Source organism: Drosophila rhopaloa, unplaced genomic scaffold (assembly GCF_018152115.1).
Source record: "Drosophila rhopaloa isolate 14029-0021.01 unplaced genomic scaffold, ASM1815211v1 contig_196, whole genome shotgun sequence".
Classification (NCBI taxonomy): domain Eukaryota; kingdom Metazoa; phylum Arthropoda; class Insecta; order Diptera; family Drosophilidae; genus Drosophila; species Drosophila rhopaloa.
The window spans coordinates 1-235,706 of record NW_025335079.1 but is presented as its reverse complement, the minus strand read 5'-3'; the positions used below and the strand labels follow the sequence as shown (position 1 = coordinate 235,706).

Genomic DNA, 235,706 nt, shown 5'->3' with positions numbered 1-235,706 from the left:
TTTTTATACGTTTATTTTTTTGTATCTAGATATAATTTATATATATATGTTTGTATCTTATACCATTTTCATATATATTTTTATATATCTATACAATTAATTTATTTCCAACATATATTGACAAAATCATATGGATATCATAAGTTTTGAGCAATAGTACTACTTCAGGGTGCCAGCCATCTACCCCCTATATATGTTTTTGACCACGAAGACATTCGATGGGTCATTTACAGTACTAGAAACCAACGAACGCATGGTTTTTCTATAGATTTCTATGGATTTCTATACATTTCTATACATTTCCTTCATATTTCCTTATTATTTCCATATATTCCTTTATTTTCATATATATTTCCATAGTTTTCTATAGATATCTATAGATTTCTATATATTTGCCTTTTATTTCCATATATTTCTATATATTATTTTATTCATTTCTATATTTTCTATGGATATGTATAGATTTGTATAGATTTCCTTAGATTTCTATACATTTATTTTTTAGCTATATAGATATAATTCATATATATATATGGTATATTATACCATTTTCATATATATTTTCATATATCTATACAATTAATTTATTTCAACATATATTGACAAAATCATATGGATATCATATATTTTGAGCAATAGTACTTACTTCAGGGTGCCAGCCACGGCCTACCCCTATATATGTTTTTGACCACGAAGACAATCAATGGGTCATTTACAGTACTAGAAACCGTCGAACGTATGGTTTCTATCAATTTATTTGTGATAATATGGATATAACTTATAGTTTTATTGGTATATTATACCATTTCTATACATTTTTTACATTTCTATATATTTTTTCATATATTTCAATAAATTTTTATAGAAATTTATACATTTCATTTAGATTCTCATATATTTCTATATATTCAAATATATTTCTATAGATTTGCTTTATATTTGCTTTATATTTCTATATATTTCTATACATTTCGTTATATTTTTGTTGATTTCTATAGATTTCTATAGATTTCTATAGATTTCTATAGATTTCTATAGATTTCTATATATATATATATTTATATTTAATTTCATTTCATATATTTCTATACATTTCCTTCATATATGCATATATTTCTTTTATATTCAAATATATTTCTATAGTTTTCTATAGATTTCCATTGTTTTGCATTTCCTTATATTTCCATATATTTCTATATTATATCTATACATTTCTATAGATTTCTATTAATTTCCATATATTTCTATATATCTATACATTTCTATAGATTTCTATTTATTTCCATACATTTCTTTATATTTCCATATATTTCTTCTATATATCTATACATTTCTATAGACTTCTATTTATTTCCATACATTTCTTTATATTTCCATATTATTTCTATATATCTATACATTTCTATAGACTTCTATTTATTTCTATACATTTTTTTATATTTCCATATATTTCTATATATCTATAGATTTCCATAGATTTCCATACATTTCTATACATTTCTTTATAGTTTCATATATTTCTATATGTCTATAAATTTCTATAGATTTCTATTCATTTCTATATATTTCTATACATTTTCATATAAAAGGAACATGTGTCTGACGTTCAGACTCTTACACTTTAATTTCATCCGTCAATTTGATTTATTATATTAATCATGCATGCGCGCGTCACTATTAGATGACGATGCGTTTGGCTACCTTAAGATAATCATAGTTAGACTCTTTTTACTTGAATTTCATCACTTTGATATATTTTCATACGCGTCACTAATAAGATGACGATGCATTTGGCTACCGTAAGATACTCCATATAGTTAGACTCTTTTTCTTGAATTGTATCACACTTTGATTTAATTTTATGCGCGTCACTAATAAGATGACGATGCATTTGGCTACCGGTAAGAGATAGATACTCCATAGTTACACTCTTTATACATGAAATCGTATCAACTTAGATATAATTTCATGCACGTCACTAACTTATTAAATATAATAAGATGACGACTCATTTGGCTACAAAAGAATTAAAATATATTATATATGTATATATATAATATAATACAATAAAATTATCAAAAATATATGATAATTCTAATTGTTTATATTATAATATATATAATATATTTTTTTTTTGGTTTATCGAATCATCAAGCAAAGGATAAGCTTCAGTGGATCGCAGTATGGCAGCTGCTCAACCACTTACAACACCTTGCCTGTTACAAAAGTCGTTTACAATTGATTCTAGGCTTTGTCATTGTATTAAATAATGTTTTTATATGTAACTAGCGCGGCATCAGGTGATCGAAGATCCTCCCAATTTACTATGTTACAAATTACATTGGCATCACATCCATTGTCGTTCATAAATGAATATAAACTTTAAATGGTTTAGAAGCCATACAATGCAAATTGCCCCTTATTTATCATTGCAGTCCAGCACGGATACGACCTTAGAGGCGTTCAGGCATAATCCAACGGACGTAGCGTCATACCACTGTTCGCTCGAACAAGTATTGTGCCATTGGTCCGTACCTGCGGTTCCTCTCGTACTACGCAGGAATGCTGTCGCAACAACGTTTTGTCATTAGTAGGGTAAAACTAACCTGTCTCACGACGGTCTAAACCCAGCTCACGTTCCCTTGCATGGGTGAACAATCCAACGCTTGGTGAATTTTGCTTCACAATGATAGGAAGAGCCGACATCGAAGGATCAAAAAGCGACGTCGCTATGAACGCTTGGCCGCCACAAGCCAGTTATCCCTATGGTAACTTTTCTGACACCTCTTGTTAAAAACTCTTTAAACCAAAAGGATCGATAGGCCGAGCTTTTGCTGTCCCTGTGTGTACTGAACACCGAGATCAAGTCAGCATTTGCCCTTTTGCTCTATGTGTGGTTTCTGTCCGCACTGAGCTGGCCTTGGGACACCTCCGTTATTATTTGAGAGATGTACCGCCCCAGTCAAACTCCCTACCTGGCAATGTCCTTGAATTGGATCATACCTGAGTAATTGGAGTTATACCAAATTTTCAAATCAAAAATACATAAATGCACTGTTTTATTAAAGAATTTGTTTGCGATTATATAACAAACTCGTGATACTTTGATCAAGAAGCTTGCATCAAAACCCAATACCATAAGATATAATAAATATATCCGTATAATGGCTAGGAAATGATACACGTTCCATTTAATCAAGTAAGTAAGGAAACAATAAGAGTAGTGGTATTTCATTGGCGATACCAAACCGAGGTCTAATATCTCCCACTTATTCTACACCTCTTATGTCTCCTTACACTGCCAGATTAGAGTCAAGCTCAAAAGGGTCTTCTTTCCCCGCTAATTATTCCAAGCCCGTTCCCTTGGCTGTGGTTTCGCTAGATAGTAGATAGGGACAGTAGGAATCTCGTTAATCCATTCATGCGCGTCACTAATTAGATGACGAGGCATTTGGCTACCTTAAGAGAGTCATAGTTACTCCCGCCGTTGACCCGCGCTTACTTGAATTTCTTCACTTTGACATTCAGAGCACTGGGCAGAAATCACATTGTGTCAACACCCGCTAGGGCCATCACAATGCTTTGTTTTAATTAGACAGTCGGATTCCCCAAGTCCGTGCCAGTTCTGAATTGATTGTTAATTGATAATCGTTATAATTAATAAGAACTAATTGGTTTGACCCAATTAGTATTCTTAAAAATTTTAGCAAGAAAGTTCCACAATTGGCTACGAAACTAAACTATCCGGGAACAAGTTACCACCATAAATGATAGAAACTCTATTTACCCAGAACGAGCACATAAACCATGTTATTGTTTCCCAATCAAGCCCGACTATCTCAATCTTCAGAGCCAATCCTTATCCCGAAGTTACGGATCTAATTTGCCGACTTCCCTTACCTACATTATTCTATCGACTAGAGACTCTTAACTAATTAATTTAACTTAATTCAATCTACATATGTATGTACATATGTACGTTTTCAGTTGTCTCGGAGGTGTTGAGGATGTTTCGGTGCTCTTTTTTTGACTTCGTGCTTTATGTACTGGCTCTTCCTGACCAAGTATATCTAAAATAGAAAAATTATTATAAAATATATAAAAACTTACTGCGTTTTTTAGTTTATGCTGGCCCAACAGTTTAATTATAAGCTTCGCCTTAAATAATGAATAAATATATGAACAGTATATGTGGGTACAGTTCAAAATAATTAATAAAATAACACTTACCTAAATTTCTGATAAATTTAGTTATAAAATTTCACAAAAAATCTTAGCTTCGATCTGTTGTCTCCGTTCTCTCAAAGGCAAGTGCACGTAAAAACCACGAAAACAACTTCAGTTGTAAACAAGGGCGCCGTTAATCCTATTGTTCTTTCCTTTGCCTAATTTGTCTTTACATGTTTCGCTTCGCGTCAAAGCAGGGTATATAAAAGCATGTCCGACTATGAAAAATAATCACATAACTTAAATTCACTTAAAAAAGGAATCAATACCTTTCAAAACTATCATAATAATTTTATTTTTAAAAAGTATTTCCATAAAATAATATAATTAATAAGAATCAACGACTATAATACAAAAATTATGCTAATTTATTTTCAAGGGTGTATAAAGGTCGATCTGATTTTAATACATTGTCCTCCACCTCTCAGCTCATTTTATGGGGAGAGAGACGGAGTAAGAGAGGGAGATGGAAATTTTTCTGCGTTGCTTACGATCGGGGACTAAGAGTTTCGGCTCTGCCTGCGTCGCACTCGGCTCTGCCGACTTTGCCTTTGGCTCTGCCGGCGTCGCAGTCCGCTACTGATTAAACAGTGATGAATTTTTGTAGTGATGAATTTCGGAACTGCAGGGCATGTACATTGAGGTTTGTGGTGCTATGGATATGTCACTTTATATTATTTTATTATTATTATTATATTTATAAAATCACTTATCAACGCCCGTTATCAAATATTAAAACAAACGTTGTTATGCACGTTTAGAGTTTTTATTTGGTATTATATAAACACGTTTGTATTGAATTCCTATGCATTTTATTGTCCTGCATATTATTTCTGAGTATTTAGTAGATATTGTTGAACTTAGAAAAAATATTTTGATAAATACATATTAAAATAGCCAAGTTTTTTAGTGTTAAAGCCTAGTACTCAGATCGAGAAACGAGTTTGCTAGCGTCTAAACTTTAATCTTTCTAGTGTGACCAAAATTTCGAGAGTTCATCAGAATTAAGCGTGCTACGGTCGTACCGTAAAGCAGCAGTTAAAATTCAAAAATCGTATTCGCGGTAAAGAGCATTTCAAAGATATTATCAAATACCTGGGCAAGACATGTCTGCCGCTGTACACAGTAATTAAAAAACAATACAATTTAAATTTAACAATTTTTAATTTACTGATAATTATTTGCTAATTTAAAGTTCATTGCTGCACTTTTATTGCGTTTTTTTCGTACATTTTTGACCTTAGAAACATTTTGCTCTGACAAGAGGCACCCCAGATAGTATTAATGTTATTTTATCCTCACATGTAAACTCCTGCAATCGACTTTGGCGGTTTTTTTGATTTTCCCTCCACTTTTTAAAATGTTCAGTGAAAAGTATGCCAAAAGATTACATTTTTTAATCTTTTCGATAGGGTTGACCCAAAGTTCATTTCCGCAGACTGGCAACGCTATGCAATTTCCTGGTATTTTTTTCGTCGATCTGAGGACCGAGGTGAAAAACAACCTTGACGAAAAGTGAACGCCAGCTGTTTGCCTCTCGCTCGCTCTCATGACTGGCGCACAGTTTTCGTCGATCTGAGTACTAGGCTTTAATCTTTTCGTTAGAGTTCACCCAAAGTTCATTTCTGCAGACTGGCAACGTTATGAAATTTTCTGGTATTTTGACAAAAGAGACTGACAAAAAGTGAACGCAAGCTGTTTGCCTCTCGCTCTCTCTCATGACTGGCGGACAGTTTTCGTCGATCTGAGGCTTTAAGATCCAAAATTTTTTTCTTTAAACTGCGTTTAGTGGCTCACATCTTATTTCGTGCAGACGTAAACTTGAAATTCAAAATCATATAGCTGGCAAACTATACGGAATATGAAAAAGATTTAAATGCAGTTGTGTTTTGTAGTATTTTGGCATTTATTAAGGCACTTCATTATTTTTAAACTACATTAAATAACACTTAAAACTAAGAAAAACCAGATTTAAACAGATCCAAAATTGCCTACAAATTTTCAATGACGTTAAGGTCTGGTGACTGGGCGGGTAGATTCACTACGTGAGGGCAGTTCCAGACAAGCTAAGTCTTCACAATTGCTGCTGAATGTTTAGGATCGTTATCCTAGTAATACCGAAATCGATCGCGTATGCCTAGTTTTTAGCAGTTTGCAGAAGGTTTTCCTTTAAAATGGTGTAACGAACATTCACAATTACGCAGGCTAAGCTGATACTGGAAAGAAGTGCTCACGCGAATTGTTATCCGGGTTGGCTCGTCGACTAGAGGTGTAGGTTTTGCTAATTCTTTCGTATCGCCTATGTTCATTACTAATTCTAAAATAAATCGCGTGAAAGGATAAGCCAAAAAAAAAAAAACAAAGAGACTAAATACAACATGTCTTAGTCAGAGTTTAGGGAAACTGAACAGAACAAAAAAAAACAAGGGGGTCTATTGCACTTAATCCCATTCCTGAACACCAGAAAATCTCAGATGTAATTGATTTCCATATCGTCCTCCCTTCCTATGGCCGTTCTACTGCCACAAAAAAACATGTTCATTTAAACGGTCCCAAGGGTGTTCAGGTGTGTCAGAGGATCACATTATGTCGAGTCAAAATAAAAAAATTAACATTATAAATAGAAATCGATAAAAAAAAAAACGAAAACATAGTAAAATGTAAATTTGGAATCTAAAGATAAAATTAATGGAAAAATATTGTGTAGAATATAATTGCAATAGAAATGCAAATATTTGTAAGCTCATATTGGAAAATTAATAAACAAAATTAATATGAACTATATTGAACAAAAAGATTTCTTTGTCACCGATATTAAAAAAACAACAACATCTAGTGGCTTCTTTGTTATTCTTCGTTTTTTTTTGTATTAAATTCTGCCACTTATATTTCTTTGGTTAGCTTTATACTTTACTTAATTGTTTTAATTAAATAGAATTTTTAAAAATTGTGTTTCTCGATATCGCACTTTTTTCACTTTCTTCATTTCTTTTTTGTATTTTCTTCTTAATTACTGTACCATTGGGTATTTTCTTTTAATTCTTTCTACTCAATATCGATTAAGGGAACATAGTTCACTCACCCAATTCGCAGCAGAGGTGTCCTCGAAGAAAGCACTTTCCTGGAGGAAAACCAAAAAATTCGATAATAAAAATAAAATACAACAAAATGCGACCGAACCACCGGGGCAGGGTCCAATAAACCACTCAATGCACCGCTAAAATTACCTTTGCTTTTGCATCATCACTTTCGCTTAAAATTTTTTTTTCACTCGGCCATTATGTAATCACAAAAACAAACACATTTTTTTCTTTTTACAAAAAAATACACGATCCCCGCCTCCGTGCGACTTATACTCGTTTATTCACTTTTTCCGACGGCGTTAAATTACGCCCTTTAAGGCGGCTGCGCGACTACTGCTGGGCTTCGGAAAGAACTCAAACTGGGCCGGCGGTTTGTAGAGTTTTTTTGGTGCGATACTTCGGGGATTTCCCTCTCATTCGACGAACTCCACTCAATGGCACCTAAAGTTATTTGCGGCCGAAATGTATTTTTTTATTAAGCGCCAAGCCTAATAAAAGAATTTCACTGCTTAATTGAATCCTACCGAAAACCTCAGCTCTAATGACTCACCAGCTATGTTTCTGCTTTCAATTTTTCCTCTTTACGGGCTGGCTGAGAACACTTCACCAAGATTAGGCTTTCCGAATTTGCGCTTAAGGCACAACTTGACCTTTTGACGACTGGATTGAGCAAGGCAGATCGGGACGCCCCCAAATTGGCGCTTTTCAATCTACTACGTTTCTTCAATTACAAGCGCTACAATAGTTGTTCTTCTGTTGCAACGAAGTGATTTGCTTTGTCTGCTCGCTACGAGATTCGTGCTGCTAGCTCAGAAGATTTTGTGTTCATCCCACCAAATTTATATGACGTGACTGCCCGCAGACCAATGAGAAAACATAGGATTCAAATGGTAACCGATGCTTTATTCTTGTGCTAGTTGGTACAACGGGTATATGGGCTTGGGCTGGTCTTGGCTTTGTGCCGCGTTGACCTGGACTGCTGACGAGTTGACCTGGTGACCACGGACTCTTCCTTGTGCCTCGGGAATACTCGTCGCGATTCGCCTCCGCTTGCTTGTCGATGCGTTCACTCGAGGTCGCTTGTTGCGCCTTGGACTCGCATAGAGATCAGCCTTGCGGGCTTAGGGAAGCGTCACCGTTCTCAGACTAGGGTGAACAGGCCTTGCTCTCCAGGACTACGCCTTTCAAAACAATGTCGCCTGTCCCTTGCTCTGTCCCGGACGGTCCCGGACGTGGAAGAACGTTCCACCCGGCCTCACCCTATTGCTTATCGTCTGTGACGATCCTGCGCTCCCCTAATGAGTTCAGCGCTGCGACCGAGTTGGGGCTGCCTTTGACGTTTGCTATCTTTGATATCGATGTCCTCTGCTTGGTTTCAATGACGACCGTCGTTCCGGGACTTTCTGAACCGTTGGGATCCTCCAGGACAAACGCCTCTTGAATGCCTCAACGGTCGGATGCTCGCCCTTCCCGGCTGGTAGTGAGGTATCCCGGCACTCGGGGTGTTGGTAGGAAGTTGTCTTCGGGACTTCGTCGGTAGCCGCAGCGCTCTCCAGGACAACGCCTCTTGAAACCTCTACTCGATCGACCGCTCGTCCTTCGCTCAACTTCGTGCTCAGTCGAGCACGGCACACTGGGTCCTAAGCAACCTTCCTCCCCTTGCTCCACTCTGACAGATCCGCCGGGCAATACGCCAGGGAGTGATCGTGTCAAGGTTGAAAGCAAATCGCCTTGACTTAGCCGAGAGATGCCTTCCAGACCTAAGCTACCTGTGTCTCAATTCGAAGATTCCTGGTGCAGGGCTGCCAGTTTAGCTATTTAGTTGCTAGATCTAGCAACTTTTAAAAAAATTTTCAACTTTTTTTTTCGATTTGCTATTAGCAACAAATCTAGCAACTTTCATTTTTTTTTTGCAATTTTAGCAACTTTATTACAAAACAAAACATTTTGTTATTTTTCTTCATCATTTTGAACTTTTTTATACCTATTCCAATTTACTGAACCAATTACGATCGAAAATGGTTCACAAAGATATCGGAATTATTTTTTAACTCAGTGGTTAAATCATATGAACACTTTTGATCACTTTTGTGCTGTGTTGTGTCGGTAAAGATGCCAAAAATGTACAAACAACATTTTCGGGATGCCTGGCTGCGCGACGACGAGTTTAAGGACTGCACGGACACTAACAGGGCCTACTGTGCGTATTGCAAATCCACAATAGGCGCGAAACTTTTCGAGATCCGACACCACGCCGCATCAAAAAAACACGTGGCTGGGATTGGCGCTGTTACACAAAAAAATAAGTTGCCCTTCTTTCAAAAGTCCACGAAAACGGAGGAACAAGAAGCGGCACTATGCCTATACATTGCAAAACACACGGCGATGGCGACAACCGATCATTTATATGCATAATTAGTTTAAAAGTTAAATTTAACTGATCTAGCATTTTTGTTGGCTATTTTCGAAGAATTTTTAGCAATTTCTAGCAACTTTTTTTTCAAAATCTAGCAATTTCTGCTTCGGAGTTTCTGGCAGCACTGTCCTGGTGTCCCAATCCCGAACTTTTCGACGTAGGGATCTTGCTCCTGGTAGGCTTCCCACGGCGCTGCTTCCGACGAAGGTGTCTGCTGTCGCTGTCTTGCTGATACTGCCGCTAGTTGACTTGGTTCTTTGACTTTCGTAATTTCACTGATCTTGATGGATTGCCTCCTCGATCGACTGATCCAGCTTCCTGCGCTCGGCCTGCTTATATAGGGCGGCGTATCCCGTTAAAACTCGGCTTCTCCTTTTTCGCCTTGCTCACGGCACTATACTAGGGTCCAAAGTCCGCCGTCTTCTACCGTTATTTCTTCTCTCCAAACTCTCTCCAGCTGTATTCTCCAAACTCTCTCCGGCTGTTTTCTCCAAACTCTCTCCAGCTGTATTCTCCAAACCCGCTCCAGCTGTATTCTCCAAACTCTATCCAGCTGTGATAGTAGCCGAGACGTATGATCCCATGTAAGAGTTTACAAATAGCCTCAATAGCAGAGTTTGGAAGTTCAGTTATTATTATTCTGGTTATTATGTCATCACTCGGAGCCTTTTTCCGTTTCTGATCCCCTATGACTTTCGCGATCTTCCTTGGCTTAAACTATGTTAGTTAGGATATAGTTTAAGATTCGATTTGTGGTAGGAGAAATGGACCAGTGGCAGGGTTCGGCTAGAAAACGCATCGGAGATGTGAAGCAAAAGTTTCGGCTTGGTCGCTGCGAGCCCAGCTGCCTGATGAGTTTCTTATCGGAGTGACTGTTTTGATTGGAGAGCTCAGACTTGGGCGAGCGCCTCACAGAAAATGTTTTGTACTTGCTGGCGAAAGTTTTAGTTGTGCATTTTAGCGCCTTTCTTCAGGTCTCGGTTTAGTGTGCGAGTTGCTGCCTTAAGTCGTTGTTTTGAAGATGGCGATCTGTTGGTTTGCCAAGCACGTCGCAGACGCCTCTTTTCCAGTACAAGCTGTTCCAATTGGAGATTAGTTTTAAAATGGTTGGTTTGTACGTCCTTCAATTGTGGTGTTGAAAAAGTGGCTGCTGCCAAGAGTACACCTTCAAGTACATCCGCTTCGGTGTTGAGCTGGGGGGTAAGTTCGATGTGGGAACTTACATACTTTTCATATTTTAACCAGTTTGTTTTGGGCGACGTCAGTCTCTGGGGGTGATCTGTAGTTTCTGGGTTTTGAAAAATAGTTATTAGCACTGGCGAATATTCTGATAAAAGCGTTTTGCGCTTATTATGTTGCGCAGAATGTTTTGTTACGAACTGATTTTGTTTGTCTGCTCACTTTAAATGTCGTGCGGCTAGCTCAAAAGATGTGTGTTCAAACGATTCGTTCCCAGACTAGGATGAAGCATATGCCTTTCGCAGCAACAGCCTCCTGTCCCTGGATCTGTCCCGGCCGGCCACACCAGACGCCTACTCAGTTTCTATCTGACCCTTTGTGTTCCACTCTGCCGGACTCGCCGAGCAATACGCCAAGCTCAAGCGCCTGGACTTAGCCGCGTTATGCCTTAAGGACCTCATTTACCAGTATCTCGATTCGGAGAATTCAACTCAACGTCCCGAACGTCTCGATGTAGCGATCTTGCTGCACGGCACGGCTCTGCTTGCTCCTGATGTTGACTTGATTGCTTGGTTGCTTGTTCACTGATCCAGCGCTCGGCCTGCTTATATAGGCGCGCGGCATCACGGTAGAGTCCAAAGTCCGTGCCGTACCGTTATTCCCTTTTGCAAACGGCACGTGGACTCTCCGGTATCGCCCTCTCGCTCTAACGTCTTCCTTCTCTTTGTGTGCTTACGGCACCACACTCTCTCGCCTCTCTATTGTTACTACAGGCGACTTCGCCGCAAATCTGGCAACAGGTAGGCCTCCACCTTGGTGATCATTCACACCCTTGCCTCATTTGTGCGGAGTTATTTAACTCCTCACATTCTCCATTTCCTTCGGGAACGAAATGAGACTTGCACCTCTTCTAAGGCTGTTATCTTGGAGTTTTCTCTAGATCCGCTGTTCCGGATCGCTGAAGTTGGTCCTCCTTCCCTCGACATTGGTCCTCCTTCCATAGACTTGATTTTCTTCTCTCCAGCTGTCATCCTTGCAAATCCTTGTAGCCTTCGAGTCCTCTTAATCCTCCAAATGGTTCTCTCGACGCTCACAGCTCGTTCCTGAGTTCCACAGCGCCGATCCTACATACTTCTTCCGGCCCAAGATGTTTCCCTCATGACGTTTCGCGTTCTTGGTATTTCCTTTCCTCTTGAATGTCCCGCCCATAATATTTCCCCATGAAGTTTCGCGTTCTATGTATCTCCTTTCCTCCATTGTCTGGTCACTCTGCCGCTTTCCCGATCGGTTTTCCAGCCGATCTCGATAACTAGAATTAGCTTAGCGTTGCCATCCGGTGGTAGCGATGTTTTGAAGTGTGACCATTCCTGTGCCGACATTTCCAATGTTCTGTATTTCCATCGATTGCCACTTTTCGTCTGATGACCATCGATTGGCTACTAATCGAGGCGTCCCTTTCCTTAGATCGGAGTGACGCAGCAAAATTCTTTCACTTTGGTGAGTATTTCGGACTATCTTTTGTTTTCCTTTTCTGATTTTCTCCTTATGCCCTTCAGTCGCCCTTTCCAGACTCAGCCTCTCTTCCGCTAAGCTGGCGGCCTGACGGAGAGCGCAGAGAGGAAGTCAATGCCATAGCTTGGCATCGTCATTCCCCCCGGCATCAGGTAAGTACAATGATATTTTTAATGTGTTTCCTCGCACTTACTTATATTTTTCCCTCTTTTTTTTTTAGATTGCTATGCCCCTCGTCTTCTTTCCAGGCACCTCCCCGTCTCTAAATCAATAATTTTTTTGTTTGTGTTTGTGTGTTTTTAATTTATTGGGCAAATACCCGGATGCCGGCTACCCCCACTCTTACCCGGAACCTCCGCCTGCCTTGGGTGACCAGGACACACCGCCTTCCTCCCTTCCGCCGAGCCGAGCCTGTGGTGACTCGTCTATTCCCTCCGGCCAATCGTCGCGGGCAATCTCGCGCCAACCGCCTTGCTCTGGAGCTGACACTTGTCGCGCAAATAGTGGCCGCGGGCGCGATACCTCCGGCTCCGAGTGTTATCACTGCAGAGGAGGTCGACAGTTGACCTCGGGCTCGAGGCCCCTTTCCACCGGCTCCTCCTGGGGTGTTGCCACCTTCGGGGTGGACGGCCCCGCACTCGGCGTCGGTGGGGCCCACGCGTCCGGCCGGCCTCTCCTTCGGGGATCCCGAGGGTTCACCTTGGGAACCTCTTCTTCCCATATGCGCGGCTCCTCTCCTACTGCCTCCGTCGCCGGTCCCTTCGGCCACGAACGCCCGGGTGCTATAGCTGACGTGGGCCGCCGGTACGTCGGTTCGCCACCTCGATGTGGCCCTTCGGCTGTTCTATGCCTCCGGGCGCGTCTCGGGGCTCTGGGGTTTCACCCCTGATAGCCGACGTCCCGGGTGGGATGCGGTTGCCCTTCGCCGGCTTCCGGAGCCGCCACTCCCTCTGCTCCATGACGGGGTCGTTGAGCATCCCGACATCGGTGTCGGAGCTGATGACGGGCTCCGGTGAGGCCTCCACGGTACGGGCCCGCTTCAGGGACCGCCACGGAGTTCGGGTAGGCCGGGTTGCCGACCATCCATGCCCCGGGTTGGGTCTCGGCTGGGCCGCCATCCTCCTGCGTGCTTCGGCTCTGGTGATGATGGTGATCATGTTGAATGAAGTTTTCTAATTCCCGATAATTGCAGGATTTCCCTTATATGAAACCTAAGTTTCGTGCCTTCCTCTTTGTTTGTCACCGTTATATCCTTTACCCAGGGTGCTTGCTCTCTTATGGTGCAGCTCTCTTTGCTGTGCCGTCTTTCCCCTTCCTTCGTAAAACGCCTAAACTTTTCAGATTGTCAGACCGTCTTGGCACTCTGGATGCTGCGGTTCGCTGCTTCTCAAAGTTCCTAAACAAATATCCTCCAGGTAGCTTTATCCCTCGGGTATTCTTGGTGAATCCTTGAGGTATCCTTGGGTTATCTTTAAGGGATCTTTGGGGTGTCCTTGGTGTGCCTTGGGGTACCCTTGGTTTATCCTTAAGGAATCCTTAGGGTATCCTTGTTGTAGCCTTTCATGTATCCTTGAGGGTGTCTTTGGGGTATCCTTGTGGTATCCTTGGGGTATCCTTGGTGTAGCTTTGCATGCACCCTTGAGGGTATCTTTGAGTTATCCTTGGGGTCTCCTTAGGGTGCTCTTGGTGTATCCTTGAGGTAATCTTGGAGTATCCTTGTGTTATCCTTAAGGGATCCTTGGGTTATCCTTAAGGGTGCTTTTTGGGTATCCTTGTGGTATCCTTGGAGTATCCTTGGGGATTCTTGGTGTAGCTTTGCATGTAGCCTCGAGGGTATCTTTAAGGTATCCTTGGGGTATCCTTAAGGGATCCTTGGGGTGCCTTTGGGGTTTGAATTATGTATGCTATTGCTACTGTTGTTGTGTCGTATTTGTTAACCGTATCCTTGTGCCGACCTTGTAAGTGTCCTTTCCGCCTGGCGTAATCACGGATGATTTGGCGAATTCCCAAAGTTGAATCCTGTTGCCTTGCGGACTGGGTTCCTTATACGTTAACCGTATCTTTGTGCTCTTCTAGTAAGTATCCTTCCCGCCTGGCGTAATCACGGATGCTTTGGCCCAAAGTTGAATCCTGTTGCCTCGCGGTCTGGGTCCCATATATGGTAAACGTATCCTTGTGCTTTCCCCGTGAGTGTCCTTTCCGCTTGGCGTAATCCTGGATGACTTTGGTGAATGCCCGACGCTGAATCCTGTTGCCTTGCGGTCTGGATACATTATACGTTAGCCGTATCCTTGTGCTTTCCCTGTGAGTGTCCTTTCCGCCCAGCGTAATCATGATCATGTTGCCTTGCGGTCTGGATCCCTTATACGGTGATCATATTCTTGTAAATGTCCTTTCCGCCTGGCTTATGGATGACTTTCGGCCTGACGCATAGTCCTGCCGCCTTGGTTTTGTAGTTAGTCCTCCGATGTGTCAGTCTGCTCGTCTGCAGCGTGTGTTTGTTGCTGCTTAAGCTCGCCAATGTGAACCTTTGAAACCGTGTGGCGTATTTTGCAGATCTCCAAAGATATGAAATCAACAACCTGGTAAGGACCATCGTACCTTGGAGTTAGTTTTGCTGCGAATCCCTCGGCTGCTTTGGATAGGTGGTGTTCTTTGGCCCACACTATGCTGCCCACCTCCGGCGTCCACTGTATCCTCCTCAGATTGTAGTGTCTGGCTTGGTAATGGGATGCCTTTTACATGTTACGACGTACGATTTCGAAGATCTCTTTCTATTTAGCTGCGTTCTCGTCTGGAGTCTACGTTTTTCTCCAATTTCCGTCCATTTGGAAAATCGATCGATTAAGACAAGTATCATCTGGTTTCCGTGCTTCGATCTTGGCAATGGCCCGACAAAATCCGCACATATTGTTGTCCATGGTTCTTCTGGTATCTGAGTGAGCATTTTTCCAGCAGCCTAAAGCTGATTTGGCTTGTATTTCAGGCATACTTCACATTTGCGTACATGGGTCCTGGCATCTCTGGCCAGTAGTACCGAGCTGCCAGACGTGCAGCTCCCAACATGCCCAGCGGATGGGGAGTCATGGTTTTCTTGGAGTATGGTTTGTCTTAGGCCTTGTGGAACGCACAGTTTCCAAGCGACGACATCTTCATTGCCCGCTCTGTGAGAAATGTGCCTATAGAGTGACTCGCCTTCTATTATGTAGTCTGGGTACTTCTGCGGCTGGGTCCTTATCTTTTCGCTCATGTCATTGATCCAGCTGCATCCTCCTATAGTTATTGGCGCGGTCACCTCCTTCAATCCTCTCAGCGTCTCTGGTAATGGTTCTCTTGACAAGGCGTCGGCCACCACGTTTAGCTGACCCTTTCTGTACGCTATCTCTAAGTCGTATTGCTGTAACTCTGCGGCCCATCTGTCGATCCATCCTGAACGGCTTTCGATGCTTTTGAGCCACTTCAGAGCTATATGGTCGGTTACCATTTTAAAGTGGTAAAGCCAGATACGGCTTTAGCTTTCGGATCGCCCAGACAATTGCCAAACACTCCTTTTCTGTGGTTGAATAATTTTTCTCCGCGTCGTTTAGTGTCCGGCTCGAGTAGGAGATTACCCTTTCGCCCTTTTCGGTGTCCTGGGTTAATATTGCCTGGATGCCATAGTCGCTGGCGTCTGTTTGTAGGACGAAAGTTCTACTGAAGTCCGGGCATGCTAGCACCGGGTCTGCCACGAGTCTTTTTTTTACCTCTTCAAATGCCATCGGGTGCTCTACCGTCCATTCCCACTTGCTACCTTTACGTAGCAGGTAATTCAGGGGTTTGACGATTCTGGAAAATTCTGGTACAAATCGGCGGTACCAGGACGCAACTCCTTAATATTGCCGGAGTTCTTTGACGGTCGAGGGTGGTTCCAGTTTAGCAATGGCGGCTACTTTTTCCGGATCTGTTCCTATTCCCTCGCTAGTCACTCGATGACCCAGGTATAGCAGTTCCTTTTTAAAGAATTGGCATTTTTCTGGATTCAGCCTCAGGTTTGATTCTTTTAAACGCCGGAATACTTCTGTTAGGTTTTCCTTGTGTTCTTCTAGCATGCGACCGATCACAATTAACCCGCTGAAATGTTGCAGATGCCGAGTGTAGTTCGAACGGCATTACCCTCCACTGAAATAGACCTTTGCCTGGCACTGTGAAGGCCGTGAATTGCCTGCTATTTTCTTCCAGTGGGATCTGCCAGTATCCATCCTTCAGATCCAAACTGCTTATGTACCGCGCTTCTATTAGTTGATCTAGGATGTAGTTGATGCGGGGCATTGGGTAGGCATCCTTCACTGACTTCGCGCTGATCTGTCTGAAGTCGACGCACAGTCTCCACTTGCCTGTCTTCTTTTTCACCATCACAATTGGGGAGCTGTACGTTATCTTTGAGTGCTCTATGCATCCCATTTCAAAAAGCTCGTCCACCTTTGCATTGATTTTTGCTTGGATTTTTGGGTTCTTGGGGTAATATCTCTGCTTGATTGGCCGGTCATCTTTCATTTTTATCTGGTGCTCTGCCATATTCGATGTTCCCGTCATTGTGCTGAATTCTGCCAGCTCTGTTTCTAGAAACGTTGTAGTGTCGATCACCTCGCTTGCCTGTTGGACGACTACTACCGACAGTTTCTCCTCGAGCCATCCATTGCGCCGGTTCCTGGCTGGTATTGTGATCTCGTGTCCAGCACACTTTATTTCAGATCCGACTTGTGTCAGGAAATTCCATCCCAATACCAACGGATCCACTACTCCTGGTAAAATCAACAGGCTCATGGTTACGTGTTTGTCGCCGAATTTGACCTCCACCTCGAGCTGTGCACTTATGCCGCCGCATCTTCCGTCTGCCAACCTAACTTGCCTTCTTGTTTTTGTAATCTTTCCTAGAGCAGCAAGATTGTCCGCCAATTCCTCGCTAACGAAGCTTGCCGTTGCCCCCGGTGTCACCAATCATTACCGCTGCGGAGAACTGCTGCTCCTCCTCGATTAGCCTGCCAGTTAGTTTGGAGAGGTAGCATTGTGCGACCCCCGCTCGTCTCTCTGCGGGTGAGGTCGCTGGCCATTTCCCGATCGTTGGCAGCACTCGACGCTTTGCCGCATACCCAGCAGAACAACAACCGTTGGTTTCGACATCCTCGAGCCCAGTGTCCGTTTCCACCGCATTTTCGGCAGGCCTCATGTGGTTCTGTGATGTGGGTTGCATTTAGTGGGCTCTGTGTGGTGCTTCGCGGCCTCCGCACCGTGTTTTTCGGATTTACCTGTTGCTGTTGGGGTGGCGTCCATTGACCTCCTCGCTGCCGTTGGATTTGGTGTGGTGTGGACTACTCGTCTTTACCCCGTTTATTCTGGTTGCCCGAATCTTCGCACCTTCTGCACGTTACTTGCATTGGGGCTGCCGACTTGGTTCTCGAGAGCTTGCTCTCTTGTGCGAAAGCTTCCCGTTCTTTTTCCAGTTCCTCGTACTCATCGGCTAATATCATTAGTGTATCGAGGTCTGACACCTTGTACGCTCTTATGTATATCCATAGACTCTTTCTCTCTTTCGGCGAGTAGTTGAGTAGTCTAACCGTCGTTTGCATGTCGATCATGTAGTCCTCGAATGACTCTCTGAAGCCCTGCTTCCGTTGCCTTGCTTGATCCGCCAGCCTGGTAAAGAAATCTCTTGGCAGAAAGTATGTATGAAAGTTTTCTATGAATTCCGCCCAGGTTCTCCATTGCTTGTTGTTGGCTCTGGGAATCATGTCTAAGTCCATGCCGTATGTATTGGGGAACCATTCTACTTGCTCCAGGAACTCGAATGGTTTTTTCGCCCCGTCGAACATGAAAGACCATTCGCGGACTTATTTGGCGACATTTGCATAGTCTGACTGGCTGGGTCTCAAGGTCAGCGCTGTTGTTTTTCTTTCCTGGCTTGACTCTCTTCTCTGGGCCTCCTCTTCCCCTTCGGCGGTTGTTAACGTGATGCTTGGCCGGCCCTGTCGCGGTATGCTGCTACCAGTTCTGCCCAGATATCGACGAGTTGTGGGTCGTGTTCGGTTTCTATATAATATTCCGACAATTCCTTTCTTATGTCGTCCAATCTGCCATCCAGGTGGATATTAAGCCTCTCTGCGACTCGGACGAAATCCTCCTTCTTGAGGCGATAAATCCACTTCTTCCCATTTTTATTCTGTTTTTCTCACTGTTGGGACAATCACGTTGGGCGCCAGATGTAATGAACTGATTTGCTTTGTCTGCTTTCTACTAGATTCGTGCGGCTAGCTCAGAAGATTGTGTGTTCGTCCCACCAAATTTATATGACGTGACTGCCCGCAGACCAATGAGAAAACATAGGATTCAAATAGTAACCGATGCTTTATTCTTGTGCTAGTTGGTACAACGGTTATATGGGCTTGGGCTGGTCTTGGCTTTGTGCCGCGTTGACCTGGACTGCTGACGAGTTGACCTGGTGACCACGGACTCTTCCTTGTGCCTCGGGAATACTCGACGCGATTCGCCTCCACTTGCTTGTCGATGCGTTCACTCGAGGTCGCTTGTTGCGCCTTGGACTCGCAGAGAGATCAGCCTTGCGGGCTTAGTTCGCGCTGACAGTCCGGGCTAACGCCAAGAGACTGCCTAGCAGTTCACTTCGCTTTACGCCTAGCGTAGACGAACGTTCCACCCGGCCTCACCCTATTGCTTATCTGTCTGTGACGTTCCTGCGCTCCCCTAATGAGTTCAACGCTGCGACCGAGTCGGGGCTGCCTTTGACGTTTGCTATCTTTGATATCGATGTCCTCTGCTTGGTTTCAATGACGACCGTCGTTCCGGGACTTTCTGAACCGTTGGAATCCTCCAGGACAAACGCCGTAGGGATCTTGCTCCTGATAGGTTTCCCACGGCGCTGCTTCCCACAATGGTATCTGCTGTGGCTGTCTTGCTGATACTGCCGCTAGTTGACTTGATTCTTTGACTTTCGTAATATCACTGATCTTGATGGATTGACTCCTTGCGATCGACAGATCCAGCTTCCTGCGCTCGGCCTGCTTATATAGGCCGGCGTATCCCGTTAATTCTCGGCTTCGAAAAAGGTTTTCGTCTTTGCGCACGGCACTATACTAGTGTCCAAAGTCCGCCGTCTTCTACCGTTATTCCTTCTCTCCAAACTCTCTCCAGCTGTATTCTCCAAACTTTCTCCAGCTGTATTCTTTAAACTGCCTCCAGCTGTTATTTAACTCCTCACAAAGTACCGATGCAATCTTAGAACTGAAAATTATGATGAAAAAGAATAACTTTATGTATGCAAAATATTTCGTCAATTGCCTTTTGTTTTTTGTTCTGCTGATAAGAATGCCAGCGACCAGCGTCATATATATTTTTTCATTGCGTGATTTAGTTGTTTCTAGGCTAGCTGAAAATGTTGTCCAAGAAGATTATTACAAGTTTTTTTTTTATATTGGATAAAGTCAATTTTTTAATATTTAAAGTGTGTAAATAATCTGAGCTGAGCACCAAAATAAGGTCAGAAATGAAATACAACTTAGTTGTTTTAGTAATAAACATCGGTAAAAAAATAATTTGTCTTTTCTGACACTTTATTATCAATAAATATACAAATTTTAATGATGTGATCAATGTGCGCGGTAAAGGCAGAAGTAGGAAGACTGGACCTGATACAGACCTTCTTATCGTCCGTGGTTTTAAGAAGGACCCTCACCAAGCTCGCTAATTTTGGAGTAATCTCCGGCGAACCGATGAGAGTAGTTTTGAATGAAGAAATCCCTAAAGAAGGTTTTTTGTACTATAATTATTGTAAACAAATTGGTTTTGTGTGTCAAAGAGTAAGCAATGGGAGTGGAAAGCGTAATGTTCATGGGTTCAGTTTATAAAACATATTAGGCAAATAAGAAGTAAAATAAAATTTTGTCAAAATACAGACCAATGAAATTCCAACATATGGAACGTTGGCATAGTGGAGGGCAGTGAAATCGAATTCTTGTCTGGTAGTGACAGTATGCCCAAAATCCACCCAACAGGCTGCACTGGACGTGCTACACTTAAAACCTATAAAGGTCAGCCTTTCTAGGAACGTGGCTGGACATTTTAAAATGTCGATCGAAGAGCTCAATAAGATCTTTTGGACTACTGTATTGTCTCTTCAGCAGAGATGTCCGATCGGATTAATTGACTGTTTTAGTTGACATCCCCAAGGGTCTCAAATCTCAATCTGTATCATAGCCTAGCCCAACTTTACCTTCTAACTTAGTTGGGAACTTCCCAGTAAAATTTCTTATCCAGATCCCTAGTATATATATCTGTTTTATATTTATCTACGAATATATAATTTTTAATAATTAGATGACATTTGTATACTCACTTGTTGATACCAGCAGCTAATATTTGACCTTTATCCAATTAGTTAGTCGAATGATTATAAAAAAGTGTGTTTTTATTTGGTATTATAAATACATTTTAATATTAAACTCATCTGCATTTTATATAATAAATTTGTATAAGAAGTAGTTTATTGTCCTGTATTTCCTTTCTGAGTATTTAATAGGTAATTTGTATAATTGTTATACATAGCACATTTTGTAATAAATACATTTATTTCATGTCAATGCATAATGCATGTGTTTAACTTTATACTTTTGATTCCAATTGTTTTGATAATTAAATTTCATGGTGTGTTGTTACTGTTGTTTTTGATATTGATAAGATCTGTATATTTTCTTTAGTAATCATTTTCATCATATGTTAGTTAAGTTAGTACATTAATGGTTTTTTTTTTTACAAATATCATAGTTTTTGAATATTTTTTTTAATAACAGTTTTTAATAATTTTTGTTTTGCTTATTAAATTCTTAATATTTGTCGTTGACGAGTATAAAACTATAGCCCACAAGTATTTAAAAAACTTTTAGACTCGTTTTTCGTGGTAAGCTTTGGTTCTTAAACTGAGAAAACCAATAGGCGGTATATAGAAGTTATGAGTTTTAATTTGCAAAACCAAGAAATTGTATTGGGTTTTGCAAATTAAAATCTATATTTAACTTAAAATTAAGACGAGAGAACGGTCATTAGAAAGCTATAATGCAAACTGTGTTAAGAGACAAATTGTTCTTGTTTTTGATATAAATTTGGTCAAAACTCTTATTTGAAGAAACATTCAGCTCACACCACTCTAGTGGAAAACTCTAGTCATTAATGAACATTTTTTGTATTCATTTGATGCATAAATGCAAGTTCCAAAAACTTTTATTTTCCAATATTTTTGGACTGGAGCAGCAGGGTGGGGCTTATGGGAAATTAAAATTATTGTCTACATCGATTTATAAGTCTTATTTCTATCAATTCAAAAAAATGCAATCAATTGCTTTGACACAAAAGACTTTAGAAAAGTATGCTCCCTGAATTATGCATTTGTGATTATGCAGATTTAAGACTACTTTTTTAACTAAATTATTAATATCATTAATATACGCTACAGTGCCACATTTATTTAATGTGTTTAAGTACCGCAGCATTTGTAGAATAGTAATATTGTATACCACCAGGTAAACAGGTTCAATCTATACATCGATACACAGTAGTCGGTCCCATATGTCAAAAATAAATTAAACCAAACGAACTTTAATAAAAACAAGAGAGAACGTAATAGTCGGGTGCCCCGACTATCAGATACCCGTTACTTAGGTAAAGGGAGTGCGAGGGAGATAAAGATAGAAACAAGCATAACTTTTTAACGAATGGTCCGATTTGAAAAATTTCTTCTACATTTCGATAGGTATTGATAAACACAATAAAACTGCATTTTTAGAAACTTTGATCACGCATAACTTTTTAACGAATGGTCCGATTTGAAAAAGTTCTTCTACATTTCGATAGGTATTGATAAACACAATAAAACTGCATTTTTACTTTTCGGAAATATTTAAATTTTTAAAATCGTATATAAGCGATTGTGGGCGTTAAAGGGGGCGTGGCACCTTTTTGAAATAAACTTGCGCTGCGTAGGAACTCCTAAAATCTACATGCAAAATGCCAATCTTCTAGCTATTATAGTTTCCGAGATCTCAGCGTTCATACGGACAGACAGACAGACAGACGGACAGACAGACGGACAGACGGAGAGACGGACATACGGACATGGCTAGATCGACTCGGCTAGTGATCCTGAACAAGAATATATATACTTTATAGGGTCGGAAACGCTTCCTTCTAGCTGTTACATACTTATGCACGAATACAATATACCCTTCTACTCTACGAGTAACGGGTATAAAAACATTGTAGTAATACTATCTTAATATTCTTAACTTTAAAGTGGTAAAATCGGTAAACTTCTTTATGGCTTAAAACTGTCGCTCACTGCTGGTGGAACAACATAAAGGGTCACAAGTTTTGTATAGCAGACAATCTCCACCAAGTGGCTAAATATTATTATTTATTTACTTCATTTACTTCATCATTATTCATCTTTTTATTGGTTTTTTCCAAGGCTTGCCTAGGCTTGGCACTTTTGCGAATGTTTTAAAATAATAAACTACAATATTTAGCTGCAGAAAATTGAAATGTTTTCGTGTTTGTATATGTATGTTTTGGGTACTTTTTGTGGCATTCATTAATGAAGTTAGATTATTATGGATTACTATCCATAATAATATAACTTCATTAACTTCACTAACTTCATTGTATTCTTGTAAATGCATTTTTTGTGGGAATCGGAGTTTCACATTTGTCAAAAATCCCAACCGTTTCAGACGGATGGACTCTATGGGAAGAGGGCATAAAACAAAGAGGTGCGCTATAATTGAGTGCATCGATTATAAGATGCACGCGACTCAGCCAACCAATTTCAAGATAAATATGGAAGCTGGGAGCTGAGAGGGACCAGCATCACCCCCTCCTAACAGTTTTCTCGCTCTCTTCCGCTCTATAAAAAATGCAGTGCCGTCATTATTCACACTTAATATATCCTATAACGTCTAAATTAATGGTGCGATTAATTCTTTTGAAATAAGCTTGCGCTCATAAAAAAACCTGGAATCGTCATGCCAAGTCCGAAATGTCTTGTAGCTGTTGTAGTTTCTGAGATCTTGACGTTCATACGGACGGACAAGCATGGACACGGACATGGCTTAATTGACTCAGCTATTGATCGTGATCAAGAATATATGTATTTAAAAACTTTATTGAGTCAAAAACGCTTTCTTCTACCTGGAAAGTATTTAATTCCACCCAGTAAAAGACTTTTGCTCTACGAGTAACGGGTATAACTGTTCAACAGTATATAGAAAACAACGGCAAACGAGAAGGACAAAACTTTGGCAAGCTGAAGTTTACAACTATTAAATATTCTATATTATAATATTAATGCTTAGGGACATTGATCTTTCCTATGGCAGCTGTATGCAGGGCCGGCGGTTGACGTGGGTAGTATGGGTAGTAGTACCCACTCGGTAATATCCGAGTGGGTTTTTATCCACTCGAAAATATCAGGGTAAGTTTTAACTCTCTGAAACAAGCCGGGAATTTGAAAACAGCCGCGCTCGTGTCAAGTGCTCACAATGCGCGTGCGCGTGAGATCCTCGATCTTGTAGATCATATATCGATTGATCGATTTAATTTTTTCAACACACGCACGTGCACCACGAGTGATTGTATTGTATCAATTACGCTTTGATACAATACAATCACTCGTGGTGCGCGTGCGTGTATTGAGATTATGGAATAGTAGATGAATTTATCCAAGCGTTGGTAAAATGGACCGGTTTGTAATCCGGAATAAGAGGCTAAACGATAACAGTGCGAGTGACAGTTCATGTGGAAAAAAAGGGAAAATCGATGAATTTTAACAAGAAACGTCAACCATCTCTGTTCGTAAGTAAAACAACAAAGAGTTATCATTAACACACTTTTAACACAAAAGTGTTTATCAATTTATGATTTTGACCCTCTATCCCTCTTACTTTCGTATAGGTGTGTGGAAATAAAAAACTAATGGATTTCATGTACATGAAGGTACTTGATTTCATGTAGGGGGGGGAGGTGGGGGTTTGAGTGGTTCTACGATTATTCCAATTAAAGCTAAATGAAATAATAAGCTGAGCCGACCCTTTCGACTAAACTACCTGCAACAGAACAAGGTTTAAAACTGAGAGACTAGTTTGCGTAGAAACGGACAGACGGAAGACAGCCTTGTCTAGATCGACTCGCCTGCTGATGCTGATCAAAAATATAAATAATTTTTAGGGCGTTGCAAACTTTTGATAGTAGTTAAAATACCTCCTTAAAGGGTATTAAAGTTTTTCATATTATCCAGAGGAGTGCAACCATTTGAATGTCGCTAAGATCCCAAAGATATTCGTCTCCCCCCGCTGTTCTGACTCCTTCCGATCCAAAAGTCTATTGCCGACCTTCTCCCAGATTTTCGAACGAATTTTTCTGAAACGGCTTTTTGGACCAAAATTTGCAACGCGAATAATGGGTTCTTCGTCCGGGCAGTTGACTATCACTCACGGCGAAATCACTGCTTTTCTTGCCCTGACACTATCCAGAACCATGTGGTAATTGGATAATTGGACGGGTGTGGGAACGAAACAATGTCATTCTTGGAAGTGGCTTTTTTCATGAATACTACCTTTGAACACCACAAGGCGTGAAGGTGAATTGTTTCCCAAATCACACTATTAATTAAGCCCTGTGCTTATGCGCATCAAACAAAAAAATTAATAATATAATAATTTAATAATAATATAATAATAATAATTTAATAATAATAATTTATAATATAAGAATTCTTTTCTGCTGTAACGCACTCTCAACAAAAGGTAATCTGCTTGAATTATTTACCAATGGACTTAATAAATAATGTCAAAACATTCCTTTTAAAATCTACTGAATTCGAGAAAAGGAAGCCAAAGCCTCCGCCTATTTATATTAGAGAAAAAAAATCCAATGTTCTTGTCAACAAAATTATCGAGCTTATTGGAATGGATAACTTCCACATAATACCCCTTGTAAAGGGTAACATCCAAGAGACAAAGGTTCAAATGAAGTCTCAAGATAATTACAGAGTGTTATTGAAAAATCTTACCGAGAATAAAAAGAACTTTTATACGTATCAACTAAAAAGGAGCAAGGGCCTGCAAGTCGTACTTAAGGCGCTACAAGAGAAGGGATTTAGCGCTAAGGCAGTTTTTAATATCCTTATCAGGGATAGAAAGCCACAGCCACTTTTTAAGGTTGAGCTCGAACAAGAAAATAAGCCCCTAAAGAAATACGAAACCGCACAAACGCAATGGCCCGGTACAATGTAAACTAAACTAAAATTAATAATTTCAGGTCAATTAAAAAAACACCACCTCGAAATTGGACAATCTTTCTAACTATATTATTAATAAATCTTATTAATTATACTCGTGACAGCCATCGTGGTAATCTCTTTAATATTTGGGAAATGTGTTGTAAAAATAAAAACAGAATACGAATACCACTTTTTACATAACAGCATTAAAGAATTTTCAAAAAAAAAAATATGTTGAACCAAATATTGTTATACCCGTTACTCGTAGAGTAAAAGGGTATATTGTATTCGTGCAAAAGTATGGAACAGCTAGAAGGAAGCGTTTCCGACCCTATAAAGTATATATATTCTTGATCAGGGTCACTAGCCGAGTCGATATAGCCATGTCCGTCTGTCTGTCTGTCCGTCCGTATGAACGCTGAGATCTCGGAAACTATAAAAGCTAGAAGATTGGCATTTTGCATGCAGATTCTAGGAGTTCCTACGCAGTTCCTACGCAGCGCAAGTTTCAAAAAGGTGCCACGCCCCCTTTAACGCCCACAATCGCTTATATACGATTTTGAAAATTTAAATATTTCGGATAAGTAGAAATGCAGTTTTATTGTGTTTATCAATACCTATCGAAATGTATAAGAAATTTTTCAAATCGGACCATTCGTTAAAAAGTTATGCGTGATCAAAGTTTCTATCTCCATCTCCCTCCCACTCCCTTTACCTGAGTAACGGTTATCTGATAGTCGGGGCAGCCGACTATAGCGTTCTCTCTTGTTTTAACTTAGAATGAAGAATGAAATCGTTATAGAAAAAAATAACATAATGAAAGCAACCAAAACAAAAAATATCTAAAAATATACCATAGAAGATTATACCCAAAATATATTTAAATACAACAATATAACTTTAATATAACCAATATCAGACATACAGACAAAATAAATAATATTTGAGAACAACAAATATGTTTAAGTTTGAAAATATAATAACCTTTAAAATCTTTATTTTAAGTTTAATAATTTTTTTAGTTTATAAATTTTAACATATCCTATACAGTATTATTATTCGCTATAAAAATCCAAAAGTCAGAAAATTAACCACAAAAGAACTGAATAAGAACCTGTAAATGTAATTTAGCAAGATACGCCTCACAAACCTCTCAGCATAAACTTTAAGCTCTACAAAGTCAGGTTTGATATATACCGTCCTCCTTAAATCAAATTGAGCTTCTTCATAACCCTTGCACAGATCAGACCCGGTCTTCGAATAGAATTTTAAAAACCATAAGTAAATCTTGTAAAATTGTGAAATGGGTGACATTTGTGTATTATTTAGATATATCCACATATATATCTGTTTTTGATTTGAGTTTTTTTTCATCCAAATAGGCTCTAGTTTGCATAAAAACGGACAGACGGACGGACGTATGGACAGACGAAAGTACGGGTAAGGCTAGATCCACTACCCTAATGAAGCTGTTCAATAATATATTTTCTTTGACCGAAATTAACATAAGGGTATTAACTTTAATTAAGAATGAGAATAATGACAGTATTGTCTTATGTCTATTTTTTAAAAGTATTAGTTTCTCTTTATAATGTGGGTGTTCTTCCAAACAACCGATATCTTAATTTTAAAAACAAAGCTTTTTGACAATAGAAAACGTGTCGCAGTTTTATCGTTGTCTTACAAGTTACAAGTTACTTGAAACAAACCTATTCTAAGTTATCTAAATGTGAATATTGGGATATACGAGTCATTTAAAGATTTTTACTTTTGGCAAAAGCCAATCAAGGTGCATTGTTTCGAAACTTTTTAAGCTGTACCCACTCATTTTTAAGCATTTTTTAAGAACTTAATGGAGTTGCAATTTTAATCGTGGTTATACATACGTAAACAGAACATCAAAAAAAAAATCACTGATGCATTTTTTGCTTTCGTAGTGCACGGATGCTGACGTGATCCTCCATTTGTAAATATCCAGCGAGTACTAGGTGATGGTAGGGATCCAGGGGAATTGTAAGTCTTTTCATATCCGCTACGTGTGGGTAGATGAGTGTACACTAAAATGTATACATATAGAGAAGTCAGAAAATAGTTTAAATTCAGTAGTTGTGTGTGGTTTGACAGATCAAAACTTGTACAAATTAAGAAAAAATTAAAGTTTCAATTCTTGACAAGAAACAAATCTGGAATCAATGGTCTAATACCCTAACAAAGCAATCGGAGCCCAAAATACAACTCTTAGCCTTGCTGGTATATACAAATAAAAATATGGTCCGCATCGCCTACATACTCAACAACCACCTCTTAGTCTTACATTATTGGTCAATTTTTATACCTATTATGATGTTATGCCAATGTAACAAGAATAAACGATATAGTCGAGTGCCTTGACTATAAGATATCCTTTATTCAGCTAACGAATTAAAAAAAAAAACAAGAGAGAACGCTATAGTCGAGTGCCTCGACTATTAGGTACCCGTTACCCAGCTAAACAACTTAATATAAATATGCTATTGTATTGCGCCATCTACCCCAAGACATTGGTACCACGGGCCATGAAAGGCGGAAATGTAGGCGCTAGCCAGGCTTAAGCGTTTAATGGGTTTTTGGGCGTTAGAGTGGGCGTGGCAAACTTTTATTCGGCCAATCGATAGGTATTGACGAAACAAATACATATCAATTAAAATTTTCATAATAGCATCAAAACTGTGGCCACAGCTTGTGACAAACTTGCTGCGCTCCTCAAATCTACATGCAAAATGCCAATCTTCTAGCTTTTCTAGTTTCCGAGATCTCAGCGTTCAAACGGACAGACAGACAGACGGACAGACAGACGGACAGACAGACGGACATGGCTAGATCGACTCGGCTAGTGATCCTGAACAAGAATATATATACTTTATAGGGTAGGAAACGCTTCCTTCTACCTGTTACATACTTTTGCACGAATACAATATACCCTTTTACTCTACAAGTAACGGGTATAAAAATAGGTCCCGGCTAAGTCGCCTTTCGACAATTATAGCTTTTAAAAATGCCGAACTGCATCACAAGCTGAGGGGGAGCAGCACCCTAGCCTCCCGCTAACAGTTTTATCACTTACATGACAGACAACGTTTTTTAAATATGCAGAGATGTCATATTTATGAATTGATTTCTTAACCACTTCTAAAATAGAAGGCATTCGCTAAAAAAGCTATTAAGTTTGGTACCAACATTTACAGACCCATTTGTGGGTGTTTGAATATTTTTAAATAAACTTGCGCACCGTAGGGATAACTAGATTCTGGTTCTGAGATATCGACTAGAACGACCTGATTCTTTATTTCGTGCTCGCTACGTAAACGTCCGGCTAGCTCAGAGAGGTGGTGAGTTCGTTCCACCAAATTTGTATTGAGTGACTGCCCGTGACCAAAGCATAACGCCAGAATGGATTCAGTTGGTGCTGGTTTATTAATTCTCAAAATAGAGCCTTATTGCTACTGTTTTGTTGCCCGTTCTCGCTGTCTTCTGCTGCGTTGCTCCTCGCTGCTGCTATTACGTCGCTCCTGGCTTGCTGGTGCGTTGCTCCTGGCTTGCTACTGCGTCGCTCCTGGCTTGCTGCTGCGTTGCTTCGGCTTGCTGCTTCGGGTGAGTGAGATCGGGAAGGCTCCACCGAGACCCCGGTCCCTACCGGGCCGGCAAGGTGTATCGCCTAGCAGGTGAAACGATGTTTCGCCTTATCGCCTAGCCACCTTTATTGCCTGACACCGCGCAAGAACTCGGTTTGACCACGACCTAGCACCGTTGGATCTCAGCGTTGTACCCTCAGCCTTGTATACTTGTCGTCGTTCGGTGTCTCGACTTTGCGATCTTGATCCTCGGGTCCATGGGTTTTGATTCTACTTATTCCGCGTTCGCGCACTCGCTTTGATTCTCGCATTCGTACTGTCCCGAGCTGCGCTTGCGCCATCCTTTTATAAGCGCTGGAGGTGCTGTTATTCCCCTCGCCGAGCTCGGGTCCAAGGTCCACTGAAGTATGTTTATACAGTTTACTGTATGACCTCGTTGCCCTTGCCATATGAGGGTCCAAGTTCCGTATGTTTCCCGTTTGACCTGGATGCCCTTAATTTCTCTAAGCCGACCTCCTGCTTCGGGATTTGTGGGGAGTTTAAGACTCCTCACACGACATTCATACACACTGATCAAGAATATGTATGCTTCATTCAACTTGTTTCATACATATCAACGACCATGTAACTGGTATAATAGCTGGTATCGAAAAAACTCCATGACTAAAGATGATCCTTTATACCTGAAAAAATATACTTGATCACTGCAGTGTATCGAACAAGAAGTAAAACATTGCGTTCAATTCAATTCAACGCAGTGAAGGAGACATTTCCGACCCTATAAAGTATATATATTCTTGATCAGCATCACCAGGAGAGTCGATCTAGCTATGTCCGTCTGTCCGTCCGTCTGTCCGTGCGTCTGTCCGCCCGTCTGTCCGTCCGTCTGTCCGTCCGTCCGTTTCTACTCCAACTAGTCCCTCAGTTTTAAAGCTATCTGCTTGAAACTTTCCCAAAAGTTGTCTTTTGGCTCCTATAGCTACCATATAACTGAACGATTGGAAATGCCATAACTTTGGTGTTTTTAAAGTTAGGAAGTTGGGACTTTTTATGAGTATTAAGAATACATCATATGAAAAATTTTGAAGAATATAATTTGCAGAATATTCTGCAAGGGTATATCAACTTCGGCTCCGTCCGAAGTTAGCTTTCCTTTCTTGTTTTTACAATGTTAGACTATGTAAAAATAATTAACCGATAACAAATGGATTGAATAGATGGGTCATTCCTTAATGAAAAAGTTAATACAAATTAATATGCTTGATTTATAAAACCTTACGAAATATTTTACCGATTTCATTTTTTTTTCAAAGCCGTAACCAGTTTTATGAGTTTTTTTTTCCGAAAATACAATATTCTCGATGCTCGAATACTGAGCGTATATCTGATTTTATTCTGTTGCGCTTGCGCGATGGTTCCATGGTTTCTTCGGGAGCCAAACTGGTATGCCGGGATGACATTGCGTGCTTCCAGAAATGGTAGCAGGCTATTTGGTCTGTACGACGACGGAATTTTTTGGTCTTTTTCGGTTTTTAGTAGCATTATGATAGAAAATTTTTTAAACTTCTTTGTGAAGTAGCCAAAGTTGATGATCCCATTGAAGAATATACAAAGCATTTTTGGTGTTAGTAAGTCACCACCGGGTACCTTTTTTGGTTTTAGTTCCCTATTGACTTTTTTTATTTCGTTCGTGGATTTGTGCCAGGATTTGATCTATAAGATCTATAGTATTTTTTTACTTGTACTTCCTTTTCTTGTGGTTGGGAGATTTGACTGCTGCAACGAGTATTAGATTGCGAGATATGTTTTTGTCACGGCGAAATTAATCAAATCCGGGAACTTTCGGAGGTCATTTACCCGGGGCCGCATTGGTCAGGGGCCCAGCAGCGAGAAATTATTTTCTAAAATTAAGATGTTAAGATAAATTGAGAAAGAAACATATGAACCAAAAAGTCCACTTTTGTTCTATGACTAAACTCATTTAGCTTCTGATATATAACACTTCTGTATAATTCAAATAAGAATCGAAAAAGGTGTGGCGCTCGACAGACAGGGCCGTCTGGACCGACAAAAAACCACCTTACTATCTCGGAATGCCTTGGTCTTTCCTGTGATAACATTCCGCTCCTGATATATCTCTACGTTGCCTCCAAAACTCCGGCGTTCGGATATAAGAAGTTTTGGTACTCAACTTACTGCCCTGACTCAAGCATCTTCTCTTTGTTGATTTTTTACTGAGTCCTTAGTTGACCAAATTCCTCCTCTACCTTGGTACTCTTTGAGCCCGGAAATTGCTGTTCAGGATAGAAAACATCAAGATAAGGACGAGACATCCCATCGATATGGCAAGGTTAAAGGCTACTGTGTCAGAGATAAAAAAAGCGCTGCGATCGGCCAAGCCTAGTGCAATTGATCGTAACCTGTAACACCGATTTGTCTGTTGATCGCTGATTGCAAAAGATAGTCTCTTTACTCTATTTATCTTGCAAGAAGGCATGAAGTTTGGACAACAATCTCTAGGTTCGGGCTTCCCTTTGACCCTCCTGATGCTGTGCGTCCAGTAGACGAGAATGAAAATTAAAAATTAAATCCCATCCCGAACGCTTCGTGTGCGCTGGGTTTTTTGCTCTCTCATTCTTATTCTTATTTTGATGCTCGCGCACTCATTGCACGAGTTCGGTCGTTCAGTCGCAGAGATGCGCACTTTGAACAAGTTGCCCTGCGCTTGAATTTATCTTTATATGTATGCGTGTTCATGCATTCTCATTCAGGGGTCATGTGTGCATTTATTTCATTTCGATGCAGGAAGAATATTTTGTCTTTTGGTACTTATCATACTTGGTACCCTAACAATATGGGCGTATTTACTATTGGATTAATGATAAAAATAAGAATACTATATGTTATAATATATTTTTTAATATTTCAGCATAAATTTTCATTTGGTTTACAAATTCAAATCAGTGGTAGCAGGAAAATGCTTGGCATATATGTATGTATTCGAATTAATAGAAACCAATATACTGAAAAAGGAACAGGGCATATCGAAGTCTGTGTCACTTAAAATACGACTGCTCTTGAATGGTTGAGAAAACTTTTGAGAACAAACATACATAAAACAAGAAAGGAAAGCTAACTTCGGGCGGAGTCGAAGTTGATATACCCTTGCAGAATATTCTGTAAATTATATTCCCCAAAATGATTCATATGATGCATTCTTAATACTCATACTTCTTTTGAATTTGACATATATTCCCTTTTCAACCTCTTTTATAATGTAAGGGAGTGACAGTAACGGGTAGCATCGGTCATAAAATTAATTATATGGGATATATAAATATCAACTCAGGACGCGATCCTGGTCAAGAATATAAATACTTTATAGGCTAGGAGATGTTTCCTTCACTGCGTTGCACACTTTTGACCAAAATTATAATACTCTCTGCAAGGGTATAAATATATACAACTAGATCATTAAATAACAACATTAAACAAAATTACACTGCGAACCAAAAAAAAAATAAATCGACCAATAACAATTAATCATAACATTCAAAACATGTGTCCTAAAAAGTGTAAACAAAATAAAAGCCGAACAGCTGTTTTTGTTTGTCCCAGCACCCCTGAAATGCATTCGTCTGTAAGGTATACAGGCACCATCCGCTCGCAGAACAACAACAAAAGCTAATTTGGTTGAGTTTTCTCAACCACTCTTGTCCACTTTCTCCAAGATTTTCGAGCGGATTCTGCTTTTTAGGATTTAAGCTGTTAACGCCTTTCCAGACCCCCTTCCAAACCACCAGCTTGGCTTCCGTAGTCCCCATTGTGATATCGAGTAAGTGCGCTGAGAAGTTAACGATGTACTGATTGCTTTTCAAGATCGCAAATACTTCTGAGGCGATTTTCTCGACGATAGGCATTTGATAGGGTTAGGCATGAAAGACTCTGCTCATCGTCTCATTTTTGGCTAACAGTTTGCTGTAAACAGCCGTGGTCATTGTTCTGAACTACGCACAATTCGTGCGGGTGTCCCGCAAGACAGCGTTCTTGGTCTGGTATTGTATACTATTTACACTTCGGATCTTCACAGCTTGTGGTACACTCCCATCCACCTATGCAGACACTGCATTTCTTGCGGCTGGTAGCACCACCCACAGCCAGAGTGCTGGAAGGGCAGTGCTTCTGTCTTACGTGTGTCCGGTAGATCTACCATGAATTGGTACGCTGTTTGAGTACGTTGGCGAAAACATTTTATCCCGCTTTGGACCAGATTCCTTACTAGTTCCGCGTTTCAGCCATACACTTGTTATTGCCCACCGACCTCAGCACAGACACGCTAACATGCTCTAGATGAAATGCAGCAACTTTTATTTTCGCAGGAGCATCAAAACAATGTAGCCCAATCCTTCGTCATTGATGGAACCAAGTTGAGTTTCATACCTCCCCATTCGCGACTCTGGAGATGAAAGTGGGAGTCAGCAGCAGGTTCCGTTAATCTCAGGCTTTGTCGCGTCAAAGACTTAAATCTCCCACTAGCAGGTTCCGTGTATTTCCTTCTCATGGACCAGAAGGTCTTGTACGCGCCGTAAAGCTTAAGGCGACTTCCGAAGTGAGGACTCTTCCCAGTACAAAGTTAACTGTATTGCCTAATTCTGAAACCATGAACGCAATGCAGCCATTTTATAAGTTTAGGTAATGTTGGTATACCAAGATTATATTTTATACTAACTCTCGCCGACAATTCTTAGTGTGGGACACAAATATGTTTGCTTTGCATTTTTTTTATATCTTAGAACCTTAGCAAAGCAATGTATACATGGCTAACAACCACATGCGACTTCTTCAATACGGTCCCCCTTTACTCTGAAATCGTGTTTATAAACCCGAAATTTGCCCTGATAAGGTCAGTACTAAAGTAATCCTTGTGTTTTCATTTGCTCTCTCATTTATTACGAGGGAGCATCGTTATGTCTTTGGGTCTCATACGCATAATCTCTCCAACCCAATTCATGTTTTGGTTTAGCGGCAACTTATATTAAAAAAAAAAAAAAGTAATAAGCCTACAAACATTTTGGTGACCCCGATCAGTGCATGAAATTCTAGTTAACTTCTCGACTAATTTCTGCACATCTCTTAGATAAATTCCCGATCAACATGGCGATCGAATCATCTAAAATTAAAATTGTGAAAATCTCTCTTAGCGAGGGTAACTTGGATCAAATACTCTTCCGATCTTATTCCCAAAAAACTCAAAATTTTATTCAAGGAATGCTACTCACCTTGGGATCTTTTACAAAAAAAATATTTAAAATAGAAAAACAATAATTTAATCAGATGGATTCAGCTTGGCAGCTCACACGTTTATCGCCGATTAAGATAGGAAATTAAAGTAGTTAACAATGCCGCTCTTTAACTAATATTTTTAAAATTTCAAGTAGTCAGCACTTTATTAAACATTATTATTAAGATTTGTTTAGGTCGGCGGCCCACTGTACCGCCGCTGCTCACTGAGTTTTCCGAGCTTTTCGCTCTCGCCCCTCTTGCGCTCCCGCGCTTGCTCACTCGCAGCTTCCTCGCTCCGGAGCGTGGGCCGACAGTACGACAGTACGGCCACCTCGACAGTAATTGAATCCAAGTATAATTACTGCTACTCCGTCTATTCGAGGTGTATTGTCCAGCTTCAGGACCTAGCAGACAAGGCCACCTCCCAGTCCACTCAGGCTTCCGTCAGTGTTCCCACACCCTGGTGATTATCTTCGGTCGCCCACCTTCAGAGATGTTTTCACCGCAATATGCATCCACAACTTGCGTCTCACACCGGTGGAGAAGTTTTTCCATCTGTTATCCAAAACAAGTGGCGATGCGTACGCCATTATTTCCGAAGCCCCGCTGACCAATGAAGTGTTTATCTCCGCGTGGCGAGGCCTCACCGACCGCTTCGAGAATCGACGGTTATTTGTCAATATCCAGTTGAAATTCCTCTTCAACATTCAGGCGGTACCCCAAGAGTCCGGAACCGCTCTGAAAGAGCTGCAAGGCACAATCCAAAGTTAGCTGACAGCCTTTGAGATGTCCTCTACTAAAGTCGTTTTTTTATATTTATTGTTGAACACGCCTCACAAGGATGGACCTTATTTTCGTGTATTGTCAAATTATTTCTAAAGATCCCAAAAAAAAAGCGGATAGCGAGTGCTCCATTCTTGGGTATGTGTGAGCAGACGTTCCCGGTATCGATTTGAGGACTTACAAATCGTCTCCGTTACCGTCGGCACTTTCGTGTCCTGGAACATTACTCGGTTTTCTACATAATGGTGCCACTTCACCCCCAGTTTACTCCTGAGAGCCTTTGTAATGCACGAAGAAGCCAGTCCATTTTGTCATGTTTTGTTCTTGCTGATCCACAAACTCGATCAATTTGTCCCTTTCAACAAAGGCGACGGGCGACAGGGCAACTCCGAGGTACGTCACCTTATCTTCGTGCTTGAGCCTATTCCCATAAGGCGTAAACTTATCTTCGTGCTTGAGCCTATTCCCATCCAGGGCGGAGAGCAAATGTGGCATGCTACGTTTTGTCAACATTTGGCGCAATGTTCCATCGAGAAGCCGAGCACTCAAATTTGTCCAAGAATGTCTAGACACGTCGGGAGGCGGACGTAGTGGTGGGTTTGGAAGATCCTAAGTGTAAAATGTGTACAGGCCCGGACCAAGGACGCTTCCCTGCGGGACACCAGCACGAATTGAACGAAGTACAGAACGGTGTCCACGAATATCTACACCAAACTCCCTATTACATAAGTAAGAACGATACAATGAGAAACCAGAATCTTTCAGGCAAACGCGGCATTAGCTTGTAGAACAGTCCTTCGTGCCAATCCCTGTCAAAGGCCTGTCGAACGTCGAGAAAAACGGCTGAGCAGTTTTTGCGATCTTCGAAGGCACCCAAAGCATGGTTAACTACTCTGAGCACTTGCTCGACAGAACAATGGCGACTAAAGAAACCAACTGGTGGCTTGGAAGTGCGTCTTCAAAGGCGTTAATAGCTAGAAGTCCACCAAGCATGATCCGCTCAAAAATCTTGGATAAAGTGGACAGCAAACTAATCGGCCTATTGCCACCATTGTGACTAATGCACGTTTCCAAGGTGATGCAAAATGACCAAGGTCCAGGCAAGCATTGAAGAGGAGACAGAGCTGCGCAATGACCGACCTAGGCAGAGCCTTTGCTACTTTGACATCAATCGCGTCCATGCCAGGAGCTTTAGTCATCTTGGTCATTTTGTCTAGTTTTCGTTGATCTTAATTAAAACGAAAAGCTTTTTATCGTAAAAAACAGTGACTTATACCACTAACCATACAACATATTGACTCGTCATTTCATTCAACGAATTTGGTCACAAAATTTTTCAATCGGGAGGCCCCAGTGCTGGAATCAGCAGGCCCCGGACAAATTGTTTAACGACTATAATGTACAGACAAAAAATATTCGAAGTGATTTTCTTAAATTTATATTACTCTTTTAAATCAAGAAGTAAACTTTTAATGATTTTTACTATAAAAAAAATTATAAAATTAATTATCATTAAATATAACATTCAAAACCAGTGTCCTAAAAAACGTTCTTGTTTCTGTCCCCGCCCCTAAAATTCAATCGTCGGTAGGGTATGCAGGCACCATCCGCTCGCAGAACAACAACCAAAGCTGATTTGGTTTGAAGTTTTCTGAACCACTAAGCGCAGACACCGACTGCGATGTGCCCTGTTCCTATCTCATTAGATTGATTTATATTATTTGGAATACATTCATATATGCAAAACATTTTTTTGCTACCACTGATTTGAATTTGTAAACCAAGATGAAATTTATGCTGAAATATTAAAAAATATACTGTAACATATAATATTCTTATTTTTATCATTAACCCAATAGTGAATACGCCCATATTGTTAGGGTACCAAGTCTGAAAAGTAGCAAAAGACAAAATATTCTTGCTGCATCGAAATGAAATGATCGCACACATGCACCCCTGTATGAGAATGCATGAACACGCATACATACAAAGCCCAATTCAAGCGCAGGCCAACCTTCTTCAAAATGCGCGTTTCTGCGACTGAACGACCGAACTCGAGCGCGAGCGTCAAAATAAGAATTAGAACCCGAAGGCACACGAAGTGTCCGGGGCCTGCTGATTCCAGCACTGGGGCCTCCCGATTGAAAAATTTTGTGACCAAATTCGTTGTATGAAATGACCAGTCTATATGTTGTATGGTTAGTGCTTATACGTAATTTGCATCATTATATTATCTAAAATTGTTTCACGTGTTTGCTTTGCTCTACATTATTCTTGAGTTTACCGCAAACTTCTACACTTGTGTTGTTGTTGGTGCATTTGCTTGCTCATCGTTTCGTCGCGATCACTCACATGCGCGTAAAGCTTATCACCGACAAAACTGCAGGCTGCGCTTTCTACATATACGTGGTTTTTCTACGCGTATATATCAGACAACAACATATCAATTTAGTATGTCTACCTGATGCATCAAGCTTTGCCTTTTAAATGGTAAACTCACCTATCGACATACCACAATTGGTTGCTGGCCAATGCATTCGTAACTCGAATTAGCCCAGTCTCCAATCCTGGAGACCCTTACCATCCTACACCTGATGTTACTTTAGAAGCTAGACAAACGTCGTCTTTCTTTGGTCCGTAACAATGCTTATTTTACGGTGACGAGTAATACTCTAGAACCGAAAGTGCTTGAAGGTGCAAGTTTACTGACCGCCGAAAACCTAGAGAGTTAGCTCTGGCTCTCCCGCCCTGCTCTTTACCGCTCATACGCCATGGAGTAAGCAATGCAAGACTCCAACAGAGATTCTGCCGCCTAGCGCAACAACAACAGCAACTACTACGACTACTACAACGGTCTCTGTCGCCAACAATGCAATAACGACTCCACCCTCTTCTTGTGCTGCAGGTAAAGCAACAACACAACCAAGTGCAAAAATCGGTGCAAACGGCAAAAACAAAGCTACGGTAGAAGAAGTGACAATTCTGCAAGCGGGTTCGGCCATGCAGACAGGCATGGATCGCTACATTAATATCTCCAAGCGCAAGCTAACACCCCCAAAAAACTCGGACGGCAATAAGCCAAAAATAAATCGTTCCAACAAAGGCCCTGAAAACCCCGGGCCATTAGATAAAAATAGATTTTCCATTTTGGCGGAGCCTGAAATAGAGTCCGAACAATTAGCCCCAAGGAAACTAAAGCCCCCACCTATTTTTATTCGGAAGAAGATCCCGAATGCCCTAGTCAACAAAATAGTTGAGCTTGTCGGAAAAGATAACTTTCATGTTATTCCGCTTAGAAAGGTAGCGAAAAACCGAAGACGATTTCCGAGCAGTGTCGAAGTACTTAAACGATGCCAAAAAAAAGTTGCAAAGGTTTGCAAGTTGTGCTAAGGAATAGAACCCGATGTGACCCTCTCCGAAATTACAGAGGCCTTAAAAGAAAACGGTTTTTGCGCAAAAAATGTTATAAACATTATGAACAAAAAGAAGAAGCCGCAACCACTCTTCAAGGTCGAGCTGGAGCCAGACAGCAGAACTTTGAAAAAAAACGCAGTGCACCCGATCTACAAGTTGCAGTACCTTCTGCACCGTAGGATCACAGTGGAAGAGCCGCACAAACGGACCGGGCCAGTGCAATGCACAAATTGCCAGGAATACGGTCATACCAGGCCTTGCTGCACCCTCAGGTCAGTATGTGTAGCTTGTGGAAACTGCCACGGCTCCGAACCCTGCCATGCCAACAAGGAAGACTCTCTCACTAAAAGTGTGTAAACTGCCAAGGAAACCACTCCGCAAACTACAGAGGCTGTCCACAAGGTGATGAAAAGTCGGATGCAACGAGCGACAACGGCACGCTCCCTGAACACACAAAACACTTACATGAGATCAAAAACGACACCGGAAGTTTTCTTCGCAAAAGCAGCTATATCATCATTTGGCCTTTCAATTACCACCAACGGAATGTCTTACGCCAGTGCTCTAAGATCAGGCACAGCTCACATAGAGCCGAAAATTGATAACATCCAGCAGACCATGGGACAGCCACAAAGTAACATGGAATCTATGATGATTACTTTGCAACAAAATATGATGCTGATTCCAGCACTGGGGCCTCCCGATTGAAAAATTTTGTGACCAAATTCGTTGTATGAAATGACCAGTCTATATGTTGTATGGTTAGTGCTTATACGTAATTTGCATCATTATATTATCTAAAATTGTTTCACGTGTTTGCTTTGCTCTTCATTATTCTTGAGTTTACCGCAAACTTCTACACTTGTGTTGTTGTTGGTGCATTTGCTTGCTCATCGTTTCGTCGCGGTCACTCACATGCGCGTAAAGCTTATCACCGACAAAACTGCAGGCTGCGCTTTCTACATATACGTGGTTTTTCTACGCGTATATATCAGACAACAACATATCAATTTAGTATGTCTACCTGATGCATCAAGCTTTGTCTTTTAAATGGTAAACTCACCCATCGACATACCACAATTGGTTGCTGGCCAATGCATTCGTAACTCGAATTAGCCCAGTCTCCAATCCTGAAGCCACTTACCATCCTACACCTGATGTTACTTTAGAAGCTAGACAAACGTCGTCTTTCTTTGGCCCGTAACAATGCTTATTTTACGGTGTCGAGTAATACTCTAGAACCGAAAGTGCTTGAAGGTGCAAGTTTACTGACCGCCGAAAACCTAGAGAGTTAGCTCTGGCTCTCCCGCCCTGCTCCTTACCGCTCATACGCCATGGAGTAAGCAATGCAAGACTCCAACAGAGATTCTGCCGCCTAGCGCAACAACAACAGCAACTACTACGACTACTACAACGGTCTCTGTCGCCAACAATGCAATAACGACTCCACCCTCTTCTTGTGCTGCAGGTAAAGCAACAACACAACCAAGTGCAAAAATCGGTGCAAACGGCAAAAACAAAGCTACGGTAGAAGAAGTGACAATTCTGCAAGCGGGTTCGGCCATGCAGACAGGCATGGATCGCTACATTAATATCTCCAAGCGCAAGCTAACACCCCCAAAAAACTCGGACGGCAATAAGCCAAAAATAAATCGTTCCAACAAAGGCCCTGAAAACCCCGGGCCATTAGATAAAAATAGATTTTCCATTTTGGCGGAGCCTGAAATAGAGTCCGAACAATTAGCCCCAAGGAAACTAAAGCCCCCACCTATTTTTATTCGGAAGAAGATCCCGAATGCCCTAGTCAACAAAATAGTTGAGCTTGTCGGAAAAGATAACTTTCATGTTATTCCGCTTATGAAAGGTAGCGAAAAACCGAAGACGATTTCCGAGCAGTGTCGAAGTACTTAAACGATGCCAAAAAAAAAAGTTGCAAAGGTTTGCAAGTTGTGCTTAAGGGAATAGAACCCGATGTGACCCTCTCCGAAATTACAGAGGCCTTAAAAGAAAAACGGTTTTTGCGCAAAAAATGTTATAAACATTATGAACAAAAAGAAGAAGCCGCAACCACTCTTCAAGGTCGAGCTGGAGCCAGACAGCAGAACTTTGAAAAAAAAAACGCAGTGCACCCGATCTACAAGTTGCAGTACCTTCTGCACCGTAGGATCACAGTGGAAGAGCCGCACAAACGGACCGGGCCAGTGCAATGCACAAATTGCCAGGAATACGGTCATACCAGGCCTTACTGCACCCTCAGGTCAGTATGTGTAGCTTGTGGAAACTGCCACGGCTCCGAACCCTGCCATGCCAACAAGGAAGACTCTCTCACTAAAAGTGTGTAAACTGCCAAGGAAACCACTCCGCAAACTACAGAGGCTGTCCACAAGGTGATGAAAAGTCGGATGCAACGAGCGACAACGGCACGCTCCCTGAACACACAAAACACTTACATGAGATCACAAACGACACCGGAACTTTTCTTCGCAAAAGCAGCTATATCATCATTTGGCCTTTCAATTACCACAAACGGAATGTCTTACGCCAGTGCTCTAAGATCAGGCACAGCTCACATAGAGCCGAAAATTGATAACATCCAGCAGACCATGGGACAGCCACAAAGTAACATGGAATCTATGATGATTACTTTGCAACAAAATATGATGGAATTTATGTCCTTCATGAAAACCACAATGCAAACCCTTATGCAAAACCAAAATATCTTGTTACAAATGCTTGCAGCTCAGCAGTCCAATTAAACCATGCCTAGCCTTCGAATAACTCTGTGGAACGCCAACGGTGTTTCACGGCATAAACCTGAAATAACTCAATTTCTGAACGAAAACCACATCGACGTTATGTAGCTGGCAGAAACGCATCTCACCAGCAAATATAACTTTAAAATACGGGGATACACATTCTACGGACCGATCATCCAGATGGTAAAGCGCATGGCGGAACTGGCATCTTAATAGGAGACCGCGTCAAACACCACTTTCACCAACGGTTTGCAAAAAATCATCTGCAAGCTACTTCGATAAAATTACAGTTGGGCAACTGCAACCTTGCCATTGCCGCTGTCTACTGCCCACCCCGCTTTACAGTCTCCGAAGACCAATTCTTGGACTTCTACAATGCACTTGGTGAGCGATTTATAGCAGCAGGAGATTACAACGCCAAACACACGCACTGGGGATCCCGCCTTGTGACCCCCAAAGGAAGACAATTATATAATGCACTCATTAAAATATGCAACAAACTGGACTACGTTTCACGAGACAGCCCTACATACTGGCCTACAGATCCTAGAAAACTACCTGATTTAATTGATTTTTCTGTGACAAAAAACATTTCTCGCAATCTGATATCAGCAAAATCGCTTTTGGATCTATCATCGGACCACTCACCTGTGCTTATAACACTTCTTCAAAGCCCGGAATTAATCGAGCACCCTCGCAGGCTGACGTCGCATAGAACCAACTGGCTGAAGTTCAAAATGTACGTAAGTTCCCACATTGAGCTAACTCCACAGCTCAACATCAAGGAGGACATCGACTGCTATGCCGATGCACTGGAATCTGTACTCGTCGCAGCAGCCAAAGTCTAAACACCGCAAGGGTGCGACGGGCACTCACACCAACACAAAACTAACCTTGAAATCGAACAGCTTGTTCTGAAGAAAAGACGTTTCAGACGTGCTTGGCAAACTAGCAGATCGCCATCCTCCAAACAAAGTCTTAAGAAAGCTGGTCGCAGACTTACCAGGGCTCTAAGGCAAGAAGAAGTAAAAGCACAACGCCAGTACATTTTGAAACTTTCACCCACCAGCACTAAGCATCCCTTGTGGAGGGCCCACCCAAATCTAAGTGCGCCGGCCGAAACAGTAATTCCCATAAGAGACTCTTCAGGCAGCTGGGCCAGAAGCGACAAAGACAGAGCTTGTACATTTGCTTTGCACCTTCGAAATGTTTTCCAGCCAAACCCTGCAACTAATTCATTCGCACTACCGTCGCCGTCAATTCGAATCGAATCTGAGACGGAGCCAATTCTGTTTCAACCAAATGAAGTTGCAAAAGTAATCAGCGAGCAATTGAAACCAAAAAAGGCCCCAGGCGGTGATCAAATAACTCCCAAAATGTTAATCGAACTTCCAAACTGTGCAGTTGAGGTTATTTGTAAACTCTTTAACGGGATTACACGACTTGGCTATTTTCCAAAAAAATGGAAAAATCGGTAATAAAAATGATCCCAAAGCCAGGAAAAGATCACACAATACCAGCTTCGTACAGACCGATAAGTTTACTCTCGTGTCTGTCAAAACTGCTCGAAAAATGCCTTTTGACGCGCATAATCCCATATCTGAAAGAGCACAACGTTATTCCAGCACACCAATTTGGCTTTCGAGAAAGCCATGGAACAATAGAGCAAGTCAACAGACTAACAACAGAAATACGGACTGCATTCGAGCTCCGAGAATACTGCAGTGCGGTATTCCTTGACGTTGCACAGGCTTTCGACCGAGTCTGGCTTGATGGCCTTATGCATAAAATCAGAACGATACTGCCGGGAAACACTCACAGTATACTTGAATCGTACCTTTACAACAGAGCCTTCGCCATGAGATGCACTATAGAGGCTGGAGTTCCCCAAGGTAGCGCCCTTGGTCCAACTCTATTTCTCCTCTACACCGCAGATATCCCCACGAACGAGCGGCTAACTACTTCTACATTCGCAGTCGATACCGCGATCATAAGTCGGTCCAAATGCCCAATTCCGGCAACAGCACTACTAGCTGATCATCTCGTTGTAGTGGGGAGGTGGTTATCAGACTGGCGTATAAAAATAAATGCGCAAAAGTGTAAACATATAACGTTTACTCTTAACAGACAAACGTGTCCCCCGCTAACCCTAAATAACACGCCACTTCTACAAGCTGACGATGTAACGTACCTTGGCATCCACCTAGACAGGAGACTTACATGGCGGAGACATATCGAAGCTAAGAAAATTCACCTAAAACTAAAATCAAACAGTCTCCATTGGCTTATAAACGCGCGCTCCCCCCTCTGCCTGACTTCAAGGTCCTGCTCTACAATTCAACGCTTAAGCCAGTCTGGACCTACAGCTCCCAATTGTGGGGAAACGCGAGCAGCAGCAACATCAACAATTCGAAACGAAAATCGCAACAATTTTCATCTTGCCTTCACCTTGATACTCATCTTTTAGTAACAATAACACTTCATCCTACCCATACCCTTTTCCTCACTCCAACTGTATTTTCACGCCCCTAATTAGTGAGGATGATGTTCTTGTACCGTAGCTGTGTTATAAAAACATGTGCCGATGCTTTGTGCAAGCCTTTATCTAAACTTTTTCAGATATCCCTCCTAGATTCGTATTTCTCTGAAGCTTGGAAGGAGTCTTTTATCATTCCACTTCATAAAAAGGGAAGCAAATTCGATATTAAAAACTACCGCGGTATTGCAAAACTGAGCGCGATCCCCAAGTTTTTCGAACACCTTATTACCGCTTAGCTATAGCACCAATGCAGCTCAGTAATGTTCCCAACTCAGCATGGTTTTGTGAAACGAAGGTCAACAACTACAACTCTTCTGGAATCCTCAGTCATCAGAAGCGCTTTTAAAAATAACAATCAAACTGATGTTATTTTTACGGACTTCAGTAAGGCTTTCGATTCCGTAAACCATCAGTTATTATTGAAAAACTAATACTACTAGGACTCCCGATCACGTTGACATACAACATTCAATATACCTTTCGAACCGTACTCAGAGAATAGCTTTTAGGGACACAATCTCAAACTTTGTTCACGTGAACTCTGGTGTTCCGCAAGGAAGCCACCTAGGACCCCTACTGTTTTCAATTCTCATAAATTACTTGCCTTAAGTAGTTCTCTCTTCTCATGTTATGATGTATGCTGACGACGTTAAACTTTGTTTGCCGTTATCAAATCCCAATTCCCATGAACTCTTGCAAGCCGATCTGAACAACCTTCATTCTTGGTGCATCCAGAAATATGGTTCTCCATCCCAGTAAGTTCTACTCGTCACTTTCGACATATTGCTCTCGATATTTGTAAGACAAATTTTGTTGTACATGATCCATTTAGCATTTTATGTTCGCAATATATCAAACTGTATTTTTTGATATTTTCTGAATGCTCTGTTAATTTAATTTTAAGAAACATCCTAACTCACCTGTCCTTGCCCCCTCCCACTTGATGTAAACTATGTTTATGTTCGCAGATATTTGCTAACTTTAATGTAATAAATAAATAAATTCAAGAGATCTAGAGATTGTTGTCTGGACTTCTTTGCTTGTTGCAAATTCAAATGGAGTAAAGCGATTCTCACGATCATTAGCAAATACTTCAGCAATCTCAGAATCACTGTAGGCCCAAGTCCATCACTACGTTTAAAGAAAAACTTCTGAAGCGGCTGTCTTGTAAGGTTGCGGGTGCATTTCCACAGCGCAAATCCGTGATTCTAATAATAAAATGACTTCCACTCATATTAATAATTCAATCAGCACCTCTAAACTTGGTCATGGATTGTCTGAGCCTGTTGAAGCTAACTTGCATTCGGTGTCGCCACGTAATGCCTCTTCTCAAGCTATGTCCAAGAAACGCGATCCCCATCCTCCACCCTTCCTTTTGAAGGGCATCACTGATTTTAGGCAACTAATGCCTTGCAATCTTCTGTGAGCAATGGTTTTCGCCCCAAGACAACTGGTAAATCTTCCTGTATGGTTACTGTGGATGACGGCAATGTTTATGTAGTCCAGAAGCTTTTCTAGGATAATGGATTTCCTGTCAGCACTTTTCAGTTTAAAAATGAACGAGCCTTTCGTGTCGTCATCTGGGACTTCATTCTTTCACTGAAATAACTACGGCTCCCAATTGTGGGGAAACGCGAGCAGCAGCAACATCGACATTATTCAACAAGCATAATCAAAAATCCTGAGAACTATCACTGGGGCACCTTGGTATGTTCAGAACGACAACATCCACAGAGATCTTGGCATTCTACCCGTAAAAGATGAAATATCAAAACAAAAAGCGTCCTACCACACCGAGATAACTTCTCATCCAAACCAGCTCGCCAGGGGCCTAGCCAGAGTTTCCAACCGGACCCGATTGCAACGCAATGACCTTCCAGCTCAGCAATAGTTATTAGAGCCCCTAAATCTCGCGCCAGTCACCTTGACTGTCAGATAGTTTTTTAATTTAAGATTCTATATACTTATTGTTAGTCTCAATTCAGAGAAGATCCAATAAATAAAATGCAAAATGTTAAAAAAAAGGGCTGCAACTTGACCATTTGATGTATCTAATAGCTCGTTCAAATTTCTTAGTCCACAATTCTGTATGTTACAATTGTTACGTAAATTGTAACCCCAAGCAGTTCTACGCATTTGTTAATTCGAAACGAAAATCGCAACAATTTTCATCTTGCCTTCACCTTGATACTCATCTTTTAGTAACGATAACACATCATCCTACCCATACCCTCTTCCTCACGCCAACTGTATTTTCACGCCCCTAATTAGTGAGGATGATGTTTTACAAAATCTGCAAACAATCAAGATGTCTTTCTCTTCGGGCCTTGATCTTGTACCGAGCTGTGTTATAAAAACATGTGCCGATGCTTTGTGCAAGCCTTTATCTAAACTTTTTCAGATGTCCCTCCTAAATTCGTATTTCCCTGAAGTTTGGAAGGAGCCTTTTATCATTCCACTTCATAAAAAGGGAAGCAATTTCGATATTAAAAACTACCGCGGTATTGCAAAACTGAGCGAGATCCCCAAGTTTTTCGAACAGCTTATTACCGCTCAGCTACAGCACCAATGCAGCTCAGTAATGTTCCCAACTCAGCATGGTTTTGTGAAACGAAGGTCAACAACTACAACTCTTCTGGAATCCTCAGTCATCAGAAGCGCTTTTAAAAATAACAATCAAACTGATGTTATTTTTACGGACTTCAGTAAGGCTTTCGATTCCGTAAACCATCAGTTATTATTGAAAAACTAATACTATAAGGACTCCCGATCACGTTGACATACAACATTCAATATACCTTTCGAACCGTACTCAGAGAATAGCTTTTAAGGACACAATCTCACTGTTTTGAATTCTCATAAATTACTTGCCTTAAGTAGTTCTCTCTTGCGACGTAATACTTTGTTTGCCGTTATCAAATCCCAATTCCCATGAACTCTTGCAAGCCGATCTGAACAACCTTCATTCTTGGTGCATCCAGAAATATGGTTCTCCATCCCTGTAAGTTCTACTCGTCACTTTCGACATATTGCTCTCGATATTTTTATGTTCGCAATATATCGAACTGTATTTTTTGATATTTTCTGAATGCTCTGTTAATTTAATTTTAAGAAACATCCTAACTCACCTGTCCTTGCCCCCTCCCACTTGATGTAAACTATGTTTATGTTCGCAGATATTTGCTAACTTTAATGTAATAAATAAATAAATTCTAGAGATCTAGAGATTGTTGTCTGGACTTCTTTGCTTGTTGCAAATTCAAATGGAGTAAAGCAATTCTCAAGATCATTAGCAAATACTTCAGCAATCTCAGAATCACTGTAGGCCCAAGTCCATCACTACGTTTAAGGAAAAACTTCTGAAACGGCTGTCTTGTAAGGTTGCGGGTGCATTTCCACAGCGCAAATCCGTGATTCTAATGATAAAATGACTTCCACTCATATTATTGATTCAATCAGCACCTCTAAACTTGGTCATGGATTGTCTGAGCCTGTTGAAGCTAACTTGCATTCGGTGTCGCCACGTAATGCCTCTTCTCAAGCTAAGTCCAAGAAACGATATCCCCATCCTCCACCCTTCCTTTTGAAGGGCATCACTGATTTTAGGCAACTAATGCCTTACAATCTTCTGTGAGCAATGGTTTTCGCCTCAAGACAACTGGTAAATCTTCCTGTATGGTTACTGTGGATGACGGCAATGTTTATGTAGTCCAGAAGCTTTTCTAGGATAATGGATTTCCTGTCAGCACTTTTCAGTTTAAAAATGAACGAGCCTTTCGTGTCGTCATCTAGGGACTTCATTCTTCCACTGAAATAACTGAAATTAATGCGAACCCTCAAAATGTATTAAACACTGGTGAGAATGGGAACCGGTATATATTCTTTGTTGAACTGTAACCAGCTAGAAACAACAGAAATGTATATGATATCCAGATAATTGACTACCAGGTGGTTAAAGTGAAACCGCAGCTTCAGAGAAAGGGTCTTTTAAGGTGTTTCCAAAGTCAAGAATTTGGACATTCTACAAATTTTTGTTCACTCTTGCCAAAGTGTACCAGATGTGCTGGTGACCAATTTGATTAAACAACCAACTCAGGACACGCTTCCAGAATTTATTAATGGATTAGGCGGCTGCAATTGACAAGTTGTTCTTACGCCTTGATCAAATGATGTCAGTAATGACACCACACTACAGAGCGTGATTTCTAAGCACGCCAGTCTATTATTGTCAATGCATTGCGATGACTAATTACGGTACTTGGCACGCCAAAAACTGAGTTGGCAAATCTGTTGAGATTAAGCACCTTCTCCAGGAACGCATTGACATTTTAATGATCTCAGAGACACATTTTACCAGCCGTTCATCAACCACATTAATGGATATGCTGAATACTCTGCCAACCACCCTGATGATCGACATTGTGGTGGTGCTGCTGTCATCGTCAAATCCTATTTAGATTATTACCTAAGCGCCACAATATCACCTACAAGCAGTTGCCATGAATTTGGTCGGTAGCCACTTTCTCATTAGAGGGGATTGGAATGCGCACCACAGTTTCTGGGGGTGTAGTCGCTCGTGCCCTCGGGGAAACACCCTGATGTCAGCTGACTTAAATATACAGATTTTGGCTACTGGCGGACCCACTCATTTTCCTTGGGTCAATGACCACCTCCCGACGACCATTGATTTTGCAGAGTACACAAGCATCCTGTGCAACCACCTTACTATCTCAGAGTGCCCGGGACTTTCCTCTGATCGTATTCCGTTCCTGATATATTTTTGAGTGCCTGCCTATACGTTACCAAATCCAGGCTTCTTCCTCCGGGTTCAGATCTAAAATGTTTTATTGCGCAACTTACTGCTTTGAACCAGGAACAAACTTCTCTTCTTTCTATGTATGTTGTAGATTCCTTTGCATTGACCGGTAGTCGCGTGACTTGGTCCTTAGCAAAGACCGAGTGCTGATTGGTTTTACGACAACCTTTCCTTGAGATGGCTTGAAATTGGAAGACATCTTTTTTGGGAACTATACCAGCATCTGACATTGTACTTGCGTAAGGAACTAAGAGAATAAAGAAAGTTTAAGCGCAGCAGCCGGCCTGCCAACACCGAAGGCAAGGTCGGCAAATGTTTTGACGAGAAAGTCAAAAGAAAAATCGTAAAGACACAGAAAAACAAAATTTTTTATAAATTTTTTAAAAAAACATTCAAGCAGTACCCCAAGAGTCCGGATCCGCTCTGAAAGAGCTGCAAGGCACAATCCAAAGTTGCCTGACAGCCTTAGAGATATCCTCTATTAAAGTCGAGACTTGGGATCGTCTACTGGTGTATATGGTTTCCTTAATGCTTCCCAAAATCACGCTTTCGAAGTGGGAGCAATCCATTCACAACAAGTCTTAAATTCCAACATGGATTGAGTTTTTGACAGAGCGTCATTGTATCGACGACATCAGCCGTAGTAGTTCAGGGCAATTTCCGCCAAGGTCGACACCTGCGAGCGCCTCAGCGTGCAGGCTCAATACATAAGAGGCCACAATGCTTATGTCCGCACTTCCTTGAAATATATGTAAGTGATAGCTCCGACTACATTAAGAGAAAGCAGCTGCTTTGCACGAGGCCACCTGCAACGGGATTGCACTAGTGCCCATAGCTGCTTCACATGCCACAGCAGTCAACACACGGCTAAAGAGCCGTGAGCACAGACCTCATTAACATTTGCCATCTAGGGTGCAATTTGCAGGCCCAAGTCTTGATCGACTCTGGTCCAGAGGCAACCTTTATTACGGAGAGGCTTTTCAACCTCGTCAAACTACCATTCAAGACTATCCAAGTCTCTGGCCTTAATCAAACCGTTGCCCCTCAGTCCACGAAACTCTGCCATTTTTCCATTCGATCGGTTAGCAGTAAGAAACTGCAGCTTACGTTCTTCCGCAGCTGACCGGGAATCTGCCTTCTTAAGGGAATTCCTGATATTCCCCTTGCGGAACCCAAGTTCTTTGAGAGCTCCAAAATCCGATGTCTTGATAGGAGCCGACATTCTTCCGTCTATCCTTCTCAGCAAAAATCTGTTGAACCTTACAGTTCAATTATTTATTCGAAAACACTACTCGCACAAACAGAATAAAATATTTATCTGAACAATGGGACTCAAACACACGTTACGGATGTAATGGTGCAGGGAATATTTAAAAACTACAAGAACACTCGAAATGGAAACAGGCCCATAAAAATGAAAGAGAAAACATGATTTTGCCTATCAAAAAAGACAAATTAGCTATGCTTAAATCGTTCATTGGATAGAAAATGAAGAAGTTAAAACTGCAATACTTAAAAGAGCAATTCATCAGGGCAAAAAACGCAATCAGATAGGTAAAGTAGACAAAATCTATGATCAAGATCATTATTATCAATGGTCTTGTTTATCTTGCTGCTTTTCTTACTATAAGCTGAAGCAGGTCCGTAGAGAGGTTTGGATCAAGATCCGGCATCTATTATAAAAAAACATAAGACATTTATCGGTTATTATGACCTTAAACCGTATTTAAAAAACGTGAAGACAGTTAACTTTGAAACAATTAAGTTCGGTCATATGTGTTCAACAGAAATCAAAACAAACAAGAAAGAAAGCAAATATTGGCAAGCCAAAGTATATACCCTTGCCGTTATTACAATACGACTACATTTCAATGCTTGTATGCTTGTAATACCAACAAGAAAGGAAAGCTAATTTCAGGCGGAGCCAAAGTTGATATACCCTTGCAGAATATTCTGTAAGTTATGGCATTTCCAATCGTTCAGTTATATGCCAGCTATAGGATATAGTCGGCCGATCCTTATGAAATTTGGTAGGCCGGATTAATTGGCCAAAAATAAAACCCATATAAAATCAAAACTTCCTAACTTTAAAAACACCAATGTTATGGCGTTTCCGATCGTTCAGTTATATGGCAGCTATAGGATATAGTCGACCGATCCCGTCCGTTCCTACTTATATACTTCGTGAAAAAGAATGAAGGGTATGTGCAAAGTTTCAATTTGATATCTTGAAAACTCAGAGACTAGTTCGCGAAGAAACAGACAGAGGGACAGACAGACGGACATGCTTATATCAACTCAGGACGCGATCCTGATCAAGAATATATATACTCTATAGGGTCGGAGATATCTCCTTCACTGCGTTGCACACTTTTGACCAAAATTATACGAGGGCAGTCCGATAAGTACTTAGCCTCACCGCCCGATGGCGTCACTATCGCAAGAGAAATTGTAGTGTAGTACATTCTCGTAGACGGCTACTGTAAAATTTCAGCCGAATCGGACTAATAGTTTTGTTTTTGTGGAATCGGACGTGCCCGCGGATTTTAGAAAAATCCGCACTCCGGACAACAAACGCAACCGTGAGACCACTTCAGAGCGGTGTTTGACGCTGTTTAAGCGCAATCCGAAGTTTCTGAGTCGTTTCGTGACCGTCGACGATACATTGATCCACTGGTACACACCAGAGACCAAGGAACAGTCAAAACAGTGGAATTCACCCGGCGAACCTGCTCCGAAGAAGGCGAAGACTGTCCCATCGGCCGGAAAAGTGATGGCCACCTTTTTTGGGATTCACAAGGTAATTGCTAAATTGTTTAGGCCGTGTAGACGTAGAATTAACAATCTTCAACTATTGTTGTATTTACCAGTCTGCATATCAAAACAAAACCGAAGCTTTTTCAACAGACAAAACACTGAAAACTTTCACACACTAATAGAAGCTTTAAAGACAGCACTCCACCTATGTTAAAACAAATGAAGTTTGGCAACTCACAATTGCAAAATAGCTTCTCTGATCGTAACATTGAAGAGTTTCTGACGCTTTGCTTCCATCCCCGTAGATAGCTGATGAGTCTGAGGTGACGTGCAGACAAAACTAGCTTGTCCTATCATAGTCGGGTGAGTGCAAGTGTGATGAAAGTTAAGAGGAAAAATCGTTGTGTTATAGAAGAAATTAAAATATAACCAACGTATGACCTCGAGTAATCCAATAGTTAAAATTATTGTAAAAAGGTCGATACAAACCAATAAAAATCAAAGGAATTCTATTCCTATATGACCTATATGATATAGATGTCCGAATTTCATTTAATTAAAATCGTAATTCCATAGTATTTAAATATTATCAAATCACAAAAAACGGACGGACGGACGGACGGACATGGCTACCCTCTGCAAGGGTATAAAAATGATTTACTCAGTAAGACAAGGATGCGTCGCTTGCGCTTAGACATTGTTGGAAATTTTGCCTTTTTGGTGAATTAGACATTGAAAGACTACTTTTGAAACATTGAATTCCCTCAAAACCTTTTAATGGTATATCACATTGACAAATCAATTGTCTATATTTGCGGCAAGTCTTTAAACAGTTCAGTCAGAGATTTCAAATGTTCTGAAAAATTGAATTGGACGAATTGATTGTTATTATTTTGTATTTAATCACCGATTTTATTATGGACTTTCATGAAATCAACATGATCTGGTGTTCCTGCTATCCATATTCAAATTGGGTATTATTTGTGTTCAGACACTCTTAACACGAATTCACATAAATAAAATGTTCAGGAACAACACTAATTGTCATAAATTTAAGACTTTACGAGCTCTGTTCATGTCAATATGTAAATCAATCTAGAACTGTAAATCGATCTGTAATTTAAAGCCCACAAGTGTGCAGTGCCAAACAATTTTAATCTTAAGTACAGGCCACTTAAGCCTGACAATAATAATAATATTACATTGGCGACGAGGTAAAACCGAGACCTATAATTGGTGAATTCTAAACTTACATTTAAGAGGAATGGCTGCAAATGAAAATAGTTTTATTGACTTGCAAGAACAGTCCTTCTGTTTCTTCCTTACGGTCATTCGTTGCCGAATGGAGGGAATGACAGAGGAATTCGTGAATTCGAGAATACATCGACACAAAGTAAATTGAGTCAAAAAGAGAATTTTGATTCAAAGGCAAAAACGAATACATAGCTCCACTTAAGAGAGGGACTGAGTGACACTAAGTTGCAAGTCATGAGAATTATTATAAAAGCGCGGAGGAAAACGCAAAACAGAAATGCGAAATAATTAACTGAGGAACAGTTGGTTTCAAGTTAAAAATTAAAATAATTGTGAATCGAATTATTGATTACGATGGAGACCGTTAGCCAAATCATAAGCTGACACAGTCAGAGGCAGTTTGCCAAATCATAAGCTGACATGGTCAGAGCCTGTTAGCCGAAAACACAAGCTGACACGGTCAGAAGCAGTTAGCCCCAATAAAAATTAAAAAAAAAAATTTTTTTTTACTTTCAGATATGAAATAACAAAATGTGCGAAAAAATTATTAAACCGTTCCTTTGTGAAACAATAGAAAGATCTTTATTGCGGAGCGAGTGGTAAAAATGGCTTCGGGCATTCAAAATATATATCGACGCAGAGTACATTGAAACACCCAGTAAGGGACGGAGCAAATTACTTCACTTGGGAGGCGTTGAATTACAAACGGACGCTTATTCGTTGCCCGATGCTCTGATCGATCCAGACGAGGATAAACAGACTGATGTATATTTGGTGTTGGTGAATAAACTAAATGATTATTTTTCGCCAAAGCAAAACTCAACCTTCGAACGGCATCTGTTTAGAAGCCTTTCTCCTTTGGAGGGCGAGAGTTTTGCGAAATATATTGTCCGTTTGCGTCAGAAAATGCAGAAATGCTGTTTCGGAACCACAAAGGCTGAAATTGAAGAGATTTGTTTTTATAGATAAACTTATGGATTCCTGGACTTCCATTCAATTAAAGAAAAAACTATTGGAAAAAGAACTATTGGTAGACGAGGAAATCAGTAAGCAATCCAAATCGATGCTAGCCAAATCGGATAAGGAGACAATAAATAAGATATTCAACCGGAAGTCTGAGAACGAAACCGAATGTGGCAGATGTGGTCGCATCGGGCACGCGGATAACGCCACACACCCTGCACAGCAGGTTAAGTGCAACAAGTGCACTCGCATCGGACATTTCGCCCGGAAATGCAGAACAAGTTTCAAACGCCAGTACACACAGCCCAATAATAATGGCGCCAAGCGAGTACGGTCACACGTACGATGGGTTCAAGATGCAGATACCTATTCTGAAGTGAAGGCAATGAAAGATAATTGTTTCCGTATCTATAGTGATGGTGAAGAAGATGAATCGATTGATTGCTACATCGGTGGCCAACTTGTTTCACTAATAATTGACTCAGGATCCCGTTTTAATTTAATCAGTCAAACGGATTGGTTGTCAATGGAACAAAACAAAGCAGTAGTCTTCAACATTCCGAGAGACAGTTTCGTGGCTACGCCTCAAACAAATTGCTCAGCGTAATTTGTGTTTTCGAGGCTCCCATATCAGTCGGCCCAAACACAGAGGTAGTCGCATCATTTTATGTAATTGAAAATGGGACACAATCACTATTAGGCCGAGATACCGCCATACAATTGAAGGTCTTGCAAGTAAATCGAATGGAATGCATTACCCCGTTTCCCAAGTGGAAAGGAGTGACGGTTAAGCTCTTAATTGACCCGAAAGTGAGACCCGTACAACAGCCTTATTGCGGTCGAGAATAAGGTTTTGGCTAAATTGGAAGAAGCATTAAACAACGACCTTATAGAGCCATTGCACGGCCATAGCCCTTGGATCTCACCAATCGTGGTAGTTTTTAAAGAAAATGGCTATATACGTATGTGCCTGGACTTGCGGATGGCGAATAAAGCGGTAAAAAGGGAACACTACCCACTGCCAACTTTTGAGTCATTCATGACTAGGTTGGAAGGTGCCAAATTTTTTTCGCGAATTGATTTAAAGGATGCCTACCACTAATTAGAACTGGATGAGGAGTGCCGACAGATAACAACATTCATAACGCCAAAGGGGTTGTTCCGGTACAAGCGTTTAATGTTCGGAATAAATTCAGCTCCTGAGATATTTCAACGGCGGCTCGAAGAACTGTTAGCGCCTTGTTCCAAGGTTCTAAACTATATAGACGATATCATTATTTTCGGAACAGAAGAAGAACACGACAAAACCGTTACGGAAGTCCGATCAATATTAAAGGAAAATAATGTCTTACTAAACGATTCAAAATGTGTTTGGAAAACGAATCGTTGAAATTTTTAGGCCACATTTTATCTGACAAGGGAATTAATGTTGATCCGGAGAAAGTGACGACCATCACGTCTTTTCGAAATCCGAAATTTCCTTGCAAGCAGGAGTTTGTCTGATGTGGAGAAGCGGTACTCGCAAACGGAAAGCTTGGCATTAGTATGGGCGGTGGAAAAGTTATATTACTACTTAGCAGGATTGTAGTTTGAATTAGTTACCGATCACAAGCCACAAGAGACTATATTTAAACCGTCATCAAAACCACCAGCTCGCATTGAAAGACGGCTTCTTCGCTTAAAGGCTTTCAAATTTAAGGTTATCTTCAAAGCCGGAAAGGAGAATATAACAGACTCTTTGTCTCGACTATGCTGCATAACATCAACAAAGGATTTGGAGCCACGAGCAGAATATAGCTTTCTTCACATACTACAGAGCTCCATCTCGGCATCAATGATTATATCCGAAGTAGCAGAGAAGAGCATACGGGACGAAGAAATAGTCGATGCTATCACTTGCCTAAATGACGATTCTTGGACATCGGCGATATCAAAAAGCCTCTAGCCATTCAAGCACGAGTTATCGACAGTTGGTTCAATCTTATTGAGAGGAGACCGAATAATAATCCCAACTTCTCTTCGGCAGAAGACACTGGAGTTAGCCCATGAGGGTCACCCGGGTGAATCCGCAATAAGCGCCGATTGCGTTCCAAGGTGTGGTGGCCTGGGATTGACCGGGAGGCTGAAAAATTCGTAAAGTCTTGTAAAGATTGTCTTTTAGTCTCCCAAGCTAGCAATCCAGCACCTATGATCAGAACGCCGTTTCGAACGGGTCGGGGGTTTTTGTGGCGTCCGATTTGCTGGGTCCATTGCCAAACGGCGAGTTCTTGCTCGTATTCATCGACTATTTTTCACGTTACATGGAATTTAAGTTTCTTCGTACTATAACTTCAAGCTAAATACTTAAGACGGACAATGGACGACAGTACATCAGCAACGAATTTAAAGAATATTGTAAGATCTCTGGAATCGATCAGATCAGAACTCCGCCCTAATGGCCCCAAGCAAACGGCGAGGTTGAAAATGTTGCTAGGGAAGAGGTGGCAGCAATGTTAATAAATAGAGTAAACGTTGATCATATTATGAAGCGCCTACAGTTTAAGTATGGACAATCAGGACTGCTAGTTAGGAGTCATTTAGAAAAGGTATCTGAAATACAGCAGATCTCAGAAAATAAGCTGGACAAAATTATATCATTGCAGCATCTGCAAAACCCTGTCCTATTAAGCTACCCATGCGATCTCGTATAGAATGGACAACATATGCATCAGGTATCCAACCTTATGCTGATCTAGGACATTTTGGTTCATGGATAGATAAAATTGCAATGGATATATCACAAGCTTCTCTTACAACTGCATCAAGTAAGACAAACTCCAGACATGAGAAAGGATCAAATCAAAAGATGGTGATGCAGATAACCAATGAATCGTGTAAGGATACAAGGAAAATGAAATGTTATGAATGCATAGGCCAACATATTTTTGAGGACCGTGAAAATTTTACTAAGAGTGACGTAAATAATAGGTTGTTGATGGTCAGGAAACTTAAAGTGTGCTTTGGATGTCTTCGACAGGGGCACAACCTAAACCTGTGTAAAAAGAAACGTTTTTGTAAGGACGAAAACTGTAACTCATTTCATAATTACATGCTACATCAGGATAAGAAGCTTGTCGCTGTTAATAAGCAAATATCCTTACAGTCACAAACAGCATCGATGCTTTTATTTAAGGTGCTGCCAATTGAGGTCACTGGACCAAATAGATCGATTAAAAGTATTTGCCATTAATAGAAGCAGATTTGGCAGAAAAACTTGGTGTGATTGGAAACGCACAAAAAATAACACTCAACTGGATAGGAAATAACAAAAAAGTAATTCCATCGATAAAATGTAAACTTAATGTACGAACTGTAGAAGGTGAATCAAATTGGTTGCCCTTAACAGGTAGCACAGTTCCGTCCTTGGAACTACCTGTACAATCACTTGATATTGAGTCCCTTAATGACAAATATACAAAATTAAGGAGCTAGCTCTTTTGTGGAGTCATGATAATATAATCCTTCCTAATATCTTTGATATGGCTATAAATCGACTTCACGCGACTGAGCGCAAGATTTTCGATTCTGACAAGAAGGAGGAATATAGAAAGGCTATAATGGATTTTGTATATAAAGGATATGCCCGAAAATTGACAAAAGAAGAAGCAGAAAAGGTCGGCTCAGGAACATGGTATCTCCCTCATTTTGGTGTTCATAACATTAATAAACCAAACCAGATTAGGTTTGTTTTCGATGCGGCAGTCAAAGACAATGGAATTTTTTTAAACAGACAATTGTTAAAGGGACCTTCACTACTTAAAATCCTATTTCAGTTTCGGAATGTTGCTAGTTAAAATAAAATTTTTAATTTAACCGTCTTAGTTTAAATACGTTGACTAACACTTATAAGTCATTCCGTCATTGTCGTTTCAATCGTTGATGTGAGCAGAAATACAATTTAATAAGCGCACCGCCGCACAAAAAACCGCACGAAACGAAATAGATTTATAATAAATACATATATATACATATATATAGTTTCATTAAAGTATTTAAAGTCTTAAATGTAACAAAGACAAATAACAGGATTTTGTCTTTAAATCCGTTAGAAGACGCGGATGGAATCCTTCGAGTGGGGGGAAGATTACAAAACTCCGCCGCCGAATTTGATGTTAAACATTCAATAATATTAGACAAATGCCACATATCAGGGTTGATAATCAGAAATGCTCATAAAGAATTAATTCAAAGTATTGGATTTTCGGGCTCAAAAATTAAAGAAATATTTAAGAGGATGCTTGCGCACTTGTAGCAAGGTACAGACAAAAGACAGCTCAATAAATAAAGGGCAGTCTGCCTCAATAAAGAGTCACGATGACATACCCTTTCTTGAACACTAGAATAGATTATGCAAGTCCTTATTACGACAAATGCTCCAAAACTCGTGGGCAAATGACCTACAAAGGATATTTTGCTGTATTTGTTTGTGTGGCTACCAAAGCCATACATTTAGAAATGGTCAGTGATTTAACTTCTGATTCATTTTTAGCAGCACTTAGAAGATTTATTGCTAGACCAGGTAAATGTGCCAACATATATTCTGATAACGGAACAAATTTTGTAGGAGCTTCAAGAAAGTTGGAACAAGATGTAGTTAAAGCAATGCAGGAAAATATATATTATGATTGCTGCGCATCTTGAAAAAGATAAAATTGATTGGCATTTTTTTCCCCGGCAGGACCTCACTTCGGAGGTATCTGGGAAGCTGGAGTAAAATCCATGAAATACCATCTTAAAAGGGTTATCGGGGACAACAGCCTAACATACGAAGAAATGCCGACGTTCTTGTGTCAAAAAGAGGCTTGTTTGAACTTAAGACCTTTATACACTGCAGAAGATGGTATTGATCAATAAGAATTTCTTACTCTAGGTCATTTTTTGATTGGTAGACCACCATTAGATTTAGTTAAGCCAATGACAGATGAAAAAATTTGAAATCTAGATAGGTGGAAACTAATTCAAAAGATAAAAAGAGATTTCTAATTCAAAAGATAAAAAGAGATTTCTGTGTGAAGTGGAAAGAGGAGTACTTTCATACTCTTTAGCAGAGGCACAAATGGAAGAGGGAAAGTCCTAATCTAGAAGAAGGACAAATAGTCATTTTAATAGATCGAAATTGTCATCCAGCCAGATGGCCACTAGAAAAGGTGGAAAAATCCAGAGAGGTAAAGATAAAAAGGTCAGAGTGGTAAAAGTAAAATAGACGGAATTAAATCAGTCGACAAAACTGAATCTGACTCTAAATAAATTTCACAGAAAAGGCCGACAAGAAATTATTCTAGGATATCAAAACTCGGATTTATAATGGTCATGTTGTTATTTATATTAAGTTGTCAATTTTCTAACGCATTACCCAAAGTGAACAAAGCGAAATATACAATAGAAAAAAATAAATAAGAGTTCTCGTTTCGTGGTGCCTAACATCAAAGTTATTCGGTGTTTCGCTCCCGCTCTGTCGCTCCCTTTGTTCTCTCATTAAAAAGTTCTTGAGCGCTTTCTATTTTTTTGTCCGCTATAGTGCACAGTGGTCCGTGATCAGTGATAATGGATTTCTGTTCTTTAAAAAATTGCAAGAAAGTAATCTCGGCTGGACAGCAAAGTATTCCCTGCCATACATGTGTTCAAATTTATCACGCAAAGTGTCTTAGCTATTATGGCCTGGTTCGCGATGCCATCGCTACTACTGCGATGAATGCATCGTATACCAGGCAATATCTATTAGGCGGCTCACAAAAAGCAGTGTTACGGAATTAATCCGGAACTGCCGTAAAAATACGGACCTGCTCGTGGCGCTTGAATCGCAGCTCACTAGTCGCATGCTAGCTGAGCCCGATTCACCAAAGCGCAAAAAAGTCGCGGTCGGTGGGCATTCTATGGCAGGTGCCATGCAACCTGCTGCCCGCGATTCGATCGGGGTCAAAAAGTGATTCGGTACCCGAAGTTGCTGGAAAATAAAGTAGTGGCCCCAACACCTCATGGAGACTTAACGTCCGGATTACCGGCCGATACTGGTAGTACAGATACAAATTCTGTAGTACCAAAAAGGGTTGCATGTGTTGTTCCAAAAACGGTTACTTGTGTTCGGGTGCCCCAGATAAAACATGTATTTGTTTCACGGCTCGCCCCAGACCTCTCATCACTGGATATTACGGCTTATATCCGTAATAAATTCCAAGTTGATGATTTGAAGGTCAAACAATTTAAATTTTCTTATGCTAAGAAAGTATCATCATTTAAGATTGGTATTCCTTGTGCTCTTTTTGCATCTGTGTGTTCCACCAGTTTCTGGCCCGAGGGCATATTTGTAAAAGAGAAAAAAGAATAGTTCAGGGGAAATGGAAAATACCATTAAAGAACCATCCCCAGCGCCCTCCACATCCTCTTCTGTCCTAAAAAACTAGTCTCCTCCTTTCTTCTTTGCTATCAGAATACAAGAGGCTTACTTAGTAAGCTGACTAAATTGTATTTGGATAGTTTTTCATTCCCATATAATATTATGGTCTGTACAGAGACCTGGTTAAGGCCGGATATTCTTAGCTCCGAAATTCTCCCGGGTAAGTACACAATTTATAGGCTGATCGTCAGTCCAGACGGGGAGGTGGAGTCCTGATTGCTGTCGACTCCACCTTTTCGACTGAATTACTAACTTTCCAAGAATTTTATGACATCGAATTCCTAGGTATAAAATTATCGTTTCCCGGTAGTTTTGTATATATTACTTGTTCATATATCCCACCATCATCTGAGTTCCCTATTTACGCAAATCACCTTTCCGTTATTCAGTCCATTTCCAAAAAACTGTCAGATCGAGATCAGTTAATAGTATTGGGTGATTTTAATATACCTAGTGCGACATGGTCCCCTGACAAAAACTCTAACATTTTACTTCCTTTAGCGCAGCATGACTTTATTGACGGCTTGCTTGACATTGCGCTATCCCAAGTGAACCATGCTAAGAACTCCTTAGGACGTTTACTGGACTTGTGTTTTGTTTCAAATTCAGAAGGCGTTTGCCTATCAAGAACATCACCAGTTACACAACCGGAAGATCCTTATCATCCAACTCTAGAGCTGACTGTAGACGTAAGAACAGAGCTGAATAAAAAATCCGAAAAGTCGGTTAAACGAATCCGCTGCTTTCGTAAGGCAAACTTGCATCTTTTAAATACTTTTATATCCGGCTATGACTGGTCCGAATTTTATTCATGCAATAACGTGGCTGAGGCGGTTAATATCTTTTATAATGCATTGAATTCCTTCTTTTATCTGTGTGTTCCGTTATACTATCCGTCAATTTCAAATAAACCTCCGTGGTTTAATAAAGCGTTGTCACACCTAAAAAATATTAAGTCCAGACTTTTCAATAAATTTAAAATGTGCGGTTCACAATCTGCCTTCTCTCGGTACCTAAGGGCTCGCTCAAATTTTATCGTGCTTAACGCCCGGTGTTATAAAAGCTATTTGACTTATTGTAGGGTCCAATTTTCACAAGATCCAAAACAGTTTTATAATTTTGTTAACACTAAGCGTAAATCAGCCTGTTACCCTGCATCGCTATCATTCGAAAACTCTACGGCAAACTCTGATCAGGCAATTGCCGATCTATTTGCCCAGTTTTTCCAAACAGCATATTCTGTTTCATCCCGTCCAAATCCGTCTTATTCAAATGCCATATCCAAGTCGAGCTCCCTTCTTTTGGATCTCCATAAAGTAAAGCCAGTCTATTCACCGGGTCCGGACGCGTGCTTAAATACTGTGCTGAAACTCTGTGTAGACCTCTGTACAAATTGTTTACCTTGTCTTTAAAAACATCTCATTTCCCACGTATATGGAAGGAGTCATTTGTCATTCCCCTTACAATACAAGTAATTACAGAGGCATATCCAAATTATCCGCCATCCCAAAGCTTTTCGAAAACACTATTACACCCCATTTGCAACATCTTTGTAGATCGATTATATCTCCATCTCAACATGGATTTATAAGGCGAAGATCTACGGCGACAAACCTCTTGGAGCTAACGTCTTTTGTAATAAATGGCTTAAGAAAGAACATGCAGACTGACGTTACACTGATTTTTGTAAAGCGTTTGATTCAGTAAATCACTCGCTTCTTGTATTAAAGCTAGACTTATTAGGGTTTCCATGTGATCTTCTAACATGGATCTCAAGTTATCTGAGTGGTAGGACTCAACGAGTCCTCTTTAAAAACTCGATCTCTGATTTGATCCGAGTTACTTCAGGCGACCTACAAGGAAGCCACCTTGGCCCACTTCTTTTTACTTTATTTATAAACGATCTCCCTCTAGTCTTGACAAAGTCGCGTGTCCTTATGTACGCAGATGACGTTAAGTTATGCCTGCAATATAACGAAATTTCTAGCAGTTCAGACTTGCAATCTGACCTAAATGCTTTTCAAACAAGGTGTTGTGAAAATGTTTTGGATTTAAATAGCGCTAAGTGCAAAGTAATGACTTTTTTTCGGGTGAACACACAATATGCAACGTATTCGCTGGGTGGTTGCACGTTGTCTAGAATTACGCATGTTGATGACCTTGGCGTCCTTCTTGACCCAAAACTTAAGTTTTGTGACCATATTACTTCTATGGTGAATAAAACAGGGGAGTACTTGGATTTATAAAAAGGTGGTCAAAGGAATTCGATGATCCTTACTGGAATGCAAGCCTCATTTTACCATCCTACTCTAGTAGACTTCTTCTAATTAATCTACCATCCTTAGTAAACCGTAGAACGATGTTTGGCACAACTTTTATCTATAAACTTATTCACGGGGATGTGGAAAGTCCCGAGTTACTGGGTCGCATATGTTGCTCTTACTTTAAATATTTGTAGATCTAACTATGATATGCATGAACCGTTTAGAATACTGTGTAGCGACTATAATAGACTATACCATGTTATTTCTACTACCGACTCTTTGACAAGCCTAAAAACATTAATTTTATCTTACTTAGCACAAAATTAGTATTAGTATTAGTCTCGTACGTATTTCTAATCTTAGTCTGTCCGCTTCTACATTGTGCTTTTTAACTTCTCGCGATCTCGTTTTTACGCCTATTAGGCTCCGCGCGTAACAAGCACTGCTTGGTGTCGTAAGGGCCACTTGGTTGCGCTGATCATAATGAAAAAAAAAAAAAAAAAACAGACTTCTTTAGTCGATTCTACAACAAACAACTGATAAGGTCAATGTTAATTTTAGGGGAATACAAACGCGAATTGAGAATATGACGGCTACACTACAAGAATTATTCTATGTGTACAAGGAGTCTATCAACTTATTTATGAAAACCAAACAATTAACTAACATAGTAGATGAATGCGAAAAAATTCAATCTGGATTCATAAGCTTACTAATAGACATTAATCATGGTCGACTTAATACTAACATTTTGAAGTCTAGTCAGTTAAAGAATATACCCTCAATAAGTGCCAAAAGTGGCAATCTAATAAAACAGTTTGTGAATGAAGTTGGCCTTGGAGTAGTGCTAGCGATGGAAGGTGTGAATTGAAGCCTCTTAAACCAAATAGAGCAGCAAATTGCATATTCAAATCAATTGTCGAGAGAAAGTCGTATTGGATAGAGTTAGAAAGAAAAAGTATTTGGCTCTTTAACCCTATTTATACCCGTTACTCGTAGAGTAAAAGGGTATATTGTTTTCGTGCAAAAGTATGTAACAGGTAGAAGGAAGCGTTTCCGACCCTATAAAGTATATATATTCTTGTTCAGGATCACTAGCCGAGTCGATCTAGCCATGTCCGTCTGTCCGTCTTTCCGTCTGTCTGTCCGTATGAACGCTGAGATCTCGGAAACTACAGCGCAAGTTTGTTTCAAAATGGTGCCACGCCCCCTCTGACGCCCACAAGCCACAAGCTGTGGCCACAGTTTTGATGCTATTATGAAAATTAATTTAATTGATATGTATTTGTTTCGTCAATACCTATCGATTTGCGTAATAAAAGTTTGCCACGCCCACTCAAACGCCCAAAAACCTATTAAACGCTTAAGCCTGGCTAGCGCCTACATTTCCGACTTTCATGGCCCGTGGTAGCGCCATCTAACGGATGACTTTGGAACAGCTGGCCAAGGTGCTCAACAGAGTCAACGTTAATTCTCGATAAGGATTTCTATTAAAGGAAATTGCGATGGTTTTCATTTGTCAATACCGAACTATATCCCAAGAAATATGCAAAACAAATCTAGTTAGCCAAATTGGAGGTCTGAGTCAAACAATGGTGTATGTGTGTATGTATGTAAGCATATACATATGTATGTATTTACATTGTACACAGTTGCAATTGCCCGGCAAAGATAACTCCTTTCAAAGAAAGCTATTCGCTATACCCGTTACTCGTGTTGTGCAAACATTAAGACTTTAATATATATCCCTGCAGTTCCGAAATTCATCACTACAAAAATTCATCACTGTTTAATCAGTAGCGGACTGCGACGCCGGCAGAGCCAAAGGCAAAGTCGGCAGAGCCGAGTGCGACGCAAGCAGAGCCGAAACTCTTAGTCCCCGATCGTAGGCAACGCAGAAAAATTTCCATCTCCCTCTCTTACTCCGTCTCTCTCCCCATAAAATGAGCTGAGAGGTGGAGGACAATGTATTAAAATCAGATCGACCTTTATACACCCTTGAAAATAAATTAGCATAATTTTTGTATTGTAGTCGTTGATTCTTATTAATTATATTATTTTATGGAAATACTTTTTAAAAATAAAATTATTATGATAGTTTTGAAAGGTATTGATTCCTTTTTTAAGTGAATTTAAGTTATGTGATTATTTTTCATAGTCGGACATGCTTTTATATACCCTGCTTTGACGCGAAGCGAAACATGTAAAGACAAATTAGGCAAAGGAAAGAACAATAGGATTAACGGCGCCCTTGTTTTCAACTGAAGTTGTTTTCGCGGTTTTTACGTGCACTTGCCTTTGAGAGAACGGAGACAAAAGATCGAAGCTAAGATTTTTTGTGAAATTTTATAACTAAATTTATCAGAAATTTAGGTAAGTGTTATTTTATTAATTATTTTGAACTGTACCTACATATACTGTTAATATATTTATTCATTATTTAAGGCGAAGCTTATAATAAAACTGTTGGGCCAGCATAAACTAAGCTGGACTTGGCCGGCGGCAAAACAAGAAACGCAGTAAGTTTTTATATATTTTATAATAATTTTTCTATTTTAGATATACTTGGTCAGGAAGAGCCAGTACATAAAGCACGAGGTCTAAAAAAGAGCACCAAAACCGAAACATCCTCAACACCTCCGAGACAACTGAAAACGTACATTCATATGTATATTGAATTAAGTTAAATTAATTAGTTATATGTAATGAAATCAATGAAATAATAATGGAATAATGTAATAAAATAAAAAGAAATTTATATGAAAATTTACTGAATGAATTTTACTGATGAAAAAAAGCGATGAAAAAGCGATGAAAAAATGCGATGAAAATGCGATGAAAAAGGGATGAATTACTGATTAAAGAGTGATGAAGTACTGATGAAAATGTGATGAATTCATCACTCTTTAATCAGTAATTCATCACTCGTTAATCACTATTTCATCGCATTTTAATCACTCGTTCATCGCATGTTCATCAGTAAACGCTGTTCAAAGAGTGATGAATTACTGATTAAAGAGTGATGAACAACTGAAAAAAGAGTGATGAATTTTTCACTGATTAACTCCTAGGACATGCCAATGTTAAATTCATCACTAATTTGTGTGAAGTTTCATCGCCGATTAATCAGCAGTGATGAATTTTTGGTGATGAAAAAGCGATTAAAAGGTGATGAACGGTACTGCAGGGATAATACTATTTAAGAATGTATGTGTTTAGCCAATATAAGTAAGTATGTATGTAATATGGTGCAGGACAAAAGCTGCCTGCGCTAAAGCAGCGCTGGTGCTGATGCTCGTGCTGTAAAGCTGCCAGCTCTAAGAGATCGCCGAATTCAAATTGATAATTTGAAATTTTTTAGCTGAGTAACGGGTATCTAATAGTCGAGGCACTCGACTATAGCGTTCTTTCTTGTTTTATATTTTATAAGAAAAATAAATGTAAAACGGTAATTTTAAGTCATACCAAAAAGCAATAAGAAAAATTAAACAATTTTAAGGTATCGTAACCTTTCCTGGCCTTTTGCAGAATGTTCAGACACTCTGAACACGAATTCATATAAATAACATGTTCAAGAAGAACACTAATTTTCATGAATTTAAGACTTTCCGAGCTATGTTCATGTCACAGCTATAAATAACGATCTGTAACCAAAAACCTACAAGAGTGCAGTGCCGAACAATTGTAATCTTAAGTGCAGGCCACTTGAGCCTGACAATAAATATAGTTCTCACCTTTTGCGGCAAATCTTTAAACAGTTCAGCCAGAGATTTCAAATGTTCTGAAAAATGTGCATCATAATAAAATAAGTTTACTGCCGTTTCTCCCAAGCAGTCTTAAAGATTCTTAAATATATATATATCTTACTGTTCAAGGATAATGTTGTACAATTATAAAAATTAATCAGGGCAGAAGCAAAGGTAATAAAGGACTACATAGTCTTAAAAATAAAACCGCCTTTTGTATCAACAAAACTATTTGATTAATACCAATACCGGTAATAGCTACCAATAAAATGATATCACTGGATATTAAATATCCAAATTTAGTAAACCTAGCAAATTTGCTCTTTTCAATTTACTAAAAAGCGAGGATCAATGACAATAATTTTTTTCTTTGTTGCTCAAATAAAAATAGATGTATAATATAATACATACATATATGGGAACTCGGATCTAAATGGCGACCGTGACAAGGGTCTAAACCAAGGCAGTCAAAAGGAACTTCGGACTTATATGGCAACAACTTCGGAACTCAGGGCAACAACTTTACAAGGGACTGAAGCTAAATAGATGGAGGAGACGAAAACAAAAGAAAAAGTGATGGGACGCGGAGGTGTAAAATACAAAATTAAAAAACGAATTGCGCACTTAAAGTGGCTATTATATACAAATACAACACCACCCGCGTTGGAAATAGCCCAGAAATTGCAAAATGAACTTGATTTCCTAAACTCATGACTAAAAAATTCAATCCCAAGAGTCAACTCACTCAGTAGAAATTAAATCACTAAATAAAAACCAAATAATGAAACCTCCATCCCCACAAGCTATACCACAAAGAAAAAAGAAGTGCCCAGCTGACTGCCCCGAACCAATGGACAGCATTATCTGCAACTACACATGCAGACACTGCTTGCCCGGAAACTAGGCCTACACAAAATCAGCCTGTGCAACCGGCACCGTCATCGCCTAATCTAATAGGCCCCGGACAGCAGCAACAGATACCAAGCGCGGGAGGCCCCCTGCCACCTGCGCCTTCAAAGCAGCATCAGCGTGCCACCACCGGCGACGGCCAGCTAATGTAGAAGGTCTAAGCAGGAGATATGACAATTAAATTACATTTAAATAAATATAATCATATATATATATAACAAATTTCTAAAATTGAACGCGTAAAGTTATACGAAAATATAGGCAGACAAATGTAAGAAACATATTATTCTAAAAACAATTAAAACAAATTAATACGAATGCTTAAAAATATTACATATACAATTACAATATCAAGCAAAGAAAACCCATTTATTAACGGCATAAAACCTGAAACATAAAAAATGTTCAACTCAAAGACAGTGGACTCCACTGCTAATGTAATAAAAAAATATACATGGAAACTTTTACCAAATTACTAATAATAATCATTATAGTCTTATATGGAAATCTATTTTTGAAACTATATAAATTACTCAAAAAGTGTCTGAGAAAGAGATACTTAAGTCGTGCAAACGACTTATACAAGATTTAAAACAATTATTAAAGCATCAAAAAAAATATTTTTTTTAACAACTAAAAATATATATTATACATATAATATTATATATATTATATTATATAACTTAATAATTGTTTACAACATATACAATTTAATGAAAATAAAAAAAAAAAATTTTTTTAAAACATCACTACACTAAATGTTTTTAGAGCGGTTTACAATAGAGACCCAAATTTTGAAACCAAAATTATAATTCCATGTGATGGAAAAGCATCGACTTCATGAAAAACGAGGACGAAAGCTAACTTCGGCAAGCCGCAGTTTTAATACCCTTGCAGGCCTTGCCGAAATTACTAAAAATGAAAAAGTAGCGAAAGGAATAAGGTATATTGTCCCTATGGGAGCTATAGGGTTAGACGTCCGATCGTCACGCGCTTTTACCGTAGTCAAGGTATGCCTAAAAAAATACGATTTGGAAAGATTCATGTCAATTGCTTATATGCTGTGCGAAATATCCTAAAAATCATTAAATTTTAACCGATTTCACCCTATTGTTTCTATAGGAACTATAGGATATAGACGTCCGATCGCCAAGCGCTTTTACCCTGATCAAGGTATCCATAAAAAAATAAGATTTGGAAAGATTTATGTTAATAGCTTTTACACTGCGCAAAATATCTTCCATTCTTGCAAGTTATATCCGATTGTTCATATGAGAGCTATAGGATATAGACATCCGATCGGGGTTTTCAAACTTGATCTGCGTACACATGTTTTAGGACGACTGTGAAAGTTGTAGATCGCTAGCTTTTAAACTGAGCTCGCAAACGGTATTGAAACAGACGGACAGAGGGACATGGCTATATCAAATCATCTATTGACCCTGATCAAGAATGTATATACTTTATGGGTTCGGAAACGTCTCCTTCACTGCGTTACAAACTTCTGACCAAAATTATAATACCCTCTGCAAAGGTATAAAAATATAATTGTCAAATAGACTTAAAACCAGAAAACGATTGGCTTATACTTAGGAGCGACAATCTTGATCATCCAATAAACATTCCAATAAATCATATCTTACAAAACAATTTGACAATTCTACCAGCTAGGTCCGAAGTGGTCCCTAAAATTGCTATAAACCAGGTATATATTCATACCAAACCAAGAAATCCAAAACGGAGTATTCATTGGAAACCTCATTGCAGATACAAACAAGAAAGGAAAGCTAACTTCGGGCGGAGCCGAAGTTGATATACATTGCAGAATACTCTGTAAGTTATATTCTCCAAAATTATTCATATGATGCATTATTAATACTCATAAAAAATCCCAACTTCCTAACTTTAAAAACATCAAAGTTATGGCATTTTCAATCGTTCAGTTATATGGCAGCTATAGGATATAGTCGGCCGATCCTTATGAAGATGGGTAGCTTGGATTGATTGTCCAAAAATAAAACCCATAGAAAATACCAAAGTTATGGCATTTTCGATCAATCAGTTATATGGCAGCTATAGGATATAGTCGGCCGATCCTTATGAAATTTGGTAGGTCGGATTGATTGGCCAAATATTAAACTGATAGAAAATCCCAACTTCCTAACTTTACAAACACCAAAGTTATGGCATTTCCGATCAATCAATTTAAGGTATCGTAACCTTTCCTGGCCTTTTGCAGAATGTTCAGACACTCTGAACACGAATTCATATAAATAACATGTTCAAGAAGAACACTAATTTTCATGAATTTAAGACTTTCCGAGCTATGTTCATGTCACAGCTATAAATAACGATCTGTAACCAAAAACCTACAAGAGTGCAGTGCCGAACAATTGTAATCTTAAGTGCAGGCCACTTGAGCCTGACAATAAATATAGTTCTCACCTTTTGCGGCAAATCTTTAAACAGTTCAGCCAGAGATTTCAAATGTTCTGAAAAATGTGCATCATAATAAAATAAGTTTACTGCCGTTTCTCCCAAGCAGTCTTAAAGATTCTTAAATATATATATATCTTACTGTTCAAGGATAATGTTGTACAATTATAAAAATTAATCAGGGCAGAAGCAAAGGTAATAAAGGACTACATAGTCTTAAAAATAAAACCGCCTTTTGTATCAACAAAACTATTTGATTAATACCAATACCGGTAATAGCTACCAATAAAATGATATCACTGGATATTAAATATCCAAATTTAGTAAACCTAGCAAATTTGCTCTTTTCAATTTACTAAAAAGCGAGGATCAATGACAATAATTTTTTTCTTTGTTGCTCAAATAAAAATAGATGTATAATATAATACATACATATATGGGAACTCGGATCTAAATGGCGACCGTGACAAGGGTCTAAACCAAGGCAGTCAAAAGGAACTTCGGACTTATATGGCAACAACTTCGGAACTCAGGGCAACAACTTTACAAGGGACTGAAGCTAAATAGATGGAGGAGACGAAAACAAAAGAAAAAGTGATGGGACGCGGAGGTGTAAAATACATAATTAAAAAACGAATTGCGCACTTAAAGTGGCTATTATATACAAATACAACACCACCCGCGTTGGAAATAGCCCAGAAATTGCAAAATGAACTTGATTTCCTAAACTCATGACTAAAAATTCAATCCCAAGAGTCAACTCACTCAGTACAAATTAAATCACTAAATAAAAACCAAATAATGAAACCTCCATCCCCACAAGCTATACCACAAAGAAACAAGAAAAAGCTAACAAATACCCTTCAGAATACTCTTGATATTATATTCTCCAAAATTATTCATATGATGCATTCTTAATACTTATAAAATATACCAACTTCCTAACTTTAAGAACACCAAAGTTATGGCATTTCCGATCGTTCAGTTATATGGCAGCTTTAGGATATAGTCGGCCGATCCTTATGAAATTTGATAGGTCGGATTGATTGGCCAAAAATAAAAGCCATAGAAAATCCCAACTTCCTAACTTAACAAACACCAAAGTTATGGCATATCCGATCAATCAGTTATATGGCAGCTATAGGATATAGTCGGCCGATCCTTAGAAATTGGTAGGTCGGATTGATTGGCCAAATATAAAACCCATAGGAAATTCCAGCTTCCTAACTTTACAAACACCAAAGTTATGGCATATCCGATCAATCAGTTATATGGCAGCTATAGGATATAGTCGGCCGATCCTTATGAAATTTGGTAGGTCGGACTAATTGGCCAAATATAAAAGCCATAGAAAATCCAGCTTCCTAACTTTACAAACACCAAAATTATGGCATTTCCGATCAATCAGTTATATGGCAGCTATAGGATATAGTCGGCCGATCCCGGCCGTTCTGACATATATACTGCGTGCAAAGGAAAGACGGGTGTGCAAAGTTTGAACTCGATAGCTTAAAAACTGAGAGACTAGTTCGCGTAGAAACAGACAGACGGACAGACAGACGGACAACAGACGGACAGACAGACGGACAGACGGACAGACGGACATGGCTATATCAACTCAGAGGTGATCCTGATCAAGAATATATAACTTTATAGGGTCGGAGATGTCTCCTTCACTGCGTTGCACACTTTTGACCAAAATTATAATACCCTCTGCAAGGGTATAAAAAGAAGTGCCCAGCTGACTGCCCCGAACCAATGGACAGCATTATCTGCAACTACACATGCAGACACTGCTTGCCCGGAAACTAGGCCTACACAAAATCAGCCTGTGCAACCGGCACCGTCATCGCCTAATCTAATAGGCCCCGGACAGCAGCAACAGATACCAAGCGCGGGAGGCCCCCTGCCACCTGCGCCTTCAAAGCAGCATCAGCGTGCCACCACCGGCGACGGCCAGCTAATGTAGAAGGTCTAAGCAGGAGATATGACAATTAAATTACATTTAAATAAATATAATCATATATATATATAACAAATTTCTAAAATTGAACGCGTAAAGTTATACGAAAATATAGGCAGACAAATGTAAGAAACATATTATTCTAAAAACAATTAAAACAAATTAATACGAATGCTTAAAAATATTACATATACAATTACAATATCAAGCAAAGAAAACCCATTTATTAACGGCATAAAACCTGAAACATAAAAAATGTTCAACTCAAAGACAGTGGACTCCACTGCTAATGTAATAAAAAAATATACATGGAAACTTTTACCAAATTACTAATAATAATCATTATAGTCTTATATGGAAATCTATTTTTGAAACTATATAAATTACTCAAAAAGTGTCTGAGAAAGAGATACTTAAGTCGTGCAAACGACTTATACAAGATTTAAAACAATTATTAAAGCATCAAAAAAATATTTTTTTAACAACTAAAAATATATATTATACATATAATATTATATATATTATATTATATAACTTAATAATTGTTTACAACATATACAATTTAATGAAAATAAAAAAAAAAAAATTTTTTAAAACATCACTACACTAAATGTTTTTAGAGCGGTTTACAATAGAGACCCAAATTTTGAAACCAAAATTATAATTCCATGTGATGGAAAAGCATCGACTTCATGAAAAACGAGGACGGAAGCTAACTTCGGCAAGCCGCAGTTTTAATACCCTTGCAGGCTTTGCCGAAATTACTAAAAATGAAAAAGTAGCGAAAGGAATAAGGTATATTGTCCCTATAGGAGCTATAGGGTTAGACGTCCGATCGTCACGCGCTTTTACCGTAATCAAGGTATGCCTAAAAAATACGATTTGGAAAGATTCATGTCAATTGCTTATATGCTGTGCGAAATATCCTAAAAATCATTAAATTTTAACCGATTTCACCCTATTGTTTCTATAGGAACTATAGGATATAGACGTCCGATCGCCAAGCGCTTTTACCCTGATCAAGGTATCCATAAAAAAAATAAGATTTGGAAAGATTTATGTTAATAGCTTTTACACTGCGCAAAATATCTTCCATTCTTGCAAGTTATATCCGATTGTTCATATGAGAGCTATAGGATATAGACATCCGATCGGGGTTTTCAAACTTGATCTGCGTACACATGTTTTAGGACGACTGTGAAAGTTTCAGATCGCTAGCTTTTAAACTGAGCTCGCAAACGGTATTGAAACAGACGGACAGAGGGACATGGCTATATCGAATCATCTATTGACCCTGATCAAGAATGTATATACTTTATGGGTTCGGAAACGTCTCCTTCACTGCGTTACAAACTTCTGACCAAAATTATAATACCCTCTGCAAAGGTATAAAAATATAATTGTCAAATAGACTTAAAACCAGAAAACGATTGGCTTATACTTAGGAGCGACAATCTTGATCATCCAATAAACATTCCAATAAATCATATCCTACAAAACAATTTGACAATTCTACCAGCTAGGTCCGAAGTGGTCCCTAAAATTGCTATAAACCAGGTATATATTCATACCAAACCAAGAAATCCAAAACGGAGTATTCATTGGAAACCTCATTGCAGATACAAACAAGAAAGGAAAGCTAACTTCGGGCGGAGCCGAAGTTGATATACATTGCAGAATACTCTGTAAGTTATATTCTCCAAAATTATTCATATGATGCATTCTTAATACTCATAAAAAATCCCAACTTCCTAACTTTAAAAACATCAAAGTTATGGCATTTTCAATCGTTCAGTTATATGGCAGCTATAGGATATAGTCGGCCGATCCTTATGAAATTTGGTAGGTCGGATTGATTCCAAATATTAAACCGATAAAAATCCCAACTTCCTAACTTTACAAACACCAAAGTTATGGCATTTCCGATCAATCAGTTATATGGCAGCTATAGGATATAGTCGGCCGATCCCGGCCGTTCCGACATATATACTGCGTGCAAAGGAAAGAAGGGTGTGTGCAAAGTTTCAATTCGATAGCTTTAAAACTGAGAGACTAGTTTGCGTAGAAATAGACACACGGACAGACGGACATGTCTATATCAACTCAGGAGGTGATCCTGATCAAGAATATATATACTTTATAGGGTCGGAGATGTCTCCTTCAATGCGTTGCACACTTTTGACCAAAATTATAATACACCCTGCAAGGGTATAAATATGACTTTCAAACGATTAGTGAAGTATACTAAATATAAGGGTATTGTTATAGAAAGAAGGAGAGAAAGTTATTCATACTCAGGTAGCCCGGTCCTCCAGCCACCTATTGTTCCAGTCGTTCGCTCAACCGGTCTAGTTGCCACGTCACTAAAACGCCTTTAACTTTGAAAATAATTTGAGTTTTGAAAAATCTTTTTATGGAGATATTTTTAAATATCAAAACAATCGAATTATAAAAAAAAAAATTTTTACGATTTTCTCAAATTTCTAGACTAGAAGACCTTCTTAAAACAATATTTAATGAATTGTGCACAAAATATATGGACATATTCGGAATAGAAACCGAATCGATATCAACAAATAATTTTAACTAACAAAAAATAATGACAGATTATGAACCAGTTTATATTAAAAACAAGAGAGAACGCTATAGTCGGGTGCCCCGACTATTAGATATCCATTACTCAGGTAAAGGGAGTGCGAGGGAGATGGAGATAGAAACTTTGATCACGCATAACTTTTTAACGAATGGTCCGATTTGAAAAATTTCTTCTACATTTCGATAGGTATTGATAAACACAATAAAACTGCATTTTTACTTTTCCGAAATATTTAAATTTTTAAAGCGATTGTGGGCGTTAAAGGGGGCGTGGCACCTTTTTGAAACAAACTTGCGCTGCGTAGGAACTCCTAGAATCTGCATGCAAAATGACAATTTTCTAACTTTTATAGTTTCCGAGATCTCAGCGTTCATACGGACGGACAGACAGACGGACAGACAGACGGACAGACGGACATGGCTATATCGACTCGGCTAGTGACCCTGATCAAGAATATATATACTTAATAGGGTCGGAAACGCTTCCTTCTAGCTGTTACATACTTTTGCACGAATACAATATACCCTTTTACTCTACGAGTAACGGGTATAACTATAGAATTCCTCACAGTCAAAAAGAGGAAGTAGACAAACAAGTCGATAAATTAATTAAAGATTAAAATAAATATAACAGTATACCCAAAAAGTCACTACCCAATTCAACCGATAGTAATTGACTACCGACAAATCAATAAAAATATCTTATCCGATAAATTTCCGTTGCCAAAAATAGACGATATTCTCGATCAACGAGGCTTGAGAGTAGAGTTGTAGAGCAGGACCTTGTAGTCCAGACGCAGGGGCTATCGAATGTTTAATATCCAGTGCAAGCTGCTGGCTTTTAGTTTTAGATGTAGTGGAGGTGGACGCCAAGATACTTCGTTGACTTGGGGAATCGGCGTACTTTACAATGATAGTAGCAAACTTAAACAAACTTATATTTTTTTTTTTTAAGTTTTAAAAATTCTTACTTTTTGTTATATTTTTTTGGGTTTAACTAGAAGCTATACTATTGAAAATATACAATTTTCTGGATTTTTTTTCTGATGAAAATTGCGACCGACTTTCCCCGCCGCACGACACATGGCCACTCGAGGCGCCTCGGGAAAATGCTTCTACCAGGCATAATTTGACATATATGTTAATGAAAAAATTTGAGAAGACTGTTTAGATATGTAACAATAAAACTTGAAAGTTTCGTTTCAATCGAATATTTTTTGTCGTCCCAAAAAATTCCTCGGAAAAATCTCATTTTTGAAGCTTCTAAAGCAGGCCTTAAGACGTTGTTTTGAAGATGGCAATCTGAGTAGTTTTAAATGGTTGGTGTGCCCCTCCTTCATTTGTGGTGTTGAAAAAGTGGCTGCTGCCACGAGTACATCTTCAAGCGGTCGATGTCCGCTTCGATATAGAGCTGCGATGTGGGAACTTTTTATATTTAAACCAGTTTTTTCTGTGCGATGTCAGTCTCTGGGGGTGATCTTTTGTTTCTGGGCTTTGAAGAAGAGTTATTTGCACTAGCGAATGGTCTGATGAAAGGGCCGAAAGCGGTTTGGCTTATTATGTTGCGTGAAATTTTTTTTGTCACCGCAAAATCTATTAAGTCTGGGACCTTTCTGAGGTCTGCCAGCCAGTATGTGGGGCTACCTGCAGAAACGTAGTCCAATTTGTTGCTCAGTTTTATAAGTGCATTATATAATTGCCTTCCTTTGGGAGTCACGAGTCGTGATCCCCAGTGGGTATGTTTGGCATTATAGTCACCTGCTGCAATGAAGCGATCTCCAAGTAAGTTGTAAAAATCCATGAATAGTCCTTCAAAAATTGTAAAGCGAGGCGGGCAGTAGACAGCGACTACGGAAAGGTGTCCGTTACCTGACTGCGCTTTGATAAACGTGGCTTACAAGTAATTAGTTGCAAACCTTTGGTGAAAGTTATGTTTGATGCGTTCCCTGATTAGGATGCCGGTTCCGCCGTGGGCTTTACCGTGTGGATGATCTGTGCGGTAGAAGGTGGTGTCTCTAATTTGGAAGTTGTGAGGTTCGTCTCTATCAGAAGCATAATGTCGATATGATTTTCATTCAGGAACTGTGTTATTTCAAGTTTGTGTCGGCGTTTAACATGGTCATTCGTTGATTTCTCATAAATTATTTGGACTGAATGAATGCGAAGAAAAAAACTTATTTGGTTAATACGGATGGTAACAATTTTTTATTTAATTATTGACTTGCGGAATGATATTTTCTTTATTGGGGAAGTCGTTTACATACAAATTGTTTCTTTCCAATTGGTAGTTTTGCTTTGTTCTTCGCTACAGTTGTTTAACCAAACGTAAAATTGTTTAATCGGCTTGTCAGTATATCATTTAAAGCCTTTTTGTCTTACAGAAAGTGCCAAATACGACTCGAAGCTTTTTTGTACTATTATAGGGTTTTAGCACACAGTGGTGGGATATAAAGTAGTGGCTTCATATGTTCCAATCCTTCGTATTCTGTCATAAAGTTTCTAATGTTAAAAACTGCAAATTTCCGTGACTCAAAAGGGCTGATTGTTTAAAAAATGAATAACCGTTCACAAGCCAAATGTTTATGAAAATATGAATCTACGAGTTCTCTGAAACTTAAACACTACCTGTTATTGGCTTGTACCGTCACCAAATGTTTATGATAAAGATCGAAAAATAAAGAATAAAATAATAGGAAAATGGACACAGATTAGTGGTATACGAACTTTGTTATAGATACATCCGAAATTTCTTAACGGAATCTTTGTTCCGCTGTGTCTAATCTGTAAACTAAACTTTCTGTCGGCTATTCGGCTCAATAAAACAGAGAAACTAATTGCTTAAAAAAATGGTATACAAATTGAAAAAAATGTTTCTGCAAAGGAGCATTATTGCATATTAGAATTAATTAGATTTTGGCGCTTCATTTAAGTTGAAAGTGTCATCGTCACGGCTTTCATACCTTGTTAACTATGTAACTATTTTAAGCATACGATTACTATCTTATAATTAAACAAATTTCGGATTATTTCTATATATTTAACTCTTCAAAAAAATCTCATACTCCACACAATTAAATATTAAAAGTTTTTATACAAAAAAAATTTTTTATTTCAGCCCTTAAAAAGAAGGCAGGGATCCTTATACAATTAAACTTTAAAATTTGCTGACCTCTCTGAGAAAATCTCCTTACCAGATTGGTGTCGCCTAGTTTTTTGCGCATTCAATAAACAGGAAAGGCTAATTGTTCTTGGCTTGCCGAAGTTTGCTTCCTTTCATATTTTATTGGTAAAATGTATTACTTCAATGTACAGTAATTATATAAAAGACTATATTAATCTATTTTATATGTTATTCCAATAATTACAAAAAATGATTTTAAATCTCATTTTGAACAAGGCCGAAAAATCATGTTAATCTTTCAAAACTCCCATTCCTACCTTCTAATGAGTCAAAATCTCCCAAGTGCACAGTGGGCGATTTGGTCTCTTTAGCGGCATTTAATTCAAATTTAAAAAAGCGTTGATATTTAGAGATTTCGATTTATCGAAGCTTTTTAGAAGCTCTATAAGCTCATTCAATAAACAGGAAAGGCTAATTGTTCTCGGCTTGCCGAAGTTTGCTTCCTTTCATATTTTATTGGTAAAATGTATTACTTCAATGTACAGTAATTATATAAAAGACTATATTAATCTATTTTATATGTTGTTCCAATAATTACAAAAAATGATTTTAAATCTCATTTTGAACAAGGCCGAAAAATCATGTTAATCTTTCAAAACTCCCATTCCTACCTTCTAATGAGTCAAAATCTCCCAAGTGCACAGTGGGCGATTTGGTCTCTTTAGCGGCATTTAATTCAAATTTAAAAAAGCGTTGATATTTAGAGATTTCGATTTATCGAAGCTTTTTAGAAGCTCTACGATCAGCTGATCATCAGATGTGAACGGACAAACATACCATATGATTTTGCAAGAGCTTTACAAAATTCTTTCTTTTTGCGCGCATTGATTACAAGTTCCTCGGAAATTTACAATTTTTATTGAATTTATTAAAAGTTTGGCTTTTTATTATCTTCAAGGTATATATTGCAAAAAAAATCAATGTTTGTGACCGGTCTATAAATGATAAGCTCATAAGGTCAAGTGGATTCAGTCTAACTCTTTTATTAGCCGAAACTGTGAATCAGTGGCGTCTAAAATGTGTAATATGAACTGCTAGCATTCTAACTATGTTACTTTTTAGGCAAAATTTTTTTTTTTTTTGTATTTAACTTTGCTTTTATTTATTGAATCTTCTCTTAATTTTGAGACTAACAAAAAGTTTACGAATCTTAACATTAAAATTTAACTAACAGTATAATAAGACTGCATTCTGGTTGTGCGTGCCTCAAGTCGGTCGCTGGTTGGGTAAGTCATTGCGACGAAGGCGTGATTGGTTGATCAACCTTGTAAGACCTCTCGCCATGTGGTTAGGGTGCAACTATAGCTTGGTAAAGTACTTTTCCTTCTGTTCTGCGATCACATCTTTGACTGGTAGAATGTTTAAGTCGCGATGTATGTTTTCGTTGCGAACAATGTCAGTACCAACAAAAAGGAAAGCTTTTGGGGGAGCCGAAGTTGATATACCCTTGCAGAATACTCTGTAAATTATATTCTCCAAAATTATTCATATGATGCATTCTTAATACTCATAAAAATCCCAACTTCCTAACTTTAAAAACCAAAGTTATGACATTTCCAATCGTTCAGTTATATGGCAGCTATAGGATATAATCGGCCGATCCTTATGAAATTTGGTAGGTCGGATTGGCTGGCCAAATATAACACCCATAGAAAATGCCGACTTCCTAACTTTACAAACACCAAAGTTATGGCATTTCCGATCAATCAGTTATATGGCAGCTATAGGATATAGTCGGCCGATCCTTATGAAATTCGGCATGTCGGATTGATTAGCCAAATATAAAACCCATAGAAAATCCCAACATTCTAACTTTACAAACACCAAAGTTATGGCATTTCCGATCAATCAGTTATATGGAAGCTATAGGATATAGTCGGCCGATCCTTATGAAATTCGGCATGTCGGATTGATTAGCCAAATACAAAACCCATAGAAAATCCCAACTTCCTAACTTTACAAACACCAAAGTTATGGCATTTCCGATCGTTCAGTTATATGGCAGCTATAGGATATAGTCGGCCGATCCCCGTTCCGACTTATATACTGCGCAAAGGAAAGAAGGGTGTGCAAAGTTTCAATTCGATATCTTTAAAACTGAGAGACTAGTTCGCGTAGAAACAGACAGACGGACAGACAGACGGACAGACGGACAGACGGACAGCGGACAGACGGACAGACGGACAGACGGACAGACGGACATGGCTATATCAACTCAGGAGGTGATCCTGATCAAGAATATATATACTTTATAGGGTCGGAGATGCTCCTTCACTGCGTTGCACACTTTTGACCAAAATATAATACCCTCTGCAAGGGTATAAAAATGCTTTTTTAGTATGGCACTCAGAAGCCATCCCAACCAAGAAGTTTGTTGTCATGGAAAACTTTGTATTTGATACTGTTGTGAAAAACCTCGCAGTGCGAGATTGGCAAAAAGTTGCGAAATTTTACTAGTAGGCTTATGGTAAAGTAGAAAGACTGTGTAAGAAATAAGGATTTTTTCGAAACCAAAAACCAGGAATGGCTAGATACGCCGCTGGTATTAATGGAAATCTCATCTTCAAAAAATGTTGGACGTCCACAAAAATATTTTGCGGATTTTTGCAAAAAAGTTTGATGACTTTGATAGAGACATGATAGATCAATATTTATTTTCAATTTGTATGGTGCCATTAACAGTGCAGAACGGATATAACTATTATATTGAAAAACAATAGAACTTCTTCTAATCGATATTGTCGACCAATCGGCAGACTTAATTCGCAGAGAAAATTAAAATATTAAAAGCCAAATATCAAATATGTTACCAACATTAGTGAATGGCTTTAGAATTGATCATCAAGTTGATATGACCATGCTTGATGGCAAAACCTTCAGTGTCATATCGGAATCTTCTTCGCAAGCATGCAAGAAAATAAAAAAATTATTCAGCCGGAGCTGAGGGAAGAAATGCATTTGCTGGTAGATATACCAATTGCTACTGTTGGCAGTACGAACAACGGAAACACTGCAAGGAGGTTTTTCGAACAACCAAATTTGGCTGCTCGTATAACAGGAGTAAGCTATGATTTAATACACCGATTCATTGTAGTCTTACGAGCACTGCCATGTTGTCACGAAATAAATTCGGAGACATTCCGGTCTTACGCATTGGAAACTGCCGAATTGTTTGTGAAATCATATCCCTGCTTTTATAAGCCATCGTGTGTTCACAGAATTTTAATTCATGGAGCATTATAAGCCATTTTTACCTTCCAATTGGTATGATGTCCGAGGAAGCCAAGAACAAGGACTTCCGAAACGTACGCAAGAGCAATACAAGAAAAAATTGCATGAAAAATAACATGGAAGATGTGATAAATGCCTTATTAGTTTCTTCCGACCCTTTGATAACTTCATTTATAACAATTTTTATGGATGATGATGTTAAGAGTTTGCTTCTAATAAAGCATCTGGATATGCCTCTCTCTGATTCCGATGATTTCGAATAACATTCTAGCCTTTTTTAGATAAAGTTTATTTATGAAATATGTTAATTGAAGTTTAAAATCAAAAAAATTAATCAAAATTATATATTAAAAAATTTTTTTTTAATTAAAAAAATTTTATGATATTTCTCTGATCAGTGAAAAAAAACTGACTGCAGACATCTATTTTAGTTTAGAAGTTATTAATCAAATATTAGCGAGACCAAATCGCCCACTGTGAAGTGGTCTAAATTCGTTTGAATTTAATGGAAGTTTTGTAATTTGAGAAATTTAAAGTCTTAAGGAAGTACAAAATATTGATTTTTTGACAAAATTAATAAATTAGTAAGTGATGTCCTGGTTATTTATATCAATATTTTACTAAGTGTAACTTATTGTTTAAGGGCGGACCCACTTTAATTTTTGCGACCGAACCCTTATGTACATATGTATATACAAAGGAATACGTATTATGCAGCTTTGTCTAGAGTTTGGAATTAAATGTGTTTGTAAGTGCCGATTATAACTGATTTAATTTTCAACTACTTCTGTTCCTACTTTTGCAGTATATACTTCTGGAATTTTGCAAATCGTAACTTACCTTCCGGTCCGTTAATCATGCCGTTGACGTTTCCACCTTCTAAAGCGCCACCAGAATTTCCACTGTTAGCGCTATGAAGCACACCAATACCACCGCTGTATACCTCCCCCTGCTGCATTTGATTTGAGAAATGGCTTTCCTTGGCACGCACTACTTCGTTCAGTCCCTTGTTATGACTGGGTGGCTGCTTCCGACGCGGCTTAACCGTTGTGTGCACGTGAGGCGTTGCAGTCGTGGTCGACTTGGTCGGTAGTCGTAATTCTGTAAGACATTGCACCAATTGTACAGGAAGCTTATTTAGGGGTTTTTTGGGAAGAGCAAAGTAGCTGACGCGGAAGATCCATGAGTCTAGGGACCCCTAGTTCACTGCGCGTCTGTTTTCATTTAAAAAATAAACTTAAATGTTTGTTGGTCTTAGTTTAATAAAGAAATTTTTACTTGCAGTAATAATTAATTATTTTGTATAATGATTATTACTACAAATAGAAGTAGCTACCACAATTAATCCACTTATAATTATAATTATAAATTTATTATTTATTATTTATTTTATTTTTTTTTATTATAATTATAATTATAATTATAATAATTAATAATTAATAATTAATAATTATAATAATTAATTATTAATTAATAATTATAATTATAATTATAATTATTATAATAATAATAATTATTATAACACCCTCCGATGACATTACGACTTTCCAAAGAAAACTCGAAGATATCGAAGATGCTGCCAAGCAAGCTCAGGGAAAAGTCCTATTAGCAGGTGACTTTAACTCAAGAGCGGAAGAATGGGGCATGTCATCAACCAACTCCAGAGGCAGAAAAATTCTAAACATGGCGGCAAGGCTGGGAATGGTAGTTGCAAACATAGGATCAACCGCTACATTTAGACGACCAGGAAATGAAGGAACAATCCCGGACATAACGCTAGTGACGGAAGAAATGGCAAACAAGGTTGCCGAATGGAAAGTATTAGAGATCTTTAACGGAAGCGATCACGAGTATATATCCTACAAGCTGACACAAGGCGATCAAAATCGTTCTGAAAATCGCCTTAGCCTGGGAAAAAGGGATGGAACGTAAATAGACTGAGCAAAACAACTCTCATCAACGAAATTGATAGAAAAGCTAATACTATACGGCAAAACGACGAGAATATAGTCAACGACACTATGTCAATTATAAAAAAAGCGTGCAACGCCGCAATGCCAAAACGGGGAAACCCACACAGACAAGGTCAAGAAGCATACTGGTGGACAATTGAAATAAAAATCTTAAGAGAGAAATGCCTTAAAACTAGACGCCGCTTCACCCGAGCAAGATGTAGAGGAATATTTACTACCCAGGAGCAGGAGTACAAAAAAGCTAAGAAGGCTCTTAATATTGCTATCCGGAAATCCAAGATTAATAAATGGAAGTGCCTTTGCAATGATGTCAACTCTGACCCATGGGGACTAGGCTACAAAATCGTCATGAAGAAACTTAGGTCCCGGAGACCCTTGCCGGATCTACAGGTAGATCAGATGGACAATATCGTCAGAACACTCTTCCCTACTCATGAGATTAGGCCGTCGAGAAGAACGGTGTCCGACCTTGAAGAACGAGTAGACATGTTTACATTGGAAGAACTTGTCAGAGCAACAAAAAGCTTAAAAAGTAGGAAAGCCCCGGGACCCGATAACATACCTGCGGAGGTCCTGCAAGCAATTGCAGAAAGGCGACCTAATCTTCTACTCGATATGTTTAATGCTTGCATCCGAACGGGACTATTTCCCGAGCAATGGAAACTGCAACGGCTGGTTCTGATAAGCAAGGGCAAAGGAGATCCCTTATCGCCATCAGCATATCGACCATTATGTATGTTAAATACTACAGGAAAGCTCCTAGAAAAGATGATCAAACCTCGTCTAGCAGCAGCAGTTAACAGAGCCGGAGGACTCTCTCCTATGCAGTTCGGTTTTAGACCAGGGAGGTCCACAATAGGGGCAATTCAAAAGGTATATTACGAAGCACTACGAAGTCAACAAGGAAATCACTACTCGAGACCTATAGTACTCTTAGCAACACTGGATGTCAAAAACGCTTTTAACAGCGTTAAATGGGAAAATATTACAGACGCACTAGAACAGAAATTCAAAATCGGTGGATACCTCTTGAAAATATTACAAAGCTACCTCGAAAACAGAAAGCTACTGTACCAAACAAAGGCAGGCGAGAAATGTGTAAAGGTAACATCAGGAGCAGCGCAAGGATCAATACTGGGACCCGAGCTATGGAATATTAGCTACGACGAAATACTGCGCATAGAAATGCCGGAAGACACGACCTTAGTAGGATACGCAGACGATATAGTTGCAGTTATCTCGGCTCGTAACCCCGAAAACATACAGCGTAAGCTAAACCAGGTGATGCGCCGGGTGAAAGGATGGATGGACAATAACGGTTTGCAGCTGGCCACGGAAAAAACCGAGTTGTTGCTAGTAACAACGAAGCAGTTTCCACTAGAAATAGATATGAGAGTAGGAGAAAATATCATTAGGACGCAGAAAGTGATAAAATATCTAGGAGTTCGTCTTGAGCCCAAACTGACGTTTAAGGCTCAAATTCAGCACGCTAAAAGCCGAGCGACCGACACTGCAAAATCACTTAGCAGACTCATGGCAAACATAGGTGGACCAATCCAGTCGAAACGCAAACTCCTAATGGAAGTGAACCACGCAATCCTGCTTTATGGATGTGAGGTTTGGGCTAACACCCTACGCGTAAAGTGCAGACTTAAACCCTTGCTCGAAGTTCAAAGGACAATAGCATTGAGGATAATCAGCGCCTATAGAACGGTATCAGGATCAGCAGCTCTAGTCACTGCGGGTGTAATACCGATCGATCTCTTAGCAAGAGAACGCCAAAAAAGTCTACCAGCTAAAACAAAGTGGAGTAGCGACAAGACAAACAAAAGAGCTGTGCAGAGAAGAGACCCTGAACTTGTGGCAAAATAGGTGGGAGCATGAATGCTCGGGAAAATGGACAGCTAGGCTTATACCCAATCTCAAGGGGTGGACAAAAGGAAACACGGAAACGTTGATTACTACCTAACTCAAATGCTGACCGGCCACGGCTATTTCCGGGCCTTTTTGCACACTATCGCGAAAAGCTCACAAGCTACGTGCATTTATGAAGACGCCGAGAGGGACAGTGTAGAACACACTATATTCCATTGTGAGCGGTTTCGATCAGAACGCACCGGACTAACGGATGCCATTGGAGAAATATCGCCTGAAAACATAGTTGATCGAATGATAAGCAGTGAGGCGGCCTGGAATCACGTAAAAGCCTATGTTGGAACGATCTTAAGGTCAAAGAAAAACGATCTTGATAGACGAGAAACGGACGCGTCGTAGAGCTTTGCATTGAGACGAGAGCGCATGTCGCGCAGGAGGCCCCACTTCGAAGTAGCCAAGATGTGCGAAAGCGAAGAGAACTGGAGAGCAGTAGCCGCTTTTATCGGAGACATTCTGCGCTTGAAGAAATTAGACCTTGATGCAAGGGTATAAAAAGGGCAGGCTGGACGCAGACCATCAGACGGGCTCTGGGGATCGCCTCTCCTTGGGTGCCAATGGATATTTTCTACGGTATATATTGGCATTTAAGTAGAGGCGAGCCTTAGAGCTTTGTATGAGTAGATGAACGCGCATCGCGCGCAAGAGGCCCCACTTTGAAGTAATGCGGAAGCTTTTCCGAAGTGGATACAGGCCTGATGAGGAGGGGTTTTTAGTGGGTGCAAGCCCCACATACCACACATACGACGGTAGTGTGAGATGCAAAAGGCATTTTCCCCCCTCAGCCCAAAAAAAAAAAAAAAAAAATTATTAATTATTATTATTATTATTATTATTATTATTATTATTATTATTATTATTATTATTATTATTATTATGGGACCGGGAGCTGTTTCTGCATGGCAAAGTGTCTGGTTGGCTTTAACATGGCAAAGCCCAGCATGATCCATGCAGAACTGCTTCAAGTATCTCACCGCCTCCACGTGGCGGTCCCGGGATCTTGTATCTCTGTCAACCGACAGGGTACTTGCTAAGGTGAGAAGGCGGCTTTTAAATCCCGTTCGCGTCTGTTCCCGAAGAGGGCGGCGTCTGGGTTAGCGTCTGTCCCATATTGGGCGGCTACATAATTGTCTTTTTGCAGATCGGCAGACACTAAAGAAGGTCCCCCGCTGATGACAGCGGCATTCCAACACCTGAGTACCCAGATTGAAACCCTGGTTAAATGGCTGCTGGGCTAATGCTGAAGTTACCTCCGTCCTTTTAAAACTTGGCGAGTCTTTAAATACGTTCTAATCACATCATCGCGGAACCGATGGTACAGGTGCAGTTGAGACAACTCCTGCTTAACATCCGTCCTGGCTCTGAACGCAGGTACCCATAAGGACCTGCGTCAACCCTCGCATGAACCTCACTGCTTGCATAGGGACCCATGGGGGCATCGTGGAGGACTGTACATATGTGAGGAGATAGCGACTTAAAGTTTGGACCCATATAGCATGCAGAACAATAGAAAACCCCAAGAAGAAGAGAGAGGAGCATTCCAGAAGAGTAGAAAAATGATGAGGTCGCCAGATCAAGGCGTTACAGAAGAAGGAAAGTCGGCGCAAGTGGTTCATCTGGAGGAACAACCAAACCCATCTACGGCAATACTGCACGAGGATCAGCAAACCCCTGCTTCGACCCAAGATGTCAGACCTGCGGTAGGTTCCCCAAGACAAGAGCTCATCTATAAAATGAGAGCACTAGAAGAGGAAACGATCGAGAAATGCAGAGCAGTGCTTCGAAAAATGAAGCATGCGATGCTAAAGCAGCGAAACATCAGTATGGATGTGAAAGACGGAGCGTCAGAACTGAGCGAACTCCTTGATATTCTCGGAAACTACAGAAAAAGCTGGTTGACAGCCGAAACAGAGAGAGTCAAGGAAACGAACTTAGCGGCTGAAGCCAACAAACAGCTGCAGGAAACTGACACACCAGTTTCGTCCCGCAAAAGCGGACTGCTTCTAGCCCGGCCGAGCCAGAGGCATTTAAAAAGCCGAAAAGTAAGGAAGCGAAGGACGGCTTTAAAACAGTGACTCGGAAGAAGGAAAAACCCAAAACATCTCAAACAGAGGAAACGAACAAAGCTGTTAATGTTAACCCTGAGAGGAAAGGAGAAAACTCTAAAGTACGGTCAAGATCCCGCCCAGAAGCTGTTTTGGTCAAGCCCGCAGAAGGCAGGAGCTACGCCGAGGTATTGAGGGAACTTAGGGAAAACTTGAAGCCTGACGAGACCGATACAGCCATCCGCTCAGTCAGGAAAACCAAGTCAGGGGATTTGCTTCTCGAGTTAGCAAAAGGAAGTAAGTCTGAGAAGCTATGCGAAAGCATTAAGCACACGCTCAAAGAAAATGCCACAGTGAGGACTATCAGGCCGTTGAGCAAGTTGGAGATACGAGACCTAGACAGTCTGACAAACGAGGAGGAAGTCATAACTGCAATCAAGTTCATTATAGGCGAGCAGAGTCAGGAAGTCAAAGTGAGACTAACTGGCGCAAACAATTCTGAGCAAAAACGTGCATTCGTTATATTGCCAACAGAAGAAGCAGCTAAAATTCTTAAGGAGCCAAGAATCAAGATTGGATGGACGCGATGCCGAGTGAAACGGTGCATCGAAGTTACACGCTGCTTCAGATGCTTTGGGGTAGGCCACCTACAAAGGGATTGCTCGGGACCAGACAGGAGAGATCTCTGTATTAGGTGTGGAGAGACGGGGCACAAGATGAGAAACTGCACGAAGACACCGAAATGTTGCCTGTGTGCATATGAAAACCGCACGGATCTCAATCATTTCCCTGGGACGAGTAACTGCGCAGCCAGTACCCGCAAAACCCAAATATGAAAATCCTACAAGCAAACCTTCACAGAAGCCGTATAGCAGATGACCTGCTGTCCCAAATAGTACTGGAACATTGCGTGGATTTGGTTATAATCTGCGAACAATATAGAGTGAAACAACCCGGTATCTGGCTGGAAAATGAAGATAAGACTGCAGCTATATGGATCCCAGCTACGGGTGACATACGATGTCTCGGCGATGGCAGAGGTAGCTGCTACGTATATGTACAACTTAAGGAATTCACCATATTCAGTTGTTATCTAACCCCGAACGATACAATAGAAGCTTTCCAACATAAAATCGATGACATTGAAGACATAGCTCGGCAAATGCATGGAAGCCTTATAGTAGCTGGTGACTTCAACTCTAGAGCAGAAGAATGGGGCATGCCAACAACCAACAGCAGAGGCCGAAAAATTCTTAATATGTCAGCAAGAGTTGGACTGGTAGTCGCTAACGTGGGCAGAGCTCCGACGTTTCAGCGAATGGGCCAAACAGGCACAATACCGGATATAACGCTAGTGTCAGAGAACTCTGCGCACAGAATATTAGACTGGAAAGTCTTAGACATCTACAATGGAAGCGACCACGAGTACATATCTTTCAGTACTGAAGGAAGTTCGGCTCATCATGTAGGAAATCAAATAAGAACTAGTCACCGATGGAATGTTAACCGACTAAACCAGAACCGCTTAATAGGAGAAATTGACAGGAGTCAAATCGATAGCAATGAGAGAACTAGCGTGGAGAGCGTTGTTAGCAGCACTATGTCCACCATAAAAAGAGCTTGTGATGCTTCTATGCCAAAGTCTGGCAATCCCCACAGGAGAGGAGCAGAGGTGTACTGGTGGACAGACGAGATAAGTGCTTTAAGGGAGACTAGCCTCCGCTATAGGCGTCATCTCACACGAGCTAGGAGAAGCGGAAACTTCGCTACACAGGAGGAGGAGTACAAGAAGGCGAAAAAGCTTCTTAATATTGCCATTCGCATAAGTAAACGAAATAAATGGAAATCCCTCTGTAATGACGTTAACAAGGACCCATGGGGTCTTGGGTACAAACTCGTTATGAAGAAGCTTAGGTCAAGAAGTACTCTGCCAGATATAGACGAAGGGCACATGGACAACATTGTCAAAACTCTGTTTCCGCCTCATCCGATCAGACCAGCTTACACTGCACTGCAGCCGTCTGAGGAACACTTCGAGTTGTTCAGCGAGGATGAATTAACTAAGGCAATAGGCAGCATGAAGAATAGGAAAGCACCAGGACCCGACGATATACCGACCGAAGTTCTCAAAGTCATCGCAAAGAACAGACCCGATGTACTATTAAATATGTACAACAAGTGCCTGCAGCATGGAATATTCCCCGATCCGTGGAAGACTCAGAGGTTGGTCTTGATAAGCAAAGGAAAGGGGGACCCTGCAACCCCATCAGCCTATCGACCGCTCTGCATGCTAAACACGACTGGGAAGCTACTGGAAAAGCTGATCAAGCCCCGACTAGTTGCTGCTGTCGAGGTATCAGGCGGCCTCTCCCGCAGGCAATACGGGTTCCGACCAGGGAGGTCCACAATCGGAGCAATACAGGAAGTCGTTAATGCAGCACTGGCCAGCCAAGTGGGCAACCATGCATCCAGACCCATTGTGCTTTTGGCGACACTAGACGTCAAAAATGCGTTTAATAGTGTCAGGTGGTCGGACATGATCGATTCGCTAAACAGACGTTTCCACATCCCAGAATACCTGATGCGGCTAATAGACAGCTATCTACAGAATCGAAAACTGATTTATCTGACAAGAGGAGGCGAAAAACGGATGGACATCACCTCGGGTGCAGCTCAAGGATCCATACTAGGACCGGAACTGTGGAATATCAGTTATGACGATATCCTCAGCACAGAAATGCCTGACGACGCATTTCTCGTGGGATATGCGGATGACATAGTCGCAGTGATTCCAGCACGCAATATTGAGTACGCCCAACGAATTCTAAATCAAGTAATGATCCGTGTAAACGAATGGATGGACTCTCGTGGCTTACAGCTGGCCTCAGAAAAAACTGAGCTGTTGCTAGTCACCAGAAAGCAGATGCCACTAGAAATAGAATTAAGGCTCACTGAGACAACTATTCGGACACAGAAGTCAATAAAGTACCTTGGGGTCAGGCTGGACTCTAAACTGACCTTCGGACCTCAAATTAATAACGCTAGAACCAAGGCTGCAGAGACAACAAAATCTCTTAGTAGACTTATGGCAAACATCGGTGGACCAATACCATCTAGACGAAAGCTGTTGATGAATACAAACAACTCCATTCTTCTTTATGGATGTGAAGTGTGGGCTGATTCGTTAAAAACAAATTGCAGACTGAAGACTTTGTTGGCTATACAAAGAACCTCAGCCTTACGTATAATTAGCGCATATCGCACGGTGTCGTGTGCTGCAGCACTCGTCTTAGCATGCGTGATCCCGATAGACCTGCTAGCGAAAGAACGCAAGAGCCTCTACGACCTCCGACAAACTGGAGAAGCATCTAGACAATCGATTCTGGCCCTAAGAAGAGAGACCATCAATATCTGGCAAGAAAGATGGGAACGCGAAGGCACTGGAAGATGGACAAGAAGACTTATCCCCGACCTTAAAAGCTGGGTGGAGAGACGACACGGTGATGTAGACTACTACGTCACCCAAGTGCTCACAGGTCACGGTTATTTTAGTTTCTTTCTAAACAAGATGGGCAAAAGCACGGAAGCCAGTTGTATTTACGCTGATGCGGAAGCCGACAACGCAGAACACACAGTGTTCTATTGTACCAAATTCGCGCAGCAACGAAATATTCTGTCACGAGCGATTGGACAGATAACGCCGGAAACTATAGTCGCCAAGATGTGCGAAAGCGAAGAGAACTGGAGAGCAGTAGCCGGTTTTATCGGAGACATTCTGCGCTTGAAGAAATTAGACCTTGATGCAAGGGTATAAAAAGGGCAGGCTGGACGCAGACCATCAGACGGGCTCTGGGGATCGCCTCTCCTTGGGTGCCAATGGATATCTTCTACGGTATATATTGGCATTTAAGTAGAGGCGAGCCTTAGAGCTTTGTATGAGTAGATGAACGCGCATCGCGCGCAAGAGGCCCCACTTTGAAGTAATGCGGAAGCTTTTCCGAAGTGGATACAGGCCTGATGAGGAGGGGTTTTTAGTGGGTGCAAGCCCCACATACCACACATACGACGGTAGTGTGAGATGCAGAAGGCATTTTCCCCCCTCAGCCCAAAAAAAAAAAAAAAAAAAAAAAAAAATTATTATATAATTATTATTATTATTATTATTATTATTATTATTATTATTATTATTATTATTATTATTATTATTATTATTATTATTATTATTATTATCCAGAGGGCACCCACAACCGGGTGACGGGCTTGACATACCCGCGGTCCCCCAGTCACGGCAAGACACAGGAACGATAAATTGACTTACGATTATGCACACAAAAGACGATTTGATGATATCGGGCTTGACGAATGCAGCATTCTGACACCTTAGTACGCAAGAGTGACATTTTGGAGAAACGGCTATCGGGATAATGTTACGTTCGCCTCCGTCCAGTTAAAACTTAGCAAGTCTCTCCGTACGTTCAAATCACATCGCCGTTGACTCGGCGGTACAGGTGCAGTTGAAATGATTCCTGCTTCGCGTCTGTCCTGGCTCTGAACACAACCGCCCATGAAGCTTTGTGTCAACCCTCGCATGGACCTCACTGCTTGCATAGGGACCCATGGGGACATTTTGGACAACTGTACATAGGTGAGGAGATAGCGGCGTAGAGTTTGGACCCACTTATGCAAGATGACAACCCAATTAACACCAAACAATATGGAAGAAGCTTTCCGGAAGAGCAACTTGATGGGTAGGTCACCCCAAGGAAACACGACCATTGAAAGGAAGGAAAATAATGAACTTGCTGAACAGAACACTCCGAAAAAAGGAAAGGATTCCGAAGCACCACAGCAGATTGACCTTCAAACTCCTGCTACACACAGGAAAGAGACAGCACCGACAACACAGCGAAGCTCCCCGCGACAGGAACTAATATACAAGATGAGAACATTAGAGGAAGAATCTCTGACCAAGTGCAAGGCAATAATAAGGAAGATGAAGCATGCGATGCAAAAACAAAGAAATATCAGCATGGAAGTTAAGGACGGTACAGCTGAACTCACGGAGCTTCTCGATGTAATAGAAAGCTACAGAGCGAGCTGGAAGAAAGCTGAAATCGAAAAACTAAATGACATGAGTAAGGCAATACCGAAGGCCTTGAAGATAGTCGATACCCCGCTATCGTCAACCCAAAAGAGAGCAGCTACCAGCCCAGCATTACAGAACGCAAGCAAAAAAGGCAGAGATAAAGAATCAAATGATGGCTTTCAAATGGTAACTAACAAAAAACGGAAAAAAGAGGCAAAATCGGATGAACGAAATATAAAAAGAGACGTTAATGGTGAAAAGAGAGATAAACCTAGGACAAAATTAAGATCTCGACCAGATGCTGTGCTAGTAAGGCTAACTGAAGGAAAGAGCTATGCACAGGTTCTGAGGGACCTACGAATTAGCGTGAAACCAGAAAAAGATGTCAGCAATATCCTGTCGATAAGAAAAACAAGATCAGGTGACATGCTCCTAGAACTGTCCAGAGGAAGCAAAGCCGAATTATTATGCGAGACTATCAAGACCACGCTCAAGGGTGATGCAACGGTTAGGACCATGAAACAGCAAACCAAACTGGAAATTCGAGATATTGATAGTATTACAGAGGAAAGCGAGATCATTTCCGCAATTAAAACCGGGATAGGAGATACTACCGAAGAAATCAGAATTAATCTGACTGGAGTAAATAGCTCGGAGCAACGACGAGCCTTCGTTACCTTAGCGACAGAAGATGCAGCGAAAATACTGAAGGACCGAAGAATCAGGATTGGCTGGACCCTGTGTCGAGTAAAAGAATGCATCGACACTATGCGATGCTTCAAATGCTTTAGAGGGGGACACACGCAAAGGGACTGTAAGGGGCCAGATCGAAGAAACCTATGTATCAGATGCGGAGAGGCTGGGCACAAAATAAAAGAATGCAAAAACCCAGTAAGATGTTGTATTTGCGCAGAGGAAAAAAGGAAAGAGTTAAACCACCTTCCGGGGACAAACAAATGTCATAGCGGCGCAAGTAAAAGCAGAGAATGAAAGTCCTACAAGCAAATATGCACAGAAGCAGAACGGCCAATGATCTGCTGCTCCAAATAGCATTGGAGCATCATGTAGATCTAGCCATTATCAGCGAACAATACAAAACTCGGGAGGACGGTCTGTGGATAGAAGATGAGACGAAAACCGCGGCTTTATGGATCCCAGTATTCAGCACCATTACACACCATACCCCCATTAGACGGAATTGTTACGTATCAGCACAAGTTGCGGACTGGACCATTATTAGCTGCTACCTAACACCCTCCGATGACATTACGACTTTCCAAAGAAAACTCGAAGATATCGAAGATGCTGCCAAGCAAGCTCAGGGAAAAGTCCTATTAGCAGGTGACTTTAACTCAAGAGCGGAAGAATGGGGCATGTCATCAACCAACTCCAGAGGCAGAAAAATTCTAAACATGGCGGCAAGGCTGGGAATGGTAGTTGCAAACATAGGATCAACCGCTACATTTAGACGACCAGGAAATGAAGGAACAATCCCGGACATAACGCTAGTGACGGAAGAAATGGCAAACAAGGTTGCCGAATGGAAAGTATTAGAGATCTTTAACGGAAGCGATCACGAGTATATATCCTACAAGCTGACACAAGGCGATCAAAATCGTTCTGAAAATCGCCTTAGCCTAGGAAAAAAGGGATGGAACGTAAATAGACTGAGCAAAACAACTCTCATCAACGAAATTGATAGAAAAGCTAATACTATACGGCAAAACGACGAGAATATAGTCAACGACACTATGTCAATTATAAAAAAAGCGTGCAACGCCGCAATGCCAAAACGGGGAAACCCACACAGGCAAGGTCAAGAAGCATACTGGTGGACAAATGAAATAAAAATCTTAAGAGAGAAATGCCTTAAAACTAGACGCCGCTTCACCCGAGCAAGATGTAGAGGAATATTTACTACCCAGGAGCAGGAGTACAAAAAAGCTAAGAAGGATCTTAATATTGCTATCCGGAAATCCAAGATTAATAAATGGAAGTGCCTTTGCAATGATGTCAACTCTGACCCATGGGGACTAGGCTACAAAATCGTCATGAAGAAACTTAGGTCCCGGAGACCCTTGCCGGATCTACAGGTAGATCAGATGGACAATATCGTCAGAACACTCTTCCCTACTCATGAGATTAGGCCGTCGAGAAGAACGGTGTCCGACCTTGAAGAACGAGTAGACATGTTTACATTGGAAGAACTTGTCAGAGCAACAAAAAGCTTAAAAAGTAGGAAAGCCCCGGGACCCGATAACATACCTGCGGAGGTCCTGCAAGCAATTGCAGAGAGGCGACCTAATCTTCTACTCGATATGTTTAATGCTTGCATCCGAACGGGACTATTTCCCGAGCAATGGAAACTGCAACGGCTGGTTCTGATAAGCAAGGGCAAAGGAGATCCCTTATCGCCATCAGCATATCGACCATTATGTATGTTAAATACTACAGGAAAGCTCCTAGAAAAGATGATCAAACCTCGTCTAGCAGCAGCAGTTAACAGAGCCGGAGGACTCTCTCCTATGCAGTTCGGTTTTAGACCAGGGAGGTCCACAATAGGGGCAATTCAAAAGGTATATTACGAAGCACTACGAAGTCAACAAGGAAATCACTACTCGAGACCTATAGTACTCTTAGCAACACTGGATGTCAAAAACGCTTTTAACAGCGTTAAATGGGAAAATATTACAGACGCACTAGAACAGAAATTCAAAATCGGTGGATACCTCTTGAAAATATTACAAAGCTACCTCGAAAACAGAAAGCTACTGTACCAAACAAAGGCAGGCGAGAAATGTGTAAAGGTAACATCAGGAGCAGCGCAAGGATCAATACTGGGACCCGAGCTATGGAATATTAGCTACGACGAAATACTGCGCATAGAAATGCCGGAAGACACGACCTTAGTAGGATACGCAGACGATATAGTTGCAGTTATCTCGGCTCGTAACCCCGAAAACATACAGCGTAAGCTAAACCAGGTGATGCGCCGGGTGAAAGGATGGATGGACAATAACGGTTTGCAGCTGGCCACGGAAAAAACCGAGTTGTTGCTAGTAACAACGAAGCAGTTTCCACTAGAAATAGATATGAGAGTAGGAGAAAATATCATTAGGACGCAGAAAGTGATAAAATATCTAGGAGTTCGTCTTGAGCCCAAACTGACGTTTAAGGCTCAAATTCAGCACGCTAAAAGCCGAGCGACCGACACTGCAAAATCACTTAGCAGACTCATGGCAAACATAGGTGGACCAATCCAGTCGAAACGCAAACTCCTAATGGAAGTGAACCACGCAATCCTGCTTTATGGATGTGAGGTTTGGGCTAACACCCTACGCGTAAAGTGCAGACTTAAACCCTTGCTCGAAGTTCAAAGGACAATAGCATTGAGGATAATCAGCGCCTATAGAACGGTATCAGGATCAGCAGCTCTAGTCACTGCGGGTGTAATACCGATCGATCTCTTAGCAAGAGAACGCCAAAAAGTCTACCAGCTAAAACAAAGTGGAGTAGCGACAAGACAAACAAAAGAGCTGTGCAGAGAAGAGACCCTGAACTTGTGGCAAAATAGGTGGGAGCATGAATGCTCGGGAAAATGGACAGCTAGGCTTATACCCAATCTCAAGGGGTGGACAAAAAGGAAACACGGAAACGTTGATTACTACCTAACTCAAATGCTGACCGGCCACGGCTATTTCCGGGCCTTTTTGCACACTATCGCGAAAAGCTCACAAGCTACGTGCATTTATGAAGACGCCGAGAGGGACAGTGTAGAACACACTATATTCCATTGTGAGCGGTTTCGATCAGAACGCACCGGACTAACGGATGCCATTGGAGAAATATCGCCTGAAAACATAGTTGATCGAATGATAAGCAGTGAGGCGGCCTGGAATCACGTAAAAGCCTATGTTGGAACGATCTTAAGGTCAAAGAAAAACGATCTTGATAGACGAGAAACGGACGCGTCGTAGAGCTTTGCATTGAGACGAGAGCGCATGTCGCGCAGGAGGCCCCACTTCGAAGTAGCCAAGATGTGCGAAAGCGAAGAGAACTGGAGAGCAGTAGCCGCTTTTATCGGAGACATTCTGCGCTTGAAGAAATTAGACCTTGATGCAAGGGTATAAAAAGGGCAGGCTGGACGCAGACCATCAGACGGGCTCTGGGGATCGCCTCTCCTTGGGTGCCAATGGATATTTTCTACGGTATATATTGGCATTTAAGTAGAGGCGAGCCTTAGAGCTTTGTATGAGTAGATGAACGCGCATCGCGCGCAAGAGGCCCCACTTTGAAGTAATGCGGAAGCTTTTCCGAAGTGGATACAGGCCTGATGAGGAGGGGTTTTTAGTGGGTGCAAGCCCCACATACCACACATACGACGGTAGTGTGAGATGCAGAAGGCATTTTCCCCCTCAGCCCAAAAAAAAAAAAAAAAAAAAAATTATTATTATTATTATTATTATTATAAAAAGGACGGGCTGACAACCCGAGCAATAAATTGACTTACGATTATGCACACAAAAGACGATTTGATGATATCGGGCTTGACGAATGCAGCATTCTGACACCTTAGTACGCAAGAGTGACATTTTGGAGAAACGGCTATCGGGATAATGTTACGTTCGCCTCCGTCCAGTTAAAACTTAGCAAGTCTCTCCGTACGTTCAAATCACATCGCCGTTGACTCGGCGGTACAGGTGCAGTTGAAATGATTCCTGCTTCGCGTCTGTCCTGGCTCTGAACACAACCGCCCATGAAGCTTTGTGTCAACCCTCGCATGGACCTCACTGCTTGCATAGGGACCCATGGGGACATTTTGGACAACTGTACATAGGTGAGGAGATAGCGGCGTAGAGTTTGGACCCACTTATGCAAGATGACAACCCAATTAACACCAAACAATATGGAAGAAGCTTTCCGGAAGAGCAACTTGATGGGTAGGTCACCCCAAGGAAACACGACCATTGAAAGGAAGGAAAATAATGAACTTGCTGAACAGAACACTCCGAAAAAAGGAAAGGATTCCGAAGCACCACAGCAGATTGACCTTCAAACTCCTGCTACACACAGGAAAGAGACAGCACCGACAACACAGCGAAGCTCCCCGCGACAGGAACTAATATACAAGATGAGAACATTAGAGGAAGAATCTCTGACCAAGTGCAAGGCAATAATAAGGAAGATGAAGCATGCGATGCAAAAACAAAGAAATATCAGCATGGAAGTTAAGGACGGTACAGCTGAACTCACGGAGCTTCTCGATGTAATAGAAAGCTACAGAGCGAGCTGGAAGAAAGCTGAAATCGAAAAACTAAATGACATGAGTAAGGCAATACCGAAGGCCTTGAAGATAGTCGATACCCCGCTATCGTCAACCCAAAAGAGAGCAGCTACCAGCCCAGCATTACAGAACGCAAGCAAAAAAGGCAGAGATAAAGAATCAAATGATGGCTTTCAAATGGTAACTAACAAAAAACGGAAAAAAAGAGGCAAAATCGGATGAACGAAATATAAAAAGAGACGTTAATGGTGAAAAGAGAGATAAACCTAGGACAAAATTAAGATCTCGACCAGATGCTGTGCTAGTAAGGCTAACTGAAGGAAAGAGCTATGCACAGGTTCTGAGGGACCTACGAATTAGCGTGAAACCAGAAAAAGATGTCAGCAATATCCTGTCGATAAGAAAAACAAGATCAGGTGACATGCTCCTAGAACTGTCCAGAGGAAGCAAAGCCGAATTATTATGCGAGACTATCAAGACCACGCTCAAGGGTGATGCAACGGTTAGGACCATGAAACAGCAAACCAAACTGGAAATTCGAGATATTGATAGTATTACAGAGGAAAGCGAGATCATTTCCGCAATTAAAACCGGGATAGGAGATACTACCGAAGAAATCAGAATTAATCTGACTGGAGTAAATAGCTCGGAGCAACGACGAGCCTTCGTTACCTTAGCGACAGAAGATGCAGCGAAAATACTGAAGGACCGAAGAATCAGGATTGGCTGGACCCTGTGTCGAGTAAAAGAATGCATCGACACTATGCGATGCTTCAAATGCTTTAGAGGGGGACACACGCAAAGGGACTGTAAGGGGCCAGATCGAAGAAACCTATGTATCAGATGCGGAGAGGCTGGGCACAAAATAAAAGAATGCAAAAACCCAGTAAGATGTTGTATTTGCGCAGAGGAAAAAAGGAAAGAGTTAAACCACCTTCCGGGGACAAACAAATGTCATAGCGGCGCAAGTAAAAGCAGAGAATGAAAGTCCTACAAGCAAATATGCACAGAAGCAGAACGGCCAATGATCTGCTGCTCCAAATAGCATTGGAGCATCATGTAGATCTAGCCATTATCAGCGAACAATACAAAACTCGGGAGGACGGTCTGTGGATAGAAGATGAGACGAAAACCGCGGCTTTATGGATCCCAGTATTCAGCACCATTACACACCATACCCCCATTAGACGGAATTGTTACGTATCAGCACAAGTTGCGGACTGGACCATTATTAGCTGCTACCTAACACCCTCCGATGACATTACGACTTTCCAAAGAAAACTCGAAGATATCGAAGATGCTGCCAAGCAAGCTCAGGGAAAAGTCCTATTAGCAGGTGACTTTAACTCAAGAGCGGAAGAATGGGGCATGTCATCAACCAACTCCAGAGGCAGAAAAATTCTAAACATGGCGGCAAGGCTGGGAATGGTAGTTGCAAACATAGGATCAACCGCTACATTTAGACGACCAGGAAATGAAGGAACAATCCCGGACATAACGCTAGTGACGGAAGAAATGGCAAACAAGGTTGCCGAATGGAAAGTATTAGAGATCTTTAACGGAAGCGATCACGAGTATATATCCTACAAGCTGACACAAGGCGATCAAAATCGTTCTGAAAATCGCCTTAGCCTAGGAAAAAAGGGATGGAACGTAAATAGACTGAGCAAAACAACTCTCATCAACGAAATTGATAGAAAAGCTAATACTATACGGCAAAACGACGAGAATATAGTCAACGACACTATGTCAATTATAAAAAAAGCGTGCAACGCCGCAATGCCAAAACGGGGAAACCCACACAGGCAAGGTCAAGAAGCATACTGGTGGACAATTGAAATAAAAATCTTAAGAGAGAAATGCCTTAAAACTAGACGCCGCTTCACCCGAGCAAGATGTAGAGGAATATTTACTACCCAGGAGCAGGAGTACAAAAAAGCTAAGAAGGATCTTAATATTGCTATCCGGAAATCCAAGATCAATAAATGGAAGTGCCTTTGCAATGATGTCAACTCTGACCCATGGGGACTAGGCTACAAAATCGTCATGAAGAAACTTAGGTCCCGGAGACCCTTGCCGGATCTACAGGTAGATCAGATGGACAATATCGTCAGAACACTCTTCCCTACTCATGAGATTAGGCCGTCGAGAAGAACGGTGTCCGACCTTGAAGAACGAGTAGACATGTTTACATTGGAAGAACTTGTCAGAGCAACAAAAAGCTTAAAAAGTAGGAAAGCCCCGGGACCCGATAACATACCTGCGGAGGTCCTGCAAGCAATTGCAGAGAGGCGACCTAATCTTCTACTCGATATGTTTAATGCTTGCATCCGAACGGGACTATTTCCCGAGCAATGGAAACTGCAACGGCTGGTTCTGATAAGCAAGGGCAAAGGAGATCCCTTATCGCCATCAGCATATCGACCATTATGTATGTTAAATACTACAGGAAAGCTCCTAGAAAAGATGATCAAACCTCGTCTAGCAGCAGCAGTTAACAGAGCCGGAGGACTCTCTCCTATGCAGTTCGGTTTTAGACCAGGGAGGTCCACAATAGGGGCAATTCAAAAGGTATATTACGAAGCACTACGAAGTCAACAAGGAAATCACTACTCGAGACCTATAGTACTCTTAGCAACACTGGATGTCAAAAACGCTTTTAACAGCGTTAAATGGGAAAATATTACAGACGCACTAGAACAGAAATTCAAAATCGGTGGATACCTCTTGAAAATATTACAAAGCTACCTCGAAAACAGAAAGCTACTGTACCAAACAAAGGCAGGCGAGAAATGTGTAAAGGTAACATCAGGAGCAGCGCAAGGATCAATACTGGGACCCGAGCTATGGAATATTAGCTACGACGAAATACTGCGCATAGAAATGCCGGAAGACACGACCTTAGTAGGATACGCAGACGATATAGTTGCAGTTATCTCGGCTCGTAACCCCGAAAACATACAGCGTAAGCTAAACCAGGTGATGCGCCGGGTGAAAGGATGGATGGACAATAACGGTTTGCAGCTGGCCACGGAAAAAACCGAGTTGTTGCTAGTAACAACGAAGCAGTTTCCACTAGAAATAGATATGAGAGTAGGAGAAAATATCATTAGGACGCAGAAAGTGATAAAATATCTAGGAGTTCGTCTTGAGCCCAAACTGACGTTTAAGGCTCAAATTCAGCACGCTAAAAGCCGAGCGACCGACACTGCAAAATCACTTAGCAGACTCATGGCAAACATAGGTGGACCAATCCAGTCGAAACGCAAACTCCTAATGGAAGTGAACCACGCAATCCTGCTTTATGGATGTGAGGTTTGGGCTAACACCCTACGCGTAAAGTGCAGACTTAAACCCTTGCTCGAAGTTCAAAGGACAATAGCATTGAGGATAATCAGCGCCTATAGAACGGTATCAGGATCAGCAGCTCTAGTCACTGCGGGTGTAATACCGATCGATCTCTTAGCAAGAGAACGCCAAAAAGTCTACCAGCTAAAACAAAGTGGAGTAGCGACAAGACAAACAAAAGAGCTGTGCAGAGAAGAGACCCTGAACTTGTGGCAAAATAGGTGGGAGCATGAATGCTCGGGAAAATGGACAGCTAGGCTTATACCCAATCTCAAGGGGTGGACAAAAAGGAAACACGGAAACGTTGATTACTACCTAACTCAAATGCTGACCGGCCACGGCTATTTCCGGGCCTTTTTGCACACTATCGCGAAAAGCTCACAAGCTACGTGCATTTATGAAGACGCCGAGAGGGACAGTGTAGAACACACTATATTCCATTGTGAGCGGTTTCGATCAGAACGCACCGGACTAACGGATGCCATTGGAGAAATATCGCCTGAAAACATAGTTGATCGAATGATAAGCAGTGAGGCGGCCTGGAATCACGTAAAAGCCTATGTTGGAACGATCTTAAGGTCAAAGAAAAACGATCTTGATAGACGAGAAACGGACGCGTCGTAGAGCTTTGCATTGAGACGAGAGCGCATGTCGCGCAGGAGGCCCCACTTCGAAGTAGCCAAGATGTGCGAAAGCGAAGAGAACTGGAGAGCAGTAGCCGCTTTTATCGGAGACATTCTGCGCTTGAAGAAATTAGACCTTGATGCAAGGGTATAAAAAGGGCAGGCTGGACGCAGACCATCAGACGGGCTCTGGGGATCGCCTCTCCTTGGGTGCCAATGGATATTTTCTACGGTATATATTGGCATTTAAGTAGAGGCGAGCCTTAGAGCTTTGTATGAGTAGATGAACGCGCATCGCGCGCAAGAGGCCCCACTTTGAAGTAATGCGGAAGCTTTTCCGAAGTGGATACAGGCCTGATGAGGAGGGGTTTTTAGTGGGTGCAAGCCCCACATACCACACATACGACGGTAGTGTGAGATGCAGAAGGCATTTTCCCCCCTCAGCCCAAAAAAAAAAAAAAAAAAAAAAAAAAAATTATTATTATTATTATTATTATTATTATTATTATTATTATTATTATTATTATTATTATTATTATTATTATTATTATTATTATTATTATTATTATTATTATTATTATTATTATTATTATTATTATTATTATTATTATTATTATTATTATTATTATATTATTATTATTATTATTATTATTATTATTATTATTATTATTATTATTATTATTATTATTATTATTATTATTATTATTATTATTACCGGGACCGGGAGCTGTTTCTGCATGGCAAAGTGTCTGGTTGGCTTTAACATGGCAAAGCCCAGCATGATCCATGCAGAACTGCTTCAAGTATCTCACCGCCTCCACGTGGCGGTCCCGGGATCTTGTATCTCTGTCAACCGACAGGGTACTTGCTAAGGTGAGAAGGCGGCTTTTAAATCCCGTTCGCGTCTGTTCCCGAAGAGGGCGGCGTCTGGGTTAGCGTCTGTCCCATATTGGGCGGCTACATAATTGTCTTTTTGCAGATCGGCAGACACTAAAGAAGGTCCCCCGCTGATGACAGCGGCATTCCAACACCTGAGTACCCAGATTGAAACCCTGGTTAAATGGCTGCTGGGCTAATGCTGAAGTTACCTCCGTCCTTTTAAAACTTGGCGAGTCTTTAAATACGTTCTAATCACATCATCGCGGAACCGATGGTACAGGTGCAGTTGAGACAACTCCTGCTTAACATCCGTCCTGGCTCTGAACGCAGGTACCCATAAGGACCTGCGTCAACCCTCGCATGAACCTCACTGCTTGCATAGGGACCCATGGGGGCATCGTGGAGGACTGTACATATGTGAGGAGATAGCGACTTAAAGTTTGGACCCATATAGCATGCAGAACAATAGAAAACCCCAAGAAGAAGAGAGAGGAGCATTCCAGAAGAGTAGAAAAATGATGAGGTCGCCAGATCAAGGCGTTACAGAAGAAGGAAAGTCGGCGCAAGTGGTTCATCTGGAGGAACAACCAAACCCATCTACGGCAATACTGCACGAGGATCAGCAAACCCCTGCTTCGACCCAAGATGTCAGACCTGCGGTAGGTTCCCCAAGACAAGAGCTCATCTATAAAATGAGAGCACTAGAAGAGGAAACGATCGAGAAATGCAGAGCAGTGCTTCGAAAAATGAAGCATGCGATGCTAAAGCAGCGAAACATCAGTATGGATGTGAAAGACGGAGCGTCAGAACTGAGCGAACTCCTTGATATTCTCGGAAACTACAGGAAAAGCTGGTTGACAGCCGAAACAGAGAGAGTCAAGGAAACGAACTTAGCGGCTGAAGCCAACAAACAGCTGCAGGAAACTGACACACCAGTTTCGTCCCGCAAAAAGCGGACTGCTTCTAGCCCGGCCGAGCCAGAGGCATTTAAAAAGCCGAAAAGTAAGGAAGCGAAGGACGGCTTTAAAACAGTGACTCGGAAGAAGGAAAAACCCAAAACATCTCAAACAGAGGAAACGAACAAAGCTGTTAATGTTAACCCTGAGAGGAAAGGAGAAAACTCTAAAGTACGGTCAAGATCCCGCCCAGAAGCTGTTTTGGTCAAGCCCGCAGAAGGCAGGAGCTACGCCGAGGTATTGAGGGAACTTAGGGAAAACTTGAAGCCTGACGAGACCGATACAGCCATCCGCTCAGTCAGGAAAACCAAGTCAGGGGATTTGCTTCTCGAGTTAGCAAAAGGAAGTAAGTCTGAGAAGCTTTGCGAAAGCATTAAGCACACGCTCAAAGAAAATGCCACAGTGAGGACTATCAGGCCGTTGAGCAAGTTGGAGATACGAGACCTAGACAGTCTGACAAACGAGGAGGAAGTCATAACTGCAATCAAGTTCATTATAGGCGAGCAGAGTCAGGAAGTCAAAGTGAGACTAACTGGCGCAAACAATTCTGAGCAAAAACGTGCATTCGTTATATTGCCAACAGAAGAAGCAGCTAAAATTCTTAAGGAGCCAAGAATCAAGATTGGATGGACGCGATGCCGAGTGAAACGGTGCATCGAAGTTACACGCTGCTTCAGATGCTTTGGGGTAGGCCACCTACAAAGGGATTGCTCGGGACCAGACAGGAGAGATCTCTGTATTAGGTGTGGAGAGACGGGGCACAAGATGAGAAACTGCACGAAGACACCGAAATGTTGCCTGTGTGCATATGAAAACCGCACGGATCTCAATCATTTCCCTGGGACGAGTAACTGCGCAGCCAGTACCCGCAAAACCCAAATATGAAAATCCTACAAGCAAACCTTCACAGAAGCCGTATAGCAGATGACCTGCTGTCCCAAATAGTACTGGAACATTGCGTGGATTTGGTTATAATCTGCGAACAATATAGAGTGAAACAACCCGGTATCTGGCTGGAAAATGAAGATAAGACTGCAGCTATATGGATCCCAGCTACGGGTGACATACGATGTCTCGGCGATGGCAGAGGTAGCTGCTACGTATATGTACAACTTAAGGAATTCACCATATTCAGTTGTTATCTAACCCCGAACGATACAATAGAAGCTTTCCAACATAAAATCGATGACATTGAAGACATAGCTCGGCAAATGCATGGAAGCCTTATAGTAGCTGGTGACTTCAACTCTAGAGCAGAAGAATGGGGCATGCCAACAACCAACAGCAGAGGCCGAAAAATTCTTAATATGTCAGCAAGAGTTGGACTGGTAGTCGCTAACGTGGGCAGAGCTCCGACGTTTCAGCGAATGGGCCAAACAGGCACAATACCGGATATAACGCTAGTGTCAGAGAACTCTGCGCACAGAATATTAGACTGGAAAGTCTTAGACATCTACAATGGAAGCGACCACGAGTACATATCTTTCAGTACTGAAGGAAGTTCGGCTCATCATGTAGGAAATCAAATAAGAACTAGTCACCGATGGAATGTTAACCGACTAAACCAGAACCGCTTAATAGGAGAAATTGACAGGAGTCAAATCGATAGCAATGAGAGAACTAGCGTGGAGAGCGTTGTTAGCAGCACTATGTCCACCATAAAAAGAGCTTGTGATGCTTCTATGCCAAAGTCTGGCAATCCCCACAGGAGAGGAGCAGAGGTGTACTGGTGGACAGACGAGATAAGTGCTTTAAGGGAGACTAGCCTCCGCTATAGGCGTCATCTCACACGAGCTAGGAGAAGCGGAAACTTCGCTACACAGGAGGAGGAGTACAAGAAGGCGAAAAAGCTTCTTAATATTGCCATTCGCATAAGTAAACGAAATAAATGGAAATCCCTCTGTAATGACGTTAACAAGGACCCATGGGGTCTTGGGTACAAACTCGTTATGAAGAAGCTTAGGTCAAGAAGTACTCTGCCAGATATAGACGAAGGGCACATGGACAACATTGTCAAAACTCTGTTTCCGCCTCATCCGATCAGACCAGCTTACACTGCACTGCAGCCGTCTGAGGAACACTTCGAGTTGTTCAGCGAGGATGAATTAACTAAGGCAATAGGCAGCATGAAGAATAGGAAAGCACCAGGACCCGACGATATACCGACCGAAGTTCTCAAAGTCATCGCAAAGAACAGACCCGATGTACTATTAAATATGTACAACAAGTGCCTGCAGCATGGAATATTCCCCGATCCGTGGAAGACTCAGAGGTTGGTCTTGATAAGCAAAGGAAAGGGGGACCCTGCAACCCCATCAGCCTATCGACCGCTCTGCATGCTAAACACGACTGGGAAGCTACTGGAAAAGCTGATCAAGCCCCGACTAGTTGCTGCTGTCGAGGTATCAGGCGGCCTCTCCCGCAGGCAATACGGGTTCCGACCAGGGAGGTCCACAATCGGAGCAATACAGGAAGTCGTTAATGCAGCACTGGCCAGCCAAGTGGGCAACCATGCATCCAGACCCATTGTGCTTTTGGCGACACTAGACGTCAAAAATGCGTTTAATAGTGTCAGGTGGTCGGACATGATCGATTCGCTAAACAGACGTTTCCACATCCCAGAATACCTGATGCGGCTAATAGACAGCTATCTACAGAATCGAAAACTGATTTATCTGACAAGAGGAGGCGAAAAACGGATGGACATCACCTCGGGTGCAGCTCAAGGATCCATACTAGGACCGGAACTGTGGAATATCAGTTATGACGATATCCTCAGCACAGAAATGCCTGACGACGCATTTCTCGTGGGATATGCGGATGACATAGTCGCAGTGATTCCAGCACGCAATATTGAGTACGCCCAACGAATTCTAAATCAAGTAATGATCCGTGTAAACGAATGGATGGACTCTCGTGGCTTACAGCTGGCCTCAGAAAAAACTGAGCTGTTGCTAGTCACCAGAAAGCAGATGCCACTAGAAATAGAATTAAGGCTCACTGAGACAACTATTCGGACACAGAAGTCAATAAAGTACCTTGGGGTCAGGCTGGACTCTAAACTGACCTTCGGACCTCAAATTAATAACGCTAGAACCAAGGCTGCAGAGACAACAAAATCTCTTAGTAGACTTATGGCAAACATCGGTGGACCAATACCATCTAGACGAAAGCTGTTGATGAATACAAACAACTCCATTCTTCTTTATGGATGTGAAGTGTGGGCTGATTCGTTAAAAACAAATTGCAGACTGAAGACTTTGTTGGCTATACAAAGAACCTCAGCCTTACGTATAATTAGCGCATATCGCACGGTGTCGTGTGCTGCAGCACTCGTCTTAGCATGCGTGATCCCGATAGACCTGCTAGCGAAAGAACGCAAGAGCCTCTACGACCTCCGACAAACTGGAGAAGCATCTAGACAATCGATTCTGGCCCTAAGAAGAGAGACCATCAATATCTGGCAAGAAAGATGGGAACGCGAAGGCACTGGAAGATGGACAAGAAGACTTATCCCCGACCTTAAAAGCTGGGTGGAGAGACGACACGGTGATGTAGACTACTACGTCACCCAAGTGCTCACAGGTCACGGTTATTTTAGTTTCTTTCTAAACAAGATGGGCAAAAGCACGGAAGCCAGTTGTATTTACGCTGATGCGGAAGCCGACAACGCAGAACACACAGTGTTCTATTGTACCAAATTCGCGCAGCAACGAAATATTCTGTCACGAGCGATTGGACAGATAACGCCGGAAACTATAGTCGCCAAGATGTGCGAAAGCGAAGAGAACTGGAGAGCAGTAGCCGGTTTTATCGGAGACATTCTGCGCTTGAAGAAATTAGACCTTGATGCAAGGGTATAAAAAGGGCAGGCTGGACGCAGACCATCAGACGGGCTCTGGGGATCGCCTCTCCTTGGGTGCCAATGGATATCTTCTACGGTATATATTGGCATTTAAGTAGAGGCGAGCCTTAGAGCTTTGTATGAGTAGATGAACGCGCATCGCGCGCAAGAGGCCCCACTTTGAAGTAATGCGGAAGCTTTTCCGAAGTGGATACAGGCCTGATGAGGAGGGGTTTTTAGTGGGTGCAAGCCCCACATACCACACATACGACGGTAGTGTGAGATGCAGAAGGCATTTTCCCCCCTCAGCCCAAAAAAAAAAAAAAAAAAAAAAAAAAAAAATTATTATTATTATTATTATTATTATTATTATTATTATTATTATTATTATTATTATTATTATTATGGGACCGGGAGCTGTTTCTGCATGGCAAAGTGTCTGGTTGGCTTTAACATGGCAAAGCCCAGCATGATCCATGCAGAACTGCTTCAAGTATCTCACCGCCTCCACGTGGCGGTCCCGGGATCTTGTATCTCTGTCAACCGACAGGGTACTTGCTAAGGTGAGAAGGCGGCTTTTAAATCCCGTTCGCGTCTGTTCCCGAAGAGGGCGGCGTCTGGGTTAGCGTCTGTCCCATATTGGGCGGCTACATAATTGTCTTTTTGCAGATCGGCAGACACTAAAGAAGGTCCCCCGCTGATGACAGCGGCATTCCAACACCTGAGTACCCAGATTGAAACCCTGGTTAAATGGCTGCTGGGCTAATGCTGAAGTTACCTCCGTCCTTTTAAAACTTGGCGAGTCTTTAAATACGTTCTAATCACATCATCGCGGAACCGATGGTACAGGTGCAGTTGAGACAACTCCTGCTTAACATCCGTCCTGGCTCTGAACGCAGGTACCCATAAGGACCTGCGTCAACCCTCGCATGAACCTCACTGCTTGCATAGGGACCCATGGGGGCATCGTGGAGGACTGTACATATGTGAGGAGATAGCGACTTAAAGTTTGGACCCATATAGCATGCAGAACAATAGAAAACCCCAAGAAGAAGAGAGAGGAGCATTCCAGAAGAGTAGAAAAATGATGAGGTCGCCAGATCAAGGCGTTACAGAAGAAGGAAAGTCGGCGCAAGTGGTTCATCTGGAGGAACAACCAAACCCATCTACGGCAATACTGCACGAGGATCAGCAAACCCCTGCTTCGACCCAAGATGTCAGACCTGCGGTAGGTTCCCCAAGACAAGAGCTCATCTATAAAATGAGAGCACTAGAAGAGGAAACGATCGAGAAATGCAGAGCAGTGCTTCGAAAAATGAAGCATGCGATGCTAAAGCAGCGAAACATCAGTATGGATGTGAAAGACGGAGCGTCAGAACTGAGCGAACTCCTTGATATTCTCGGAAACTACAGGAAAAGCTGGTTGACAGCCGAAACAGAGAGAGTCAAGGAAACGAACTTAGCGGCTGAAGCCAACAAACAGCTGCAGGAAACTGACACACCAGTTTCGTCCCGCAAAAAGCGGACTGCTTCTAGCCCGGCCGAGCCAGAGGCATTTAAAAAGCCGAAAAGTAAGGAAGCGAAGGACGGCTTTAAAACAGTGACTCGGAAGAAGGGAAAACCCAAAACATCTCAAACAGAGGAAACGAACAAAGCTGTTAATGTTAACCCTGAGAGGAAAGGAGAAAACTCTAAAGTACGGTCAAGATCCCGCCCAGAAGCTGTTTTGGTCAAGCCCGCAGAAGGCAGGAGCTACGCCGAGGTATTGAGGGAACTTAGGGAAAACTTGAAGCCTGACGAGACCGATACAGCCATCCGCTCAGTCAGGAAAACCAAGTCAGGGGATTTGCTTCTCGAGTTAGCAAAAGGAAGTAAGTCTGAGAAGCTTTGCGAAAGCATTAAGCACACGCTCAAAGAAAATGCCACAGTGAGGACTATCAGGCCGTTGAGCAAGTTGGAGATACGAGACCTAGACAGTCTGACAAACGAGGAGGAAGTCATAACTGCAATCAAGTTCATTATAGGCGAGCAGAGTCAGGAAGTCAAAGTGAGACTAACTGGCGCAAACAATTCTGAGCAAAAACGTGCATTCGTTATATTGCCAACAGAAGAAGCAGCTAAAATTCTTAAGGAGCCAAGAATCAAGATTGGATGGACGCGATGCCGAGTGAAACGGTGCATCGAAGTTACACGCTGCTTCAGATGCTTTGGGGTAGGCCACCTACAAAGGGATTGCTCGGGACCAGACAGGAGAGATCTCTGTATTAGGTGTGGAGAGACGGGGCACAAGATGAGAAACTGCACGAAGACACCGAAATGTTGCCTGTGTGCATATGAAAACCGCACGGATCTCAATCATTTCCCTGGGACGAGTAACTGCGCAGCCAGTACCCGCAAAACCCAAATATGAAAATCCTACAAGCAAACCTTCACAGAAGCCGTATAGCAGATGACCTGCTGTCCCAAATAGTACTGGAACATTGCGTGGATTTGGTTATAATCTGCGAACAATATAGAGTGAAACAACCCGGTATCTGGCTGGAAAATGAAGATAAGACTGCAGCTATATGGATCCCAGCTACGGGTGACATACGATGTCTCGGCGATGGCAGAGGTAGCTGCTACGTATATGTACAACTTAAGGAATTCACCATATTCAGTTGTTATCTAACCCCGAACGATACAATAGAAGCTTTCCAACATAAAATCGATGACATTGAAGACATAGCTCGGCAAATGCATGGAAGCCTTATAGTAGCTGGTGACTTCAACTCTAGAGCAGAAGAATGGGGCATGCCAACAACCAACAGCAGAGGCCGAAAAATTCTTAATATGTCAGCAAGAGTTGGACTGGTAGTCGCTAACGTGGGCAGAGCTCCGACGTTTCAGCGAATGGGCCAAACAGGCACAATACCGGATATAACGCTAGTGTCAGAGAACTCTGCGCACAGAATATTAGACTGGAAAGTCTTAGACATCTACAATGGAAGCGACCACGAGTACATATCTTTCAGTACTGAAGGAAGTTCGGCTCATCATGTAGGAAATCAAATAAGAACTAGTCACCGATGGAATGTTAACCGACTAAACCAGAACCGCTTAATAGGAGAAATTGACAGGAGTCAAATCGATAGCAATGAGAGAACTAGCGTGGAGAGCGTTGTTAGCAGCACTATGTCCACCATAAAAAGAGCTTGTGATGCTTCTATGCCAAAGTCTGGCAATCCCCACAGGAGAGGAGCAGAGGTGTACTGGTGGACAGACGAGATAAGTGCTTTAAGGGAGACTAGCCTCCGCTATAGGCGTCATCTCACACGAGCTAGGAGAAGCGGAAACTTCGCTACACAGGAGGAGGAGTACAAGAAGGCGAAAAAGCTTCTTAATATTGCCATTCGCATAAGTAAACGAAATAAATGGAAATCCCTCTGTAATGACGTTAACAAGGACCCATGGGGTCTTGGGTACAAACTCGTTATGAAGAAGCTTAGGTCAAGAAGTACTCTGCCAGATATAGACGAAGGGCACATGGACAACATTGTCAAAACTCTGTTTCCGCCTCATCCGATCAGACCAGCTTACACTGCACTGCAGCCGTCTGAGGAACACTTCGAGTTGTTCAGCGAGGATGAATTAACTAAGGCAATAGGCAGCATGAAGAATAGGAAAGCACCAGGACCCGACGATATACCGACCGAAGTTCTCAAAGTCATCGCAAAGAACAGACCCGATGTACTATTAAATATGTACAACAAGTGCCTGCAGCATGGAATATTCCCCGATCCGTGGAAGACTCAGAGGTTGGTCTTGATAAGCAAAGGAAAGGGGGACCCTGCAACCCCATCAGCCTATCGACCGCTCTGCATGCTAAACACGACTGGGAAGCTACTGGAAAAGCTGATCAAGCCCCGACTAGTTGCTGCTGTCGAGGTATCAGGCGGCCTCTCCCGCAGGCAATACGGGTTCCGACCAGGGAGGTCCACAATCGGAGCAATACAGGAAGTCGTTAATGCAGCACTGGCCAGCCAAGTGGGCAACCATGCATCCAGACCCATTGTGCTTTTGGCGACACTAGACGTCAAAAATGCGTTTAATAGTGTCAGGTGGTCGGACATGATCGATTCGCTAAACAGACGTTTCCACATCCCAGAATACCTGATGCGGCTAATAGACAGCTATCTACAGAATCGAAAACTGATTTATCTGACAAGAGGAGGCGAAAAACGGATGGACATCACCTCGGGTGCAGCTCAAGGATCCATACTAGGACCGGAACTGTGGAATATCAGTTATGACGATATCCTCAGCACAGAAATGCCTGACGACGCATTTCTCGTGGGATATGCGGATGACATAGTCGCAGTGATTCCAGCACGCAATATTGAGTACGCCCAACGAATTCTAAATCAAGTAATGATCCGTGTAAACGAATGGATGGACTCTCGTGGCTTACAGCTGGCCTCAGAAAAAACTGAGCTGTTGCTAGTCACCAGAAAGCAGATGCCACTAGAAATAGAATTAAGGCTCACTGAGACAACTATTCGGACACAGAAGTCAATAAAGTACCTTGGGGTCAGGCTGGACTCTAAACTGACCTTCGGACCTCAAATTAATAACGCTAGAACCAAGGCTGCAGAGACAACAAAATCTCTTAGTAGACTTATGGCAAACATCGGTGGACCAATACCATCTAGACGAAAGCTGTTGATGAATACAAACAACTCCATTCTTCTTTATGGATGTGAAGTGTGGGCTGATTCGTTAAAAACAAATTGCAGACTGAAGACTTTGTTGGCTATACAAAGAACCTCAGCCTTACGTATAATTAGCGCATATCGCACGGTGTCGTGTGCTGCAGCACTCGTCTTAGCATGCGTGATCCCGATAGACCTGCTAGCGAAAGAACGCAAGAGCCTCTACGACCTCCGACAAACTGGAGAAGCATCTAGACAATCGATTCTGGCCCTAAGAAGAGAGACCATCAATATCTGGCAAGAAAGATGGGAACGCGAAGGCACTGGAAGATGGACAAGAAGACTTATCCCCGACCTTAAAAGCTGGGTGGAGAGACGACACGGTGATGTAGACTACTACGTCACCCAAGTGCTCACAGGTCACGGTTATTTTAGTTTCTTTCTAAACAAGATGGGCAAAAGCACGGAAGCCAGTTGTATTTACGCTGATGCGGAAGCCGACAACGCAGAACACACAGTGTTCTATTGTACCAAATTCGCGCAGCAACGAAATATTCTGTCACGAGCGATTGGACAGATAACGCCGGAAACTATAGTCGCCAAGATGTGCGAAAGCGAAGAGAACTGGAGAGCAGTAGCCGGTTTTATCGGAGACATTCTGCGCTTGAAGAAATTAGACCTTGATGCAAGGGTATAAAAAGGGCAGGCTGGACGCAGACCATCAGACGGGCTCTGGGGATCGCCTCTCCTTGGGTGCCAATGGATATCTTCTACGGTATATATTGGCATTTAAGTAGAGGCGAGCCTTAGAGCTTTGTATGAGTAGATGAACGCGCATCGCGCGCAAGAGGCCCCACTTTGAAGTAATGCGGAAGCTTTTCCGAAGTGGATACAGGCCTGATGAGGAGGGGTTTTTAGTGGGTGCAAGCCCCACATACCACACATACGACGGTAGTGTGAGATGCAGAAGGCATTTTCCCCCCTCAGCCCAAAAAAAAAAAAAAAAAAAAAAAAAAATTATTATTATGTGGACCGGGAGCTGTTTCTGCATGGCAAAGTGTCTGGTTGGCTTTAACATGGCAAAGCCCAGCATGATCCATGCAGAACTGCTTCAAGTATCTCACCGCCTCCACGTGGCGGTCCCGGGATCTTGTATCTCTGTCAACCGACAGGGTACTTGCTAAGGTGAGAAGGCGGCTTTTAAATCCCGTTCGCGTCTGTTCCCGAAGAGGGCGGCGTCTGGGTTAGCGTCTGTCCCATATTGGGCGGCTACATAATTGTCTTTTTGCAGATCGGCAGACACTAAAGAAGGTCCCCCGCTGATGACAGCGGCATTCCAACACCTGAGTACCCAGATTGAAACCCTGGTTAAATGGCTGCTGGGCTAATGCTGAAGTTACCTCCGTCCTTTTAAAACTTGGCGAGTCTTTAAATACGTTCTAATCACATCATCGCGGAACCGATGGTACAGGTGCAGTTGAGACAACTCCTGCGTCTTCACAGAGAACGGTCGTGTTTTTGTTTTGCGCTCCGAATTTTCATTTTTCTTATTGAAACCACCGGGGTTTACTTAAATCTCTTCATCGTAGCTACACCTTTAAGTGTTTTCTAACAACTTTCCGTTCGCTTCGCGAGTGCATCGTGATTAACTTGTGTTTAGTAAACAAAAAGTTTTTATCATAATTTAATTCGGTGCTGGTTTGTTGTTATTGTTTTCTATTGCCACTCTTTTCAGTCTTTCTCTTCGTCGTTGAGCGCTGTTGGAACGGCACGCACTCCAACGGTCAAATCTCTCAGAGGTGTTTTATACCGGAGTTAATCGGTTAATAATCCCGCTCTCTCTCTCTTTTCGTTTCTATATCGTTTCGTGGTGCCTAACATCAAAGTTATTCGGTGTTTCGCTCCCGCTCTGTCGCTCTGCTTGATCTCTCATTAAAAAGTTCTTGAGCGCTTTCGATTTTTTTGTCCGCTATAGTGCACAGTGGTCCGTGGTCAGCGAAAATGGCTTTCTGTTCATTAAAAAATTGCAAGAAAGTTATCTCGGCTGGACAGCAAAGTATTCCCTGCCATACATGTGATAAAATTTATCACGCAAAGTGTCTTGGCTATTCTGGCCTGGTTCGTGATGCCATCGATAAGAGGAGTGGCCTGCGCTACTACTGCGATGAATGCATTGTATACGAGAACCAGGCAATAAGTATTAGGCGGCTCACAAAAAGCAGTGTTACGGAATTAATCCGGAACTGCCGTAAAAATACGGACCTGCTCGTGGCGCTTGAATCTCAGCTCACTAGCCGCATGCTAGCTGAGCCCGATTCCCCAAAGCGCAAAAAAGTCGCGGTCGGTGGGCATTCTACGGCAGGTGCTGTGCAACCTGCTGCCCGCGATTCGACACCAGCTCAGCTGCCAATCTTAGGCGCCACTCAAATGGTACTAAGATCGGGGGCAAAAAGTGATTCGGTGTCCGAAGTTGCTGGAACCGATGTGGCTCCGCTAGGTACTTCCGCTCTGTCCGATCAAAATAATGTAGTGGCGCCAACACCTCATGTAGACTTAACGTCCGGATTACCGGCCGATACTGGTAGTACAGATACAAATTCTGTAGTACCAAAAAGGGTTGCATGTGTTGTACCAAAAACGGTTACTTGTGTTCGGGTGCCCCAGGTAAAACATGTATTTGTTTCACGGCTCGCCCCAGACCTCTCATCACTGGATATTACGGCTTATATCCGTAACAAAATCCAAAGTTGATGATTTGAAGGTCGAACAATTTAAATTTTCTTATGCTAGGAAAGTATCATCATTTAAGATTGGTATTCCTTGTGCTCTTTTTGCATCTGTGTGTTCCACCAGTTTCTGGCCCGAGGGCATATTTGTAAAAGAGTACGAAGCTAAGAGAAAAAAAATAGTTCAGGGGAAATGGAAAATACCATTAAAGAACCATCCGCAGCGCCCTCCACATCCTCTTCTGTCCCAAAAAACTAGCCTCCTCTTTTTTTCTTTGCTATCAGAATACAAGAGGCTTACTTAGTAAGCTGACTAAATTGTATTCGGCTAGTTTTTCTTTCCCATATAATATTATGGTATGTACAGAGACCTGGTTAAGGCCGGATATTCTTAGCTCCGAAATTCTCCCGGGTAAGTACACAATTTATAGGCTTGATCGTCAGTCCAGACGGGGAGGTGGAGTCCTGATTGCTGTCGACTCCACCTTTTCGTCGGAATTACTAACTTTCGAAGAATTTTATGACATCGAATTCCTAGGTATAAAATTATCGTTTCCCGGTAGTTTTGTATATATTACTTGTTCATATATCCCACCATCATCTGAGTTCCCTATTTACGCAAATCACCTTTCCGTTATTCAGTCCATTTCCAAAAAACTGTCGGATCGAGATCAGTTAATTGTATTAGGTGATTTTAATATACCTAGTGCGACATGGTCCCCTGACGAAAACTCTAACATTTTACTTCCTTTAGCGCAGCATGACTTTATTGACGGCTTGCTTGACATTGCGCTATCCCAAGTGAACCATGTTAAGAACTCCTTAGGACGTTTACTGGACTTGTGTTTTGTTTCAAATTCAGAAGGCGTTTGCCTATCAAGAACGTCACCACTTACACAACCGGAAGATCCTTATCATCCAACTCTAGAGCTGACTGTAGACGCAAGAACAGAGCTGAATAAAAAATCCGAAAAGTCGGTTAAACGAATCCGCTGCTTTCGTAAGGCAAACTTTCATCTTTTAAATACTTTTATATCCGGCTATGACTGGTCCGAATTTTATTCATGCACTAACGTGGCTAAGGCCGTTAATATCTTTTATAATGCATTGAATTCCTTCTTTTATCTGTGTGTTCCGTTATACTATCCGTCAATTTCAAATAAACCTCCATGGTTTAATAAAGAGTTGTCACACCTAAAAAATATTAAGTCCAGACTTTTCAATAAATTTAAAATGTGCGGTTCACAATCTGCCTTCTCTCGGTACCTAAGGGCTCGGTCAAATTTTATCGTGCTTAACGCCCGGTGTTATAAAAGCTATTTGACTTATTGTAGGGTCCAATTTTCACAAGATCCAAAACAGTTTTATAATTTTGTTAACACTAAGCGTAAATCAGCCTGTTACCCTGCATCACTATCATTCGAAAACTCTACGGCAAATTCTGATCAGGCAATTGCCGATCTATTTGCCCAGTTTTTCCAAACAGCATATTCTGTTTCATCCCGTCCAAATCCGTCTTATTCAAATGCCATACCCAAGTCGAACTTGATTTTTTGTCCGAGGTTAAGCGAAAGCTCCCTTCTTTTGGATCTTCATAAAGTTAAGCCTGTCTATTCACCGGGTCCGGACGGAGTTCCAGGCTGCGTGCTGAGGTACTGTGCTGAAACTCTGTGTAGACCTCTGTACAAATTGTTTACCTTGTCTTTAAAAACATCTCATTTCCCACTTATTTGGAAGGAGTCATTTGTCATTCCCCTTCATAAGAAAGGAAATAAATGCAATACAAGTAATTACAGAGGCATATCCAAATTATCCGCCATCCCAAAGCTTTTCGAAAACACTATTACACCCCATTTGCAACATCTTTGTAGATCGATTATATCTCCATGTCAACATGGATTTATAAGGCGAAGATCTACGACGACAAACCTCTTGGAGCTAACGTCTTTTGTAATAAATGGCTTTAGAAAGAACATGCAGACTGACGTAGTTTACACTGACTTTAGTAAAGCGTTTGATTCAGTAAATATCTCGCTACTTGTATTAAAGCTAGACTTATTAGGGTTTCCATATGATCTTCTAACATGGATCTCAAGTTATCTGAGTGGTAGGACTCAACGAGTCCTCTTTAAAAACTCGATCTCAGATTTGATCCGAGTTACTTCAGGCGTCCCACAAGGAAGCCACCTTGGCCCACTTCTTTTACTTTATTTATAAACGATCTCCCTCTAGTCTTGACAAAGTCGCGTGTCCTTATGTACGCAGATGACGTTAAGTTATGCCTGCAATATAACGAAATTTCTAGCAGTTCAGACTTACAATCTGACCTAAACGCTTTTCAAACATGGTGTTGTGAAAATCTTTTGGATTTAAATAGCGCTAAGTGCAAAGTAATGACATTTTTTCGGGTGAACCCACAATATGCAACGTAAGCGTTGTCTAGAATTACGCATGTCGATGACCTTGGCGTCCTCCTTGACCCTAAACTTAAGTTTTGTGACCATATTACTTCTATGGTGAATAAAGCCAGGGGTGTACTTGGATTTATTAAGAGGTGGTCAAAGGAATTCGATGATCCCTATGTTACAAAGACTCTCTTCATTTCACTAGTCCGTCCAATCCTGGAGTACTGTTCTGCAGTTTGGAGTCCTCAGTATGGTGTACATATAGACCGGATAGAGTCTGTGCAAAAGAACTTTTTATTATTTGCTCTACGGGGCCTTAACTGGAATGCAAGCCTTATTTTACCATCCTACTCTAGTAGACTTCTCCTAATTAATCTACCATCCTTAGTAAACCGTAGAACGATGCTTGGCACAACTTTTATCTATAAACTTATTCACGGGGATGTGGAGAGTCCCGAGTTACTGGGTCGCATAAGCTTCTCCGTGCCTAATAGAATTACCAGGAACTATGTTCCTCTTACATTAAATATTTGTAGATCTAACTTTGATATGCATGAACCGTTTAGAGTACTGTGTAACGACTATGATAGACTATACCACATTATATCTACTACCGACTCTTTGCCAAGCCTAAAATCATTAATTTTATCTTACCTAGCACAAAATTAGTATTAGTATTAGTCTCGTACGTATTTGTAATCTTAGTCTGTCCGCTTCTACTTTGTGCTTTTAACTTCTCGCGATCTCGTTTTTACGCCTATTAGGCTCCGCGCGCAACAAGCACTGCTTGGTGTCGTAAGGGCCACTTGTTTGCGCTGATCATAGTGCATCAACGTCCGAATTAAAAAAAAAAAACATCCGTCCTGGCTCTGAACGCAGGTACCCATAAGGACCTGCGTCAACCCTCGCATGAACCTCACTGCTTGCATAGGGACCCATGGGGGCATCGTGGAGGACTGTACATATGTGAGGAGATAGCGACTTAAAGTTTGGACCCATATAGCATGCAGAACAATAGAAAACCCCAAGAAGAAGAGAGAGGAGCATTCCAGAAGAGTAGAAAAATGATGAGGTCGCCAGATCAAGGCGTTACAGAAGAAGGAAAGTCGGCGCAAGTGGTTCATCTGGAGGAACAACCAAACCCATCTACGGCAATACTGCACGAGGATCAGCAAACCCCTGCTTCGACCCAAGATGTCAGACCTGCGGTAGGTTCCCCAAGACAAGAGCTCATCTATAAAATGAGAGCACTAGAAGAGGAAACGATCGAGAAATGCAGAGCAGTGCTTCGAAAAATGAAGCATGCGATGCTAAAGCAGCGAAACATCAGTATGGATGTGAAAGACGGAGCGTCAGAACTGAGCGAACTCCTTGATATTGTCGGAAACTACAGGAAAAGCTGGTTGACAGCCGAAACAGAGAGAGTCAAGGAAACGAACTTAGCGGCTGAAGCCAACAAACAGCTGCAGGAAACTGACACACCAGTTTCGTCCCGCAAAAAGCGGACTGCTTCTAGCCCGGCCGAGCCAGAGGCATTTAAAAAGCCGAAAAGTAAGGAAGCGAAGGACGGCTTTAAAACAGTGACTCGGAAGAAGGGAAAACCCAAAACATCTCAAACAGAGGAAACGAACAAAGCTGTTAATGTTAACCCTGAGAGGAAAGGAGAAAACTCTAAAGTACGGTCAAGATCCCGCCCAGAAGCTGTTTTGGTCAAGCCCGCAGAAGGCAGGAGCTACGCCGAGGTATTGAGGGAACTTAGGGAAAACTTGAAGCCTGACGAGACCGATACAGCCATCCGCTCAGTCAGGAAAACCAAGTCAGGGGATTTGCTTCTCGAGTTAGCAAAAGGAAGTAAGTCTGAGAAGCTTTGCGAAAGCATTAAGCACACGCTCAAAGAAAATGCCACAGTGAGGACTATCAGGCCGTTGAGCAAGTTGGAGATACGAGACCTAGACAGTCTGACAAACGAGGAGGAAGTCATAACTGCAATCAAGTTCATTATAGGCGAGCAGAGTCAGGAAGTCAAAGTGAGACTAACTGGCGCAAACAATTCTGAGCAAAAACGTGCATTCGTTATATTGCCAACAGAAGAAGCAGCTAAAATTCTTAAGGAGCCAAGAATCAAGATTGGATGGACGCGATGCCGAGTGAAACGGTGCATCGAAGTTACACGCTGCTTCAGATGCTTTGGGGTAGGCCACCTACAAAGGGATTGCTCGGGACCAGACAGGAGAGATCTCTGTATTAGGTGTGGAGAGACGGGGCACAAGATGAGAAACTGCACGAAGACACCGAAATGTTGCCTGTGTGCATATGAAAACCGCACGGATCTCAATCATTTCCCTGGGACGAGTAACTGCGCAGCCAGTACCCGCAAAACCCAAATATGAAAATCCTACAAGCAAACCTTCACAGAAGCCGTATAGCAGATGACCTGCTGTCCCAAATAGTACTGGAACATTGCGTGGATTTGGTTATAATCTGCGAACAATATAGAGTGAAACAACCCGGTATCTGGCTGGAAAATGAAGATAAGACTGCAGCTATATGGATCCCAGCTGCGGGTGACATACGATGTCTCGGCGATGGCAGAGGTAGCTGCTACGTATATGTACAACTTAAGGAATTCACCATATTCAGTTGTTATCTAACCCCGAACGATACAATAGAAGCTTTCCAACATAAAATCGATGACATTGAAGACATAGCTCGGCAAATGCATGGAAGCCTTATAGTAGCTGGTGACTTCAACTCTAGAGCAGAAGAATGGGGCATGCCAACAACCAACAGCAGAGGGCCGAAAAATTCTTAATATGTCAGCAAGAGTTGGACTGGTAGTCGCTAACGTGGGCAGAGCTCCGACGTTTCAGCGAATGGGCCAAACAGGCACAATACCGGATATAACGCTAGTGTCAGAGAACTCTGCGCACAGAATATTAGACTGGAAAGTCTTAGACATCTACAATGGAAGCGACCACGAGTACATATCTTTCAGTACTGAAGGAAGTTCGGCTCATCATGTAGGAAATCAAATAAGAACTAGTCACCGATGGAATGTTAACCGACTAAACCAGAACCGCTTAATAGGAGAAATTGACAGGAGTCAAATCGATAGCAATGAGAGAACTAGCGTGGAGAGCGTTGTTAGCAGCACTATGTCCACCATAAAAAGAGCTTGTGATGCTTCTATGCCAAAGTCTGGCAATCCCCACAGGAGAGGAGCAGAGGTATACTGGTGGACAGACGAGATAAGTGCTTTAAGGGAGACTAGCCTCCGCTATAGGCGTCATCTCACACGAGCTAGGAGAAGCGGAAACTTCGTTACACAGGAGGAGGGGTACAAGAAGGCGAAAAAGCTTCTTAATATTGCCATTCGCATAAGTAAACGAAATAAATGGAAATCCCTCTGTAATCACGTTAACAAGGACCCATGGGGTCTTGGGTACAAACTCGTTATGAAGAAGCTTAGGTCAAGAAGTACTCTGCCAGATATAGACGAAGGGCACATGGATAACATTGTCAAAACTCTGTTTCCGCCTCATCCGATCAGACCAGCTTACACTGCACTGCAGCCGTCTGAGGAACACTTCGAGTTGTTCAGCGAGGATTAATTAACTAAGGCAATAGGCAGCATGAAGAATAGGAAAGCACCAGGACCCGACGATATACCGACCGAAGTTCTTAAAGTCATCGCAAAGAACAGACCCGATGTACTATTAAATATGTACAACAAGTGCCTGCAGCATGGAATATTCCACGATCCGTGGAAGACTCAGAGGTTGGTCTTGATAAGCAAAGGAAAGGGGGACCCTGCAACCCCATCAGCCTATCGACCGCTCTGCATGCTAAACACGACTGGGAAGCTACTGGAAAAGCTGATCAAGCCCCGACTAGTTGCTGCTGTCGAGGTATCAGGCGGCCTCTCCCGCAGGCAATACGGGTTCCGACCAGGGAGGTCCACAATCGGAGCAATACAGGAAGTCGTTAATGCAGCACTGGCCAGCCAAGTGGGCAACCATGCATCCAGACCCATTGTGCTTTTGGCGACACTAGACGTCAAAAATGCGTTTAATAGTGTCAGGTGGTCGGACATGATCGATTCGCTAAACAGACGTTTCCACATCCCAGAATACCTGATGCGGCTAATAGACAGCTATCTACAGAATCGAAAACTGATTTATCTGACAAGAGGAGGCGAAAAACGGATGGACATCACCTCGGGTGCAGCTCAAGGATCCATACTAGGACCGGAACTGTGGAATATCAGTTATGACGATATCCTCAGCACAGAAATGCCTGACGACGCATTTCTCGTGGGATATGCGGATGACATAGTCGCAGTGATTCCAGCACGCAATACTGAGTACGCCCAACGAATACTAAATCAAGTAATGATCCGTGTAAACGAATGGATGGACTCTCGTGGCTTACAGCTGGCCTCAGAAAAAACTGAGCTATTGCTAGTCACCAGAAAGCAGATGCCACTAGAAATAGAATTAAGGCTCACTGAGACAACTATTCGGACACAGAAGTCAATAAAGTACCTTGGGGTCAGGCTGGACTCTAAACTGACCTTCGGACCTCAAATTAATAACGCTAGAACCAAGGCTGCAGAGACAACAAAATCTCTTAGTAGACTTATGGCAAACATCGGTGGACCAATACCATCTAGACGAAAGCTGTTGATGAATACAAACAACTCCATTCTTCTTTATGGATGTGAAGTGTGGGCTGATTCGTTAAAAACAAATTGCAGACTGAAGACTTTGTTGGCTATACAAAGAACCTCAGCCTTACGTATAATTAGCGCATATCGCACGGTGTCGTGTGCTGCAGCACTCGTCTTAGCATGCGTGATCCCGATAGACCTGCTAGCGAAAAGAACGCAAGAGCCTCTACGACCTCCGACAAACTGGAGAAGCATCTAGACAATCGATTCTGGCCCTAAGAAGAGAGACCATCAATATCTGGCAAGAAAGATGGGAACGCGAAGGCACTGGAAGATGGACAAGAAGACTTATCCCCGACCTTAAAAGCTGGGTGGAGAGACGACACGGTGATGTAGACTACTACGTAACCCAAGTGCTCACAGGTCACGGTTATTTTAGTTTCTTTCTAAACAAGATGGGCAAAAGCACGGAAGCCAGCTGTATTTACGCTGATGCGGAAGCCGACAACGCAGAACACACAGTGTTCTATTGTACCAAATTCGCACAGCAACGAAATATTCTGTCACGAGCGATCGGACAGATTACGCCGGAAACAACTGTCTTTTTGCAGATCGGCAGACACTAAAGAAGGTCCCCCGCTGATGACAGCGGCATTCCAACACCTGAGTAACCAGATTGAAACCCTGGTTAAATGGCTGCTGGGCTAATGCTGAAGTTACCTCCGTCCTTTTAAAACTTGGCGAGTCTTTAAATACATTCTAATCACATCATCGCGGAACCGATGGTACAGGTGCAGTTGAGACAACTCCTGCTTAACATCCGTCCTGGCTCTGAACGCAGGTACCCATAAGGACCTGCGTCAACCCTCGCATGAACCTCACTGCTTGCATAGGGACCCATGGGGGAGGACTATACATATGTGAGGAGATAGCGACTTAAAGTTTGGACCCATATAGCATGCAGAACAATAGTAAAACCCAAGAAGAAGAGAGAGGAGCATTCCAGAAGAGTAGAAAAATGATGAGGTCGCCAGATCAAGGCGTTACAGAAGAAGGAAAGTCGGCGCAAGTGGTTCATCTGGAGGAACAACCAAACCCATCTACGGCAATACTGCACGAGGATCAGCAAACCCACGCTTCATCCCAAGATGTCAGACCTGCGGTAGGTTCCCCAAGACAAGAGCTCATCTATAAAATGAGAGCACTAGAAGAGGAAACGATCGAGTAATGCAGAGCAGTGCTTCGAAAAATGAAGCATGCGATGCTAAAGCAGCGAAACATCAGTATGGATGTGAAAGACGGAGCGTCAGAACTGAGCGAACTCCTTGATATTGTCGGAAACTACAGGAAAAGCTGGTTGACAGCCGAAACAGAGAGAGTCAAGGAAACGAACTTAGCGGCTGAAGCCAACAAAAAGCTGCAGGAAACTGACACACCAGTTTCGTCCCGCAAAAAAACGGACTGCTTTTAGCCCGGCCGAGCAAGAGGCATTTAAAAAGCCGAAAAGTAAGGAAGCGAAGGACGGCTTTAAAACAGTGACTCGGAAGAAGGGAAAACCCAAAACATCTCAAACAGAGGAAACGAACAAAGCTGTTAATGTTAACCCTGAGAGGAAAGGAGAAAACTCTAAAGTACGGTGAAGATCCCGCCCAGAAGCTGTTTTGGTCAAGCCCGCAGAAGGCAGGAGCTACGCCGAGGTATTGGGAATTGGGAACTTAGGGAAAACTTGAAGCCTGACGAGACCGATACAGCCATCCGCTCAGTCAGGAAAACCAAGTCAGGGGATTTGCTTCTCGAGTTAGCAAAAGGAAGTAAGTCTGAGAAGCTTTTGGGCAAGCATTAAGCACACGCTCAAAGAAAATGCCAAAGTGAGGTCTATCAGGCCGTTGAGCAAGTTGGAGAGACGAGACCTAGACAGTCTGACAAACGTGGGCAGGGCTCCGACGTTTCAGCGAATGGGCCAAACAGGCACAATACCGGATATAACGCTAGTGTCAGAGAACTCTGCGCACAAAATATTAGACTGGAAAGTCTTAGACATCTACAATGGAAGCGACCACGAGTACATATCTTTCAGTACTGAAGGAAGTTCGGCTCATCATGTAGGAAATCAAATAGAAACTAGTCACCGATGGAATGTTAACCGACTAAACCAGAACCGCTTAATAGGAGAAATTGACAGGAGTTAAAGCGATAGCAATGAGAGAACTAGCGTGGAGAGCGTTGTTGGCAGCACTATGTCCACCATAAAAAGAGCTTGGGATGCTTCTATGCCAAAGTCTGGCAATCCCCACAGGAGAGGAGCAGAGGTATACTGGTGGACAGACGAGATAAGTGCTTTAAGGGGGTATATACCTTTTTTTGTCGAAAAAAATAAGAAAGTTTGGATTTTTTATGAATGTAACTATTGTTTTTATTAAATGAATGATTATATTTTCTGAAAGTTTAGATTGTTGACAATGTTTATGCAAAAATTTTTTAAAAAATATTTAATAATTTTTAAGGTGTGGCTGTTTCCTTTAAACGCCTTTTTTTAAAGAGCCTTTGCGGTGATAATTCCCCAGGACGAATGGGTCAACTGATACCGAAAAAATAAAAATATTTCATTAGTTAAATAGTATGGTAGTACCTGTACTTGAACGAACGTTTTAAAAAAATTTTTTTTTGCATACACGGGAAACGTTTAATGCAAAAAATGACGTTTTTGGGCGAAAAAATTCTTACAAAACTATCTATTTCGGCGAATTAAAAATTTTTACATGAAAAAACGATCGTTCAAGTACTAATAAAATTCATTACGAACATTTAAAAAATAAATTTGAAGAAAATCGGTTCAGTAGTTTTTCGCCAATCCATATCACCGCAAAGTCATTTTTAAAAAAAAACATTTCGAGATATTTGCGTTTAAATTTTCAAGTTTGGGTTTGGGCGGGGACGAGGCGCGCGGCTAAGACGCTGTAACTTTTTTTCTATTGCTCAAATCTCTATGAAAATTTTGGGAAATATTCTCAAGAAGTTGTTCTTTCAGATAAAGCAAAAAAATAAATTTCGATTTTTTGAAAATGAAAAAGGTATATACCCCCTTAAGGGAGACTAGCCTCCGGTATAGGCGTCATCTCACACGAGTTAGGAGAAGCGGAAAATTCGCTACACAAGAGGAGGAGTACAAGAAGGCGAAAAAGCTTCTTAATATTGCCATTCGCATAAGTAAACGAAATAAATGGAAATCCCTCTGTAATGACGTTAACAAGGACCCATGGGGTCTTGGGTACAAACTCGTTATGAAGAAGCTTAGGTCAAGAAGTACTCTGCCAGATATAGACGAAGGGCACATGGACAACATTGTCAAAACTCTGTTTCCGCCTCATCCGATCAGACCAGCTTACACTGCACTGCAGCCGTCTGAGGAACACTTCGAGTTGTTCAGCGAGGATGAATTAACTAAGGCAATAGGCAGCATGAAGAATAGGAAAGCACCAGGACCCGACGATATACCGACCGAAGTTCTTAAAGTCATCGCAAAGAACAGACCCGATGTACTATTAAATATGTACAACAAGTGCCTGCAGCATGGAATATTCCCCGATCCGTGGAAGACTCAGAGGTTGGTCTTGATAAGCAAAGGAAAGGGGGACCCTGCAACCCCATCAGCCTATCGACCGCTCTGCATGCTAAACACGACTGGGAAGCTACTGGAAAAGCTGATCAAGCCCCGACTAGTTGCTGCTGTCGAGGTATCAGGCGGCCTCTCCCGCAGGCAATACGGGTTCCGACCAGGGAGGTCCACAATCGGAGCAATACAGGAAGTCGTTAATGCAGCACTGGCCAGCCAAGTGGGCAACCATGCATCCAGACCCATTGTGCTTTTGGCGACACTAGACGTCAAAAATGCGTTTAATAGTGTCAGGTGGTCGGACATGATCGATTCGCTAAACAGACGTTTCCACATCCCAGAATACCTGATGCGGCTAATAGACAGCTATCTACAGAATCGAAAACTGATTTATCTGACAAGAGGAGGCGAAAAACGGATGGACATCACCTCTGGTGCAGCTCAAGGATCCATACTAGGACCGGAACTGTGGAATATCAGTTATGACGATATCCTCAGCACAGAAATGCCTGACGACGCATTTCTCGTGGGATATGCGGATGACATAGTCGCAGTGATTCCAGCACGCAATACTGAGTACGCCCAACGAATACTAAATCAAGTAATGATCCGTGTAAACGAATGGATGGACTCTCGTGGCTTACAGCTGGCCTCAGAAAAAACTGAGCTATTGCTAGTCACCAGAAAGCAGATGCCACTAGAAATAGAATTAAGGCTCACTGAGTCAACTATTCGGACACAGAAGTCAATAAAGTACCTTGGGGTCAGGCTGGACTCTAAACTGACCTTCGGACCTCAAATTAATAACGCTAGAACCAAGGCTGCAGAGACAACAAAATCTCTTAGTAGACTTATGGCAAACATCGGTGGACCAATTTCATCTAGACGAAAGCTGTTGATGAATACAAACAACTCCATTCTTCTTTATGGATGTGAAGTGTGGGCTGATTCGTTAAAAACAAATTGCAGACTGAAGACTTTGTTGGCTATACAAAGAACCTCAGCCTTACGTATAATTAGCGCATATCGCACGGTGTCGTGTGCTGCAGCACTCGTCTTAGCATGCGTGATCCCGATAGACCTGCTAGCGAAAGAACGCAAGAGCCTCTACGACCTCCGACAAACTGGAGAAGCATCTAGACAATCGATTCTGGCCCTAAGAAGAGAGACCATCAATATCTGGCAAGAAAGATGGGAACGCGAAGGCACTGGAAGATGGACAAGAAGAAAAGCTGGGTGGAGAGACGACACGGTGATGTAGACTACTACGTAGACTACGTAGACTATGTAGACTATGTAGACTATGTAGACTACCCAAGTGCTCACAGGTCACGGTTATTTTAGTTTCTTTCTAAACAAGATGGGCAAAAGCACGGAAGCCAGCTGTATTTACGCTGATGCGGAAGCCGACAACGCAGAACACACAGTGTTCTATTGTGCCAAATTCGCGCAGCAAAAAAAAATTCTGTCACGAGCGCCAAGATGTGCGAAAGCGAAGAGAACTGGAGAGCAGTAGCCGCTTTTATCGGAGACATTCACTGCTTGCATAGGGACTAATGGGGATATTTGGGAAAACTGTACATAGGTGAGGAGATAGCGGCGTAGAGTTTGGACCCATTTATGCAAGATCACAACCCAATTAACACCAAACAATATAGAAGAAGCTTTCCGGAAGAGCAACTTGATGGGTAGGTCGCCCCAAAGAAACACGACCATGGAAAGGAAGAAAAATAATGAACCTGGTGAACAGAAAACTCCGAAAAAAGGAAAGGATTCCGAAGCATCACAGCAGATAGACCTTCAAACTCCTGCTACACACAGGAAAGATACAGCACCGACAACACAGCGAAGCTCCCCGCGACGGGAACTAATATACAAGATGAGAACATTAGAGGAAGAATCTCTGACCAAGCGCAAGACAATAATAAGGAAGATGAAGCATGCGATGCAAAAACAAAGAAATATTAGCATTGAAGTCAAGGACGGTACAGCTGAACTCATCGAGCTTTTCGATGTTATAGAAAGCTACAGAGCGAGCTGAAAAAAAGCTGAGGTCGAAAAACTAAATTTCATGAGTAAGGCAATAGCGAAGACCTTGAAGATAGTCGATACCCCGCTATCGTCAACCCAAAAGAGAGCAGCTACCAGCCCGGCATTACAGAACGCAAGCAAAAAAGGCAGAGATAAAGAATCAAATGGTGGCTTTCAAATGGTAACTAACAAAAAACGGAAAAAAGAGGCAAAATCGGATGAACGAAATATAAAAAGAGACGTTAATGGTAAAAAGAAAGATAAACCTAGGACAAGATTAAGATCTCGACCAGATGCTGTGCTAGTAAGGCTAACTGAAGGAAAGAGTTATGCACAGGTTCTGAGGGACCTACGAAATAGTGTGAAACCAGAAAAAGATGTCAGCAATATCCTGTCGATAAGAAAAACCAGATCAGGTGACATGCTTCTAGAACTGTCTACGGGAAGCAAAGCCGAATTATTATGCGAGGTAAGGACCATGAAACAGCAAACCAAACTGGAAATTCGAGATATTGGTAGTATTACAGAAGAAAGCGAGATCATTTCCGCAATTAAAACTGGGATAGGAGATACTACCGAAGAAATCAGAATTCATCTGACTGGAGTAAATAGCTCAGAGCAGCGACGAGCCTTCGTTACCTTAGCGACAGAAGATGCAGCGAAAATATTGAAGGACCCAAGAATCAAAATTGTCTGGATCCATCGACACTATGTGATGCTTCAAATGCTTTAGAGGGGGACACACACAAAGGGACTGTAAGGGGCCAGATCGAAGAAACCTATGTATCAGAGGAGGTTGGGCACAAAATGAAAGAATGCAAAAACCCAGTAAGATGTTGTATTTGCGCAGCGGAGGAAAGGAAAGAGTTAAACCACCTTCCGGGGACAACCAAATGTCATAGTGGCGCAAGTATACGCAGAGAATGAAAGTCCTACAAATAGCATTGGAGCATCATGCGGATCTAGCCATTATCAGCGAACAATACAAAACTCGGGAGGACGGTCTGTGAATAGAAGATGTGACGAAAACCGCGGCTTTATGGATCCCAGTTTTCAGCACCGTTACACACCATACCCCCATTAGACGGAATCTTTACGTATCAGCACAAGTCTCGGACTGGACCATTATTAGCTGCTACCTAACACCCTCCGATGACATTACGACTTTCCAAAGAAAACTCGAAGATATCGAAGATGCTGCCAAGCAAGCTAAGGGAAAGGTCCTTTTAGCAGGTGAATTTAACTCAAGAGCGGAAAAATGGGGCATGGCATATACCAACTCCAGAGGCAGAAAAATTTTAAACATGGCGGCAAGACAGGGAATGGTAGTTGCAAACATAGGATCAACCGCTACATTTAGACGACCAGGAAATAAAGGAACAATCCCGGACATAACGCTAGTGTCGGAAGGAATGGCAAGCAAGGTTGCCGAATGGAAAGCATTAGAGATCTTTAACGGAAGCGATCACGAGTATATATCCTACAAGCTGACACAAGGCGATCAAAATCGTTCTGAAAATCGCCTTAGCCTAGGAAAAAAGGGATGGAACGTAAATAGACTGAGCAAAACAATTCTCATCAACGAAATTGATAGAAACACAACGACACTATGTCAATTATAAAAAAAAGCGTGCAACGTCGCAATGCCAAAACGGGGAAACCCACACAGGCAAGGTCAAGAAGCATACTGGTGGACAAATGAAATACAAATCTTAAGAGAGAAATGCCTCTAAACTAGAAGCCGCTTTACCCGGGCAAGACCCAGAGGAATATTTACTACTCAAAAGCAGGAGTACAAAAAAGCTAAGAAGGATCTTAATATTGCTATTCGGAAATCCAAGATTAATAAATGGAAGTGCCTTTGCAACGATGTTAACTCTGAACCAATGGGGACTAGGCTACAAAATCGTCATGAAAAAACTTAGGTCCCGGAGATCCTTGCCGGATCTACAGGTAGAACAGATGGACAATATTGTCAGAACACTCTTCCCTACTCATGAGATTAGGCCGTCGAGAAGAAAGGTGTCCGACCTTGAAGAACAAGTAGACATGTTTACATTGGAAGAACTTGTCAGGGCAACAAAAAGGTTAAAAAGTAGGAAAGCCCCGGGACCCGATAACATACCTGCGGAGGTCCTGCAAGCAATTGTAGAGAGGCGGACTAATATTCTGCTCGAAAAGGACTATTTCATGAGCAATGGAATGTGCAACGTCTGGTTCTGATAAGCAAGGGCAAGGGAGATCCCTTATCACCATCAGCATATCGACCATTATGTATGTTAAATACTACATGAAAACTCCTAGAAAAGATGATCAAACCTCGTCTAGCAGCGGCAGTTAACAGAGCCGGAGGACTCTCTCCAAGGGAGTTCGGCTTTAGACCAGGGAGGTCCACAATAGGGGCAATTCAAAAGGTATATTACAAAGCACTACGAAGCCAACAAGAAAATCACTACTCGAGACCTGTAGTACTCTTAGCAACACTGGATGTCAAAAACGCATTTAACAGCGTTAAATGGGAAAATATTACAGACGCACTAGAACACAAATTCAAAATCGGTGGGTATCTCTTAAAAATATTACAAAGCTACCTCGAAAACAGGAAGCTACTGTACCAAACAAAGGCAGGCGAGAAATGTGTAAAGGTAACATAAGGAGCAGCACAAGGATCAATACTGGGAACCGAGCTATGGAATATTAGCTACGACGAAATACTGCGCATAGAAATGCCGGAAGACACGACCTTAGAAGGATACGCAGACGATATAGTTGCAGTTATCTCGGCTCGTAACCCCGAAAACATTCAGCGTAAGCTAAACCAGGTGATGCGCCGGGTGAAAGGATGGATGGACAATAACGGTTTGCAGTAACAACGAAGCAGTTTCCACTAGAAATAGATATGAGAGAGGGAGGATAATCAGCCCCTTTAGAACGGTATCAGGACCAGCAGCTCTAGTCACTGCGGGTGTAATACCGATCGATCTATTAGCAAGAGAACGCCAAAAAGTCTACAAGCTAAAACAAAGTGGAGTAGCGACAAGACAAACAAAAGAGCTGTGCAGAGAAGAGATCCTGAACTTGTGGCAAAATAGGTGGGAGCATGAATGCTCGGGAAAATGGACAGCTAGGCTTACCCAACCTCAAGGGGTGGACAAAAAGGAAACACAGAAACGTTGATTACTATCTAACGGCTACGGCTATTTAAGGGCCTTTTTTACACTATCGAGAAAAGAGCACAAGCTACGTGCATTTATGAAAACGCCGAGATGCCATTGGAGATATATCGCCTGAAAACATAGTTGAACGAATGACAAGCAGTGAGGCGGCCTGGAATCACGTAAAATCCTATGTTGGAACGATCTTAAGGTCAAAGAAAAACGATATTGGTAGACGAAATAGGATAGACTGACTAGTAAAGGAAAAAAGAGTAAAAGAAAAAAAAAAGAACTGGACGAAAGGACCCTCAAAGCGGCTCTGTGAATGGCCTCTCTTGGGGGCCAATTTTTATCGGTTACGATATATGTTGGCAACCCAATAGAGACGAACCTTAGAGCTTTGCATTGTACAGACGAGAGCGCATGCTGCGCAAGATGATAAAGTGGATAAAGTGTTGGCGCACTTCGATGATTTTCGTTCGAGGATGAAAACCGAAACCTTTTACCAGCTGTTGTGCGTTTGAAGATTGTCGTTGAAGATTCGGACCGATCCACAAGTCGATCCTTGAAATACAGCGCCTCTTTCACTGCTTCCGACATTGCCAAGTACTCTGATTCCGTATTCAATAATGTAACAGTACGTTGCTTACGCGCCCTCCAAGATATGGAAGCGTCAGCCAGGATGAATGCTTGCCCCGAATAAGAGCGTCGGTCCGATAGAATGGACCCCCAGTCTGCATCCACGACACCATTAATGTCATCTCCAGTCTTCTTGAAGAGTAACCCAAGTGTCTTCGTACCTTTTAAGTAGCGTAGGATACGCTTCGATGCCTTCCAGTGCTTATCTGAGTAGTTAGAGTTAAACTGACTCAAGAAATTCACTGCGTACGCGATGTCTGGTCGCGTAGAAACTGCAAGAAACGTTAAAGAACCAAGTAAGCTTTGATAAGGATACCGTTTTATGTCCTCCTCGTCTGGGTTCTCTGGTTGCTTTAGTGCTGACTTTGCCTCGATCGTTGTGATAGCCATCTTGCAGTCTTCTCTTGGCCCATGAAAACTGTCTGCTTGCGCTTGTCCTGTTTGAATTCGATGCCCAAGCATGTATTGACTGGTCCAAAATCTTTCATCTTGAATGGTTCTCCCAGGTGGGCTTTGGTCTCTTGCAACCAATAGTGATTATATGACACCAAAAGCAAATCATCTACATATATAGTGGCCAGTAGAAGTTTTCCTTTTCCCTGTTTGACGAAAAAATGTGGATCTTGCTCGGTTGTATTAAGTCCGATTTCCTTAAGCTTCTCTGTAAGCTTGCAATACCAACGAAGCCCCGATTGACGAAGCCCGTAAAGTGACTGGATCCTTCAATTGTTTTAAGTATTTTCGCCAAAATCTGTACTCTCTAGATGCAAGCTCTTGCTTCGATTTGGGCACCCGATTCCAGTTTTGCCATGAACTCGCTAAAACTCTCTGGAATGTCCATAAATATATGTTCTTCTAGCTCACCGTTTAGGTAGGCGGTGACGACGTCCATGTATTTCCATGTGATATTCTGCTGATAGTGCTGCCAAAAGTCGTACTGACGTGAATCGCGCTACAGGTGAGTAGGATTCAAAGAAATCTTCTCCAGGTTTCTGAGCATAACCCTTGGCAACCAAACGGGCCTTCTTTTTCCGTAACGAGCTGCCATCATCTTTTGTATGGAAGCCACCTTGTTTCCAATTACCTTGCGATTCTCCGGGCGTTCTGTTATCTCTCAAGTTTTGTTGAGAACTTGAGCCATAACCTCGTCTTCCACTGCGCGTGTCTAGTTTACTGCCTCTTCAGATTGAAATGCTTTTTTTGTCCCGTCTCTCTACAACAGGAATCTCCTCTTCTTTTTCGCTGCTGCTTGAGGATTCATCTACTTGTTCGTCCGGTAAGTTATTTGTCTTCTGCATGCTTACTTCTCCTTCAGGTTCGTTCTCGTAAAATTCTTCATAATGACTTTTGAATCCAGATGTATTCAGAAACTACGTCATTACTCACCACTATGGATCTCCTTTTTGGGGAGTATAATCGATAGGCCTTCGATTCTGCAGCATAACCAACTAATATGCATTCCTCTGATCTTGACTCGAACTTTCCCTTATTTGTTCCTTTTATTAATGCATACGCCATTGTTCCTTTGTGCGTAAATACATAACCGTAGAAATTTTACTTGTCCAACAAGTGTAAGGCAGCTCTCCAAATAGATTCTTTGTTGGGCACCTGTTCCGTAGGTAGCAAGCTGTGCAGATAGCTTCCGCCCAGAATGACGGTGAGGCTCCCGTTTGTTTCATCATACACCTGGCCATTTCTACCAGTGTACGCTCTGCCATGCCGTTTTGTTTGTGGAGTATGTGGGGCAGACAGACGTCGACTAATCCCATTTAGTCGCAAGAAATTGTCAGATTCTTTGTTTCGGAACTCTGTTCCATTATCGCTTTGTAACTGTTTGATTTTATTTCCGGCTACATTTTCAGCTAATGCTTTAAACGATTTAAAAATAAACGTAACTATATCGCGAATAGTCATATATAAATGTAACAAAGTACTTGCAGCCACTTATGGACTGTGTACGCATTGGTCCACACACGTCACTGTGCACAATTTCTAGAGTTTTCTGCGATCTCTTTTCGTAGCACTTTTATAAGTATTTGCCGTTTGCTTTTCGCAGATGCAAATTTCACACTGCTATGGTTTTTCATTTTCTTTTATGTTCATTCCGTGAACTTTTCCGCATATCGACATCTTCTTTAAATCTTTTTCATTTAGAAGGCCAAACCGACGATGCCATGTTTCTATTTCGCCTTCCTTTCGATACTCAAATAATACAAATTTCCGTATTTCTTCGCTCGAAGCCAAACTTCATTATTTTCCTTCATAATTAAAGCTTTATCCTTACGAAAACGCACTTGGTAACCCTTTTCCGTTATTTTGGAAACGGAAAGTAAATTTTGGCGAAGGTCCGACACAAACAAAACGTCTTTAAAAGTAATCTCTTCATTTCTCTTTCATTGTATGTCAATTTTCACATCACCGACACCATTAACCTTTGTTATGTTACTATCGGCCAAATGCAATGTTTTTTCAACACTTATTATTTTCTTGAACATTTTCTTATTGGAATTCATGTGTGCCGAACAACCGCTGTCCAGGCACCACATACCATTATGCCCTTAGGATATGTATGCGTGTTCATTTACGTTCATTGTCATCTCCTTTTTGTACCAATTTCCTTTGTTTTCGCATTCCTCGATTTTCGCACTAGAGTTCTCTTGCGGTTTCACACGGCAATTTCGTGCAAGATGTCCGACTTTGTTACACACAAAACATTTTCTGGTCTCCTTATGAGCTTTGTTCTCTTTGCCGATTCCCTTTCGGTTTGCGTACAGTGCACTTTGTTCCTCACGATTACTCTTCGTTTTTCACACCTCCGATTCTTCCAATATTTTAACACGAAGCACATCTGGACTTGGTAAGTCGACTCGGGTCTAATCATCGCCAATGGCTACTCCGATCTCTTTCAACTTCTTTACCGCATCGAAAAAACCGTTGATATGGAGGCGCGCATCGTCTCCCTCACTCATTCGCGACAATGCTACCCGTTTTAACAAGCTGGCCTTTCGCACCGGCCCCTTTGATTGAAATGTTTTTTGTAATTTCAACCAATAATCACTTGATGTGGCACAATCCCCGATTAGTCCTAACCCAGATGTACTTATCGACAAAAGTATATCTGCTCGGGCTTTTTCGTCTTTTATGGGCTATTCTGCCAGATATTCTTCATCACTGGGGCACTTTTTCGTACCATTTACGTATGGCCATAAATCGTTTTTCACAAGTATAGCACACAAGATTGGATGGATGCGATACCGAGTGAAACGGTGCATTCAAGTTACACACTGCTCCAGATGTTTTGGGCACTAACCATACAACATATAGACTGTTCAATTCATACAACGAATCATGCCCAGGAGTACTTCGTGTGCGTTCGGGTTTTTTGCCCTCTCATTCTTATTCTCATTTTGATGCTCGCGCACTCATTGCACGAGTTCGGTCGTTCAGTCGCAGAGAGGCGCATTTTGAAGAAGGTTCCGTCTGCGCTTGAATTGCTCTTTATATATAAGCGTGTTCAAGCAGATGACCAGGTGTCCCAAATAGTACTGGAACATTGCGTGGATTTGGTTATAATCTGCGAACAATATAGAGTGAAACAACCCGGTATCTGGCTGGAAAATGATGATATGACTACAGCTATATGGATCCCAGCTGCGGATGACATACGCTGTTTCGGTGATGGTAGAAGTAGCTGCTACGTATATGTACAACTTAAGGAATTCACCATATTCAGTTGTTATCTAACCCCTAACGATTCAATAGAAGCTTTCCAACATAAAATCGATGACATTGAAGACATAGCTTGGCAAATGTTTAGCCTTATAGTAACTGGTGACTTCAACTCTAGAGCAGAAGAATGGGGCATGCCAACAACCAACAGCAACCAAACCAACAGAGGCCGAAAAATTCTTAATATATCAGTAAGAAGTCGCTAACGTGGGCAGAGCTCCGACGTTTCAGCGAATGGGCCAAATAGGTACAATACCGGATATAACGCTAGTATCGGAGAACTCATCGCACAGAATATTAGACTGGAAAGTCTTAGACATCTACAATGAAAGCAACCACGAGTACAAATTTTTCAGTACTAAAGGAAGTAGGGCTCAGCATTCAGGAAATCAAACATCGAATGTTAACCTACTACGAAAAATTAACAGGAACCAAATCGAAATCAATGAGAGAGTTCTTGTGATGCTGTCCCCTAGGCGAGGGGCAGAGATATACTGGTGGACGGACGAGATAAATGCTTTAATGGAGACTAGCCTCCGCTATAGGCGTCATCTCACACGAGCTAGGAGAAACGGGAACTTCGCTACACAGGAGGAGGAGTACAAGAAGGCGAAAAAGCTTCGTAGTATAGCCATAAAGACCTGATTGCGGGCGATGGTAGTGCAAGATGCAGAAGAAATTTTTCCCCTCAGACCAAAAATATGGTAATTGTTATCGTTGTAAACCAAGTTTCTAACACTTTTGTTTTTTTTTTTATGAAATTACTCCTAAAGAGTACAGAAATCCCAGTGCAGAAAAGTTGAAGAATTGTAAATAAATAAAACGTAATTACCTACGAACTGCCAATTTGAGTTATTCTACTTCTTTTGTTGTGAATTTAGATCTCTTTGGCTCATTTACCCTGTCTAATTAGATAGGTTAGATAGGTAGACTTTCTGCATCAATTTATCAAAAATTTTAGGTTGTTGCCTTTTTAAATAAATTAAAATAAACACTTATTCATTTGTTACCTTGCAATCGAATGCGTGATTCACTCTTGCCAAGCGCATTCACGCTTGAACAACTGTAAGCTCCAAAATCTGATTTAGTCAGATGTTTTATTGTGAGGTTGAGATGCCAAGTGTACAAGTTAATCATTTCCTCAGTAATATTATATTTGTTCCCGTTGTGCAGCTTAAAATTTCCTAGCAAATATTTTATTTAGTAGTTACTCATGGTTACGAAGAACATCACATTTACCTTCATTTCGGTACCATCCATTAAGTGGTTTGGGATACACCTCCACAATGCATTCTAAAGTTACCTCTCTTTCCACGGGTGCACCGACCAATTGATTACTGGCTTTTATTATTGGAGAAACTGAAAGAAATTAATTCATTTTTTAAAAATACTTAAAAGTGTTTGTTACGGTTATTATGTTTTCAGGTTACTTTAGGCCAAAACATTCACACTCGGTCCGAGAACCTAACACGAAATGTAACCAATTAGACCCTTACCACTTGAACGGTCCCACGATCCAAAACTTACGAGGGCAGTCAGATAAGTACTTAGCCTCACCGCCCGATGGCGTCACTATCGCAAGAGAAATTTACTATCGTGTAGTACATTCTCGTAGACGGCTACTGTCGACATTTCAGCCGAATCGCACTCGTAGTTTTGTTTTGACTGCGTGTGATATCGGACGTGTTCGCAGATTTTAGAAAAATGGAGAAAGAGCCATATCGGTCTGTAATTAAATTCTTGTTTTTGGAAGGGAAATCGCGCAGCGAAATAAAAGAGCCCTTGGATGCTGTGTACGGTGACTCTTCTCTTTCGATCGTCAAAAATTGGTTTAACGAGTTTCAACGTGGTCGCACGTCGGTTTTTGATGAGCCACGCCCAGGTGCCCCGAAAACGGCTGCAACGGAGGATAACGTGACAAAAATCCACGATCTCGTATTGGCAGACCGCCGATTAAAGACACGCGAGATAGCTGAGACAGTAGGCATGTCAAAAGACTGCGTGGGTCATATCCTGCATGAAATTTTGGGCATGAGAAAGCTGTCGGCGCGATGGGTGTCGCGTTTGCTCACTCCCGACAACAAAAGCAACAGTGAGACCACTTCAGAGCAGTGTTTGACGCTGTTTAAGCGCAATCCGAAGGAGTTTCTGCATCGTTTCGTGTCTGCCGACGAAACATGGATCCACTGGTGCACACCAGAGACCAAGGAACAGTCGAAACAGTGGACTTCACCCGGCGAACCTGCTCCGAAGAAGGCGAAGACTTTCCCATCGACCAGAAATGTGACCATCGACTACCTGGAGAAGGGCAAAACGGTCACAGGGAATTATTGGACCGATTCGCCGCCGAATTGCAGAAAATACGGCCCCATTTGGCAAAGAAAAAAGTGCTCTTCCATCATGACAACGCACCGGCTCACGTTCACCCTCGCCAAGGCCAAATTGGTCGAATTGGGCTACGAACTGCTACCCCATCCACCATATTCTCCAGATTTGGCCCCGTGTGACTTCTTTTTGTTTCCAAACTTAAAATAGTCACTTGCTGGACAGAAATCGAATGAGAAGGTCGTCGCCGCCACAGAGGCCTATTTTGCAGACCTCGAAAAAACGGATTTTTCAGATGGGTTAAAGAAGTTGGAGCATCGCTGGGTCAAGGGTATCGAGCTAAAAGGAGATTATGTTGAGAAATAAATCGCCACTTTTCCAAAATTTTCGTTTTCCTTTTGGAGGCTAAGTGCTTATCGGACCACCCTCGTATTGTAAACATTTTTCCCTTCATAAAACAAAAGAGTTAGACATAAACAAATTTAATCAAAAATCAGCTGGAACCAAATTATTAGTATATATTAGTATATAACAAATCGCCAATGACCCAAACGTTTCACCCTTGATTCCTACAGCCCAAAACTGCTGACCTCTTTAAATTTCGGATAATACAAAGTCCAATCTTCCACAAAGGACTTTTCATTATTCTCGAAAGATCACAAAGCCTCCCATGTAAATTTGAAGCCTTAAAACGTCTTAAGCTGCGGTTCGCCCTTTGAATAGAATCGGTAGGATGTACTTAAACATAGTGATCGTTAAAGGATTTCATTTAAAATCCCTATTAATCGTGGAAAATATTTCGCTAGTAATCTAAAAAAATTAGATAAAGCTATTGAACAAAAATCAAAATCTCGAGCCTTTCAGCGTAGAAGACACAATACGCTGAAAGGCTCATGCAAGGCATAGTTAGATCTACAATGATTTAATATTAGGGGAGTATAATTTCTAGTTAATCTACTTGGCACAGAAAAGTTTACCCGACTTACGAAGTCGGGTGAGTCAATATCAACATGTACAAGGTTATAAATGAAGACAGTACCAAGCATCGTTCTACGGTTGGTTAGGGAGGGTAAATTAATCAGCAGAGATCTACTAGAATAAGAAGGTAAGTTAAGATTTGCATCCCAGTTTAGGCTCCGTAAAGCAAAAAGAAGAAAGTTTTTTTGTACTGATTCAATACGACCAATATGTATTTCGTATTGTGGACTCCAGACGTTAGACCCATACTGCAGAATCGGACGGACTAACGAAATAAATAAAGTTTTAGTTAAATAAGGATCATCGAATTCTTTTGACCACCTTTTAATAAATCCAAGCACTCCTCTGGCTTTATTAACCATGGACGAAATGTGGTTTGAAAATTTTAGTTTAGGGTCCAAGAGAACGCCAAGATCTTTTACAAGAGTTATTCTATCCAAAGATCTGCCACTTAATGTGTAAGTCGCATTTATCGGATTGACCCGCTAAAAAGTCATCAGCTTGCACTTGGATGCGTTTAAATTTTAGTAAATTATCAGTTTTGAAAATGATCTAGATCGAATTGCAAGTCTAAATGGCAGGAAATGTCCTTATACTGCAGGCACAATTTAACATCATCTGCGTACACAAGTACACGAGAATGATTGATTGATAAATTGAGGGAAGATCGTTAACAAATAATGTAAAAAGTAACGAGCCCGGATGGCTCCCTTGTGGGACACCGGAGGTAACACAGAGAATTTGTGACCTTTGTGACCTGCCATTCAGATAACTTGAAATCCATTTAAGCAGAACAACTGTAAAATCTAACAGGTCAAATTTTTAAACAAGAAATAAGTGATTTACAGAGTCAAATGCTTTACTAAAATCAGTGCCTTTTATCAGGTTTGTGATTGTGGATCTACGTTTAATAAATCCGTGTTGACTCGGAGAAATGATTGATCTACAAAGGTGCTGCAAGTGAGGAGTAATGATGTTTTCAAAAAGCTTAGAAATACCTCTGTAGTTACTGGCGTCTAACTTGTACCTTTTTTGAAAAGAGGAATAACAAATGATTCCTTCAAAATATTTGGGAATTGGGAAGTTTCTAGAGATAAGGTAAACAACTTGTGAAGAGGTTTGCACAGGGCCTTAGCGCAATACCTAAGCACACACCCAGGAATACCATCGAGCCCTGGCGAATAAACAGGCTTAATACGAAGAAGATCCAAAAGAAGAGACCTTTCTGTTAAAGTGGGACAGAATATGAGGTTTGACTTGGATATGGTGTAAGAATAAGGCTGTGATGAATAATATATAGTTGAGTAAGTCGTTTGAAAAAATTGGGCAAATAAATCGGCTATTGCCTGATCTGTGGTTGTCGTCATGTTTTCGAGCGACAGCGAGGATGGAAAAGAATTAGATTTACGCTTGGTGTTAACGAAATTATAAAACTGTTTCGGGTCCTGAGAGAACTGGACCTTAGAACGGTTTAAGTAACTATTATAACCCTGAGCATTAAGCACTGTAAATCTTGACCGAGCACTCAAATATCTAGTAAAAACAGATTGAGAACCGGTATTTTTATATTTCCTAAAAAGTCTGGACTTTACATTTCTTAAGTGTGTCAACTCTTTGCTAAGCCAAGGTGATTTATTGGAAATTGACGGAAAGTACCACGGAACACAGGAATTAAAAAATGAGTTTATTGCAGTGTAAAAAACATTATCTTATGCTGAGTGGCCGGATTTTCTTGCAACGTTCACCGCGGTCATTGGAAATGATGACGAGCTAAGCGACCTTCAAAAGCTGCAATATTTACGGTCTAGTCTAGGCGTCGTGGCTCTAGAGGCCTAACAAAGTTTTACATTTTCAGGCACACGATCAGGCAATATTTGGTTTAAAAGGTGTCGAGAAGCCATCTGCCAAGGGATCTGAGTTATCTTCCTGGACTGCTATGGAGTCGTTTTTGGAGAGGAGGATGATGGAAAATTTGGATCAAGCCTTGGTAACGCAAACACCAGGCCTTCAGGTGGGGCAAACTGTGCATAAATATAAACCAAGTGCATTCATTGCGTCTTCTACTAACTTAAATTATCCAATATGCCTATTTTGCGATGCGAGATATCATTATTTTCCAAAGTGCTCTCGATTTTTAAATTTGAGCCCGCATCTTCGATTTAGAGAAGGCAATTAAATGAACCTTTGTCTGAACTGTTTGCGCAAGGGGCATAGTTTGCAGCAATGTAAAGCAACTAATTGCAGATATTGTCGCATGAAGCACCTCTCACTATTGCATATGACCCCTGACTCATCCGTACCACCTCCATCATCAGACCCACTCTCGAGCTCTCAGCCATCACCATCTACTTCATCAGCACTAGTGTCATGCTCACAACCTGATCGTCAGGTATCGCACCCTCCACCAAATGCTTCAACTATTGTGCCAATAAATTACGTGTTGCTGCCAACTGCTATTGCCTATGTAAAAACAAGAGAGAACGCTATAGTCGAGTGCCCCGACTATCAGATACCCGTTACTCAGGTAAAAGGAGTGCGAGGGAGATGGAGATAGAAACTTTGATCACGCATAACTTTTTAACGAATGGTCCGATTTGAAAAATTTCTTCTACATTTCGATAGGTATTGATAAACACAATAAAACTGCATTTTTACTTTTCCGAAATATTTAAATTTTTAAAATCGTATATAAGCGATTGTGGGCGTTAAAGGGGCGTGGCACCAGTTTGAAACAAACTTGCGCTGCGTAGGAACTCCTAAAATCTACATGCAAAATGCCAATCTTCTAGCTTTTATAGTTTCCGAGATCTCAGCGTTCATACGGACGGACAGACAGACGGACAGACGGACATGGCTATATCGACTCGGCTAGTGACCCTGATCAAGAATATATATACTTTATAGGGTCGGAAACGCTTCCTTCTACCTGTTACATACTTTTGCACGAATACAATATACCCTTTTACTCTACGAGTAACGGGTATAAATAGGGTTGGTTCATTTATACCCTGTCGAGCAATCTTATATTCTGCTTCTCAATTAGACAGTTAAATTTGAAATATAGGCATTCGCATACAATCATTTCTGGGATCGGTGAGTCCTCTATGAACTCTGATCAATCAGTTGATATTTTTGCGCAATCACGGGATGCATGTTATTCACAGCTGTTGTGACTCACAGTATCACTGATTATCAGCCGAAAATCAACATAAATACATCAGGATGGAGGATTCCACAAAACATTTCGCTCGCTGACCCTTATTTCAACCAATCACAACGAATCGACCTGTTAATTGGCGCTGGTCTGTTTTTCGAAATAATTTCTATGGGGCAAATACATTTGGATAGCATGTTGCCAACAATCCAGAACACCAAACTTGGTTGGATCGTTTCGGGAGATACAAACAAAGCTGTCTTAGCCACCTTTGTCAAGGACTACATCATTTCAGGATGACCCTGACAATCAACTTTTCAAGGAAAACTCACTAGACTTGGGAATACTCTGTCGCTCCTATCCCTTCTGAATTTTAAACTTAAGGATCCTATCCACTCTTTTAGGATTGCTAATCTAGGTAACCCCTTCTCAAACTCAGTATTCGGCATTTCTCCAGAACCAAATTCCACACCATTGGATCAAGTACCACAATTTTTCTTGCCACACCATTGTGTACATAAGCAGGAAAGTACGAGCACAAAGCTTCGGGTCGTCTTTGATGGTCTGCTAGAACTACTGCTGGCAGCTCTCTGAACGACTTGCTTCTTGCAGGGCCAACAATTCAGCAAAAAATCTTTAACATTCTGCTTCGCTTCAGATTTTTTAAAATTTCCCTCTGTGGAGACATCTGCAAGATGTACCGCTGCGTGTATTGTTTGGCGAGAGAAGTACACGGATGAGTTGAGTGTTTACAAACTAAACACGGTGACGTACCATAAGTCAAGCCAGCTGCTTTTTTTGCTACAAGAGCCATGCATCTATGATCCGCTTGGTTTAATAACACCGATTGTCACAAAGGCCAAGATCTTTTTGCAATCCTTATGGAATGCTAACGTGGATTAGGATGACACAATACCAGAGCTGACCTCTCAGTTATCGATCGTCCAAAACTTGAAATTTTCACGATTCCTTATTCAACCTCAGGCTTCCATCCAGTTGCATGGATTCTGCGATGCTAGCATAGCGGCTTATGGAGCGAGCTTATACTTGCAGTCGGAGGCCAATGGAGAAGCAAAGGTCCTACTCTACGCCAAGTCAGGAGTGGCCCCTTTAAAGGCTTTGACAATTCCATTATTGGTGGAGCTTACCGTAGGCGTCAAGGAAACCATCGAGAGCCAACCAAGAGAGCCGTCGCCAAGTTAGCCGTTCTGCCCATCGATTCCCATTTAGTTGGAGCCGTACTTCCTCCAACGGGGGAGTATGTTCGTAGCAGCCCGCCAGCACCTAGTCTTGTGCGCAGGTGTATGGCTGCACCTGCCGCGCTCTTGCGCTCTTCTCTTTATTATTTTCCTTATCTCGCTAAGCTGTCGCGCTACCTATTCAGCAACTACATTGTAAAACCCGAATTAAATATGAAGCCAAAACTTCGGCTGCTTCAGTGCAGATTCGAAAGGCAGAATAAACACGACACGTACATAAACTGATTCAACTAAAACGCGTTATTATTACATAACTCATTTTTGTCATAAACTGAAAATAGAAACATACAAAAAAATGAGACTTGAATTGCAAAAGAATTAATAAAAAAATATTTTTGCTCTAAGAGAGGTTAAATATAGATTATATATTTCCCAAAAATAAGCTAATTTTATCCAGATAATTTGACAAAAACAATGAAATCTACTACAATTGTGACCGACTTTGCGGTTTTTAAATAAATCATTCTAAATTCCATTCAGATTTTCTAGGCCAAGAATTCGACAACTTTTTAAAGAGAAGTATTCAACGACAACACAGAAAATAAACAGAAATGAACTGACAAAATTTGAAACAATACTCAACACGTATAATCAGAAGGTTAAACATGACACAGGAGGCAGAGCACCTGCTGACATTCCAATTTTTTCTGGATCATGGGTGTTATGGTATTTACATTTTTTGTCCTTCTTTTTTAAATTTTCTTTCTGAATGCACAACATTTGAAGAATATTGCGTTAAAATTTTAGATTCATCCGAGCAAAAACTTCCGAAGTTATGGGCAGCTGAACGTAGGTAAGTTAGCACGTTTCGTATACGATTTATCGGTGTTCAAAACTTTAAAGTGCTCTCCTGAAAAGCTGCAATTTCAAAGTCGGTGAACACGATCCTGTAAAATCTACTGAACGAATCGTTTTGAAATTTAGCACACAATTTCTGTACCTAAATTCGCAGGTACTGACGTCGAGATTTTTTTTGTACTGATTATTTTTCATTTTATAATAACTAAAATATCGAATTTTTAGGCTAAAATCACGTTTTTGACTTTCAAGTGTTACCAAAAATCCTAAATTTAATAAAAATACTGAACTAAGTTACCTTTAGAAACATATTAACTAATAAACAATTTTTTTAACATTTTTTTTGATGATCCAGTAACGAGCTATGCTGTTCACCGCAAAACCTTTTTCTTGGAGGCGCCTACGGAGCTTTGCAGCAAACTTCTAATTTATTTATTTTTTTTGAAAACATTGTTTAAATGTTGGTTTTTAATATGCATATAAAATAATTGATCTGACATTAACCGTATCGCGTGAAAAATTATGAAAATAGGACTTTTTTGGCCGAATTTGCCATACCCCCCTCGCATTTTATGAAATTTTCTAGGTCCTTTTTTATGATATCACAAAAATGAAAGGTCTTATGAATTATATAAAGAAAATATAAATATAAGCAATTGGTTTCTAATATTTAAGTTTCAGGAGTCTTTAGAATATTTTAAAAGAAAGTCGTTTTTCGAATGAGCTTAAATCCTTTGAATCTTAATTGTGACGCTCCAGAGCGCACAACATAAGTAAATTAACATTAGGAAATATAAAGTATAATAATAAGACTAGGTTAAGAGAAAACCATGAAGCATGAAGCGAAAGTCAAATAGTCAGGCGAGCGCACCAAAAGGAAGAGCTGGGCACACTGACCACCGACCACCTGGCCACACGCGCTAAGTCGCAGGGCAGGGTATTTGCCGTTATACGGCCACACTAATCGGGGCCAATGGGTATAAAAAGGGCACCTGTTCCCCCTCCAACTGACTCTGCAACCGACCACGATCGGAGAAGATGAGCCTTACGCTTGGGTGTGAGCAACCTCTCTTTGGGAGTTGAGTTAAGTCGCTTTCTTAGGATAGGGTCTAGTACCCCGTCCAAATACATTGTAGTTAGTTAACCTTCCCCTTCCTCCCTTTACCCACTCCCAGAAAGACCGACCGTCATCAGTGACAGACGATCTTGGATCTTCCACCACCCAGTCCCGACTTCGAAAGACGAACCCGCCATCAGTGGCAGCCGACTCCAATCTCGAGCCATCACTCGGTTCACCGAGTCGGTCACCCGCTCGGGTCCCACTCGGCTCGCCGGGCTAACCTTCGCAGACCCACATTGGGGTGCGACTCGACTCATAGCCTGAAAGACCTAAGTGGCCTCCAAACCTCCCTCTCTTAACCTTGAAGATCTCAGTGGGCTCCAAACTTTCTCACATACCCTGGAAGACCTAAGTGGCCTCCAAGCTTCTCTCTCATCACCTGGAAAATCTAAGTGGACTCCACACCTCCACAATACGTCTGTGCGGCTCAACTCAACGGTTTAACGATAGATATATATTTAGACAAAATTCTTAGAGCCTAGCTTAAGGAAGGTTGGCGAAGACAGACCACTTCGCAAAGAGCGAGAGAGAACTTTATTGTACTCCCGCCTTCGTCCTAAACTAAGTTACACTATGCTTCAAAATTTACAAATTCAAAAATAACAAGAAAAGAAGGAAACTTCGGCAAAGCCAAACTTTATATACCCTGCAGTAATTATTTTTTTTTTGGTTAAGAAGGACGCCAAGGTCATCAACATACGTGATTCTAGACAAGACATCACCACCCAACGTACAGATTTTTTATTCAGCTTTGTTCTCGCATCTACAGTCAGCTCTAGAATTGGATGATAAGGATCTAAGTGGTGGATAAGGTTGTCTAAGTGGTGATGTTATTAATAGACAAACGTTTTCTGGATTTGAAACAAAACAAAATTCCCGTAAACATCCTACGGAGTTCTTAACATGGTTTACTTGGGATCGAAAGACAACTTTTGGCAAAGTTTCAAGCAGATTGCTTTCTAACTGAGGGACTAGATAGCGTAGAAACGGACGGACGGATAGACTGACGGACATGGCTAGATCGACTTTCCTGGTGACGCTGATCAAAAATATATATACTTTATATGGTCGGAAAAGTATCCTTTACTGCGTTGCAAACTTTTGAATGAAATTATAATACCTTCTGCAAGGGTATAAAAATGTCAGCTTAACTGACTTAAACCAACACCTTTGTTCTGTGGTACTATCCGTTAATCTCCAATTTTCGAAGAGAGAGATAAAGAGAAAGATAGTATATTGGTTTGGCCTCGACTTAACATACTACAAGAGGCACCTTCTTTTTTAGTTTTGCCACCAAGTTTCCAAAAGGACAGTGATTTGAAAAGATGAAATATCCCTAGCATAAGCTTTACCGCCTTTACACTATTGTTATCGGCTTTACTTTTGTTTTGCATATACATAGGAAAATATATCAGAGGAAAGCAGAGAAACCAATGTTTGTTTCTTCAGGGAAACCACTGAAAAGATTTTGGTGGAGCCGACATTGTTTCTGCAGAACGAGCTTGGGTCGGTTTACCGGTCTCAGTAATCCCTTGTGGCGCACTTGGTATATTATCAGGGATAGGTGAATCCACTACTTCTACAGCCACAGCGAACAAATCGAAATTCTTACAAGGTAATGGTTGCATACAATCCAGTTCGTATTGTTCGGATACCGGATATTTTTTAGCTACTGATCTAAACAACATTTGAAAGGTTGCTGCTGAAATGCGGGAGTGCTCTGCTGTTCATTTGATGGACGCTGCGGGGTGTTCTCCTTTTTGCTACTTTCTACCAGCGGATTTTAACTCCTATAATAATTTAATATTATCGATAAAACTCCAGAAATGGTCCGCAAAAATGGGTTTTTCGAAATCGACACAGGACAGTATAGCCAATTAAGCCTAGAATTTAATAAGCATACAAATATTTCAAAGCGTCTTATTTTAAAGAAATCATTTTCGCGACATTAGCTCAAAGAAGCTGGGTCGTCAAATCGAATTTTTGAAATTTGAATAGCTTAATCGTTTTTCCATTTTGTGCCTTTGTTTGCCCACTTGTTATTTTTTTTTCCCCAAAAATATGGTTTCTTGAAAATATATCGAAAATTTTTTCCAATTTTTTCTTTAAATCGCACGACAATTGTTTGCTTACATTTGACCTTTTAAATCGTTTTTTGTCAAAATGATCTATTTTTAAGAGGTGGGCAAATGTTTTTTGTATGTTTAAAATGCCTGTTTTAAGAGGTTGGCAAAGGTTTTTTATTAAGATAATTTTTGTTTTTATTTAAACTTTTCAAGAGATGGACAATTTTTTTTAAGTTGTGGGCATACGATTATTATTAAAAAAAATATAAAAATATTAAGAGGTGGGCCAACGATTTTTTTTAAATTCTTACTTTTCAAGAGAAGAGCACACATGGAAATTTTTTTTTTTCGAAATAACGAAGGGCAAACGAGTTTTTGATAATCAAAACTTAATAGAGGAATATTTGCAAAAGTTACATTTTTTTCAAAATTCGAAAGGATGGGCACTCGTGTGCTAACGATTCTCTTGTGATTTTTATTTTTTCGTGGTTTTGATCCACACCCATTCTTCGCTTATAAACAGTTATTTATTTTTTTCACGTGCAAGTTCCGCTGATTATTAATCATAGGTCCAAGCTCTTGTAACCATGGGCCCAGGCCCACCCAGATTAGGGGACAATCAATTTGCATGGCTCAGAGAAAGCCCCAAGAAAAAAAGAAAAGACCCTGTTGAGCTAACAAGCCTTTTTGTCAGCTATTTTAAAAACAAATCACAAGGCGAGATAAATTCAATATTTCAGTTTATTAACGTTATAAATGTATGCAAGGGCTACGGGCTTTGCGAACACCGCAGCTTGCTATCAACAACAACAAATGTATGCGCTGGCGACGGACCGTAGGCGTTGAGAGGCGGGCTCGGACTGACAAGTCCAATTAATAGAGAGATAAGAGGAGCCGCTTAGAAATGAGTGATTCTGACTCTCTATTTAGTTGGAGTGGTTTGCCGCTGCGCTCAACATACTCCCCCCGTTGGAAGTAGAGGTGCAAAAACATCGAGTGAAACATCGATAACATCGATGTTTTCAAAACATCGAAACCATCGATGGTTCGTGACCACCATCGATGTTTTCACTAACAACTCTGCGCTCGGTGCGAACAAATTGTAAGTAAATTAATTTCTTAATTTTTTTCTAATAACTAACAAAATTGTTGATAATATTTAGGATTTCTAGTTGGTGGTGTTGGTGGTGTGTCCACCCGAGACGATGCCATTATTGCCACAAGGCAATTTATGGAAAAGGAAAACACTCCCTTAAAGTATTGGGAGGTATGATTTTCAAATAATTATGACAAACATGTTAAATAAGAAATACTTTTTACAGATGACTGATGACAACGAATTAAAATTGGTTGCAAAAAAATATTTCTGTGTACGAGCCTCGTCCTATGAGTCTGAAAGGGTGTTCAGCAAAGCTGAACAAACTGTATCTGATCGCAGAACAAGGCTTAAACCTGAAGTTGTTGATAAACTTCTTTTCCTCAACAAAAATAGACACTTTAATTGATCTCCAAATAAACCTCATTGTTATCGTTTGTACTGTTTTGCCTTTTCTTTTTTTCTTTTTTTTAAAACATCGATGTTTCACTCGATGTTTTTTTTGAAAACATCGAAATCATCGATGGGCACGAACATCGATGTTTCTGCAACTCTAGTTGGAAGCCTGTCTTTCAACTTCATCATTGGTGGGTGAAACATCAATGTTTTAAAAAAAAGAAAAAAAGAAAAGGCAAAACAGTACAAACGATAACAATGAGGTTTATTTGGAGATCAATTAAGGTGTATATTTTTGTTGAGGAAAAGAAGTTTATCAACAACTTCAGGTTTAAGCCTTGTTCTGCGATCAGATACAGTTTGTTCAGCTTTGCTGAACACCCTTTCAGACTCATAGGACGAGGCTCGTACACAGAAATATTTTTTTGCAACCAATTTTAATTCGTTGTCATCAGTCATCTGTAAAAAGTATTTCTTATTTAACATGTTTGTCATAATTATTTGAAAATCATACCTCCCAATACTTTAAGGGAGTGTTTTCCTTTTCCATAAATTGCCTTGTGGCAATAATGGCATCGTCTCGGATGGACACACCACCAACACCACCAACTAGAAATCCTAAATATTATCAACAATTTTGTTAGTTATTAGAAAAAAATTAAGAAATTAATTTACTTACAATTTGTTTGCACCGAGCGCAGAGTTGTTAGTGAAAACATCGATGGTGGTCACGAACCATCGATGGTTTCGATGTTTTGAAAACATCGATGTTATCAATGTTTCACTCGATGTTTCTGCACCTCTAATGGGAGGTAGATTTTCATCCTTTATCAAAACTACGTCGTTGACCTTCAGCATTCGTTCAGGAGACCGCCATTTGGTGCGTTGTTGCAGAAGGGTAAGATACTCCTTCTGTCATCGGGACCGGAATAGTTGCTGCAGATATGTTACACGCTGCCAGCCATCCAAGCGGTTATAGTTAAGCTTGGTTAGATCGGGCTCAATGATAGTAGTAGAAGGGCCACCAAAAAGTAGGTGGGCAGGAGTCAAAACATCAAGATCATCTGGATTCTCTGAAATGGATAGCAAGGGGCGAGAATTAATGATTGACGCAATCTGACAAACCAAAGTGTGAAGCTCATCAAAACTAAGCGTTTGGCGGCCAACAGAGCGGTAGAAATGGTGTTTGGCCGTCTTAACTGCTGCCTCCCACAATCCGCCAAAGTGTGGTGAGCGAGGCGGAATAAATTGCCAGTCGATTCCCTCAGCCAAGCAAGCTTGATGAACAGACTGCATATGAGAATCGCTAAGCAGCAGCCGCTTCAAATCCGCCAACTCATTTTTTGCTCCTACAAAGTTGGTAGCATTGTCCGACCAAATTTGACTAGGCTTTCCACGTGTAGAAATGAATCTTTTCAAAGCACTTAAAAACGACGCAGTTGTTAGATCCTTGACAAGCTCTAAGTGCACAGCCTTGCTTGTAAAGCAGATGAACACGCATACGTAACACTTGATGGGAGACCTGGTGCGAACTTCTGATTTGTGAAGGAAAGGTCCACAATAGTCGACGCCAGAAACAGCAAAGGCCCGTACGCACTCCAAACGTTCCTTCGGAAGATTAGCCATGATTGGTTCCAGAAATTTGGGCCTGGCCCGGAAGCACTCCACACAGCCTTTCCGTACATTTGAGACCGTTCGCAGTCCTCCAATAGGCCAGTATTGTAGTCGGATGCTTGCCAACAGAGCGCATGCTTATCATCTTTCATCTTATGGAAGTGCATGATGAGCGCTAAGGTGAGTGGGTGACGACGTGGCACTATTATAGGATGGCGAGCCTCATACGCAAGTGTTGAATTTTCGAGGCGTCCACCAACTCGAAGAAGGCCACATGCATCTATGAAGGGAAAGAGCGAAGCAATAGAACTTGATTTCTTAACAATTCTATTTGAACGAAGCTCCTTTATATCCTCCCATAAATGAGCCAATTGGACGCCTCGCCAGAGCATATATGTCCCACGTTGCACATCAGATATTTCGAGACCACGATGCCACAAGCGGTGAGAAAATTTGTAAATGTATGCGAACACGCGCTGCATGGAAGGGAACGAGTTGCCATACTTGGATCTAAGGGTAACATCAACGTGAGGCGACTTGACCATCAGCACCTGTTTACGTAACTCAAGGCTCGGATCGCCATAATGCAGACGCGTAGGCCAATCCTTGCGACCACCAAGTAAAAATGGTGGGCCATGAAACCAGATCTCAGAAAGCGCCAGTAAATCCGGAGTAGACCCCCTGGACAAAATGTCGGCAGGATTCAGTGTAGTCGGAATATGATGCCATTTCATATTAGTAGTCAATTCCTGTATAGAAGCCACTCGGTTTGCCACGAAGACGTTGAATTTGAAAGGCTCATTACCGATCCAGGATAGCGCCACAGAGGAATCCATTTTCATAACTTCATTCATCAGCTTGGCTAGTAGCAGGGCGCCACATAACTCCAGCTTAGGTACAGATATCGTTTTGAGAGGCGCTACTCGGGATTTGGAACATAAGATATGGCTGCTGGCTGGAGAAGTGCCCCTAGACAGCACATATATGCAAGCTCCGTAAGCTTCCTCGCTGGCATCGCAGAAACCATGAATTTCAACATCAGTTTCTGAAAGAAGCAAAAATCTTGGGAATGATATGCGTTGGACGCTCTGAAAACTGATGCACATTTCAATCCAGCAGGTGTAACGATCTAAGGGCAAACTTTCATCCCAATCCAATTTATCCTTGCAGAGTTGTTGAAAAAACACCTTGGCCTTTGTGATTACTGGACCAAGAAGGCCTAGCGGGTCATAGAAACGAGCAACGGTGGCCAGAACAGATCGTCGGCAGGCCTTGGAGCCGGGATCTAGAGGCGATAAAGAGAACAGCAGCTCGTCTGTTGCCGGATCCCCTGCAAGACCAAGAGTTTTGGTTATATCGCTGCCATCGTCGAACTTCAAATACTTCTCCTTGTCATCGTCTGACACATCCTTTAAGACCTCGTGGTGGCTGGTGCACCACTTTCGTAACTTGAAGTCACCTCGAGCAAGTATCTCAGTGGTCTGTCGCATTTTCTCAATAGCCTCAGCAACAGAGCTTCCACCGGAGATGAAATCATCGACATAGAAATCTTGTTGCAGAGCAACTGAGCCAGCAGGGAGGGAATCCCTCTCATCAATGGCCAGCTGGTGCATTGCACGAACAGAAAAGAAAGAGGCAGGCTTGGTTCCGTAGGTCACTGTATCCAGTTTGTAAACTTCGAGCTCTTTGTCCGGTTCGTCTCGCCATAAAATGCATTGCAAGTAGTTATCGGGTTCACTCACCCTTACGCACCGATACATCTTGCAAATGTCTCCAGTCAGGGCCACCTGATAAGTACGAAATTTTATCAAAATGTTAAACAGCCTTGGCTGTATAACGGGCCCAGCCATAAGGACATCATTAAGAGACGACCCGGATGAGGCTAACGCCGATCCATCGAAAACAACGCGAAGCTTGGTTGTTGTACTATCCTCCTTTAGAACTCAATGGTGCGGCAGGAAATACTTGCAAAGACCCACAGCCTCGGGGCTGACTCTGGACATGTGGTTTAGCTCCAAGTATTCCTTAATAAAGGCCACATATTGACGCTTTAAATGGGGATTCCTTTGCAGTTTGCGTTCAAGATTAAGAAATCTTCGGTGTGCCTGTGTGTAGGAATCGCCAAGGGCTTTAGCATGGTGCTTCAACGGCAGGCGAACAGAGTAAGCGCCAGAGGGAAGACGATAGAAGTTTTTGATAAAATGATCCTCACACTCCAGCTCTTCCTTGCTGGCCATTATGACTCCACTGTCCAAATTTTCGACTTCCCAAAATCGCCTAACCAGATCCTCCAAGCGGACATTATGTAGTGTAGCTCCATTTTCCAAGCCTTGAGATGCTAAAAGAGATGTATTGCCGCGAAGTCTATCTCTACCACCAGTCACGATCCAGCCAAGGCGAGTCTTCTGCAGTAGAGGCAATCCATGAACCAGCTTAATTTGGCCCACGCATAACAGGTCATAAAATAGGCCGGCACCAAGGAGCAGGTCAACGCGCTGGGGACAGTTGAATGCAGGGTCAGCCAACTGTATGTTAGATGGCATATTCCAATCAGCGATATCAATGATGTAACTAGGCTGACTGTCTGTAATCGTTGGCACGACCAGTGCCGTTAGAGCCACAGAGTATTCAGAAGAACGCGACTGGAGGGAGATGCTGACTGTAGATCCTTCTGAAGAAACAGCTGTATCACCAAGACCAGTTACCGTTGCTGCTGACCGAGATTTCCTTAACTGCAACTCCTGGGCGAAGCGAGATGTAATTAGGTGTAGTTGAGATCCAGAATCCAGTAGGACTTGGCAAGGTACCGGGGAACCAGCTCTGTTCTTTACAAGAACTATAGCGGTGGCCAAGAGCACAACATCAGAATGAAATCCTTGGACCGCAAGCGAGGCAGATGGCTGCGAGGGTGGTGAATCATCAGGGCGTAGATGGAGCAGCGTGTGGTGTTTTCCACCGCATGTGCGGCAATGGCCGGAGTTGCACGTTCGAGTGTGGTGCCCCTTCTTTAGGCAATTGAAGCACAAGGAAAGTCTTTTTATTTCCCTTTGCCGTAGACTAGGAGATAGACCGGCGAAGGAGCTACAGGAGTATATTCCATGACCAGGAGTATCACAAAAAACGCAGCTACTCTGGCTGACCTGGGCACCAAGTAACGTCCTTCTGGCAGGCCTTGGAGCTGAATGGTCATGGGCCATGTTGGAAGCCAAGGCATGCTGAACGCTCTCCAGTTTCTGGCATCGCCCTTCAAGGTACGAGAGCAAATCCTCCTCGCTTGGAATCATATCCGTTGACAAACTTTCCTCCCAGTTGGCTTGGGTTGCTGCATCCAATTTTTGCACTATCATGTATACAACCATGCAGCCTGAGATTTGTTTTAAATCTCCCAAGGCCTGAAGCGCTCGCATATGCCCAATAATTTTGTCCGAAAAATCCCGCAATGCCACAGCAGACGCAGACTCGAGCCTCTTGAGCCCAAGAATTTCATTGATGTGTGCCTGGAAAACAAGACGTTTATTATTAAAACGTTTATTTAGGATTTCTAGTGCCACACGATAATTGGCACCAGATATTTCTAATGATCGAACCGACTCCAGCGCAGCTCCAGCTAAGCATGACCGCAAATGTTGAAGCTTTTCTATGTCAGCCAAGTAGGGGTCCTTATCTATCACCGAGATAAACATGGAGAGGAAATCAGAGTATTCGGTGTATCCACTAGAGAATGTAGGCAGTTTTACTTCGGGCAGGCGAGTCCTATGCCCTCGATCAACCATGACAGTTGACTGATTCAGGTTGGGATCAAGGTGCATAGTGGAAGATGTTGGCTGACAGTTGTCAAGTTGCCGTCTTAGCCGTGACTTGACCGATACCATGAGCATTTCAAAATTGTCGCTAAGCTCACTGCCGATTTCCGAATAGTCTAGCTCTTCCAGCGCATTGTGGGCAAGCCTGAATGAGGCTTGAGTATGCTCAAGAAGTTCTAGCCGAACTGTCAACTCCGCGGACCCAAACAGGCAAATCGCGTCTTTAGCTAGCGAAATATCCATGCGCTTTAAGCTATTGTACACCGATTCGGCTTTGCACTTCAAGAACCGCACTTTAGTTTCAGCCGTCATAATATTATGGTCTGCCACTGTGCTGCCTTCGTCTGAACTCATCTGTGCGTATGTATTTGTATAAAGCAAACCGAAACGCACTGCACAACTCGGGAGTTTACAGTTACAATTGTCAGAAGTCTTTGTTTTTGTAACGGCAAGAAAGTACAGTCACCAGTTGGCGAGGCAGAAAATTTATTAGGACCAGCTTAAAGCGGAACCAGCCTAATGTAACAGTTGTTTTTTGTCTTCTTTGTGCACTGTTTCTTTTGCACAAACGAATTTCCACAGACTTGAATTTACAAATCTCGCCGGGGCCTCCAAATGTTGAGCTAACAAGCCTTTTTGTCAGCTATTTTAAAAACAAATCACAAGGCGAGATAAATTCAATATTTCAGTTTATTAACGTTATAAATGTATGCAAGGGCTACGGGCTTTGCGAACACCGCAGCTTGCTATCAACAACAACAAATGTATGCGCTGGCGACGGACCGTAGGCGTTGAGAGGCGGGCTCGGACTGACAAGTCCAATTAATAGAGAGATAAGAGGAGTAGCTTAGAAATGAGTGATTCTGACTCTCTATTTAGCAGAGTGGTTTGCCGCTGCGCTCAACAGACCCTTTACTAAACTTCAAGAAGAGTTCCCAGAACTTTCGGAAACAACAAAAGAAACCGTTCCAACAAGCCCCAATATAAACACAACTGAAGACCTCGAAAATCACAATCGCACAAGCAATTCTCTCTCGCCCACCTACAGCATAAATAGTTAACACTCACAGCTATCACTCCCTTTAATGTGTTCTGATTATAAAGAGCGCAGATGTACTCTTAAACGAAATGAAATCAAATAGTAACTCTAGTAAAAACTCATCTGACTCAGATGCATCAATGGCTGAAGTCGACCCCGCGTCAGCTTCCCCTGATTTTCTTTAACCATGATCATTAAAATCTTACAATGGAACATAAAAGGAATTTTCAATAATTATCACGAATTAAAATTACTTATAGCCGAACTCTCTCCTGACGTGTTATGCCTTCAGGAGACCCACTTACCACATAAGGCTAAGCCCGTTAATATCTTTTATAATGCATTGAATTCCTTCTTTTATCTGTGTGTTCCGTTATACTATCCGTCAATTTCAAATAAACCTCCGTGGTTTAATAAAGAGTTGTCACACCTAAAAAATATTAAGTCCACCCTTTTCAATAAATTTAAAATGTGCGGTTCACAATCTGCCTTCTCTCGGTACCTAAGGGCTCGTTCAAATTTTATCGTGCTTAACGCCCGGTGTTATAAAAGCTATTTGACTCGTTGTAGGGTCCAATTTTCACAAGATCCAAAACAGTTTTATAATTTTGTTACCACTAAGCGTAAGTCAGCCTGTTACCCTGCATCGCTATCATTCGAAAACTCTACGGCAAATTCTGATCAGGCAATTGCCGATCTATTTGCCCAGTTTTTCCAGACAACATATTCTGTTTCATCCCGTCCAAATCCGTCTTATTCAAATGCCTTACCCAAGTCGAACTTGATTTTTTGTCCTTTTGGATCTCCATAAAGTTAAGCCAGTCTATTTACCGGGTCCGGACAAAGTTCCAGGCTGCGTGCTTAAATACTGTGCTTAAACTCTGTGTAGACCTCTGGACAAATTGTTTACCTTGTCTTTAAAAACATCTCATATCCCACTTATTTGGAAGGAGTCATTTGTCATTCCCCTTCATAAGAAAGGAAATAAATGCAATACAAGTAATTACAGAGGCATATCCAAATTATTCGCCATCCCAAAGCTTTTCGAAAACACTATTACACCCCATTTGCAACATCTTTGTAGATCGATTATATCTCCATGTCAACATGGATTTTTAAGGCGAAGATCTTCGACGACAAACCTCTTGGAGCTAACGTTTTTTGTAATAAATGGCTTTAGAAAGAACATGCAGACTGACGTAGTTTACACTGATTTTAGTAAAGCGTTTGATTCAGTAAATCACTCGCTTCTGGTATTAAAGCTATGGATCATGGATCTCAAGTTATCTGAGTGGTAGGACTCAACGAGTCATCTTTAAAAACTCGATCTCTGATTTGATCCGAGTTACTTCAGGCGTCCCACAAGGAAGCCACCTTGGCCTCCTTCTTTTTACCTTATTTATAAACGATCTCCCTCTAGTCTTGACAAAGTCGCGTGTCCTTATGTACGCAGATGACGTTAAGTTATGCCTGCAATATAACGAAATTTCTAGCAGTTCAGACTTGCAATCTGACCTAAATGCTTTTCAAACATGGTGTTGTGAAAATCTTTTGGATTTAAATAGCGCTAAGTGCAAAGTAATGACATTTTTTCGGGTGAACCCACAATATGCAACGTATTCGCTGGGTGGTTGCGCGTTGTCTAGAATTACGCATGTTGATGACCTTGGCGTCCTTCTTGACCCAAAACTTAAGTTTTGTGACCATATTACTTCTATGGTGAATAAAGCCAGGGGAGTACTTGGATTTATTAAAAGGTGGTCAATGGAATTCGATGATCCCTATGTTACAATGACTTTTATCTATAAACTTATTCACGGGGATGTGGAGAGTCCCGAGTTACTGGGTCGCATAAGCTTCTCCGTGCCTAATAGAATTACCAGGAACTATGTTCCTCTTACATTAAATATTTGTAGATCTAACTTTGATATGCATGAACCGTTTAGAGTACTGTGTAACGACTATATCTTCCATATTATTTCTACTACCGACTCTTTGCCAAGCATAAAAGCATTAATTTTATCTTACTTAGCACAAAATTAGTATTAGTCTCGTACGTATTTCTAATCTTAGTCTGTCCGCTTCTACATTGTGCTTTTTAACTTCTCGCGATCTCGTTTTTACGCCTATTAGGCTCCGCGCGTAACAAGCACTGCTTGGTGTCGTAAGGGCCACTTGTTTGCGCTGATCATTGTGCATCAACGTACGAAGATAAAAATAACTTTAAACGACGGATCTGGAACCCATCTCTCTACCCACAACATAATAACCAACATCGATATTTCACTAATCTCACCAAGACTCGCTCACCGTAGCAGTTGGTCCATTTGTGATCAATTACATGGTAGCGATTTCTCCATATTTATTTCCTTAGCTTTTCCATTATCTCCAGACATAACCCTACCCATCCCAAAATATAAAACCGATCTCGCTGACTGAAATACTTTCGGCAAAACCAGCACTGAACTTGAGACCAAGTGGACCGCCGGATGCCTAAACCATCAGGTCGCTCTACTCTCGAAATTCATTAGAACAGCAGCAAACTCCTCCATCCCCCAAACAAAACGGATTCCCAATAAAGCGAAAATTCCATGGTGGAGCCCGTAGCTTCAACAGCTCAGGGATAAAAAGCAAAAGCTTTTTCACACATTTAATTCCCAAATGTCATCCACCAACCTCATAAATTAAAAAAGAGCCAATGCCATTTTCAAAAAGACTGTTCTTTCTGAAAAACGAAAATCCCTCGAAAACTTCACCTCACGTTTTCCTCCCCTTTCCACCACCAAGAAGATTTGGTCAGACATTAATCGTCTGGCTGGCTCTCATAAAATACCCATAAAATGCTTTAAAACCACAAACGCTTTGTTAACTGACTCCAGTTGTATATCAGAAGAATTCGGGGAAGTCTGGGCCAAATACGGAGCTGATGAAAATTTTAGCAACGTTTACATAGGTCTCAAAGAATCATATCTGTCCTCCACATACAACCCTACCCAAATATCTCCTACAGCACTAAGTCTGGACACTCCATTTAGACTGCAAGAAATCGAGGCAGCTCTCCAAACAGCTAAGGGCAAATGTCCTGGCGCTGATAGAATTTCCTATCCCATCTTAAAACAGATTTCTCCATGCCTTAATCAAAGACTACTTGTCATATATAACTGCATGTTATCCACTTATCCACCGCCACAAACTGATCAGTGGAAACCAAGTTGCAGCAACCAAGCAGTTCTCTCAAGACTCCAGCTTTGGGGCATTGGTCCAAGACTTTACAACCTGGTTAAAGCCTTAATGACGAAGGGGACCTTCAAAGTCAGAGTCAACGACAAGACCTCTGGTTCAGCGAACCTGAAAAACGGAATCCCACAAGGCTCACCCCTATCGGTAGTCCTTTTCATCATAGCCTTTGATCACATCTACCTCGTAATAACTAAACACAAGGAAATAAACATTTTTTTATACGCAGATGACGCAATAATTTACAATAAAAAAAAAACTGTAAAAAATACTTTTTTCAAAATTCTCCAGGACTTAGAAACCTGGGGATTATCTTCTGGCGCTTCTCTTGCCATAGAAAAATGCCACACACTTCACATTTGTCGCAAAATCCACTGTTGTTTTCCAACTTTGGAGCTTAGAAATAAGACCATCGAACCAGTCGTGCATTTAAAAATACTTGGAATCACGTTTGACTCTAGGTTTAGCTTTAAGGAACATTGTATTACTTTAAGAAAACAACTTGAAGTCCGGGCTAACATAATTAAATTTCTAAGTTCCAAATTTTCGCATATCCATCCCAACATCCTAACAAACATAACCCGTGCCCTAATTCTCTCCAAAATCGAATACGGACTCCCAATATATGGTTGGTGTGCAGCAACACACCTGAAGAAAATTCAAGCACCCTACTGTTCGTAGATAAATTAATGCATTTCCAACATCGCCAGTAAGGTGCATTCTGGCCGAAGCAGGGCTACCAAGCATTTCCGACAGATTAACCTAAGCCACCAGCAATCTAATACCGAGGCTCACAAGCCCAAATCAATCGTTGGTAAGGGATTTCAAAGCTTCCTCCCAGGGTTCCAGGGTTGATAACCCTTCATAGATGCGCCAAGCATGCAGCTTTCATTGGGCTATCAGTCACTAAGCAGAGAAAAATAACTACGTCTCTTCCACCCTAGAAAGACGTATCGGAAAACATCAAAAAGGATCTTCACTTCTATTAGCTCAATTTAGTCTTCTCTACAAGTTGCAGTACCTTCTGCGCCGTAGTATCACAGTGGAAGAGCCGCACAAACGGACCGGGCCAGTGCAATGCACAAATTGCCAGGAATACGGTCATACCAGGACTTACTGCACCCTTAGGTCAGTATGTGTAGCTTGTGGAAACTGCCACGGCCAACAAGGAAGACTCTCTCACTAAAAAGTGTGTAAACTGCCAAGGAAACCACACCGCAAACTACAGAGGCTGTCCAGTCTACAAGATGATGAAAAGTCGGATGCAACGAGCGACAACGGCACGCTCCCTGAACACAAAAAACACTTACATGAGATCACAAACGACACCGCAAGTTTTCTTCGCAAAAGCAGCCAGATCATCATTTGGCCCTTCAATTACCACCAACGGAATGTCTTACGCCAGTGCTTTAAGATCAGACACAACTCACATAGAGCCGAAAATTGATAACATCCAGCAGGCCATGGGACAGCCACAAAGTAACAGGGAATCTATAATGATTACTTTGCAACAAAACATGATGGAACTTATGTCCTTCATGAAAACCACAATGCAAACCCTTATGCAAAACCAAAATATTTTGTTACAAATGCTTGCAGCTCAGCAGTCCAAATAAACCATGCCTAGCCTTCGAATAACTCTGTGAACGCCAACGGTGTTTCACGGCATAAACCTGAACTAACTCAATTTCTGAACGAAAACCACATCGACGTTATGTTGCTGGCAGAAACGCATCTAACCAGCAAATATAACTTTAAAATACGGGGATACACGTTCTACGGCACCGATCATCCAGATGGTAAAGCGCATGGCGGAACTGGCATCTTAATAGGAGACCGCGTCAAACACCACTTTCACCAACGGTTTGCAAAAAATCATCTGCAAGCTACTTCGATAAAATTACAGTTGGGCAACTGCAACCTTGCCATTGCCGCTGTCTACTGCCCACCCCGCTTTACAGTCTCCGAAGACCAATTCATGGACTTCTACAATTCACTTGGTGAGCGATTCATAGCAGCAGGAGATTACAACGCCAAGAACACGCACTGGGGATCCCGCCTTGTGACCCCCAAAGGAAGGCAATTATATAATGCACTCATTAAAACATGCAACAAACTGGACTACGCTTCACCAGACAGCCCCACATACTGGCCTACAGATCCTAGAAAACTACCTGATTTAATTGATTTTGCTGTGACAAAAAACATTTCTCGCAATCTAATATCAGCAAAATCGCTTTTGGATCTATCATCGGACCACTCACCTGTGCTAATAACTCTTCTTCAAAGCCCGGAATTAATCGAGCACCCTCGCAAGTTCCCACATTGAACTAACTCCACAGCTCAACATCAAGGAGGACATCGACTGCTATGCCGATGCACTGGAGTCTGTAATCGTCGCAGCAGCCAGACTGACCAGGGCTCTAAGGCAAGAAGAAGTAAAAGCACAACGCCAGTACATTGTGAAAATTTCACCCACCAGCACCAAGCATCCCTTGTGGAGGGCCCACCCTAATCTAAGTGCGCCGGCCGAAACAGTAATTCCCATAAGATACTCTTCAGGCAGCTGGGCCAGAAGCGACAAAGACAGAGCTTGTTCATTTCCTTTACACCTTCGAAATGTTTGCCAGCTAAACCCTGCAACTAATTCATTCGCACTACCGTCGCCGTCAATTCGAATCGAATCTGAGACGGAGCCAATTCTGTTTCAACCAAATGAAATTGCAAAAGTAATCAGCGAGCAATTGAAACCAAACAAGAGAGAACGCTATAGTCGGGTGCCCCGACTATCAGATACCCGTTACTCAAGTAAAGGGAGTGCGAGGGAGATGGAGATAGAAACTTTGATCACGCATAACTTTTTAACGAATGGTCCGATTTCGATAGGTATATATAAACACAATAAAACTGCATTTTTACTTTTCCGAAATATTTAAATTTTTAAAATCGTATATAAGCGATTGTGGGCGTTAAAGGGGGCGTGGCACCTTTTTGAAACAAACTTGCGCTGCGTAGGAACTCCTAGAATCTGCATGCAAAATGCCAATCTTCTAGCTTTTATAGTTTCCGAGATCTCAGCGTTCATACGGACAGACAGACGGACAGACGGACAGACGGACATGGCTATATCGACTCGGCTAGTGACCCTGATCAAGAATATATATACTTTATAGGGTCGGAAACGCTTCCTTCTAGCTGTTACATACTTTTGCACGAATACAATATACCCTTTTACTCTACGAGTAACGGGTATAAAAAGGCTCCAGGCGGTGATCAAATAACTCCCAAAATGTTAATCGAACTTTCAAACTGTGCAGTTGAGGTTATTTGTTAACTCTTTAACTCTTTCCTTGACGTTTCACAGGCTTTCGACCGAGTCTGGCTTGATGGCCTTAAGAATAAAATCAGAACAATCCTGCCGGGAAACATTCACAGGATATGAAAAACTAATACGGTTTTGTATTAAACGAACGCGAAACTAGTGACTGCAGGGAAAATTGATTTAGTTTTATTTTGGCGACGAGGCGACGAAAGGGAGTTTACTCAATGGTGTTCATATGACAACTAACTTTTAATTTCAATATATAAACGCTTAAACCTAACTTAACGAAGGGGGCGAGAGACGGGGCGAATTCGCGAGAGCGATTAAATCTTTATTGTGCTCCCGCTCCCGCCTTACACTGTTCAACAAATTAAAGAACGCAAAGTGCGCGAACACCGCCCCCTCTGAAGGACCGCCGTCTTCAGCATGCCACAGGCAGCACCGCCAGCCTATGGACCGCTCGCCGATACGTCCCATCCTTCGTCTTCACGTCCGCCACTCGGACCTTGCCGTCAGCGCCGACGTGCACTACCACGATCCGCCAGGTCATCCACTGCTGCGGCGGGAGATTGTCCTCGGCGAAGACGACGAGAGCTCCCACGTCGACGTTTGGAACCTCCTGGTGCCACTTGTTTTTCGCCTGGAGGCTCGAGACGTACTCCCGGGACCAACGCTACCAAAACCTGTGCCTGAGACACAAGACACTGCGCCATCGTCGTAAGCAGGTTGGGCTGACTTGGTCCGGGAGCGCTGCTGAGGGTGGAGCTAGGAGGGGCCCGCCGATCAGGAGATGGCCTGGGCTTAGGGCTCCGCCGTCGTTGGGATCCGTGCTGATCGCTCCGAGGGGCCTCGAGTTGAGCACGGCCTCCACGCTGGTGAGGAGAGTTCCGAGCTTCTCCGCAATCAGGATGTCTTCGCCGACCGTCCGAAGGAACAGGTGCTTTGCAGACTTCACACCTGCCTCTTAAAGTCCGCCGAAGTGAGGTGCTCTGGGCGGTATGAACGCAAACTCGCATCCTTTTCTTAATGCGAATGTGGCGATACCGCCCCCCTGCTCTTCCAGACGGGCCCGGAACTCTCTCATGTGGCGATCGGCTCCGACGAAGTTCGTCGCGTTGTCGCACCACACCTTCTCCGGAATCCCGCGTCGACTCACGAACCTTTGGAATGCCAACAAAAACGCATCAGTGGTGAGGTCAGACACTAATTCTAAGTGGACCGCTTTGGACGCAAAACATACATACCACGTATGATTTGTACGGTGGCTTAACACGGATACGATACGTTGTGTTAAATGGGCCACAAAAATCAACACCACAGATATTAAAAGGGCGGAGAGCTCGAAGTCTGTCTGATGGCAAGTTCCCCATGATTTGCGTCAAGAGTTGCGGCTTGCAACAAATGCAAGAACGAACTGTTCTGTTGCAAACTTCCTGCGCATTAACCAACTATATCTTTTCTCGCAACAGACTTACAAAAGCTCGAGGGCTAGCATGACAATTTGTAACGTGCAGGTATGACACGTACGTTTTAACAAACTGTGAGCCTTTCGACAACAACAACGGGAATTTGGCTTCGTACGGGATAGGAGCATTCAATAACCGACCCCCAACTCGCAGCAATGTCGAGGAACACCAATCTAATTTTTTCTCCTGGAGAAAAGGGCTTAGTTTTTGTATATTCGTTGCTACCGGTTTATTTTTACGAATTTTACCTATGTCGTCACTAAACTCGTGAGATTGGATCACTTCCACTATTTTCTCGAACGCAAAATTCAGTTCTCTTGGTGTTATACTTTTTTCAAAGGGGTGCGACACTTTTTTACACCTTTGAATAAACCGTAAGACCCACACGAAAACCCTTAGAAGCCTTATGTGCGACGAAATAGATTCTATTTTCTGAAGCACATAATTGGGCTCTGGGATTACCACAAGCGCCAATGCTGATTTGCGTAATTCCATCGACACGACATCAGCAGGTACTTCGAAGTGTCGATTTACAGGCCAATCTTTTTCTGCATCGAGCAAAAACCACGGCCCAGCGAACCAAATGGAAGCTGTAAGTTCCTCAACGTTACATCCCCGTGACACGATGTCCACTGGGCTTACTTTCGTGGGGACATGTCTCAAGATTGCTTTTTCCGACCACTCTTGAATCTCCGCAACTCGGTTTGAGACAAAAACTGACAACGACGAAGGATGCGTTTTGATCCAATGCAAAGTGATCTCCGAATCCGTCCAGAGCAACACTTTTGTAATCGGAAAATTAAGCAATGGTCTTACACGATTATAGAGATCCGCAAGAAGGTGAGCTGCGCACAACCACTAACCATACAACATATAGACTGGTCATTTCATACAACGAAATTGGTCACAAAATTTTTCATTCGGGAGGCCCCAGAGCTGGTAGCGGCAGGCCCCGGACCTTTTCGTGTGCCTTCGGGTTTTTTCGAGTGTCCTAAAAATGTAAACAAAACAAAAGCCAAAAAGCCGTTCTTGTTTCTGTCCCCACCCCTAAAGTTCAATCTTCGGTAGGGTATGCAGGCACCATCCGCTCGCAGAACAACAACCAAAGCTGATTTGGTTTGAAGTTTTCTGAACCACTTAAAAGCAGTCGGTGTTTTTTGTGACACCGACTGCGATATGCCCTATTCGTATCTCAGTAGATTGATTTCTATTAATTGGAATACATACATATATGCAAAACATTTTTTTGCTACCACTGATTTGAATTTGTAAACCAAGATGAAATTTATGCTGAAATATTAAAAAATATACTGTAACATATAATATTCTTATTTTTATCATTAACCCAATAGTGAATACGTGCATATTGTTAGGGTACCAAGTCTGAAAAGTAGCAAAAGACAAAATATTCTTGCTGCATCGAAATGAAATGATCGCACACATGCACCCCTGTATGAGAATGCATGAATACATACAAAGCCCAATTCAAGCGCAGGCCAACCTTCTTCAAAATGCGCGTCTCTGCGACTGAACGACCGAACTCAAGCGCGAGCGTCAAAATAAGAATTAGAACGAGAGCGAAAAAAACCCGAATGCACACGAAGTGTCCGGGGCCTGCTGATTCCAGCACTGGGGCCTCCCGATTGAAAAATTTTGTGACCAAATTCGTTGTATGAAATGACCAGTCTATATGTTGTATGGTTAGTGGCACAACTCAAGGCAAGGCAACGTTTTTGTCTTGAGGGGAGCTACTTTGGATTTTGCTGTCAATAAAGATACTTTTAAACCTTCAACGGTACTAGTGCGAACGTAGATGCACGCTCCATATGCTCGCATGGAAGCGTCAGCGAAACCATGTATTTCTGCCGGGACTTTGGCGTCTGTATGAACGAATCGCGATACCTTGATCTTGGGCAGCTGCAACAGCGTTCCCTTAAAAGCTTCCCAAGATGTCTGCAGTTGCATCGGCAGCGACTCGTCCCAGTCTAACTTTCGAAGCCACAGTTCCTGCAACAACATTTTTGCCCTAGTCACTAGAGGACACAATAGGCCAAGCGGATCGAAAAGTCGGGCTGTCACCGACAGTATGTTTCGTTTTGTCGCACGAAGATCCAGGAAAGAGTCATCCAACCGAAATTGAAAGTAATCTTTACCCGGCAACCAAACCACGTCTGTTACGTCTGAGTCTGCCGTTAGCGGCATGACAGCGCTTTCAGTTGCGGACAACTCTGGGCAGTTAGAAAACCACTTTGCCAATTCAAATCCTGCCTCTTGCAATACCTGAGAAACTTCGTCTCGAAGGCTTTGCAGGTCCTCAACGCTTTTGGCGCCAGTCAACAAATCGTCAACATAAAAGTCATTCTGAATGACCTTAGCGGCTTTTGGACACGAATCCTGCGCGATCTCTCCAAGCCGCATTAAACACCGAATCGCCAGATAGGGTGCTGGCGAAGTTCCATAAGTCACGGTGTTCAGCTTGAAGATTTTTAGAGACTCAGATGGATCTCGTCTCCACACTATGAGCTGAAAGTTTCGGTCAGCTTCGTCAACCATTACTTGACGATACATCTTTTTTACATCTGCTGCAACCGTAGAATGGTGGGGCCAACCATCAAGATGTCATTCATCGCGACCTGCGTCGATGTACGGCTCGAGGCGTCGAATACCACTCTCAACTTTGTCGAGGTGTTTTGAGGTCGCAGCACGCATTGGTGCGGAATGAAATAGTGCGAACTGTCTGGAATTTTATTGTTAGTGGAAGACATGTGACCCATGGCTTCATATTCTTCCATGAATTCCAGATACATCTTTTTTAAAGAAGGATCTTTGGATAATCTTCTTCTTCTTTCAAGCGACAAAAAACTACGTTTCGCAACTTCATATAATGAACCAAAAGTGTTTGGGTCAGATTTGAACGGCAAACGAACCGAAAATCTTCCGGACGACAATCTTTGAGTATTTTTCTCAAAGTGTTACTCACAAAGTTGCTGCTCAGGAGTATGGACCTTGGCCTTGGGAGGCAAGTTCTCCACAGACCAAAATTTCTGCAGGGTTGTGTCTATTGACTTCAACACTTCCTCCTGGCAGCTGAGATGTACCAACTTTTCAGCATTTCTTATTTTTTCTGAGGCACATCTCCCTGACTGCATCCAGCCGAGAACTGTTTTCTGCAAAATGGGAAACTCAGGCCCTTTCTTTATCTGACCGACTGACAATAGTTCAAAGAACGAGTCTGCGCCTATAAGCATGTCTATTTTTTGGGGCTTGAAGAAGAATGGATCTGCCAAATAAATATTTTCAGGCACCCTCCAGCCGCTGGTGTTCACCGTTTGATCCGGATGATAACCAGAAATATTTTTTAATATGTAAAATTCGGACGACAATCGACTGCTACCCACTCGCGACTTGACTATCGTGTGTATTTTTTTGGTTGCTTGAGCATTAGTTCCACCAATGCCCCGCAAGCTCAAACACACGTCCTCTCTCTTAATCTGAAGTCTCTGAGCGAGCTCGTCGGTCACATAATTTACTTGTGAACCAGAATCGAGCAACGCTCGAGCCAAAACTAATTCGCCACTTTTTGTTTGGACGCTCACGATAGCTGTGGCAAGAATAACTCTATCCGATGCAGTCGCATGCAAAACATGCGAAGTGGATGGAGTATTCTGCGAGAGCGTGGGCTGAGGAGGAGGTGGCAACGCGAGATTTGATGGCGAATAAATGTGCAGCAATGTGTGGTGTGAGGACTTACACACCCTGCATCTCTTCGATTTGCATCTTTTTACCGTGTGGCCCTTACGGAGGCAGTTAGTGCACAAGGGAGCCTTTTTTGCGAAATCGAATCTTTGCTGAACTGTTAGGGCAGCAAAAGCAGTGCAATTTCCTACTTGATGTTCGGCTGAGTTGCAAAACACACATACTTCGCGGTCGTCCATGGCAGCAACAAACGAAAAACTCCTGTTTCCATTCTTCTTTGGATAAGCCTGGCTCTGCTGAACAATTTTTGGCTTACACGCTTCTTCGGCAACCATATGCTGATAGCGCTTGTTCAGGGCCGACTCACACTCGCTCCAAAGAGGAAGCGAGGTATAATCTAATTGTTCTTCCCATTTTCTTTTAGTTCCTGCATCGACTTTGCCCATTACTAGATGGATGAGGATGGCATTCGTAATACGTTTGTCATCCCCAATGGACAAAAGAGAATCGGACAGCGCTGTGACTGTGTCGATCAGGTTTCTCAAGGAGGTAGCTGATGGCTGGGAAAGCTATGGCAGATTAAACAGTGTCGATATATTGTCAAAGAAAATTAAACAATCATTGTCGTACACCCGCGTTATGCTAGCCAGAGCTTTTGGATAATTATCCGCGGTAACTTGAAATGCCCTGACTGTTCTTAGCGCGTCTCCAGCCAAACACGATATTAGATGGTTGAATTTTTCGATATCGTGCAGCGTGTCAATTTTGTCAACAAAAGTTTCGAAAAGGCTTATAAAATTTTTAAATTGCGGAATGTTTTCCTCTGAAGGTTGGAAGAGTGACGCTCGGCAAACGGCATTGGGGTGTGCGCGTTGCCGGCGGAGCGGAATTGTCAACGCTCTTACGCTTTGTTTCCGCAATTAGGGAAATTAGCAACGATTTTGCTATTATCGCAGTCTCTTCGAACTCTTCGCGGTACTCATCATCTCCTTCTTTCGCCTCAATTTTATTTTGTATAAGCGAAGCATTTTCGATGTGCGTATTTAGGATTTCTAATCTAACATTCTAACTCAACCGTATTTAAAGAGAATCGACCCTCATTTAAATATCTTTGCGTTCGCTCTATACTCCTCATCTCGTTGGTTTTTCAACTTTTCGATTTCCTGGTTGTTACTTTCTGATTTTGGCATTTTTTTTTTTTTTTGGTATCGAAGATTTTTAAATTTAATTTATTTTATTTATTTATTTATTTTTTAAATTATATGTAAGTGTGTACAACAAAAATATTGTTTTTACATTTATTAAATTTAAATAATAATAACCAACGAGAGAAATAAGCTGAACGCATGCAGTGTAGGGGAGTTATTTAAAATGAATTAAGGAATTAATTTAAGGAATTAAGGATTTAATTCTGGAATTATAACTTTTCACAATTCTCAACTTTTACCTTTTTAATTTTTTGCAAAGCTATAATTTGTGTTCACTACGACGAGAAATTGGGTAAATTTAATTTTTTAAAAAAAACCAGGATACCGACAAATTTTTATTTGATTTTGGTCCAAAGCGATTCACTTATCTATGTATGTATAATTCGAAATATGTAAATATGTATGGATGTATGTATGTATATATCAGATTATAATCGTTAGTACATGCAAGTTTTATTTATTTCTTGGTTAGAATGCTCGCTATCTACCGAATTTTTCACACGCATGCAAAAAGTTGAAAGATGGGTCAAAAAACACAATTTATGACACGCCACAGATTAAATTTCAACTTTTTAGCATAGTCCGTGTTAAACCGTCGTCGCATGCAGACGTGTATTTATTGTGCTCCGGGAAAAAATATTCAATAAAATCACAAAAGTGCAGTGACCGTTTTAATAAATCTACTATAACGCGAAAAGACGCTTTCTGCGATGAAATCGCGAATGTTTATATTGATTGGTCATTTAATTAATATAAAACTTAACACTTAAAACTCTAATTAACTTTACCACGAATACAATGAGTCTGAACGACGTTCGCACACAACGTCAACGTGAGCAAGACGAGAGACGGCTCTCAGTACAAAGAAATAACGCGTACTTCTCTTTTAAAGCAACCGAAAATAATGCAAGCTCTGATCAAGCGCGGGCAATTACCCCCAACTTGACCGAGTTCTTAAACGTATCGACGAGAGGGCGCGTTCTTGCTCCCCCTCGCTACCATCGACGTCTCTGCGGCCAAAGAGCGCTGAATGTGCTCCAATGCAGGTATGCAATAACCTAAGCTCATCAGCTGTAACTAGCACCGCAATTTCTTTAACAACGTCAACTGTAACTACAACAACAACTGCAACCGTATCGATTGCTCGTTTAATGACATCATCAGCTAGCAGCGCAAATATTAATACGTCTGCCACTGCGCTGCCCGAAAAACAGAACAAAACCAATGAATGTACTAAGCCGGCTGTGCAGACTGGTATGGATCGCTACATCCAAATCAAAAGGAAGCTGAGCCCTCTAAATTCTCAACGCAAAATAACCCGTAACAATGCTAGCCTAGCTGGAATAGAAACGCCCACGAACTCAAACCGATTTAAAATCTTGGAAGACGCCTATGACGTTGAGGCGGCCGAATCCACTGAAGTGAAGAAAAGGAAGCCTATTTATATTCGAGAAAAAAGTTCCAATGTTCTTGTCAACAAAATTATCGAGCTTATTGGAAAGGATAACTTCCACATAATACCTCTAGTAAAGGGCAACATCCAGGAAACAAAGGTTCAAATGAAGTCTGAAGATAATTACAGAGTATTATCGAAATATCTTTCCGAGAATAAAAAGAACTTTTACACGTATCAGCTAAAAAGTAGCAAGGGCCTGCAAGTCGTACTTAAGGGCATAGAGTCCGACGTAACGCCTGCAGAGATGACAAAGGCGCTTCAAGAGAAGGGATTTAACGCTAAGACAGTCTTCAACATCCTTAACAGGGATAGAAAGCCGCAGCCACTCTTTAAGGTTGAGCTCGAACCAGAAAATAAGCCCCTAAAGAAATACGAAGTGCACCCCATTTACAATCTTCAGTTCCTGCTGCACCGCAGAATTACAGTTGAGGAACCGCACAAACGCAATGGCCCGGTACAATGTGCGAACTGCCAAGAATATGGCCATACAAGGTCATACTGTAAACTGCGCCCGGTGTGTGTAGTTTGTGGAGATCTTCATGACTCCGCACACTGCCCAACGAGCAAAGATGACTGCAACTCGAAAAAGTGCGGCAACTGCGGTGGCAATCACACTGCTAACTACAGAGGCTGCCCTATTTACAAGGAGCTGAAAAGTCGCATCCACCAGAGAGGAACTGCCGCCCGCACCCAAAATAAACAGATGACAGCTTCCAGAACAAACCCTGAAGTCTTCTTCTCGACTGCAGCCAGATCCTCACTAGGACCCTTAAACTCTGATAAAAATGTGACTTACGCAAGCGCTTTAAAATCAGGACTGGCTAACCCTGTCTCAAAAAGTTCATTTCTGCAATCAGCATACCAAGAACCGAACACGGCTCAGCAGCAACAATTCCCGGAGCAGTCAAAAAGCAACTTCGAAGATATGATATACAGCCTGCAGCAAAGCCTTACGGAGTTTATGTCGTTTATGCGCACAACTATGCAAGATTTAATGCGAAACCAAAATCTACTGATTCAAATGCTGGTTTCACAACAATCCAAATAATGACTTCCCTAAGGATATCTACGTGGAACGCTAACGGCGTCTCACAGCATAAACTTGAGTTAGCTCAATTCCTACTCGACAACCATATCGACGTAATGCTGCTTTCAGAAACACACCTTACAAATAAATACAATTTTCAACTACGAGGTTACTCATTTCACGGAACAAATCATCCAGATGGTAAAGCACATGGTGGGACTGGAATTCTAATCAGAAGCCGTATTAAGCACCACTATCATAACAAATTTGCTAAAAATTATCTACAGGCCACATCTATAAATATACAAACAAATACTGGCAACCAACTTACACTAGCCGCCGTATACTGCCCCCCTCGCTTCACCATAGCTGAAGATGAGTTTATGCAGTTTTTCAACTCACTAGGAGACCACTTCATAGCAGCAGGGGACTACAACGCCAAGCACACACACTGGGGATCACGTCTCGTGACTCCAAAAGGAAAACAGCTCTATAATGCAGTTATAAAAGCCAAGAACAAGCTGGACTATGTTTCTCCTGGCAGACCAACATACTGGCCGGCAGACCCAAGGAAACTACCCGATTTAATAGACTTTGCAATTACCAAAAACATTTCTAAAAATCTGATAAGCGCCGAATGCCTCTCGGATCTTTCATCGGATCACTCGCCTGTCCTGTTTATTCTTCTCCGACATCCAGGCGCATTGGAGCAATCGTTTAAATTGACATCTCAGAAAACCAATTGGGTTAAGTACAAGAAATACATTAGCTCACACATTGAGCTAAGTCCTCATCTCAACGATGAAGCCAACGTAGACAGATTTGTTAATACACTGGAGTCTGTACTCGTCTCTGCAGCTCGAGTTTCAACACCCCAAACTACAAGTACACAAAGCAACCAAAAGAAGACAAATCTACAAATAGAACAGCTCGTCCTCGAAAAGCGACGCTTACGTCGAGAGTGGCAACTCCACAGATCACCATCTGCTAGGCAAAGCTTCAAATATGCCTCACGTCAACTCACAAAAGCTTTACAGCAAGAAGAAGCACATGTCCACCGACGCTACATAGAGCAATTGTCAACATCTAGCACAAAACACTCACTATGGAGAGCTCACCCTACTCTAAGCTCACCGAAAGTAACCGTGATGCCTATTAGAAACCCCACAGGCGGCTGGGCGCGCAGCGATGCAGACAGAGCCAGCACGTTTGCCAACCACCTTAAAAATGTCTTCCAACCAAATCCTGCCACTAGTGCGTTCACCTTGCCGACTTTACCACATGAGCCTCAGCTTCAACATGAACCAATTGAGTTTCGCCCAAACGAAATCGTTAACATCATCAAAAATCAGCTGAATCCGAAAAAATCCCCGGGCTGCGACCTCATAACTCCCAAAATGATCATTGAGCTCCCATATTGCGCCGTTTGCACTATCACCCAGCTTTTTAATGCCATCGCAAAACTTGGCCACTTTCCAGTGAGATGGAAAAAGTCGATTATAATAATGATAGCAAAGCCAGGAAAAGACCACACAATTCCCACGTCGTATAGACCTATAAGCCTACTCTCATGCTTATCTAAACTCTTTGAAAAATGCGTATTGATTCGGATAAACACATACCTAAGAATCCAGGAAGGAATTCCGTCACATCAATTTGGGTTTCGTGAAAAGCACGGAACAATTGAGCAGGTAGACCGGATAACATCAGAAATTCGGAACGCGTTCGAAAAACGAGAGTACTGTACTGCCATATTTTTAGACGTCTCTCAAGCATTTGATAGAGTTTGGCTGAAGGTCTAATGTTCAAGATCAAGACAATGCTCCCCTACAACACCCATAAGCTTCTAGAGTCTTACCTCTACGACAGAAAATTTGCTGTTCGATGCAACACTGCTATAACTGACGATTTCACTATTGGAGCTGGAGTTCCTCAAGGAAGCGTGCTTGGGCCAACATTATATGTCCTCTACACAGCAGACATCCCAACAAGCACACGACTTACAACATCTACGTTTGCTGATGATACAGCCATTCTCAGCCGCTCAAAATGCCCGATGCAAGCAACTGCGCAGCTCGCTCTTCATCTGGTCGATGTAGAAAAGTGGCTATCAGATTGGCGAATTAAAGTGAACGAACAAAAATGCAAGCACGTTACGTTCACCCTGAACAGGCAAAACTGCCCGCCGCTCATGTTAAACCATACTCTACTCCCGCAAGCAAACGAAGTGACATATCTAGGAGTACACCTCGACAGAAGACTCACATGGCGCCGGTACATTGAAGCCAAAAGAACACACCTAAAGCTAAAAGCCAGTAGCCTTCATTGGCTTATCAACGCTCGGTCTCCCCTTAGTCTTGAATATAAAGTCCTGCTGTATAACTCGGTACTAAAACCTATATGGATGTACGGCTCTCAGTTATGGGGGAATGCCAGCAATAGCAATATTGACATAGTCCAGCGAGCTCAGTCGAAGATCTTGAGAACAATCACCGGGGCACCGTGGTACGTTCGCAACGAAACCATACATCGCGACTTAAACATTCTACCAGTCAAAGAAGTGATCGCAGAACAGAAGGAAAAGTACTTTACCAAGCTATCGTTGCACCCTAACCACCTGGCGAGAGGTCTTACAAGGTTGATCAACCAATCACGCCTTCGTCGCAATGACTTACCCACCCAGCGACCGACTTGAGGCACGCGCAACCAGAATGCAGTCTTATTATACTGTTAGTTAAATTTTAATGTTAAGATTCGTAAACTTATTGTTAGTCTCAAAATTAAGAGAAGATTCAATAAATAAAAGCAAAGTTAAAATAAAAAAAAAAAAAAACTTTTAGCACTCTATACCTGGTGGGACGACACACATCCGTCGGCAACTTCCCTCTTCGAATCCATATGCCTTCCTTCGTAGGCAGCAATTGGCGACAAGCAGCGGCAACAAAAACTTCTGGTCCAGTTAACGAACTGCAGCGGTCAAATTGTCCAGCGGCAGCAACGACGAATTAAAGTATAAATTAAAGCAGCGGCAACAACAACTTCAATGTTTTAAAAGCCGGCGTGATTTATTTAGTTTTAATTTTGTTTTTTCACCAAAAATAACACTCGATTTCCACTGCAGATCACGTCGGGGTCACCATGAAAAACTAATACGGTTTTGTATTAAACGAACGCGAAACTTGTGACTGCAGGGAAAATTGATTTAGTTTTATTTTGGCGACGAGGCGACGAAAGGGAGTTTACTCAATGATGTTCATATGACAACTAACTTTTAATTTCAATATATAAACGCTTAAACCTATCTTAACAAAGGGGGCGAGAGACGGGGCGAATTCGCGAGAGCGCTTAAATCTTTATTGTGCTCCCGCTCCCGCCTTACACTGTTCAACAAATTAAAGAACGCAAAGTGCGCGAACAGGATACTTGAATCGTACCTTTACAACAGAGCCTTCGTCGTGAGATGCAACACTACAACATCCGACGACTACGCTATAAAGGCTGGAGTTCCCCAAGGTAGCGCCCTTGGTCCAACTCTATTTCTCCTCTACACCGCAGATATCCCCACGAACGAGCGGTTGACTACTTCTACATTCGCAGACGATACCGCGATCATAAGTCGGTCCAAATGCCCAATTCAGGCAACAGCATTACTAGGTGATAATCTCGTTGTAGTGGAGAGGTGGTTATCAGACTGGCGTATACAAATAAAAGCGCAAAAGTGTAAACACATAACGTTTACTCTTAACAGACAAACGTGTCCCCCGCTAACCTTGAATAACACGCCACTTCCACAAGCTGACGATGTAGCGTACCTTGGCATCCACCTAGACAGGAGACTTACATGGCGGAGACATATCGAAGCTAAGAAAATTCACCTAAAACTAAAATCAACCAGTCTCCATTGGCTTATAAACGCGCGCTCCCCCTCTGCCCGGACTTCAAGGTCCTGCTCTACAATTCAACGCTTAAGCCAGTCTGGACCTACGGCTCCCAATTGTGGGGAAACGCGAACAGCATCAACATCGACATTATTCAGCGAGCACAATCAAAAATCCTGAGAACTATCACTGGGGCACCTTGGTATGTTCGGAACGACAACATCCACAGAGATCTTGGCATTCTACCCGTAAAAGATGAAATATCAAAACAAAAAGCGTCCTACCACACCAAGCTAACTTCTCATCCAAACCAGATTCCTTCCCAACATCAACTCGATATTTACCATTGAGGCTTTCGCAGTACTTTAGGCCTGCGTATACGCCTACAAAGGTAAAGGCAAATTCGCCATCTGCGCCGACAGCTTTTCCACTATCTCAGCGTTGGATAATCCCTGGCAAACAGATCCCACAATAAGTCAAATACGGAACATCGTTACCCTGAGCAAATCCAAAATAACCATCATATTGGATTCCAACTTTATTTGCCTTTGATCAAAATTGTATTCTGACGCTTCGTGTCGATGAGTCATTTTTAATAAAACTTTGAGACAATTTAGCAACGCCTTAAACCTAAAATAAATTTGTTTGCCCTTAAACTTTAAATAAATTTGTTTGGTTTTGAAATACATTTATTGCACAACATTAAAAGGTAAGAGTTTCTGACATCTACTGTCCGACCAGATGTCTAAACGAAGTTTGATTTCTTTGCTGCTTTCAAAAAGATCAGTGAATACACAGAATGGTTATTAATTTACATGCAGAGGTTTATTAAGAATAAGTACTTACAATTTACATGAACATCGAAACGCTTGCTAACTGATGGCGGTATTCCATTTGATGCAATGCAATTGTAGGCACCCATATCGGAACGATGCACATTTGTCAAAACGAGTTGTTCACCTTCCACTGACTTAAGAACTGTAATGATGAAAATAAAAGTGTACTTAATTTTTTCTGTTAGATTTATTTGCAGTTACAGCTTGGAGGCTGTTGTTATTACTTATCAACATTGATAAATCGAACCGAATATTGTACAATCTTAAGCCTAAAAACTTCAACATTCAATGTATAACTATGCTGCCAGATAATATAACATTAAAAACAATTTTTAATACCAATTGGGGCAAAATTATATTATCATCAAATTTAACAAACACCTTAAATTTTTAATTTTTTTTTATCTATCATATCTATTTCCAATGATCTAAAATAATACTATTTAAAAATAATTATTCAAACAAGTTTAAAGTTAGAGTTTTTATTTTTGTTCAAGACGTCAAAAATAAGAATCGAATAAAGTTTAATTTTTTCAGATGTTCGGTGAAAGGTTTGAGAAAGAAGATTTAGTTTTAGATTTTTTATACCGTTGCAGAGGGTATTATATTTTTTTTAAAACATTTTTCAACCCAGTGAACCTCCTATTAAGAAAATATAAATAGACTTATTTTATTGTATGTAGCATCTAAAGCTGGATTTAGACGACCAACCATTGGACCACGTTAACGTCTGTGAGTATGCCCGTGATAAGCAAACGTAGGAGGGAATTATATAAAGTGACAAAATGTTACAGGATACGATGTCCATCGTATGAGTGTGTAAAAGTAAGGTGACTATTCAAATTTTGGGAATTTATTTCGATTATCGATTAAAGTTATGTTACATTGACACCTTACTAACATCTTACTACCAAGTTTCACTGGACATCCAGTTTTGGGAGGGAGGCGTAAAGTTACAAGTTATTTAGCGATGTTTCGGACGATTTTTGGAAATTGGATTATGTACAACAAAATTTGTCCTACAAATATCGATGGGCAATATGTTCGAAAGCATAACCAGTAGAACTTACAGGGATTGAGCACCAGTTATTTCTGGAGTACATCTAGAATGAAGGTTGACGTCATTCAGCATCGGCTTGAGCGAGTTCATGGGACGGTTGTGATTTGGTCAAAATCGGCAATTTCGGAACAAAGTTTTACGTCGTCACGACTACATACCCAAAACGTTTGAAAAGAGATCATGGCACGAGGCAAGTAATTTACCGAGAACTTCAACAACAGTAGGGTCCTAGAGTGGCTCGACGATTTTCCAAAACAATTTTCGTCACTGCTTGAACGTTTACAACAGTTGTTGACGACCTTACAGGGATGGAGAACGGCTGGTCATTGGCTTCTTCAGTAGGTTAGCTTGAATTTACAAGACCAGTTATTAATTTATTTTACTCAGGAACAGTGACACCGTATGACAGGTTCGACGATCCTTGAAGGTTTCAGGGCACGTTCAATTTTATTTTTTACACAAAATTTGATCCAAGTAAGATGGTAGATCCATGTTTTTCCATAGCTTAAAACCACCGTAAAGCAAACAAAAGAAATTGTTTCTGTACCGATTCAAAAAGAGTCTTGATGATTGGTATATTCAGGTGACCAAACTCACGGAAGCAGTATTCCAATATAGACAAAACAAAGAAATATGATAGGTGTTTCGTGGTATATGGTTCCCCGAAATTCCTTGAAAAGTCACGTTCTTTTAACAAAACTCGCAAATGTGAACCCTTACTAGCTTTATTAACAATAAAGCCAATATGATCAGATAAGTTTAAGTTGTGGTTGACATAACACTCCATGGACATGCTACGGAATTTATGAGTTTAAGATCATTCGACCGCAATGAATATGACGTTAGGAGAAGCCTCTTCCGATGGAAAAGGACATCAATTTACATTTGCAAATCGAGTCAATATTTAGAAAGTGACGAGCAGAACTTACTGGGATTGAGAACCGTATTTCTATGCACAAAATGAAGGTTGTTCAGATGGAAGAATATGGGTTTCGATAATGGCAAACAAAGTTTTACGTCGTCAGCATACATCATAACATGAGAAGAGAGAACTACTTGAGGCAAGTAATTTATGAGAATTCAAAACAGTAGGGGTCCTAGGTGGCTCCCTTGCGGAACACCAGAGTTCACGTGAACAGAAGTTTGAGACTGTGCTTTTAAAGGGTACTCTTGGAGAACGGTTCGAAATATGTTGAAACCCAGTTAGGTCAACATGATCGGGAATCCTACTAATGTTAGTTATTGATTTAATAAGGAACTGATGATTCACCGGTCAAAGGCCTTCGACGATTTTTGTTTTTTTATTTAACATTTGCATTTTATTTATTGGATCTTCTCGTGAGATGGTAGACGAACAATAAGTATATATCTTAAATTTAAACCACGTAAAGCAAACAAAGCGGAGGAATTGTTTCTGTACCGATTCAGATAAGCGTCAATTGATGATTGCCAAATATTCATGATGATGCTTCTTAATACACACGAGCAGTATTCCAGAATTGGACAAACCAAGGAAATGCTTTCCGATCAATAAGTGATTCGGTATAGGATATAGTCGGTCGATCCTCATGTAATTTCGTAGACCGGAACGTTTGGCCAAAAAAAAAGCAAAGAAAACCCACTTCCTAGCTTTACTAACAATAGTTGCCATTATCCGATCAGATCAGTTATAAGTTGTGGTTGAATAGTACAGTCGGCACGGTCCTGCTAAGGAATTTGTGTAGTTCAAATTGATTGGCCAATCGACACAAAAGAATATGACGTGAGGAAAAGCCTAACTTCCGATAAAAGGACATCAAAGTTGTACATTTCCGATCGTTCATTTAAAAAGCAGCAAATTCTGGATAGCAGCCAAGATCCTTATGAAGGTTGTTACATGGGATTGGGTTTGCCATAATGGCAAACAAAGTTTTACGTCGTCAGCATACATCATAACATAAAAAGAGAGAACTTCCTGAGGCCAGTTATATTCCAAACAGTAGGGGTCGTAGGTGGCTCCCGTTCCGAAACAGATATTCAGCGTGAACAGAGTTTGAGATTGTGCAAAGTTTTAAAGCTACTACTTTGAGACCGGTTCGACAGGTATGCTTGAAATCCACTTAGTCAACATGATCGGGAATCCTAGTAATGTTAGTTTTGTTTAATAATAACTGATGGTTCACGGGATCAAAAGCCTTACTTTTTTTTTTTTTATTTAACATTTGCATTTTATTTATTGGATCTTCTCTGAATTGAGACTAACAATAAGTATATAGAATCTTAAATTAAAAAACTATCTGACAGTCTATATAACTATTGCTGAGCTGGAAGATCATTGCGTTTCCGTTTGGAAACCCTTGCTATGCACCTGGCGAGCTGGTTTGGATGAGAAGTTAGCTTGGTGTGGTAGGACGCTTTTTGTTTTCATATTTCATCTTTTACGGGTAGAATGCCAAGATCTCTGTGGATGTTGTCGTTCCGAACATACCAAGGTGCCCCAGTGATAGTTCTCAGGATTTTTGATTGTGCTCGCTGAATAATGTCGATGTTGCTGCTGTTCGCGTTTCCCCACAATTGGGAGCCGTAGGTCCAGACTGGCTTAAGCGTTGAATTGTAGAGCAGGACCTTGAAGTCCGGGCAGAGGGGGAGCGCGCGTTTATAAGCCAATGGAGACTGGTTGATTTTAGTTTTAGGTGAATTTTCTTAGCTTCGATATGTCTCTGCCATGTAAGTCTCCTGTCTAGGTGGATGCCAAGGTACGCTACATCGTCAGCTTGTGGAAGTGGCGTGTTATTCAAGGTTAGCGGGGGACACGTTTGTCTGTTAAGAGTAAACGTTATATGTTTACACTTTTGCGCATTTATTTTTATACGCCAGTCTGAAAACCACCTCTCCACTACAACGAGATGATCAGCTAGTAATGCTGTTGCCTGAATTGGGCATTTGGACCGACTTATGATCGCGGTATCGTCTGCGAATGTAGAAGTAGTTAGCCGCTCGTTCGTGGGGATATTTGCGGTGTAGAGGAGAAATAGAGTTGGACCAAGGGCGCTACCTTGGGGAACTCCAGCCTCTATAGCGTAGTCGTCGGATGTTGTAGTGTTGCATCTCACGACGAAGGCTCTGTTGTAAAGGTACGATTCAAGTATCCTGTGAGTGTTTTCCGGCAGGATCGTTCTGATTTTATGCATAAGGCCATCAAGCCAGACTCGGTCGAAAGCTTGTGCAACGTCAAGGAATACCGCACTGCAGTATTCCCGAAGCTCGAATGCAGTCCGTATTACTGTTGTTAGTCTGTTGACTTGCTCTATTGCTCCATGGCTTTCCCGTAAGCCAAATTGGTGTGCTGGAATAACGTTGTGCTCTTTCAGATATGGGATTATGCGCGTCAAAAGGCATTTTTCTAGCAGTTTTGACAGACACGAGAGTAAACTTATCGGTCTGTACGAAGCTGGTATTGTGTGATCTTTTCCTGGCTTTGGGATCATTATGATTACCGATTTTTTCCATTTTTTTTGGAAAATAGCACAGTTGTGTAATCCCGTTAAAGAGTTTACAAATAACCTCAACTGCACAGTTTGGAAGTTCGATTAACATTTTGGGAGTTATTTGATCACCGCCTGGGGCCTTTTTTGGTTTCAATTGCTCGCTGATTACTTTTGCAATTTCATTTGGTTGAAACAGAATTGGCTCCGTCTCAGATTCGATTCGAATTGACGGCGACGGTAGTGCGAATGAATTAGTTGCAGGGCTTAGCTGGAAAACATTTCGAAGGTGTAAAGCAAATGTACAAGCTCTGTCTTTGTCGCTTCTGACCCAGCTGCCTGAAGAGTCTCTTATGGGAATTACTGTTTCGGCCGGCGCATTTAGATTTGGGTGGGCCCTCCACAAGGGATGCTTAGTGCTGGTGAAAGTTTCACAATGTACTGGCGTTGTGCTTTTACTTCTTCTTGCCTTAGAGCCCTAGTCAGTCTGCGACCAGCTTCCTTAAGACTTTGTTTGGAGGATCTGCTGGTTTGCCAAGCACGTCTCAAACGTCTTTTCTCCAGAACAAGCTGTTCGATTTCAGGGTTAGATTTGTGTTGGTGTGTGTGCCCATCCCACCCTTGCGGTGTTGAGACTTTGGCTGCTGCGACGAGTACAGACTCCAGTGCATCGGCATAGCAGTCGATGTCCTCCTTGATGTTGAGCTGTGGAGTTAGCTCAATGTGGGAACTTGCGTACTTTTTGAACTTCAGCCAGTTGGTTCTATGAGACGTCAGCCTGCGAGGGTGCTCGATTAATTCCGGGCTTTGAAGAAGAGTTAATAGCACAGGTGAGTGGTCCGATGATAGATCCAAAAGCGATTTTGCTGATATTAGATTGCGAGAAATGTTTTTTGTCACAGCAAAATCAATTAAATCAGGTAGTTTTCTAGGATCTGTAGGCCAGTATGTAGGGCTGTCTGGTAAAACGTAGTTCAGATTGTTGCATGTTTTAATGAGTGCATTATCCGGCGCTATCCCGAGTGCGTGAGCTTGGCGTTGTAATCTCCTGCTGCTATGAATCGCTCACCAAGTGAATTGTAGAAGTCCATGAATTGGTCTTCGGAGACTGTAAAGCGGGGTGGGCAGTAGACAGCGGCAATGGCAAGGTTGCAGTTGCCCAACTGTAATTTTATCGAAGTAGCTTGCAGATGATTTTTTGCAAACCGTTGGTGAAAGTGGTGTTTGACGCGGTCTCCTATTAAGATGCCAGTTCCGCCATGCGCTTTACCATCTGGATGATCGGTGCCGTAGAACGTGTATCCCTGTATTTTAAAGTTATAATTGCTGGTGAGAGTGTAAGTGTTTTGTGTGTTCAGGGAGCGTGCCGTTTTCGCTCGTTGCATCCGACTTTTCATCATCTTGTAGACTGGACAGCCTGTGTAGTTTGCGGTGTGGTTTCGTTGGCAGTTTACACTTTTTTTAGTGAGAGAGTCTTCCTTGTTGGCAGGGCAGGGTTCGGAGCCGTGGCAGTTTCCACAAGCTACACATACTGACCTGAGGGTGCAGTAAGCCCTGGTATGATCGTATTCCAGGCAATTTGTGCATTGCACTGTCCCGGTCCGTTTGTGCGGCTCTTCCACTGTGATCCTACGGTGCAGAATGTACAGCAACTTGTAGATCGGGTGCACTGCGTTTTTTTCAAAGTTCTGCTGTCTGGCTCCAGCTCGACCTTGAAGAGTGGTTGCGGCTTCTTGTTTTTTTTCCTAATGTTTATCACATTTTTTGCGCAAAAACCGTTTTCTTTCAAGGCCTCTGTAATTTCGGTCACATCGGGTTCTATTCCCTTGAGCACAACTTGCAAACCTTTGCAACTTTTCAGCTGGTACGTGTAGTAATTCTTTTTGGTATCGTTAAAGTACTTCGACACTGCTCGGAAATCGTCTTCGGTTTTGGTTTGGAGTTTAGTTTCGCTTTTATTCCCTTTCATAAGCGGAATAACATGAAAGTTATCTTTTCTGACAAGCTCAACTATTTTGTTGACTAGGGCATTCGAGATCTTCTCCAGAATAAAAATAGGTGGGGGCTTTAGTTTCCTTGGGGCTAATTGTTCCGACTCTGTTACAGGCTCCGCCAGAATGGAAAATCTATTTTCATCTAATGGCCCGGGATTTTCAGGGCCTTTGTTGGAACGATTTATTTTTGGCTTATTGCCGTCCGAGTTTTTTGGGGGTGATAGCTTGCGCTTGGAGATATTAATGTAGCGATCCATGCCTGTCCGCATGGCCGAACCCGCTTGCAGAATTGTCACTTCTTCTACCGTAGCTTTTTTTTGCCGTTTGCACCGATTTTTGCACTTGGTTGTGTTGTTGCTTTACCTGCAGCACAAGAAGAGGGTGGAGTCGTTATAGCATTGTTGGCGACAGAGACCGTTGTAGTAGCTGCTGTTGTTCTTGCGCTAGGCGGCAGAAGCTCTGTTGGAGTCTTGCATTGCTCACTCCATGGCGTTTGAGCGGTGAAGAGCAGGGCGGGAGAGCAAGAGCTAGCTCTCTGGTTTTCGGCGGTCAGTAAACTTGCACCTTCAAGCACTTTCGGTTCTAGAGTATTACTCGTCACCGTAAAATAAGCATTGCTACGGGCCAAAGAAAGACGACGTTTGTCTTGCTCTCTCTGAATTCACGGGCTTCGTCTTGTTGTTTTTGTCATTGAATGCGCTGATCCACGTTCTTACTCATTTGTTTATCGTTAGTGCGTAAAGATTAATTATTTAATTAATTAAAACTTTAGTTTACGATATGCGATTTGCATCGCGAAACGCAAAACCTCGCGTTTACTAATTTTTCGAAGGTTTTCGACTGATTGACTAAATGTTTTTCCGGAGCGTTAATAAAACACGTCTGCACGCAGCCGAAGTTCGGCCTTACTGAAGTCCGTAAAAATAACATCAGTTTGAATGTTATTTTTAAAAGCGCTTCTGATGACTGGGGTAAATTCCAGAAGATTTGTAGTCGTTGACCTACGTTTCATAAAACCATGCTGAGTTGGGGACATTACTGAGCTGCATTGGTGCTGTAGCTGAGCGGTAATAAGCTGTTCAAAAAACTTGGGGATCGCGCTCAGTTTTGCAATACCGAGGTAGTTTTTAATGTCCGATTTGCCTTCTTTTTTATGAAGGGAAAAACGAATGAAGGAAGGATATTTGAAAAAGTTTAGATAAAGGTTTGCACAAAGCTACGGCACATTTTTTTATAACACAGCTCGGTACAAGGTCAGGGCTCGAAGAAAAGGACATCTTGATTGTTTTCAGACTTTGTAAGACATCATCCTCACTAATTAAGGGCGTGAAAAAACAGTTGGAGTGAGGAAGTGGGTAGGGGTAGAATGAAGTGTTATCGTAACTGAAAGACGAGTACGTGGACTGAAAAAAGTTTTTGCAAATAAGTTCGCAATATCGGCATCACTAGAGGCAGATGTCGTATCAAGGTGAAGGCAAGATGGAAATTGTTGCGATTTTCGTTTCGAATTAACAAATGCGTAGAACTGTTTGGGGTTATCTTGGACTTCTATTCTGCAACGGTTTAGGTAAGAAATTTGAACGAGCTATTAGATACATCGAATGGTCAACTTGGAGCCCAGTTCTATTCAATTTCTTAAAAAGTCTAGACATGTAATTTTTCAGGAAAGAGAGTCTACGAGAGAACCAAGGGGGCTTTTGAGGCGCGTTTGCAGAGGGAAATGAGGGAACGAACGTATCGAAAGCAGAGTAGAGTATACCATAAAACTGTTCCACAATATGTAAGGCATCATCGTTTGAATCCATAAAAGACCAGTCGAGTTCCGATAAATGCCTATTCAATTCTGCGAATTTAGCTCTTCTAAAACAACGAAAAGATGCTGGTTCGATTTCGGAACATGACTGTAATGGAGCTGAAGCTTCTAAAGTAACCTCAAGTGTAGGATGGTAAGCGTCTTCAGGATTGGAGAGAGGGCTAATTCGAGTAACGAAAGACATACTAAATTGTTATGTTGTTGTCTGATATATACGCATAGAAAAACCACGTAGTTGTAGAAAGCGCAGCTTGCAGTTGGGTCGCTGATAAGCTTTACGCGTATGCGAGTGATCGCGACGAAAGAATGAGCAAGCAAAGGCATCAACAACAACACAAGTGTAGGTATATGATGGGAGCTATATGATAAAGTGGCCCGATCCGGCTCGTTCGGACTTATTACTACCTGCAATAGACAACTTTCGGAAAAGTTTCAAGTAGATAGCATTAAAACTGAGGGACTAGTTTGCGTAGAAACTGACGTACAGACGGACAGACGGAAAGACGGACATGGCTAGATCGACCTTCCTGGTGATGCTGATGAATAACATATATACTTTTTATGTCTCCTTCACTCTGCAAGGGTATAAATATATGATCACTTACACCAATCGTTACTAATCTGCTATGATTATTTTGTAGTACAGTATTTTTTAGACTCCCCTCGAGATCTATGCACCTGAGTTTTGAACACTGTTATTTGATAAGTTATCCCGGATTGCTTTTTAAGAAGGTCAATTATCTTATCAGATGGCATATTAATTGTTAATTGTTTTTATAAGTTATTAATTTAGTGCAAGTGTGATTAAATCTAAGTGAAAAAACGTTGTGCTATAGAAGAAATTAAAATATAACCATAGTGTGACCTTGAGTTTAATCAATAGCTTTAAGTAATTAAGTAAGTTAAGACTAATATATCTAACTGATGATGTTGGTGAAGGTTGATGTTCGCGAGGGAATGATGTCGGCGATGTTATATAGTTTTTTTTCGTTGGTGTAAAAGACAATTTAATTTGATGCAGGTTTTTTTAGCCTTGTGTTTATTTAAACGCCTTTCCCAATGCTATTTAATGTTGTCATTTTGTTTAATTTTATTTTATTTATACTTAGTTTCTTGCCACTGGTGGGTAAAAAACACTTGAAGATTAAAAGTGTTTAGCTCCGCACATATTTAAGTACCCCAAATCTTATCAAAGGACAGCGCTAGAAAACTTTGCAGATTATTCCCATGCATTCTCATATGCATTTAATTGGTGTAACGAACTGAAATTCAATATCGACTCCTAACTGAATTGTGCGGTTAGCTCAATAGTTGCCTTCTGTACACACAACTTCCAATCTACTATGTCTTGATTTCCTGCACTGTGAGGTACATGCCGGTACAGGATGTCGCCTGTTATCACATAGTCACCAAAATTTTGAGGCTGTGTTCCCGATCCTCTTTCATTTCTCAAGTATCGATGCTAAGATGTCCTTTGTTCTTCTCAAAGTTTTGGGCAGCAGCTGTCTTGACAAAGCGTCTGCTACTATGTTTAGCTATCCCTTATGAACGCAATCTCAAAATAGTACTGCTGCAACTTTGCACCATTAATTTTCTTGCGCTATTAATTTATTCGAGCCAGCCGCGGGGTCCACATTAAATCAAAGCAAGCCCATAAAAAAAACGAACTAAATGGTAAAATCTTAATATTTACTATTAACAGACAATCGAATCTTAAAGCTTTGTAACGCATCTCGCCGTCCATCTCATAATCAAAAACTTCCGTTTGAAACTTTAAGTCAGCTCGATCGCCCATTAGTTTAGACTTTAGGATCTTGCCACAAATCCACTCTAATGACAAACTGAAGATCTAATATTTAAAATTTAGATCGTTAACCGAATGAATCATAATTCTTTTTTTGATAAATGAGAACTCTAAAGCTGATTGAAAACAGTACAAAATTGAATCAAATTAAATAATTTGTAAAATATTTAAGAAAAAGTCTCTTACTTTTTTAAATGTGCCAAGAATTCAATATTGTAAAGGCGAATACTGTAAAAAAGGATTATACAAAATTTTCTATAGACACCTAGACAAAAATGGACGATTTTTCAAGGTTATGTTGAGTTTTGACGTCGAGTTCAATTGGTTTTAGGAAACATCATGTAAAAGTTTCTCGGGCTAAAAGCTTTTAACTAGATAACGTTTTAAAAAATGTGTTGGTCGGTAGAACGAAAATAATGAAAACAAGCTTGTCCCTTTTTTGTTCGAAAATTTCGAAATCAATTATGTGTTTATGACTTCACGTCACACTTCACGTTACACATTAAAAACAATAAAAATCGACCTTAAAGGTTCAAAAATAACAACAAAAAAGCAATCTAATCCTAAAAATTATTAAACCATCTGTAAGGGAACCAAAAAAGTTCATTCAATTTTTTCATCATATTAACCTTGTTTATCTCTGCTCTCCGCTCGAAGTATTATTTCCTTTCCCGCCTCACGACGCCACTGTACCTTTGGTTTTGGAACACCTGTCGCTCTGCATACAAGTGAAATAGTTCCACCCTCTGTGCTGACTCCTTCCTCTAGATTTTGTTCTGGATGGCTTAAGATATCGGGCGGCACAACAACATCTAAGTGTCCAGACTGCAAAGCATACAATGTTTAAGATGTCAACTGGTTAATGGTAAGTTTTAGCTGAAAAATAGAACTCAAAAGGAGTCCATTAGCCTCCCATTTTTTTTCCAAAACACCCTTTTAATCACACCCTCTTATCCAACTAATACAAAACTTTTCTTACGATGCTCTTCATGGGATCGGTATTAACTTGGCACATGTAACTGCCGGAGTCATTTATCTGTACTCGAGATATGTGAAGTTTCCAGGTATTGTGCCCATTGTGCGTCACAGATAATCTTGGATTTAGTGAGACCATGTGTGTGTGTATCCCAAGAATTGCTTTTGAATCTGATTTAATCCATGCCACCTGTAATTTTTATAATAAATTAATAATTGCATTCCATTTCGTTATTTATATATTTTTTTATAAAGGAATCCTCGAAAGAAAGAAAGGAATCCTCGAAAATAACATAAAAGTGAAAAAACAATAAGTATTTGTGATATTCGTTAACTTGCTTATTTTTAAAACAATCAAATTTCCTCTACACTTTCTTTACAAGCATCATATACTCCGTCTATACAGTCGCTATAGTCTAGTTCACTGATGTGAAACATCCTATAATAATATACAAAGAAATAAACATGATATTTTATATATAACAAAAATGTGTTTTTATACTTTTTAAATCTTAAAATCTATTGTTCAAAGTAAACGGTTGTTTTTTTTTCTGCAATAAGAATTTGTATTTTTTTTGATATCCCATAGGTTGGCCTTATCGAAACATTTTCATGTTCTGTGTTTTTGGAGTATATAACTCCGCCGACTTGTGCGTTATCCGTTTTCTTTTCCCCATCTAAGCGTGCAGTTTCTGCGCTCTTGCGGTACTTATAACTGGTCGCTTACAGTTTCGAAATTCGTTTTTTTGGACCAGTGGACCGAATAAGTATAATTAGTAATAATAATTTGGTCTGTTTCTGCAAAAAATGAGACCTCGTAATAAGGTCTGACCAGTCTAACATGACTTGCTGGCTGTGTGAAAACATGGTGCACACCAAGAGCGATGGTTTTAATGACCAGACAAGTGATGAATTTTCATAGGGGCCAGGCTTGCAGTTTCGCTTGTGTCGATGTTGCAATCAGGCGATTGCAGCCAACCCTCAAATCATCAGCTAAGAAGGTTCGATATCCGAACAATCCGTAGAGGATTGGATGCAACCAGAGACTTCTAAGAATTCCGATCTGTGCGCTGTGGTTTCACAATTAGTGGATCCACCTATCCCTTATTTTATAGCTACCTCGCCACAAGGGATTACTGAGTCCGGACTACCGGCTCAAGTTGGCTCTGCAGAAACAATATCTGCTCCACCAAAATCTTAAGTTTTCTTACGCTAGAGATATACCATCTTTTAAAATCTCTGTCTTTTTTAAGCCAAAAGAGTTAGAGCTACTGGAGTAGACTCAACTTTTACATTAGAGGAGGTTTTTTTTGAGGAATTCAATACTATTGAAATTATTTGCGCAAAGTTATCGTTTTCTGGTAGCTCTATATACCGGTATGAAGTGAGCGTCAAGATACAAATGTCTCGATAGGGAACGTTTGTTGTGAACGAGCCTATATTTATTTATTTTTGTTTGCTATGACATCTGTGAATCATATTTACTATACATCAAGTCATTGAACAGACAACATCATAATTTTCATCGTGTTAAAAATGTCGAATTTTGTACCAGAAAGTGATGATGTGCGGAAAGCATTAATTTTTTGTATTCATTTAAAAAAAAGTGCTGCAGAGTGGCATCGAATGTTTGCCGAGACATGGTTTCAACGGTTCAGAAATAATGATTTTAAAGTGAGAAATGAAGAAAGTGGAAGACCACCAAAAAAGTTTGAAGACGCCGAATTGCAAACGATATTGGATGCAGATGACACTTTGAGTCAAAAGCAAATGGCAGAAATCTTAAATGTTGCACAACAAACAGTTTCTGGCCGTATAAAAGCTATGGGAATGATCCAAAAGTGTGGAAAATGGGTGCCACATGAATTGAATAAAAGACAGATGGAAAACCGAAAAAGCATTTGTGAAATTTTACTTTAAAAACACGGAAGAAAATCAGTTTTGCATCGGATTGTTACTGGCGATGAAAAATGGATTTATTTTACGAATCCTAAACGGAAAAAATCATGGGTTAATCTGGAACAGCCATCAACATCGACTGCAAAACCATATCGATTCGGCAAGAAGACAATGCTGTGTGTTTGGTGGGACCAGAAAGGTGTGGTGTACTACGAGCTCCTAAAACCTGGTGAAACCGTTAATACTTATCGCTACAGACAACAAATTATCAATTTGAACCATGCATTGATTGAGAAACGACCAAAATGGACCAGAAGACACTGCAAGGTAATTTTGCTCCATGGCAATGCACCTGCACGCAAAGCAAAACTGGTTCAGGATACAATCAACACACTTGGCTGGGAGCTGCTACCCCACTCGCCGTATTCACCAGACTTTGCTTGTGTAGATATACCTACATATTTATTTAGGTCAAATGAGCTATCATCAACGAACGAATTTCTGCTAAGTCAAAATCGTAGACAATTAATAATAACGCAATATTTGCTATTAGTCCGTCTCCTGTAGTTGCCCGCCTGTTTTCGATAAATCACCTGGAAATGCTCACAAAACCTTGCGTTCGCTATCGCTTATGTTTGGCGCCTTGGAAAAGGAAGTTAAACGCAGGTCGCGCTACACGATCGCACTCGACGGTAATCCAATATAATCTTGCCACTTTATCAAATTGAACAAGGCATTTATAGCCCAAAAATGTTTTTTCCCAGCCCACTGAAAATACAATGTAGCATTTGTTTAAAAGCAAATGTTCCCAGCATTTCGAGTTCGAGGTAACACACAAGAATGCAATAGGCAGCCTAAGTGATGAGTCGGCATGTCTGGCATGCGCGACCGCTCCGTTACTATCTGAGCATAATACTCGCTCTCTCTCTGATACGCGGCTATATTGTCGCCGCAATTTATATACATTGACATACATAAGAACCGACTGATCCGATGCCGACGTCTCCGTTGGCGTAGCTTCGCAGTCAATGGCTTGGGCATTCTTTTTAGAGATTTAAGAAAAGAATCAATAAATGTCCACCAAATCGACTCCTAGAGTTTTTTCCTTTAAAAAACTGAGCAATACGAAAACATATATAACATATAGCAGGCCAATAGAAAAGTCGGAATCGTCTACTTGTTTTTGGTCAAAAGTGAGCTCGCGTGGCAGCCACTTTGCACAAAGTTTTCTCATACCCAAATATTCGTGAATGATATGATGTTCAGTTGATATATTTAGAGTGCCTGCTATTTCATTTAATTTTAATTTACGATCATTCAAAATCATTTTGTGAATTTTTTTTAATATTTTCATCGGTAACAACCTCTTTTGTGAGTCCACCGCGTTCGCCGTCTTTCACTACGTCTATACTTAGCATATCAATCCTTTATGGTTGATTATCCTGGGGCAGTGTCTGGAAACTCGTCATCTAGCTAGGCTTTTGCGCTAACTGAATTTTTTCCTTTCAAAAAACAATATTTTATCAACACACGAAATTCCTATTTATTAATATTTTCAACAATAACAAAAGTAGTTTCACTCAAAATGCTATAATTCACAAAATAATGATCCGACAGTCGTCAAATTTATACACGCATTTTTTGAAGGTTAAGGGTAACTAAACATCAAGATTTGATTCCAGTTGTGCCATCTATGTGTCAAGCCAAAGACTTTTCAATTGGCCTGTTATTTGAATACATTAAAAATTTCATATACTTACCCGATATTGATCCAAGTTGTCAACAACGCAGGTGAATGATATATCACGTCCTAGGGGTACCGTTATGTTGCTCAGCTTTGACAAAAACTCAGGCCCTACATCATCTGACTCGCTGTTTCCTTAAAAATATAATTATAAACAAAAATTACTAAACACAGGTTAGTATCTTACTTCGGAAAATCGAAGTTTTCATACCCTTGCTTATATACAAAACATATATTTATCGTTTCATGTTATTAAACGCGTAATTTTTATTTATTTTAAATTATGTTTATAAAAAGTCATCTTAGGGATATTATTTTATCTTTGCATAATGTATATGAGATTCCATATCATATAATAAATAAGAGATTTCATATCATATACATTATGCAAAGATAAAATCTTATCCATATGATCGATTTTTTTTTTGCACAAAATTCACTTAATCTAAAGTTAATATAAGGTTAAACAAAATGTAATTATTAAGTATATTTGTATACCCGTTACTTGTGGAGTAAAATGATATTTTGTATTCGTTGGAAAGGTAAAAATATAAGAATTCCTTTTCCTATTAAACACTTTTCAACAAGTACCAATAATTTCGTACTTAAAACTATGAAAGCGTTTTTCCCGAAACCACTTTTTATAAGACCGCCGGACATTTAACTGGAGAAAATCTTAAGATTGACTGACTTAAAATTACACAAGTGATATTTAATTTGTATGATTGTTTTATATTTACCATGACTTTTAATAATGCTTATCGCTTCGATAAGAAGCAATACTATGCCATAGGATATCGCTTTTTGGGATAATTTTAAGAGAAACATCGCAGCTGTCATCGAATTCAAAGTTTGTATTTCAACGGATCCACTAATAATCAGGTACAATTCAAAAAACTTTTTAATGAAATGATTGTACAAATCTTAGGTGATCCCAAGTTTTCATTTTTGTATACGACATCCGCTCGAGCTTTGCAATATTCTTAACCTAAAAATAAATGTTGAAAACGAATTTAAATTAGATTTGTTGTATATTACATATTTTTAATTCGTACGCGCCAGAATTATTAGAAGTTTTTTTTATTGTTTTGTGTAGTATGTTTTATTTAAATATTAAATTAGTTACAAATTTAAATTACTTAAAAGCAAGACTATAAGATACCCGTTACTTAGCTGGACAATTAAAAAACAAAATTTACCCCATCTGTTGCGTATTTAGAAATGTGGCGGTTCACACTAAAAGCCACACAGCGGATGGAAGCGGTACTAAAACCAAATCCTAAATTGAATAGACTCGGCTGGTAACACTCTCTCTGCCACGGTCAAGCTTCGAAGATAAAAAGAGTGTAATTGTAGAACATTGTAAATCAAATAATAGTTACCAAGCTGAGTTACTATAGAAATGTGGTGGTCCAGATTAAGAACCCGCACAACGGACGGAAGCAGTACCAAAACCAAATCCTAAATTGAAAAGACTCGGCTGGTCACACTCTCTCTCTGCCAGGATCAAGCTTCGAAGACAAACGTATGACTCTGTAAATTGTGACTCCGTAAATTAAAACTAATAAAACTTTATACATATATCAAATTATAGTAACCAACTTGTGATACCATAGAAATTTTAAAAAAGCGCCATCTGCCGTGGAAACACCACAAGCTGAGAGCTACCAACTTTTTCGCTCTCTTCCGCTCACTCAAATATATGAACCCCGTTTTCAAATATGCAATGATAATCATCACAATTAACACTTCAAATGCTCTATAACTTGTACATACGGACGGACAGACGAACAGAAAGACATACAGAGCGTAATGGACTCCGCTGTTAATCCTGATGAAGAATACATACATTTTATACATTCCAAAGAATCCAAATATACCCATCAAATATAAATGAAGTACAAGAAAATGTAATTTTACTGTTTTTTTGGTGATACAGGTTGGCTACGAAGTGGGTCTTGAAATGCTTTATAGAAGTGGTGTAACTTAAGACTATACAGCGAAAAGACTCATATTTCAAACTTTTTAATAAAAGTTTCATCAATCTTTGACTTTCAAAGTGAACGGCCGTGTTTTTTTTTCGTTTCGTTTAATACCATCGTTGGGTTTTATCAAAACATTTGTTTATTTCAGTTATTAAAATATTCATTTAAATTCCGTTCGCTTTGCAAGTCAACTACTATATAAATCTTTCTGCACAAACTAACAAAACTGTTTTGATTTCGTAGTTCTGTTCTGTGTTTTCGGTTCTTGTAACCCCCGTTGTAAGTCGTAGTGTTATTTTTAATGTTGCTCTTGCATGCACTTTAACTTAATTACTCTCCCGCTTTCTTTGTTTTGAAAGTTATAAGCGTGCAGTTTCTGCGCTCTTGCGGTACTTAAACTGCTCGCTTATAAATTTCAATTTCGTTTTCTTGGTAAGTAGAATGAGTAACCATAATTTAGTCTACTTCTGCAAAAACATGCAGCTTCTGACCTATCGAACATGACTTGCTGGCTGTGTAAAAACATGGTTCACGCCAAATGCGCCGGTTTTACTGCCCGGACAAGTAAATACTTTTTAAAAGGGCAAGATTTGCAGTTCTGTTGTGACGCTTGTGTCGAGGCTGCGAACGAGATTAAATCGTTTATGCACCGAACTAAAGGCGGCTTGATGGGGATGATTAGCTGTTTCGGCGTTGCTAGAGAAAGTTTTCGCCGAGCTGATGATCTCCTCTCTTCGCTGGATTCGCAGTTTAATAGCAGTAAGCTATTGGAAGAGTCCCCTAAGCGCAAAAAAGCCGCTGGCGGTAAGCAGCAAAAGGGGAACACACCGCAACCTCGACCAAAAGAACAACAGAGCATTCCGGCGGATCAACGGCTGATTACAGCAAACCCTCAAATATTGCTAAGATCAGCAGCTAAAAAAGATTCGGTATCCGAACAACCCGTAGTAGAATGCATGCAACCAGGGACTTCTAAAAATTCCGATTTGTCCGCAGTGGTTTCACAATTAGTGGATCCACCTATCTCTCAAAATGTAGCTACACCGCGATAAGGGACTACTGAGTCCGGAGAACCGGCTCAAGTTGGTTTTGCAGAAACAATGTCTGGTCCACCAAAATCTCTTTCAGCGCTTCCACCAAAGAAACCAATATTCGTTTCTTGGCTTTCCCATGATCAAACATCTTCTGTTGTGTTGTCTTATAAACAAGACAAAACTAAAGCCAATAGTAATAGTGTAAAGGTGGAAAAGGTTAAGTTTTCTTATGCTAGAGACATTTCATCTTTCAAGATAACTGTCCCTAACGAGCTTTTTGAAGCCATATGCTCGGGCGACTTTTGGCCGAATAATATGGTTGCAAAAGAAATCGAAGCTAAGATAAAAAAGAAAGGGCCAGTGGGAGTAAAACTTCCTAGTCGAGGCCAAACCAATGAACCAACTTCAATAGACTAATTTCTAACCTCCTTCTTTGCTATCAGAATGCAAGAGGGTTACGTAGCAAGCTTATTAAATTGTATTATAGCCTTGTATGATAGCCTTTCCTTTGCATCTCATATTTGCAGCGGTGGTAGAAAAACGTAAAGCAGATCTGAGTTAGCGCAATCTGTGGGCTGCTTGCTGAACTTATTTGGGTGGTAAGAGAAAGCCAAAAGGTCAACAGGGCAAAATGTCAGTTGCACTTTTGTTTATTTTATTATTTTTATTTTTTGATTGTGAAATAATAACGAAATGATAACAAAGATAAGTGCACTGTTACCTAACTGGGCAACTTAAACAAATCAGAAATAATAGACAGACAAATTAGTTATGTCAGCAGCACATAATAAATCTAAATTATAGAAAAATTATATAAATTGAGCCTATGGATATGCGATAAATTTGAGTTTAGCATTTTGGTAATCATTAGGTCAAGACCCGAGCCAGCAGGTCTTGAGGATGGCGTTTCAGTCTTCTCCTGACCGTAGTGCGATGACTCGGCGTTAGTCGCTAGCTAGGCTGTTAGGGTGACCTCCAAGCCTCTCCGTGTATTTTTGTGCAATCGCCCGAATTTTATCGCCAATTTTTGGTACTTTGAAGTCGCGCTCGATGTCCGCCGTTCTCATGTACCTTGGTGCTCCTGCGATCCTCCTCAGCGTCTTGGCTTGAAGTACCCGTATTTTGTTGAGGTGCGTTTTAGCTGTGATGCCGTACACCTGTATTGCGTAGAAAAGGCTCGGAGCTAAAATGCACTTGAAGATTCGAACCTTTTTGTCCATCGAAAGCATGTTTTTAGCGGAGAGTAGCCAGGACATGAGATTTAACTTAGTTCTATAAGAATGCATCAGCGACTTGACATGGCTTTCGAATTTGAGCTTTCTGTCTAGAATGACTCCTAGATATTTCTGTGATGTTGATGTTAAGCGTCACACTCGGGAAATTTAGCGCCCGATTTGCAAAGGTCACGTTTGCGCATTTATCTGCATTGATGCACACGTTCCAAGTCCTAGCCCATTCCTGAAATGCATCTAGATATTCTTGGAGACCTATTTTTGCCAGATCTATGGAGCTGTTTCTGGTGAGCACCGCGGTATCGTCAGCGTAGGTTGCAACCAACGTATCCCTTCCTGCAAGTGCTGTGATTGACGAGTGAGTTGGCATGTCGGCAGAGAATAGTGTATACAATGTAGGGCCAAGCACACTACCTTGTTGAACACCCGCTTCTACAGGCTTGGTCGACGACTTATATCCATCGGTCGCCACATGAAAAGAGCGTCCTTCCAGGAATCTCCGTATTAGCAAGAAAAGCTGTGGTGTTAGCAATTTCTTGGCTTTGTGAAGAAGTTCGGGATGCCACACTCTCTCAAAAGCTTGCTGGATATCCAAGAAAGCAGCCACCGCGTACTCTTTCTCCTCCAAGGCTTCCAGCGCAAAGTTGACAACTCTATGTAGTTGCTCTGGGGTGCCATGCTGTCTGCGGAAACCAAACTGGAACTTGGGAATCGCACGGGTGACAGCCTCAACACTCAGGATTCTGTTTAAAATCAGCCTCTCCATTATTTTTCCTAAAGAAGGAAGAAGGCTGATAGGCCTGTACGAATTCACATTTGATGGTTGCTTTCCTGGTTTGAGTATCATAATGATGCTCGCCGACTTCCAAGCTCTCGGGAAGTATCCCAAACGCAGGATGCTGTTGAAAATTAGGACCAAAAATAGCAAAGCTTGATCTGGAAGTAGTCTGATGATCCTGTTGTCCAGCAAGACCTCGCCAGGGGCTTTCTTCACTTTTAGTTTCGAAATTAGATGCTGCGGGCAAAGCCATTTGAAACGGGGTTTCTAGTGACTTCACAATCATTCGGCAATGGCTCTCTGGCGCAAAGTCATGTGGCCTAAAACGTTGCTCTGAATTGTTCGCAAACACTTCTGCTTTGTCACGACTAGTGCGGCACCAGCCTTCTGCAGGGTCCCTAAAAGCAGACTTTGTTGTGGGTAGCGTCTTGTACCTTTTAGTTATTTTCCACAGGGAGTAGTTAGTAGAAGCATCCGTCCCTAAGCTATCGAGCAAGTTACCAATTTGGATTTGTTTCCTGCGGGCCAGCACTTTGTGAAGACGATTGGCCAATCTATTGTGAATCGGCTGGATTCAAGCATCACCAGTTCTGGCGTACTCTCTTCTCACCTTGCGCTTAATTCGGAGGAGTTCTGACGTTGTTCATTTGCATGCTGTCTGTTTCTAGGAGTAGCTCTTGTTGCAGCTTGTGCTATCTGGTTCATGAAGATATTGATGGCGTTGTCAATATCCTCCTCCTCTTGAATTCCCATGTTGAGGTCCAAGTCGTCCTCCAAGTGCGCCTTGAAAATTCTCATATCAGCCCCACGAGCGAGTATACGATCTCGTAGTGGCTTCCTTAACGAAGTAGCGTACACTTCACCCAGTGAAGGCGTGTGATCCGAAGAAAGTTCGTTCGAGCGTTCGGACATGGATCCTATTGTTGTTGATGCCATTGGTAACAAAGAAACCAATTGCTGATGGTGTAATTTGTGGGTTGTAAGAATAGAAAGTGGGCTCTCCCTTTGCAACAATCTGGTATTGGCTATTCGCTATTACTTCTTGAAACAGTTTGCCTCTGGAGTAGGCACTCGGGGTGCCACTCGTGGGGCCCCACCATGCATGTTTGGCATTGTAGTCACCTCCAGCAATAAATTTGTTTCCAAACTCGGCGAACAGGGATTCAAATCCCGCTCTGGTCCATGGTTCATTGGGTGGGAGATACACGGCCGAAATTTCAACTAGTCGCTCCGATGCTAGCAGATTCACTCTAGCTATTTGCTCGTCCACAGTTGAGATAGAAGGCTGTGGTGTGTAGCTCAATGTGGAACGCACAATGACTGAGGCGCAACCTTTGGCGTTGCCGCTGGGGTGAGAGGTGTGGAAAAAAGAATATCCTGGAAGAAATATACGCTGTCCTTCTTTCATATGTGTTTCAGTGGCTAGCATGACATTTATATTATGAGCACAGAGGAATAGCCGGAGCTCTTCAGAATTCTTAGCTAGCCCCCGTGCATTCCACAATCCGATTTTTATAGTCGGTTGCATCATTTTGGCATACGAGAGATCAGAACCGTTACTAGTTCTCGAAATGCCTTGTTTGGCTCCAAAGTTTCTTGAACCACTGCAACTGACAGTGCTAGCAGGGATGAAATTCCGAGTGATGTCCTGGTTATGTTTTGCTCTCGAAGTGTTGCTGGAGGCAGGGAGCCTTGGCTTTGGGTTTAGCATTCTGTTTTTTCAGCCCTGACTGGACATTTCTTGTCTGTTGAAGCATGATCACATCTAGTTCATATACCGAACCAGTCGTATGCGAGCCAGCGCACTTGCCACAGATAGGCTCTTGGAAGCAGTAACTTTTGCAGTGACCAAACGTATGACATTTGAGACATTGCAAAGTTTCGTTTCTACGAGAAGCGCGCTCGACAGTAATCCTGTATTTGCCAAGCTTATGTAGTTTTAAGACCTCTGTCGCTTGTGGCCCATGTTTAAGATTGACCCAAAATAGGTTTTGCCGAGTTTGTAGTTGACCGTCGCTTCATCATCTTCAGCGTTAATCTCAATATTACGCCAGTCTGGACAGTAAATGTTGAGAGCTTCAAATCCAAGCTGATCGAGAGCATTCTTGATATTGGTTGTGGGCACGCTGGCATTAATTCCTTTGATGACTACCCTGTTCCGCTTATCCTCCTTGAGTTGATGGTGCCAGTACAGACAATAAAGTGTGTTTAAATGCTTAATCGTCGATCGAAAAGCATCAGAGTTAGAGGTGCAGAAACATCGAAACCATCGATGGTTCGTGACCACCATCGATGTTTTCACTAACAACTCAGTTGGTGGTGTTGGTGGTGTGTCCACCCGAGACGATGCCATTATTGCCACAAGGCAATTTATGGAAAAGGAAAACACTCCCTTAAAGTATTGGGAGGTATGATTTTCAAATAATTATGACAAACATGTTAAATAAGAAATACTTTTTACAGATGACTGATGACAACGAATTAAAATTGGTTGCAAAAAAATATTTCTGTGTACGAGCCTCGTCCTATGAGTCTGAAAGGGTGTTCAGCAAAGCTGAACAAACTGTATCTGATCGCAGAACAAGGCTTAAACCTGAAGTTGTTGATAAACTTCTTTTCCTCAACAAAAATAGACACTTTAATTGATCTCCAAATAAACCTCATTGTTATCGTTTGTACTGTTTTGCCTTTTCTTTTTTTCTTTTTTAATACATCGATGTTTTCGATGTTTTCAAAAAAAACATCGAGTAAAACATCGATGGGCACGAACATCGATGTTTCTGCAACTCTAATCAGAGTTGACAGTGTATAACACATGGATCAATAAGTCCCGAGACTAACAATGAAAACAACATTTTTTTGCAAAATTTGTTTTTGTTCATCCACATAATCACCTTTTAGGATGATACAATCGTTCCAAAGTTTTTCCAATTTTTCAATACCATGTTAATAAAAAAATTATCTTTCGCTTCAAAATATGCTGCAGTTTCAGAGCCAAATCTTTTTTCCTGGAGCATTTTTTTGAGATCAGCAAAGAGCCAGTAGTCACTGGGGGCTAATTCTGGCTGGTATGGGGGGTGGGAAGCAGATGAAAGCCCAATTCGTTCAATTTTTTCTAGGGGAAAAAGCAATCGCAGCACCCACTTGGAAAAAACCGTTTTCATGCTCAATTTTTCAAGAAGGATAGTAAATACACTTCCATATTATACCTGTGTAATCTCAGCAATCTCACGGAGCTTCACTTTACGATCTTTCATTATAATTTTTGTCACTTCACTCACATTTTCCGGTGTAACGGCTTCCACAGGTCTACCCGAGCGTTCCGCGTCGTTTGTGTCGGTACGACCACGTTTAAACTCGGCAAACCACCGACAAATCGTTGCTTTTGATGGACAAGAGTCCGGATAACATTTTTCAATCCATTGTTTCGCTTGCACGGTGTTTTCACCCATTAAAAAAATGTTTTATCAGAACACGAAACTCGGTTTTTTCCATTTTTTAAACAAACTTCAAAACGACTTTACTCCAACCTCGATAACTCAGCTGTTTCTGGTCCAATCGACTTAAAATTTTAACACGTTTTAAGTAAAATATAGTACTTTAGAAAGACCTGGTTAATGGTTTACTACGACTGACATCTCTGGTTTAGTCTCGGGACTTATTGATCCATGTGTTATTCTTGACACACCGAAATTAGAGGTAGGAATACTGTATATACGGCACCAACACACGAGTCCAAAGCCATTTCCAATTTTATGGGGTTGTCAACATTAGGCACACAAATAGCTGGAGGCTTAGCGAGCGTTTATTGGGTTTGCAAATTTTCATTGGCATCTACAGGTGTTTCTAGCTCGTCGTCAGAACCAATTTCTGGTATGTCCATCTGCATAACATGGCTAGCTTCTTCGTCCAGAGCTGCAAAGCGGTTATTACTTAGTGCCGCTGTCTTGGAGGTGGATGTCGAATAATCAAGTCTCCTCCTTGGGCTTTTCGCGACCTTCAGCTTAGCTTTAGTAATAGTTTTGGCTGGGCTTGCAGAAACTTTAAGCTTCTTGCTTACGAGCTGCTCATGGGATTGAAACGAACATTTTTTCGTTCGAGCCATTGTTGAGAAGAAGTCGTTCAACGTGGATTGTTTGGTGAAACTGTACCAAAGCACTGCTGAAGCCTAGCTTATCGCTGTGAAGTACCACAATAAGCTGCCGCCACCGCAAGCAGTGGCTTTAAATAGATGTGTAAACGAAAGAAACACAACAAAAGAGGTTGTGAAGATCACTTGCGAAGATCTGCTTAGCGCGCACGTGCGAATGCAACGAGCCGAGGGCTGAGACTGTTGTGCACTTTTGTTGAGAGCAGTTTTCTTTTCGGCTGTTAAGGGGCTTGGTGTCATTGGCGAGCGGCATCAGCGTTCTTTTCCATTCGAACCTCAAACTGATCAGGTCGTTAAAATCAGTTTTAAAAGTTTTAACATTTACCCTTGGGCCTTGAGCTAGGGAAAATCCATCAGTATCTGCGGCCGAGTCCTAGAAATTAGGGTAAGTTGCATTTAAAAAGAAAAATAAGGGTTTTCGATCAGCAGTGTTTTTTATGGTTTTTAGGGGCTCGGCAAGCAAAAAGTCGGTTACGACATTCGGAGAAGCGAAACAACTAAATCTCCAGCAGCTGAGCGGAGACATAAAAATTCTCTTTTTGGAGTGATTTGGCAGAGAGGGAATCTGTTGTAATTTAGCTTGAGTAGTGAATAATAGTTTTATTAAGGGTAATTGATACAGAGATTAAGTTTTACACATTCGTTGGCGATAGTGGTGGGCAGAACAAGAAGGAAGACAATCGTTAGAGAAGTTACATTATACGTACGGTTTTTAATCAAAACCCTGGGAAATAGTGGTCGAATGTTGGAATGGCATATGTTGTAATTTAGCTAGGATAATTGATACAGAGATTAAGTTTTACACATTCGTTGGCGATAGTGGTGGACAGAAGAAGGGAGGAGACAAGTTACATTATACGATGACTTTACTATCGAGAGTTCGGTGAATGTAGATCAATGCGGTGGCAATTGCATTTCCAATACTTCCCCTCAATTGGTAAGGCGTTGATTGACTGGACGTATACCCAAGGCTGTCTTGCAGGTGTTGTGTTTTGAAGCACCGAGTCCCTTTGTCAATATGTCTGCTGGCATCTCGGTCGTCGGAATGTAGTTTACTGAAATAGTTTCTTCTTCAACCAGCTCTCGGATGAAATGGTGGCGGATGTCAACATGCTTGGTGCGTTTGTGGAACACGGGTTTGCGTGTAAGTTGGCCAGCTCCTTGATTGTCGTTGTAGATGATGGTCGTCTTCAGTTAGCCCAAAACTTCTTGTAGAAATCTTCTAAGCTTCCTTTGAGGAGTCAGACAGAGCCGTATACTCTGCTTCTGTGCTTGACAATGCAACCGTCCGTTGCTTTCGGCATTCCCAGGATATTGCTGCACCTTCGAACTTAAAACCAAATCCTGAAAAAGATCTGCGATCGTCAATGTTGGCGGCCCAGTCAACATCGGTGTAGCCTACAAGGTCTTTGCCACTTCGTTTGTAAACCAGGCCATAGTTCTGAGTGCCTTTTGGGTAACGTAATACCCTTCTCGCAGCAATCCAATGTTGTTTTCCAAAGCTAGTATTGTATTGACTCAGTGCATTCTCTGCTAATGCAATATCAGGGCGCGTTGATATGCCTACTAAACTCTGATACGGCACGATGGAAACATCTTTTTTCTCGTCTTCGGTTTTTGGACACATTTTAGTTGACAATTTCTCATTCGTGTTGATTGGTGTATTTACGTGCTTACAATTCTCCATATTGAACCGTTTGAGAATATCTGCGATATATTTTGGCTGACCCATGGTAAACTCTGTTTTGTCATTGTTTTGTTTAAACTCGACGCCCAAGCAATACGTTAGCTTACCCAAATCTTTCATCTGGAACTTGTTGGACAATTCGCGCTTCAATTGTAAAAGCATTTGGGTGTTATTGGTCGCAATTATGAGGTCGTCTACATAAAGCGTTACGATCAGGATTCCGTTTTGTTCATTTTTCAGGTACACGCATTTGTCGGCGGCGAGTGGCTTAAGGTTCAGTTCTTTGAGCTTACTATCTAGCTTTTTGTACCACTGGCGTCCACTCTGGTTTAGGCCATTGTTGGAATATCATTCCAACAAAATATAAACACCTTTTGTATTATATTAAGACTTTGTTGTAAGACAAGACTGAAAACTGAAATCTGATAACTTAAAACTGAAAGCTTATACCTAGTTTACACTAATATTATAATAATATAACAAATGAATGGAAACGAAACATAACCTTAAGTTTATACAAAATACCAGATTGTATGAATCCCTAACGCATAGAATGTACGGTCACCAAAAAAGCCAGCTATTTCCGGCGGTAATAAAAACCGGCTATCTTTGACCAAACTCGAAACGACAAGTGTATTTTGAATTCTAAGTTTTTGTGCAAAATATATAAAAATAAAATTTACTTGAACCAACTACAACGGATGCAATCAGACATCACTATTATTCATGGTCCTTCGACGCTAACCAGGAACTGGAGATCACGTTTTTCTTTCCTGCCCCCAGATCAGGCAAAACCGCGTGTGAAAAAAGGTAATCCTCGTGGCTGACCCCACAGACACGTTAAAACACTCAACCATATTAACCCTTTATTCACAAATAAACGCAAAACCATACACAAATACATACCCAGTGAATTTGATCTTAATTATATTGATTTTTCACAAATAAACCCAAACCCCCAGTTTCACTTCAGACCTCATAGAGTAAAGACGTGCAACTACGGCGATCAAAGACCACCAGCGACAAGTGCTTATCAGCAAAATTTGCATAAACAAACAGGTGAACAAAAGAGTCACAAAAAAAGCAAAAACAAAATATAATAACTAATAATCACGTGATACAACAACCACACAGGGGTTCGCCCCACATAACCAAAATGTTGCCACCGGACAAAAACAAACTCTTTTCTAAAAACTCAATAAATGAAAAAAATACATTGTGATTAAAAGAAAAGACAACCTTTCCTTAGAACTCACAAACCCATTTATCGTTAAAAAGTCTATAGACTATATTTGTGGAGGTGAAGTGGATAATTGCAAACCAACTAGAGCGGGAACCCTTCTTATCGAAACAAAAAACACCCAACAAGCTCTAAAATTACTGAAAATTAAAAAAATTGGAGAAATAGACGTTGAAGCATACGAACACAAAACCCTTAATGTGACAAAAGGCGTGATTTATTGCAACCTACTTAGGAATGTCTCGGAAGAAGAAATCCTAGTGGAGCTTAAATCACAAAAGGTTAGTGAAGTCTACAAGTGGACAAAAATGGTTGACCAAAAAAGAACTCCAACAGGTCGTTTCGTCTTTGACTTTCAAAGTGAACGGTCGTGTTTTTTTTCTGCGCTTCGAATTTTGTATTTTGTTTTCGTTTATTCCCATCGGTGGGTTTTATAAAAACAACATTAAATTTTCTTTCGGCTATTTAAACATAAATTTAAACTCCGTTCGCTTCGCGAGTGCACTTTGTATTGATACTAATAAATTGTTTTAGTTTTTCGTAATTCTTATCTGTGTTTTCTATCCTATTTATATCCACGCTGTTTCTCTTTTGTGCATGCACTTTAACTTATTTACGCTCCCGCTCTCTTGCTCTCTTTGCTTTTGAAAGTTCTAAGCGTGCAGTTTCTGCGCTCTTGCGGTACTTATAACTGCTCGCTTATAAATTTCAATTTCGCTTTCTTGGTACAGTGGTAAATAAATAAAATGAATAATAAAAATTTAGTCTGCTTCTGCAAAAAATGCAGCCTCTTAATCAGGGCTGACCAGTCTAATATGACTTGCTGGCTGTGTGAAAATATGGTGCACACCAAGTGCGCCGGTTTTACTGGCCGGACAAGTGATGACCTTTCAAAGGGGCCCAATTTGCAGTTTTGTTGTGACGCTTGTGTCGAGGTTGCGAACGAGATGAAATCGTTCATGCGCCAAACTAAAGGCGGCCTGATGGGACTGATTAGCTGTTTCGGAGTGGCTAGAGATAGTTTTCGCCGAGCTGATGATCTCCTATCTGCGCTGGACTCGCAGTTTAATAGTCGTAAGCTATTAGAAGAGTCCCCTAAGCGCAAAAAGGCCGCTGGTGGTAAGGAGCAAAAGGGGAACACCCCGCAACCGAAATCAAAAGAACAACAGAGCATTCCGGCGGATCAGCAGCTGATTTCAGCAAACCCTCAAATGTTGCTAAGATCAGCAGCTAAAAAGATTCGGTATCCGAACAATCCGTTACAGAATGCATGCAACCAGGGACTTCTAAGAATTCCGATTTGTCCGTAGTGGTTTCACAATTAGTGGATCCACCTATCTCTCAGAATGTAGTATCACCACCACAAGGGACTACTGAGTCCGGACAACCGGCTCAAGTTGGTTTTGCAGAAACAATGTCTGCTCCACCAAAATCCCTTTTAGTGGTTCCACTAAAGAAACAAATTTTCGTTTCTCGGCTTTCCCCTGATCAAACATCTTCTGATGTATTGTCTTATATACAAGACAAAACTAAAGCCGATTGTAATAGTGTAAAGGTGGAAAAGTTTAAGTTTTCTTATACTAGAGACATTTCATCTTTCAAGATAACTGTCCCTAACGAGCTTTTTGAAGCCATATGCTCGGGCGACTTTTGGCCGGATAATATGGTTGTAAAAGAGTTCGAGGCTAAGATAAAGAAGAAGAGGCCCGTAGGAGTAAAACTTCCTAGTCGAGGCCAAACCAGTGTACCAATTTCAAAAAAATAACTTCTAACCTCCTTCTTTCCTATCAGATCGCAAGAGGTTTGCGTAGCAAACTCACTAAATTGTATTCTGATAGCCTTTCCTTTGCATCTCATATTATTGTGTTCACAGAAACCTGGTTAAAGCCGGAGATCTTTAGCTCCGAAGTTTTTCCAGGTAAGTACACAATATATAGGTATGACCGTCCCTCTAGACGGGGAGGTGGAGTCTTAATTGGAGTTGATTCAAACTTCCCGTCTGAGGAGTTATTTTTTGATGAATTCAATACCATTGAATTTATTTGTGTAAAGTTATCGCTTCCTGGTAACTTTATATACATAACTTGCTCTTATATTCCGCCGTTGTCTGAACTTCCTGATTATTTAAATCACCTATCCGTTATTAAGTCCGTTGCAAATAAGCTTTCCGATAGGGATCAGTTGATAGTTCTAGGTGATTTTAATATACCTGGAGTTACTTGGTCCACTGAGGATGGATCGAATGTCTTACTACCTATAGCACAACATGATTTTATTGATGGCCTGCTTGACATATCTCTATCTCAAGTAAACCATGTTCGAAATTCATTAGGTCGCCTACTTGATTTGTGTTTTGTATCAAATCCTGAAGGTGTGTTTCTGTCCAGAGTAGCACCACTCACACAACCTGAAGATCCATATCACCCAACAATCGAACTTTCATTTGATACGGGTAGAGTTATAGAAGAAAAATCAGAAAAATCCAAACGAATACATTGTTTTCGCAAGGCAGACTTTCTGAGGCTAAATAATTTTATTTCTGGCTTTAATTGGTCTGATCTTTACTTATGCAATAATATGTCCGATGCAGTTAATGTTTTTTATACTGCAATAAACTCATTTTTTAATTCCTGTGTTCCGTGGTACTATCCGTCAACTTCCAATAAATCACCTTGGTTTAGCAAAGAGTTGACACACTTAAGAAATGTAAAGTCCAGACTTTTTAGGAAATATAAAAATACCGGTTCTCAATCTGTTTTTACTAGATATCTAAGTGCTCGGTCAAGATTTACCGTGCTTAATGCTCAGTGTTATAATAGTTACTTAAACCGTTGTAAGGTCCAGTTCTCTCAGGACCCGAAACAGTTTTATAATTTTGTTAACACCAAGCGTAAATCTAATTCTTTTCCTTCCTCGCTGTCGTTCGAAAACATGACGGGAACCACAGATCAGGCAATAGCCGATATATTTGCCCAATTTTTTCAAACGACTTACTCTACTTTAGATTATTCATCTCAGCCTTATTCTTACACCATGCCCAAGTCAAACCTCATATTCTGTCCCACTTTAACAGAAAGCTCTCTTCTTTTGGATCTTCTTCGTATTAAGCCTGTTTATTCGCCAGGGCCCGATGGTATTCCTGGGTGCGTGCTTAGGTATTGCGCTAAGGCCCTGTGCAAACCTCTTCACAAGTTGTTTACCTTATCTCTAGAAACGTCCCAATTCCCAAATATTTGGAAGGAATCATTTGTTATTCCTCTTTTCAAAAAAGGTAACAAGTTAGAAGCCAGTAACTACAGAGGTATTTCTAAGTTGTCAGCTATTCCTAAGCTTTTTGAAAAAATTATTACTCCTCATTTGCAGCACTTTTGCAGATCAATTATTTCTCCGTGTCAACACGGATTTATTAAACGTAGATCCACAATTACAAACCTTCTAGAGCTCACTACATTTGTGATAAAAGGCTTCAATAGTAGTTTTCAAACAGATGTCATTTACACTGACTTTAGTAAAGCATTTGACTCTGTAAATCACTTACTTCTTATTCATAAACTTGACCTTTTAGGTTTTCCAGTTGATCTGCTTAAATGGATTTCAAGTTATCTAAATGGCAGGTCACAAAGGGTCCTTTTTAAAAATTCAATTTCTGAAATTCTCCGTGTTACCTCCGGTGTCCCATAAGGGAGCCATCTGGGTCCGTTACTTTTTACATTATTTATTAACGATCTTCCCTCAATTATAAGTCATTCTCGCGTACTTATGTACGCAGATGATGTTAAGTTGTGCCTGCAGTATAAGGACATTTCCTGCCATTTAGACTTGCAATCCGATCTAGATAATTTTCAAAACTGGTGCCGAGATAATTTACTAAATTTAAACGGCTCCAAGTGCAAGCTGATGACTTTTTATCGGGCCAATCCGATATACGCGACTTACACGTTAAGTGGCAGCTCTTTGGATAGAATAACTCTTGTAAACGATCTTGGCGTTCTCTTGGACCCTAAACTAAAATTTTCTAATCACATTTCGTCCATGGTTAATAAAGCCAGAGGAGTGCTTGGATTTATTAAAAGGTGGTCAAAAGAATTCGATGATCCTTATTTGACTAAAACTTTATTTCGCTAGTCCGTCCGATTCTGGAGTATGGGTCTCCCGTCTGGAGTCCACAATACGGAATACATATTGGTCGTATGAATCTGTACAAAAAAACTTCCTTCTTTTTGCTTTACGGCGCCTAGACTGGGATGCAAATCTTATCTTACCTTCTTATTCTAGTAGACTTCTTTTGATTAATTTACATCCCTAGCCAACCGTAGAACGATGCTTGGTACTATCTTTATTTATAACCTTATACATGGTGATATTGACTGCCCCGACTTGTTAAGTCGGCTAAACTTTTCTGTGCCAAGTAGATTAACTAGAAATTATATTCCCCTAATTTTAAATCATTGTAGATCTAACTATGCCTTGCATGAGCCTTTCAGAGTATTATGTTCTGACTATAATAGACTTTTTCCTGTAATATCAAATCTTGACTCTCTGCCGCTCCTAAAACGATTAATACTTGCTTCATTGGCACAAGATTGATCTAACTATTACTTTTTTCCCCGGACCTTTACCTTTATTTTCCTATCTCGCGTCTATCTTATCGTGAATCGTGCCGTACGATACACGGCTGCGCCCCTCGGTCGGTTGGGCGGGTAAGTGGGCCGTGGGACTCCGCGCGAAAAAAAAAAAAAAAAGGTCTCATTACATTGTTTCCACAAACCTTCCCGAAAAAGTAATGATCGGCTATGAGGTAGTGTTCACACGCCCATACATACCACGGCCAATGCAGTGCAAGAAATGCCTCCGCTTTAACCACACCCAATCTTACTGCAAACAGGAAAACCTCACATGCAAAAACTGTTCGGAGACCTCACACACAAACGACAATCAAGAATGTATCCAAACACCCAAATGCATTAACTGCAAGAACCGCCACACCTCTATTGACAGAAAATGCCCAATCTTTCTTAAAGAACAGGAGCTTATAGCCATTAAAATAACCGAAAAAGTAGACCACAAAACTGCCCGTTCCATATACTTCGCACGCCACAATCCCAGCCAAGAAACCTCTTACTCCCAAACCCTAAAAAATGCAGCACCCACAGAAAACCTCACCAAAGCAACAGAAACTCCAACACAGGACAAAAAAGTAAACAACGGAATGGAAGAAATGCTTAAGGAGATAGACAAGAAAATTGCAGAGGTAGCCAAACCATCAAACAGAACACCAATAACGTACAACATATGCGATGAAGATATGGATATGGACCCATTTAACGACACCCAAAAACCTTCGACATCAACAAACGATCGCGTACTTAGAAGCCAAACAAAAGAAAAATCCATCCTCTCCAAATCTCTAAAAGCTAAAGAGCAAAAACCGAGCCTTCCCAACACAAATACTATAAAACAAGCACAAAAAAATAATTAAACTATGACTTTAAAAATAATACAATGGAATATAAAGGGATATACAAACAACTACAACCAACTACTACTACTCATCAAAAAACATTCTCCACATATTATATCACTCCAAGAAACACACATACAATACTTTCACAGGCTACCTACACCAATAAACTACACTATACTAACAAACATTGCATCGAACCGATTTGGAGGAGTAGCCTTACTAATCCACAAATCAATTCAATATACTCAAACCAACATCAATGATAACGTAAAAGCAATAGCAGCAGAAATAAAATCAAAACAAAATTTTAAATTATACTCCATTTACATTCCACCCAACAAACCCTTTTCACGCAATAACCTGAACAACTTAATTAACACCAACAATAATGTCATGGTAACAGGAGACTTCAATAGCTGGCATCAAAACTGGGGATCGACACGCTCGAACTCAAGGGGTAAAACCGTAGCCAAGTTCATTGAACAGTCAAACTGTATCCTTCTAAATGATAAATCACCAACTCATTTTACTACACACAACACATTTACCCACATTGACCTCAGCTTTTGCTCTCCCTCCCTCGCACCACTCACAACCTGGATTCCAATCGACGACCTTTTCGGAAGCGATCACTTTCAAGCGACAACACAATTAACAATAAAACAACAATTTTTAAAATAGCCGAAGCTAACTGGGACAATTTCGCAATCCACACCCACAACACCAACAACCTATACCCTCCCTCAGCCAACATAAACAAAGAATCAGCACTAATTAACAAAATAATACTAACAAGCGCACACCATACAATACCACAAACACTACCCAGCAGACACTCACGCACAGTTCCTTGGTGGAACAAAAACTTATCGGACTTACACACAAGGAAAAAACAAACATGGAAAGCACTGAAAAGACACACAACCCAAGAAACGATCGTTGCATACAGAAAGGCAAACGCAATATTGAAAAGGGAAATTAAAATAAGGAAAAAGGAATCCACAACCAAATTTACATCAACCATCCAATCAAACACACCAACAACAAAAATATGGAACAACATTCGACGTTTTTGCGGTCTAAACCCAACAAAACAAATACATTGCATAACAACCAACAACAACGAAACCACCAACGACAAAAACAAAATAGCCAATCTGCTCGCACACCACTGGTCACAGCTCTCTAAAGATACCAACTTCAGCCAAGAATTCAAGAATTCAGGTACAACACCAGGAATCAGCAGGATATCTTACCCAATGATAAAAAATAGTTCAGCTTCCGTACACAATAGAATACTTCATCATTTTAACCACATATTTAACAACCACATTCCTCAATCCTACAAAAGTTAAAACCGACATCGCATCATACCGACCCATCTCACTCAACTGCTGCCTGGGAAAAACACTGGACAAAATAATGGCAAACAGACTTTGGTGGTTCCTTACCAATGACAAACTTTTACACCCACATCAATTCGGCTTCAAAAAAGGAAAATCAACTTTGGATAATCTGCTGTATGCAGATCACATCATCACGAAGTCCCTTAACAACAGGAAAAATACCTCACTCATCTCTCTTGACTTTTCAAGAGCTTTTGATCGAGTAGGTACTCACCCAATAGTTGACCAACTGATAAAATGGAAATGTGGTCACAAAATAATAAACTATATTATAAACTTCACAAAAAACAGGAAAATAACAGTCCGAACACACAATTCAAACATTTACCCCTTGGAGAACGGAATTCCACAAGGATCTCCCATAACCGTTGTACTATTTTTAATTGCCTACAATAAACTGGCCAACATCCTTACAAGGCAGAAAAAAATAAAGTTTAGCGCATATGCAGACGATTTCCTCTTATTGGTCAATTTAAAAAACCGGAAAAACACAACAATAAATCTGAGCCACCTTTTTAAAAAAATAAATGACTGGGGAAAATATTCAGGCGCAACTCTGTCCGAAACAAAATGCCAACATCTACTACTCGGTCTAACCATTAATAATAAATACAACTGGAACTCACACATTAACTCTCTCTTACCATCTCTCTCAAACAAACTTAATATCATAAAATGTCTTGCCAGCCCCAAATTTAACTGCAATACAAACACATTACTAAACATCACAAAAGCTATACTTATATCCAAAATTGATTACGCACTCCACACATACGGTTACACCCCAAAAAATTCACTAAATAAATTAAAAACCACATTAAACGCAGCTCTTAGATCAGTTCTGGGCGCACCACACCAACATGCAACCTACTATCTGGCATTCCAACAATTGAACAACGACGAGACCACCTTACAACCAAACTTTTCAAAAACCTCATTCGCTCCAAGGATACGCCAATACACAAATACATCAAACCACAAACCAGAACAAAAAAATGGACCTCAACACTAGAACGCACTATTGAAAATTGTCAACTTCTTAACATACCCTTCAAACCTGGAAAACTTTACAAAACTAAACCACCATGGCAACTATCCCAAAACCTAATTAACACCTCACTACACAACTACAAAAAAGCCAACACATCACCTGAAACATTCCAAAAACTTTTCTACGAAACTAAAGAAACCTACAAAAACATACCTTTATCTACACGGACGGATCTAAACAAAACTCAATTACAACCTTTGCTATAACCACTGAAACTGAAACATTGCACTACGGGAACCTACCTCCTTACTCATCGATCCTAACAGCAGAAATAATCGGAATCCTCGAAGCCACAAAACTTGCAACAAGCATGAGAGGACAATTTGTTATCTGCTCTGACTCTCTAGGAGCGATCGATGCAATCCGCAACCCATCAAACCTCAACAAATACCCCGCATACATCAGAAAACTACTTCAATTAAAACAACCCAAAATAAAATTTCTATGGACCCCAGGACACTCTAACATTGTAGGAAACGAGCTCACAGACAGAATAGCAAAAGAGGCAACGAAAATGCCACTAATATATGCTCTCAACGAAAATATAAAAGACATTAATAAATTTCTCAAAAATCAACTAAAGCTAGAAAATGAAACCTTAATAACTAAATGCAACTCATGGTACAAAAACATTAACACTAACAACATCCACACATCAACACTCTCTAAGATAACTCAGGAAGAAATTAGCCGAATTGACCAAATTAAATTTATAAGACTTCGGTTAGGACACACAAACATAACACACAAACACCTCCTTGATCTCTATACTACACGAAACTGCCCCCTCTGCCAATCATCAACCCCCATAAACATGGAACACATCATAGACACATGCCCAGCAATTACACAGGACAAGCAACATATCTTTAAAAACCTACTAGCCACCGACTACCTAAAGAACCCTACATCAGAAAATATCAGAACAATCAATCTTTCCTAAAAAAAACAAATTTATACAACGAAATCTAAATCCAAAAATTAAAACTAAGAAATATTGTTAATTTAAGTTAACCTACAATAATACGTAGTCGAAGGCCCCGCAGCTAGCACTAAACCACCATATGTTAGTCTTAGTTTTGTAAACTTTACTATCATCTATAATAAATAAATAAATAAAAACCCAAACCCATACATACATACACTAATTCTGCACGCCTACACACTTACATAAATCGAATCCAGTGCGAGCGCATACTTTACACACAAGTGCGTCAGTACGCTAGTGCACTAATTTTGGCGCACACACATACATATGCTCAACTGTTGCATATGTACACATTTAAATTAATGTCGGTCCGCTAAAGCGCCAAAACTTAAACAACAGTTGCAAAATAAAAACTTTATATTTTAATCACAACCAACATAAGGAGACATAACCCTACTTTGTCTTCTGGCTTATAGGCACCCCACTTATTAACCTTTACACACACAAGGAGCCATAACCCTACTTTGTCTTCTGGCTTATAGGCACCCCACTTATTCACCTTTACAAACACAAGGAGACATAACCCTACATTGTCTTCTGGCTTATAGGCACCCCACTTATTTAAACTTTACAAACACACGGCGACATAACCCTACTTTGTCTGCTAGGACCCAAAATATACCTGGCTTAATAAATACCCCCCAGTTCACTTCACATTTTCATTTGAACTAACCACACTCTGCCTGGGATCAAAACTCTGGAACTCTATACAATTATAATTTCCATATTACAACTATTGACTATATTAACGCTATAACTCCTTTCCAATTAGTCTGTGACCTTCCCCTATTGGGCCAAAGGATCAGATTCTGGTTGGTTTTTACTTCGCATATAACTTTCACATCCGGGTTTCCTTTTGGGTTAGCTTCAACAAAAATTCGTTTTATCCCATCCGATTCATTGCCTAATTTTTCATAATGTCTGCCCAACGACGTTTTGATTTCTCTACGACCTTCAGTTTTGTGCAGAATCTCCCACCTTCACAGTAGACACCAGGGAATCCCTCGTTACTGAGACACTCTTTTCGCTGAAGCAGATCAAGATTTTCGAAGCTTGATAGTCTCCACTGACGATTAGATCTCTGCTGAAAGGGAAGAGCAAATCAGTTTAACCTTTTCTACATGCGAAGACGAATTTTATAGAGTAAAATCTCTTTTAAAAGATCTATGTCGTGGAAATCAAGTAGAGGTTCAATTTAATTTAAGCGGAGACCCAAACTCATCAGATATTGCCAACACATGCCATATCAAGGTCCCTCCCTGTGACACCAAACTTTTCAGTGGTTGCTACGAAGATTGGCCCGCCTTTAGGGACATGTTCACTGCTGTTTATAGCAATCATCCCAAGCTTACATCTGCTTAAAAGTTATACCATTTAAGAAGTAAAACCCGAGGAGAAGTGCCAGCTTCCAAACAGTTCATTCTGTGCACAAAACTTTGTTCCCGCCCGGGATACCTTGGTCAAGCGTTTCGAAAACAAACGTTTGTTAGTAGATACTCAGCTAAAAAAGCTCTTTTCCACGGATAAGGTTTATAAGGAAGATGACGAGGGAATCAAGAACATTCTGTCCACAGTTACACACTGCCTTTCAGTATTAAAGGCTCAAACAGTTCAAACTGAAAATTGGGGCCCCATACTGGTTCATCTATGCTCATCCAAATTACCCGACCAGACGCTGTCCCTTTGGGAACAATCTCTCGACTCCAGAAATGATTGGCCGACTTGGCAGCAAATGCATAATTTTCTAGTGATTCGAGTAGAAGTACTAGAACGTCTTTTTTCCATAAAGCCTGCGAAATCTTTTTACCAACCACCCCTCAAGCCATCCAGTAAAACTAGTGCAGTAGTACACACTACGATGGCAGCAGATCCATGTAAACATTGTAAGGAATCACATCACCTACGACAATGCAGTCAATTTAAAAAACTAAGTCCGAACGATCGTTTCCATTTTGCGAAGTCAGCTAATCTTTGTTTTAACTGTCTTTCATATAGTCACACTGCAAAGGAAAAAGTTGCAATACTTGCCACAAAAACCCCCACTCCTTATTGCATTTCCCTCCGAAACAAGACAAAACCCAGAATTAGCTCAACCATCCAATGTTGTTGCACATCATTCCACTCAAAATCGGAATGTTATTCTCCCAACGGCGTTAGTCCGTGTACTTCATAAAGGAGAACTGTTTAGTCTCAGAGCCCTGATTGATCAAGGGTACCAACGCACCTTTATCACAGAAGAGTCACAACGCAGACTTAAGCAATGCGCACTTAAACACTACACAAGCATCTCCGGAATGGGAGGAAAACCTCTTAACTCGTCCTCTAAAATATGTCATCTGGTACTCACAAACAACCTCAGAACTAAAGAAATTTCAGTAGATGCGTTTGTACTCGAGAAGCTCACAAATCTGATTCTAGCAATAAATGCTCCCAGACCCGCAGATAGCTGTCTCATTAATCTCGACTTAGCTGACCCAAACTTCTCAACCGCTGCTGAGATTGACCTTATAATTGAGAGTGATATTGCCCCTAAAATCTTTCTAGAGGGCATTCCTCTCTCTCAAAACCTACTCGCTCAGTGCACCATACTCTTACATCCAAAGTTTACACATTTTCCACTTGCGTAGAGGATAATTCCGAAAACCTCTGTAATCTCCTTCAAAAATTTTGGGAACTGGAAGAGATATCCGTCCCAAAACAAACTTCTCATTCGGTCCAAACTTGCGAAAAATTATTCGCCGATACGACCCAACGGCTACCTGATGGACGCTTTATGGTCCGTCTGCCCTTTCAATCCGAGTTTCCCAACTCACAACACTTGGGCTGCTCTAGAGTCTTTGCTAGGTCTCAATATCATCGCATGCAAAATACTCTATCCAAAAATGAGTCTCTTAAATCGCAATATAACAAAGTATTGATAGAATACATCAATCTTGGTCACATGTCAGAGACTCAGCCATTCGAAATTGCGCGGGAAAATCAATATTTTCCATACTACCATGGAGTAGTAAAACCCTCGAGCACGTCAACAAAGCTAAGAGTCGTATTTAATGCATCTAGATCCACATCTTCAGGAAAAACTGAGTCCTCTTTTATGGTGTGACTCTGAAATTGTTCTTGCCTGGTTAGAAAAACCCCCTCATACGTGGAAAACCTATGTCGCAAACCGCACAGCAAGAATTCAAGCGGAAAGTCCTACTCCACGCAGAAAACAGACTCATGCTCCGATGCATTCGTCAAGAGTTCTATATTCCTCGCTTGATAAACAAAGTCAAAAACTGCATCCGAAGATGTGTTACCTGCACCCGATTCAAGCAGAGAACTTCGAATTAGATAATGGCAGCCCTCCCTTCTGATCGTGTCACATTCACTCCGGCATTCACAATTACTGGTGTTGATTTTGCAGGCCCCTTTGACTTAAAAACATCAGCGATTCGTTCAAGCTACATTCTCAAGGGTTATGTAGGGGTCTTCCTATGCTTCTCCACCAAAGCCGTTCATCCGAACTGTCCACAAAAGCTGTTCTTGCGACTTTCGAGCGTTTTGTAAGTCGCAGAGGACTTCCCAACAAAGTGGTCTCCGATAATGGACAAAATTTCCTTGGGGCCAGCCGAGAACTCACTAAGACATGGGAAACCTTTCTCAAGAATGCCAACGAACACATAACTGCAATTTTTAGTACCCGCTCGTTCGAATGGCAATTTATACCTCCTCCCTCTCCTCACATGGGTGGCCTATGGGAAGCGGCTGTAAAATCATTTAAAAAACACTTTAGGCGCGTAGCAGGATTCCACGCCTTTACTTTCGAAGAATTTTCATCTTTACTCGCAAAAATAGAAGCCCCCTAATCGTGTTTCCCGACAATCCGGGCGAGAACCTCGGCCTACATAACCGCTGGCAGAAACTCAAAATAATGCATCAAGAACTGAGTAGACGTTGGAGGGATGAATATCTCTCAGAACTGCACCGTCCCTATAAATGGAAGTATCCTTCTCGAAACCTAGCTCTCGACGACATCGTCATTATTAAGGATGATGCCTGCCCACTAACAGAGTGGCGTCTAGGGAGAGTTGTCAAGGTGCACCGGGACCTGATACTCAAACTCACGTCGTAGACTTGCAAACCCATACGGCTTTGACAACTCGTCCGGTCGTCAAACTTATTGTTCTCGAAATCAAACCCGATTCCTCCCAGTAATCACACACACCTAACACACAAGTCCCAACACCACAGCTAACGTATCATCTTGATTCTCAATCAGTCGCTTATAATGTTTTTATACCCGTTACTCGTAGAGTAAAAGGGTATATTGTATTTGTGCAAAAGTATGTAACAGGTAGAAGGAAGCGTTTCCGACCCTATAAAGTATATATATTCTTGTTCAGGATCAGTAGTCGAGTCGATCTAGCCATGTCCGTCTGTCTGTCTCTCCGTATGAACGCTGAGATCTCGGAAACTATAAAAGCTAGAAGATTGGCATTTTGCATGTAGATTGTAGGAGTTCCTAATGGTGCCACGCCCCCTTTGACGCCCACAAGCCACAAGCTGGGGCCACAGTTTTGATGATATTATAAAAATTTTAATTGATATGTATTTGTTTCGTCAATAAATATCGATTGGCGCCATCTAACGGATGACTTTGGAACAGCTGGCCAAGGTGCTCAAAGGAGTCAACGTTAATTCTCGATAAGGAAATTGCGATGGTTTTCATTTGTCAATACCGAACTATATCCCAAGAACTATGCAAATCAAATCAAGTTAGCCAAATTGGAGGTCTGAGTCAAACAATGGCGTATGTGTGTAAGTATGTGAGCATATACATATGTATGTATTTACATTGTACACAGTTGCAATTGCCCGGCAAAGATAACTCCTTTCAAAGAAAGCTATTCGCTATAGCCGTTACTCGTGTTTTGCAAACATTTAGACTTTAATATACATAATTCTATTTAAGAATGCATGTGTTTAGCCTATATAAGTATGTATGTTTAATATTTCTAGTCAATTTATTGCACTCAAAAACATAAACATAAACCCAGCTGCTGGTGCAGGACAAAAGCTGCCTGCGCTAAAGCAGCGCTGGTGCTGATGCTCGTGCTGTAAAACTGCCAGCACTAAGAGATCGCCGAATTCAAATTGATAATTTGAACTTTTTTTCCTTTTTTCCTGTGGTCACTATAGTTTACATTATGTTAAAAAAAAAACATTAAAAAAACACAAGAAGGAATATTTATATTAAGTTGTTTATCTAACAAGTCGGGTATCTAATAGTCGAGGCACTCGATTATAGCGTTCTCTCTTGTTTTTTATCAGATGGAACATCAATGCAAGATGTGCCGGCGTAAGCACCCGCTGCGTTTGTGCGAGAAGTTTTTAAAACTTGACTTCATCGCTAAACGCAGGGCTGTAAGACGTTTGCACTATTGTGTCAACTGCTTGGCATCCTCTCACACACTCCAACAGTGCAGATCCAAGGACATCTGCCATGTGTGCGGAGAACTACACCACACGATCTTGCATGGACCAGCCGAGGAGACGATTTCTAATTCTAAGTTTTTGTGCAAAATATATAAAAATAAAATTTACTTGAACCAACTACAAGAGATGCAATTAGGCATCACTATTATTCAGCCATATAGAGCCTTTTTGGCTTAAACACCTTTTCAGGTACATACTTTTTTTTTCTTTTGCTGTCAAAATTTCTTGGAATTCAGGTGGGACGCTGATGTAAAGTTCTTCCTCAATATCTCCATTCAAATAGGCGCTGTTGAAGTCGAATTGATGAAGATCCAGTCCGAGTTCCGCAGCTATTCTGGACTCTGGGGAGAAGGTCTCATCATAGTCAATGCCTTCGCGTTGGATGAATCCTTTAGCAACAAGGCGAGCTTTACGGCAATTTACCCTTCCGTCAGGTAAGTATTTTGTTCGAAGTAACCATTTCGTTTCGATAACCCTATGGTTTTTCTGCCGATCAACAACTTCCCAGGTATTGTTAATTTTCAATGACCTGTACTCGTTTATTAACACCTCCTTCCATTCGATGGCATTTGTACCTTTAAGTGCTGCGCTCGCATTTAGTTCCTTTGGGTTCGTTGCAAGTGAAGTGGCTTCGTAGAACACATCTTCTGAGTCGGACTCAAACTGATTGGGTCTATCGATCTGGTCTGCAAGTATTTGATTGTAAATTAATCTGGGTCTTCCTGGTTGACCTGTTAACAAGTCTTCCACGACCACGTTTTACTGGCTGTCTATCGTCTGGCTCATTGTCCTCTGACTCAGGATCTTCTGGTTGGATGCTTTCGTTGTCATCTTGGTCATTTTCTGATTGATTGTCTGCTATCGGCTCAATGTTGACTTAGATCTGATGTTCAATAAACTCTTCGAACTTATACTCGTGCCCAAATAGATTTGTGAAAACGACGTCTCGGCTTTTAATTAACATTTGGTTTTTGACATCGTTCAGCCTATAAGCTTTGGCATCGGTGCAGTATCCAACGAATACGCATTGCTTGGATTTTTGGCTGAAATTACTCTTCGATCGTTTGTCCAGTGAACATGCAATTTGACCAAGTTTTTGCATATGCCTTACAATTGGGATGCGATTGTTCCACAGCTTAAAGGGCGTTTCTCCACATAGGCTCCTTGAAAGACATCTGTTTTTTATGTAGTTTGCTGCGTTTACTGCTTCAGCCTAGTAGACCACAGGAAGTGCGGCCTGCAACATCAGGCAGCGAGCCATTTCAACAAGGGTCCGGTTCGGCTGTACCATTTTGTTGAGGAGTATATTCTACGGAGTACTCGTGCTTTATTCCCTGGGCTGCAAGATAAATTTTGAACTCATTATTAGTGTATTCTGTACCTTTATCTGACCTGATTGTTTTTATCTTCTTTCCAGTTCGCCGTTCAACATAGTTTTTGAATTCCTTAAAAGACTTTCTTTTGATAGTGTAGAGCTCGACCATTTTGAGAAATCATCGATGAATGTCAAAAAGTAGCGGCTGCCGCCGTGGCTATTTACACGCATGGGACCGCATATGTCGCTGTGGATAAGTTCTAGTACGTCTCTTGCTCTTGAATTTGATCCTGGGAACTTTGGGACTGCTTCCCCTTGATACATACTTCGCAAATTGGAAGAGTCTCCTTGAAGTTTACTTTGGCTCCTTGTAATGTACCATTTCTTATTAATTCTTTTAGGTCCGGCTCATTAAGATGGCCGAAACGTTCATGCCATTTTTGATGCTGTTTTGCTTATCTGGCTGCGATCTGGCTGCATTCGTGTTTTTCTTTTATCTGGTATAAGTCCAATTTGCGAGGAGCGGTGAGCACTATTTCTCCTTCTGTAGCTCTAATTATTTCAGCTTTCTCCTTCTTGAAAACAATATTGAAGCCGTGATCACATATTTTTGAGACTGATAAGAGATTAGTCCTTAAATCCGGCACATAGATCGTGTTCTTCAGGCTGGCGGTGAACTTATTGTTTGGTGAGTATTGCACGGATCCATATCCTTTTATGTCTGTAGCTTCATCATTTGCCAGTTTGAGCTTCGGGCCTTCTGCAGGCTCAACATACACGAACATATTTTGTTGTGAGCACATGTGTGACGTTGCTCCAGAGTCAAGACACCAGTTACTGCAATCACTGCTTGTATGATAAGCTGCGTTGATGTACATACTATCATTCTGGTTCTTTATTGGCTTCGACCTCCACTCAGCTGCACGGTGACCGACTTTTCCGCAGCTGTAACATTTAAACTTAAACTTTTGATTAGTGCTTATTTCTTTCGCTTTGCTGTTATTATACTTCTTGTGTGCCAATAATGCTCCGGGCGTCGACTCGCTTTTATTCCTGTTTCTCGCCTCGTATTCGTCAAATAACTTTATTTTAAGTGCCTCCGTTGAGATTAAGTTTTCCTGCGTTTCAATCGTGTTTCGAAACTGTTCATATTCCTCAGGGATACTGTACAGTAGCAAAATGGTTAGCAGATCGTCATTATTCATTGAGATCAACTTCGTTTATTTTGTCTACTAAATCGGAAAACATATCTATGTGGCTTCTCACGTCTCCGCCTGCATTTATGTTTAGTAGGATCAGGGATTTCAACAGTGCGGCTTTACGGTCTGGCCCCGTTGACTGAAAAGTGCTATGTAGCTTCTTCCATACATCTTTTTCGCAGTTTTTTGTATGCCTTAGTCCGATCATGGCCAAAATGAGATCGGACTTAGCCTTTGCATCTTCGTTTATCCACTACGTGTCGTTTGCTTCAGGGTTTAAATGCGTCCCGTTCACATATTTCCACGAGTCGTTCTTGACAAACAAGGCCTGCATTTGTATTTTCCAGGTGTTGAAATTATCTTTGCCCAAGAGCTCTATGCGTATACTAGCAATACTCACTTTTATTTATAATTTGCGTTTAGTTTTGCTACACAAGCAACTGGTTCCCAAAGCTACACAAGCTACGAACACTCTTCTTTTCTCTATCAAAAATTTGACGCCTTCTGTTTGCTTTTAGTTTTTTACACAAGCTACGAACACTTTTCTTTTCTCTATCAAAAATTTGACGCCTTCTGTTTGCTTTTAGTTTTGCTACACAAGCAAACTTTTCAAAAAATCTAAAATTTTTTTGCTTTATCTTAAAGAACAACTTATTGAGAACATAGAGATTTGAGCAGTAGAAAGAAAGTTACAGCGGTCCAAGCCGCGCCCCTCGTCCCCGCCCAAACCCATACTTGAAACTTTAAACGCGAATATCTCCAAATGGATTGGCGAAAATCTACTGAACAGATTTTCTTAAAATTTTTTTCTAAATGTTCGTAATGAATTTTATGAGTACTTGAACGATCGATTTTCATGTAAAAATTTTTATTTCGCCGAAATAGATACTTTTGTAAGAATTCTAGAGTCCAAAAACTTAATTTTTTGCATAAAACCTTACCGTATGCACAAAAAAAATATTTTTTTTTAACTTTCGTTCAAGTACAGGATATTACTCTAAACTAATGAAATATTTTTATTTTTAAGGTTTCAGTTGACCCGTTCGTCCTGGGTCATTATCACCGCAAGGCTCTTCCAAAAAAAGGCGTTAAAGGGAAACTGCCACCCCTTAAAAACTATTAAATATTTTTTGACAAATTTAAAGATTTTATTGGCAAAGGAAAGCTTTTATTTTAGGTACGCTGATGTAAAGTTCTTCCTCAATATCTCCATTCAAATAGGCGCTGTTGAAGTCGAATTGATGAAGATCCAGTCCGAGTTCCGCAGCTATTCTGGACTCTGGGGAGAAGGTCTCATCATAGTCAATGCCTTCGCGTTGGATGAATCCTTTAGCAACAAGGCGAGCTTTACGGCAATTTACCCTTCCGTCAGGTAAGTATTTTGTTCGAAGTAACCATTTCGTTTCGATAACCCTATGGTTTTTCTGCCGATCAACAACTTCCCAGGTATTGTTAATTTTCAATGACCTGTACTCGTTTATTAACACCTCCTTCCATTCGATGGCATTGGTACCTTTAAGTGCTGCGCTCGCATTTAGTTCCTTTGGGTTCGTTGCAAGTGAAGTGGCTTCGTAGAACACATATTCTGAGTCGGACTCAAACTGATTGGGTCTATCGATCTGGTCTGCAAGTATTTGATTGTAAATTAATCTGGGTCTTCCTGGTTGACCTGTTAACAAGTCTTCCACGACCACGTTTTACTGGCTGTCTATCGTCTGGCTCATTGTCCTCTGACTCAGGATCTTCTGGTTGGATGCTTTCGTTGTCATCTTGGTCATTTTCTGATTGATTGTCTGCTATCGGCTCAATGTTGACTTTGATCTGATGTTCAATAAACTCTTCGAACTTATACTCGTGCCCAAATAGATTTGTGAAAACTACGTCTCGGCTTTTAATTAACATTTGGTTTTTGACATCGTTCAGCCTATAAGCTTTGGCATCGGTGCAGTATCCAACGAATACGAATTTCTTGGATTTTTGGCTGAAATTACTCTTCGATCGTTTGTCCAGTGAACATGCAATTTGACCAAATTTTTGCATATGCCTTACAATTGGGGTGCGATTGTTCCACAGCTTAAAGGGCGTTTCTCCACATAGGCTCCTTGAAAGACATCTGTTTTTTATGTAGTTTGCTGCGTTTACTGCTTCAGCCTAGTAGACCACAGGAAGTGCGGCCTGCAACATCAGGCAGCGAGCCATTTCAACAAGGGTCCGGTTCGGCTGTACCATTTTGTTGAGGAGTATATTCTACGGAGTACTCGTGCTTTATTCCCTGGGCTGCAAGATAAATTTTGAACTCATTATTAGTGTATTCTGTACCTTTATCTGACCTGATTGTTTTTATCTTCTTTCCAGTTCGCCGTTCAACATAGTTTTTGAATTCCTTAAAAGACTTTCTTTTGATAGTGTAGAGCTCGACCATTTTGAGAAATCATCGATGAATGTCAAAAAGTAGCGGCTGCCGCCGTGGCTATTTACACGCATGGGACCGCATATGTCGCTGTGGATAAGTTCTAGTACGTCTCTTGCTCTTGAATTTGATACTGGGAACTTTGGGACTGCTTCCCCTTGATACATACTTCGCAAATTGGAAGAGTCTCCTTGAAGTTTATTTTGGCTCCTTGTAATGTACCTTTTCTTATTAATTCTTTTAGGTCCGGCTCATTAAGATGGCCGAAACGTTCATGCCATTTTTGATGCTGTTTTGCTTATCTGGCTGCGATCTGGCTGCATTCGTGTTTTTCTTTTATCTGGTATAAGTCCAATTTGCGAGGAGCGGTGAGCACTATTTCTCCTTCTGTAGCTCTAATTATTTCAGCTTTCTCCTTCTTGAAAACAATATTGAAGCCGTGATCACATATTTTTGAGACTGATAAGAGATTGGTCCTTAAATCCGGCACATAGATCGTGTTCTTCAGGCTGGCGGTGAACTTATTGTTTGGTGAGTATTGCACGGATCCATATCCTTTTATGTCTGTAGCTTCATCATTTGCCAGTTTGAGCTTCGGGCCTTCTGCAGGCTCAAGATTCACGAACATATTTTGTTGTGAGCACATGTGTGACGTTGCTCCAGAGTCAAGACACCAGTTACTGCAATCACTGCTTGTATGATAAGCTGCGTTGATGTACATACTATCATTCTGGTTCTTTATTGGCTTCGACCTCCACTCAGCTGCACGGTGACCGACTTTTCCGCAGCTGTAACATTTAAACTTAAACTTTTGATTAGTGCTTAATTCTTTCGGTTTGCTGTTATTATACTTCTTGTGTGCCAATAATGCTCCGGGCGTCGACTCGCTTTTATTCCTATTTCTCGCCTCGTATTCGTCAAATAACTTTATTTTAAGTGCCTCCGTTGAGATTAAGTTTTCCTGCGTTTCAATCGTGATTCGAAACTGTTCATATTCCTCAGGGATACTGTACAGTAGCAAAATGGTTAGCAGATCGTCATTATTCATTGAGATCAACTTCGTTTATTTTGTCTACTAAATCGGAAAACATATCTATGTGGCTTCTCATGTCTCCGCCTGCATTTATGTTTAGTAGGATCAGGGATTTCAACAGTGCGGCTTTACGGGCTGGCCCCGTTGACTGAAAAGTGCTATGCAGCTTCTTCCATACATCTTTTTCGCAGTTTTTTGTATGCCTTAGTCCGATCATGGCCAAAATGAGATCGGACTTAGCCTTTGCATCTTCGTTTATTTACTACGTGTCGTTTGCTTCAGGGTTTAAATGCGTCCCGTTCACATATTTCCACGAGTCGTTCTTGACAAACAAGGCCTGCATTTGTATTTTCCAGGTGTTGAAATTATCTTTGCCCAAGAGCTCTATGCGTATACTAGCAATACTCACTTTTATTTATAATTTGCGTTTAGTTTTGCTACACAAGCAACTGGTTCCCAAAGCTACACAAGCTACGAACACTCTTCTTTTCTCTATCAAAAATTTGACGCCTTCTGTTTGCTTTTAGTTTTTTACACAAGCTACGAACACTTTTCTTTTCTCTATCAAAAATTTGACGCCTTCTGTTTGCTTTTAGTTTTGCTACACAAGCAAACTTTGCTTTATCTTAAAGAACAACTTATTGAGAACATAGAGATTTGAGCAGTAGAAAGAAAGTTACAGCGGTCCAAGCCGCGCCCCTCGTCCCCGCCCAAACCCATACTTGAAACTTTAAACGCGAATATCTCGAAATGGATTGGCGAAAATCTACTGAACAGATTTTCTTAAAATTTTTTTCTAAATGTTCGTAATGAATTTTATGAGTACTTGAACGATCGATTTTCATGTAAAAATTTTTATTTCGCCGAAATAGATACTTTTGTAAGAATTCTAGAGTCCAAAAACTTAATTTTTTGCATAAAACCTTACCGTATGCACAAAAAAAATATTTTTTTTTAACTTTCGTTCAAGTACAGGATATTACTCTAAACTAATAAAATATTTTTATTTTTAAGGTTTCAGTTGACCCGTTCGTCCTGGGTCATTATCACCGCAAGGCTCTTCCAAAAAAAGGCGTTAAAGGGAAACTGCCACCCCTTAAAAACTATTAAATATTTTTTGACAAATTTAAAGATTTTATTGGCAAAGGAAAGCTTTTATTTTAGGTATTTATATTGGCCAAAGCCTCGAACAACAAGGGACGAGATAAGTCTGTAGAATTGGTTTTGAGCTTTCCTGAATCAGTTACCTGGTTGAAAAATGTTGACTGAAATGTTTTTATTGAAACTGGTACTTGGTTATATTTGACGACCATTACACTTACATATGGACGAAGTAACCACTTGACTTATAGATGTCATCGAAATACACCTCGACTTTCAATCAACAGCTTTGGAGTCAAAGGAATTGCGTGGTTCAGCCGATCTGTATTTTATATGCTAAGGGCGACAGGCCAATATGGTCACCCACGCAAGTGCGTATCCCATAGTGCGATGCCTTGGTGGCCTTTTAGCAACAGATTAAGTGCTATGCTTGGCGCATAAGATGACTAGCTCCATCAAGCACACATAATATAGTTACCAAGGAAAGAAATCGAATTTGCAGTTGGTCTGGTGGTATATCCGAAAAACTACAACCAGATCAACCGATAATGCCAAGTTTGGGCTAATCGAGTTCCATGTGTGAGTTATGTATAAGTTAGTCAACGGAGCTGGTAAAAGTATCGGAGTATATCATGCCAAAGACCTTTTCAGTGTCTGAGAGGGTAATAATTCCCAGTGGTCAGTGCAAATTCGCATAGCAACAAAAACGGAAGTAATGATAAACAACACACGTTTTTATGCTAAAAACTCGAATGCGTATCGCTTTGCTAACAAGTCATGACTGCAAACTATGAAATCACCAGTTGAGGGAAAAGGCACCATTCCGCTTGGTGATAAGAGATATTCACCCAAATGTTCTGAAACAAGTAATTGACCGCACCTTCTGATAAGGGCTTCACAGTTTTATTGTACTACAAATGTGTTATTGTGAAACAATGAAGAAGATGATGACGAAATTAACAACACAAAGACCCGACAAAGCATGTCTTATGTAAAAGTTAAAAATTACGAAAATAGGGAGACACCGAGTAACTGTGACGAAGGCAATAGCAAATATCACTTGCAAGAGGCCATTACCAGCAGTAATTGCCAAATTCTTGCAACGCAGGAGCCAACGTTTTATTCTTATATCACTCATAACATATCTATTGAAATTAAATATGAGCTCTCCTCCGATATCCGACCAGTTGTATCCATATTGTACCAAGCACCACAATATATGCCGAAGACGCAATATCTCACATCCAAAAAGACATAGAAAATAAGATATCACTACTTATGAAAAATATAATGCTGGCTGCATCATCTGCGAATCTCACTCTTTTGCTTGAAGAGAAGAGTCAGATATACGTATCCACCAAATATATATAAGGTTGTCAAATAGACTTCATAAAGCTCTTACCAAAATTAAACAAGGCAAAATAGATGACATTCTGAAGAAGCGGAGCCGAAAGCATCTTTTAACTAGCCGTTAAAAAAAAAAAAAAAACAAATGGCAATTCCAAAAGAAACCCGCCTGGTGTTGTTCTAGTTAGGAGAAGGCAGAAGTTTTTGCGAATAGCCTTAAAGAACGACTTAAGCCTTTTAAATTTTAATCAGAGTTTATGAGAAAACTTGTTGAGGATCATTTAGAAACGCCGTTTCTAATGAGCCTCTCTGCTAACTTGGTGACACTGCAAGGGGTGCTGAAGCAAATTTAAAAGCTCCAAAGTTAAAATTTATCTATCCAATATCTATTGGATAACGGGACCCTTAAACTCCTCCTCTTGGGATGGGCCCCTTTCCTATGATTTGGAAAACCGCACTCATTACAATAGTTCCAAGGCCAGGTAAAACGCATACCGAAGTAGATGGATATAGGTCAATCAGCCTTCTCTCAGCACTGGCTAATGTGAGGAGTTAAATAACTCCTCACAAATAAATGAGAGTTTTGGAGAATACAGCTGGTGAGAGTTTGGAGAATACAGCTGGAGAGAGTTTGGAGAGAATCGAGAAGAGAGTTTGGAGAATACGGCTGGAGGGAGTTTGGACAGAACGAGGAGAGAGAGTTTGGAGAGAAGGAGTAACAGTAGAACGCGGCGGGCTTTGGACCCTAGTATGGTGCCGAGCGCAAAACCGAAAAAGGAGATCGATCGTTTGTCCAGTGAACATGCAATTTGACCAAATTTTTGCATATGCCTTACAATTGGGATGCGATTGTTCCACAGCTTAAAGGGCGTTTCTCCACATAGGCTCCTTGAAAGACATCTGTTTTTTATGTAGTTTGCTGTGTTTACTGCTTCAGCCTAGTAGACCACAGGAAGTGCGGCCTGCAACATCAGGCCGCGAGCCATTTCAACAAGGGTCCGGTTCGGCTGTACCATTTTGTTGAGGAGTATATTCTACGGAGTACTCGTGCTTTATTCCCTGGGCTGCAAGATAAATTTTGAACTCATTATTAGTGTATTCTGTACCGTTATCTGACCTGATTGTTTTTATCTTCTTTCCAGTTCGCCGTTCAACATAGTTTTTGAATTCCTTAAAAGACTTTCTTTTGATAGTGTAGAGCTCGACCATTTTGAGAAATCATCGATGAATGTCAAAAAGTAGAGGCTGCCGCCGTGGCTATTTACACGCATGGGACCGCATATGTCGCTGTGGATAAGTTCTAGTACGTCTCTTGCTCTTGAATTTGATACTGGGAACGGCTTTTGGGACTGCTTCCCCTTGATACATACTTCGCAAATTGGAAGAGTCTCCTTGAAGTTTACTTTGGCTCCTTGTAATGTACCATTTCTTATTAATTCTTTTAGGTCCGGCTTATTAAGATGGCCGAAACGTTCATGCCATTTTTGATGCTGTTTTGCTTATCTGGCTGCGATCTGGCTGTATTCGTGTTTTTCTTTTATCTGGTATAAGTCCAGTTTGCGAGGAGCGGTGAGCACTATTTCTCCTTCTGTAGCTCTAATTATTTCAGCTTTCTCCTTCTTGAAAACAATATTGAAGTCGTGATCACATATTTTTGAGACTGATAAGAGATTGGTCCTTAAATCCGGCACATAGATCGTGTTCTTCAGGCTGGCGGTGAACTTATTGTTTGGTGAGTATTGCACGGATCCATATCCTTTTATGTCTGTAGCTTCATCATTTGCCAGTTTGAGCTTCGGGCCTTCTGCAGGCTCAAGATTCACGAACATATTTTGTTGTGAGCACATGTGTGACGTTGCTCCAGAGTCAAGACACCAGTTACTGCAATCACTGCTTGTATGATAAGCTGCGTTGATGTACATACTATCATTCTGGTTCTTTATTGGCTTCGACCTCCACTCAGCTGCACGGTGACCGACTTTTCCGCAGCTGTAACATTTAAACTTAAACTTTTGATTAGTGCTTAATTCTTTCGGTTTGCTGTTATTATACTTCTTGTGTGCCAATAATGCTCCGGGCGTCGACTCGCTTTTATTCCTGTTTCTCGCCTCGTATTCGTCAAATAACTTTATTTTAAGTGCCTCCGTTGAGATTAAGTTTTCCTGTGTTTCAATCGTGATTCGAAACTGTTCATATTCCTCAGGGATACTGTACAGTAGCAAAATGGTTAGCAGATCGTCAATATTCATTGAGATCAACTTCGTTTATTTTGTCTACTAAATCGGAAAACATATCTATGTGGCTTCTCAAGTCTCCGCCTGCATTTATGTTTAGTAGGATCGGGGATTTCAACAGTGCGGCTTTACGGGCTGGCCCCGTTGACTGGAAAGTGCTATGCAGCTTCTTCCAAACATCGTTTTCGCAGTTTTTTGTATGCCTTAGTCCGATCATGGCCAAAATGAGATCGGACTTAGCCTTTGCATCTTCGTTTATCCACTACGTGTCGTTTGCTTCAGGGTTTAAATGCGTCCCGTTCACATATTTCCACGAGTCGTTCTTGACAAACAAGGCCTGCATTTGTATTTTCCAGGTGTTGAAATTATCTTTGCCCAAGAGCTCTATGCGTATACTAGCAATACTCACTTTTATTTATAATTTGCGTTTAGTTTTGCTACATAAGCAACTGGTTCCCAAAGCTACACAAGCTACGAACACTCTTCTTTTCTCTATCAAAAATTTGACGCCTTCTGTTTGCTTTTAGTTTTTTACACAAGCTACGAACACTTTTCTTTTCTCTATCAAAAATTTGACGCCTTCTGTTTGCTTTTAGTTTTGCTACACAAGCAAACTTTTCAAAAAATCTAAAATTTTTTTGCTTTATCTTAAAGAACAACTTCTTTTTTATTTCGCCGAAATAGATACTTTTGTAAGAATTCTAGAGTCTAAAAACTTAATTTTTTGCATAAAACCTTCCCGTATGCACAAAAAAAAAATTTTTTTTTAACTTTCGTTCAAGTACAGGATATTACTCTAAACTAATGAAATATTTTTATTTTTAAGGTTTCAGTTGACCCGTTCGTCCTGGGTCATTATCACCGCAAGGCTCTTCCAAAAAAAGGCGTTAAAGGGAAACTGCCACCCCTTAAAAACTATTAAATATTTTTTGACAAATTTAAAGATTTTATTGGCAAAGGAAAGCTTTTATTTTAGGTATTTATATTGGCAAAAGCCTCGAACAACAAGGGACGAGATAAGTCTGTAGAATTGGTTTTGAGCTTTCCTGAATCAGTTATCTGGTTGAAAAATGTTGACTGAAATGTTTTTATTGAAACTGGTACTTGGTTATATTTGACGACCATTACACTTACATATGGACGAAGTAACCACTTGACTTATAGATGTCATCGAAATACACCTCGACTTACAATCAACAGCTTTGGAGTCTAAGGAATTGCATGGTTCAGCCGATCTGTATTTTATATGCTAAGGGCGACATGGCCAATATGGTCACCCACGCAAGTACGTATCCCATAGTGCGATGCCTTGGTGGCCTTTTAGCAACAGATTAAGTGCTATGCTTGGCGCATAAGATGACTAGCTCCATCAAGCACACATAATATAGTTACCAAGGAAAGAAATCGAATTTGCAGTTGGTCTGGTGGTATATCCGAAAACTACAACCAGATCAACCGATAATGCCAAGTTTGGGCTAATCGAGTTCCATGTGTGAGTTATGTATAAGTTAGTCAACGGAGCTGGTAAAAGTATCGGAGTATATCATGCCAAAGACCTTTTCAGTGTCTGAGAGGGTAATAATTCCCAGTGGTCAGTGCAAATTCGCATAGCAACAAAAACGGAAGTAATGATGAACAACACACGTTTTTATGCTAAAAACTCGAATGCGTATCGCTTTGCTAACAAGTCATGACTGCAAACTATGAAATCACCAGTTGAGGGAAAAGGCACCATTCCGCTTGGTGATAAGAGATATTCACCAGAATGTTCTGAAACAAGTAATTGACCGCACCTTCTGATAAGGGCTTCACAGTTTTATTGTACTACAAATGTGTTATTGTGAAACAAATGAAGAAGATGATGACGAAATTAACAACACAAAGACCCGACAAAGCATGTCTTATGTAAAAGTTAAAAATTACGAAAATAGGGAGACACCGAGTAACGGTGACGAAGGCAATAGCAAATATCACTTGCAAGAGGCCATTACCAGCAGTAATTGCCAAATTCTTGCTACGCAGGAGCCAACGTTTTATTCTTATATCACTCATAACATATCTATTGAAATTAAATATGAGCTCTCCTCCGATATCCGACCAGTTGTATCCATATTGTACCAAGCACCACAATATATGCCGAAGACGCAATATCTCACATCCAAAAAGACATAGAAAATAAGATATCACTACTTATGAAAAATATAATGCTGGCTGCATCATCTGCGAATCTCACTCTTTCGCTTGAAGAGAAGAGTCAGATATACGTATCCACCAAATATATATAAGGTTGTCAAATAGACTTCATAAAGCTCTTACCAAAATTAAACAAGGCAAAATAGATGACATTCTGAAGAAGCGGAGCCGAAAGCATCTTTTAACTAGCCGTTAAAAAAAAAAAAAAAATGGCAATTCCAAAAGAAACCCGCCTGGTGTTGTTCTAGTTAGGAGAAGGCAGAAGTTTTTGCGAATAGCCTTGAAGAACGACTTAAGCCTTTTAAATTTTAATCAGAGTTTATGAGAAAACTTGTTGAGGATCATTTAGAAACGCCGTTTCAAATGAGCCTCTCTGCTAACTTGGTGACACTGCAAGGGGTGCTGAAGCAAATTTAAAAGCTCCAAAGTTAAAATTTATCTATCCAATATCTATTGGATAACGGGACCCTTAAACTCCTCCTCTTGGGATGGGCCCCTTTCCTATGATTTGGAAAACCGCACTCATTACAATAGTTCCAAAGCCAGGTAAAACGCATACCGAAGTAGATGGATATAGGTCAATCAGCCTTCTCTCAGCACTGGCTAATGTGAGGAGTTAAATAACTCCTCACAAATAAATGAGAGTTTTGGAGAATACAGCTGGTGAGAGTTTGGAGAATACAGCTGGAGAGAGTTTGGAGAGAATCGAGAAGAGAGTTTGGAGAATACGGCTGGAGGGAGTTTGGAGAGAACGAGGAGAAAGAGTTTGGAGAGAAGGAGTAACAGTAGAACGCGGCGGGCTTTGGACCCCAGTATGGTGCCGAGCGCAAAACCGAAAAAGGAGAAGCCGAGAATTAACGGGATACGCCGGCCTATATAAGCAGGCCGAGCGCAGGAAGCGGGATCAGTCGATCACAAGGAGTCAATTCAGCAAGATCAGTAGACAAGCAGAAAATCAGTGAATAAAACAAGTCAAGTCAAAATCAGGAGGAAGCTGAGCCGCGCCGAGTCAACAGGAGCAAGATCGCTACATCAAGACGTTCGGGACTTAGAGTTGAAGTCTCCGAGTTGAGAAACAGGTAGCTGAGGTCCTTGAGGCATCACGCGGCTAAGTCCAGGCGCTCTGTTCAATTCTTCGTATTGCTCGGCGAGTCCGACAGAAGTGAATAAAAAGAATCCTTCGACAAAGAACCGTGGGGTCGGAGGGGAAGTTGTCCAGAACCAGCTGCCGTGCGAAAATAATTGCCTTGTCGAATTCCGGCGTACGCCTGAACCGGCAGGCGAGAATTGTGCAGGCCCTGGTGCGACTAGCCAAGAAGGACGCGCGTCCGAACCACGGGTGTCTCGAGAGGCGTATGCGTCGAGAGCACAGTAGTTAACCGCCAGAGTCCCAGACAGGCAGCTGACCGAATCCCGAGAGCCAAAGACCCACTGCACCCAGTCTCACAAGAGCACGCGGACAACGGAGCCAGGATTCGCGCCGTGAGCAGAGTGAGGACATCGAGGACACGTGAAACGACGAGCAGCCATCGCAGGCCCAGCAACAACCAAGCTACAACTGTGTAGGCGTCTGGTGTGACCGGCCGGGACAGATCCAGGGTCAGGAGGCTGTGGCTGCGAAAGGCGTACGCTTTGAGAGCCCAGTGCCTGCTCACCCTAGTCTGGGAACGGTAACGCATCCCTTGACCCTCATAGCCCCGAGGCCAAAGACAGCGGAGGCGTTCCGGAGCAGCAAGCAACGAGGCAGCGTAGAGCGACGGTGGAGCAGCCACAATTTTTCAAGGAAGGCGTTGAGACACCCATCTGTCACCATTAGTCCCAGGCCGAGGGACAAGTCGGCAAATAAAGATCATAGTATAAACACCCTAACATTCTGTGCGTTCTCACTAGACAATCGGGCGGTCACGTTTATATAAATTTGGTGGGACGAACAACACACATCTTCTGACCTAGCCGCACGATACTCGTAGCGAGCAGACCGTAAAAATCAGTTCGTTACAGTAAGATGTCGGAAAGGGTGATTCTGAACATTTTGCCCTAAATGTACAGCTGCTGTTTTCATGGATATTCAGCATGCTTTCGACAGGCATTGGTATGATGGTTAACTGAGGAGCATTCTAACACCTCAACTTGTGTTTAGCTTTGAGGGCAGCAAATGTGTCAATATGCTGGGATCTACTTTGGCGCACAAGACCTCACAAATACCTAGGCGTAGACGACAGAATATTAAGCCCATAAGACTATGGTACCAAACTCGGTTTTGGCGAAGGGTGGAAAAATGGCTGCTTGATCCTAAAAATGAACTGTCCTTGTATTAGCAATCTATTAAATGATTCTAAGCCCTATATGGAAATAGGCATTACAGATTTACGGCGTTGCAGCTGAAAATTATATCAATAAAATCAGAGCCCAAACTAAAATTTTAAGAATGTTTTGTGATGACCCCTGGTACAAGAGAAACAGAGACATTGAAAGGGACCTAGGAAATACAAGGGGGCGATTTACTTCAAGCACTAACACAAACAAAAGAAACAAAATGACTTAGGCAGCTGCCAAAAAGACCAACTCTGAAAACAGTGTCTACAAGAAACATCTTAATAAAAGAGAGGGGAGAGAGGCGTTACCAAAAAGACGGAATTTAAATACTTTTATGTGAATGCACTTGCCTCTCATCATTCAGTTTTTAAAAACTAAGCGGACTTGAAGGAAATTATTATTAATAGAAACTTATTAAAAAAATGAAAAGAAAGTTTGACAAGAAAATGTTTTTAAAGCCTAACGCCAAAAATCTATAAGAGAATTTAAACAGATCGCAAAATAGAGACTTTCACGATATTTAAAAAATTGGTTGGCGCAAGCAAAACTGCGGGCAAGTATTAAATTAAACTAATCATGTAGGTTTTCAATTAATTATAATAACAGTGAACTGATTAGGCCACACGAATCCTTAATCAAACAAAAGCGAGACAGAATAACGGAGAACATAGAAAAATTTTCAAGAAGCTGAAAAACCGATTCAGAAGAATGCTCGACATACTAGAACTAGAAACTAATACCATCGATAAAAATACACGAAGTTTAGAAAAAACTACACTCGAAACAATAGATTGTAAACTTCCGTATAGAATGGCCAGAAAAGACATTTCCACAATTGACAATCTAAAACAAGCGTCAATGGAGTTAGGGCTATTTGAGTTAAGTCCGATTAAAAAATGCAAAGCCGAAATTATTAACAGTTTGGAAATTTATTTAATCAAAGAAGGTCTCAAAGTCCGTAATTATCAGCCTTCGACATCTAATAATTCTACCTATAACCCCGTAAAAAGACAAAGAGCAAGCAAAGTAGAATGGTAGTAAATTTTCATTAAATTGATTTTCATTCAAATATATTGTAAAACAGAAACAGTAAAATTTGGTACGAAAATATATAGGTTAAGGTATTATGACGATGCGTTTGAAGAAGAAAAGACCGCACAAGAGTGTCCCAATCAACCTTTAATTGAAGATCAGTCTGTAAATTTAAGATGATAACGATTAAAGAGAATAAAAAGAAGTTGAACACTTAAATGGGGAAGTATCGGAAAAATTAAAAAGGGGATTGTTTGAATTTAGCGATATTCAATACAAAGAAGGTGACAATTTGGCTTTCATAAGTAAAATTAAGCTCGCAATTCAAACGAAATCAAAACTTAAATGAGATCATTATTAATGATAAATTTTCACTTTCTAATAAGGACAAATTTCTGGAGAAACAGGGAAATTTTGTCAGTATTTCACAACAATTGACTTACAGATGCATCATAAATCAATCGCAAAAGCCGCATTTTCTACTAAACATTGTGATTACGAATACTCTTGAATGTCATTTGGTCTTAAGAATGCACCAGCAACATTCCTTAGATACAGTCGTGTTCATAAAAATAGACGAGAACTTTCTGTTAAAGTGGGACAGAATATGAGGTTTGACTTGGACATGGAGTAAGAATAAGGCTGTGATGAATGATCTAAAGAAGTCCTTTTCAAAAATTGGGCCATTTAAACCGTCGTCGCATGCAGACGTGTATTTATTGTGCTCCGGGAAAAGTATTTAATAAAATCACAAAAGTGCAGTGACCGATTTAATAAATCTACTATAACGCGAAAAGACGCTTTCTGCGATGAAATCGCGAATGTTTATATTGATTGGTCATATAATTAATATAAAACTTAACACTTAAAACTCTAATTAACTTTACCACGAATACAACGAGTCTGAACGACGTTCGCACATAACGTCACAAGACGAGCAAAACGTGAGCAAGACGAGAGACGGCTCTCAGTACAAAGAAATAACGCGTACTTCTCTTTTAAAGCGACCGAAAATAATGCAAGCTCTGATCAAGCGCGGGCAATTACCCCCAACTTGACCGAGTTCTTAAACGTAGCGAGGGAGAGAGGGCGTTCTTGCTCCCCCTCGCTACCATCGACGTCTCTGCGGCCAAAGAGCGCTGAAAGTGCTCCAATGCAGGTATGCAATAACCTAAGCTCATCAGCAATAACTAGCACCGCAATTTCTTTAACAACGTCAACTGTAACTACAACAACAACTGCAACCGTATCGACTGCGCGTTTAATGACATCATCAGCTAGCAGCGCTAATAATAAATATTAATACGTCTGCCGCTGCGCTGCCCGAAAAACAGAACAAAACCAATGAATGTGCTAAGCCGGCTGTGCAGACTGGTATGGATCGCTACATCCAAATCAAAAGGAAGCTGAGCCCTCTAAATTCTCAACGCAAAATAACCCGTAACAATGCTAGCCTAGCTGGAATAGAAACGCCCACGAACTCAAACCGATTTAAAATCTTGGAAGACGCCTATGACGTTGAGGCGGCCGAATCCACTGAAGTCGAGAAAAGGAAGCCAAAACCTCCGCCTATTTATATTCGAGAAAAAAGTTCCAATGTTCTTGTCAACAAAATTATCGAGCTTATTGGAAAGGATAACTGCCACATAATACCTCTAGTAAAGGGCAACATCCAGGAAACGAAGGTTCAAATGAAGTCTGAAGATAATTAAAGAGTATTATCGAAATATCTTTCCGAAAATAAAAAGAACTTTTACACGTATCAGCTAAAAAGTAGCAAGGGCCTGCAAGTCATACTTAAGGGCATAGAGTCCGACGTAACGCCTACAGAGATAACAAAGGCGCTTCAAGAGAAGGGATTTAACGCTAAGACAGTCTTCAACATCCTTAACAGGGATAGAAAGCCGCAGCCACTCTTTAAGGTTGAGCTCGAACCAGAAAGTAAGCCCCTAAAGAAATACGAAGTGCACCCCATTTACAATCTTCAGTTCTTGCTGCACCGCAGAATTACAGTTGAGGAACCGCACAAACGCAATGGCCCGGTACAATGTGCGAACTGCCAAGAATATGGCCATACAAGGTCATACTGTAAACTGCGCCCGGTGTGTGTAGTTTGTGGAGATCTTCATGACTCCGCACACTGCCCAGCGAGCAAAGATGACTGCAACTCGAAAAAATGCGGCAACTGCGGTGGCAATCACACTGCTAACTACAGAGGCTGCCCTGTTTATAAGGAGCTAAAAAGTCGCATCCATCAGAGAGGAACTGCCGCCCGCACCCAAAATAAACAGTTGACAGCTTCCAGATCAAACTTTGAAATCTTCTTCTCGACTGCAGCCAGATCCTCACTAGGACCCTTAAACTCTGATAAAAATGTGACTTACGCAAGCGCTTTAAAATCAGGACTGGCTAACCCTGTCTCAAAAAGTTAATTTCTGCAATCAGCATACCAAGAACCGAACACGGCTCAGCAGCAACAACTCCCCGAGCAGTCAAAAAGCAACTTTGAAGATTTGATATACAGCCTGCAGCAAAGCCTTACGGAGTTTATGTCGTTTATGCGCACAACTACGCAAGATTTAATGCGAAACCAAAATCTATTGATTCAAATGCTGGTTTCACAACAATCCAAATAATGAGTTCCATGGATATCTACGTGGAACGCTAACGGCGTCTCACATCATAAACTGTTAGCTCAATTCCTACTCGACAACCATATCGACGTAATGCTGCTTTCAGAAACACACCTTACAAACAAATACAATTTTCAACTACGAGGTTATTCATTCTACGGAACAAATCATCCAGATGGTAAAGCACATGGTGGGACTGGAATTCTAATCAGAAGCCGTATTAAGCACCACTATCATAACAAATTTGCTAAAAATTATCTACAGGCCACATCTATAAATATACAAACAAATACTGACAACTAACTTACACTAGCCGCCGTATACTGCCCCCCTCGCTTCACCATAGCTGAAGATGAGTTTATGCAGTTTTTCAACTCACTAGGAGACCACTTCATAGCAGCAGGGGACTTCAACGCCAAGCACACACACTGGGGATCACGTCTCGTGACTCCAAAAGGAAAACAGCTCTATAATGCAGTTATAAAAGCCAAGAACAAGCTGGACTATGTTTCTCCTGGCAGACCAACATACTGGCCGGCAGACCCAAGGAAACTACCCGATTTGCAATTACCAAAAACATTCCTAAAAATCTGATAAGCGCCGAATGCCTCTCGGATCTTTCATCGGATCACTCGCCTGTCCTGTTTATTCTACTCCGACATCCAGGCGCATTGGAAACCAATTGGGTTAAGTACAAGAAATACATTAGCTCACACATTGAGCTAAGTCTTCATCTCAACGATGAAGCCAACGTAGACAGATTTGTTAACACACTGGAGTCTGTACTCGTCTCTGCAGCTCGAGTTTCAATACCCCAAACTACAAGTACACAAAGCAACCAAAAAAAGACAAATCTACAAATAGAACAGTTCGTCCTCGAAAAGCGACGCTTATGTCGAGAGTGGCAACTCCACAGATCACCATCTGCTAGGCAAAGCTTAAAATATGCCTCACGTCAACTCACAAAAGCTTTAAAGCAAGAAGAAGCACAGGTCCACCGACGCTACATAGAGCAATTGTCAACATCTAGTACAAAACACTCACTATGGAGAGCTCACCCTACTCTAAGCTCACCGAAGGTAAGCGTGATGCCTATTAGAAATCCCACAGGCGGCTGGGCGCGCAGCGATGCAGACAGAGCCAGCACGTTTGCCAACCACCTTAAAAATGTCTTCCTTCCAATCCAAAATCCTCGGGCTGCGATCTCATAACTCCCAAAATGATTATTGAGCTCCCATATTGCGCCGTTTGCACTATCACCCAGCTTTTTAATGTCATCGCAAAACTTGGCCACTTTCCAGTGAGATGGAAAAAGTCGATTATAATAATGATAGCAAAGCCAGGAAAAGTCCACACAATTCCCTATAAGCCTACTCTCATGCTTATCTAAACTCTTTGAAAAACGCGTATTGACTCGGATAAACACATACCTAAGAATCCAGGAAGGAATTCCGCCACATCAATTTGGGTTTCGTGAAAAGCACGGAACAATTGAGCAGGTAAACCGCATAACATCAGAAATTCGGCACGCGTTCGAAAAACGAGAGTACTGTACTGCCATATTTTTAGACGTCGATGT

At 41.2% G+C, this 235,706-nt stretch overlaps 1 protein-coding gene across 2 annotated transcripts; it reads right to left on the bottom strand.

Moving 5' to 3' along the window:
• Nucleotides 1-27,400: 27,400 nt before the first annotated feature.
• LOC108049103 (lachesin) lies at nucleotides 27,401-189,789 on the bottom strand. 2 transcript variants are annotated; one of them, XM_044459362.1, is made up of 9 exons: nucleotides 189,562-189,789; nucleotides 188,838-188,956; nucleotides 185,183-185,368; nucleotides 184,833-185,028; nucleotides 174,079-174,210; nucleotides 135,534-135,653; nucleotides 135,305-135,478; nucleotides 81,507-81,767; nucleotides 27,401-27,789 (listed from the first exon to the last, which is right to left on the bottom strand). In XM_044459362.1, the coding sequence occupies exons 1-9, from the start codon at nucleotides 189,659-189,661 to the stop codon at nucleotides 27,599-27,601; spliced, it is 1,479 nt and encodes a 492-aa protein (XP_044315297.1). In that variant the 5' UTR covers nucleotides 189,662-189,789; the 3' UTR covers nucleotides 27,401-27,598. The 2 variants fall into 2 exon arrangements, with proteins under 2 accessions (XP_044315297.1, XP_044315298.1); XM_044459363.1 differs by lacking the exons at nucleotides 27,401-27,789; nucleotides 81,507-81,767; nucleotides 135,305-135,478; nucleotides 135,534-135,653 and adding an exon at nucleotides 173,911-174,000.
• Between the last annotated feature and the right edge of the window lie 45,917 nt (nucleotides 189,790-235,706).

What these genes read in the sequence shown, in the direction of transcription:
- LOC108049103 (XM_044459362.1), bottom strand. Translation starts at nt 189,661, where the DNA reads ATGACAGCTGCGATGTTTCTCTTAAAATTATCCCAAAAAGCGATATCC. An exon ending in ACAACTTGGATCAATATCGG is followed by an intron (nt 185,369 to 188,837) that starts GTAAGTATATGA and finishes TAAAAATTACAG; the next exon opens with GTGGCATGGATTAAATCAGA. An exon ending in GGAGAGCAGAGATAAACAAG is followed by an intron (nt 174,211 to 184,832) that starts GTTAATATGATG and finishes TCATCATTACAG; the next exon opens with TTCTTAAGTCAGTGGAAGGT.